At 46.6% G+C, this 288,358-nt stretch overlaps 7 protein-coding genes across 8 annotated transcripts; 4 read left to right on the top strand and 3 right to left on the bottom strand.

Moving 5' to 3' along the window:
- Window positions 1-3,218: 3,218 nt before the first annotated feature.
- MIGA2 (mitoguardin 2) lies at window positions 3,219-35,415 on the top strand. The gene is made up of 16 exons (XM_083158752.1): window positions 3,219-3,465; window positions 4,964-5,191; window positions 6,530-6,740; window positions 10,820-10,941; window positions 12,427-12,544; window positions 14,621-14,751; window positions 14,945-15,056; window positions 19,651-19,751; window positions 20,679-20,794; window positions 23,953-24,025; window positions 24,316-24,402; window positions 24,484-24,582; window positions 25,770-25,904; window positions 27,466-27,519; window positions 30,013-30,129; window positions 31,151-35,415. Exons 2-16 carry the CDS (start codon window positions 5,096-5,098, stop codon window positions 31,349-31,351), a joined length of 1,773 nt encoding a protein of 590 aa, XP_083014878.1. The 5' UTR covers window positions 3,219-3,465; window positions 4,964-5,095; the 3' UTR covers window positions 31,352-35,415.
- An 877-nt stretch (window positions 35,416-36,292) lies between these two features.
- PIGY (phosphatidylinositol glycan anchor biosynthesis class Y) lies at window positions 36,293-64,460 on the bottom strand. 2 transcript variants are annotated; one of them, XM_083158755.1, is made up of 2 exons: window positions 64,440-64,460; window positions 36,293-38,424 (listed from the first exon to the last, which is right to left on the bottom strand). In XM_083158755.1, the coding sequence occupies exon 2, from the start codon at window positions 38,242-38,244 to the stop codon at window positions 38,029-38,031; it is 216 nt and encodes a 71-aa protein (XP_083014881.1). In that variant the 5' UTR covers window positions 38,245-38,424; window positions 64,440-64,460; the 3' UTR covers window positions 36,293-38,028. The 2 variants fall into 2 exon arrangements, with proteins under 2 accessions (XP_083014881.1, XP_083014880.1); XM_083158754.1 differs by lacking the exon at window positions 64,440-64,460 and adding an exon at window positions 64,015-64,083.
- LOC146036833 (cyclin-dependent kinase 5 activator 1-like) lies at window positions 45,153-45,977 on the top strand. The gene has a single exon (XM_083160701.1). It carries the CDS (start codon window positions 45,153-45,155, stop codon window positions 45,975-45,977), a length of 825 nt encoding a protein of 274 aa, XP_083016827.1.
- Window positions 64,303-77,591, top strand: DOLPP1 (dolichyldiphosphatase 1). Its single transcript, XM_083158753.1, has 8 exons — window positions 64,303-64,455; window positions 69,001-69,101; window positions 69,188-69,272; window positions 69,397-69,496; window positions 71,067-71,165; window positions 71,251-71,379; window positions 73,081-73,170; window positions 75,325-77,591. The coding sequence occupies exons 1-8, from the start codon at window positions 64,380-64,382 to the stop codon at window positions 75,359-75,361; spliced, it is 717 nt and encodes a 238-aa protein (XP_083014879.1). The 5' UTR covers window positions 64,303-64,379; the 3' UTR covers window positions 75,362-77,591.
- An 8,052-nt stretch (window positions 77,592-85,643) lies between these two features.
- Window positions 85,644-134,184, bottom strand: CRAT (carnitine O-acetyltransferase). The gene is made up of 14 exons (XM_083158756.1): window positions 133,885-134,184; window positions 110,288-110,548; window positions 105,947-106,065; window positions 103,604-103,657; window positions 103,354-103,519; window positions 100,955-101,129; window positions 98,599-98,777; window positions 98,419-98,519; window positions 97,540-97,659; window positions 96,397-96,519; window positions 89,307-89,442; window positions 89,126-89,188; window positions 87,436-87,573; window positions 85,644-87,345 (listed from the first exon to the last, which is right to left on the bottom strand). The coding sequence occupies exons 1-14, from the start codon at window positions 133,909-133,911 to the stop codon at window positions 87,130-87,132; spliced, it is 1,878 nt and encodes a 625-aa protein (XP_083014882.1). The 5' UTR covers window positions 133,912-134,184; the 3' UTR covers window positions 85,644-87,129.
- A 320-nt stretch (window positions 134,185-134,504) lies between these two features.
- Window positions 134,505-201,072, top strand: PTPA (protein phosphatase 2 phosphatase activator). The gene is made up of 10 exons (XM_083158757.1): window positions 134,505-134,729; window positions 137,126-137,235; window positions 146,235-146,321; window positions 160,526-160,651; window positions 163,616-163,733; window positions 166,603-166,702; window positions 168,309-168,433; window positions 168,650-168,750; window positions 178,493-178,600; window positions 200,414-201,072. The coding sequence occupies exons 1-10, from the start codon at window positions 134,705-134,707 to the stop codon at window positions 200,486-200,488; spliced, it is 975 nt and encodes a 324-aa protein (XP_083014883.1). The 5' UTR covers window positions 134,505-134,704; the 3' UTR covers window positions 200,489-201,072.
- Window positions 201,073-247,693: 46,621 nt separating this feature from the next.
- Window positions 247,694-250,075, bottom strand: IER5L (immediate early response 5 like). The gene has a single exon (XM_083158758.1). It carries the CDS (start codon window positions 249,908-249,910, stop codon window positions 249,017-249,019), a length of 894 nt encoding a protein of 297 aa, XP_083014884.1. The 5' UTR covers window positions 249,911-250,075; the 3' UTR covers window positions 247,694-249,016.
- Between the last annotated feature and the right edge of the window lie 38,283 nt (window positions 250,076-288,358).

The raw sequence follows: 288,358 nt of genomic DNA on the forward strand, positions 1-288,358 counted from the left end.
CTGCCTGTCGACCAATAGTAATTGTCTTATTGGCTGTACTCCTAACGATCCATACCCATTGTAATGATCAACTGCACACTGAGGAGGGTATTCAATGTGTGGGATATTTCCGCCAGGTGGTAATACCGACACACACTTATTCAATCTCGTCCGTTTTCGTACGTCTTCCCTCCCCATGCAGATTGAATAATAAAAAAAAACCAATGTGTAATGTCGAAAATAGCCACTAGAGTGTAAAATCTGCACCGATTGTTGGCAGAATACACATGGATCGGTGAGTTTTTGATGATCTACGTGTGTTTTCTGTTCACCGTCATGTTTCCAAAAGTCGGAGATTGAATAGCTTTGCTCAAATTGGCAGGGAAAAAGAGATTGAATTCCTCCCTATGGTAGAAATGTACTAAAGCTTGTAAACATGAGAAGAGGTGATGTTGCCTATGGCAACCAATCAGATTCAATCATTTTCTAAGTTGCAATAGAGAAATAAAAGACAGAATCTGGATGGTTGCTATTGGCAACATCATCACGTTTCGGTACTTGTTTCCTAGCACGGCACCTACGATATTCAGTCGTATGGCATCGTATACATTGTATAGCATCGCATGCCATATGCCCGCATGCCATGCATGCGATGCGATTTTAAAATTGTATAAGCACCCTAATGGTTTTTTTCAATGTTAAATGGTCCCCCTATACGATTTTTAATTGTATAAGCACCCTAATAGGTGCTTACAATGTTAAATGACCCCCCACGCCACCACCACTATCAACGCCAACCCGAAGCGTGGCGAGCGCAGCGAGCCCGCGAGGGGCAGTGGTACGCGTCCTCCGACCTTTTCATACCTCCACTATCCACGTCGGCGTCGGGTTGATCTTATATAGTGTGGCGAGCGCAGCAAGCCACCGAGCCCGAAGCGTGGCGATCGCAGCGAGCCCCGCGAGGGGATGCGTATTACTTTACATGTATTCCGCGGCCCCGCGCGGGGCTCGCTGCACTCACCACTCTATTTAATATCAACTCCACACCAATGTGGATGGTGGGGGTATGAAAAGGTCGGAGGACACGTACCACCGCCCCTCACGGGCTCGTTGCGCTCGCCATGCTTCGGGTTGGCGTTGATAGTGGGGGTGCTTTTAACATTGTAAGCCCCCATTACGGTGCTTATACAAAATAATAATCTTATGGGGGGGTGGGGGGGCATTTCACATTGAAAGCACCCATTAGGGTGCTTATACAATTTAAAATCGTATACCATCGCATTGTATGGCATTGTATGCCATATACAATGGTATACGATTTTAAAATTGGATAACATCAGGTGCCATCGCGACGCATCGCATACCATTGTAAGGCTTATGGTATACGATGCGATGGGCGCCGTGCTAGGAAACAAGTACCCACGTTTCATTGTTAGAAGCTTAAAGGTGTGTACACACGGCAGATCCTGCCATGAGATGCGAGTCCTGATGCGCTCACACGGCAGCGCATCGTGTTCGACAGCCCTAAAAAAGCATGTGATTTGCATGCGATATGGTTTCTGATGTTCACTATATCGGCAACATCGGAAGCCATATCTTACCGTCTGTACACACTATTAGTATATATCACTCAGCGTATGTGCGCTGGGGGATTGATGGTGCGGCTCTGCGCATGCGTATGGGTGATGATATGCTAGTGCAGGGCCTCTGTGTGAATGCCTTTGCCAACTATCACATTTGCCAAGGCGTTTGCACAGGGGGGCAGGCAGTGTGTGTGTGTGTGTGTGTGGGGGGGGGGGGGGTGGCGAATGGGGTCTCCCAGCATTTCTTATGCGTGCCCAGAAAAATGCTGGTTGTCCCAATGAGAACGCAGGCTTGTAAAAGCCTGCACAGTGCGAACATCTCCATGTCAAGAAACACCTCCATTCGCATGCAAATGTGGCCATTCGGGCAGTGGGGCGGGCGTTTGAACACTGACGAACGGCATTTAACCAATCAATAAGCAGTGAATTTACACTGCTTACTGAGCCACGCTGAATCCACCTGTGTGTCTGGGGCACTAGTTATGTGGATGGTAGTACCATCTGATTTTCTTTGTGTAATCAATATGCTAACTTCTAAGAAGAAAAAGAAAGAAGTCTGGACAGGACACCAGAAAAGATATAATACAAGTTTGGTACTTGTGTATTATCACGGCGCCCACGATTTCCATCGCAGGGCATTGTATGAGGAAAAATCGCGTCGCAATATGATCGCATGCGATGCGTTTCAATTGGACCCGATTTTTAATTGTACAGACACCCAGATGCCTGATTCCCATGTTAAATGCCCCCCCCAGACCCGATTTTTAATTGTATACCCACCCTGATGGGTCATGAGTATGTTAAATGCCCCCCCATTGTTAAGGCCACCCCATTATCAACGCCAACCCGAAGCATCCTCCGACCTTTTTCATACCCCCACTATCCAAGTCGGCGTGGAGTTGATTTTATAAAGTGTGGCGAGCGCAGCAAGCCACCGAGCCCGAAGCGTGGCGAGTGCAGCGAGCCCCGCGAGAGGACGCGGATTACTTCACATGTATTCAGGCTGCGCTCGCCACTCTTTATAATATCAACTCCACGCCAACGTAGAAAGTGGGGGTATGAAAAGGTCGGAGGACGCGTACCGCCGCCCCTCGCGGGCTGGCTGAGCTCGCCACGCTTCGGGTTGGCGTTCATAGTGTGGGGGCGTTAACAATGGGGGCATTTCACATACTCATGACCCATCAGGGTGGGTATACAATTAAAAATCGGGTCTGTGGGGGCATTTAACATAGGAATCAATGGGAAATCGGGTTGCATTGCATCGCATGCCATTATAATGGCATGCGATGCAACGCAATATTAAAATTGCATACTCAGTCGGGGAAAAGGCTGAAATCAGGTCCATCGCATGGCATCGCATACCTTAATTAGTGGTATGCGATGCAATGCGATGGGCGCCGTGATAATACACAAGTACCACAAGTTTTATTAAAATTAAACTTATTATAAAGGGGTCAATATTTATTGGTCTTAAAATAAATCATTTCCCTGTGCAACCTTTATTGCACCACTAAGCCCCCAGAGTAGACCTCATAGTTCTTAAGCTTCTGTCCCTTTAAATGCAGACACGCCCCTTTATGTGACATCGGCCTAACAATGAGGAAGGGCAGCCACCAGGAACTGAAGCATCTTCTGACAGTCCAGCGCAACCACCCATGTGTGTGGGACGCTGCGGTTTCGTTGAGCGGATTGGCTGTCGCTGGGACCGGGGCGGGTTACACTGCATAGGATTGGTTGTGCTAAATGTCACCGTGACTGTAGTGTTCGGCTGCGCTGTATTGGAGGAGACGCTGCCCTTCTGGGGCCAGGAAGCGCCGAGTGAGGGGAGTAAGCTGCTGTTCTGCTTATAACCAGGTTCCCTGCTGCTCCCATCCAATTTACAATGCTGAGCTTCATATAAGAGGTGTATATTACATGTATTATTGTAGTTCCCGTGTTATCCCCTCTCCCCCCCTATATGTATCATGCTGCTGTAACTTATGATAACATTAATACTAATAACTTCTTTTAGCTTTATTTTTTGTGTGTGCTGTTATTGCTTGTGATCTAGCTGTTACACGTTGTTTATATGTATTGCTTCATGGCTTGCAGGCTGTCTGAAGACACATGGTCCATACTGTGTATCATCAGTCCACAGAGTGATTGCCAGCTCCTGGCTGGTGTATCCCGCATTCCCTACTTTGTAAGCTCCCGAATGCTACAGATGTGATCAGACTGTATCAGTAAAGTGTACAGCATTTTTTTAAGTGTTTCCACATATTATCGGTACCCATCTACTACGATATCTAATCACGCATGCGCAGACCCCCAGCACCCAGCAAAGCAGAGTGCAGGAGGGTGGATGAGTCAAAAGCTACAATGGGCTACTACTACCCCAGAATGGCAGTAGCTCAGGGACCCACTGTGATGTTGCCTGATGTTGGTACATTGAGCAGCATCACATAGATGGCCGATGCTGCGGGGCAGGAGGGATCGCAGCAGGTATCGGATGTTCTTGCTACAGTCCCTCCTGGTACATATGGGGGGTTCTTTATATTTGTGGCTAACCCCCGAAAATGTGTGTTTTTGTGGAATGAGTCGCAAATATTAAGTGATAAATGGGCCCCTGTGTCCGATTTGTTCTATGGCCAAATACATTACAGAGGAGGTAGACTGTGCAGGCAAGGCAATTTTGACTATTTTGAAGGCTGATAGTGAAGCTGCGCATCGCTATTGGATATCGCATATACACGGATATCGCATAAATGCTGTGATTATGGCTAACTAGTTAGTCAATTTTGACTATATAGTCAAAACTATATGCTAATTCACACCATGTGTACACAGTGTTTTCCCAACAATCAGCAGGTAGCTTTTTTTTTTTTTTTTAGAAAGTTAGTCAATAAAAGCTAATAACTGTCTGTTAGTGCAGATAACAATGCAATGAATAAGAAACCCTTAATCTGAGTGCAGGTATCCTATAGCGATGTCATTAATACCCCTTTCAGACAGAAAAAGTCTGAAAATCCTGGCAAATACACAGCATTTAAAATGCCGGGTAATTTTGCAGAGAGCAGCCTGACCCCTCTTCTCACAGAAGAAAAAATTACTGTGTTGAAAAGTTCTACCCGGTAATTTGCTGAATAACACGGGTATTTATTCTGTGTGAAAGCGTCAACACAGGTCATAAATCCCGTGTCCTTGACCCTGGTCAATTCCAGGGTTGGAGACACAGGATTTACGACACGGTCGTGCCCTTTCACGCAGAAAAAGGACCCGTGTTATTCATAAAATTACCGGGTAGAACTGATTCACCCGGTAATTTCGTTTTCTGTCTGAAAGGGGTATTAGTAAATTAATGAATTATCTGTGGGGATTTTTTGGGAGTTGAAGTAGTTCTGAATGCATTTCCTCCTTTTCAGGAGCTGTTTGGAAAATGGGACCCCTGGATCCATCTCTAATGTCCCATGTGTCTGATCCAGAACCTAGAGGTGTGATGTCTGCTCTGCAATAGATTATTATCCCTGTGTCTGCGCCTTGCCTATCTGATCAGTATGGCATTCCAGAGAGCGGAGGGCATGTCCATTATCCAGGCTTTGGCTATGACCGTGGCAGAAATACCAGTGTTCTTGTACACAACCTTTGGACAGGTAAACACGACCTGTTATCACGGACGGATCTGTTATTGGAACTTGCTGCAGTCATTCACTTTTATGTCAGTCTTATTAGAGAAGATGATAAACCTGTTTATCTCAACAAATTCCTTATCAAAGAGTATCTTCCTCTGTGGAAATTGGTAACAGGACTGGTAAATATATTAGGACAATACATAGAACTTAGCGGGTGACAGGAATACTGTCAGTTATAGTAGATGGATTGGAATGAGACCTGGAGTAAAATCTCCATACACTGGAATAATGTGTAAGGATGCACGTTCCTGGAGGATAGAGCCGGGGTGATGGCTACATTCTGCAGCATTGTTGGTGGATGTAATTAGTTAAGTGTTTTCCGAATGTTATTGTTTTTGGGGGAGGTGCGAAACAAAAGGACTTGATAAGAATTGTGGGAGACTAGAGCTGGCTACACAGTAGAGCGACGTTGGAGTACCCAGATGGATAACAGACAGCATCTAGGCTGACACCGACAAAATGTTGACATCCATTTTTTTTTTCATGGTTTACCATCCAAGTTGACTCTGGAAGCAGTGCGCAGCAGAGGGCACCTGGTCCGAGGCGCTGTACTAATTGGGATCCACATGCCCAGTCTCAACATTTTCAAGTCCATACGCAGTGCCGCTTGCGTTCGCACGGGGCTGATGTTTTCTCAATACGCTTACGCATTTCTGCGCAATGTGCATGAACTAAGTGCGTGTGGCCGGTGGGCAGGAGGGGCGTGGGTTGGCGGGCAGGAGTACATGCCCATGGGAACACCCAGCATTTCATGTGCGTTCCCATGAAAACACTGGGCTTTCACATGGTAGTCGGCCGGTGACGTGGGTGCCAGGGGCGAGTAGCTGACATCACCAGATATCAGCTGCCCACCCACTTCCTTCAGAATGTGCACGCACATCTAAGGTTGCTGCCATCCCAAAACGCTTGCAATCAGGTGGCAGCTAACTGCACCGACCTCATCTCCAAGCGTTGGTGAGCCGGCTCTCCATAGAGTTTGAACTGGGAACAGCTGGATTGCTGTGGTGCTTCTAGCACAGTGTGGTCTGCATTTCATCATGGAAATGCAGACCAGACCTGTGCTAAAAGCCAAGCAAACACTGATTAATTTCGACAGAAGCCAAGCACGCTGCCAGTGTGTATTTGTAGTATGGGTGGATACCAGAGTTCCTGACAAGGCCTATATTAATACATGGAGTACAGAGATAGTGCTGTGGTCAGAGTAACCTCATCATTTACAATGATTACTGTTACTTTCATCTTCTTATGGTTCTATTGAAATGTGGCCTGATTTCTGTGTGGAACTTCCTATCTCTGCAGACTACCTTCTCGCAGCTCAGATTGTCACCGGGGCTCCGGAAGGTTTTGTTTGCCACCACTCTGGGGACAGTGGCCCTGGCCCTCGCCGCTCACCAGCTAAAAAGAAGAAAGCATAAGAAAAAGCAGATAACAGCAGATAGTGGGGGCCTGAAGCCAGGCGGGGGCCCTGCAGCGACCTTACCTGTCAGACCCACCTCCTCTGTAAAGAAAGGTAAGTCGCGCTACTGCTGGGAGATCTGCTGTGTGACAATGGTCCACTTGCAGGGCCACGTTCGTTCGCACAGGGCCGATGTTTGTTGCTTGCACGTGCACTGGGTGCGTGCGGCCATGGTGCTCAGACTGTTCGCACGCACCCATCCTTGCAGGGTGGAGGGGGGCCATTAGCATATGGGAATAGCCAGCGTTTCTTGGGCGTTCCCATGAGAACGCTTGGCGTTCTCATGCTAATGGTCAGATGATATCACCGGATGCGGGGGAGGGGCAGATGATACAGGGTAAATACTGGCTGCTTTATTTTTACACCGCAATATAGATCTCACTTTGAAGTAAAACCCCACCCAAATCTAATTCTCTCTGCACAAGTTACATCTGCCCCACTGCAGTGCACATGGTTTTGTCCATCTAAGAAGGATTTTGTCAGAAAGAGTGAACTAGAATAAGGCCCTTTATCCTGCTGGCTGGATGGGCCTGGTGCTGGTTCTTTAAATACGGGGGACCCCTATTAGTTTTGTCCCCCATATTTTAGGGAGGGAACTGTGAAGACAGATTGGAGGTAGGAGCAGATAGGGACTGGAAGTGGGGAGTTTGTGGGCTAAAAACGGTCACAGCTCAAAGTAAAAGTAAATTGCAGAAGCTGTCATTTTGACAGGTCTTAAGCTGTGTACACACGGGGGCGATAGGGGCTGAAATCGTTGGAAATATGGTCGCTGGCGACCATATTGCCAGTGATGGGAGTGTGCGCTCCCGTTTTCAGCCCCTTTCTAATAGCTGGTCGCAGGAGCTTGCTCCTGCGACCAGCTGATTACCTCTGCGGCACCACCGGCAGAGGTTCATCTCTGGTCACTGATGAAAAGGAGACACTGGGCAATATATTGCTGAGCAATATATCTCCCCCGTGGATATTCTGGCAAAACAAGGGACATCTTCTTAATAATTAACCCTTAATACAGTTTTCTCTTTGGCAATCTTGTTACGATACACTGCTAAAGGTATCCAATTCAGCCACTGAGCAATGCAATGAGGCGTTTGTACTTGTTTTAAGAAATTTATGTATTAAGAATCCACATTTGTGACCTTTAATTCCTTCTCGTATCAGTATGAGATGTTACCCATAGCAACCAGTCTGATTTTATCGATGATCTTCTAGAAGGTTCTAAATAAATAAGTAGAGTCTGGTTGCTATGGCAACATTCCATCTTCAATAGAACTCCCATCATAGTAATTTTTCCGCCATGCAATCAAATAATTCTGCCGTTTAACTTGTCTTTAATGCAATGCTAAAATACTATGTAGTGCATGTGTTCATATGTAAAATATATACAGTATATCGCATACACACAGCTAGCCGCCTGTTTGCAGTACCATTGTCAGTGCATGCTTGCATTAGGTTGTGTAATTACGCAAAGGTTACGCATCACTGTGATTTGTAAGCCTTTTTCTTCCTTCAATTTGAGCCTTCCAGGCTTCTGTAGGAAAGAGTCTTCCAGACGTACAATAAACAATTGCATTACCTAAACCTTTGGCAGAGACTGTAGTAAGCACGAGGTTCCCACGGGTTGTTATTATACTAAATCATCAAGGTGCAGGCTAATCTAAGCGATGTTTACAGGACCATAATATCAGGAAAGGCTCCTACGGGATCTCGCTCATTATAGAATCTACCTGTGTAATGGCGCAGATACAGGATTTTGGATCAGATGTATTAAGACTTAACAAGAAATAAATGCAAGGTTGCTAAAGAGAGATAAACGTCCAGCCAATCGGCTCCTTACTGACTTTTTTCAAACCCAGCCTGTAACATGGCAGTTAGCAGGTGATTGGCTGGACGTTTATCTCTCCTTATCACCATTGCATCTATCTCTTGTTAAGGCTTAATACATCTGCCCCAGAATCTGAGGATCTTTATATCTCTGCAAGATTGACAGTTGAGTTCTGGCAAAAGGTAATGGAAGAGAAGACAAACAATGGCAACTATGCCTACTTGCTATGATGCCGTGCTAGTAAACCTACATGCAGACTTCACCATTCAGTCCAGTAAGAACACTTTTATATTTAAAGCATTGGTTCTCAAACATTGGCCCTAAAGACACCCCAAGAATCCAGGTTTTAAGGATATCCCTGTTTACGCATAGGTGACTTAGGCCTTGATTCAATATAACTCGGAATGGGGCGAATTTGTTCCAGTTCCGATGTTTTGGGGTCTGCACATGCACAAGTGCATATTTGCGCATGTGCAGACCTTGGCGACAAATGGCTTCAGGGAAGAGGGGATGCCGCTGGACCATGGGAACGGTGATCCGCCCACCCCACCAGTGAACTGGCTGTCTCATGGGTACAAGAATTCTCTAGGAAAAGGCGACATTTCTGTATATCGTCTTCTGTACAAAGACACCAAAGCTTAGAATCTGTTGGGTTCTGGAGTAAAGAGAATCGATTTCCCATGGACTTTCCCGGCTGGCTGTCTCCTGTGAGCCCGGGTTACATTTCCTTAAGGGGTTTGATGTTCTGAACTTGTGTTTGGTCCAAGTTAGAATGAGCACTTCAGTGAGCTGGGGCCTTGGCTGGAACCCCAAACCAAGACTGCGGTTCTTGTGCACAAATTGGCAGCATTAATGAGCCTTCTCTGTGATCTATGCTAGAATCATTTGAAGCGACTAATTCCGGATGGATCACTTATTAAAGAATTTGAAAATCTTACCGCATGGGAAATTAGCGACTGAAAATGCGTATTGATAGTAAATGCAATGGAGTCCCAGTTTGACCGACAGGAAGTTGGTGTTTAGGAGGAGTTGTTGAAAAAGCACAGGCGTGACCAGACATTTTTGAGGAGGGTCTGTGACGTCTCAGTCGCAGATAAATTGCAGCCTCAGACCTACTCACAGAGGGTGTGGATCATTAGGTCTACAGCATGTTGGTCGACAATCATTAGGCCGACATGGGACAAGGTCAACACAAGCATTAGGTGGACATGGGTGGACAGTCAAAATGTCAACATAGGTTTTTTTTTAATGTCGACACGGATACTGAAACGTAGCACAGCGCTCGCCATGCTCCGGGCACGGTGCCTCGCTACGCTCGGCGCACTATTTTATTCTCCCGCCACGCCCTAGTGGATGGTAGGGCATGAAATACTGCCTGTCGGCACGTCAGCTCAGTGAAAATCCCCATGTCGACATTTTGACTCGACCTAATGACATGTCGACCTTTCAGAGTGTCCACCTAATGACTGTCGACCAAAATGCAGTTGACTAATCGACTGTATCCCCTCACAATTGCACAGCTCAGAAACCTTGTTCGGCCAGAAGTTACCACAGAGTTTGGTGAAAGGATTGTGACTTGTGTTCAACTTGCAGATTGAATCCTAGACCAGACCGGGCCAACCTGCTGCTCACCAGATGTTGTGGAACTACAAGTCCCTGCATGCCTTGCCATAGTTTCAACATTCTCTTGTATAAAAAAAATGTGGCAGGGCATCTTGGGACTTGTAGTCCCACAAAAGTACAAGAGCCACAGGCTGGCTTGGCCTGTTCCTGATCCTACCGCCTGTCTCTGGTCCTATCCTTTCTACAAACAGATCTGGATTTAGGACTCTACAGTTGGCTCCTTTTGAGCCATTGGACACTGCGAGCCCTGTGGCAGCCAGTTTGGGAGACCAATACAGCTGGTGCTGGTGTGTACGGCTGTGCACCAATCTGACAATCGCTCTGACGGGATGAAGCGGTTTACCTGCTTGGCGCACTATGGGACACAGTCAATTAGCAGGGGTTATTGACCACACTGGGACAAGGGTGGTAGTCTCTGGCTTGTATGCCTGAGCCCTCTCAGTCACAGCCTCTTTCCCTCTGGTATATAACAGTTATTAGCTCCTAGACTCCGGGATAAATCGCTAGAGCTATGGGATGACCGGTCGCATGACCCACAATCGGGACAAGTAACGCGGATTCCTGCTTCTTGCTGGGATATCATAGAACAGCTTTGTCAGAACTATATATTATTAACCATGACTAATTGTATATAAATGTAACGCCGCAGAGATCTCATCACTTGTTCTGGTTTTGTCTCTCTCTGAAGGATACACTCGTAGGGTGCAGAGTCCGGGCTGTAAGAGCAATGACACACTCAGCGGCATTTCATCTATTGAGCCAAGCAAGCATTCAAGCAAGCACTCGAGCTCCACTCATAGCCTGGCTTCAGTAAGTTATGCTCTCATAGGAGATATGGGTTTGAATGATTGAGGGCTGTAATTGTATTGGAGGTGCATAGTGGTTGTCTAGTGCCCAACCATGCTTCGCCCTTCCACAGCCTAACCCTGACCTCATCTCCCGCATCCTAATTCTAACGCACCCCTATTGCCTAACCCTGACCTGTGACCTACCGCATCCTAATTCCCAACCCTGACACCCCCCCCCCCCCATGCAATTCTAACTCTCTCCCTAGTGCCTAACCCTGACCTCCCCCTCCTAATTGTAACCTTCTTCCTAGGGCCTAACATTAACCTCCCATTGTGCAGCCTATCCCTCCCCCTAGTACTTAGCCCCACGCAGCCTAACCTTCCCCCTACTGCCTAACTTTTTTCCACATCCGCAGTCTAATCCTGACATTCCCCCCCTAGTGCCTAACCCTGATCTCCCCTCCCGCATCCTAATCCTCACCCCCTTCCTAGGGCCTATTCCTGACCTCCTCTCCCTCATCCTAATTGTAACCCTCTTCCTAGGGCCTAACATTAACCTCCCATCGTGCATCCTATCCCTCCCCCAGTGCTTAGCCCTGACGTACCCTCCCCCACGCAGCCTTACCTTCCCCCTACTGCCTAACCCTAACTTCCATGCAGCCTAATCCTGGCATTCCCCCCCCTAGTGCCTAACCCTGATCTCCCCTTATGCAGGCTAACCAGTCACTGCCCCAGCCTACCCCTAAACTTTTGGTTCAAGCAGAATGTCGACATTCTGCAGAAGCCGTCATATTCACTGTTAATATTTCAACAATGTCGACATCATTACTGCTTGCCCTACAGCTATTCAGCAATGGTGCAGTATCAAGCAAAACTTTTGTACACCGCTGTCTGTAGTCTACCAGACCCTTTATTGCTTAATCTGCACAGATCAGTCTGCATTAAATATCCAATCCTGGAACCCCACGCGACGTCCATAGGCTTCGGCAACATGCTGCACCCAGTCTTGCTGATCAGTGCCAATGATTCTGTATCAGTCTCCAGAAAGTAGGATTATGGTGTAGAAATGTGACCTATATTGGGAAAGGTATTTCCAGCCTTGTGACTGGGTTTGCCACTGCACTCACTGAATTGCTGGATGATGCAGTTCTAGGAGTATAGGATTGTCCGCTCCATCGGTACAGGGTGTGATCCGCCTCATACAATACTCTCATTGAGAGCGTTGTGCACCATGTGGGTGATTAATAAATAAAGGTTAACAATAATAAATCTGTAAATCTAGGGATTGGAAACCTTTGGCCCTCCAGCTGTTGTTGAACTACACATCCCAGCATGCCCTGCAACAGTTTTAGCATGGCCAAATAGTAAAACTGTAGCAGGGCATGCTGGAATGTGTAGTTCAACAACAGCTGGAGGGCCAAAGGTTCCCCATGCCTGCTGTAATCTGTCCAAGTGTCACCTCTGCTCTGCTGCACATGTTAGCTCTCTGTCGTCCCCTGGTGGTCAGGTGGTTGCGGTGAACTCCTCCAGTCTGAATGCTACATCCTTGGGGCCGTGGGAGTCTGAAGAGCTGGATGAACAGTTAGGGGAAGATGACTCCAATGCAGAAAACCTTTACATACAAGGTATGATTTACAGTGCTGACAGAGAACGAGTGTAGGAGATGCCCATAGCAACAATCTATTTATATAGATTATCAATCTAGATTAACAATCTATTATATATATTATATATAATCTACAATATAGATTGTAGATATCGATTTTATTGTGCATTCTATAACCTGATGCCTAGAAGCGGATTGGTTGGCTTAGGCAACTCCCATTGTCAGGTGTAATCTATCTCCCACCATGTCTCATGTTGCATGGGGAGTAATGAGGGATGGAGGGCCGATTGCCATTGGCACCTGTGTTATCATTATATTTACTAAGATGGGAGTACTATTGACAATGGGATGTTGCTATGGCCAACCAATCAGATTCTATCAATTATCTTCTAGATGGTGCTAAATAAATAAGTTAGATTCTGATTGGTGGCTATGGCCAACATCCCATCTTAATTAGAACTCCCATCTTAGTAAATAAACCCCTTAGACCAGGGGTGGGCAATAAGCGGCCCTCCAGCTGTTGATGAACTACGTATCCCAGCATGCCTTGCCTTAGTTTTGCTATTTGGCCCTGCTGAAACTGATGCAAGACATGCTGGGATGCATAGTTCATCAACAGCTGGAGGGCCGCTTATCGCCCACCCTTGCCTTAGACTGAACACCAGTGCATAGTAAATATCTTGTTGCCGTCAGGCTACAGCAATATCTTCTTTTGTTTCTCTAACCGTCTACAAAGTGAAAGCAATTATCTGTTGGAGATGTCAATATTTATGATGCCCATAAACCATGATCTAGCTGTTAGTGATTAGAATGTATGGTGTGCTGATGTGCTGCTCTGCCCCTCCTCTCCATAAAATAAGTATTATTGACTGGTGGGTTTGTTCATATAGAGAGGGATAAGGCAACAGGCAGTGCACCAATTATGCATCTTCAGGCTTCCATTCAGCAGAGAATACGATTGACCATGAACAGTTGGATACCATGTCTATGACCTTTACTCTACATTGCACAGCAACACCTAAACGGAGGAGGGAGGAGCACAGTGTGTACTACACAATGTGCTTTCCCTCCTTCCTCTGTAGGCTGCAGATATGTGGTTAGGTCTTAATAGAAAATGGGAGAGGTGATTAGGTCTGAGGAGAAGGTGGGAGATGGGTGGAGGTCTGAGGTGAAGGTGGGAGCTGGGTGGAGGTCTGAGGAGAAGTTGGGAGCTGGGTGGAGGTCTGAGGAGAAGTTGGGAGCTGGGTGGAGGTCTGAGGAGAAGTTGGGAGCTGGGTGGAGGTCTGGGGAGAAGGTGGGAGCTGGGTGGAGGTCTGGGGAGAAGGTGGGAGCTGGGTGGAGGTCTGAGGAGAAGGTGGGAGCTGGGTGGAGGTCTGAGGAGAAGGTGGGAGCTGGGTGGAGGTCTGAGGAGAAGTTGGGAGCTGGGTGGAGGTCTGAGAAGAAGGTGGGAGCTGGGTGGAGGTCTTAGGAGAAGGTGGGAGCTGGGTGGAGGTCTGAGGAGAAGATGGGAGCTGGGTGGAGGTCTCAGGAGAAGGTGGGAGCTGTGTGGAGGTCTGAGGAGAAGGTGGGAGGTAGGTGTGTGGAGGTCTGAGGAGAGGGTGGGAGCTGCGTGGAGGTCTGAGGAGAAGGTGGGAGCTGCATGAAGGTCTGAGGAGAAGGTGGGAGCTGCGTGGAGGTCTCAGCAGAATGTTTTACTATCTACTACATTTTACGGTGCCTGAGTAGAATGATTTGAGGAGGTCCATCATAGAATGGTGGATACATTTTTTTTTGGGGGGGGGGGGGGGTGGAGGGTTGGGGCAGATATGTGGGTATTGAAGACTTGTTTTAACATTTTAGAACAGGTGGGGGTCAGAGTGTATGCAGAAGGGCCATTTTGTGTCTACTGGTGGTCTGAGGGTCTATTATGTAGCAAGTATGTTGCCTTGATGGCATGTGATGTCATTTGGTAACATTTCTGAAAAGAACAGTGATGTGCAGCCCTTCTGAAGGTAGGGTGGCCATGCTTACGGTATTTGTATATCACATTGCCATCACTACCATAGACAAACACTTGTAATCACCATGAAATGACTGCTATTTTTTTGGTGCTTAGGAATTGAGCTGTTTGAAGAAGCTCTGCACAAATGGGAGCAGGCTCTGAACATTGGACAACGCTGCAGCTCAAATACCCCAACAGCTCAGAGCAATGAGCTCAATGATCGTCTCTCCGAGGGCCTACCTGAGGTGAGTACCCAGTAAGTAATAGAAAGATTGCCCCCTTGTGGACACAATACACCCATCACCTTTGCACCTTCAGGTGGACAGTGTGAGCCATGAATGGCAGCAGGTATATAGGTGAAGACTCATTTTTATAAATAGAAATATTTGCTATGGAAATGGAGCAGCAGAGAACGTGTTGCTCTTCTTGTTCTCACAGGGCTCCCAAAATAAGGATTTTTCTGGTAAACTAGAGGCCTTGCTGAATCGGGCCTACAACTTGCAGGAAGAATTTGGTGGCGTTCCCCCGGATAACATGCTGCTGGATCTGGGTGAGTCATTCGCATTGTGCAACCTGCTGGGTTCTAGTGCACAGGCTGTGCCTGATCTGTTAGGGACATGCGTCCCTTGTGATTGACAGGGCTAGACTATGGATCACTCCTTGCTGTATGTTCTGTGCAATAGAATGGGGCTGGGCAAAGCAAAGCTGTAACATTTTGCACTGCAGGGGGTACAGATACAGTTATACTTTTTTTGCATGCATGGTAATTATAGGCTGCTTTTACATGCAGCCTACAGATACTGATTTATTTTATACTGCAAGTTAGATTTGAGTTTGGACACGCTGCTCTCACGATCAGCTTGTGATTCTGAATGTGTCACCATTTTCCCTGAACTCCGCGGCAGTCCTGGACTAACGATTTGGGGCATTTTTTATACCCGATGTGCCAACGATGCATCATACGATCCATCTGCCGCATACGATCAATCGATCGATGCAATATCCTTCTAGTACAGATGGCGCTAGCCTCCCTCTTGCTGGCGAATCGCCAGATTGTCTCCGCTGGCGATCCGCTCCATCTGAAAATCTGACTGAGACGCGCGTGCGTCTCACACGCAGGCGCGTCTCAGTTTCCGGGCGGCGGGGCGACGGGAACCCTGTCCGTCTCCGCTTAAGGGAGACGGACAGGGTTAGGTAGGACAGCGGGGAGGCGGTGGGGACCCGGGGTGACCGCGAACAAGCCGGCGGGGACCCGGGGGAAGCGCCATCGGAAGGGGATGCGCGTGCATCTCGTGCGTGCGCGTCCCCTTTCACAGAACAGATGGCGGCGCTGGCGGGAGATGGCGGCTGGTGATTCTTCCGCCATCCCCTGCAAGGCTGAGCCCTGCTCCATCTGTATATGCCCAGCTTTAACGTGTATATACACCATCCTTACAGCCTTATTCCAAAATGGATTACATTAATTTTTCCCCTCAAAATTCTACACCCAGTACCCCATGATGACAAAGTGAAAAAAAAAAAGAAAAAAAATTGGGAGATTTTTGAAAATGTATTACAAATAAAAACTAAGAGCGCTCATGACGTCAGACTGGGGAGATGGGCCATCTTTCAGCAAGACAACGACCAAATGCACACAGCCGAGATATCAAAGGAGTGGCTTCAGGACAACTCTGTGAATGTCATTGAGTGGCCCAGACTGGAATCTGACTAAACATCTCTGGAGAGATCTGAAAATGGCTGTGCACAGACCCTTCTCATCCAACCTGATGGGGCTTGAGAGGTGCTGCAAAGAACAATGGGCGATACTGCCCATAGCTGGGTGTTAAACTTGTGGTATCATATTCAACGAGACTTGAGGCTGTAATTTCTGACAAAGGTGCATTAACAAAGTATTGAGCTGCGACTACTTTATATACATGTGATTACATACAAGCTGCGAACGCAGCGTGCGTTCCGATGCGATGGGATGTGCACTCCCGCGGGCATCCCATCGCACACTACAAACAGTATGTGATTCACATACTTCTTGTACTGCTTTCGGATCGCATAGCACGCTCTTTGCATGTGAAACGCAAGCCATGCGATGCAATCTAGCCCATAACGCATGCGATTCTCGCAATGTGTATGGGTACCTTTTAGTTTTTCACTAAACCTTTTTTTTTCACTTTGTCATTATGGGGTATCGGGGGTAGAATTTTGAGGGAAAAAATTAATTTACTCCATTCTGGAATAAGGCTGTAACATAACAAAATGTGGAAAAAGTAATACTGCGAATACTTTCCGGATGCAATGTACATACATTTACATCAGACTGCCAGCACTATATACCACAGGTTGTTATGCGGCACATGGCAATGCGGCTAGCGCTATATTTCTATACATTTATATCAGGTCTAACCGCGCCAACACTAATTGCCATTCTTCCCCACGCCGCTAACACTATATACTGCCGTTTGTTTTGCAGCACATCGCAATGCGGCTATCGCTATATTGATATACATGTTTATGCCAAGTCAGACATGTTAATGGCCTGTCTTGGCAAAGATCTACCGGATACCCAATGGACATGACATGTATAGGCCTTATTCAGTATACTCTATGTACATTGTATTTCCTCAGCGTTCGGTAGCTCTCTGGGTTTGTTTTGTGAATCACTTTGTGGCAGTAGTTCTTTTTCTATTTCCCTTGAGCCCAGAACTAGCAAAATTGAGCATATACACAATGCAGTCACCTTGCTAAGACTGGACATTATCCTGCATGTTATCATCGCGTGTGATTTATCGTTTCTCCTGTACACACACTACTAGAACAACCTTAATGCCAGTCCGTTCTAAAGGTGCCCACACACTAGAAAGATCTGCGATCTTAAGATGTGCGCATAAATTAGCCTTCAAATCTTTTGTCCAATCTGGACAAAAGATTTCAGGCAAGCGCACATCTTTACCAAAGATTTTTCTTAAGATCCCGTGTGCGTTCCTATGGATCTTTTGTTAAATCTTCTGATCTTTTGTGCAGCATGTAAGATCAGAAGATTTAGCAAAAGATCCACGGGAGCGAGCATCGGCCGATTTTCCACCGATTTTTGACCGATTATCGGTAAATATCGTACGATATATCGGCCGATTTATCGAAAATCGGCCAATCGGCCCAAAAATCGTTCTAGTGTGTGGGCACCTTAAGGATGTCCTTGTCAACTGATAAAACAGTATCCAGCTCCAGTGGCACATTCTGATAAGTGTCACCCCATTCAGGGCAAACACATTGAATGTCATTAAATAGGCTCTGGTACGGGGCAGGAATTGGCTCTTTCAAAGCTTTGCTGTAGGACACCGGTTATATAGATCGTTGAAGCACTTATGTGATGACTGGGGATGAAGCCTTTCCAGTTTACGCTTTTCCAATTAATTGAAGAAAAGAAGGGGTGGTATCGCACATTAACGTTTACCCCGAGACGTAGGGTCTCGTCTTTGACACAGGAGTTTAGATAAAATGTCCTTTGTTACAGGATCGGTACTAAATATTCTTTAGGACCCTGTTGTATTCCTTCCAGGGAAAGGGTCGTACCGTACAGTGAGGAAATAGTCTACACCTGCACCGTATGGCTGGCGTGTTAACATTTCTGGAGCCATGTAGCCAGGTGTCCCAAGATGTACTGTGGCATTGATATTTCCAGATGCATTCAATTGGGCCAGACCCAAGTCTGTGATCTTTACATGGCCATCTGTGGTCAGCAGAACGTTCTCCAGTATTAGGTCTGTGTATATTATTCCTATTGCAGGAACTGCAAAGCACAGACCAGTTCTGCCGCAATAAATGTTGCGGTTGGGTTCAGCGATGAGATCATCCAGGTTCTCTCCGCCAGCCAGTTCCATTACATAGTATAGATAGTGTTTTGTGTGGAATGCTGCATATCCACGGGTCAGAAAAGGGCTCTCGTGTGCCAACTGTAGTACCATACTTCCCATCTAAGTGGGCATAGGTTTGGATTATAATACGGCCCGAAGCATGACAAGCGCAGTTACAATTTGACTTTGTCCATATCGACCTAGACATCAAAAAATGCAAAAAAAATTCATGTCGACATTTTGACCACATCAACCTTTTTGACCACGTCGACGTAATGCATGTCTGCCTTTTCCATGCGTCATCCTTTAGATTTTCGACGTAATGACCCATACCCGCTGGATTTGAGCATCTTGTATACTAAATTTATAGTTCAAAAATAGGCGCTTGCTAAGTTATTTTTTTTTTATTACAATTTTCTTTGAGAATGAACAAGGCCGACCTCCATAATATGAATAAACGCTTGTTATCCCCAGGGTAGATCGCATGACTCGGAATAACTTACAATTACTTGAGAATAGACCTCAGCTTCCATATCAGAGGTTCCACAAACATGGGAAAAACTCGTGCAGATAATGCACTAGCCCTGATTCTGGTGCTGTGTGTCAGCAATGCTAACCACTGTGCCACCTCACAGAGGAAGCCTATCGTGCAATTACTAGCAGCTGCAGCCATCCAATCAGAAACCTTGTTCAGGATTGTATTCCTACCGGGATCCCCACCTAACTGCTACACACGTGTCACCCAGTGGCTAAGTGTGTGTAACGTATCTGCTGAGTTTTTTTTTTTTTAATAGTACGCTCTGAAAATAGTCTATTATTATTATTATTATTATTATTACCAGATATATATATATATATATATATATATATATATATATATATATATATATATATATATATATATATATATATATATATATATATATATATATATATATATAGCGCTCACACATTCCGCAGCACTTTACAGAGAATATTTGAACCTTCACATCAGTCCCTGCCCCAGTGGAGCTTACAATCTATGTTCCCTACCACATATACACACAGACATTCTAGGGTTAATTAGTTGGGAGCCAATTAGCCTACCAGTATATTTTTGGATTGTGGGAGGAAACCCATGCAAGTACGGGGAGAATATACAAACTCCGCACAGTTAGAGCCATGGTAACTCCATAGTAATCCTGGGTATGCTTGTGTGGTTGATTTGGAGGTTAGTCTGGAAATAGTTGCAAGTTTAGCGCTTAGTTACACCAGCCAATCACATGGTGTCTCTCTGATTCTCATCTCTCCCCTCACCAGAAGGAGCGCTGCAGTTCCCACTGGGTGATGGCAGAGGGAGGCTGCGCATGGATGACGACCTCAGTACAATATCCGAGGACTCCTTTTTCTCTGCAGTGGAGGTAATATATATTTGGATATATCGTAGCGGAGGGAGGTTTGCACTTGCAGAAACTGTTACCTTTCTTTGGAGGTCAAAACGCCTCAGGATTTTTCTTTTGCATATTGCCATATTTCTGGAAAGGTCCATCCCACATCCTTAGTCACTGGCCAAGATCAGCACGAAGCTCCGCTGTTATAACCTCATTTTGCATGGTCATGTCTCCTGCTTTGAAAGCAAGGACTGTCACAGAAAAAAAAAAAATCCCCTGCAGCTAGTGCCTTCGGCAAAAATGTTATTCACCATGGCGTTCACTGCCTGAGTGACAGGTATTCTGGGGTGGGCACCTGGCATTTTGTGGGAGTGCACACGCGCAGACGTGCCCCTGCTTGCTCAGGGCGGGTGGATGATGTCACATGACGTCAGCGCCCGCCCCCAATTCCCAGAAGACCGTTCATCGGGGGCAGCGGACCAGGCTGCGTGCATTCAGCAACTCGGTGGGTTGTGTAGTTCCACAGCAGCTGGAGTGCTGCAGATTCCTGGTATACATGGCATTGTTCTGGGCATTCTCTGCAAAATCATCATGGCCGCTTCCATCAGCAAAGCAAGTAATGAAATGGAGAGTATTTCTCCTGCAGCTATACCATAGACCAGGCATGGCCAAACTATGACCTTGCAGCTGTTGTGAAACTACAAGTCCCATCATGCCTTGATCCTGTTTTGCTATTAGGTAATGCATAAACTATGGCAAGGCATGCTGGGATGTGTAGTTTCACAACAGCTGGAGCGCCACAGTTTAACCATGCCTGCCATAGACCCAACAGATGAGGAGGCCCAATAAATCAGTTTCTGCCATTAAATTCTATGTTGGCATGACCGGTGTTTTGGTTCGGCAGACCAGGGATTGGTTCATCTACTTCTACTACAACCATATGTTTTAATGTTTCAGCTGTTTGATGCTTTATCGGTGAACGAGAGCTCGTTTGTTCCCCCCAAGCCGGCAGCGGCGTATGAAGAGGCAATGAGGCTGGTGCAGGGAGGAGAAGTGTCGTGCCGTACAGTGAGGTACGTATTCAGCCAATGCTGCCTGTATTACTGCAGTCAACTTCCGTTACTGTGGCGCTGCAGGTCCCAGCGTGCCTACCAGAGTAAAGGGCCCCATACACTACAACAACATGTCTGACCCTGAAGTCAGATAGAATTTCCCTTGAACTCCCCATGGACCTTCCCGGGTGTGATTCCATCAGATTTGTTTACTTTGGTGTCATTTTTGCATATGATATATATAATCTCTTGCGATTGATTAAGCCAAGATAAATCGCATGTCATATAGCTTAAGGTGCCCATACACTGAGACGATTTTGCCCGATTCCGATGAATCTGGCCATCAAATAGGCCCAAATCGGGTCATTTTGATGTCCCCTTAGGTCCAATGCGCATCGGACCTGACTCGGTGGTCTGACCTGCAGGACGTCCGACCATCTGATGGGCTGGCTTAGGGGGCCAGAGGGATGATATATCGCATACGCAAAACAGTACTCCTTTTTCTATCATAAATCACTGGTGCAGTATGACCGATGTAGGGGCTCCTATCCGAAACTCACAGGACCACGCATCGGATGGAAAATACATACAATGGCCCTTATTCTAGTTGAATCGGACAGGATCCGAGTGTTCTTAGCCCCGCCTTCCGGAAGGATCGCTCAGTAAGACGCCGACCGAATAGATCGCGAGTGGATTTTTCATGTGAACACCTCCCCATCTGTGGGAAACTCCCCCATTCTCCGATGGTCGCCGACCATCGAATGATGGACCGAGTGGTCAGGCAGCACCGAGTGCTCCAAACCACTCTGGCATTTCTCCGTGCAAAAGCAGGGATCTGGGCGGGCAGCTGGCATCCGGCGATGTCATATGTCCGCCCCTTACACGTGCGTCACGGCCACATTACCATACGTAGCCCAGCGTTTTCATGGGAACGCCCATGAAACGCTGGGTGTACGCATACGGCAATTATCAAAATCAGCCCTTCACGCCCCTCTCCACCCCCTGCTCGGATGGTTCCGTACGGTCATTTTCTGCACGGATGTCACGCCGTGTTCAGACATGTGAGGCGTTCACAGATATGCCTCTGCACATGCTCAAACACCAACCATTGGCCGGCCGTCCGAATTCAGAGTCATCCGACTCAATCAGAATAAGGGCTGATGTGTCATTTTTCAACCCTTTGGGTCGATATATTGTCTGTAATCAGATGAAATTGTGCAAAATTGTTCAAGTGTATGGGGGCCCTTTAGTTGTTACAAGGCATGCTGGGACTTGTAGTCCAGCAGCTGCTGCATGGTCACAGATCGCATATATGATCGCAGAATATGATCTGAAATGCAGATTATTTTTATATGAACAAGCTAACTGTAGTACTCTCATTTATGTGCGTGCAAATGTGTAAGGGTATCAGTGATAATGCCCGTGTGTGTGTGTGTGTGTGTGTGTGTGTGTTTGTGTGTGTGCGTGTCTAATTTATTGTACTTTATGTTCATGTCTGCAGATGAACTGCAGGGGGCAATGGACGTTTGCAAAGAACTTAAATAGCAATTCAAAGTGCATTGCATTCAATTATAACGTCATTTAATTTAAACTGTTCTATGTCACCAAGCCCGTAATAAACACAGGAATTAATTCAGGTATATTGTATTTACACCTCATCAGGCTTGCCTACCCTCCTGGAATGGGCGGGAGGCTCTCGAAAATCGGGTCCGCCTCCCGGCCCCCTGGGAAGGTGGGCAAGTCTCCCGCCAGAGCCTCCGCACCCCCCCATCCCCACTGGTTCAATTACTGTAAATTGCGGGTCTACGGAGAGGGTGCGGGGCTCAAATGATTTTATGGCATGGGAGCGGGGCCAAGTGATGTCTGCTTTGTACCGCCCCCCTGACGTTTTGCCTCACCAGGCTTCTTCCAGAGAGGTGAAAATCGAAGTAGGCAAGTATGCACCTCATTAAGGGGCTGATTCAGACAATGCTTCATTGAACTGAACAATTCTAGTCAGACTGCACAGGAATAATAAGAATGACTGCTTAAAGCAATATAGTAACCACTTGGGGGCGCTAATATGGCGTTGGCAGGAAGTGGGTTTAAAAACATAGACCTGTCCTTGCCACTTTCAGGGTGTGTATTTGACATCAGCTACGAGTCCTAGTGTACAAAAACATGGCGTCTGCATTACTACTGCTGCAGCCAGCCTGCGTGGCCATAGATCTACTTGAGAAATTTGTTTTCTTATCATGGGCTGTGAATGGGTTGTGGTTGTTCTGGTGGGCGGCAGCTTAATTTGCTTCTATCCGCAGTATCTAGGCTGCAGAGAACACTGATCTTGCAGCTACATTAGCGTCCATCTGTGAAGATTTCTACGTTCCTCTGCAGCCGAACCGGTCTATCTGAAACCATGGGAACACACCGATCCAAAATGGATTGTGTTCCCCTTGGCTCAGTGTGAAAGACTATTGGATATGCTCAACAATTGGATTTCCTTTCATTAATAAACCCAGACAGTCTTGACAATGGGCCCGATTCAGACCCATTAAGCTAATAACGAATGACCGTGCATACGCACAATCCACAGTGCACATGCGTGGGATCCCCTTAGGAATAAAGCCAGCGATGGCCGTTCGCAAGTTGATTGATAGGCGCCAAGCGTTTTGGGGTGGAATGCCAGCATTTTCTGGGAATGCCCCTGAAAATGCCATCGGGAGGGAGGACCGCTGACGTCCGCAGCGGCCTCCTCCCCACAAGATTGCAGCACCGAGTATGTCTAGACTTACTCGGCGGTTTGCAAACGGGTAAATCCATTCGAAGGTGATTGTGTGCACGGCTGCGAACGTATTCACAGCCGCGCACTGGAAAACTCTGGCGGGGCAGCGTTTATCTGATCTCTAGGCTCCGAGCAATCGTGGCCCAGCGATCCTGATCTGATCAGGCCCAATGTCTGCTTAACTGACTGAAATTTCAGCTTTTTGACCTGTGTCCTTTTGTAACTCTCGATTGTAACACTATCACGTTGATGTTTTAACAGAGCTGCCATGGATTTTTAAGGTAACCCTGGGTAATATGTTTTGCCCGTTGTGCTTCATATCCTGACATATTTTATGTTTAGTGTTAGGTGGCCCCTTTTTTAAATGAGGAACGCTGCTACGTGATAATACATGGCACAATTTGCATTTTACTTTCAGAACGACGTTGCTGGGATGTTACAATGATCAGGACTTTCTCGCCAAGCTGCACTGCGTCCGTCAGGCCTTCCAGGTAATAGAGCTGTGGCGCTTATTTACCAACGGTATCCTGTTCTAAGGGGGTTAAATCCGGGATTCTGCCTGCCAGAACGTCCCGTGTCGGAAAAATCTGTGGCGTGGCCAAAAACAGCCGTGAATTTGACAATCCGCGTCCGTTTCCCGACAATGCCGATCGACTTAAAGAAAAAAAATGTTGGATCCGATGGCCTTCAATGCTGTCGTTATCGGCATTGGATATGCGAGTGAATACCCCCCTAATGGTGGAAGGAAAAGAAAATCAATTTCTATTGTTTGCCATTTCAGCTCTTGCTCCAGGATGAAGGGAACCGGCTGTTCTTTGGTGAAGTGGGCAAGCAGATGGTGACGGGGCTAATGGTGAAAGCTGAGAAGGTATTGGATGGGTTTGGATATGGATAATGACGTAAGGCCTTGTTTATTGGCTGCGTTCTAATGTGTATGTTGTGTTCTCAGAACCCTAAGGGCTTCATTGAGAATTATGAAGAGTTGGTGCGTTATGCCATAAAGGAAGAGACGTGGTCAACCACACAGAGAGAGCTTGAAGGACGCGGGGTAAGGGAAAGTCGCTTCCTACAGTCTAAACGACCTTTTGGCATTGGCTGGCAAGGGTTAATGTGGCAAATTAGGGAACGCCCAGCGTTTTATGGGCATCCCTATGAAAACACCCGCACCGCTTTCAGCGATCAGCGGCGGTAATAAATGTCAGCTTAGATTGATTTTTTTTTTATTGCTCTCCCCTTCGGTCGCACGCGAGGTGATGTGTTCTCGTACACCTCCCCTTGCATGCTAGCGGGGGGGTGGGGGGCGATGACCTGTTCCCTATGCTGCCAGTATACGCTGCCTAGCAAACAGTTCTGAATCCGGCCCTAGATGTGTTCGATTGTCAATCTACACCTGGTTGATCCACTGTACCAGATCCCGTTTGCATTGCTCGCTTCGATCTTCATGTTTCAGGCCACACTTTACCCTTCCCAGTCGGAATCCATGTGCATGGGGGTGTGGATCATTAGGTCACCACAATGTTGGTCAACAATCATTAGGTCGACACCATTAAGTCGACATGAGTCTAGATTGACAGTGTCATTAGGTCGACATGGGTTTGGTCGACAGTCAAAAGGTCGACATGGGTTTTTTTCAATATTTTTTTTGTCCCGAATGTGGACACAGTTGACATGGACTCTGAAACATAGCACTGAGTCCCCTCACATGGCTCGCTGCGCTCGGCACACTATTTATTCTCCCACCACACCCTAGTGGATGGTAGGGCATCAAATATCGCCTGTCGGCACATGTCGGCTCAAAAAAAAAAAAATGAAAAAAAAAAAATCCCATGTTGACCATTTGACCTAACCCATGTCGACCTAGACTCGTGTCGACCTTCCTGCATGTCGACCAAGACTCATGTCAACCTAATGGTGTCAACCTAATGACTCTCGACTATCGTGCTGGTGACCGTATCCCATGCATGGTGATGTATGAAAGTTTAAAAAACAAATGTTGACCTTTTGGTTTTGACCTTGACCCAGATACCACTTTTAATTGTGCAGTTGTCATTTTGTGAATGTTCTCAGTAGAGATCCAGGTAAGGCCTCCCCGGAGGAACATTCACATGGAGTAATGAGTTTTGCTGTGTTGTATTAGATACTGAGGGCAGTCCTGGCAGGAGGATCAGTGCTGGGAGGATTATTGTCCCAGTATCCTGGTACTAAGTCAATCCTGTCCTGTCCTGCTCTGCGCAGGTGGTCTGCATGAACTTCTTTGACATCGCACTGGATTTTATCCTAATGGACGCCTTCGAGGACCTAGAAAACCCACCCATGTCCGTGATTGCTGTACTGCGTAATCGCTGGCTGTCCGACAGCTTCAAGGAAACGGTAAGCGATGTGCAATAAATGAGATGAGCGTTGGGAAGACCGGGGCATTGGTTGTACAGTAAAGTTTTGTAGCCCATAGCAACCGTTTCTGCTGTGTCTCTATACTAGGACAGTGTAAGACCTTGAGAGGCAACATGGGACCTCAGGGCCAGCTCCTAACTGCCTCCTGCTGAAATGTCATTGCAGATAGTCTAATCCCAGGATTTGGGATTGATGCTTAATCCCGGGATTGAGTTGATAGCCAGTGAGCACCCATAGAGCATGTAATACTATAGCAAATATTAATGCTTGCAGGGTACACTTATGTTCCTGAGATCCACAAGTTGATAGATGCTGGCAGGGACCTGGTGGGGGGATCGTACAGACTGTGGTCACTCACAGGCAGCATCTCCGTTGGTATGGGACAGGCTTGTCTGCTGGGTCTCTGTACTGTGGCATACCCTCCAACATGACCCATCCCATTAGGTACAAAATGCTCTGTTCCTGGACTTCCCTGCCAGTGACAGTTACAGATGTGAGCCTACAGCACAGTCCAATATTCAAAGAGGGGGGGTCACCTAAACTCTCAGTGATGTTTGGGATGGCAGCTGGTGTGGCTCCCCTTTTTGAATATTGGACTGTGCTGCAGGCTCACATCTGTAACTGCCACTGGCAGGGAAGTCCAGGAACAGAGCATTTTGTACCTAATGGAATGGGTCATGTTGGAGGGTATGCTGTGGTCTCTGTCACTCTCTTCATGTAGCAGGATTTAAGTCCAATCCCTTCTTCCTCCTCCCCATTCTCATTCCAGTCCCGAGACCCAACTCCTGTTGCAGCAACTAGCGACTGGGCGACCAGAGTGCTGGGCAGCGTCTGTCGAGCACGAAGACCATTTGCGCCACATAATCCCAAAATTGGATCCGCCAATCCTGGGAATGGGATTCAGATCCCACTAATTTGGGCTTCAAATCCTAGGATCACGCTGATCCGGGATTGGCCAGCTAAGTTTGAGCGCATAATTTTCCCTTTTGAAGATTAGAGGCTGCTCTTGCGGCCACTGCGGTGTACGAGATTGCCTATCGTAGGTTTAGAAACGTGGTTCCTTTTGTACAGTAGTTTTTTAGTTGTGTATGTGCTGTTTTTAGTCCAAAACCTAGTGATTTATTTGAAGCTAGTTAAATCCCATCAAAATGACGGCTTCTGCAATGTAGTTTCACTTTGAGCTGTGACTGTTTTTACTTTCACTTTGAGCTGTGGCAGTTTTTAGCCCAAAACTCTCCACCCCACCCCCAGTCCCTATCTGCTCCTACCTCCAATCTCTGTCTTTACAGCTCCCTCTCTCTATATCCAGCAAGTTTAAAACAGATCAGTGTCCCTGCAAAATAGCTTTCACTTTCTGTTAAGGAGTAATTTGATCTGTCAAGTGGCCTCTAGTGGGCAGTATGGTCTTCACCTCGTAGAATGTGTGTGTGTGTGTGTGTGTGTGTGTGTGTGTGTGTGTGTCCATGTTCTATTTCTTATCCTGCCTAGTTCTTACATGACTTTTTTTCCCCCCTAACATTTATCATTTTATATGTTGTAGGCATTAGCAACGGCTTGCTGGTCTGTTCTTAAAGCAAAACGGAGACTTCTTATGGTAAATAATGTTCTACGCTATTGGAAATGAAATTATTAAAAAAAGTATTCTTTTTAATACTACGACTACTTAAGGAGTGTGCTGAGCCACTTGTGTATTTATGTAGGTGTGGATAAGGCCACATGTGACACAGATGTTTTCTTGATGTGGCAACAGTGGCGGATTCAGGGGGGGGGGGCACCCGGGCACGTGCCCCCCTGTCATTACATTTTTTAGCTGAGAACCAGGGCTTTCCAACGAGCCCAGCCCCATGTCTCTAGCCTCCCGGGAACCAGAGATATCGCCTGGCAAAGCTGTAACGTTTTTTCCTCATAGGATAATATGGGACCCGTCAATTCCGACCCCCACCCGGTTTCGACAGCTGCCAGTTCCCCCTCTGGCATCGCAGAAGCTTGGGGTTGATCTCATTCAATTCCAAATCGCTGGGCCTTCAATATGATACTAGGCTGATCCATATCGGTCAATCGGTTCCAGAGATATTGCATGTAAACCGATTTTTTTTTTTTTTTTTTTTTTTTTTTAAATGTAATTTCATGGCTGTTCATGTTCTTTGAGGGCAGATTACTCTGGAACTAAACGTTCCAGTTTCACTGGACCAAAATCATTCAAAGCCCACGCAAAAGTTCTTCAATATGATACTTGTCTCATGTAAATGGGTCAGTTGGTACCGAAGATATAGCCAGTTAAATGATATAACTGGTTAAAGGGGGGAGGGGTGGTTTTCTCTCCCCCTCACACCAGAAAATGCAGGGACTAGGCTGGTGTAAAAGGGGCCAACCTGGGAATGCATTTTCTGGTGTGAAAGGGGTATTATTTCAAATAACCGGGACCTGCAGTGCTCTGAATGCAGCCAGGCTCTGCCACTGTCAGTGGCTATCACTTCTGCCTGGCGGCGGCTGTCCCCCATTTACCGTGAGCATGTAATCCCACATGGCAACGAGCATGGAACCTCTAGCAATGAGCATGGAACCCTTGGCAATGAGCATGTAGATAAGCAGCACTTATGTAGCATAATTTTTAATAGGCATTATGGTGTTTGGCATAATACATAATGGACATAATGGCATGTAACTTAACGTGTAATGGACATTATGGTGTAAATGTGTAATGCGCGCCTTTGGTGGACAATATCCCTGTTTATGAAGCGTATTGTGAATTTTGGCTCAATCCATGTGGCATTATGTGAATTTTGGCTAAATCCGTGTGGCATTATGTAAATTTTGGCTCAATCCGTGTGGCATTATGTGAATTTTGGCTCAATCCATGTGGCATTATGTGAATTTTGGCTCAATCTGTGTGGCATTATGTGAATTTTGACACAATCCATGTGGCATTATGTGAATTTTGGCTCAATCCATTTGGCATTATGTGAATTTTGGCTCAATCTGTGTGTTATGTAAATTTTGGCTCCATCCATGTGGCATTATGTGAATTTTGGCTCAATCCGTGTGGCATTATGCGAATTTCGATACAATCCATGTGGCATTATTTGAATTTTGGCTCAATCCATTTGGCTTCATGTGTAAGGGGCAAGTATAATGGGGTCTAGTATTTTGTTTCATAATGTGTAGAAGTTGTATATGGTGTTGTACACTACACTCAAGGACACGCCCCCTTTTGAGTGGCCACACCCCCTTTTCCGGAGCGGGCCTTTGGCGCGCGCACAACTACATCCTTCACTTTTGTCACCATGGTGGGCCTGCGTACTTTAAATGCCAGGGCCTATTTTTAATTCCATTCCCACCCTCTCTCTGCCGCTCTCTTATCATGTACACTGGCACCACTAACGCTGCCCCTCCCCCCACCTAAACCATCTTTTATCATGGTGCCCCCCCTGTCATTTTATCCTGCATCCGCCCCTGTGTGGCAAGCAAGTAGCCACAGACTAAGGGGCATATTAATAAAAGTGGGACTTACATAAGTGCATATGTTGGCCGTAGCAACCAATCCGATTATGGGCCAGATGCATTAAGCTTCAAAAATGATAAAATGGAGAGTGATAAACAGCCAGCCAATCAGCTTCTACCTGCCATGTCACAGATGGTGTTTGAAAAATGTCAGGCAGGAGCTGATTGGTTGGTTGTTTATCACTCTCTGTGTTATCACTTTTGAAGCATCTGGCCCTATGGCTCTTATCTTCTAGAACAGTGGTGGGGAACCTCCAGGCCACCCACCCACCCGCCCGGCGGCTTGGCCAGGAGTCTAGTAAAGGGGAAATCTCGTGAGAGGGCGGTAGTTCTCGCGAGATGCAGTAGCAGCTGGAGACTGGGAGTCCTGATCAGCGGCAGCCGCCGGAGAGTGGGATGGCTTCTGCAGTGAAATTTGTAAGTGGCATTTTAATATATGGCCCTTGAAGGATTTCTCTCCATTACAAATGGCCATTGCCACAAAAAAGGTTCCCTACACCTGTTCTAGAAGGTGCTAGATAAATACTACAAGGGCCTACTTAAAGGGAGATATCGCTCATGGTTATAAATACATCCTGTCTTACAGGTTCCAGATGGCTTTATATCACATTTCTACTCCGTATCGGAGCATGTCAGCCCAATATTAGCATATGGATTTCTCGGTCCGAAAGAGAATTTAACAGAAATCTGTAATTTTTTTAAGGTAAGTTATTTCATTCCTATTTTTATCCTTGAAAACCTCTGGGCACGCCTGCATTTTCCCTGACACTCCCACAAACGCAGGTTTCCTGTCCGTCTCCTTGCGAACGGCCAGCGATCAGAAAAGCCGCTGGAATTTTCCCCCCGCTGGCATTGCGCTTGCGCATTGCTGCCCATATGCATGTGGTCATTCTATAAACGCCCGTCTCACGCAATCGCAGGGCTGCGATCAGGTCTGATAACCCCCATAGCCAAGTATTTGGCAGGCTTAGTAGCTTCATTGAAGTGTATTGGTCAGTATTAGGAATGCTAATCCCAGAGCATTTTTTTCAATCCCGGGATCCAGGATTGACATCCCTAAAAAACAAAACAAAAAAAACCACTCCCCATCCCCCCACACCGGCCTCCCCGCCCATTTACTTACATGGCCAGGCAGCTGGGAGTGGGACAGACAGCAGCGGTATGTCCAGGAGCGAGCAGGTAGTGTGACCGGGACTCAAAATTGCAGTCTGGGGAGGAAATGCGGCTGGCCGTCACCCTGAGCGGGTGCACAGACGCTGCCGGCCTTAGAATGTGCATGTACTCCCGGGATTGGATACTCCCAATACTGGGACTGAAATCCCTGCAATTTTATGGCCAATTCCTGGGATCCCACCGATCCTGGGATTGGCCACCCTAGTCAGTGTCTTTCTGCCTTTCAGTTACTGCTGGCCATATGTCCTGAGTATACCAAGTCACTTAGCAGATCCTAGTACCCAAAATTGCGACGTAACCTGCACACCTCCTAATGCAGGCATGTCCAAACTATGGCCCTCCAGCTGTTGTTAAACTACACACCCCAGCATGCCTTGCCATAGTTTTAGCATTCCCTAATAGCAAAACTGTGGCAAGGCATGATGGGACTTGTAGTTTCACAACAACTGGAGGGCCATAGTTTGGACATGACTGTCGTAATGCATTTGTATAGAGAGAAGTCAATTGTTGTGCTAATGTCGTATATTGTATCTTGTATCGTGTATTTCCAGTATCAGATAGTGCAGTATTTAAAGGACATGTTTGACCTGGATAAGGTGCGGTACACCACCGTCCAGTCCCTGGCAGAAGATATCCAGCATCTTTCACGCAGACGCAGCGACATCCTCCTGGGGTACCTTGGTGTGGATACACTGCGTGAGATCAATGGAGATGTCCCTGCTGGTCACAGAACACAGGAACTCGACCTCTAATTGCAGCGTCGGAAGCGACTAAATGGATTGTAGAGGCACCAAACGTTCAAGGGCCCTTTTAAATACTTGTACAGCTTGGGGCCCCCTTCAGCGATGCTGAAGGAATTGAGGCTGCACTGATGTACAGATAAGAGGAATCGTGGCTAGTGGGAGGAGACTACAACAACCCCCTTCTGCCGGTTTTATTATTTTAATTTAAATTATTACTTGCACAATTTTTACGTCTGTTCTGAACCGTCGCCGGGAGCTAATGGAGATCACGGATTTTAATCAGGATTTGTTTTATAAAAACTATGAAGGTAAAAGACAATTGGTTGTAATAGGATTTCATTTTTAATTGGTGTTTGTTTATGAATGTTGTTTAGTCCATAGTAGATTTTTTTTTTTTTTTTTGCAGTTACTTTACCCAAAATGTGAAGAGACTGCAACAAATAGGACATTGTGCGGTTATGAAATGATCACAAACCTGTATTGCATCATGAACTGACGCGTGATCTGTGGTTGCTGGGTATCATTGTATGATATATGTTCTTGTACTAAGTTATAAATCAAAGCCTATTCTATTCTACTGGTGTAATGGTGGAACCCAAGTGCAGTATTATCCCTTCTTTCTTACCTGATTACATACTGGTCGATATATCATCAACGATATGGACAATATCGCATATATAGCATCCAGTGTGTACAGGAAATATCGTGAACTATGCGCGCAGACTTACAGATTTGTCTGTACATGCAGCTTAATCTGACTATCTCCAGCGACCGAATGTACGGAGCGTGAGGTGAGTGACGTCACTGACCAATATCGTGAACGATATTGGTCAGTGTGGATGCACTTTATCGTTCTCACCGCCGATCTAAATAATTATCAGTGGGTGTGGCAATTTCTTTAGGGTGTACCCGGCATTGGACCTATGCTAGAATCTATTTAGGGGTCTAGGTTTTAAGCCTTGGAAAGAGGTAAAGTACAGCGAGACACAGTTTCAGATAATAGTGCCTAACTGTCATTTTTCAAACACAGCCTGTAACCTGGTATCTAGGAGCTGATTGGCCGATACTTTAACTGCACCAAATTTATCTCTCTCCAAGGCTTTCTAAATAGACCACTGAGGGGTGATCAGACCGACTCGTTGCGGGCCGATGTTTGGGATGTGCACACCTCCGGTGCGAACACCATCGGGGAGTTTCATTTGCTCAATAGTGGGTGGACGCAAGGGAATGCCCAGTATTTTATGGGTGCGTCCATAGAAACAATAGGCGTACCTCTGCAAACTCGGGCGTGTCAATCCCTGCTTGTGGTGCGGGGCTTTTGTCACATGATGTCAGCGCCCGCCCCCTATTCGCCAGATAGCGAGTATCTGAATAGTTAGTATGGACTTACTTTTCAGAGAGAAGGCTGGAGAAATCATTTGATGGTGAGTGACCATCGATTGTTTTCTCCGGCCGCATGCCAGCGGATGTGTATGTGAACGCATCCACGCGCATGCTAGTGCAGGGATCCGCTTGGCGTGCATCCGTCAGGGTGGAGTTTTCTGGCTCACTAGGCAGGGTATATACGCAGCCCAGCGAGCAGGTCTGAACTCCGGTGCAGAGCATTTGGCAATCTTAGGGACACAATGCCTATGAGAGTCAACCCCTATATAATACATGTATTGTTAGGAGGTTTTTGGATGTTTATTGTTCTAAGTCAAGTGCAAATGTATCAAGCCTTGGAACTGGGTTATGCTAAAGGGAAAAAGCCCAAATCCCGTTCTTAGGCTCTGGCTACATTTTTCACATGTCCCTGATGCCGCAGGGCGTTGGTGCGGTGTGTAACGCCAGCCTAAGGGATTCTTTCTGCATCTGTGCTGTTGAGGGATCTGATCTGTGCAGAGGGACTCCCTGGCCTGAAGCGTGGAAGATCCGCCATTGCACACGGCAGCCCTTATTGGGAGAGATGTCCTTGGCGATACTAATCTCATATGTTAGTGCATATGTAACAAGTATCAATTTGGTATGTGGCGGGTTATGTACCGCAAAGGCTTGGCTCATCCCGCCCCTTACGAGATAATGTTGTTCAAAACAACCAATCAGCTTCTGCTATTTATCTATGGCAGTTTGAAGCTGATTGGCTGCTTTGGCCAAGTTATTGGGGTAGATTTACTAACACCTCTAAAACACACAACTAGGGACGTTGCTCATGGCAACCTGTGAGAATTTTTCCGTCACTTTCTAGGCTGCAATGGAGAAATATATATAAAATCTGGTTGCTATTGGCAACACCACCACTATCCTTTTTAGACGTATTAGTAAATCTATACGAAAGGTTTGATACATCTCTCCTCCAGTCTGAAAAGGAATTCTGCATGTAGAATGATGATGATCACTGAAGCAAGTAGTTGTGATGGACTTGGGCCTCTGGGAGGTGAGCGAGAGGGTCCTGAAGGAAGTGGACTGATTGTGATTTGTAATTGGATGTTCTGCAACGCTCGCCACAGGTTTATATCCAACTCCATGCCCACTTGGATAGTAGGGGTATGAAAAGGACCCCTTTTTCCCATTGAATTCCATGTTAAAATGGACTCAGTCCATTTTAACATTGATTCCTATGGAAAAATCGGGGCATCGCATCCGATGGTCGCATTCGATGCGATATCGCATCGCATCTGATTGTATGCCTTAACTTAAGGCATACAATCAAAAAATCGGACGCCCAGATACTACATAAGTACCGATATATTTGATCTTTGTATTATATCTACTGGCTCAAAAGGATGGAGATGACTTACTATAATCATAGTCTAGCCATAAGAAAACCTCTTAATGCGTGTATGGCCTGGCAGTAAGGGGTGTGGCCTTGTCACTACTGAGTCCTGGTCCAGCCCCTCTATGTCACTGATAGGGGCAGCCTGGCAGAGAGGGGCGTGGCCTTGTTACTATTTGATTCCTGGTCCGGCCCCTCTATGTCATTGATGGGGGCGTGTCCAGTTCCTATGGTGGAGCTGGACTTCCCCCAAGCTCAAACTTTTAATGTGAAGCGATGCGGTGAGCATGTGCATCTAGTCATGCAGCGCAGGCTAGGCTGTTATAGCAGGGTAACTACACTACTGGTCCTTCTGACGTTGACCCTTAGACGATTATATTATGGCAGAGCAACTAGGATCATTCAGCACTTTAGGGCTCATTGCTAAATGCTGCAGTGTAACCCATCACAACAAATCAAGTCTCCTTTTGCTTTCTGACCTGTGCTAGAATGTGTTTGTCATAGATTATAGGAACTTTGGGTTCTTAGCACCATAGTGTTTCATCTACCATCTTGGATGTGAATGGTTTTACATAGTTGTGAGTTTTATACAATCCGATTCATATCTTATCTCATACATGTGCGCACAGGAGGGTCTATGTACCAAGGCTCGGAGAGAGATAAACTACCAACTGCCATATTACTGGCTTTGTTTTATAAAATGAATACATATCCTGAAATAAGAGATCGCATAGACAAACATATAACAAGTTCTCCAATAGGAGGTCCGACCGTTAACGTGGCATATTAACAAATCCTAAACGAGGACAGTCCCATTCCAGAAAAAGACAGGTTCGGATTGGCTATTACTTTATCTCTCTCCAGTGGACAAATGTCATAGCCTCAGAGTTTGGCGGCTGTGCGGCCACCGAACACGGAGGCTATTTTATTTGGCCATAAGGCTTAGTGCAGGCATGGCCAAACTGTGGCCCTCCAGCTGTTGTGAAACTACACAACCCAGCATGCCTTGCAATCGTTTTAGCATACCCTAACAGCAAATCTGTGGCAAGGCATGATGGGACTTGTAGTTTTACAACATCTGGAGAGCCATAGTTTGGACATACCTGGCTTAGTACATCTGCCCTGGAAACGGACATCAGACCGCAGGGCGATAGGACAGCATTCATGTCTACTGTAATGTACCTTTTTCGGGGTAACCGGTTCTTTATGGATTCTTGACGTTTCGCCTTCTTGAATTGCCCTAATCTGCAGAATTCACTTTTGTTTTGTCTTTTTTATAATGAGCACTAAATGTTCAAATAAAAGTTGATTCCAAAAGAAATTGGACGATTGTCATTCACGTTGTCCCTTTAACCCGAAATGAATATAAAATATATTCTGTGTTTAAAAACATAATTAATCTTTGCCTACTTATAGCCAGAATGTCAATGAGGGGTCCGTGTACTACACCTTGGAGTAAGAGAAAAGTGCGTGGCGATAAAGTAGCAGCCAATGCGCTCATTTGTTTTCAAACACAGCCTGTAACATGGCAGATAATAGCTGATTGGCTGGTACTTTAGTGCTGTAAAGTGGGAAAACAGAGTGCATCTGGACAGACCAGTGAGACAGAGGGTCCTTCTGAAGGATAGCTTTCAAAAAAATTGCACAATTACAGGAGGTTATATTCACTGCTTGGATTATGGTGCCGGATCACAGGAAGGGCTTATGTTTTTTTTTTGGGATCGCTCTATGCCACTAAAACGGCCCTGACTATGGTGACTGAAGCTAATTCTGGCACGTGGTTTTCAAGACCCTCCATTTTGGCTACCCACAAAAGAGTACAAGTAGGTGGGTCCAATGACGGGATCTGTGATGAATTGTGTAATTGTAGCCCTGCCCACCACTATGCAGTGCCAGGTTTTTGGCACTGTATACCAGGGGGTGGAGTCACACTCCCTGCCAGCCCACTTTCCTGTGTGGATACGCCCCCTATCTGCCTGGAGGAGGGGCAATTAACTAGGTAAGTATGCATTAAATCAGTCTAACTTGATTTAATAATTGACCTCCTTTCTGCAATTAGTATTGATATAACTATCAACTACACATTACATTATTCCCACTATAGATCCTTAATAGCCCTCACCCCTTCACAGTAGTAACACTTATACTCATAATGTGTGTGTGGTATTCATGTATTAAGAATAACAGTACATAAGCAGTATAATTCAGACCCCACAAAATACATTTTATTTAAAACACCCATTCCAGACACACATTATATTAATGCCTTTAGAATGTAAAACTGATCATATATTAATGTGGAATTTTCCAAGGGAAGAAGTTGCAGCCGTCCCCCTTGAACCGCTCAACCGCTTCTCGGGCGGCAGGATTGCATGCGATATAATGCAGGTGGTCCTATGCATGCCATATATCGCATGCGATCCAAGCAAGTGCTATATAGGGGCTTCATTATGATGCGCAAGGGACCAGGCATCGGATTGGATCTAAAACCCCTGCGCTTTGCCACTTTTCACCCCATTTCCACCTACATGATCCCTGCTGCGCTGTTACCCAATTCTGGAATTTTGTTAGCATGCCCGATTATGTTCTTCCATGGCCTTTAAATCTGTATTCTTTGTTAAAGCTCCCCCTACTACTACGCACAGTATCTAACCTCACAACTCCAACATCTACTATGAGACACAATCCTTTAACTGGGCTAAAAAAATTGGTCCTGGAGATCTACGAACAGTTTATATTTTCCAGTATGGATTTGTAGAATGGGCCAGGCTAGCTAGTTGTTAGCAAGGCAGCACTGACAATATCCGACTCCATATCCGATCCAATGGGCACAGGACCACGCATCGTATCGGAATTGTAAGTAAATGACATATATATACGATTTGACACTTTTCACACAATTTATCAGCTTGATGTCAGAATCGTGTAGAAATGGGTCATATCGCACTAGTGTATGGCCACTTTAAAGTCTATTTACTGTTGATGGTCATCCATCACATAGTTTATTACTATTGATGGCTGGTTGCAGTATTGCCATCCCTCCCTATGTAGGGGTTTATTTAGGAAGATGGGATTTCTATTGAAGATGGGATGTTCCTAGGGGCAACCAATCATTCTATTGATCTTCTACAAGGTTCTAACGAAGTCAATTCCAGTTGGTTGCCGATAGCAACATCCTATCTTCAATAGAACTCCCATCTTCCTAAACCCATACATGGGATGGCCATTGGCACAGTCGCCAAACTATGTGATGGATGATCATCAATAGTTTTACCCATGGGTCTTCAAACTGTGGCCCTCCAGATGTTGTGAAACTACAAATCCCAGCATGCCTTGCCACAGTTTTAACACTCCCTTATAGCAAAACTGTGGCAAGGTATGCTGGGATTTGTAGTTTCCCAACATCTGGAGGGCCACAGTTTGAAGACCCATCGTTTTACCTATCGATGGTTAACCATTTTCGTTGACTGACTGACCCATGGGCCAATCAGAATGTGGGGGACGGGGCTATGCTCCATGTCCCAGCACATGGATAAAAACCAAAAGCAAAATATTGGTTTTGCTGTGCCATCGATGGAGGGGAACCTGCTGGTTCTCCCCCATCTATGCCAAAAGTATCCGACATCAGCCATAACCCATCAATGGTCAATGGCCATCCCTACCCCTATGTCTATAGGGACTCTCGCTGCAGCCCACAACATGCAGATTTATACATTTGACCCATTGTTGTGCTAAACACATGAAAGAGCCATACATCTGCCATTGCAAACAATCGCTGACTACTCCAATGTTGCACCAGAATGCTACAAATAACAATATCTTATATTTAAGCAGGAATCTTTATTACAACCAGGATCTAGACTACATTGCTTTAGATCAGGCCTATTGTAATAAACTGGACTGTGCCTTCAAGAAACCAACACCACAACATTAATCAATTGTGTCTGAAAAGCTTGAGTCCCATCCATGTCCACAGATGAAAGAACACATAGACCGGCAATGTGATAGGGAGCAGCAGGCTGTAGAAGCACACGCTGGCTGTACTGGTGCATCCCTGAGGAAAGTCACTGTCCACCGATGCAGAATAGAAGATGCCAGTCAGGGACAAGAGAGGGACTAGCACAGTCAGTGTGGGGAGGGACAGGAACATGGCTTCTGGGTGGGGGACCGTCACGCAACCAGCTACTCGGATGGATTGTCAGCTTCCTTGGGCTTCTGGTCTTTGTGGATCATTCTTGCTTCCTGAGGAATCATGTTAGGAATACCATCAACTACTGGATAAGCAATGCCCAGCTCGTCATTAATTAGCTCGTTAGTAGACTCGTCATATCTGCAAAAAGGGAAAATAAAATAGATAAGTTCAGTGGCGTAACTACAATTTGTGCGCCCTGTCCCTCACTGCTAACAGGACTGCTGACATTGCCATGTCTGTTGCTGCTCCATTGCCTGCCAGCTCTAGATCTACCCGTCTGCAATCCAAGCACTCCTCCTGATACAATTAAAAAAATGTCCCTTGCAAAATGGCCACTGCCTCACAGCAGACCGTTGTTAAGGATGCAAAAGGGAAGCTTCCGCTTCTTCTACCATCCTCAATAATTATCTGTGGTGAGGGAGCTGCATTTATAATGGAAACAGCAGGAGCATCGGGACTGCGGACAGGAAGATCTGCTGGTCTGGCAGCAAAGCAGTAACAGACCCAGTGGTGGTCCCATTAGCGGAGCAGCAATAGCCCCCAAACTTACCAAGCGCCTCCAAGCCACTGAGGGGTCTGCAGAGCTATTATTATGCCACTGAGGTTATATAGTCTGGTACCAAAGAAAGAGATTTGATTGCGATAAATACATTTCTCTCAGATAGATAGCTGCCACCCAGAAAAACAATGTAAATCATACTTGCCGACTTTTCAAATTGCCTCTCCGGGAGAAGACCGGAGAGGACAGCCGGATCTCCAGGTCGCGGACGGGGCTGATGACTGAAAGCCCCGCCCCAATCCAGGCAAACGCCGTGATTTGCGGGTGCGCAAGTAGGGGGTGGGGATAAAATGACGCGATGTGTGTAATTTTAGTCCCTCCCCTTGCAAAAACCCGGTAATTAGTGAGGCACGGAAGGGGGGTGTGGGAGCTGCATGACAATTGCGGGAGGGTAGGCAAGCCTGGTGTAAATTAGCAAGTGAATTGCTAACCGACAATGACTCACAAATTCATATCGGAATACGTTTTTGCAGTCTGTGCAAATGTGAATAACTCCGACCCTTTCTCTAATATGTGACTGAAACCGATCAAGGCTGAGATTGACATCACAGACTCATCCCTTAAAATGTTTAGGCATGCCAGTGTTTTTTCTGACACTACCAGAAAACAGACAGTTACCAACCACAAACGCCAGCTTCTTGTCAATCAAGCTCCAGCCGCTTTGCGCTTACGAGCCATATGCATTTTCATTCCCTAATCAGGCTCCTGTACCGTATACATGCACATTCATTCGATAATCTCTCGATTCGCGAATTTGCCGATTCATGATCCAAGCTGAATTAGGCCCATGGACTCCTGAAGCGCATCTGTGATCATTCAGACTGGTCGCAGGAACAGAAAAGCAGGCGCTAAGACTGCCAGCATACATGATCGCAGCTCAAGTCACCATACACACCCTGAAAACAGGGCCCTGTGACACGCTGCTGCCACGCCTGGTTACCTCCCCAAAATGTTCCTTCATGTCAATCTCTCTGCACCTAAATTCTCACTGCGAGCGGCATTGCAATGGTGCAATCGCAGCACATGCACAGTTTGAAGATCATCACCCAGTGGCGTAAGCATCAGTGCGTACAAACATGAATAAGGCCGTGTGCATCCACTTTTTTGCACATGAATGCCATGCGATATAACAAACACATATAGGTTAATCTACTATTATATACACTGTGGAAATATTAAGGGAATATTGTATTACCTTAGTGATCTCCTGGAGAGAGGGCAGACCAGGAAGTGCAGCACTGCAGGGTTAAAGTCACTGCTGCCCCTGGTCTCCTGCCCTGCAGATCTAGCAGCTGTGTGTATGCCCTGGTTGCAGGATGCAAGAGAGCATGGGCGCAGGGCTGTGTATAATCCTCTCCACACACTCATAACCAACATGACCCAGCAGCAGCTACAAGGACAGAATTCTGCCCATCAATTCTTGAGCTTCACCACTTCCTGTGCACATTAAAATCACTTCCCTGCAACAGCAGACCGTCACATTGGTTCCTAGTAACTTTGTTCTGCATTTTCTTGCACACACTACTGCTATGCAAAGTTCATAGGACACTTATTCTGGTCCGCTCACATGGCAGTTCGCGCTCGCACTGGACAGATATTTCCGCTTTGTGCATTTCTGCGCATGTGCATGCACTGGGTGCGTGCGTCCACAATAAACAAACTTGCACACACCCATCTTTGCGAACGGAGGGTGTGTGTCCCCCCCCCCACACCAATACCCACCAATAGTCCAATACCATATGGAAACGCCCAGCTTTTTATGGGGGTTCCCATGGTAATGGGCCGATGACATCACCAGATGTCAGCTCCCTGCCCACTTGCCTCTGAATGCGCATGCAGATCTATGGTTGCTCTGAGCACGTTCCACATCATTCCACGTGTTACCCCGCGGGCTGCGAATGGATGTTTATGTAAAACATCCATTCACAACCAGTGCGAATGTACGCGCATTGCAAATGGTGGGTCGGCGTACCACCATTCGCAAGGCGGGATCTGGTTCACTTGCAAGGGTGCGAATTTGCATCCGAGCGAATGAACCAGAATAAGGTTGATGAAGTAATCTGCACTAGGCTGCACCAAAATTTCTGTAGCGGATTATGGAAGAAAAAACCCATAGGGGGAAATTTACTAAGATTATTAAATTTTGTATTCGTATTCTTAATACGAATGAGTATGACTGCATACGGCTGTTTCAGCCGTATGCAAAGTCATGTTCCGGAGGGGAATTTACAATGCAGTCAAATACGACTGCTTGGTAACCCTCCGATGGCATAACCCTTCGTATTAGCGGCCGTATATAAGGCCGCTAATACGAATTCGTATAGCCAGTCTGCACGGATCAGTCAGACCCCTGCAGGCTGTAGTGTGTAGAAAAATAAATATAGAAAAATAAATATATAAATTTAAAAAATGGCGTGGGCCCCCCCCCCCCCCCCCACGGCTGTAACCAGCACCAGGCTGAAAGAGCCGGGGCTGGTTATAAAAAAAAAATCAGGAAACCTAGCAAATAGGGGTTCCCCGAAATTTTAAAACCAGCCCCAGGACCGGTTACCAAAATACGGGGGACAAAATGAGGAGGGGTCCACCGTATTTTAAGAACCAGCCCCAGGCGAAACCAGCCAGCAGGGTAATGTCACAGCTGGGGGACACTTATTATATAAGGTCCCGCGGCCAAAACATCACCCTACTGACCAGTCAAAAAACCAACAATTAGCCCAAGGGCTAAAATAGAAGCGCTGGTGATATGTATCTAAGATCCCTTGTTGCTATACACCTTTGCAGCCCCTTGTTAGAGGATGTGTATCTCAAGCAGAACAAGGAAAGGTAAAGCTCATATAGTTTGCACTAACAAGAGCTTCCAAGGGGTGCAGTTGTGTTAGCACAATAATGAACCAATAATTCCAATAAAAATTATTTTTTATTTTAAAAAGAAATAACAGTATCCAAAAGTGAAGTGCACTTCATTGATAAAACAAGACAATACAAGACATACAACATATAGACAAACAGAGGCTAATTTATTAGCTAAATTTATCCGGCATGAGGCTTAAACTAATCAGGCATCCATTAATAAACAGGCATCTGCAGCATATATATAGTTACCAGTCCCGTATATGTATTCAATATAGCTGCTGTTTGGGAACTCTGGGCTCCTTTGATGGACAGTCCAACCTCTAATTCAATGTAGGTGCTCCCCTGATGTATAAGGGGAGGGAGACGGTTCCTCAGATTTTAGCAATAGCCGTTTTTTTCTGCTGGGTAGCTTTTCCGGCAATCTCTACAGCAGTCTCTGGGTACAGGTATTATGCAGGTGCAAGTATTCTGGCACAGCAACAAAACGCGTTTCTCTGCCTAGATCAACATCAGCGGCTTCCTCAGTTGTCCTGTTTTATTCTCTCTGTGCACGCCTGTCCGACCTTCAAGACAAGTTACAAAATATGCAGTTTAATCAAATATGTTTAGAACCGATACTTTGTACTAAGCCTTAAAAAGTGATAAAACGGAGAGTGATAAACCACCAACAGCTTCTATCTGTGTACAGTTTATCACTCTCCATTTTATCACTTTTCAAGCTTAGTACATCTCTCCCCACTCATCTCTATTTGTATATGTGTCTGTTCTAACTATATTTGATTAAACCACATATTCGGTAACTTGTCTTGAACGTCAGACACAGAGCTTACTGTAATGGTGCCCATACACTTGTGTGATCGGATGCGGTGGGAATCCGCATTGCAAGTGCTTTTTTTCCAGCACCCGATGTCGCATGCCATCAGATGCTGGGGAAGGGCTGGCGGGCATCGGAGTAAGCAAAAGGGCTGGCGTGCGGTGGTAGTGAGCAGCGGGCGGCAGAATAAAAAAAATAAAAAATAAAAACATTTCAAGACACTGGGCGGCCCTCTGATTGGCTGGGAAAGCTCTCAGATGCCTCACATTCCGGCGGCCGCTACTTGAGAGACTTGACCACACACCCCTCAACACACTTCTTTACCTCACATAACTTATTGGACCCACCTCAGTCAGGCTTTCACTTCCAACACAGCACTGACTAAAGTAATGAATGATCTGGTCACTGCTAAGTCCAAAGGTCATTACTCACTTTTCATTCAATATAAATTACTTTGGTACTTGTGTAATATCTGGGCGCCCAATTTTTTCATTGCATCGCATGCAATGCGATTTTTCATTGTAAAGACCCAATTTTTTATTGTATAGTCACCCATGGGTGATTTCATACCCCCACTATCCAATTACGCATGGAATGATTTTATATAGTGTGGCGAGCGCAGCGTGCCCCGCGAGGGGACGCAGAATACATGTAAAGTAATCCTCGTCCCCTCACCGCGCTTCGGGCTTGGTGGCTCGCTGCGCTCGTCACACTATATAAACTCAACTCCATGCGTAGTTGGATAGTGGGGGTATGAAATCACCCATGGTTGACTATACAATTAAAAATCGGGTCTTTACAATGAAAAATCGCATTGCATTGCATGCCTTAAGTAGTGGCATGCAATGAAAAAATCGGGAGCCCAGATAATACACAAGTACCAATACTTTTATTCACACACAGGGCCTTATTCTAGTTCACTCTTTCTGACAAAATCCTTCTTAGATGGACAAAACCATGTGCACTGCAGGTGGGGCAGATGTAACTTGTGCAGAGAGAATTAGATTTGGGTGGGGTTTTACTACAAAGTGAGATCTATATTACAGTGTAAAAATAAAGCAGCCAGTATTATTTCCACCTTACTTCCAGCCTGTGCGTACCAGCACTTCCCGCTAGTGCTGCAACCCTACTCGGTGTCGGGAACAGGTAAGACAAGCTGTACAGGGGGAGCCTGGAACCTGTGATGTCCTGTGATTATACAGGCAGAGCAGCCTGTGGGGTCCCGTTAATTAAACAGGGGGAGCAGCCTGTGGGGTCCTGTTATACAGGGGGAGCTGCCTGTGCGGTCCTGTTATACAGGGGGAGCAGCCTGAGGGGTCCAGTTATTATAATACAGGAGGAGCAGCCTGTTGTGTCCTGTTATTATACAGGGGGAGCTACGCCTCCTTTCCATGAGACCATGCTCCCTTTTCGCCGTGAAAGGGTCCCACCTACTGCAGGTGGGCCTGTGTGCTCAAAATGCAAGGGGTGATTTCTGGTCCCAGTCCCGGCCCTGAACTTACCCCTGTTGGATTAATCTGTGTCTATCTACTTAGCAGCTGCCATGAGTCTGCATATTTCTGAATGATCAGAAAACTAAGGGCAGGATGTTCAAACATCCGCAGCCCAGCTCCGCCCCCCTTCGCTGCTCATCGCAGACATCATTATCGCATATGCTGTAACATATGCGATAATTATGGCAAACACTGTGCGACCCTGTGGACCATTTCAAAGAAATTTAAAAGAGTGTCTGCTGGTACATGAGCTCTGATTGTCTCACTAGACGGTGCTGCATTTTAAATGGCTACCAGCATCCAGAGGTGAAGGAGAAGCCTGCGCTTTAGAAGTGCTCTGGGATGTGCCCACAGTACCCCCTTGATGGCAGCCCTGCAACTGGGCATGCATTTACATTCGCCCGTCTATAAGAGTTATCAGTCACTGCAGGTCCCAGACGTCCATACACACAGCCAGCTGCGTTGTTATATCTGTAGCATCCATTTGCTGTGCTGCAGGGCTGATGCGATATACCGATAAATTACATAATTCCCAGACATATCGGTGGCACACACTCGCTAATGGGTTTGTGATATATCGGCAGTTTGATATTTCGCTCAGTGTGTACACAGCTTTTCCTCCATCAGTAGAGACTTTTATGTCACAAAGTGACCCTGTTCAGCAAAGCACCAGAATGTATTTAACATCTTTAAATTATTAAAATTTGTCCAACCGAACATTTTAAAAATACAATTTTAAAACCTATTTTGACAAATTCACTTGGCACTCAAAAGGGTTAAAAATAAAAGATTACATTTTTAGGGTCCACTGCCGAAGGAAAAAAATATATAATTATTATTTCCAACTAATTATCTTTCAAATTATTCAACATATCTCGTCTTCTTTTCGATCAGTTGTTTTAAAACACATTTCCTCCCTTATAGAGGTTTAAATAATAAATTCTTTATTTCACCACGGTTTGAAATGCCTAGATGTTGTCAGCAGCTCATTAGCATAAATAAAGCATCACAGTCAGCATGTGATGTCACAATCCTCAGTGTAAGCAGAGAAAACTCTACATTCTACTGGACTCATTTGCTGACTAGGACTGACCCAAGAAGCATCTTTCATAACGTGCTGGAAACAGACTGTTATTATTGGATAAGAATGTGGAATTGCTTGACTTTCCCGTGCTGCCGCAAGGCAAACCGTCCAGATGAAGAAACATCAAGTGGTACCCAGTGCCCGGCTATACAGGACAACAAGACTGGAAGGTCTGCCGAGAGCCATTCACTCATCTGGCGCTTAAGAAGATTTATGACCACAAGAAGACAGCGCAAAAATGGCCGGGTCAATGTTACCCACCTCGTCAGTGAGAGCCTGAAGGATTCCATCTCATGTGCTGACTTAACAACTCACACACAGGTCTCACAAGATACCTATGCCAATAAGCCTGTCTATGAGCCTGCTGAAGAAAAGCAAGACATCTCGCCACCAAAACCCACCAAGATGGTGCAGACATCCACCAGTGAGCTGCTGGACTGCCTTGCAGAGTTCCTCTGTCGCAGGTGTAAGGAGCCGGTATTACCAGTACATTATACTAACTGGCTGACCATTATAGACAATTCCCTCACTGGAGTCTGCCAGCACGACGGCTTCCTCAATCCGGCCAATGTCATTTTTCTCTACATGCTTTGCCGTGAAGTGATGTCATCTGAGCTAGACACTGCGCAGGAACAAATAGTATGGCTGTCATCATGTCTGTACATAGCCTATTCATACATGGGCAATGAGCTTGCTTACCCAATGAGATACTTCCTAGTCTGCAGCTCGAGTCAAGCCTTTTGGAGCCGTTGCCTGTCCATTACCATGCTAATGAGTGCAAAGATGCTCCGCTTCATTACTGATCCTGAATACTTCATCCAGCTCTTTGAGGATCTCTTAGCTGAAGATGGACAGCAGGATCAAATCATTTCTGTTGCCATGAATTAAAGCAACAGCTCTGGCTTGGGAACCAAAAAGAGACCCACATACAGGCTTGGGAACCTTAGACAAAGAGACCCACATACAGGCTTGGGAACCTGAGACAAAGAGACCCACATACAGGCTTGGGAACCTGAGACAAAGAGACCCACATACAGGCTTGGGAACCTTAGACAAAGAGACCCACATACAGGCTTGGGAACCTGAGACGAAGAGACCCACATACAGGCTTGGGAACCTGAGACAAAGAGACCCACATACAGGCTTGGGAACCTTAGACAAAGAGACCCACATACAGGCTTGGGAACCTGAGACAAAGAGACCCACATACAGGCTTGGGAACCTGAGACAAAGAGACCCATCCCATCCCACTCCTCCCCTCCCCTCCCCCCCCCCACCCGTGGCTGTTATTGCATGGCTATCGGGCGTGGCCCCTTGGCGATGGGGTTACCGGTTCTTTAAGAATTGGTAGTGGCACAGCCACCATGGACCAACGCAATATTCAATTTGTTATTTTTAAGTTAGTGTAAATGTGCTGTCAGACTAGCTGTGAGACTGTACTGACAATTTTCAGCTTCATTTGCAAAACATCTACCCCAGGTCCGCCGCCCATCGCTTACATAATTATTGCATATGCTCTAACATATGCGATAATTATGGCTCTTGCGGGGGCTGGCTCTCCTCCTCCTCCCTGCACCCGGAAGAGGATCACAGTGCAGGGAGGAGGAGCTCACAGGTTCGGGCAGCACAGCTCTGTGCTGCCCGGACACAGGTGAGGGGGGAGTTGGTGCGGGGCGTCGGTGGGTGGTGGTGGGTCGCTGGCGATGCCCCCCAGCGGAGGATGTTTAGAGCATTCCAAAATGCGGTAAAAACCCTGATAACAGGGTTTTTACTGCATTTTTAGTTTAGAGAATCTCCCCCCTAGTATGTTATATATAAAAGTGAAAGTTTGTCCTTCCTTCTGTCTTTCTATACAAATCCACAGTTTAAAAGGAAATATTGTGAAATTTTACATACGAGCGTATTACAACACGGCCGAGGCAACTGAACCAAAAAGCAAATCAAAATTATTGTTACATTTTTCTGAATTAAAAAAAAATCACAATGTATGTTCCAGCATAACTCCAGAATGGCTGCAGCAATTTACATCAAACTTAGTACACTGTTACCCTGTAAAGAAAGAAAATAACTCACCCAAATCTAATTCTCTCTGCACATTTTACATCTGCCCCCCTGCAGTGCACATGGTTTTGTCCATCTACAGTAAGAAGGATTTTGTCAGAAAGAGTGAAGTAGAAGGCCCACAAGTCCACAAATCAAACTACAGTACACCAACGTACATCTCTTCTCTTATATCTCTTCCCTAGGCCACATAGATCAGGTGCCCTGCAAACTGCTGCTGCCCACTATCAAGCTGAGCCATCCCTAGGCTTGGAAGGCATAACCCCTAGGCATTTGCCTATGTCTAAGGCCAGCTCTGCCCAAAGGGGAGATGTATCGAACCTTCTAGAGAGAACACGAGCAGAGTATGCCCATAGAAACCAATCAGTCCTGCAGCATGTGCTGTGTTTGGCAGAGTATCCAGTGCCCGGCGACCAGCTGGGTACTCTCCTAAACACAATCCAGTCAGTGTTAATGAAATGCTATATACAGGTGGCCGTAGGTTTTAGTTTACCGTGCGCAAGAGAATTTGAAGATGTTGACGAGCAGTCAGCTCAGAGCGCAGTCACCATGTCCACATGGTGACAATAATAATGTTAAAAACACAATGTCTACAGGTATGAAATCGACATTGCAGAATGTCACCAGGTGAAAGGTCTACATCACGCAATGAGTGGAAGGTTAGGACTAGGCACTAGGGTGAGGTTTGGCTACCTGAGGGGAGGGTTAGGATGAGGTTATGAGAGGGAAGGGTTGGGAAATATATTTAGGGTTAGGCTATGGGGGTGGGTGTGGGGGGGGGGGGGAGGTATGGTGGTGGTGGTGTAGGGCTATGATTAGGCACTGGGAGGGAGACAGAGGCAAATGTTCCACAAGTCAACCTAGGCATCTAGGATGTAGCAGGTCTCAAGGGGCCCCATAAAGATACCCTGGCAGTCCAAAACATTCCTAGAGGAACATTAAGGCCCCCATTTATCATTGACCGCATTTACAATGCGATCTGGGTGGAATATTACCACCCAGGATCGCATTGTAAAATGCGATCATTTCGGCCGAATGTATTACCTGCTGTGCGCAGGGACAGGGCTCCAAAAGGAGCCTGTCCCTGCGATGCCTGTAGCCGGGGGGTCTGCGCATGCGCGGTTATGCGCTGACCCCCCCGCGACCCAGCTGACCGCACTGTCGCTCGGGCAGTGCGATATGTAGCCACAGGCTACAATGGGCTATCGTCATATCAGAATGGCGATAGCCCAGGGGTGCGATGCCGGGCTGCCCGATGTTGATACATCGGGCAGCTTCGCATCCCCCATAGAAACCTATGGGAGATGCGGCCGGCGGCGCTGCAGGGGGGGATAGCAACAGGGATCGGATATTCCTGCTGCGGTCCCCCTTAATACATCTCAGTGCTACTTAATATTTGCGGTTAAATCCCCGAAAACAGATTTAACCGCAAATATTACTTGATAAATGGGCCCCTTAATGACTACTGTATGTGGGCAGTCAGGTTACTTTCTCTTTCGTCTAGTCCGGTGACACAGCTAACCTTGGGATGTAGGAGGGACCGCAGGAGCCAAGGCACCTATAGCTGAAGCTTTTCCTCTGGCTGCAGGCTCCTCCCCTTCTGCATCCCCAGCATGCTCCAGTTCATTTTAGGTGCCCACAGGAGTGCGAGCTTGGCTGATGGGCTGCTACTGCAGCCGGCTTTTATATTGTTTTTTTTTTACACAAGTTAATTAGGATTTTATTAACTATAGTGTAGTGCAGGTGTTTTTACCAGTGTGTTGCTTCTATTAGAAGCAAAGCACACTGAGAGCGCAGCAGAGGCTGACAGAAGTGCGTCCTGTCAGCGCTCGGTGTGCAGGGGTGTCTGTCTGTCAGCGTTGCTGGGGTTTGCCTGGGCGCGCTCCGGATCCGGCTCCTCGCAGAAGGGGATCGTGGAGGAAGGACCTCCCGCGATGGCTGCCGCCATCTTGGATGGGCTTACAGCCTGAAATCCCTCCAGGGAAGTGAAGGCTGTCACAGGTGTCCGGCGGTGCCGGACGACTCCAAGTGATCCCAGCAGAGGGGAGGCACTAGGAGGTGAGGAGACTCGATTGGGGGATCGGCTTAAGGGGGTTTGGGCACCAATTCAGGCTTCCCACCCCGCTGAAGCAGGGACTTCCCACTTTTGTGTGGGCGCCATTTTCTCTTTCCGCAGTGTGAGTTGAAGCTGGCTTATCCTTTGCTGCGCACAGGGTTGGAGTCTCCTGGAAGCGCTACCCCCCGCTGAGCGCTGAAGAATCGCTGACAGCACAGACAGCTAAGTACAACAGCATACACTGTTCTGTACATTGCCTGACATTTTGCACCGTGGGTTCAGCATGAATGACACGGGTGATGAGGCTGTTGCTGTAGGGGGGGGGGGGGACATGGTTTTTAACTGCAGATTTTGCGGGGTAGAAATTGCATGTGAACAGATGGACCAAGGGGTACCTTGCCCTGCTTGTAAGTCTGTGCCGGGCACCTCACAGGCCCAGGGGGCTGAGCAAGAACCAGCGTAGGCTGCAGCCTTGGGGAGGTCTATGAATGCCCTGGTTGAGGCACTTACTAGACAGAGGGACAGTCTAATCAGGTCTCCTGGCCCCAGTTTTTCCTCTCAAGGGTCCTTTGGTCCTGCGTAAGGGGACCCCATGTTGTTGCAGGTCATGCAGGACACTGGTGCTTAAAATTAATGCGTTCATGGAAAAATTTGCTAAAGCCCCTGATAGTCCAAAATCCTCTAGACAGCCTTCAGTTACACCGCCTGTACCATTGGTCGATTCTGATGATGATGGTGTGTGTGCAGACGATTTGTCTGGTAACCTTAGGGAAGAGGCTGAGGCTTCTGTCCCAGGTATTGAGGATCTTATCCTTGCTGTTAGACAGGCTTTGGATTTGTCAGAGGAAGACAAAATTCAGACTCAGTGCATTTTTAAAAGAATGCGCAAAGAAGCCGTTACCTTCCCTTCAGACCCTGGTATGGTCTCATTGTTAGGGGAGGCTTGAAAAGTCCATGACAAGAAAGTTTCCATGTCCAAGAGGTATGCGAATATGTATCCCATGCCCAAGGAACATTTTAAATTGTGGGAAAAAGTCCCGTTGGTGGATGCGCCGGTTGCTAGACTGTCCAAGGCCACAGCATTACCAGTCCAAGGTGGTGCAGCCTTTAAGGATCCGGTGAATAAGAAAGTGGAAGGATGGCTGAAAGCTGTTTTTGAGGGAGTGGGATTTACACTCCGCCCTATTATTGCCTCAGCTTGGGTAGCGAAGGCTATGATTAAATGGGCCGAGACTTTGGCTGATCAGCTGCGGCCTGATTCGGAGGCATATCTCCTGACAGAAAAACTCAGGTGTGCTGCAGAGTACATCACTGAGGCTGGGGAGGAAGGTGCCAAGATGGCATCTAAGGTTTCCACTACTTCTGTGTCAGCTAGGTGAGCCCTGTGGCTGAAGGCCTGGAATGCTGACAGTGAATCTAAGAAACCCTGGAAACTTGGAATTGGAAGCCATTATTAAACAGGCCACGGGGGGTAAAAGTACCTTCTTGCCTACCACTACTAAGGCCTCAGGTTCTAAGTTTGGAGCATTTAAACCTACTTTTCGTTCTTCCTTTTGTGGTGGAGCTTCCAGTAGAGGACAGGCGGGAAGAGGTAGGTTCCCAGCAGGTAGAGGTAAGGCTCCAAAATCCAGGTTTGGGGCCTTCAGTAAGAAGCAAGTGTCAAAAGGAGAGGATAAGTCCTCCGCATGACGAGGTACAGGCTTCCACGTTCTGGGATCAGAGTGGGGGGTCATCTCCTGCAGTATATTTTGTTGGTACTTTATGATGTGCATAAGAGAGGCTGGCCTGCGTCTAAGCAGACCATTGCCAGGTGGCTTAGGTCAATGATTGCCTTTGCTTATACCAAGATGGGTAGACCTGTTCCTTCTCGGATTAATGCACATACCACCAGGTCAGTATCTTCCTCTTGGGCTGTGCGTCATCGGGCTACAGAGGAGCAGTTGTGCAGGGCTGCCACTTGGTCCTCTGTTCACACCTTTACCAAATTGTACAGGTTCCATGAGTTTGCGTCGGAGGACGCTTCATTCAGTGATGAGAACTGGCAGTCTGAGCATACCCTCCCATAGTAACGGCTCGTGAACGTCCCAAGGTGGAGCTGTGTCACCGGACTGGACGAAAGAGAAAAGGGGATTTTTGTAAGAACTTACCGTTCAGGCGTGACCACGGCGGTGAAGGAGTGAGGAGTGAGTGAGGGCTCTCCGGCTAAACATCCGAATTAAGTTTGCCAGCGGCAGCTGAAAGATTACTGACCCAGGAATTGCGTACTCCTTCCGGGAGCAGGCGCGACGTGTGTCCGGTTCAGGGGTGTGCTGGCGCTGAGCCAGAAGCCGTAGCGCTGTGTCCGTGCGACCCGGAGCCGCAGCGGTATTGAGGCGGCAGACAGGACGGGCCGCGTCAGGAAGCGTCCTAGAAGCAGCGGCGCTACCTCCGTGACCCGGGAGCCGCAACACCTCTTGCTGCGGCAACTGCCCGGGAAGCAATCCAGCAGTAGCTGGAGATACACAGCGGGCGGCCGGGGAGCGTCCTCCATAATCGGCAACAGCCAAAGCAGCCAGCGGCCAAAGCAATATCCCCGGCCTGCAAACCCAGAGATGCAAGCGGAGCGTGGAACAGCCAGCCGGTGATCCCAAAGCAGCCCCATCTCCGTTAGCCCTGAGCAAACTGCAGTGGCGGGGAACTGACGGCTCCAGTGGCAAGTAACATTACAAGCTCGGGAGCACAGACAGCCGGTGAGCAGGGTGAGTGGCACATATGGCATCCTGAAAGTAGGTGAGAACTCTTTTGAATATATTGGACAGAAAGAAGAAAGGCATGGTAAATGATTTGCTCTGAGGACATTTTCCGAGGACATTGGTAAATTCCATTTTTCTTTTTTTTCTGCTGTGTGTGTTTTTTTTTTTTTTTTTTTTTTTTCTTGTGTTCAACCTTTACTGCCTTAAAGTAATAATACAGCTACTATTGACCACATAGGAGCATTGCTTCGGTGTAAGGAAAGCATTATATAATAACTGGTTGCCATTGGATCCAAACAGCTGAAACATCCTCTGGCCCAGGCTGAGGCTGAAAACATAGAGGAGTGTTGGTGCATGTGTACGGGATTCATCTCACAATTAATTAGCTATCTCTAGAGGCTGCCGGTGAGACAATGGGTAAAACAACTAATGCCGCAGCAGCTGCTAAACTGGAGCGATTTGCCCGAACACAGGCTAATCTTCCGCAGACTCCAAGCACGACGCCACATACCACACCATCGAAAGTTGTCAGCTCCCAAGTTGCCACGGAAATAACACTGCAACAAGTCCTTGAGGCTATAACCAGTAGCGAACAGCGCCTTACTGATAAAATTGATGGAGTACAAATCCAAATAACGTCAATACAAACAGATCTTAAACATACGAATGAGAGAATCCAAGAGACAGAAAATCGTATCTCACTGTTGGAGGACGCAAATATTAATTGTTCCACCAAAATTAACAAACTCTCCCAACAGGTCTCGGATATGAGGGCTAAAATGATTGATGTCGAAGGAAGGCTACGCAGAAATAATTTGCGATTTATTGGCCTACCCGAACGCGAGGAGGGGGCAGAAGCAACTAAATTTGTGGAAAAATGGTTGAAAGATGTCCTAGGTGAGACATCCTTTACATCACAATTTGCCGTGGAGAGGGCGCACCGTATTCCCTTTAGACCACTACCACCTGGTGCCCCCCTCCGTACTCTCATAGCTAAATTCCTGAATTTCCAAGACAGAGACTCAATACTCAGACTAACGCGAATAAAAGGTCATCTGGAAATGAATGGTCATAAAATCTCAGTATTTCCAGATCTAGCCCTTGAGGTACAACGTGACCGAGCAAAATTCACAGACGTAAAAAGAAGATTGCGGGACTGTAGTATGAAATACTCAATGATTTTTCCATCAAAACTCAGAGTTGTCGACAATGGAGAGACTCACTTTTTTGCTACACCGGAGGATGCAGCAAAATGGCTGGATAAACTTAACCCTGGCCATCAACAGCTGGCCTCTAGTTAAAAATATATTACTGTAACCGGAGAGCTCCCCCACACAATGGTGGTCAAGGGTTCTTTTTTTTATAGCCCTGAGGAGACGGAGTTCCTTTTTTCTCTCTTTTTTTTTTTTTTTTTTTTTTTTCTTCTCTGGGGGTTGGAGATAACCTTAAGTATGCCTATATTTAGATGGTATACAGGGAGGTGGGAGGGATGGGTATATGTGGGTATTGTGTCTTTTGTATTTTTGGATTTATGTATTGTATGTATGGTCAGTCAAGTGCAGGTACAGGCAAAGTGGCAAGTTCTAGTGATGGGTAGAGGGTATATTGATGCATGGTATATACAGACGCATCCATGAATAAATGGTGAAAATTATAACATGGAACGTCCGTGGCATAAACAACAAAATCAAACGTTCCTTAGTTATGGATCAATTGAGGAAATCTAAAGCCGATATTATGTGTATGCTTGAAACACACTTGATAGGTGGGAAATTGTTAGCACTAAAGAAACCATGGATTGCGAAAACATACCATGCACCATTTACCTCGTCCTCTCGGGGAATTTCAGTTCTAATTAGGAAATCTGTGCTATTTGTTTGCAATAGGGCATATGTGGATCCTGGTGGGCGCTATATTTTTCTTGATTGTACGATAAACAACAGTCATATGCTTTTGATGTTTTTCTATATCCCCCCTCCCTTTAGTTTTGAAATCTTGGTAAAAGCGGCTGAACTGGTATCGACCCACCCACATGTCCCCATAATCTGTATGGGTGATTTTAATAATATAATTGATCCACAACTGGACAGATGGAGATCTACACCGCTAGATAAAAAAAAGGGCAATAGTAGCTTCCCCGACTTTATAACAGATATGGGATGGGTCGATATTTGGAGAGAGCGTAATCCAACCAACTGCCAATATTCCTGTTACTCGCCTAGCCATCAGGTTTTTTCCAGAATTGATTTAACATTTATATCTAGTGATATGGTCCCCCAGGTAAAAACTATTGAATACAAACCAAGGGGAATATCTGATCACTCGCCCATGGAATTGGAATTAACAGAAACAAGAGATAGGGGCCATGGGTTCTGGAAATTCAATACTAGCTGGTTACATTCACTGGGACAGGAGGAGAAGATCTCTTCTCAGTGGGAGGAATTTTGGAGTATAAATAGGGGCTCAACATCCTCGGCAAATACGTGGGATGCATTTAAGTCATTTGTTAGGGGAACTTTAAAAAAGCGTACCGAAGAAATAAAAAAGGAAAATAGGAAAGTTATACAGGAGTTGGAAAAGGAAAGTACTTTGCAGGAGATAAAATATTTAACAGATGGTAGTGAACCCTCTAGGCTTAAATGGCTTGAGGCCCAGGGGGAATGGTTGGAGGCATTACGGCTGCAGAATATAAAAGCAATGTCCTTCAATACACAAAAGAATTATCAATTTTCTGACAGATCAGGCAAATATCTTGCATATCTTGCCCATGTCGAATCCTCTTCTGGCAACATAAAGAGTATTGAAAGAGAGGATGGAACATGGTTATATGAGACGTCAGAGATAGGGCAAGAATTTGCACTCAATTTTGCTTCCCTGTATACTTCTAGACTAAATATGACCCCTACCGATATAAGGGAATATATTTCCAAAATTACAATCCCTGCCCTTAATAATCAAGATGCACAAGATCTGGAAGTTCCACTGAGTCTAGAGGAGGTAAGGAGGGCAATCACGGACTTGCCAAGCGGAAAAACCTCTGGGCTTGATGGAATTCCAGTTGAAATCTATAAAAAGTATATTGATCTTTTTGCCCCACTACTGGTAGAGACTTTCCACTCCTGCTTCGATGAGAACAAACTCCCTCCATCTATGGTGGAGGCAAGAATAAGTCTCATCCTGAAGCAAGATAAGGAAGATAGCAAAGTCGATTCATATAGGCCCATATCTGTGATAAACGTTGAGGCTAAGATATTGGCGAAAATTCTTGCAACACGTTTAAACAAACATATATTAAAAATCGTCCATCCGGATCAGAGTGGGTTCATGCCAGGTAAAACCACTTCATTAAATCTGCGTAAACTACAAAGCCACCTGCAGACCCCTAAAGATTCCAAAACTAGATCAGCTGTAGCCTCGTTAGACGCAACAAAAGCTTTCGACGTAGTCGAATGGCCATATTTATGGATAGTTCTTGAGACAATGGGCTTTGGCCCAAAATACATCAAGTGGATACAATTATTGTACACTGAACCAATCGCCCGGGTCTCGGTCAATGGATGGATATCCCCTCCCGTCTCCCTGAATAGGGGAACGAGGCAGGGGTGTCCATTATCTCCTGCATTATTTGCTCTGGCAATAGAGCCATTGGCCTGTCTGTTAAGGCAACAATTAAACACCCTGGGGTTTAAAGTAGGAGCAGACACAGATGTAATCTCCCTTTATGCAGACGATCTCCTTATATATCTGTCTGACTACCAGCTTGGTTTGCCAAGGGCATTAGAGCTGATAGATCAATTTGGTGATATTTCCGGTGTGAAGATAAACTGGAAAAAATCGCATATCCTCTCGGTAAACCAAGCTGGTACCCCTCCTCTTCCTAATCCCATGTTCTTAGAATGGGTCCCGAAATTCAAGTACCTGGGCATTTGGATTTCTAATGATCCTAAAGAATTTATATCCCTAAATATACAACCTTTAATTAAATATTTAGAGAAAAAATGTAAGACATGGAGCAAACTCCCCCTGACAACGATGGGTCGGGTCAATCTCCTAAAAATGATCGTACTTCCAAAAATACTATACGTAATACAACAATCCCCAATATACCTCCCGCGCTCTCTGTTTAGAAAGATAAACAGTATCATAACATCATTTATCTGGAATAATTCCAGATCTAAGATACGCCTCAACGTACTTGTGAAAGATAGAGATCAGGGAGGGATGGGACTACCGGAATTTAGAACTTACTACTTGGCGGCCCAACTTTCCCAAATGAGAGAGTCGGTGGAAGACGACCAAGGAAGTAAAATGGTAAAAGAGTTAGTAAATATATCTACTCCTGGGGTTAGCCCAATTAGTAGGATACTGCAGGGTCATACAGTTCGGAAAGATCCTCCTTTGGTAATCCAGGCAATTAAGGTATGGAACGAAGCGAATAAAGCAATTGGCCATAAAAAGATAGATCCACAACACCCCATAGAGGATAATTGGATGCTAGGAGATCTAAAAGAGCTACAAATTAGCGAGACATGGGGTTCATTTCAGGTTAATTACATCAGTCAGTTGTATCTAGATGCCCAGTTTAAATCATTTCTACAATTGCAGACTGAATTTGGCCTCCCAAAGACCCACTTCTTTCGGTATTTGCAATTAAGGACTGTTTACAACCACCGTTTTGTCACCCCATCCCTAAATTTTGAAGAATCCCCGATTAAGAAAATAATCAAATCAGGAAATAGGAAAAAAGTATCTAGGATCTATAAAACAATAATAAGAGAGACCCCATGCGATTATCTTGAGGAACTGAGGGTTAAGTGGGAGGATAACGTGGGGCTACTAACAGAGGAGGATTGGCAATCTGCTATAACAACGGTCACTAAAGCTACAAACGCACTGAGAGTGCAACAAATTCAACTATTTATATTGCATAGAGCTTATATGTCCCCCTCGAGAATGATCAAGTATGGGGCAGTGTCCTCTATAAATTGTAGGAGGTGTAAGGAATTCCCAGGAACATTTTTCCATTTGTTATGGGAATGTAAACCTGTGTCTGAATTCTGGGACAAAGTGATTTGCATAATGGTAAATACTGGGGTAAAGAGAGAATTATTGTCACGGAATTGTTGTTTATTGAATATTTTTGACACAAGTGAAATTGACTGGGGTTTAAAAATGTATGTAATATGTCTATGTTCACTAGCCAAGGTGATTATTTCAAGATACTGGATGGCGAAAACCGGCCCAGTGATCGAGGAATGGATAGCGTTGACTAACTATACAGCTGAGCAAGAGAAGTACTTATCTGTTGGTAGAAACACACTTAGTAAACACGACACCATATGGAATAGATGGAAAGTTTCACTTTATTGGCACACTAGGAACACGTAAACAAATGACATTTAAGGGAAAAACATTATTAATTAATAATTACACAAAGTAACACTCTATAATAATGCTGACTTAATGATTAACAAGTACCTTTTCCCTTTTTTTTCTTTTTTTTCTCTCTCCTTTTTTCACTTTCCTATTTAAGCATTTAATCACTGCTTTTCTTCCTATTCACATAACAGAATGGTATTTGTACTACTCTTTATAATAACCACACATTACTTTGATATACACTATATGAGTAAGAGAAATAGTCTACATACACACACAATATATACTCAACTAGATAGGTAATTACTCGCAAGGTACAAAGTGACAGTATGCCTGTGATGTTATAATCCCATACCATGTCAGGCCATTTAGGCCTGATATGGTAGTTCATTATAAATATCCATAATAAATGCATCAATCCTACCACACTATAAACTTAACATTATACAGGGAACTTGACCACGTCCTAATTTATAACAACTTTGCCTGACCTGACCACTTGTATTGTCTAATCAACAACGTAGGATGATAATAATGCAATGTATTGGCAGTACATACTCGATGCTGTTGTATGTCTTTTTGTTGTTCCTTTTCTTTTTCATCTTGCTTTGTTATAAGCAAAATTTTAAAAATTCAATAAAAAGAGGATGTAAAAAAAAAAAAAAAAAGAACTTACCGTTCAAACCCCTTTCTCTGAGTCCAGTCCGGTGACACAGCGATCCCTCCCCTACGCTCAGTAAGTCATGCCGTGCATGTGTGTCATGTTATGGTTATATGATTGTGCGTATAAGATGTCGGGCATTGTACTGAGTTGTGTATCCTAGTGTGCTTTTTAAGATTGAACTGGAGCATGCTGGGGATGCAGAAGGGGAGGAGCCTGCAGCCAGAGGAAAAGCTTCAGCTATAGGTGCCTTGGCTCCTGCGGACCCTCCTACATCCCAAGGTTAGCTGTGTCACCGGACTGGACTCAGAGAAAGGGGTTCGAACGGTAAGTTCTTACAAAAATCCCCTTTTAAATGTGACACAGGTAGTAAGCCTTCTTCTAAAAGACCTAGAGCCTGATTCAGGTTTGTACGCAATGCCTATGTGCACACAGCTGAGCATTTAATGGTAGACTGTGCACATGCTAATCTATTGATGATGTCTGCAATCAGTAGCAATAAAATGGTATTATGGATTGTTTAAACAAGGTGGGCCCCAAACTGGTATCTTGCCTAGGGACTCATGGGGTCTAGATCTGCCTCTGGATGGGAGGTTAGGTTTAGGCACTGAAGGGAGGGTCAGAGTTAGACTGCGGGAGGGTAAGGCTATGATTACTATCCCAACTTCGGGATACCGACTGCCGGTGCTCACATGGGCTATTCTCCCTTGTGGGGGTCTCCAAGACCCCCATAGAGGGAGAATAGAACCTGTGGTGAGCATAGCGAGTCGTGGGCCCGCAAGGGGCTTCCTTGCGCTCGCCGCCCTGTCGGAGCACCGGCAGTTGGAGCCCCATATCACACCCATGGGAGAGGAGGCCAGGCACTACGGTTAGGCTGCAGGAGGGTAGGGCTATAATTGGGCACTAGGGGGGGGGGGGTGTCAGGCTATGGGAGAGGTCGGGCACTTGGGGGAAGGTTAGGGTCAGGCTGCGTTAGTTGAGGGCTATGGCTAGGCAGCTTCCCGGGTGAAGTTCCATACAATTTCGCACTTTATGTGCCATTTTTACATACACTCTCTCAGCGCTCGCCCGTTAATTTGAAGAGTAGTTTTGAAATCTCCTGCCCGCCGCTACCGCAGCCTGTTCCGCGCTGTCCCCTCTCTCTTCGGCTGCCAGAGGATGGAGTGGGGGGTCTCGGGATTGGAGATTCCTGCTGCGGTCCCCCTTTAATACATTTCAGTGATACATAATATTTGCGGTTAACACGTTTTCGGGGATTTAGCCGCAAATATTGCTTGATAAATGGTCCCCTAAGACCTTTTATGTGCTGCACGTAAGATCTCTGGATCTGATCACATGTGCACTGGACCGCGCATCGGATTAGATGTTAAAAGCAGTTTTCATCTGCTATATCAGGCCGATCCGTCGAAATCGGATAAAAAATGGCCAAACTCAGTCCAGTGTATGGGCACCTATAGATTTGGGTGGGGTGTGTTCAAACTGAAATCTAAATTGCAGTGTAAGAATAGAGCAGTCACTATTTACTCTGTTCAGAAACAAAATAGCTCACCCAAATGTAAGTCTCTCTGCACATTACACCTGCCCCACCTGCGGTGTAGCATGGTTTTGTCCCTTAAAGAAGGAGTATGCTTTTGCAAACCAACCAGAAATACCCCCGTTATGTAGCCCATGCAGTAGGGCGATATTGCATCTAATCCTTTGTTTCAAAGCCTTCGATTTCGACTGCATCTGTGCTATAAATCGAAGGATTATATGCATGAATAATGGGTCCCCAGACAATGCGCAGGCCCGCCAGTCACATGGAAAAAAAATGTGGTGCACATAATATTTATCGAATTGCATGAGCGATCGTATGTGGTTTTTAACCACATGTGATCGCTCAAATGCAATCGGGAGTGGGTTCGGGCTGTAGGGGCCAGAGCCTGGGTGGAGCAGGGACCGGAGTGCTGGCGGCAGTGAAGCGGATTGCTGTGAATGAACGCTGGCAGCGGTGGGGCTCAGCAGCGGCAGATTTTGAAAAAAATGATTTAAAACACCAGGTGGCCCTCTGATTGAGCTCTCTCAGCCAATCAGCAGCCGCCTGAATGTAAGGCTGCTGAATGTAAGAAGCTCAGAGGGCTGCCCAGTGTTTAAATAGTTTTCTCACATTCTGCCGGCACTGCTGAGCCCTGCCACCAGCGCTCCTTCACATCACTCGGCTCCACCACTATAAGCGCTCCGGTCCCCACTCCACCGCTACCAGCACCTGATGTGGCATCGCAGATGGCATGTGACATTGGGTGCTGCAAAAAAACAACAACACAGTGGGCACCACAAGAATGCGATGGGACATCACATTGCGATGTTGCATCGTATCCAATCGCATAAGTGTAAGGGCACCATTACATCTGACTCACCTGCAGTGTAACATTGTTTTGTCCATTTGCAAACAAAATGTGCCCTGTAATCAGGTTTAAATTAGGCTCATAGCCATAAGCTGAGGGATTTAAAAGTAAAGCTGGTTACTCACTAGCAGATATATCTGCTACATGCATCAATATATCTGTAAACAGCGTCGATATTCATAGATATATCGACATTCTGTGTGCAAGGGCGATCTGCCCATACAACCGCTTCCGAATCCATCAGGACAAACATCACACCTGGACGGACACATTTGCATGCATGCGCCCATTGAACTCGCAATCACTGGCGGGTCCTGTAGCGGGTGGATCACATGTGGACACAGAACGATGCGTCGATATATGTGAATATTGACTCTGTTCACAGGTAAATCGATAGTACACACTGGCCGATGGTCCATCTGTATATCGGATGTTCAATGGAATGGCCGAAATATAGGCCAGTGTGTACGTACTTTTAGGATGAGGGCGGGGAGAGATTTTAGGTTGCGGGAGGATTAGATAGGCTGTGGGACATGAGAGTTAAGGCTCCCATACACCTGAAAGATATTGCACCCAATCATACAATCTCAATGGATTGTAACATGGATTGTATGCAGATTGTGTGCACACAATCATGCAATGCCGGCCCTGGGGGATTGGAGGATTGGTCCTATGATCTGACGTGCTGCACGTCAGATCAGTTGGGATTGGGAGCAGATTGCATGTGCTTTTAAGCACATGCAATTTGTCTTTAGATGGCTCATACAACCAGAGTCATGTGACACTCCCTCCCTGACTAGCAGATAACAGAGGTGCAGCTTCCGGGTGGCCTGTGGCAGTGAAGATGCTGGGAGCCACAGAAGTTTCCAAGCAGCAGACCGGCGGGCGGCTGAAGAGAACGGTGGACGTCCTTTTGTACAATTCTGTTAGTACTCTGAAAACAGTTTGCAAAGGATTGCTGCATTAAGGCTATTTAATAATGGAGTAGCGCAGCAGACGTGAGCAGATTGGTAGTTGCTGGCAACCTGTAAATTAAAAAATAAATTTAAAAACAAGATTTTTGGTACTCCTATCCTTTTGATCCTAGTAGGCCAGCCCCCTATTGAAATGAAGCTTCAATCATACAATCATGCAGTAGATGGATTGTATGACGGATTGCATGACAGATTGTGAGTACATTGTGTGTCGAAAAACAACCAAGGACTGTGGGCGAGTTGAAGGGAAATTGGACACAATCATGACCGGTCTTTCTGATGTATGGCCACCTTTAGGAATAGGACACTGGACCCAAAAGTGGATCTGGTTGCTAGACCTGCAGTATCTCGATAGTCTTCGGGCCTGGTGCCTGGCTCAGCTTGGTGTACTTTACTGGTCCCAATTATAGTCCATGTGGATGTAAAGCAGGGTTGCCTACCCTCTAGGAATGGCCTGGAGGCTCCTGAAAATCGTGTCCCCTCCCAGCCCCCCAGAAAGATGGGCAACCCTCCTGGATACTGCCGGACACCCCCCATCTCCCTGGTAGGGATGGCCATTGACCATTGATGATTTGAAATCATTGGTGGTTTATGGCCGATGATGAATACTTTTGCCATTGATGGGGGAGCACCAGATGGTTTCTCTCCATCACTTTCCAAAGTGACGTGACATGGAGCATAGCTCTGCCCCCTGGCACACGCAAAGCTCCTCCCCTGTGTTTTAATTGGCCCACAGGCCAATCAGTCAACCAAAATGGATAACCATTGATAGCAAAAAAAAAAAAAAATTGATTGTCATCCATTGCATATTTTAACACCATTGATATCCAGTTGCACTATTGCCATCGATGGCAAACATCAATGACATTGATGATTGGCAAGGTTGGCCGTCCCTACTCCCTGGCCACAGCATTAAATGACCATGATTCACTGCCTTTTTGGGGGAGGGGCTAAATAGGCAAATATCATGATTTAAGCCCCGCCCATCGAAGACCCGTGAATTGCGAGATTTGCATTAATAGCATACCCTCCAACATTTGAAGGGCAGAAATCGGTACACATTCGGGAAGGGGGTGTGGCCATATGTGAAGTAGGCGTGTCCGCCATTAAAGTGGGCGTGGCCACACCCCCTTTCCGAATTTATACTGTGCAATGTGTACTGTGCATTTTTTTACTTTTAAAGAGGACTCCCACCACTAGAAAGTGGAGTCATACACCCCACACATGCTTAGCTACTGCTGCCTACCTTCCCCAGCAGTTCAGCTCTGCATCAGTAACCGGCCCTCTGGCTATGTGCCGCTGCGGTAGCTAGTAGCGGGAAGGCTTGCATTCCCTAATCAGGCGGCGTCTGTCATAATTCCCAACACAACCCAGGGTAAAGTCTCCCTGCCCCCCTGTAGCCTGCCCTATCTACCTCTGGTCAGTGTGATGTCCCCGGCTGCCAGCAAGTTCCGCAGGTCGGAGGCAGAGATCCTAACATAACATGCTCCAGCGTCTCAGCCATCTTCCCAGTGACCGCCAGCAGGAATCAAAAAAACAAGATGTGTACACTGATCGCGAGCGTGCTCGGCCAAACCACCAGCTTCAAGCTGAAGTTGCCGCAGCACCAGTGAGCCGTACAGTCTGTGTACGGAATGTATCTGCTATAGACAGCCAAGCTCAGCTAGCAAGCAAGGTGCTTCCATGATGCTATACGGAAAGTAGGAAAAGTCGCCCTGCATCTCCGGCGTGTATACCATGTGACCAACATAACCCAGGGTTAAGTCTCCCGGCGGGTCCGCTGCATCCCCCTGCAGGGCACCTTGGGAAATGAAGTCTTCTTGGCCAGCCACTCCCCCTCTCAGCAAACGCTGCCGGAAGAGCAGCCAACAGTACAGAACTGAAATAGAAAACTACAACTCCCAGAGTCGGAGGAGCTGGCTACAGAAAAATCGGTACATTCGGTACAGTAAGTGCCCATACACTAGTAAGATTTATCTTCAGATCTGGCTGTTTGGAACAAAAACATGGTTATGGATGAGTGACAGTTTGTCAGTTTTCCAGCATTTCCAAGCAAATGGTCAACTGTCATTTGCTCTCATCCATAACCATGTTTTTGTTCCAACCAGACAGATCTGCAGATAAATCTGCGTGTGTATGGCCACCTGCCGGTACTGTACCGGCTAAATCGGTACAGTTGGAGGGTATGTAATAGGGGTGGAACGACGTTTACATCAGGGCCCCATCCCCATAAGTGCTGCTGACAGTCTCTAAAACTTTAAAAGTAGGCAAGTATGTGGTAAAGTATGAAAAAAGTCCCAAAAAATTATGAAAAACTCATGTTTTTTTTTTTACAACCTATTTGCTTGTGTCGACCCTTGGACCATGTTGACCTATTTAATGCATACTTGCCTACCTGACCCTCTCCATGCGGGAGAAAATCCAGGGAAGTCCAGGAACAGAGCATTTTCTCCCGCATGGAGAGGGTCTGGTAGGCAAGTATGATTTAATGTCAACCTTTCGTCTGTGTCATCATATTGAGTGGCTAAACATCGCAAATCTATCAACCAGAACCAAATTCATGAATGGTTTAAGAGTTTCATTCATAAGACTTAATAATTAAATAAGGACAGTGCTAAATGTGGGAATATGATAGTAATGTATCATGGGTATTATTAGACAATTCCTTCTCTCCCTACCCTGTCAGCGAAGAAAGTGAAACAGGCACGCAATTGCCGCCATACTAACACCAGTGCAGTGATTGGACAACGCAGTTAATATACCCATTGGTGTATGTACCCTAAGCCTTAAAAATTGCACTTCGTGTTCCCATTGGCTACTGCGTCTGAAGTCCCTTCCTCTGATTGGCTGCGTCACACACACGTCTGCGTGCTTCCGTCACTTGTTTCCCCACCTCTGCAGTTATTGGGTCTCATCCCGTAGCTGTTCCGGTTTCCTATTGGCTCCCTCTGACGTGAACGCCAACATTTCCCTCCCATTGGTTAGCGCCTCCTCCTATCTGCCTCTCAATTGGCTGTTTCCAAACGCCCGGTATCCGGGTAAGATGGCGGCTGTGGAACAGTGCTCGCTGTCAGCTCAATGGCGCCCAGTTTCGCTTACTCACGTTGAATTTGCAGCAGGTAAACAACGTCCTTCCTGTTTTTTTGCGTCGTGGCTAACCGCTGGCTGAGCGAGAATCGCTGGGGGAAGATGTAATGGCCGGATTGTGATCTCTTCACGGGACCGTCTGGGTTCTGCGCATGCGCACTGGTGGCGGCATAAGCTGCCAGGCGGTGGGACGGCGTTGTACGCATGCGTGGAGTGTCTGTCTGCATTACAGTGTCTGGGTACCTGGGGATTAGAGACCAACGATGTACATGGCATTCAGTCACCATGACATGGTAGCTGCATGTCTGGCAATTACTGTTCTGTGCTGAGTATGTGTCAGACCTGCAGCCTGTCCTCATGGTACCTTAATGGGGTCTTGTAGTCCTGTCTGAGACCCTTGTGTCCCCAGCCAGGGCTATGGCATGCACCTGATTCATAGCAATTCGGTCAGAACTCTGCTTGCATCTATTACACAGAGAGTGACATGTAACTTACCACTCAGCCTAGTGCAGTATTTTATGTTTTATGTGTGTAGTTTAATGCTTAATAACCATGTGTACAGCTATGACCATGCATCAGATTTGGCAGTAGGCCGGGTACGCTCCGTTAACTATATCGTTCAGTGTCACCTGGCTCCCAGGCTAAATCTGACTGGTCAGACGACAGGGGAGGTGGTGGGAGGGGCGTTAACGACTTGTAGGTGTGCACAATGATGCGTACCCACATATCATTTAAAGCCCCATACACGTTGATGGTATCGTCAATGATTTTCCTTGAACTCCCGGGTGACCAAAAATACTGCATACACACTGAGCGATATAATTCAGGGATGTCATTGGGTCCCCACTCCATACACCTTGTCCTCGATGATCTAGTCAAAATTAAGCTGCGTGTGCCGAGGATAGCCTTAACGACCTGCATCATTAATATAGAGAGCGTGCACACTGGACTATATTACAAACGATGATAAAGTGAGCGATATCCTTTGCATTATCGCGTCTCCTCTCCGCTCTGTAGGGTTTTTAAATACACAAATACTAAGGAAGCATCCTGCATGCCTGTAGTTACAATGAATTGCCTTATGTGCTTAATCTACACTATATGTTGAATGTGTATACAATGGGTTTAATTTGTAAGATCTGACTGTGGCCTTACTAGTAGCCATGATAGTTCTGGGACCCCTGTGTCTCCTGTCCGCCTTTTCAGAGCACACCAGTCTCTCTACAGTTGTGGTTTTATTGGCTGTTAGAATTCTGGCATGTACAGTCTAATGCGCTGATCAGTAATGGTGCACCTTGGATGTTTGGCCGAAACTGATGCATGTAACACCTGACTATGGGGTGATTCAGACCTATTTGCTAGGCTGCGTGTATTCACATGCCATGTTGACCTAAGCCTGGACCTTATGCATGTCAACCTAATGACCATATCCCGATACAGTGAGATGGTAGATTTTGCACCTAGTGATTCAATAAAAAAATTAGTCTATCAAATATATGTTCTCCAAATACTTTGGGGCTGATCCTTTTAGGTGCGGATGATTGTCACTCGCGAATCATCACGGCATTGGGTGCACTTTACGGCGGACTGAAGTAGCTTAAAAGTGCTCACACCTCCATAGGGCTGCAAGCAATTTTAAGCGAATTAGGCCCAGCAAGGGTGCGATATCGACTTAATTCGGGTGCCTTTTTCTTTTTAACATTTGAGCTGCACCTCGCACCCTTCGGCGCTAATAGGATTGACCCCTTTGACTGTGTACGAAAAGTATCTTAGCTTGTTTTCTATAGATCAATCATCATGCGCTTCTGAAGGTCCCTCCCTTTGGTGTAGGATATCTTAGCAGGAAAGTGACAGTTATAACTGAGAACCAGCTTATCAGCTGCTGAGCCGCTCTCCCCTTTGTAACGTCTCCTTACACTTTTATCAGAGGAAAGAGACTTTTCTGCACTGAAAATAGCAATTCGAGCCGGACGATGATATCAGTTTGTGTGTTATGTCCTCTCCACCATTCTATTGCTGCAGGTATCGTGTTATGGAGGGTGGTGCGTCACTAGAGGGGTCCATACACTAATACGATTTGTCCCTTTTCTGCACTATTTCCACTGAAGGTTGAAACATGAAATAGGTTGAAAGGGTTGGACGGTCAACACAAGCATTAGGTCTACAATGGCAAGGTCGACGTGAGTTTTTCACGCAAGTGTACCGCCTCTCCTCGTATATCATCTGTCTGCTCGTCGGTCTGAATCAGGCCTTATTGTGTCCTATATGTTAAATGTGACTATAGTAATTATGAATGTGGTCAGGCACAGTCTTATGTATATGACATCTCCTTAAAGCATTACATTGGATACTGTAACTTTTTATTGATGAGCCAGATCTCCTGGTGTAGACCAGATGTATATGCTTCTACGATTCATTCTAGCACCCTGCAACTTTCAAAAGCTGTGCAGTTCCTCTTTCCCCTCTTGGGGTTATCTCTCTGCTGTGGTGCATCTAGCACAGGTCTGGCCTGCATATCAGTGTTGAAATACAGACCCCCCCCCGAGTAGGCGTTTTGGAAGAAGCAGGGTTCTAGAACGAACACTGCACTTCATTTCTTTTTTTTTTTTTTTCTCCTGTGGCAGATCTGGGTGCACAACTTCACATAATATTTTCCACATCTGACCCTAAACTTGCTGACTGTTTTGGGGAAGCTATACATTGGTGGATCACTACACAGGAAGGGGTTTTGTGGTGTCAGTATACCTGCCGTCACTATGTCTGCAGCTAAAGGTTAGCAGTGATGGTGACATCATTAATGTCAACACTGTATTGATGTTGACATTCTATGAGGCCCATTGCTAGCTGGGGCTTGCTGTTAGTGTTAGAGAAGGAATGACTACATAAACGGTGTTACCATGACACCAGTGTCAAATGTCAACCTGTTGGATAGGAAACCTGCATACAGAGACTCTCCCCTTACTACACTGCCTCTGAAATCACCCGGTCCAGGTGTAGCTATTTGGGAGGAGCCTCAGCTGCCTCTGACACCTGGGTGTACAATACACTGTACATTTCAGCAGAGCTGCAGCAGACAGTCCGGGCATATAATGCATATCACCATCCTGCCTTGCCCCAGTCTATTATATGTTGGGGGTTATAGCTGCATACTCGAGCTGTTTGTTATATCTTATCCATATGATTCTGTATGTATTATGGGTTGTTATTCCATTGCTAATTTGTTTGCCCAGAGCTCTGTCTCATCTTCTGTACACGCTGTCTGGCTGCAGCTTTCATCTAGATTTCTTTGCTCTGTGGTTTCCTTGAATATTTTATGATAATTGCTCAGCAAAAACCAGTGACTTAATTATTCATAAGGCTCTTCCCACTATGCTACAAAAACAATAGTCCCTTTTAACAATTAGTATCATTTTAACCATGTTGTACTGTCCCGGTCACTGCTGTGGGACTAAAAGATGCAGGATGAAGGGTTGTTAGGTCTAAAGGTGCCCATACACGTTACAATTATTGTATACAATATCGCATCTCATCGCATCTCAGTTTTGCGATGAGATCAGATGAGATGAGATCTAGTACAAAAAGTATCTGCAGCACATACTTTTTGTACTAGATCTCATCGCAAAACCGAGATCGGATAAGATGCGATATTGTATACAATAATTGTAACAAGTATGGGCACCTTAACTAGGTCAACAAGCATTGTGTTGACATGGGTCTAGGTCGACACAAGCATTAGGTCGACATGGGTATTTTTCACCGTTTTTTACCCAAATGTTGACACAGTCTGAAGTGCACCGCATCCCCTTGCTTAGCTCGCAATGCTACGCTCGGCACACTATTTTATTCTCCCACAACGCCCTAGTGCAGGGGTTCCCAAACTTTTTTGAATCACGGCACCCTAGAGCATCAAAATATTTTCAAGGCACCCCTAGGCCAAATGCTTCATATCGAGAAATTCAGGAAAAAAAAATAATTAAATTAAGTGCATTGTGTTTTTATGTCACAGTTATCTGGTGAGGGTCAGGATTTGCTTCTGTTTGTCCACATATATTATGATTGGCAGCCACAAGCACTGGTTTTGCCTGGTACATTGACCATAAATAATATGAATTGATCTTGGTCCACCAACCCAAGGCACCCCTGCAAGTGTCCTGAGGCACCCCAGGGTGCCTAGGCACACAGTTTGGGAACCTATGCCCTAGTGGATGGTAGGGCATGAAATACCGCCTGTCGGCACATGTCTGCTCAAGAAACCGTGAAAAACCCCATGTCGACCTAGTCGGTGTAGACCTAATGACCGTATCCCGGATGAAGAAGTTTGGCCGAGCTAAAAAAAATACGGCACTGCGTCATTCCATGTGGCTTTGTTCTGCAGGGATATTATACTACTTACTAATGGCCATGACAAGTCTGATGATAGGAGGAAAAGCTCCTATAAAAGTTGTCCTATTGGGCTTTTCGTTCCATCTGGTGCACAAGCGACGCACCAGACGGGCTTTGTCCTTTTATCTTCACGCAGAGAAATGATATGAAGGAGCTTCTTCTGGTTGTCTGATTGTGTGCCGTTCTTGTTTCAGGGGACGTTTACGGGCAGCTCTTGGCCTACCTCAGCCTTGGACCAATCTTCATTCTCATCAGTTTTGTGACATTAATTATATTCAAGAGAGAACTTCACACGGTTCGGCTCTTTTTATTTAAAAAAAAAAAAAAAGTAAGATCTTTTCCTTTCAGATCATTTCCCTCACTGTTCTTTCTCCATTTCAGATCTCCTTCCTGGGAGGTTTGGTAATAAATGAAGGAGTAAACTGGTTAATAAAGAATATAGTGAGGGAGCCTCGGCCTTGTGAAGGTAAGCGAGGGACAGTCGTATGCACGATTGTCAGCTGCTCTCCCCCAGGTTGCCTGTACCCAGCGTCTCGTTAAGTTCTAAGACTGATTCATGTTTTGCTTTTATGTTCTTCTCTTTTTAACAGGTACGCACACAACCGTCACCACAGAATATGGGTTACCTTCCAGCCATTCACAGTTTATGTGGTTCTTCTCCGTGTATTCATTCCTGTTCCTATACTTCAGGTGAGCTGCATGAGTAGTATAATGGTTGTTGTGAGGACATTGCTAACGTGTGGACATGTGCTCCCTGTTCTTGCAGCTTGGCAGTCATTAATGGTCTCCTTCCAATACCAAATACTATTAGGGGGAAATTTACTAAATTGGGAGTTCGATTCGAAGTTTAAATGTTGCCCGTAGCAACCAATCAGATTCTACTTATTCATTTAAGCACCTACTAGAGGAAAATAGGTAGATTCTGATTGGTTTCTGTGGGAAAGAAACATATTTATGATGGTTTCTACCTTGATTTGACTGTGTGTTTTTTATTTATTTTACACCCCCCATAAGTCACCTTTCTTGTGCCGTGTTTAGCAGAGATTTAGGGTCTTATTCTAATCTGATCACTCCCCCGTGCGTTCACACAGAGGAGCAATGTCTTGCTAATGCGCATTTCTGAGCATGTGTTCCCATGAAAACGCTAAGGAAAACGTTCCTATGGAAATTAGACAGTGACGTGACACCGGATGTCAACTGCCTGCCCTGTTCCCATACAGGGATTGACGATGACATCAAATGATTTGGCCCCCGCACGCAAGGCTGCAAAATGATATTTATGCAAAACATCCATTCGCAGCCATGTGGGGAACTGGGCAGGAGGCTTATCATCCACACGCTGCAAAATTAGCAGCGTTGCGTGTGGACCAGAAAAAGGCCCTTAGTGATCAAAGTCCAATACACAAAAGCAATATTTGAAACCGTATCACTCATTTTTCCACTTCTGAGTATTCTCCTTTTAAATCTTTCCTAGTGTGTATGCAGAATAACTGCAAGCACACATGCTCTCGCAGGTGGTTACGAATGCCCTCCGTCACCCTGAATGTACAGACCAGGGAGCACATAGTTATTGAGGACAGCATGGCCCCAGCTCCACCCTCCGACATCGGCTAGTGTGAAAGCACTGCGCCAGGCTCCCACGCCACTTATTTTGCTGGGTGCACACATCCTGTAGTCTGTACCCAGTTTAAGGATCCGCTTCTGCAATCCTGTGAGTGTCCTCTGCAGATACCTTTGTGATCCCCGTGTCTTTTTTTTTTCTTTCCGTAAATTATTTTTAGGAATAGATTACTGTGACTTGCTTTGGCACCACCCTGAGGACTTATTAAGCAACTGTAAGCTTTACAATTAGTTTAATTAGTCATTAACTACTCCCTTTCCGAAGCAGTGTCTTCATCAAGTGGTGGAATCCGGATTCCGGAAGCAGCGGTCCTCAAGGCACCCAAATGGTCCCATATTTATAGGATAATCAAGATTGGTCACAGGTGGATTGTGGTTAATTTATTAAGCCTTGGACAGATACATCTGATTGGCTGGTACTTAAGCTCTGCCCAAGGCTTGGTAAATAGACCCCTTTAATTAGTACCCCGCTGAATTTCATCAGTCAACGATATTCTTAAATCCTGGACCGTTGGTGCTCCTTGAGGTCCATGTTTGGTACACGTATATTTTTTTTATTCTTTCAGTGTATATGGACTTTGTACCTTGGTTTTATAGACTTGTACTTGAAGCCATGACCTGACTTCCGTTTCTCTTTCAGGATGCACCAGACAAACAATGCTCGCTTCTTGGACTTGCTGTGGCGACACGTCCTGTCTCTGTGTCTCCTGACAGCAGCTTGTCTAGTCTCTTATAGTCGGTATGCACAAAGCTGGCCTTCTCTTCCATTTACTGTTGGCTGCTGGATGTTACCCATTGTCTAATGCCCCCTGCTTCTTCTGCAGAGTGTATCTAATGTACCACAGTTGGAGCCAGGTTACGTATGGAGCCGTGGCTGGAAGCCTCTTAGCTGTAGCCTGGTTTGCTGTCACGCAGGAGATCCTTACACCACTGTTCCCTAGAATCGCAGCTTGGTAAGTCATACAAAGCCCTATATGGTTCATCATTGCTTAACAAAACTCAAGCAATTCTAGAATTCTTCCTCTTTATGTGCGTATGGCTGGTACACATGTGTCCTCATTCATGTAGCTTCAATGCACCATGAACAAGACCTAGGTGCCTGGAGTGAACCGCCTTTGTAAATACCCCTTCCCCTCCCTGTTCAGGTTTCAGCTCTTTCTGTCCTGGTTACTGTTAGTCCAGACACTTCTGCAGGATATATACTTCTGCATGCCGAGATCCTTGTGTTCATTCTATGGCTCTGAAGGTCTGGGGTATCTTACGTCTTAGTCCAGGTTACCTCAATAGTCCCTAACACTACTCTGAGACAGGTCCAGGGCACGGGACCTGCCAGGCCAGCCCAGCAGAACCACCAGAAATGCATGGGGTGGTACTGCTGGGCTGCCCTGTGGACAAACCCATAATAATGGCCATCATTATGCTAAGAACCTCAGAAATGCAATATAGCAATGATATTAAAAGGTCTAGCATTTATATTTAGCGTGCACCTGCAAACTCCTCCTCCTGCTTGCTGCACTACAGGTCTCAGCAGGTAGCACCTCATATGTCCAGGGTGTGCAGTTTAGGGCCCCTCCCCCTATATCTTACCTATTTCATTATGTAGGGGAATTAGCGAGCTGTTGTGCTCTGTCTTGGATTGAAAAAACGGGTTTTGACATGAATGCTTTTATATCTCTGGCATAAGATTGCAGTTGCTAATATTTCTTTAGTAAATAACAGCCCTGGGGCCTTGTTCTGGTTACATCGTATTCGCACAGCGGAGTGATGTTTTGCGTCTGGGCATTTATGCTCCTACGCAGAGGCTGGGTGCCTAGCAGTACGGGAGTGGGGCGGCAGTGATGGGCTGCGCCCATGGGAATGCCAGCGTTTCATGGGTGTTCCTGTAAAAACCCTGGCTGTGCCCATGGAAGTTAGACAGTGACGCGGGTGCCTTACAGGGCATACAAAGCTAAGACGCCAGAGCATGTCCCTCAACCATCGAATGATTTGTCGTCGTCCCCCCCCCCCCCGCACCCAAGGCTGCGACTGGATGTTTATTCAAAACATTAATTTCAGCCGTGCAAGGAAATCAGCGAGCGGGAGGGGGTGGGAACTGAGCAAGTGCCGGGCAAATTTGCAGCATTGCGTGTGGACCAGAAGAAGGTCCTTAATACGCAAGTTGTAGCCCATGATAGTCAGTGGTTAGTAATATAGGAAGGCTTAGCCTACAAATAAGGCTGCATGCAGCGAATTAATAGTCTAAGGCCCTGTATACACGGGGCGACGGGTGCCCCGTGCTGAGCTAGGTGGCTAATCACAAATCTCTTACCCTCTCGGCTCCCCCACACAGCACTGGCCACACCTCCTTTGCTAACCATAGACAGTGGTTAATTTTCAACTTTATGCCCATGTGGCTTTGAATTCAGCCCAGGCCTGGTTACCTACAGCTGTATATCCTGGGTGAGGAAAGATTCCCTTTACATGGAGAAGGTGCCAGTGTGCGTCAGTTACTTGCTTTCATGTGCACCTTTAACATTGTAACTTCAATATAAAATTATTATTCGGTTTTCAATCTGCTAATATTATTGCAGGAAGGATTGTCTGTCTTCTCTTCCGCATACTTTGGGCATTTGTTTCCAGCCACTGTTACACCACACTCCTGTCTCTTGTTACAGGCCCATCTCAGAATTTTTCCTCATTCGTGACACCAGTCTAATTCCCAACATCTTGTGGTTTGAATACACAGTAACCAGATCAGAAGCCAGGTAAGTGTGGAGGGCACTTGTATAAAAGGAGGGGGGGGGGGGGGGGAGATGCGAGGGCCAGGGGATTCCCACTCTCCTAGGGGTGTGTGTGTGTGTGTGTGTGTGTGTATGTATATATGTTTGTTTAGACCGGCACTCTCCCCAAATATTCCAGTTTACGTGGGTGCCTCCTGGTGCAATAAATATAGTCCAGTGGGGATTAGACAGCAGCACACCACAAATTTATGTGTGCAATCAATTTATTAACCAACGTTTCGGGGTATAAGAACCCCTTTTTCAGGGTGAATAGTATATCAAAAGTGACATTTATATAACCAAATACAAAGTGAATACTCACAGCGTCCCTGCGTGGAGCGGCTGCCCGGCATGCGCCCGAACTTCCGGTTTGTCCGGACGCTTCTGGGCGGATGTGAGTGGCTGTGTGCTGCCGTCCCCAGGTAACCAGGACGGCAGCACACAGCCGCTCACATCCCCTTGCCCTGAACCGTGGCAAGCAGCGGCGGAACGCGTCCTCCGACCTTTTCATACCCCCACTATCCACTTCGGCGTGGAGTTGATTTTATATAGTGTGGCGAGCGCAGCGAGACACCGAGCCCGAAGCGTGGCGAGCGGATACAGATTACTATACATGTATTCCGTGGGGCTCGCCACACTATAAAATCAAAAGGTCGGAGGACGCATTCCGCCGCCCCTCGCGGGGCTCACTGCGCTCCATCACGCTTCGGGGTGGTGTTGATATTGGGGTTGACGCTAAACCATGACATAGGTGCTTACATCACATCTCATTGTAAGCACCCGTCACATCTCGTGGCATGGGTGCTTGTACAATGAAATATCGCATTTGGTGCACTCGATCGCATTCGATATTTCATTGTGTAAGCACTCCTGTGCACTTTATATGGACATCGCATCACATGCTACTATAACGCGGCATGCGATGTGATTTCACTACGGTGAATAGCCCAGTACGCTAAATGCGTACTGGGCGCCCTGCTAGGAAACAAGTACCGCTTATTAAGCGGTACTTGCACATACATAAATCTAAATCTCACGTGGGGGTACCCCAGGATCCTTCAAATAGCACTACAAGGACAAGCATGCCCTCCAAATGCTGGTCCCAAGCGTGCATCTAATGGTGACATGGATGGCTGCGGCCTTTCGCAGAAATGCGCATGTGCAAACCCCGACCATCGGGGCAGGTGCCGAATCGCTCCCCTTAGTTCAGACTTGATCGCAAAATGGACAAAATATTGCTGCACTGCAGGTGGGGCAGATCTAATGTGCAGAGAGAGTGTCAGATTTTGGTGAGTTACTTTGTTTCTGTTCAGGGTAAATACTTGCTGCAATTTAGATTTCAGTTTGAACACCCGGCACCCACATCTATAGGTGCATACACACTGTACAATTTTTTTTGACCAATTTGGTTGAGAGACATTTCCCTTGAACCCAGTGTCCTGGACGAAAGATGTTGACGGAAGATCTAGCTACAGTTTTTATAGGCTCTTTTTGAAAGATATCCAAATTGAGCTGCATGCACAGTTGCCGAACAACCTTGATAAACAACTGGCGGGTATGTGCATCATCATTGATCACAAACGCCCTGAAAGATCTTTTGAATAATTTCGTTCAGAATGGCTGAAATGAACAAAATTGGTCAAAAAAGTTGGTCAATAAAATTGTACAGTGTGTATGCACCTTAATTCGCTACAGTATGCTCATGTTAGATCTGCCTCACAGTACTGAGGTCATGGGTTCGATTTCCACAATGGCCCGAACTGTGCGGAGTTGGTAAATTCTCCCTGTGTTTGCGTGGGTTTGCTCCGGTTTCCTCCCACATTTCAAAAACTATTCCGGTAGGGTAATTGGTTCCCCCCCCCCCCCCCTGGGGCAGGGACTGATGTGAATGTTCAAATATTCTCTGTAAAGCGCTGCGGAATATGTGTGCGCTATATAAGAAACGGCTAATAAATAAATTACCCCTCTTTGTCTATTGAGTAAAATTTAAGTGACTGACCTATGGCTTGTCCTGATCTATTTAATAAATCTGTCTCTTGTCAATCTGCTTAGACACCCCATGTAACAGGTCACAGCATAGATCTATATTAATTCTAAATTATTATTATTTTTTTTCCTCTGTCCATTGAAACTCTCCAGGAGCAGACAACGTAAACTCGGCACAAAGCTTCAGTGAGTCCGCGAGCAGCAAACTGACAGTGAGGTATGACGGTAAGCTACGTAATGTTATGGACAGGAACTGAAGCCAGTACAGACTTATGGCGCACTGAAGAACATTTAAACTGACGGACCAAAAGAGAGAGCGTGGCCTTCACTTGGTTTACAATGCCTGTCTTGCCATCGGCCCTTCTCTGCATGTCAGGACTGAGGCCAACCATCGCTCTCAAATGCACGCTACCCAATGATCCGTCTCTGATCGCTCTATTGACAGAAGATGGGTTGTTTGGAAATAAAGAGCTGATTTTTTTTTTTTTTTTTCTGGTCCCCCTAATCTCCCAGCCCCACCCCCTTTTTTCCTTTTTAAGGAGATGATCAAATTAAATCTAAATTCAAGCGGGGGAACGATCCAACAGACCCTTTTTTTAATGGCATGAGTACCCACCTTTTTATTTATTTATATATTTTAAAGATAAATTTCAGCTAATCGTTACGGAATGGAAAATGCAGCGTATGGCGGCTTCTTTCAGACATTATTTTTTTTTCTTCTCTTACAAATGCCCGACGCAGACAGCGAAGCCCTAACGACCCTGCTCATCAACAAGATTTGTGTGGCCGGTCTAATGCGCTTGGCTGATTGGTAATATTGCCCCTTGGGCTTCCGCTGTGCTGCCCACGGTGCCTATGGACTAAAGATGGCTGGAGGGCTTAAAGCAATTCCTGTTGCACTTTGAACAAGATTTCAATTAAGGATTACAAACAACCCTTTTAACACTAGTGATTCTTTTTTTTTTTTACATATTGTGTGGGTGGAAAGTGGGACTATTTTCTTCCTGATTTTGTTGCTGGTTAGGCTCCATGGAAAGGATAATTGCTGCATATCAAGGGATCGGATCAAGCTCTGTAGTTGCTCACCTTTGACCTTGCCTTGCCTAGCACGGGTTAAGCCGACGTTTCCATTGATTTTTGTACTATAGGGGAGAGTTATGCTTAGTCTTCATAACATTTAACATTGAATAACAGCCTGCAGTTGTCAGAAATAAAACTCCTATTATCTCAGCCATGATGGCAGAAATGTAAGTGAATGAGTTGCTACTGTCTTTCGATGGGAGTGGGTGCATTAGACCAGCGGTGTACCACTTTGTCCCTTTAATAAAGTTGCACTGAAACTCTGCCGGGTGATACTGGAATTTAGAATACCGCAGTGTTCCTGGTTTGTACTCTCCACTTGCCAAAGTATTTTTTGGCTACACGTTGCCAGTCATGCAGATGAAAAACTAGTCATGGGTACATTAAAATAGTGTTTTCCCGGAGAACAGCATGATAATATGAACCACGCAAGAAAGTGAGCGAAGATACGATTTACGTGGCAGCTCTTTAACCCAATGCCCTGGCCTCTGGGCAGCGTAATCCGTATGCAGAGAACTAGAGATGACTGGACTAAAACGATTAAAGGGCACAAGGGAGGTACTTAGCTTGGGGCCGGTATTCATATAAACCGCTTCTAATAAGGAGTATGAAGGCAAAATAGACTTCTGGGTAATTTAGTGACCGGTTTTTGGAGTGGTTTATTGAAGACATTCAGTACTAGTGGGACCGGTCCGCGTGGCTGGCTTTACCTCGGCATCATAGGCAGTGTAAACCCAGCTGTATTACCACTGTGAATGCATGCGTATGACACAATGCATCCTAACTGTTCTGTGTAACCCCAACCAAGTGACATCACTTCCAGCCATAGTTTAAATGTAAGCTGTCACATGTTTGTTTTTAAGGCGGAAGTGATGTCTCCTAAGCACAGCGTCCGATCTATCTGTGTTAGGAAATATTCTGTTCTTTTGATTAACGTGGAAAGGGCTTAAGGCGGGCAGATTTTAATATCTGCTTTTTATATTGTCGCATTGCAAACGCTTGTCTCTAAATGATACGTTTAGATAAATAGTTTTTTTTTTCTTTCTGACCTTTACTGTGGACTGCATGGGAGACTCCCAACATTCACCCCCACAATGCGCAAATAGGGGGCAATTCGGGTAATTAAGACGCAGTTGGGGCACCCGTCTTCTTTCAGCTGCATAGTATGGCCCTTTATCAATACTGCAGGGGGCTGTATGGTACCCTAACTATACATTGATATACCATTGGCTCTTTGCTATGAATCGTCACTCTTGTTTTGTTTTTGTTACAGTGTGAGTGTAATGGATTAAAACATGAGTTATTTTTATTTTAAAATAAAACTGATACAAAATATTGAATTATTGACCCTTTTTTCTTTTTTTCACCCCCCAAGATTTATTGGTTATGGTATAAAACCTCTACAGTCAAAAGGTCGACATGTTTTTAATATTTTGAGTGTGTCTAAGTGTACCGCATGGCCAGCTGCGCTCGCCATGCTTTGGGCTCGGTGTCTCGCTTGGCACACTATTTTATTCCCCCTCCACACCTTAGTGGATGGTAGGGCATGAAATACCGCCTGTCGGCTGAAAATTTAGTTACAAAAAATGCATGTCGACCTTTACACCCTGTCAATGTTTTGACTGTCGACTATTAGTGGTCGACCATAGGACTGTCTATCTTGAGTCATTCTATGATCAGTTTGGATACCGATTTATTATGGTGAAATGTTATTTCCTCTACCTCCCCATGGCAGCCGAACACATGGGTTTCCTCCCTTATAGGTAGACATCTGGAAAGGAAAGAAAAGACACTGCCCCTATATAAGGTCCGCCCCCCTGAGGCTCTGTGTCTTTTTTTTTCCTTTCCAGGTGGACAGGAGGCTTACCCTGTGAAACGGCTGCTGGTCTCCCCCACTGCCTAGTGCAGCAGGGGTTTAGACCCACGGTGAGATAGAGGTGTCCCGCTACCTAGTGTAGTAGGGAGCCTGTCTGCTGGGCGCCCCGCTGCCTAGCGCAGTTAGGGGCGCCTTGTCTGTAAATATATGTGGGGTACCTGGCGGGGTGTTGGTTACCGGGCGTCCGGTATAACACTGAGTATGCTGGCTGCGTGATGCGCTCTGGTGTCCCCCTCCGGCGGCTGGATGCTGCTGCTGCCGCGTGTGAACTGGCGTCCGGGGCGCGCGCGAACGGCGCGAGCTAATGACGCGGGCGGGCGCCTTCGGCGTCTGTCGTCAGCGGGGGGCGGGACGCCAGGGGGGGGCTGGCTGCGCGATGACGCGGGCGGGCGTCTGGCGTCATAAGAAGGCGCCAGGCGACCTGTGCCTGCGTTCCTTGTGGCGCTGTGTGGAGTTGAATACTACAAGCGCTTACCGCTGGCTGTACCTGGCTGTACCTGGCTGTACCTGGCTGTACCTGGCTGTACCTGGCTGTACCTGGCTGTGTGCCACTACACTGCACTACAGAAATAGACTACTCAGCAGACTGGTAAGGTCCCTGTGCAGCAGCGCTGCAGGGACTGCTTCTCTTCTGTATACTGTATTGATTGTGGTTATCTCTTAAACAGTATTATAGCATGGAGGAGGAGAGAAGGCAGCCATCTAAGTCAGGGTAAGCCTGGACTGGATGTTTTTCTTTTTTGCTAGTTTATTCTTTTATTCTTTTATTTTTTTAGTGTTTGCAGTTGATACTTATGGTACTTTATTGTTGGCTAGGTCTGAGACTGGCAAGGAGAAGGCTGAGGCCAAGGCGAGGCACAAGAAGCGACCTGCCAAATGTGTCCTTTGTGATAAAGACCTGTCAGATAAATGTACAGGCTTGGTGTGTGATAAATGCAAAAAGCCGCCTATGCTGGGGCCAGACCAAATGAAGGACCTAGTGTCCATGTTAAGGACCTCTCTGGCGGATACCTTCGTCACAAAGGACGACCTAGCCAAAATGTCCCTTAAAAGGCCTAGGGAAGTGTTGTCGGAAGACTCTGAGGGATCAGAGGGCCCGGCAGTAGAACATGAGGAGGATGTGGAGGAAGGAGAAGTTGTACAGGAGAAACCGGATCTAGGATTTAATCCTGACCTCCTGGAAAACTTGCTGGTCCTAATTAATAAGTCCCTAAAGATAGAAGACCCTCCAGAGGAAGGCAAGTTGCAGGACTTGTTATTTAAAGACAAAAAGAAAAGGGTTAAAGCCTTTCCTTTGTCGGAGGCATTAAAAGAGGTAGTTGAAGAGGAATGGGCCAACCCTGACAAAAAGGTGGCAGCCCCGGTCAGGGTGGCAAAGATGTACCCATTTGAGGATAAACTCGCTAAGCATTGGGAAGTTGCGCCTAAAGTGGACGCTGCAATTGCGAGAATATCTCGGAAAACTACCCTTCCTTTAGAGGACGCAAATATCTTTAAAGATAGTATGGAGAGAAAATTGGAGATTACCCTGAGGAAACAACACGTAACATCAGGGGCGGCAATTAAGGCCTCTTCGGCAATTGCGGTAACTTCAAGGGTCCTGAGGTCCTGGTGTCAGGACCTTGAGTCTGATTTACTAGATGGCATCAAAAGGACTGAACTGCTTAAAGTAGTGCAGAATATGCAAGTTGCCATTGAATTTGTCTGCGACGCATCGTTAGATGCAGTAAGGTTATCAGCAAGGGCTAACGCTAGTACTGCTGTGGCAAGGAGGGCCCTATGGCTGAAGCCATGGGCGGCGGATGCTCAATCCAAGAATAAATTGGTCTCTTTGCCGTTTCACGGCGAGTATCTCTTTGGCTCCAAATTGGATGATATTATTTCTAAACTCTCGGGCGGGAAGTCAGTGTGGCTTCCGCAGGACAAGGCAGCAAAAAAGCCCTTTAATAGGTTTCAGCGCTTTCAAAACCCGGACCTTAAAGAGGCCAGAACATATAGGCCGGGTAGAGGATATAGAAGACCTTGGTTCGGGAATAGAGGTTCCTTTCGGGGTCAGCGAAGCAAAGAGGGCAGATTTGGATTTCGTAACCTGTCCCAATGACGCCAGGAGCAGGGTCGGAGGCAGGCTATTAAAATTCCAGCAGGCCTGGCTCCAATCCACGCAGGACAAGTGGGTACAGGAGATAGTTTCCAGCGGGTACCGGATAGAATTTGTCAAACCGCCGGGAAATTGGCAAGAGGTGTCTCCCATGCCCAAATGCCCGCAGGAAAGAAAGGCATTGTTAGACAGCCTAAAGACAATGATGGCGCAAGGAGTAGTGGTGAGAGTCCCGGAGGACCAAGAAGGCCGGGGGTGGCAGTCTCGGTTCTTCGTAGTGAAGAAAGCCTCGGGGGGTTTCAGGACCATCCTGGACCTGAGGAGGTTAAATTCATTTGTACACGCAAAGAGGTTCAAGATGGAATCTATCCGGTCCATCTTACCAGACATAAGACAGGGTTCCTTCCTCACCACCATAGACCTAAAGGACGCTTATCTTCATGTACCCATATATGCAGATCACCAAAAGTTTCTAAGGTTTTGCCTAGGAGGAAGCACCTATCAGTTCACGTCGCTTCCATTCGGACTCTCCACGTCCCCAAGAACTTTCACGAAGGTTCTGATAGTGCTCGTTGCCAATCTCAGGCAAGAGGGGATAGCAATTTGGGCGTATCTAGACGACCTCCTGATAATGGCCACCACGAGGGAGATGGCCATCAGGCATACACAGAGAGTGATCCAATACTTAGAAAAACACGGCTGGATCATAAACGTGGAGAAAAGTCAACTGACACCATCAAGATTGGTAAAGTATCTAGGGGTCATAATAGACACCGGCCAGATGAGAATTACCTTGACAGAAGACAGGATAGAGAAAGTAAGAAAGGAGATAAAAGGTCTCCTGGCAAAACAAACAGTCAGATCAGCAGACTGCATGAAAATCCTGGGCCTAATGGCGGCAGCTCAGGACACAATCAACTGGTCAAGATTTCATACGAGGTCCCTGCAAAACTGCTTCCTGTCCCAATGGGACGGGGACGGAAAGAACTTGAACCAAAAGATTACCCTGTCAAGGGGCGCGTTGGCAGACCTCAGATGGTGGTCAGACACGGGCAGGTTCCGTCAGGGCAAGTCCTTCCTAGAGGAGAGTCAGGTGGTTCTCACAACCGATGCCAGCAGTACAGGCTGGGGGGCGGTCTATGCAGGGGAAGCCGCTCAAGGAGTTTGGATGGGTGCAGCCAAAAAGCTTCACTCCAACTTGAAGGAAATGAGGGCAGTCACCTTGGCCTGCGTGCATTTCCAGCATCAGCTACACCAAAAAAATCTACTAATCAGGTCAGACAACCAAGTCGTTGTGGCCTATATAAACAAACAAGGAGGCACAAGGAGCAGGAGTCTCATGAGAGAAGTGACAGGTCTACTGCAATGGGCCGAGAGTTGGACGAAGAGCCTGAAGGCAGTATTTATTGCAGGAGAGAGGAATCAACAAGCAGACTCACTGAGCAGGGTGATGCTGAGGCCAGGGGAATGGGAACTGTGTCAGGAGGTCTTCGACAGGATAGTTTGCAGGTGGGGTCTACCTTCAGTGGATCTGATGGCTACCAGCAAGAATGCGAAGGTGCCGAAATTCATCTCAAGACACTGGGAGCCTCGAGCATGGCAAACAGACGCTCTGTCAGCAAACTGGGGGAGAGGTCTACTGTACGCCTTCCCACCGTTCCCCGTGATTCCTCGGATCCTCAGCAAGTTACAAAGGGAGCAGGCCACTGTAATTCTGATTCTGCCGTTCTGGCCGAGGAGATCCTGGTTTCCCAGGGTTACAAGGATGGCGGTCGAAGCTCCATGGTTTTTGCCTCAGAAGCAAGATCTACTGAGACAAGGGAAGTTCGTGCAACCACAGCCAGAGCACTGGAGATTAGCGGCGTGGTTACTGAAACCAGAACCTTAAGGGGTGAAGGGTTCTCAGTAAGAGTGGTGAACACCCTATTAAAGGCTAGAAAGAACTCAACATCAAAGACCTATTACAGGATCTGGGAGGCATATGTGCGATTCTGTAGAGGTAAGAATAGAAACCACAGGGACATCGCTACGGTCCTGGAGTTCCTTCAAAAGGGATTAGATAAGGGATTATCGGTAAGCTCTCTAAAGGTGCAGATCTCAGCGATTAGTGCCATGTTGGATTCCAGGATAGCGGAAAATCGCTACGTGCAGAGGTTTGTGCAGGCCATTAAAAAAATCAGGCCGGTCTTTCACAACCCTATGGCGCCTTGGGATCTCAATATGGTGCTGAATGCTCTGATCGAAGAACCATTCGAACCCCTTGACAAGGTGCCGATAAAATTCTTGACGGCGAAGGTGGCCTTCCTGGTGGCCATCACATCGGCCAGGAGGGTATCAGAGCTTCAGGCACTATGGGCTGAGGAGCCATTCCTGAATTTCTTCGAGGAGAAGGTGGTGCTGAGGACAAATCCTCATTTCCTCCCTAAAGTGGTATCCCAATTCCACATAAATCAAGAGATCGTTTTACCCTCTTTTTGCAGCAAACCAACTAACGCCAAAGAAGCTAAACTTCATAAACTAGACGTTAGCAGGGCCTTGAAGATTTACCTTCAGAGGGTGGAATCGGTGAGGAAAACCAAAAGACTGTTTATAATATCAGAGGGTAGGAATAAAGGACTGGGAGCCTCAAAAGCCACCATTGCAAGGTGGATTAAAAACTGCATCATTGAGGCTTATAAAGTAAAGGGAGTGGATCTTCCTAAAGGCCTGAAAGCCCATTCCACCAGGGCTGTCGCCTCATCATGGGCCGAGAAAGAAGCGGTCTCACTGGATGAATTATGTAAGACAGCTTGTTGGGCATCTGCTCACACATTTACCAGACATTACAGGGTAGATGTGGGATCTTCAAGTGATGCTAAGGTGGGCAGAAGGATCCTTAGCGCAGTTATTTAAAAAAAAAAAAAAAGAGAAAGAAGGCTGAAGCTCGGCAAAACAACTGAGTGGAAAGCACAAGTAAGGAGTGAAGCTAACTCCGCAGAGTATCCTTTTGTATGGTTTTGCTCTTTTTCTTTTATTTATCTTTGCTCTATTTATTATCATGTCACTGCTTATAATGTGTTCTAACGTAACTTAATATTTTGTTGCCCGCCCAGTGATTGAAACTGCTAGGGTATTACCCATGTGTTCGGCTGCCATGGGGAGGTAGAGGAAAGTACGGATTCTTACCGGTTAATACGCTTTCCTCTACTCCTCCATGGCAGCATATTTCCCGCCTCTTGTGGGACAGTATATGTTACATTTAAGTACTGTATTATGATTTATAGTTATTATGCTATGAGGTAATAGTGTATAAGCTTGATAATTGAAAGACACAGAGCCTCAGGGGGGCGGACCTTATATAGGGGCAGTGTCTTTTCTTTCCTTTCCAGATGTCTACCTATAAGGGAGGAAACCCATGTGTTCGGCTGCCATGGAGGAGTAGAGGAAAGCGTATTAACCGGTAAGAATCCGTACTTTCTTTAGCTGCCTTGAACATCAAAGTGTGACCTCTTATATACTTAAAGGATGAATGGGAGGTCTAGTTAAGTGGCTTCTTCTCAGCGTGTTTAAGCCTGAAATGTAAAAGGGCCACCTCTTCTCTGGGAATGAGCGGCTTTCAAATGCTACCTGTTTGGAAGTCAACTTCAGGGATGTTAACACATCCTCCTTTCCCATTGAGGAATCGCTGTTTTCAGGGGATTTTTTTTTTTTCCAGTGAGGAATTGCTGCTTTGAGGGGACTCTTGTGCTATTAAAACAATAGATTAGGATTATTTACCAATCTAGCTAGTTTAAGTTCAGCGCTTTTTATAAGCACCCCTTTTTTACTGCATGAGAGCACACAAATAAAGTTTGCAAAGGATCTCCAGAGGTTCTCAAAACTGTGACAAAACATTGGGTAATTATCTTAAAACCGGCTACTTAAACGAGGGACCGGGCTGCACCATCCAGGCATGGGCTAAGCTGGTCCCTAGACTGTGAATGTGCACAAGGCAGATGACCAGAAAGGACATTGGTGTGGTTAGGAGGGCCATGTCTGGCTCCAGGACCACTTGTTGACTACACCTCCACAATTGCTTACTCAGACTGGGTGCTCATGTTTGTGTGCAAGCGAAGAATGTAACAGTCTTCAATGGTGTGTAGGTAATGTAGAGCTTTACTTACGCTTAGGAGGAGCTTATAGCCGACAAGTTTCTATTAGACTTTGGAATAAGACAGACCTACAGGAAGGAAGGACCTGCTGGCAAGCTTAAGGTCCCCCATACACTAGTGTGACTTATTGGAGCCTTAAAATCACATGCAGTTTCCTTTTAATCTCCTGGCAGCAGGATTGAATACAATATAAGTTATGCAGTGCTTTTGCATATGATGTATCGTATGTCATGGCTTCGGGAACAGATTTGTGGCAGCCATAGATCAGAGGTGAAACACATAAGATTTAACACTTCTCATGTGATTTTAGTCTGATTGATTGCAATTGGGTAAAAAGGGCCTAAATCGCACTAGTATGTGGCTATCTTTACAAGCTATAGACTAAAATATCGGTGTCTGTCATTTCATGAAATGGGGCCAATGTATAAAGCCTGGTGCAGTGATAAGTGATAATGCATCAGCCAATCCGCTCCTGTCTTCCTTTTTAAACCTAGCCTGTAACTTGACAGTTAACAGCTGATTGATTGCTGCATTATTACCGACCACTTGACCAGGCTTTATACATCTGCCCCATTGTACTATATAAGTGATAGCGGTTGCTCCATTGTATCTCTGGAATCTGTGGTACATCTCGACTTGATTGAAAAAAAAAAACAGTACTTGTGTATTATCACAGTGCCCGCAAAATCGGCTGCAAATTACATGCAAAAATCGGATGCGATTTTAGCGCCCGATTTGCATGCTATTCCATCCTTGCACACCCCCAGTTTTACGCGGGGCTTGCCACGCTTCGGGATAGTTTTCCGCGGGGTTCACCACGCTTTGTAAAATCAACTCCACGCCAAAGTGGATAGTGGGGGTATGAACAGGTCAGGCCACGCTTCGGGCTGACTTGGATAGTGGGGGTGTGCAAGGATGGAATAGCATGCAAATCGGCCACTAAATCGTATACGATATCCTATGCGATTTAGATGAAATCAAGCGCTGTGATAATACACAAGTACCTAGAAAACACCAACCACTTCTCAATTTTGATAAATTTCCCCTTTAGTGTGGGGACAGTTGATATTTAGTTTAACCCTGTATTCGGGAACAAGTGGTACTCATGTTGCTATGGAATTACGTATCTATGCAAGGATAGGTAGTGCCATGGTTTAACCTGCAGCATGAAAATTTTAGGCTTATTGCAATTAGTGGTGAGGGGTCAACTGTAAGTGTTGGAAGTTAATTTATTAAAGCCCTCTGTGTGATGTTTCCCTTTCCCTGGCACATAAAAATGTTCCATCCAGACTTTCATTAAAGTTTATTAGAAATGTCTTCAACAAATACAGGACAAGCTCAACGATTGGTTGAACGCACAGATGATCATTGAAACGGCAACACGCTAAAAGTCCACAATGAAGACCGTAAGATTGCGTATGCAGCGTACATTTAGAACATACTTGTTCAATGCAGAATACATTCAAGGCATCCGATTTAGGCTGTATTAGGTGTATACTCATTACTAGATTGGTTTTGGCATGAGAATAATGTGCTACCTTCATATAAACAGTGCATTTCATGGCACATCTAAAGAAAAGAAAGGCAAACTTGGGCATTATCTGCTATGAACATACGCGATCATCGTTCCTATCACGGCTTACAGGAAGCAGCTGCAGATAACGGATTAGTCTGCGCATGATGCTGGTGCAGAGACAGCTGACGTACAAATCTCTACAGGGGCTTCTGCTACAGTCGATCAGGAACACTACATATGCATTAATGTAAAACAACAAAATCTAACCAGTGTTTACATTAACCTCCAAAATCAAAGCAGGTTTAGACCCAAATGTCCTGTGTTACCATAACATACCTTTATAAATTCACCTAGTGGCTAAAGGGCAAAGTGTGAAATGCATGGACACAAAAATATAAGACCCAAGCACTATAATATTGAACGTTTCCACTGAACTTGCTAGAAATGTGAACTATACTCTATATGTTCTATACAGTGCTGCTGAGCCGGTATTCTGCCTCTTTGGGGTGTGTGGTTAATTAGTAGTTGTGGTATTATGGGAGTTATTCTGGTTCACTCTCAGAGGCAAATTCCTTCTCAAATGGACAAAACCATGTGCGCTGCAGGTGGGGGCAGATGTAACTTGTGCAGAGAGAATTAGCTTTTGGTTTAGTTTTTACTTCAAAGTAAGATCTATATTGCAGTGTAAAAATAAAGCAGCCAGTACTTTCCCTGCACAGAAACAAAATATTTCACCCAACTCTAATTCTCTCTGCACATTTTGCATCTGCCCCCCTGCAGTGCACATGGTTTTGTCCATTGGAGAAGGAATTTGCCTTTGTGAGTGAACCAGAATAAGGGCCTATGTGTAGAAGAAGTTCACAATGAGCATTACCATCTGTAAACACTCTATATATACATTATGGAGTAAACAAAGGTTTTGCTTCAGATAGTCCCTGTAAAATTGCGTTTGTTCATAACATAAAGTAGCAAAGTTAATAGAGAACGGAACAATAAAATAATCACCGAACATTACAGATTAGTGTATTTTGTGCTGGTTCTTCTTTCTCAAAGTAGTGAATCTTGATTGGATCAATCCAGTTCTGATTATGCTGGCACTCCAGGGAGGAGAGGTTAAGTGTCATATCATGGCTGAATAGAGCCCATCTGTATTAGTCCCCTCAGTGGTCACTGGCTAAGCCAGCACGTGTCTACTTAATGCAGCACAATGTCCAACACAAAACCAGCCAGGGGGGGGGTTAAGGTCCATTCTGCTAAACTAGAGCTTAGATTTTGGTGTGCTCTGGATGAGTTTCTGAATATCGCACAGAGCTTTTTCCAAATAATGCGCCATTCTTGCAGCATTCGTTTCCGCGCAGCTGTTGAATGCAGACACCGAGAAGTTGATGTGTTCCTCCATAGGGTTATAACAAACACCATATCCGTCAGGCACCACTGGACCGAAGCACATGACGCAGTCTGTTTTAGCCGGCACCTACAAACAACACACACACAGTCAGTCTTGCAACGTGTCAGGCTACATCACGTTTATAGGTAGGGAGAGAACACACAGCTGTGGTTGTACCTGGCTGGTGGAGAGGTTAAAGTGCATGGCAATAGCATAGGACGTGTCCATGAAGATTTCGGGAATGCTGACCAAATCTTCAATGGCTTGTAGCTTCAATCCCAACAGATGGCGGTCTATGGCATTACCGTTTATAGCCTGTAGCAGCCAAAGGGGGGAGACGATTAAACAACAGGTGTTTATAATTCTGTTCAGCAGAAACATATCAAGTATATAGCATGTTACCTGTTTTACCCTTGAGTGCCAACATTGCTGTGAGGGATCCTTAAAATATCTGCAAAAAATGCTGGCGTCGTTCACAGCGACTGTTCTTTTTTTATTTTTGGGTGCAATATTTAACAAAACGTCAATTAATTGACTTGGCTGTATTTGTAGTTATTTATACAAAAAGAACAGTCGCTGTGAGCGGCGCTGGCATTTTTAGTGGATCATTTTTGAGGAGCTCTCACAGCAACATTGGCACTCAAAGGGTTACGTAAATATCTCTCTAACTAAAGGCCCCTGTACACATTGGGCGACTTTGAGCTGAAAGCAGCTCAATTTTGACGTCTAAGGTCCACACATACTGGGCGAATTTGCCCAGTGTGTATGGACAGCGTTGATCGCTATCATCGTATTCAAAAAGATTTGCAAGTTATTGTTATTTCCCCTACACAATATACGATATGTTCCACAGCCATACACACTGAACGGCTTTCCCCCTGCCTGGTGTGGGGGGCAGATGGCTTTTTATAGCACAGAGCTATGCAAAGCCGTTCATATGCTGGTAATACCAGCGGATGAGCGGTTTTCCCATCAATGATGCGGGAGCACACAGCAACACTCACCGCTCCTCACCGGGCGGCTTTGAGCTGAAAGCCGCTCAAACTTGCTGTTTTTGCTCAAAATCGCCCAGTGTGTACAGGGCAGCGATGAGCGGTGATATGTGCTCCCGCATCACTGCCGGCCGTTGCCACTCATCTGGTATTACCAGCAGATAAGAGACGGATGGTGGATGGCTTTCCATGGGGTCCTGCTATGGAAAGTCGTCCACCCCTTGGAAAATAGCCCAGTGTGTATGGACTTTTAATGAAATATCCACCTAAGAAGTACACTACCACCTATAAGCACAAGGTGGCAGAACATCAGCTTCCACTATATACTGTAAGTAATGCTATGCCTAGGAGCTCTCACAGAAGTGACTTTAGTCAGCAACATATGCTGGGGGGTGTCACAATCAGTCGCTAATGTGCCAATCAGCTGGGGAGGTATGTGAATAATGGTCCCATTCTGACACCATTACGGAAACACGTCTGAGCTAGGTATTGTAAAGCTGTATGTTCATTAGCAATATCATTATGCATATTGTTCAGTGTGTACTCAGATGCATGCTCCACCGGATAGTTAACAATAACCCCTATTGTCTGAAAATGCAGTCAAATCTGAAGATGTTGTCTGTGACTGCAAGTTCAGCAGGGGTCCCAGAGACATCACTGAAGGACATAGTTAACAATATCCTTGTGTTTTACCTGCTGATCGTTTGTTTTGCTGCACTGCAGATATCGTTAACAATATCGGCTGTGGAACATATCGTATATTGTGTAGGGGGAATAACAATAACTTGCAAATCTTTTGGAACAAGACCCCAACTACATATCTAAGTCTGTTTGTATCCAAAAATCCTAGCGGCCATGTGATTAAAGACACTTACCATGTCTGTGTATGTGCGATGAGCTTGAACCGCTTTGCGGAGCAGATCTACTTTCTCCTGATTCTAAGGTTGGGGAAAAAGAAACAAACCCCCCATATTTATAAACTCAACTAATTGCAGGCTTGTAGAACAACGTATAAAGTAATAGTTTGACGTTCCAACACAAAATAATTTTTTTTACCGATTTCCCAGAATCCTCCATTCCTTGCGCAAACTCCAGAGACTGTACAGAGGTGGAACGGATGGTGTCCGTCCTCCCTAGGTGGAACATTCGCAGAGATGCACTCTCGTAAGTGGCACAGGCACAGCCGTACATCCTAAATGGTGCAAAGCAGATCATGTATTGTTTATCTAGCATTTCCACTCTTGGAAATGGAAGGGACACATACACTGATGTACAAGGGGGAAGGGTGTGGGGGGGTGGTGTCATAGCATATAAGTATCTGCATTTCTTTGGCCCCACGCTACTGTGTCGGAGACAGGATTTCAAAGAGGGAGTCTTCAAATCCATCTTTGAAGTATCTTCTCTGATAATTTCTGCTCTATTCAAAGCAACGAAACTCAGGCGGAGGGCCAAGACAATAGAATGGCCATCAGTATGTCCTCTATCGATGGTGAAAACCGAAGGCATCATTTATGGTATTAAACAATGCGACAACATACCATTGATGAGTTTGGGCATGCACAGAAAAGGCTTGATCTAGGCACTCGCATAAAGGGATTTTTGTAAGAACTTACCGTTCGAATCCCTTTCTCTGATATGGTCCTGGTGACACAGCTCAACACTGGGATGTAGGAGGGTCCGAAGGAGCCAGGCACCTATCCTAAAGTTTTAGAGGGTAGGCTCCTCCCCTACTGCATCCCTGGACTCTTCAGTTCAATCTTTCAAAGCCACTGGAATACATTAACTCAGTACAAACGCCTGCACATATTATATGCACATTTTATAACAGAAACTGTTAACTTTTAACCATTTTAACATGAACATCATGAAACTTCTGGCATACTTACTGAGCGTAAGGGAGGGATCGCTGTGTCACCAGGACCATATCAGAGAAAGGGATTCGAACGGTAAGTTCTTACAAAAATCCCTTTTTCTCTTTCAATGGTCCTGGTGACACAGCTCAACACTGGGACGTTCCAGAGCCGGTCCTTTGGGAGGGTACGCTCAGGTCTGCAGCTCTCAGCACTGCTCGCCCGAATGATGCGTCCTCCGACGCGAACTCATGGAATCTATAGAATTTGGCAAATGTGTGAACAGATGACCAAGTGGCAGCCCTGCAAACCTGCTCAGCTGTGGCCCCATGTCGAACCGCCCAAGAGGTGGCAACTGACCTGGTGGTATGCGCATTTATTTTGGCCGGTACTGGTCTACCCACTTTGGTGTATGCAAAGGCTATCACAGACCGCAACCACCTAGCAATAGTCTGCTTAGATGCAGGCCAACCAATTTTGTGTACGTCATACAATACCAACAATGTGTCAGTCTTCCTGACACTCTTCACTCTGTCCACATATATGCGTAAGGCACGCACAACATCCAAAGTTCTCAACTTGTCCCTTTTCTTAGAACCCTCTGGGGGTTGAAACACAGGTAGAACTATCTCCTGATTTAAATGGAAGGTAGATACCACCTTCGGTAAAAACTGAGGCACTGTTCTTAAAACAGCCCTGTCATCATGAAAAATTAAGAAGGGAGATTTACATGACAAAGCTCCCAATTCTGAAACTCTTTTAGCAGATGCTACTGCTAACAAAAACACTAGCTTTCACGTGAGAAACTTAAAGTCAGCCGACCTTAAAGGTTCAAATGGTGCCTTTTGAAGGCATTCCAAAACCAGTGATAGATCCCAAGGTGCTACTGGTTGCTTGTATGGAGGTTTCAACCTGGATACTCCTTGTAAAAAGGTTTGAATTTCCGGCAAAATGGCTATCTTTTTCTGGAAATAGATGGACAAAGCCGAAATCTGCACCTTCAGTGACTGAAGGCTTAGACCCGATGAAAAACCATCTTGTAAGAATTCCATCATTCTTGATAGCTTAAAATGAGATGTATGAGCCTTTCTTCTCTCACACCATCGAATGTAAGTCTTCCAGACTCTATAATAATTTGCCGAAGATACAGCTTTTCTGGCTTTTATCATCGTCTGTACTACTGCCTCAGAAAACCCTTTTCTTTTCAAAATGGTGGTTTCAATAGCCAGGCCGTCAAAATCAATCGATCTGAATCCAGGTGATTGAATGGGCCTTGTCTTAGAAGGTCTGGTCTCAGAGGTAGACGCCATGAGTCCACAGACAACCTCTGAAGCCTCGAGTACCAGGACCTCCTTGGCCAATCTGGGGCCACTAAGATCACTGGAACCTTCTGCCCCTGTATTTTCTTCAGAAGTCTCGGTAACATTGGTACTGGTGGGAATGCATAAAGGAGATCTCCCTGCCAGTGAATAGTCATGGCATCCACTGCCTCCGCTAGTGGATCCCTTGTTCTGGCATAGAACCTGGGCACTTGACGGTTGACCCTGGATGCCATCAGGTCCACATCCGGAGTTCCCCACATCGAAGTGATTTGGTGAAACACCTGAGGGTGTAAGCTCCATTCCCCTTCCTTGAGCTCCTCCCTGCTCAGGAAGTCGGCTTCTATATTCTCTATTCCTGGAATGAATATAGCCGATACAGCTGGAACATTCTGTTCCGCCCATAGGAAGATTCTGGACACCTCCCACATGGCCAATTTGCTGCGTGTACCTCCCTGGTGATTCAGATACGCCACAGCTGTGGCATTGTCGGTCTGAATCCTCAAAGGGAGGTTCTGTAACCTGTCTCCCGCCAAGGAAATCACTTTCCAGACAGCTCTCAGCTCCAAGATGTTGATTGGTAACGCTGCTTCCTCTGCTGTCCACAGACCCTGAAGCCTGAGATCCAGGACTATTGCCCCCCAGCCCCTGAGACTGGCGTCGGTAGTTACTATCAACCAGTCCCAGGTCTGTAATGACCGACCCCACTGAAGGGAATCTACTTCTGTCCACCATTTCAAGGATTCTCGAGTGTCCGAAGACAGCACTATCATCTCGGATTTCATGGTCAAAGTGTTTCCTGACCAGGCTGACAAAATGTTCCATTGGAACCTCCGAGAGTGGAACCTGGCAAATTGAAGCGTCTCGAATGACGCCACCATCTTCCCCAGGAGCTTGAGGCACCTCCATACTGAAATGCTCTGAGCCCTGAGAATCTCCTGGACTAGGGTGACCAGATCCCTGGCCTTTACCTCCGGGAGGAATACCCGATGAAGATGGGTGTCCAATATGACTCCCAAGAATTGGAGCCTTTGTGACGGTACCAACTGAGATTTTTGCAAATTTAAAATCCAGCCGTGAGCCTGCAAAAAACTGATGGCCTCTGCCAATTGACTCTGCAGCATGGCTGCTGACTCTGCTTTGAACAGGAGATCGTCCAAATAGGGTATTACTGTGATTCCCCTGAGCCTCAGCACCGCCGCCATCACTGACATTATCTTTGTGAATACCCTTGGCGCGGTTGCTAGCCCAAAGGGTAACGCCCGGAATTGTAAATGCAGGTCTCCTATGGCAAACCTCAACAAGGTCTGATGCTCCGGGTGTATAGGGACGTGCAAATATGCGTCCTGGACATCCATGGACGCCAAAAATTCTCCCTGGTCCAGACTCAGGAGTACTGACCGTAGGGACTCCATTTTGAAATGGTCTACCCATAAATGAACATTTAGGGACTTCAAATTTAGTATTGGTCTGAAAGACCCGTCTGGTTTGGGCACCAGGAACAGCGTGGAGTAAAAGCCTTTCTTCCACTCTGCCCTGGGGACTGGTGTAACCACCCCTTTTTCCAAAAGGGAGTGAGCTGCTCTCACAAGAGCTGTACGAAGCTGTGCCTCCTTTGGTAAGGATGTGGGGATGAACCTCTTCGGAGGCGGCCCTCTGCAAGGGATTTTGTAACCCTGTGTTATAATATCTAACACCCAGGCATCCTGGCCTAGAGAAGCCCAAGCGTCCCTGAAGAGTGTGAGACGCCCCCCCACTTTTGTCACTGTCGGGCGAAGCCCCTGACAGTCATGCAGAGGGTTTATCCTCTCCTTTTGTGGCAGGCTTCTTGTGAAAAGAGCCAAATTTTGACTTTTGTGTCTTGCCTCTAGAGGACTGAAACCTTCCCCTGAAAGACTGTCCTCGAAAGGACGCACCACCTCTAGGGGAGGGCCGAAAGGACGGCTTAAAAGCAGAAAATCTGGACGTCTGCTTTGCTGAGGAGGCCGGCAGGAATGTACTTTTGCCGCCCGTGGCCTTCTTTATAATCTCCTCTAATTCGGTACCAAAAAGTACCTTTCCTTTGAAGGCTAATGTTTCCAGAGCCTTCTTGGACTCATTGTCTGCTTCCCAGGCTTTAAGCCAAAGCACTCTCCTGGCATTAATGGAGACTGTGGACACTCTGGTTGCCATTTTAATAGCTTCCTCCTCTGCTTCCACTGCATATTCTGCAGCTGCCTTAATCTTTTCTGCAAGCAGTAACGCACCAGGGTCAGCCTGCAGCATGGTGCATAATTCACCAGCCCACTCTATCATGGCCTTAGAGACCCAGGCTGAAGCAATAAGGGGCCGTAAGGTAAACCCCACCCCTTCAAAGATAGCCTTGAGGTTACCCTCCAGCTTTTTATCCACAGAATCTTTGAAAGCTGCACCGCCCTGTACTGGTAATACAGTAGCCTTGGACAAACGTGCCACTGAAGCGTCCACAACTGGGACCTTTTCCCAGAGCTCCGCATGAGACTCTGGCATGGGGTACAGACTAAGGAATCGCTTAGGCATCTGTAGCCTCTTATCAGGAGTTTTCCAAGCCCCTTCTAACAATTCCTGTAACCCCTCATCTGAAGGAAAAGTAACAGCCTCCTTCCGCTGTCGCTTAAAAACACCTTTAACAGGAGTCTTATCCTCCACAGACAGCTTTAAAGCCTGCTTCACAGCTACAATGAGATCCTCTATACCAGCAGCAGAGTTCTCTTCCACATCATCACCCTGATCCCAGGGGATGTCAGTATACTCTCCTTCCTCCTCATCTACCACAGTAGTCAAAGCATAAGACCTTCTAGGGGTCCCTGCCACATCATCCATTTTGTCCAGCATTTCACTGAACCTGTTGATCCCTTTAGCAGTATCCTGCATCACCTGAATCAGCGCAGGATCTGCCTGGGTAAGAGGCAAGGAGCCAGACGACTGCTGAGATGATGGCATAGGTCTCTGTGATTCTACCAGCCCATCACTCTGCCTGTCCAAAAGCTGCACCAAAGCATTAACTGACCTGCCTAGGGCCCTGGCCCACGCAGGTTCCATCTGCTCTGCCCTATGGGGTTCACTGCCCATGGGTCTCACATCAGCGCAAGTAATACATAAGCCCCCCTTGGCCATCTGCTCAGGGACAAACTTTTGTGTGCAACCATTGCACGCGCTCAGTGCACTAAGGGCTCCCTCCCCCAAAACCACAGCCTGATGCTCAGACATGATGCAAGTGATAAATGTATATCTATCAGTATACACAGTGCAAACAATGTACAAACGTTTATACAGAGGCAATGCACCCAATCACTTATCTGTCTGTTGGTTTCAACTGCGGGGAAGCGATGCCCAGGAAATCCAAGTCACTCTGCCAGGATCAGTAAGCCAGCTCAGCTCCGCTGCAAGCGTTCTGAAAGGCGCCAAAGTCAGAGTGAAGGAAGAGACCACAGGTCCCTGCTGCTGCGGGGTCCGTGACCTTTTGGCGCCAACCACCCCCAGCCAGCCGCTCCTCAGGTAGGATTTCCTAGTTCCAGTGTCTCCCCCTCAACTGGGGATCACTTGGAACATGCCTGTCACAACGCTGCTGTCCTCTCATCTAGGAGCTCAGCGTGTAAGCTCCGCATAAAATGGCCGCCGCCATCACGGAGCGCCTGTCCCCCATGATCCCCACCTAAATGTGGAGCCGGTTTCAGGGTACTCCGGAGCCCAGGCAGCCTTTTGGAAAAGGCTATAAGCGCTGCACAGGGAGACCAGACAGTGTCTCCCCTGTGCACAGTGAGCTGACAGGACGCGCTTCTGTCAGCTCCTGCTGCGCTAGCAGTGTGAGGATTCACTATGAGAATCCTCACACTGTGCCTACCTAGCTAGGGTAAAAGTTAATAAAACAATAAAAATCCCCTAACTACTCTAATTCTTCGGCTGCTCCTGCAGCCCTTTAGAATAGCACCCACTCCAGTGGGCACCTAACACGAACTGAAGAGTCCAGGGATGCAGTAGGGGAGGAGCCTACCCTCTAAAACTTTAGGATAGGTGCCTGGCTCCTTCGGACCCTCCTACATCCCAGTGTTGAGCTGTGTCACCAGGACCATTGAAAGAGAAAAAAGGTTTATCTGTCCAATCAATCTGCTGGGAACCAAGATCTGGTAATGCATGGGAGCAAATGACAAATCAACAATTTGGTAGAAGACACTGTAAAAGACACCATGGCCGTTACAGACAAATTGGTTACATTCGTTTGATATAATAAATTTATCCGAACATTTGTCTTTGACCAATCATTAATGTTTGGGAGCAAATGGTTTACAGTCTGGTGGCAAGAAAAATCTGGTAATGTATGGGAGAGATTGGACAGATAAAATCTGTAGGTGTGTACCCAGAATTATCCAACACAAACAGTGAGCTGTGTAAGTTTCCTCTATGCATGTGCGTCACAGCGTAGATGTCAGTCAGGAGTCTGTGAGTGACCCAGGGGCGTGGCTGGACTGCTGATTGATGCCAGGGCTCAGCCAGTGAGGCGGAACAGCCAGACTGGAGACAGTGGCAATGCTGCAGAGCAGGGTTACTGGCTGACAATCTAGTAGCCAGTAACCAACGATTGCTGGAAACTATCAACCTCTATGATAAAACTAATCTGCCATTGATCATCGATCGTTGAGCGCCTTCAACACCGTTGAGAGCATACCATCCCTAGTTATAAAAGTACATTTAAAGCATAGCTAAATACAATTAATTTTGAGAGCATTTACAAGTCATTATTATTATTTGGGGCAGATTAGTTGGAAGTTCGGGTTGTGCATTAATCTGCCAGTTAGTATAGGCCTTCATGTAGGTTGGCAGGAGCACTTACAGTGACTACCACATTTAATTGGCTCTACCATGTGGTCGAACAGATTGAACCCCTTTCTGATGGACAGGCAAGGATTGTTATTTCACTGTACCTTGGTAGTCCCGGCACCATAACTTCCCTGTTCTTACCGGTAATATGCCAGCTGGAGTGCCACTTGGATAAAGGCATCTGGGCTCAACTTTTCTGCCTTCGGAAAGTTCTTCCCAAACGCGTGGAAAACAAAGACTTTAATATCCAGATCATGTATCATTCTTTAAAAAAAACATAAAAACCAAAAGATGGCTAAATATACAGTAAATTAAAACAAAAAAAGTACATACTTGCAGAATTCTTTATTGTGACTAGCACTGGCTCTAGTGATATTACAGCGCAGTGCCCAAGGACTGTGGTAATGAAATGCAAAGAATGGCTCATGGGAGATGTATTTATCTGATAAGAACACTAGGCACGTTTCACCCTGGGACATCACCAAGGTGTCTATCAGCAAGGGTATACAACCTTCACAGAGAGAAAAGCCACAAAGAAGGCAATACAAATGCTACTCTGTGGGCATCGTAGTGTATCTAGGTATCGCCAGTGTATGGAGGTTATTCTGGTTGACTTGCAAGGCTGCGTATTTCGCACCCTTGTGAGTCCACCAGAAGCTGCTAGCCCCTCGTACACCGCGATTACCATAAACATCCATTCTCAGCCTTGGGTGCAGGGGAGAAATCATTCGATCGTCAGCGACCCTCAAATAATTTTTCCAGCTCTCCTAGATCTGAGACACCTCTGTGGAGTCTCAGATCTGTGGGCGCCCTGTGCGGGCAGCTGATGTCAGCTGCCCGCCCCCGCACCATCAGAGAATTACCATGAGAACACCCAGCCTTTTAATGGGAACGCCCATAAAGCACTGGGCGTTCACATGGCCGAATCCCTTGGCCTGCCGCCCCACACCGGCAATGTTGTATGCTAGCGCTCGGCGAATACATGTGCAGGAAAGCGTGTCAATCAGAATAGGGGCCTATGTCTTGGCCAATGTGCATAATTGCTTCTCCATGCTAGTATTGTGCAAACTCGCTGTAGAGAAGGCTTAGGCGAAACTTTCGTCTGCACAGCTTCAAGTGCACCCGGTCAGTCATTGCCTGGCCAGGTCTACTGGGATATTTTGTTTCACAGGTTGCCCTCCACGGCTATAAATCATTGTTTCTAGTATCGAAGTATCTAAATAAGATGAATTCTAAAATGTACGGTCACATAGTGATTATGGCACAAAGGTTCTGTGCACTTACATGTTCAGATTCTGTTTGGCTTTTTCAATGTCAGTCTTGATTTCTGGAGTGATATTGAACCGCAGCTTTTTGGGCATTGGCAGAGGTATCATTGGGGACCGCACGTAGTCTGGCTTCTTCCTGCAAGAAGACAATGAGGTTAGAGCCTCCTTTATTAAATGCAGAACAATAAACTACCATGCATGGCATTTACTCCTTATGAAAAGGACACTAAAGTCTGGAAAAGAAAAGAAATATACACATAGCAGTAATCACAGACAAATAGGATGCCCCAACTCAATTAGAGTTTTATTGTACATAAATGCGCACAAGGAGGTGTACCATTTACTCTGCAATCTGACCACTTTGTAGAATGGTTGGAGGTGCCTACATGGAGGTAGCAGCAATGCATTTATATGGAAATGCAGCAAGTGGTATCACATCTCCTGCATGCGTTACTCATCCAAGTTGTGTGTAACACGATTGACCAGCTGTAAGACACATGGAGTTGCGCCTGCCGGCTGTTGCTGAACCAACAAACAGGCCAGGAAATCTCCATCTTCCGACTAAGATCCTGGCCTCGTCACTCCCTCAAAATGGAAGTCATCGCAGTCCCTACCAAACCCAGATGGCAGCAGACGGTCTTTCTGGTGCCAATTTGTATCTAACATTGCAGAACCATACTGAGCCAGCATGAAGTACCGAACATCCGCACTTGGTACAAATTCAGCTAGTTATATCTGAATCCGATAGACCATCAGTCCTCAGTGGTCACGAGCAGCCCAGACTGAAGGACTATCCCTGCATTGGTCACATTGGAAGAACTCGAAGGACACAATTAAGCCACACTAGTAACTGCATTGGGATTTAGGTTATTAGATTTCAGTACGGAATTCTTACGTGTATTCAACAACGTGGTCCAGCAATGCCACAATGGGCGGCCCTTCCGCAGGTGCGTGTTCATACACCAGTCCGCATGACCCATCCTCTGCCACTATAAACTAAGAAAAAAATGCTTATGAAGCACCCCGTAAAGCTAGTACCGAACATAAATCTTTCCCAGAGACCACAAGGTTGTACCTGAAGAGTTTTATCAAACCACCTATTCCCAGTATTCAAGCGGCTCCCTCCACCATGTAACATCTGCGCCGCCACGCGGCTCATGTACAGCTCGTCTGAGACTCTGGGCATTGGGGCGTCCAGACACACCGTGAAGATGCTCTTCTCAATTGTTCTCACTGACTCCTTGTTGGTTTTATCTGGACAGAGAAAGAAAGAAACCAGTATAGTTTATGGTGGTTATGGAATGTTTCAATTAGCTGCCCACGGCCATCAGAACCACCCTGGCTACTACAACCTGGGTTATGTGGGCAGGATAACCTCACTTAAAGGTCTCCTTCCCGAGAGAATAATAAAAAAAAAATATATATATATATATATATATATATATATATATATATATATATATATATATATATATATATATATATAAAAAAAAATTTAGAAATATATATAATGAAAAAAAAAAGCCTCATCGGCAAGGCTTCAATAGCAATTTGGTTTAATCAAATTCTTAATTAATCCAAGCAAATACCACTGAGCAGGATCAGTTACAGGCTGGACTTCATGGAAGAGGTTTGGTAAGGTGATATACATAGGACTCAGATGCTGGGACATACAAAGTGCAGGTAAGTAATAGAGAACCATCTGAGTGGAGTCTTGCTTACACTGGTGAAACGAACGTGCGGTTATGTCACAATCATTTTATTGCATTCTGTTCATAAACCAGTTCCAGCCATCATCAGAATGTTTTATTTTTTTAGGCGCTCTGCAGTGGTGACACTTGTGAGTGGTTGGCACAGTTATAAAGCTGGTGCAAAGTGCAGGCTGGGTTTGTCTATGACAACTCGCCAACACATGTACTGTATATGGGCACATTCACCCAACTCCAAACACAGACAGATCTGCTTTATAAATACATTTTAAGAGGGCCAAACAAATTCATAGCCTAAAAAAGGATACAGGGTTACACCCCTCAGGGTAATGTACATTAGGGGACCAGTCAGTAATATTTTGCCCACTAACCACAGGGATGTCTAGCTTAAAATGAATTAAGTAAGATTTAGGGTTACCTTGGCTAGACCTAACCAGGCGAAATTCCAAACATAGATTTAATATAGGTTGAACTCGATGGATAAACATCTTTTTTCAATCTCACTATGGGACTGTTTCAGACCTGTTTGCTAGGCTGCATATGGCTAGCAAACAGGTAAACGCCCCCCCCCCCCCCCCCCCTCCGGCCAATCGAATCCCGCCACTAACATGCAAGGGGATGTGTACGCTAACGCATGCCTGTGCATGTGGTCGCAAGGAAGAGAAATCATTCGATGGTCACTCGCCATCGAGCAATGTCTCCTGTCTTTGCTGAGAAAAGTCAGCCTGGACTGACTTCTTTGTGCCTGCTGTCCGCCAAATTCGGGGCAGGCACTGGTGTCAGCCGCCTGCCCCGAGAATGCGACGCCACGCCTGCTTACGCCCCTTTCCCGCCCCTCCTGGAGTGAATGGCCCGGCGAGTGTCAAATCTCGCCGGAGCCGTCCGCTCCCGGGATTTGCACCTGCGCATGTGCAATCACCGATCGGGTACGTAGACGACATTGGCACACTACGAGCGGGTCGGAATCGGTCCCTATGTACGTATGGATCCCTTATTCCTCTACTGCACCTCCAGCAATTTGCCGATGATCCTGGGTATATAGTCAGGAAAGGACCTTATAATGGATTACTATGACTGACATGCTGGGCTTGAGTTGCCCGCTCACTACACGCAATAGAGATAGTTGGCCGATGTTGGAAATACTGTGCATGCATCGAGTTGCAGAGCACATACATCCTGATAGGCACTGCACAGAGACGCAGTACGAATATAGACGTAGGAGCTTCAGATTTTAGTTGGCACTGCTGGGAGGTTACGGGGCAGCTAATTAGACTCAGACATGTTGCAACCAGCGACTGCGTCTAATGATGATTTTGCATGGACACAGACAGCCATGTTCAGACGGGCTATTGCAATATTTGATGATGCGTACAGTGCGTATGTTTGATATGTACAGTGTACGGACTCAGTAGCGGCTGCAACTCAAGGCACTTCTGATTCAGGCACCGTAATGGAACTGTTTTGACTCCATTTCCTATCTTAGGTAAACTTTGGCAGAGTTGAGAAAGTTGGACAAATGTCATCTTGCATGAAGGCCCCAAATGCAAGGACACCCTTAGGACCCACCAGTCTTCCATAATGCAAGACACCCCTCTTCTAAACATTGAGTAGGAATACCATAACCCTAACCTCCCACATTATAAAGTGATCACACATCAGAGGAACCGGTCATGTGTGGGGTAGAATAGATAGTATAGTCCTAGCACAATCTCCTCAGCTCACCTTTGATAAGATTGTTGTAGGCCTTGGCCCAACTGTTCCTGTGGTTAGTAGTCAAGATGCCGATGGGCTCCTTGTTGGTCTGCAGAGACGTTCCCCAGATCTTCTCCAGCTGACTAAAAATCTGATCCTCAGTGAGGGGCGTCCGGTCGCTGTTATACACATCCATCTCAAAAAACTGAGACAAAAAATGACAGAACCATGAAGTGAATCAGGAATGGTCACAGCAGCTCTGAATCTTTTAAGGTGGACCTGATGCCTACAGGAAGTACAGGTAGACATTTTGTGGGATGAACCAACAGTTACTCTATTAAAAAGGACATTGATTATGAATAATGGTTCAGCCTCAAAATGGCTGCTCACATAGCACATTATGGTAGACGTTTAAAGTTTCAATGAAAGGGAACACTTTCCTTAATGAAAGCTTTTGCGTAAAAAAATTGAAGAAATTCAATAGTTTTTAGAAGCCTGACGGGAGCTATTCAATTGTTTTGTTGCTTCAGCGGGCAGTGAATATTTTGGCTCAGAATCAATGATAGTTGGGCTTTGAATGCCTATTACTTTACACGTCTAAACTGGATGCAATTGGGAGTGGTAAGAACAATAATATTGGATGCCAGCGGCGACTGCAGAACAGCGGAATATCACCGGCCGGGCACTAATTACTTAAGGTGCGTACACACGGGGGAGATATATTGCTAGCAATATATTGCTTGCAATATATTGCTGAGCAATATATTGCTCAGTGTCTCTTTTTCAACAAGCGACCAGAGATGGTCGCTGTTGAAAACGAACCTCTGCTGGGGGTGCCGCAGAGGTAATTAGCTGGTCGCAGGAGCAAGCTCCTGCGACCAGCGATTACAATGGGGCAGAAAACGGGAGCGCGCACCCAGAGATTTATCTCCGGGGCAAACTCCCAATCACTGGCAATATGGTCGCCTGCGACCATATTCCCAGCGATTTTAGCACCTATCTCCCCCGTGTGTACACAGCACTAGACACGTCCAAAAATATTAAGATTCCCCCAAAACACACATTTACATTTATACCATGCTCTGTCTGGATGGAATGGATATAGGTGCAAGGCATTTGGACTACTAAAATGCCAACCATGGCCTACCGATACGTAGAACAATAAAAAAAATGACATGTCCTAACAAGATGTCGAGGCCATGGTGTAATAGCATAACTGCCTCACAGCAATGAGGTCATGGGTTCGATTCCCACCATGACACTAACAGTGTGGAGTTTGCATATTCTCCCCTGCATGGGTGGGTTTCCTCCAGGTACTCCGGTTTCCTCATACAATCCAAAAATATACTGGTAGGTTAATTGGCTCCCAACAAAATTAACCCTAGAATGTCTGTGTGCACATGTGGTAGGGAATATAGAGTGTAAGCTCCACTGGGCAGGGACTGATGTGACTGTTCAAAAACTCTCTGTAAAGCGCTGCGGAATATGGGAGTCATTCTGGTTGACTTTCAAAGCTGCGAATTTCGCAGCTCTGCTAACCAACTAAACGCTGCCCACCGCAACATCCGCCCCCCCCACGCATGGCGAATGTCTCTGCACGCATGCAAATGGAAGTTTTGCATAAACATTCATTCGCTGTCTTGCGTACAGGGCTGAAGTCATTGGATGGTCGCCGACCATCCAATGATTTCTCAAGCGTTCGCAAATCTATGGTGATTCAGATTTGCGTCACCCTGCTACGTGAACAGAGCGGGCAGCTGACTATTATAGGCAGGGGACTATTACTAGCTATGCCTTACATTATTGTACTATTACAAAGAGAGGCCCGCTTTCAGGAGACACTACTGCACAATGCCTTAAAGGGGAGTATTCAATTCTCGGTTCCGACAGTCTTTTAAAAAAAGTCAGATCGGACGGCCTTCAATGATTTCGGTAATGGCAGCATTGAACAGGCGTGTGCCGCTATTTCTGCCGGCGGAAATAGCGGAACAGATTAAAAACCCCTCTAAGACTCTTCCTAAATATATCGGATGTACCTGTATGCGATTACTTCCTGTGCTTTTCAATCTTGTATGTACAGCATCAGGCAGAGTTGTTTATTTAACCCTCAATTTGTACGACCTAGCTCTGTTGTGGGATATAAAGGGGTAGTAGACAAGTTTAGTGTGAAGATGCGCCTGCTTCTAATATAGCACCCTCTACACCTCAAAGGTATAGCAGTGTCCCCCAGACAGGATGCTAGGGAAATATCTGTATCTAGATAGATTATATAGCAATTACAGGAAGACACAAGTCAATGACGAGCCTTCTGCAGGTGGAAGCACCTGTAAGTAGGCCTTGTGTGTTCCTTATTACTGTGAGGCCTTTTGATGATGCTTTCTTAATCATCACTATTCATCTTATCATCCATGAGACAGTGTGGTCCTCACCTGGAAGTTATGAACCACAGTAATGTGAGTAGGGGGCTTCTTCACTTGACTATAGTTGACGACAGAGTCTCGCTTCGGGCCTGGTATCCGACAGGACGATAAGATCTGGTAGTACTGATTCATACACAGTTGTTTACCACCCAGATACTCTACAGGAAGGGTCTCACTATACACAATGGGAAGATGAACAGAATTCAGGCAGTTGGACACTCGGTCAGGAGAGTATCCGTAGCTTTAAGAGATTACTTACTTGTCAATCATGGCCTTAAAGTCCAGAACACCTTCAATCAGCTTAGCAGCAAATCTAAGAGACGAGAGTATTCAACTTGGGGTCAAAACCAGCAGCGACAAAAGCTTATAGGAAGTTACCCCAATCGTGTGTGCATGGACCTCCTAATGCCGGGCTATTTACACCCATTCCCTCCGTATGCCTTCAGATGTTTTATAAAGGTCACTTCTGACGTGCTGCCACGTGCGATGGAACAATGCGATGTTGGATGTGCTGCCACGTGCGATGGAACAATGCGATGTTGGATGTGCTGCCACGTCCGATGGAACAATGTGATGTTGGATGTGGTGCCACGTCCGATGGAACAATGCGATGTTGGATGTGCGGCCACGTCCGATGGAACAATGCGATGTTGGATGTGGTGCACATCACGTATTGTGTGACTGCACAGTGCGGACAGGAGAAACAACTAACTGAATACAATGGACCCTGATTCAGACCCTGTTAACAAGGCTGACCTTTTTGCAGATGGACAAAACCATGCTGCACTGCAGGTGGGGCAGATGTAACATGTGCAGAGAGTTAGATTTGGGTGGGGTGTGTTGAAACTGAAACCTAAAATTGCAGTGTAAAAATAAATCAGCCAGTATTTACCCTGCACAGAAACAATATAACCCACCCAAATCTAACTCTCTGCACATGTTACATCTGCCCCACCTGCAACGCAGCATGGGTTTTTACCATGTGAAAAAAAATGCAGACTTGCTAACCGGTCTGAATCCGACCCAATGTTCTGACAAAATGTATCCTGACGCCATTCAGATGATTACATAGTGCCTACACGCTGGGCTGTTCTAGCTGTGTGCCGTTCCCTGCCTGGTTTGTAAAGGGCAAATGCTCCCTGGTGTCCTGCTAGAAACAGCCTGCCGTTGTGTGACTAGATGGCATGTGCATGGGATCTATTCACATCAAGAGGATTGTTAGGGGAAGGAAAGCCCCTCAGTAGGTGCCGGGCAAGCCCCCCCCAGGGCCGAATCCCCTCCCCGGCCTTCCAGTCCCCCTTTTTGAGCATGCATGGCACACTACCCCCGTATCCTACATACCATGCATGGACCGATTTAGGCAGTACGGACGGTGTAATGGTTAGCATTACTGCCTCACAGCACTGAGGTCATGGGTTCAATACCCACCATGGCCCTAACTGTGCGGAGTTTGTATATTCTCCCCGTGCTTGCGTGGGTTTCCTCCGGGTACTCCGGTTTCCTCCCACAATCCAAAAATATACTGGTAGGTCAATTGGCTTCCAACAAAAATGAACCCTAGAATGAACGTGTGTGCATGTGGTAGGGAATTATAGATTTTAGCATCCACTGGGGCAGGGACTGATGTGAGTGTTCAATCATTCTCTCTGTAAAGTGCTGCGGAATATGTGTGCGCTATATAAAAAAACTTAATAAATATATATTTTTTAAAGAATTCCACAATGTCAATATTTACAAAGTTGAGCATTTACTGTCAGGGAATGTTTTTTTTTTTTTTTTTTTTTTTTTTTTTTTTATGCCAGCGAATCAGTTCCTACGGCCACAGGATTACTTGGACGTGTGCTTATTGAAAGATCTTCAAACTATGGCCCTCCAGCTGTTGTGAAACTACAAGTCCCATCATGCCTTGCCACAGTTTTGCTATTAGGGAATGCTATGACTCTGGCAAGGCATGCTGGGATGTGTAGTTTCACAACAGCTGGAGGCCCACAGTTTGGACATGCCCGCTTTATAGCAATCTTGCGATTTTTAGCATATATTTCGGAGTCTAGTATATTCAGAGTTCAATTGTAATTCAGTTGCAGTGCGGCTGGATGAACACAACTGCGTGCAGGCGAAGATTAACCATGGCGTGTAGATGGAATTGTGTAGGCGCAGATATCAGTCTTATGTCATACGCATCTTTTCCACCTGACAGAGTGATGTATGCATCTACACACTGCAAGGCCTCACTGAAATAGCCAGCAGGGTTTATATGTATTCCAGGGGAAGCACTTGACATTGCGCAGATAGGAAGTAGTCTGTTTTAGTGATCAATAAGCAGAAGCCTATTTGACAGTCTGCACCATGGAGCTCAGAGTAACAATGCCAGCAGTTGTAACTGGGCTGTGCAAGTGGGAGTAGCTGGGACTCTGGACTTGGTGCATGGTATTGGACTGTATTTTGAGCTCAGCCAGAGCATGGCGCTCAGTGAAAATAGTTATTCAGTAAGTGTGGGAAAGGTCACCATGAACAAAGGTCAACCTGTCCGCCTTTCAGAAGTCATCTCCCCCCCACGCCATAGCCTAAAGGGAAAGGTCACCTCAGAACAAACGCTGGTTACCTGAGCTGCCCTTGTCTGTCTGCAAAGTCTTGCTTTGGTAAAACCACTCCGGGGCTCGAGTGAACCACGACCGGCAGCCGGTATTCCAGATACGCCGTCTGCAGCCACCAATCAGAGAGCTGAGAACAAGCACAAACAGACCAATCAGATTTCTTTCCATATCATTTGTGGCCTATACAGTTCTCTCTGTACTTTGCATCGAAAATGAGTTACTGGTGCGGCAACGTTATCTGTGCCCGGTATCTGTATCTCCTCATATATTTATTGATGCTTGGCGGTTGTTCTTTATTAGGTCCATTTGTATTGGCAACACCCAATATACACAAATACCATGCTGCTGCTGTGGAACTACACAGCACAGAATGCCCTGCCACAATTTTGTTACTAGGGCATGATAAAAAATGTGGCAGGGCATGCTGGGAGATGCAGTTCCACAGCAGCGGGAGGGCAGCATGTTGAATACCCCTGGTGCACAGTCATCTTTCAGGTCAGACTGTCTATGCATTCTGTGGCTCTCTAGTTTACAAGTCCCAGCATGCTCTGCACCTAACAGGAGTTAGACATCTGGCAAAGCATGATGGGGCAATTGGAGAGCAATTGATCGGGTCTGGTCCATGCCATATTTAGGGATTTAACAGTGGTAAAGGATTCTGTGTTCCAACCACAGCTGGGCATGGGTCATTGGGTCGACACATATTAGGATGACATGCATTGGGTCGACCACTGAAGGTCTACATGGCTTAGGTTGACACATGAAATAGGTCAACATGGCTGAGGTCGACAGGGTTGGAATGTCGACACAAGCATTAGGTAGACATGGGCAAGCTCGAAAGTCAAAAGGTCTACATGAGCTTTTCATGTTTTTTATCCCTAATGTCGACATAGTGACTGTATCCCCCACAGCTTTATATGGTTCCAGGTCCTGTTATGTTCTAACACATGGGGTAAAACTGGATACAACTATTAAAAATATGTTATTAGTGGTGGAATGCAGTCATGTCGTCAATAATAATATTGAGTTATGTCGGCAGGTTGAGAATATTAAAACCTACAACATTGACATCCTCCGAAAGCAGATAGTTAGGATTGGGCTGCCGGCGGGAGGGTCAGAGTGGGGCTGCCGACGGGAGGGTCAGAGTGGGGCTGCCCGACGGGAGGGTCAGAGTGGGGCTGCCCGACGGGAGGGTCAGAGTGGGGCTGCCCGACGGGAGGGTCAGAGTGGGGCTGCCCGACGGGAGGGTCAGAGTGGGGCTGCCCGACGGGAGGTTAAGTTTAGCTTTAAACACTGTCAGAACTGTCGCGGAGCCAGCCAATAAATGTTCATGTCAACATTACTACAAAGTCGGCATTAATAATGTCGACAAAATATACCCAACCCAAAGAGATTATATATGAACTATATTTTAATTTTAGTTATCACAAATTCATACTCAACTAAAGGGCATGAATAATGACGCCGGAACTCTTAATACTGTTCGTAATGCCTGTGCTGAAATCTGGACTGTTGGCATCTGGAACTTACATATACCTGGGGTAGTTAGGGTTAGGCCATGAGGAGGGAGGGTATAGGGGAGGTTCGATGTTAGGCTGCGGGGGAGGGTTAGGATTAGGCTGCCGCTGTCATTTTTCTGACCGCCAACATTCCAAAACATTGCCATATATTTATTAATGGCTATCGAGTGTTGAAGCGCCTGGTTTTTCCTTTATCGCTCCTCTCCCTGATGTCACAGAGAGATCATACACACCTTAGTGTCTTTGTAGGTCACTGAGCTATAGAGGTTGGGTATCCCTTATCCGGGTTACATCCCTTATAAAGTTTTCAGAATATTTTTTTTCTTCCCCCACGCCTCTTTTTTATACTTACCTCGTTCTCCCATGGCGGCCATCGGAATCCTCTTCAGCGACATCCCCGGTCCCAAGGATGCATTGTGCGGGCACACCGGTGATGTATTGTGGGGTTACATCCTTGGGACTGGGGATGCCAATGAAGAGGATTCTGATGGCTGCCGTGGATGCCAGGGAGCACCACGGACATCAAGGGATCACCGGGTCGCCGCTGTGGGACCAGGTAATTCTGAAACTTTTTTTTTTTTTCAAAATCCGCAAAAACCCCTTATCCATGCTCGTGGTCCCGAGCATTTCGGATAAGGCATACATAACCTGTACAACAGTGAAAATACCAACCAAATGCATCCAGTAGTTTGTGTGATGCCGGAACAGACAAAAATTCCCCCCCAATTGTTTTCATCTCCACAGTTCCTAGACCAGGCATTCCCAACCACGGTTCTCAAGGCACACCAACAGTGCAGGTTTTAGAGATATCCAGGCTTCAGCACAGATGGTTTCATCAGAATCACTCAGGTACTAATTAAGTCACCTGTGCTCAAGCCTGGATATCTACAAAACCTGCACTGTTGGTGTGCCTTGAGGACCGTGGTTGGGAATGCCTGCCCTAGACGTATGCTGCAAGTCTCAAAACAAAGGTCTGTGTAGAGACACAACGCTGTTTCTATTATCCATCTCATTAAGGGGCCCATTTATCAAACTATATTTGCGGCTAAATCCCCGAAAACGCACGTTTTCGGGTTTAGCCGCAAATATTAAGTATCTCCTAAATGTATCAAAGGGGGACCGCTGAGATCCTCCCTGCAGCGCCGCCGGCCGCATCCCCCATAGGTTTCTATGGGGGATGCGAAGCTGCCCGATGTGTTAACATCGGGCAGCCCGGCATCGCACCCCTGGATTATCGCCCTTCTGATATGGCGATAGCCCATTGTAGCCTATGGTGCTCGGGCAGTGCGGTAAGAGGGGTCGGCGGGGGTCAGCGCATAACCGAGCATGCGCTGACCTCCCGGCTTCCGGGTTAGGGCTTCGCAGGGACGGGCTCCTATCGGAGCCCTGTCCCTGTGCCCTTAAAAATTATACATTGCCCCGATATGATCGCATTTTACAATGCGATCCTGGGCGGTAATATTCCGCCCAGATCGCATTGTAAAATGCGATCTTGATAAATGCGCCCCTAAGCAAGGTGAGTGACTGCATTGGTTACTTCTTATTGCTGCTTATGAGACTGTTCACCACTCTCTTCTCTTATGATCAGTGAAAGCCCCTTCTTGGTACTCATCCTACCTATCTAACCGCTCTTTCAGTGTCCACCGCCTTGTTGCTACCTCTATCAGTTGGAGACCTCAGGGCTCAGTCTAATACTACCCATACACTTATGCGAACGGATTTGATGCGACATTGAAGTGCGATGTCCATCAAATCCGATCACATGTTATGGTGCAAAACGTGCCACCTTTCAGCACCCGATGTTGCATGCTTGCAATGCATGCAATTCTTGGGAGGGCGGCAGAATTTGAAAATTATTTTTTTTTAAACACTGGGCAGCCCTCTGATTGGTTGAGAGAGCTCAGCCTCCCAAGCACAATAAGACTCTACTCTCGTCTTCAAACATTTCCTGAAAACTCCCCTCTTCTGGCATCCTATCATATTTAGTGATTCCTCCAGGACCACAGGGCGCCGGAGGAAAGGGGGCACTTTGAATGCGGCGGACCGGGTCCGCCAACGCCACTAATGTTGGCGGTCTGCCCACTGATGTCACTAATGTGGGCGTCCCATCCACCAATGTGTCTGTTGGGAGCACGTCCGGCACCTACGTAGGAGCTGGGCTTCCCCCATGCGCTCCGAAAGCTGTTGGCAGGGACAGACGGGCCCAGTTGTTTTAATAGGGCACCAAAAAACGGGCGGGGCACGTTTTGGCCTTTAAAAATAGGGCAGGGAGTGGCCTAGAGCGAACACTTATATTCCAGAACCACCCACATAACCTCCATACACCTTTCCTATCCAATTAAACCCCCACTGTACAGACCACATATATCCTAACTTTTGTACTCTTTCGCATTTCCATCCTCTTGGCCAACATTGGTCCCATGGTCACCGTATCATACAGCCTACCAAGAACCTCTGCAATCGAGTGAACCTTTATGCAATAGATAACACCTATCCTTATGTATAAATGCCTATTTCCCTATAGATTGTAAGCTTGCGAGCAGGGTCCTTCTACCTTTGTGACCGTCTGTAACTACCCAGTTTGTTTTTATCTCCTTATTTCCACTTATAAAGCGCAACAGGATTTGCTGCGCTATACAAGAAATGGTTAATAAATAAATATGGTATTAGCATTCAGTGTGCCCTGTGCAATAGACTAATCAGCAGCCCATATAATATAAGCGAACAATCTGCTTTCTGAAGGTATAGTAAATGAAAATCCTACGCAAATATAAAATGGAATTACTTAATAAATAAAATAACTGTAGCAAAAAGATAACTACACATTACCCAATTGTCAGATTTCTTCGCTCTCCTCTCCAGGCCCTTCTGTAACCGACTGCCGACTCCAGATGTCTGGAATTCATCTAGTAACTGGTTGGTGTGGTCCCATTCCTCTGCGCTGACCAGGGGCTTTAAGGCCAGTAGGTATTTGTCCAGTGTCTGCTGCAGAGGTGGTACAGGAAGGCGAGGCAGACCCTCCTGGTGAGCCAGGTACCTCCCTGGCAGCTTCACCAATGACACAGGTTTCACCAAGCGAGCCGGCTTGGCCTGTAAAAGTAGAAAGACTTTATGTATGGGATGGTGCAGTACAGTCTAGTACAGTAAATTACCAGGATATTTCCCTATTCAAAATTTAAAAAAAAGTCCAGCCCCTGAACTGGACAGGCCACGCCCCATGTCACAGAAAGAAACCATTGGTTAATCTGCCTAACCAGACACACCCACTAACTTCTTAGCCCCGCCCCTCTTGGAGTTCGCAATTCGCCGATGCTCAGGACGGTTGGTCAATGCGAAAACACAAAGCTTTATAATATACAAGTTTTTCTAGTTCATACTTGCACCTTATATAAAGTGGACCTTGGTCTTGTGAGTGCTGATGACCAAGTTTTTTAGAGATGCGGTCACTTGGTCTACAGCATGATGGTCGACAGTCATTAGTTCGACATGAGAAAAGGTCGACAGGTCATTCGTTCGACAGTGTCTAGGTCGACATGGGGTTTTTCACTGTTTTTTGAGCCGACCGGTGGTATTTCATGCCCTACCATCCACTATGGCGTGGTGGGGGAACATAATAGTGTGCCGAGCATAGTGAGGTACCGTGCCCGACGCATTGCGAGCGGATGCAGTGCACTTTAAACTGTGTCCATGTCGACTGTGTTGACATTCAGGTAAAAAAAAACAGTGAAAATCCCCATGTCGACCTTTTGACTGTCGACCTAGACATTGTCGAACTAACAACCTGTTGAACTAATGACCTTTCGACCTATAACCATGTCGACCTTTCCCCATGTCGACCTAATGGTGCCGACCATCATGCTGTAGACCAAATGATCCCAACCCCATTTTCTACATTAAAGGAGGGCACCAGAGCAAGTTATCCCTGCAGGGTTATATATAAGATGAGACAAGCATGTAAAAAGGATCATTATAAAGGAAACGACAGCTGCTGAGTTTATCCTGCTACTTTTTCATGCTGGCGCTATAGAAATAAATGGTAACAAATACACATTAAATATATATTTAGGCTGTGTCACCTGTACCTATTTAGTCACAAGAGACAAATGTGCGCACAGTTTCTCAGGTAAACTGCATATCAGGGATGGGGAACCCTTGGCCATCCAGCTGTTGTTGAACTACGCATCCCAGCATGCCGTGGAACAGTTTTAGCATGGCCAAATAGCAAAACTGTAGTAGGGCATGCTGGGATGTGTAGTTCAAGAACAGGTACTTGTGTATTATAACGGCGCCCGATTTAATCCAAATCGCATCTGATATCACATCCGATTTATCGGCCGATTTCCTGCCGATTTTTTTGCCGATTTGATCTGCGATGCGATTTTGCGTCCGATTTTCGGACGATTTTTTGCCGATTTTCGGCCATTTCCTGATGATTTGCATGTTATTCCATCCTTGCACACCCCCAGGTACTATGCGATGGTATGCGATGTGATTTTCGGGAAAATGCCCCTGATTGTACAATTAAATATCGCATAGCAACGCATGCCAGCAAGTGGCATGCGATGCGATGTGATTTGCAATGTTAAATGCACCCCCATTGTTAACGCCATCCCCACTATCAACGCCAACCCGAAGCGTGGCGAGCGCAGCGAGCCCGCCAGGGGCGGCGGTACGCGTCCTCCGTCCTTTTCATACCCCCACTATCCACGTCGGCGTGGAGTTGATTTTAGATAGTGTGGCGAGCGCAGCGAGGGGACGCGGATTACTTTACCGCCACGCTTCGGGCTCGGTGGCTCGCTGCGTTTGCCACACTATCTAAAATCAACTCCACGCCGACGTGGATAGTGGGGGTATGAAAAGGTCGGAGGACGTGTACCGCCGCCGCTCGCCACGCTTCGGGTTGGCGTTGATAGTGGGGGTGGCGTTAACAATGGCGGTGCATTTAACATTGTAAGCACCCATCAGGGTGAGTGTACAATTACAAATCGAATCGCTTCACATGCATCGCATGGCATGCATCACATGCCACTATATTGCATGCGATGCACTACGATGGAAATCGGGGGTGTGCAATAATCGAACAGCATGCAAATTGGCCGGAAAAAGTGAAAAATCGGTCGAAAATCGGTCGCAAAATCGCATCCGATTTTTCCATGCGATTTGCGGCCGATTTTGTGGGCGCCGTCATAATACACAAGTACCCAAGAACAGCTGGAGACCCAAAAGTTCCAACATCCCTGCTCTATACCATCAAAATACCCAATGTCTTGTGTATAACATTTTGTGATTGATCTTCGGTCTTGCCCATGTGTAGTAAACTACGCAAGGCAGCAGTGGCGTAACAAAGTCATGGCAGGGGGATCCAACACCAAAGATTCAATGCGGACAGCCCTCCAAACATGGCTGCCACCTTGGAGGGGACACATGCTGGAGATGGTACTGGACCTCTTGCGTCTGTCAGGGGAGAGCAGCGCACACAGAACTACCTGAAAGGGCCAGAATCCAAGGTGGAGCAAGACTTCTAGTTGCACCACCGCAAGGTGGAGAGGCAATTTGAAAAACTAATGGAGAAACACAGGGCGGCTATACGGGTGGTTATTGGCACAGGGTCCAGTGAACTAGCAGCGGAAGAACCTGTGTGTGGTCTCTATTCTTTCAAGAAGCCACCTGTGTGCCGGATAGATAGATAGACATATACACACACATCCATCCATAGGGAACAGCACGCCAGAAGTAAATGGCTGGTGCCTTCCGTAAAAGATCCCAGAACGGGAGCTTCACACAACAACTCGTAGCGGCGGCACTCAGAAATAATCAACAGGAGAAGCAGATACTGCAGTATCTGCTTCTCCTGTTGATTATCTCTGAGTGCTGCCGCTACGAGTTGTTTATATTATATATATATATATATAAAAAAAACAGTCTTGTTGTTTTGTTGGCTTGATAAAGGGGCGCAGCCCCGAAACGTTGCCTGATGACACATTAAACCTTTTTTGGTTTCACCTTCAATTCATCTCTGAGTGCCGCCTTTTCTGTTTCTTTGAATACATGCAACCTTGCATTTGGGAAGGCACTAATATATATATATTTTTTTTTATATGGCAGAAGCAGCAGTACCAATAAAATGTTAATCACACATGTCAGTACATATATACTTTGTTGTACAGACACAGATGTTTTGGATTCTAGGTATCATCACATATCGAGTACATTCCAGAAAGTGAGGTTTTATATACAGTAACATTGGCGCCAAACAGCATTGCCAGCCGCCTGTGGGCTGTCAGCGTTGCTAAAGCAACACAAAATCATTTTATGAACCTTGGTTACCATGGCATCATGAACAGGAAGCATGGGAGAAGTACAAAGTGTATACAAACTGGGAGATTAAGCTGTTGTAAAACATGTCATCAACTTCATGTTTAATGGTGCATACTGCAGATATCCATAGCAATCAGGACACAGGCCCTGATATACCCCTGGAGCAGTGGTGTCAAACTCATGGCCCTCCAGCTGTTCTGGAACTACACATCCCAGCATGCCCTGAGACAGATTTTATATAATGGATTGCTAAAACTGTGGCAGGGCATGCTGGGATGTGTAGTTCCACAACAGCTGGAGGGCCATGAGTTTGAGACCACTGCCCTGGAGCAAGCAGCCAAATATTCCGCACCCTTGTGCTAGATCAGGTCATAAACTTTATACACATGAATTTTGGGGAATATAGTGGTGCAAAGGTTAGCGTGCTGACTCATAGCACTGAGGTCTTGGGTTGGAGACCCACTAAGGTCTTATCTATGTGGAGTTTGTATGTTCTCCTCAACACGGGCTTCCTCAAACAAAACCCTCCCCTCAAAAAAATGGTAAATAGGACGTAAGAGTATCAGCAAATGATTTGTAACAAAGACTACAAAAAAAAAAAAAAATAGAGAATAGTGATATTGTAGCCATTTTACAAAATATCCTTATACTACCGCCAACTACAGAAATACACACAAAACCCAATTTTATCAAACACACAGTGGAGGCGGCCATTTTGTGGGCTAAACAAATATTCACGATACCAAAGCCCATGTAATCAAGCATATCTGACAAAGGTGCAATTTGTGGCTTTTGGATGCGGTACTTGTGTAGTTTCACGGCGCCCGATATATCGGATGCGATATCGGCTGATATATCGATGCGATCCGATTGGATTTTTTACCTGTTCATAACCCCACTATCCACTACGCATGGAGCGGATTTTATATAGTGTGGCGAGCGCAGTAATCCGCGTCCGCTCGCCACGCTCGCCACACTATATAAAGTCAACTCCATGCGTAGTGGATAGTGGGGTTATGAACAGGTAAAAAAAAAAAAAAATTGCATCCGATATATCGGCCGATATCGCATCCAATATATTGGCCGATATCGTATCCGATATATATCGGGCGCCGTGAAACTACACAAGTACCGGTGCTATTCACCACTACACAGAGAATGATTGCTCATATATTGCTTACAAATGTCTGTTCAATATACACCTGTATACCTTCCGGTTCACAGTTACAGATTCTTATTCCATTAAAATATAATATATGTCATGATCGGCTGTTCCTGCGACCAGCAGCGAGTCAGACTGCAGGGGCATGCGTGCATTTCCCTGTGATGGAGTGATGAATCGCATGCGAACCCGTTTCCCACCACCACTAGGTGTGCCGAGTCATAGGTCAGGCGGGCAGCAGGCCCGCACTTCGGATGTCATACACATGCGATTTTACCAGATTTCTCACCTCGATCTGTCGGAATTGGGTGAAATCAGGCCAAAATCGTATAGGACCTTAATACATACACACACGCTACGGTACGTGTGTGTAAGCCCAAATAGAAGGGGGATTGACATGAATGACAACCATATCCCTCCCTGAATGGCCGGTGCCCCCCCCCCCCCAGTTAATTCAAGGGGAAGGTCGGTGCTAAAGATGCAAATCGTACCTACAGCAGGTGCGCCCCCCCCTCCCCCCCAAGTGCTGCTGACAGTCTCCTCTCCGGGCTGCTTAAAAAAGTAGGCAACCCTGCTATAATGCTGTGTAATTAGTGGTGCTCTATAAATAAACCAGAATAACAAAAGTTAAAGTATAATATTATGACAACAAACAATAGTAACAGGATGTGATGGCCACAGGGCATGCTGGGATATATCTGAACGGAACAGCACGTGTTCTCTGCAAATGTTGGTGGAATTAGCGCATCGCGTTTATTTTCTAGATTCCATGTGATCATTTTTTTCTGCTCCCTTCTCAGTGTTGAGAACCGGTGCGGAGGGAAGTTTGTGAGGGTGTGGTATAGTAGCCCGACAGTCGGGATTCCGACAGTCATTAGTCGGACGTCGGAATCCCGACTGCACAGTGTGGGGAGCGCAATGAAGCCCCTTGCGGGCTCGCTGCGCTCGCCACGCTGCGCTCGCCACGCTGCGGGCGCGGTGGCGAGCGCAGCTCGCCACCTATTTTATTCTCCCTCTACGGGGGTCGTGGACCCCCACGAGGGAGCAGTCGGGATTCCGACGTCGGAGGAATGAATGTCGGAATCCCGACTGTCGGGGAGCCATCCGGCACCCGTTTGTGACTGGTTCTCACGCTCATGCAAGGCTCCAGTCTGGAGGAGGGGCACCCTTTGGAAGTCATTTACCTAGGTAGTAATGCAACAATAAGATTTAGAAGCAAATCACCAGTTCTGGTTGATAGATCCACTGGGGGAAATTTACTAAAGGAAATTTGTAAAAAATAGGTGTATTTGTATCCAGAAATACACTTATTTTTGACATTTACTATCTCGAAAATACGGCAATTCGTATTGGTATTGATAGCACATGATAGCAGTAAATGTCAAAAATAATACTGCTTTCACATTGCAGAAATGGGTAATGACACGGTATTCTTAAATGGGACTTTAAAATGGGTCTGAGCCTTGAGACCTTTCACATTGCAGGTGAAAACCATTTTAAAAATCATTTAATACCATTCAAACATTCAACCCGTTTAACCCCCAAGGGACACGTTTCAAGCCATTGAAATAGAGCTGTTCAAACTGCCAAAAAAACGGCTTTAAAACGTGTAGGACTCTGCTTTTTAACCGTGTTGAAATACCGGTTAACTTTAACCGGTAAATCAACTCTGGCACTTTCACATTGCAGCCTTAAACGTTTTAAAATGGGAAAAAAACGGCAATATACTGTTTTAAAAGTGCGATGTGAAAGGGGTATTAGTGTATTTCTGGATACAAATACACCTATTTTTTTACAAATTTCCTTTAGTAAATTTCCCCCAAAGTGTCTAGATAGACAGTCAATAGGTCTACCTCAAAAGGCCGATATTAAAATGTTGACAGGGTCAAAATTTCGACATGAAGAAGGTAGACATGACAAGGTCGACATGAGTTTTTCATGATTATTATATATCTTTAAAAACTGGCTTGTTCTTACTTCACCATCCACCTGTGTCTACCTTTTGACCCCGTCGACCGATTCAGTGTCTATGTACACATTGTCTATGGAATAATCCACATTCCAAATCAGATAATGAAGGCAATAAGCAGGAATGAGACAGGAATGTTATCAGTGAGAGTTGCACTTTACCTTATCTGACTGGTGCCTCTTATCCATCCTTGTACCTGTGTGTTTAGTTTAACCTGTGTACTCCAAAACAGCCTAATTAACATGCAGGCTCAAAATGCTTAGCGTTAGACAAAACACTGTCAAGGAAACAAAACAGCAGCCATTAAAACGTAACAATCGATAATTTTGGAAACAAAGTTATATTCATATGTTGTATCAGTCTACGTACAAAACTCTGAACCTATGTTCAGAAAAAATATTTTTTTTGGTACTGGTTTACTAGCACGGCGCCCACGATTTTAATCTTGTTACATAGTTTTGATCGCATCACATGCGACCAGATCGCATGCGATGCGATCAAAACGATGATTTCATTGTACAATCACCCTGATGGGTGATTAGTATGTTATATGCACCCCCACTGTTAATGCCACCACCACTATTAACGCCAACCCGAAGCGTGGCGAGCGCAGCGTGACCGCGAGGGGCGGCGGTACGCGTCCTCCGACCTTTTCATACCCCCACTATCCACGTCGGCGTGGAGTCGATTTTATATAGTGTGGCGAGCGCAGCGAGCCACTGAGCCCAAAGCGTGGCAAGGGGACGTGGATAACTTCACTTCACATGTATTATGCCACACTATATAACAGAAAAAAAAAGCCGCTCAGTGCGTACACAATGAGCAATTTTGCGCCATCTTTTTTCCCGGGGTGGATGGCTTTCCATAGCAGGATGCTATAGAAAGCCGCCCACTCCACCTCTCACCTGCTGTTAATACCAGCAGATGAGCAGCTGGGCCAGCGCTGATGCGGGAGGGCACATCAGCGCTCACCGCTGGCTCGTACACCCTCGGGCGGCTTTTGAGCTGAAAGCAGCTAAAATGGTTGGAATGAGCGGCTTTCAGCTCAAAATCACCCCATGTCTGGGCCTTAAGCGATGTTTTGAACATTATTGCTCATTTTGCCCCTTCTGAGCGATATGGTTTATAATATTGCTTATTGTGTATGCTCAGTATTGTCAAAGATGTGCGCTCCCGCGGGTTGTTAATGTCCTCCACATCCTGCATGTACAGACGACGGAGCTCATCGCTAGCGAGGGACTTTGCCGCAGAACGCAGCAAGGGCCCCGCTGCCCATAGGCATCTATACGGTAATGCCATCTAAAGATGGCATTATCTACTGCATCCAAGCTCTGGAAGGAACTCCAGGCGACTATACGTCATGGACTTTTATTACATATGTGGTGTTTATAATTAGAAAGCTGCCTTACCACCTAAAGTAGGAAACAGACCTGCAAAATATGGGTGCAAGTGGCTGTGATTGTAGCCCCTCATTGGTGCTCCTGCTCATGCCCCTTCCCCTCCAAGTGTCCCAGTGCTTCTGATCTCAGCCTTCGGAGACAGACTACAGAGCTCAGGGAAAGGCAGCATAGAGCGGCCCCAGGGAGAGTGAGGAGGTGCTATACTGCTGCAGGTGGTAGAACAGCTTTAATATGGAGAACATGTCTCTCAGTAGCCAGTACAGGTCTTCCCGTTGTAGATATGGAGTACACTTTGCTCTAGTTCTCTGGGCTTGCTTCCCCTTTCCTAGACACTCCCTAAGCAGTTATCTATCCACCAATGGTATCTGATTAGCGTCCTACAAGTCCAGGCCGGCTACATGGCTGCAGAACCATAATCAATCAAAAAGACAAATTAATGTTCGTGCATATGCACTATGGCCAAATCAATAAAGTTTTCTAGGCTGCACTTTATGTGACAATGTAAGCCAACATCTGATTGGCTGTCAAAGGCTTACAGCATATACATGTGCAGATAGTACCATGTGCTGAAATAAATGCATTATGATAATAACTAGTTTCTGAGATGTCATTTCACTTTGAGCTGTGACAGTTTTTAGCCCACAAACTCTCCACCCCCAGTCCCTGTCTGCTCCTACCTTCAATCTCGTCTGCACAGCTCCCTCTCTCCATATCTAGCAAGTTTGAAACAGAACAGTGCCCCTGCAAAAATTGCTTTCACTCGAGTAATTGGATCCGTTGAGAGGCCTCTAGTGGTCACTGGCAGTACTTCACCTCTTAAGGGGTGTACACATGGTGCAATTTGGTTGCTGAGCAATTTTGGCTTAATATGTCTCAGCAATATATTGCCATACCTCCCAACTGTCCCGCTTATCGCGGGAATGTCCCTTTTTTGGGTCATTCTGGCGTCCCTCCCGTGGTCGACAGTGTCCCCCGGTGGGGGGGAGGGGGGAATGGAGGGGCAGTTGAGAGTCCCTGTCCCCCTCTCACCCTGCAGCCGGAGGGGCATAGCCAGCTGGGCATGCCCCCACAGTGGCGAAAACAGGGCGTGGCCTCGCGGGGAGAGCCACAAGTATAAGCCACGCCCCCAGAAATTTCAACACGCCTCAGGCGCGCATATGGATGTCCTTACTCTGGAGGCTAGAAAGTTGGGAGGTATTGCTCAGTGTACTATTTTCATCAGCAATCCGTGATTTTGGCTGAAAATTGCAGACAATTCTCTCTTATTCTGTCTCTACCTCATTTTGGCTAGAAATCGCTGGTGCGCAGTGCATTGTGCACCAGCAACTAGTAATTTCAGCCATAATTGCAGAAGCATGCTCCTGCGACCAGCAACCATTAAGGGCTGACTGTGGGAGTGCGATCCTAGCGATTTATCACCCACAACACAAAAAAACACTGGCAATATGGTCGCTCAGCGAACATTTAGCCGGAGATACTGGCTTAAATCTCCCCATGTGTACAGGGCTATAGAGGTAAGGAGTAGTTAGCCTTTTATACATACAGATGGCTCATATAGCTAGAAAGCAGGGGTACTTCATGTCTAGGAGAATCATTGAGTCTGCCCTGCTGTAAACATCACCCTTTTATAATTAGCCTGCTCCTGTCCTCTGGTACAGCTGCACGGTTCTATTGCCAAGAGCCCCACGGATCAGGAAAGGACCTCCTAAGGCCCACTGCTACCAATGGAGTGCCAGGAGTGGGATCTGGGTGATAGTGATTAGGTCTACAATCAACAGGTCGATACACACAGATGGTCAACATAAATATGGATGACACATTAATAAGGTCGACTTTTTCATACTTTATCATCCATCTTTAAATCCATACTTTATCATCCACTTGGACCACGACTAGGAACGGTAAAGTACTGTTTATTCTAGCCCCCTGCAACTTTCAAAACCTCTGCAGTTCTCCTTTCCTGCCTGGGGTGTCGCTGCCTGCTGTGTTGCTTCTAGCATGGTGTGGTCTGTACTTCAGCAGTCATATGCAGACCAGCCAAACAGACCTGTGCTAGAAGCACCACAGCAGAGAGCAACACCCCAGGCAGGAAAGGGGAACTGCACGAGTTTTGAAAGATGCAGGGTGCTATAATGAACACTAGATGAAGTGAGCAGTGGTAGTGAAGCAAAGCACCTGGCCTGAACCATGGAAAGCAAAGAGTTATGCGAGGGGTCTTGGAACACTGATTGGGGGTCCATGTGCTCAGGTACGGACACACATTAAAAACCCCCAAAACTCTGGTCGACCTTTTCATTTGTCAAGCCCATGATCCACACCTGCCAGGACTGTTAAGGCCCCCCATATATTAGGCCGACTTGTCCTTAGGACAAGTCGGACCCAATTCTCCTGTGAGCTGCCTGGCAGCTACCCGGGAGGCTCACATACAATTTAGCACTTGATGAGCCAGTTTTTACATGTCGCTTGCGATTTATCACATGTAAAACAAATGGGGAGCTGCAGGAAGGTGAGGAGCAGTGGGGCGGGCAGCGGCGATGCCAACGAGGAGCAAGGCAGCGGCAGTAGTGGGGGTGAGCGGCGGCTCTCAAATGAGTTCCTGGCGGCTGCCGGGTGCGGCGAGTGATGCTGACCTGGCCCGGCATGTTGTGATCACAAATAGCAGTGCTGTGGGACGGGCAGTGCAGTGGCGGCTATTACATTTTCAAAATACCTGTCAAATGACCGGCTGTTCTCTAATTGGCTGAGAGAGCTCTCAGCCAAATCAGAGAACGGCCTGTCATTTGACAGGTATTATAAAAATCTAATAGCCGCCACTGCACTGCCCGTCCCACAGCACTGCTATTTGTGATCACATGCCCGGCAAGGTCAGGGTGTGCTGGTGCTCAGGGACCCGCTGCCCGCCGTGCTGCTCCCAGTCAGTCTGCATGCATATGCCTGTCAGGTGGGCAGGCATATGCATAGCATACAGGGAGGTCGGACGTGATCTTATGTGCTGACCGTCCGACCTCCCTGATCCGGTCTGATGCGCACGGATCAGTTGTCACACAACTGCGATTTTGGGCCGATTTCACCCGGTTATCAGCCCAAAGTGCCAAAATCGGATGAAATTGTCCCAAAATCGTATAGTGTATGGGGGCCTTTAGCCGTGAGATAACTGGATATAAAGGTGCCCATACACGTTACAATTATTGTATACAACATCGCATCTCATCGCATCTCGGTTTTACGATGAGATGAGATCTAGTACAAAAAGTATGTGCTGCAGATACTTTTTGTACTAGATCTCATCTCATCTGATCTCATCGCAAAACCGAGATCGGATGAGATGCGATATTGTATACAATAATTGTAACGTGTATGGGCACCAACAAGTGTAAAGCAGCCCATACACGCTGCAATGTGAGCTGTCCCGATGTGTGCTTTGAGGTGCGCGCTTCCGCGGCACCTCATCGCACAGTACAAAAAGTATGTGCTTCCACATAGTTTTCATCACATTGCATGCACAACGTGTGCACAGGCAATGCAATGCGATGTGATCCGTGCTAATTAAGCACGGAAAGCATGCCCGTATCGGGGTGTGTATGGGCAGCATAAGGCCGCTGGATGGCTGGCTGCCGCTACTCGACCAATCACTATAGACCACAGGAAAAAGTTCAGGTGCAAAAAGCAGTCATTAGGTCGACAGAGTCTAAGGGGGGTATTCAATGTCAGGGGCACGGCTGTCGAGCTAGCGCGACAGCCGTGCCCCTGTCCCGTTCTCGGTGAGCTCTCCTGGAGCTCGGCAGTCGGGATTCAATGTCCCGGCCGCCGAGCGGCGAGAAGGGGGCGTGGCCGCGAGTTGCGGCCGGGAAGTGACGAGCTGCAGCCGGCAGCTCGTCACTTCCCGGCAGAACGAGCCCGACAGCTAGAGATGTCGGGCTCGTTCTGACAGGAAACCCTGTTCAATGCTGTCGGGGAAGACAACATTGAATAGGGCCCGTCGAGCATCTCCCCCACGGGAGATGCTCGACGGCGATTGAATCTCCCCCTAAATTGACAGTCTATAGGTTGACAGGCAATAAAGCGACACAAAAAAGAAATATGACATGCATTAGGTTGACATGATGAAAAGCCAGGCATGGAAAAAGTTTGACACGAGTTTTTCATGTTTTTTTTTTTTTTTTCAAACTGACTTGTCCAAACTTTACCATCCGATTGGGCATAGCAGGAGAACAGAACAGTGTGCTGAGCGCAGTGAGGCACCGTGCCAAAGCATGGCGAGCGCAGTGGTACAATAATACAGTTCATATATCGACAGACACACACAAATAAGAAAGAATTGCAAAAATATTATAAAGTCAATATTTTGCTTGTGTCAACCTTTTGACCATGTCAACTTAGCTAGCCACTAGCCACCTAACGATCCACACACAGAAGTGATGCAGAAAAGCAATGTTATAGTGTGTACACACGGTACAATATGCCTCCCAGTTGTCGTTATAGTCAACATCGTGTCGGCATCGCATGCAGATCGCAAGGGTTTTAACCCTTGCGATCCTGATGTGCGTTCACGTATCGCAAGGCAGATAGTCTTGGCTGCCATGACTATATAGTCAACATTTTGCCATTACATGCATGCCATGCTATGCGAGTCCCGACATCGGGATTCGTATAGCACGGCATATCCTACCGTGTGTACACACCATTAACCCGGTGTAAAGACAAAGGAGATTTTGGTGAACATTTATAAAATAAATAAATAAGCCCAGTGTATTTAAGGAGTTCACTTTCTTTTCGAACCTTTGGTTCTTGCAGATCAAGCGCTACATTTCCCGGCCTATAATCTAGAACAGGCGAGCAGCTGATCTCGTGAACAGATCTAGTGTCATCACAAATACTAAAAAGGGAACAGCACAGCGCTAAAAATAAAAGAAGCACAATCGTACCCCTCCTCACCCTGATGTTGGCTGCACCTATAGATGGACAGGTGGAAGGTATGCACTATTGCATGGTCATTAAATCCAAGTGTGACCTCGAATGAAGCACAACAAAACGGAAACATACTAATTTGGGAAGACGAAAACGGATTTTTATTTACAACAGACACGTCCCATATATGGGGGTTATTCTGATTTCATCGCTCCCATGCGCGTTCGCACGTGTCTGCACAATGCGCCCGTGATGCAGACAGAGGTGTCTTGGGTCTGGGAGCGCCTGCAAAATCATTCGATAATCAGCGATGTGATTGTATATATGCGAAACACCCATTCGCATGTGCGAGGGGATATTTGTCATGCTAAGGGGGGCAGCTGGTAGTGCGGCCGGCATTTAATCCACACGCAAAACTGCGAAATTAACAGCTTTGTGTGTGGACCAGAATAAGGATAGATAGATATATATATATATATATATATATATATATATATATATATATATATATATATATATATATATATATATATATATATATATATATATATATATATATATATAGTCAATAAGCCGGAACGACAATGACGCTTCTGGTAACGGCACCGTAAATCACCCCATAAATCTCTCATTTTAGTTTGCAGTGGGGGGAGGCAAGTATTAAAACACACAAGTTGTGACTAACTTATGTACAGATTTTGCGCGCACTGCACAACGCCACGTTATGAATTTTGCCTCGCTCCCATTGACCCCTTGGTTGACTTCTTTCTGGACATTTGAATATGCCATAATTATTGATTTTCTGGAATGAGTAGATTGAGGAGATTGTGACGTGTGAGGTTCATGCACCGGGTCAGTCGGCTCCCGGTAACCCTGCATCTGGCACAGATCACAGCCAGCTTCCACCTGACTAGCTGCCAGGTCAGAGTCCTCCTGTTCTCGGTTCAGGAATTTCCCCAGACTCTGCAGAACTATCCTCAGGTCATCCTGTAGGCGCTACAGATATGGGATTTTCATTAACATTCAAGAATGGAGATTGCAGCACCTTGTCCAAAACAGGATACGGCCGCTAGGTCAACAATATGAAGGTCATTAGGTCAACGTGAGTTTTTCACATTTTTTGGAGCCTACTTGTACCGACAGGCGGTATTTCATACCCTACCACCCTCTAGGGCAGGGCTGGGCAACACCGGCCCTCCAGATGTTGATGAACTACACATCCCAGCATGCCTTGCATTAGTTTCAGCATGGCCACATAGCAGAACTAATGCAAAGCATCCTGGGATGTGTAGTTCATTAACATCTGGAGGGCCGGTGTTGCCCAGCCCTGCACTAGGGTGTGGAGGGAGAATATAATAGTGTGCCGAGGGCAGCGACCATGCGAGGGGACGCGGTACACTATAACCGGTGTCAATGTCATCAAAACTTGGGACAAATATTTACCGAACGCGTATATGTCCGAATTAATCTAACCTAATGTTTACCAAACTTGGGTAACGAAATTTCGCAATCCGCAATACTGTTGCGCATTCATACACAACTCACTATCGAATGATCCCCCTCCCCCCTCTGACATCCTGTCCGTCAAATTGCGAGGGGATTGCAATGAGGTATTTTCGCTATGACTGTCGCTATTGTGGCTCACGCATGCGCGCTACAATCTGTACACATGCAAAGTCCTTCGATAATCGAACGGATTGGGAAATTGCACAATAGCGATCACGTCTGAATAGCCCCCTTGGTTCTCAAGGCACCCCAACAGTCCATGCTTTAAGGATATCCATGCTTAAGCACAGGTGACTTAATTAGTCCCTTAGTCATGGATTGCCTTAAAATCTGGACAGTTAGGGCGGCCTAAGGACCGAGATCACAGGAACTAATGCTCTAACCCAGGGGTGGGCCATATGCGGCCCGTTAACAGCTGACTGGCCTGCCGCTCAGCGCTGCTGTATGTGTGTCCAATGGTGGCTGTGTGTGTGTGCGCGCGCAGCGTAGTCCGGTGTAGCCGATGTTCAGCCTGTGCGTAGCAAGTGTAAGGCGTGGCCTGGCGCATGTGCGATAGGCCGCAGGACTACGCCGCGCACACACACGGCCGCCATCAGACACACATACAGCAGTGCCGAGCCACCCTGCTGGAAGTATTAAGTGGCCCCCCAGCTGAAATATTTGCCCACCCCTGTTCTAACCCAGGTTAAAACTTTGGGGTGTGGATTGAAAGGTTTACAGTGTCTAGGTAGACAGTCAGTAGGTCAACATGGAAAAAGCCAACAGTAAGAAAGTTGACATAGACTAGGTTGACTCAATCAAAAAGGTCGACAGGCTCAAACGGTTGACACTAGCTAAACGACATGGAAAAGGTAAACATGAGTTCTTCAAATTTTTGTTTAAACGTTTTTATTGATTTTCCATAGTAAAATACAATATACTTTCCATTCACTTTGTCAAGATTTTACATCACATGTTTGAACAAATAAACTGTGTTATAATTAATAAAACACCATTATATAATCAATCTCGGTTTGTGTGTCATTTTACTCTATATAGTATTTACCAGCTAATTCTTTTCCAAAAATTCTCTGTCGTAATGTTCTATGAATACTGTTTAGAATAACCGTGGTATATTATTATGTCTTCAATTACAACATTATATCTTAACATAAAATTAACATATGCTAAACTTCCCTTTAGCCCTCCCCCCCCCCTCCCTTTAAGCTAAAACTGAATGAATCCCCCCTCCTCCCTCCTTCCCCCCCCCTCCCCCCTCCCTTTTAGAGACTCGGTGCATCTTGATTAATAGATAATGATTTAAGCAGGTACCAGGATGTGCCCTCAAATAGTTTCATAACTGTTTTCTGCGCCTCCACCTCTAGTGAATTAATATACGTTCCCCATTTAGCATAAAATTTTTTGACCCCTTCCTCCACCATTGGGAGAGTGGCTCTCCTATCAAAGTAAAGCATTTGTAACAGGGCTATTTTAACGTCTTGTAAAAAGGGAGGCGTGGCTACAGTCCAATTCCTCAAAATAACTTTTTTTGCCACTGTCACTGTTACAGTTAGGAATGGGATCAGTTCTTTCTTTCGACCACATAAATCCCAGTTGGAGAAGTTCGCACAAAGCATTGCTAGTGGGTCTTTTGTAAGCTTTAAACCACATATTGTATTTATATAAGCCGTAACTTTGTCCCAGAATTTTCTAATTTTTCCACACTCCCACACATGGTGGAAGAATGTGGCGTTGGACCCCTTACATTTGAGACAGCTTCCCACCTCTCCAGGGACAAAGTGTTTTCTCTGGGCTTGGGAGATGTATGCCCTATGTATAGTTTTTATGTGAACCTCTTGCAGCATGGCCGAATGTAATGCCTTTAATGTTTTTTCCATGTGTTTACATAATATATCTGTCGAGGTTATCCCCGGGATGTCGGCCTGCCACTTGGGTACCATAGCCTTCCAAACCACCTCTGGAGTGGCTGGAAGTAAATCTCCATAGATGTATCTAATTCTAAAAGGACCAGTGGCACTCAACACAAAAACCTGTTTCATCACATCTTGTTGTTCCACATTCCACATAGGTCCTCCCTTTGCCTGAATAAAATGTCTGACCTGCAGGAACATAAAGAAGTCCCTGCTGGGCAGCGAGTATTTAGTCGACAGCTCACTGAATGAGAGAAGGTGTCCCCCGGGGTCGAATACATCCTTGATTGCCATTATTCCATTTTTCCGCCACCTATCATAGCCTATTTCTGTCAAGCCCGGTGTGAAGCCTGGGTTTCCCCAGAGTGTGTCATATTTAGTATTCTGGTGGTTTCGGCCTAGTTGTTTGTTAATGTATAACCATGCGGAGTATGTGTCTTTGAATAATATGTTATTTCGGGCCATTTGGGGTATTTTGGCCCGTGGGACATGTAGTAGTCCTGCCAGGGAGAACGGCGCTACCATATTTTCTTCCAACCCTTTGTGGGTATATGAATTTGTCCCCATCATCCAGTCTAAAATATACCTCATAAATATCGCTTGATTAAAGGCTAAGACATTTGGGATCCCCAATCCTCCATCTGTTTTTTTAAGATAAACTTTGTGCCTGGCAATCCTCGCCTTTTTACCTTGCCATAAGAATTCAAAAAAAGCCTTATTTATTTTTTTTATACTATTTCTAGATAATTTTAGTGGCAGCATCTGCATACAGTAAGATAGCTTTGGGAATGCTATTGCCTGTAATACTGTTGCCCTTCCTAGTAACGAAAGTGGTAAAGGTTTCCATATTTTCAGTAGCCTCTCTATTTCTGCAATAATGGGGGGATAATTTACGTGATATAGATCGCTTGTCTTACCTGGGACGTTGATGCCTAGGTATTTGATGGCTTTAGTGTTCAACTTGAATGGGGATATAGTGTGAGCAGGGGCCTCAGCAACCCGGGGTCCTAGTACTTGTAGGATTTCTGATTTGTGGAAATTAATTCTATATCCCGCAAATGACCCAAATTTAGTAATAATCTCTCTAATAGTTGGCAAAGACTCAGTTAGATTTGTCACAAATAATAACATGTCGTCTGCAAAGAGACTGACCTTTAATTCCACTGATCCCACTCTGATACCCGTATATTTCTGACTTGTTCTCAATGCTACCGCCAGTGGCTCTAAAGCCAGTGCGAACAGCAATGGGGACAGCGGGCACCCCTGCCTTGTCCCCTTTTGAATAAGGAAGGGTGAAGATATGTAACCGTTGCACGCCACTTGAGTGTAGGGCAGAGTATAAAGGGACTTTATGATGTTAACAAAGGCCAGCGGGAACCCAAATCTCCCCAATGTTTCATAAAGATGATCCCAGGTGACCAGGTCAAACGCCTTTTCAGCGTCCATAGAAATTATGACCTGATCACCTGAGCCGCCTGCCTCTTCTAATTTCTGCACCACCGCCAACAGTTTGCGTACATTCACTACCGAATGTCGGCCATGTATAAAACCGGTCTGGTCCTCAGAGATGACTGTAGGCAAAATATGTTTAATTCTTTCTGATATTATTTTAGTTAACAGCTTATAGTCTGTGTTGAGGAGCGAGATTGGTCTGTAGGAGCCGGGGTCTTCCAGATCTCTTCCCGGTTTCGGGAGAACCTTAACCACCGCAGAATTAAAATATAGTGGTAATTGTTGCCCCTTGAGTATCATGTTAAAGACTGTGACTAGTGTTTCGCTCAGTTTGGGTTTTAGGATTTTATAAAATTCTCCTGAATAGCCATCTGGTCCTGGAGCTTTGAGGGGTTTTAGCTTGGCTATGGCCTGCTCCACCTCTTCCTTTGAAATAGGAGCCAGAATGCGATCGGCTGCCTCGCTGGATATTTGAGGCAGCTCTATATCCCTCCAGAATTTTTCCTTTTCCTCTTGCTTAATCTCTCCCTGTGAGTACAATTTAGAATAAAACTTTCTCAATGTCTCTAGGATGTCTGTCCCCTTATGTATCCTGTCCCCGTCCATCGTTTTTAGGGATTTTATAAGTGTTGGGGGTCTAGCTCCTCTCATTAAGTTAGATAGCAAACGCCCATTTTTATTCCCATGTCTATAGAACTGAAAATTAGTGTTGTTCACCTGTTTTAGCGTTTGAGCTTCTAGTAATGCATCGAACTGAGTCTTCGCCTGAGAATATTCCTTTTTGTGTTCCAAAGTTGGGGAAGAGCTATATGTAGCATATGTATTCGTTAAATGTTCCTGGGCCTTGACTATATCCGCCGATCTCTCTTTGCGGTGTTTATTTACAAAGGATATGATCTCTCCCCTCAACACCGCTTTGGCTGCCTGCCACTTAAGTAATGGGTCAGAATCATGTTCCTCATTATTAAATTGATACTCCATCCACTTGGCCTCCAGGGCATCTCTAAATGTTTTTGAGGACGCCAGGTATGAGGGGAACCTCCATTGGCGATGACTCCCAACATCTAAGGCCGTCTCCATAATTATCCATATCATGGAGTGATCTGAAACGCATATCGGCTCCATTCCTGCCTCAAGCAGTCTGCCACAAAGGCCAGTGGACAGGAGTATATAGTCGATACGAGACAGAGTCCCATGTGCCGCCGAGAGACATGAATATTCCCTATCTGTGGGGTGTAGCAGTCTCCAGCTGTCTACCAACTGGAGCTGTGCTGAAAGTTCTCCTATACCCAGTGGTGGCTTTGCTGGCTTGCTTTTGGGCTGGGAGGATTTATCTAGTGTCGGTTGGGCCACCATGTTGAAGTCTCCCCCTAGTATTAACCTTGAGTCAGCATAGGGATACAATTTTGAAAGTAAACTGGTAAAAAATTTCCTAGAGTAAGTATTGGGCGCGTAAATATTGCATATGATATATTGTTCTCCCTGTATCAGCATTTCTGTTATTACAAAACGTCCCTCTGGATCTTTAACTATTTTAGAGACTATCGCTCCCAATGTTCTCCTTGATAATATGGCCACCCCCCTAGCTTTTGAATTGTATGAGGCATATGCCTCTACCTTAAAACCCATGGTCCCTAGTTTATCGTGTTCACTATCTGTAAGATGGGTCTCCTGAAGTAGTATTATATCTGCCTTCTGCTTTCTGAGATATAACAGGAGTTTTTTCCGCTTTATCGGGGAGTTTATGCCCCCCACATTCCACGAGCACAGCTTAATATTGGACATTTAACATTACTAGTAAGATAATATCAAACCTTAGGTGCATCAAGTCTCGAGTCCCTCCCTTCCCCTTCCCCGCCCCGTTTCCCCCCCTTCCCAACAATGATGTGCGATGCATTCCCTCCCCCTTCCCCCCCCCCTTTACCAGGAAGAATTCCCTCCAGAGTGCATTCACTCCCATATCACGTAATATATAAAATGCAACTTCTAGCAGCGAAGGATCAGGCCCCAAACAACTAGCCCTCTCCCTGCTAACACAATTCTATTGGCAGTCTGCCAAACTTCCGTCTACCTCTACGCACCTGGTTTGGCGAGATCCAATCGATCTCCCAGACTGCGTAGTTGGGTCGGCACCCCTAATAGTAACAATTAACTTATAACAATTTGAACCACGTTCCCTTTATCCTTCCATGGGTATCTTTTTAGGATATACAAAGCATAACTAGTCATACACAAACGTGTGCATGAGAGGCTAAGTTATATGGATATTCAATTGCGTTAATCATTTTCGTGTATATTCTCCATCATAAGTATACTTATCAATCATTCTGCATAACGTCCATGAGGCAATAATCAGTCGCCTCCCAACGGGCCTGGGGGGCCACGTGTCGGAGCTGTATCTGTGTTTTCCATTCTAAGGTATGCTCTTGCATCTGCCGCTGTGGAAAAGTCTCTAAATGAGTCTCCTTCAAACACCCTAAGGCGGGCAGGGTAGAGCAGAGCAAACTTCCTCTTGTCTGAAATCAATCTGGAACAAATACTAGTGAATTCCTTACGCGCTCTGGTAACTTCAGCTGAATAGTCTTGGAAGAGGTGCAGTTTATGGCCCTCCCACTGTAATGATTTCTGCTTGCGCGACGCTGTCCACATAGTCTCCTTGTGCAAATAATTCAAACATTTGAATATGGTTACTCTTGGTCTGACATTCACCCCTTCTTTTTCTGGTCCCAGTCTGTGGGCTCTCTCAATTACCATATCTGTGCAATCCTGCTCCACCCCTAGTAAGGCCGGTAAGGTATTGCGGATAAAGTGATGTAGTGCTGGTCCCCTGACCGTCTCTGGGAGACCCACCAATCTCAGATTTGATCTCCTTGACCTGTTTTCAAGGTCATCGACCTTATTGGTTAGTGTGTACACAGACTTCTGTAAAGCATTATTATGAGCTTTCAGCTCCTGGACATCATGGAACGTTGCTCCTATCTGTGCTTCGTTATGTGAGACTCTCTGTGTGAGCTGCGACATGTGTCCCTTTAAGTCAGCAAAACTTTGGTTAAATGCCTCTGCCTGTTCCCTGAACATAGGGGTAATGGTGGCTTTGATTGCCCGCACCATGCTTTGGTATGCCTCATTCCCTGTGTCCTCCTCATCCCCTCTGCTGATGTCTCTTATAAAGCATTCTGGGGTGCCTTTGAGGGATGCTGTGGGGGAATTTGGGGATCCCCTTGTTACCTGCTGCTGCTGGCTGGGCTGAGGCTGTACCTGCTGCGGTGAGGAGCGTCTTGGCTGGTTTTGCGGTGGCTCTGTGTCAGCGTGTGCTGGGGCGGTCGCCATCTTGGGCTGCTGCGGCGTCTGTGCTGACACTGTGGCTCGGCGGCTCTGGCGCTTCGGCATGGGAGAGAGACCCCTCTTTCTGCACCGCGCCTGCCGCTCTGTTATGTCCTCCACTCGGCTGAGCTGCTGGGGACCGTGGTCCGGCAAGTTAGGGGTGCCGCCCGCCTCGCCGTCCACGGAGCTCCTTCTCACGCGGCCGTCTTGCTCGGGGCCGGAAGCGGAAGTCGAGTTCTTCAAATTTTTAAGCCGATGTCGACACCTGTCAACGTGATAGATCTCTTTGCTCTCCATACTTCAGGCCTGGTTTACTGTTCCCAATTCTAGTCCACGTGGATGGTAAAAAATAAAATAAAAAAAGTGTCGACATTTTGTCAATGTTGACCTTTTGACTGTGTCAACCTTAACCTTAAGAACTTAAGAATAGAACTCAGATATACAAAAGCGCTGTATACAACGCAGCCCCTGTAGAGTATGGTGTATGAGCAATTGGTCTGAGTTCTACAGATATTGCCTCTCTTTAACGAGTCCCCTAAACTTACATCATGATGGTGGAAATTCCAAGCTGGAAGCATTAAGAAATCTTTTTATAGCCTGTCCTGGCTTTGTATCAATCAGGCAGTTGTCTTTATATGAAGTCAGCTGCTAGGAGAAGCTCTGGGAAGGGGTCCTGAGAGGTTATAGGGGGTAAGTATGCCAAAATGGTCTTTACCTTGTTTAAATTCAAGGACTACAAAAGTCAATAAAGTTTTGAAGACAATACAAATTGTAGGCAATGAATCGGCTGGAAGGGTGCTCCAAGTGTTTCACTAACCGCATTATTTTCCCTAATCAGCTACATTCAGCAAATAATATAAATAGATAATTGTGCTTTACAAGGTATTTTCACTCAAACATCCAAGGTAATAAATAATAAAATAAACTCTTTATGCTGAAAATAAATGGGCGCATAATAATTCACTTGCATTTTTGGTTATTTGGTATTTTTGGATAAATAAACTCCACAGACGTACACTGGGTGCACATTACCTCCGCAATCAAACAAGTTACAGTCAAAGAATACACCCCAAGGTACAGAACAGACTGCAAACAATTAGAAGGCACAGCAGTGACATACTGTAACACGTGTCCCATCCTGGGTTTAATTCAATGTCACTCTGTTTACCAAAGTAAAATTAGCCATTCAATCACTGCAGGGGGAACAAACCCTTAAAAGTATCCACACACATGGCGCTAGAGCTGTATTAGTACATAGAGCGCGTTTAATCTGCCCTGTCTGATTTAGGGCATAGAGGGCAGATGTATTAACCCTGGAGAAGAGATAAACTGGAGATAAAGTGAAAGGAGATAAAGCAACAGCCAATCAACTCCCAACTGTCATATTCAAACACAGTTCATTGGCTGGTGCTTTGGGCCAGATGTATCAAACTTCAAAAAGTGATAAAGCGGAGAGTGATAAAACAACCAGCCAATCAACTCATATCTGTCATTTTTCAATCCCAGCCTGTAACATGGTAGTTAGGAGCTGATTGGCTGGCTATCACTCTCCATTTTATCACTTTTTGAAGCTTGATACATCTGTCCCTTTATCTCCTTTCACTTTATCTCTTCTCCAGGTTTAATACATCTTCCCCAGTATGCCAATACTAGCGCACCACCCATACATACTACAGCCAGGACTTTAATACAGCTTAGCTGGGCCGCACCTGGTATTTTTGTACCCTGCTTGCGACCCTTTCACATTGCCGTTCCTACACAACTTTATGCCGGGTGAGTGACATCAGCGGAGGCAGGTCCTGAGGCTACGCTGGGAGACGAATTAATCTCCCAACACCGGCTATTTCATTGCATTGAATGGGATGTGAATCGGGTTACCCATTTACACTGCACCATGAGCCGGATTTCACCTGGGAGATTTTCTACTGCAAAATATCCAGGATGGCTGAGCGCTCATGTGTAATAACCCGGGATATTTAGGGCGGTGTAAAAGCAGTAGTAGTCAGGGACTAGACAGTATAGCCATAACTTAGAAAGTTTCAACAAATAAACAGGCGCTGTGGAACCCTTGTGGCACCATATAAATATACAATAATAACAACAACAACAAGACTAACAAGCCAATATAAATATTTAAGTAGTGACTGCTGCTTGCAAATCCAGTTTAGGCATTATGTATCAACAAGTAAAAGCAAAAGTTTCTGTGTTTCTATATACAAGACAAAGGAATGTCACAGTGATTTGGGATCAGTTATGCAACTTCACACTTCACAACTGTTTATTTGCAAAACTAAAACCCGAGTTGCAGAGTCAATGAGTGGAAACCGAGTGCACTTGCTGTGACAGACAGACCCACAGCAGTGCCTTTACTACACAGACTGCAAATATGCCTATATGCATTACACCAGATTAATTATTTTGCATTGGCAAAGCCCAATTAGTAAACCACCCCCAGATCTGCAACTTGCAGCACTTACCATGGCTTTAGCTACGAAAGACAACATGTCTCCTGCAGGGAAATGCTACTCACAGCCCCAGTGCAAAGTCCCTGTGTGATTAGGAGCTGTCACTGGTGTCTTTCACAATCTGTCCCTCACAAGGACAGCGTTACAAGGGTGCAAGGTAACTTCATAGCTGCTGATCTGTCAACAAAACTATGCGTTACACCGGGGTGGGGCACAGCGGCCATTTTTAAGAAGGGCATCTCCTCACGCCGTGGATGCCCGTACGTATCATAACGTAACCGCATGCACTCTTTACCAGACGTTGGCATTCTGATTACAATTGGGCATAAATGTTCGGAAGATGAGATCTACGGGATTGCCAGGAACAAACATGACGGCGCTGTACTGCGCCGCCATCTTGGTCGTGGGCAAAAGCGTAGTGCTTACTGCTTCGATTGTTTTTACAGCGATTTCAACACACGATTGCCAAGTTATCGCCATTTAGCGGTGATTTGCCTGATTTGCTTGTTTTCCCCCCCGCACACGTGGCCGTGTGAGCGGAATTCAGCATCGTAGCCCTTTTTAAAGATGACGTACAGGGTATATTCCGCGGCCATTTTGACTATGGGCAGATGCCACTAACTCCCACCTAGCGCGCTTATATGTTGTGAATTTAAGATGTGAAACAGCATGGGCGTGTTTATGTTATTTTAGCCATCTAGAAGAACGAGGACCAGGGTTCAGGGTGCCTGGGGACGGAGCGGGTGAGCAGAAGAGGGCGTGTCATTCGGAGGGAAGGAGGTGAAAGGTGAAAAGTAAAAGGTGAAGAGGCATAGAACCCGGCTGCAGGAAGATGGCTGAGAGAGAACAGCAGACAGGTCTGTCACCGGGGAGCAAGTCACCCCCGATTAATAACGCACCGAGTCAGAGAGAGGCTGGGGGGCCGGAAGTGCTCGGCAGTCACATGGCGCTAGGCCGCTGCAGTGCTCCCTCATTATTACCATGGTAACCATGTGAATACGCAGCGCTCGTCTCAGGCAGCATGCACCAGTGCTTGTGGAACTACAAGTGTCAACATACCTGCCCACTGTCTGCTCTACTGTTAGGGCATGCTGGTACTTGCAGTTCCTGGACTATCAAACAGCATGCACTAGGGCCTTGATGACTAACCTTAACACTCCAGCTGTTGTTGAACTACACATTCCAGCATGCTCTGCATCAGATTTAGCGTGGCCAAATAGAAAAAACTGAAGCAGAGCATGCTGGTATGTGTAGTTCAACAACATCTGTAGTGTCAAAGTTAGCCAACGTGCCCGGCCAATGTCTGCTCTACTGTTAGGGCATGCTGGTACTTGCAGTTAACAGTATGCACCAGGGCTTGCGGAACAACAAGTGTCAACATACCTGCCCACGTTTTGTTCTACTGCTAGGGCATGCTGATACTTGCAGTTCCACTACAGCTGGACAGTACAGTTTGCCTGTACACATCCTGGAAGGACTTGCGGCTCCCCGAGAGCAGCCATAGGTTACCTAGTGCAGGGGTAGATGGTTGGGCGCATCTCTGTTGACAGTGCCATGCTGCGGAATGCTGTAGCTGGAGATGTCCTCCGTCCTGCATGCAGGGCCAATGGTGTTCGTGCTGACAGCGTGCGTGAATGCATGTCTTCGGAACCACACTAGACGGTATCCTGATTTTGTCGTTCCGGTCGTAATCTACATAATTGTTATGAATATCGTTGGTAAAGAATATAGGGCATACACACTGAACGTTACCGCTAACATCGTTAAGTGACATCACCCGGTCCTTGCTCAGAACATGCAGTCATTGACCGTATGCTCATTCTAGCAGCCTGCATCTTCCAAAACCCATGCAGTTCCTCTTCCCTGCCTGGGGTGTCTCACTGCAGCAAACTCTGTAATTCTGGAGCTTATAGTTCTAGTCACCATCTGCCCCATCTAGGGGGTGCCTGTGACACCTACCCCTGGGGAGGAAGATATTACAGGGGTATGGATCATTCCAGTTTTTACTGAATCCTCATTATTTTGCATGCAGGCTAAATACTGGCTACGTGTGTCTGTAGTCCACAAATGCCCAGAGAGCCCCCCCCCCCTCCTTCCCCCCATGCTGTACTCCAATCTCAGAATCAGGCCCAATATGTGCATCTCAGGAGTCTGCAAACAGACATGTTGAGGTTGGGGGTGATCGCACCTGGGTGGCAGAATAATTGAAAAGTTGCTTGTGGGCGCCACCTAGTGAACAGCGCCTGAGAAACAACTGAATCACCTCCATAGTGTCGTTAGAACCACAAAAACGGTGGGTGCGCCTATAGAAATGCTGAGCAGGCCCTAGGGAACGCAGGTATTTTCCTGCCTGTTCAGGGGGGGTGGCCCACTTACCGAAACAGTAAGTCCTGGCTACCTTTCGGCTGCGAGCAGTGGAAAAGTCATTGGATGGTGAGTAACCATGGGATGATTTTTCCTCTGTCCAGAGGCATGTGAACAGATATGTAAGCATACACATCCGCTTGCAGCGTAGCAATTTGGATATACGCAGCCTTGCGAGCGGGTCTGAATTACCCCAATTGCACCTTATGTTTGTATTCTTTAAAATGTTTCGCTTATATTTTTTCTTATACTTAATTTCAGTACTCTAACTCTGATTTACTGTGGGGTACTGTAATGGGGGGCATTTAGCCAGGTTAGATTAGGGGTGATGGCCAACGTTCCTGCATTAGAGCATAAGTATATGTCAGATCCACAGATGCAGTGATAGTAAGGTCATTTCTGCACCATAGAAGCAGAATCCTGCCGCACCAATGCTCCTCTGTGGCAGCCAACGCTGTGACCAAGGATAGGGTTACTTCGGTCGGATAGAGGAAAAAATATTTCTTGAAGATATCGCTACAAACAATTAAAATTCTTCATCATTAGACCCTTGTGCATCAACACACTTCTGCCGACGAGTTGTCCATGCTTGGAAGGTGCCCTGGAAGTCCTTTTTTCGGACGTCCTTTAAACAGCACGTCAAAGCCGTTTTGACCTCTGCTACCCATGGCTGTCTACACTCGGGGGAACAGGAAAAAACAGGAGCATGCGCGTGATTAGGCCATTCCCCCCCAAAAGTACCTGGGCCCATCCAGACTCTCTAATGCCCTGCGAACACCTCTTCGTAAAACCACCCCCAGAACTGAGGTTTTTTGTGTGTTTATTTTCTCTTCAAAGAGGTTCTGGATTTTGCAGTAACCATTATCTCCATTCCTCTCATCTGCATCAGGCTCCCATCGTGGGTATGAGGTTCACCCATCTCTCGTCGGACATACCTTCATCGTCCCAAAGAAGGAGATTATCACTGTCCCTGACATGGCCAAGTGGAAGTATTCTCAGGTACAGAACATTTATCCATCTCACCCATTGAATGCTTTATTAACCCATTATTATTGGTTTGTTAGAACAACCCTTTGTATTTTTACCCTGGGTATTACCTGGATAAAGCCTGCAGGTGGCGCAATTGATATTGCAGTCCCTAGTGCTATTTATGGTGGTTTGAGTCAGGCGCTGGCATTCACAACAGCTGTGTGACTGCAGCCTTAGGGGGTGATGTATTAAGCGGTTCCTTTTCTCAGAGAGGCAATGTATGAGGATCGTCGGGGAGGTGGTATGATAACGCACCCCTCTGGTGATCTCTGTACGGCATCTGCCAATTGGCGAAGTGAGTTAGGAAGAATTGCTATTCTGAGAGTAAAGTGAATGGGCAAACGCGTTGGGTATGTAAGTAGTGCTAATGCCATCCTCAGATGACAATACTTGACATGTGACAAAAAGCTCAGATTAGTAGACTCGGTTAGGTACCAGAACACTTGCTGCTGTAGATGGATATTTTGCAGCCAATGAAACCTTTTCGTGTCCGAAAAATGCTTCCCCCCCAAAAAAAATACATTTACTTCTTAGTCACCAACCAAAAATGCATTATGTTAATGATGCATCTTATTCTGGAAATTGGGTTACCTGTGTTGTTATAGGCAGGGAATGGGATCATTCGTCAGACTGCATTTAGGTCTACAGTCATTAGGTTGACCCCACTAGGTCGACTGGCAGGAAGGTCGACCTGACTTAAGGTCGACATGGGCCAAGGTCAACATGACATAAGGTCGAATTTGCATAAAGGTCGACATGAGGAAGGTCGACTGGTCATAAGGTCGACATGGGTTTTTCACTGTTTTTTTATCCGAATGTCGACACAGTCGACATGGACACAGTTGGCAATGCGAATCGGACCCTCGCATCGCTCGCTTCGATCGCGATGCTTCGGGCACGGTGCCTCGCTGCGCTCGGCACACTATTTTATTCTCCCACCACGCCCTAGTGGATGGTAGGGCATGAAATACCGCCTGTCGGCACATGTCGGCTCAAAAAACAGTGAAAAACCCATGTCGACCTTATGACCAGTCGACCTTCTTCATGTCGACCTTTATGCAAATTCGACCTTAAGTCATGTCGACCTTGGCCCATGTCGACCTTAAGTCAGGTCGACCTTCCTGCCAGTCGACCTAATGGGGTCGACCTAATGACTGTAGACCTAAGTTCATTCTAATAGATGACCGCATCCCATAGGCAGAGATAGTACATTGGGTACTGTACTGTAGTATGGTTCTCAGTTGTAAGCAGGTGATCAGCACCCTAAGGAATAAATCTACTAAAGCTTCTTAAAATAAAAGGTGACGTTGCCCATAGCAACCAATCAGATTCTGTCTATTGTTACTCTGATTTTATCCTAAAAAATGGTAGACAAATCTGATCAGTTGTTATGGGCAACTTCACCTTTTATAATTCTTGCTCTTTTCATTGGTGTCTGTTATTGAACTACTGTACAATACATAAGACTCATAGAGCCACTAGGGAGGGTCTTCTGCCTATATGCCTGTCCTTGTGTTTCCCTCCTATATCCCTTTAGATTGTAAGCTTGCAGCAGGGCTCTCCTACCTCCATGTCTGTCTGTTGTTACCCAGTTTGTTTTATCACTGTCTACTATTGTAAAGCGCAACGGAATCTGCTGCGATATATAAGAAACTGTAAATAAATAACAACTTTCCATTGTTCTCTTCCTGTTTTATACACACAACTATACTTAGGATGCCGCCAGGTCTTAAACCTCCAGGCAGTAGAGCAGGGGTGTCAAACTCAAATTCATCGGGGGCCGCATCAGCAGTTTGTCACCCTCAAAGGGCCGGTTGTATCTGTAGGTCCCCCTGTATAATTATAATGCCATGACACCACAGGCTGCTCCCCTGTATAATATAAAATGAATGCCATGACACCACAGGCTGCTCCCCCTGTATAATAATAATGCCATGACACCACAGACTGCTCCCCCTGTATAATATAATAAAAGTAATGCCATGACACATAAATGATTATACAGGAGGAGCAGCCTGTGGTGTCTTGGCATTATTATTATTATACACGGGGACACCTCAGGAAACAGCAGATATATATATATTTTTTTTATTGTGAGTGTGATCCTCATCCTCACTTACTGTTTCTCCGTCTGTCCTGCAGCTGCTGTGGCTTCCAGCTTTTCTTCACTGCTTGCTGCGGCCACACTGTCCCCCACTCCCGGTCCAGCTTCCCTGCCTGCTCCTACTTCTCTACAGACGCATGGGCGGGCCTGCGTCATCGTCATGACGTCCCCACCTAGTGTCTGTCACTGCCGGGCATCAGAGGGAACAGGCGGCCGGGCCCTCCTCCACGTAGCCGTGGAGGCCGGCGGCCATGTTTTATGTAGCCGCATACATATGTGCCTACAGGAACATGGCCGCCGACAGTGGAGGAACAGGTAAGGCGAGAGGAGGTGGCCTAGGCAGGAGTTGGGACACACTGCCCTGCGTGCTATCTCCTCGCGCGGGCCACATGACGAGGTCTGGCGGGACGGATTTGGCCCGCGGGCCTTGTGTTTGACACCGTGCAGTAGAGGCTTATATAATTGGTAGGTGTTTGCAGGATATCACTGGAGAAGTAATGCAGGATTATTTCAATATGTGGATAAGCCACAAGTAGTTTTAAGTCATGGATAATATATACAGATATGCCGGCACTTAGCTGAGAAGACTGAAGGCCCCCATACACTAGGGTGAGGCATCGCATACATTACCACTTGAAATGACCCAGTAGCTAGATCACTTGACATACATCGTATGTGGTCATTGGGGGTTATTCTGGTTGATTCGCAAGGCTGCGAATTCGCAGCATTGCAAATCCACCAAACCCCACCCTGCGAATGTCAGCCCCCGTCGCAGTTGCCTGCCCCCCGCACCCGCGTCATGGCCTCATTACCATGAGAACACCCAGTGTTCTCATGGTAACGACCCTGTAACGCTGGGCGTTCCCATATGGTAGTGGGGCTCCCCCCCCCCCCCCCCCCGCACGCCGTGTAGGGTGCGTGCACCCAGCAAACCGAAAATTTGCCCTATGTCTGCATATGCGCAGAAACGCACCTGGTCATGCGCAGACGCACAACATCGGTCCTCCGTGCGAATGCACCGAGGACCGAATGAACTTGAATAACCCCCATTTTGCATGTGATGTATTCCATGTGATCTCGTTCACCGGTCTGGGAACAATACATCCTTGCTGCTGCAGTGCATTTGGATCACACGGGACCGCACATCGGATCAGAATTGTAAATAACATACGATTGTACACTATTTTTACAAGGTTTCTAGTCCCGATGTGTACAAAATGGCCAAATCGTACTAGGTAAAGATGAAACATTGTAGTGTTCATTCTAGCAACCTGCATCTTTCAAAACCTTTGCAGTTCCTCTTCCCTGCCTGGAGTGTCGCTTTCTTCCATGGTGGTTCAAGCACAGTATGGGCTGTATGTCAGCACTGATATGCAGACCAGTGCTAGAAGAAAAGATGCCCCAAAAAAATTGACCTTGCATCACAGTGTGAGGACACATCTCTATAGGAATATTGTTTTCCTTTATATTCAAAGAATCTCTATCTCTAAAAATTTTGAATTAAAATATCGGTACTCTTTACCTAGAACGGCGCCCATCGCGGTGATCGCGACATCGCGGGCAGCACATAAACGGCCGCGACGCGATGCCCGCGATCACCGCGATTTTCCCATAGGGAACAATGTTAAAAAGTCAGATTGATCGCGATTTTGCATTCAATGCCTCAATGCCCGCGATTTTACCATAGGAATCAATGTTAAATGGGCTACAGAGCCCAAATAGGCTCAATTAACCCTTAAATGTCACCCCAATTTTTTTACGCCACCCCACGATCCACGCCAACCCGAAGCGTGGCGAGCGCAGCGAGCCCGCGAGGGGCGGCGGTACGCGTCCTACGACCTTTTCATGCCCTACTATCCACGTCGGCGTGGAGTTGAGAATAGAATAGTGTGGCGAGCGCAGCGAGCCACCGAGCCCGAAGCGTGGCGAGCGGACGCGGATACCTTCACAGTTATACGCGTCCCCTCGCGGACTTCACAGGTGTCCGTGGCGACGCGGACACCTGTGAAGCCCGCGAAGGGACGCGTTTACCTGTGAAGGTATCCGCGTCCCCTCGCGGGGCTCGCTGCGCTCGCCACGCTTCGGGCTCGGTGGCTCGCTGCGCTCGCCACACTATTCTATTCTCAACTCCACGCCGACGTGGATAGTAGGGCATGAAAAGGTCGGAGGACGCGTACCGCCGCCCCTCGCGGGCTCGCTGCGCTCGCCACGCTTCGGGTTGGCGTGGATCGTGGGGTGGCGTACAAAAATTGGGGGGACATTTAAGGGTTAATTGGGGCTATTTGGGCTCTGTAGCCCATTTAACATTGTTCCCTATGGGAAAATCGCGGTAATCGCGGGTACCCGATTTTGATGTACCCGCGATTTACCCGCGATGCCCGCGATTACCGCGATTTTTTACCCCCGACGCCCGCGATTCTGATCGCGGGCGCCGTTCTAGGTAAAGAGTACCAAAATATCTATTAACTGTGAACATTTCTGCATATTATTTGCATATTATTTGAACATTAACACTAACATGGGGATATATTGGACTTCAATTAATTTTTGCAGAGAAGAAATAGGAAATTCTTGGTTCTGTACTGCCACCTTATGGTTACATGAGGTGCTACAGCAAAAACAAATATGATTCATTTGCTTTTCCCTAATTCACCAACTTTTTGGTCGATCCCTAATTTAATAAAGTTTTTAAGTGTGTTTGTGTTAGCGGGGAGCCAGGGGCATGCAGCTGCATGTGACTTCCGCAGATCGTAGGTAGTGCATTGACATGCTGCTGGTGCAGTGGTGAGAGTCAGCGGGTTGTGCAGGATTGCCTCATGGGCAGTTTTCTGGCCACCCCTACTGTGGGCGAAAAAAACACAGTGTTCATTAGAGATCAGAGATGAAAGCTTACAGGAAGAAGATGTACTGTACATGTTGTAACAGATAAGGTCTCATATATCTGCACTGTGATGATGGTTTATCTGTTCCTGGGGCAGGTGTGTAGAGTTGACAACTCGACAATCTACCCTACCCCACAAGCTCGTTGCTTAGGGGTCATCCTCAACTCTGAACTATCCTTTGTTCCTCACATTCAATCAGTCTCCAAATCATGTTAAATGCATCTAAAAAACATATCCAAAATACGACCCTATCTCACACACGACACTACTAAATCTCTTATCCATGCACTCATTATATCCCGCATTGATTTTTGCAATGGTCTCCTAACTCTCACAACTGCAATCCGTTTTAAATGCTGCTGCTAGGCTGATCTTCCTTGCAAGATGCTCATCGTCTGCTGATCCACTCTGCCAGTCCCTCCATTGGTTGCCTGTATTTTACCGTATTCAATATAAAATACTTCTACTCGCATATAAAGCTATTAACCATACTGCACCAGCGTATATCCCTTTACTTATCACAAAATATCTCCCATCTCAACCACTCTGCTCTGCACAGGATCTGCATCTCTCTTCTGCAGGGATCACTAGCTCCCACTCACTATTACAGGACTTTCATCTGGCTGCTCCCATCCTATGGAATGCCCTTCCACCCACAATAAGTCTCTCCACTAGCCTCCAAACTTTCAAGCGTTCCCTGAAAACTCACCTCTTCAGGCAAGCCTATCATATTTATGTACCACACGCATAACCCTCTGAGGCACTTATGTATTATATAGCTTCCCTTCTGGACTTGTAACTTGGTGGGACTGCTATGCTATTACTGGTGCCTGTCCTTGTGTTCCCCTCCTATGTCCCTATAGATTGTAAGCTTGCAGCAGGGCCCTCCTACCTCCAAGTTTGTCTGTTGTTACCCAGTTTTGTTTTATCACTGTCTACAATTGTAAAGCGCAACAGAATCTGCTGCGCTATATAAGAAACTGTAAATAAATAGAGTGCAGAGACTCCCGAGTGTGGCAGATAGGTCCGCAGTGGGCATTATGAGGGGCAAAAGGAGATGTGTGATAGGTTGTATAGAATTAATCTGTTTAATGAGACACTTACTGAAATTATGTGGATGTTGGAGCTTGTTGTGTATAAGGTACAGTCTGGAGCCAATCTTGGTGCTTGGTAACGTACTAGAGCTGAAACAGATGTGCAGGTGCACTGCTAGGAAAAGGACATGGTGAGGTTAGGATGCTGGAGTGGAATGTTAGGATTATGCTGCGGGAGGGTTATATTAGGAATGGCCTACTAAAGGGGTGGGTTAGGGTTAGGCTGCTGGTAGGGAAGTTAAGGTTTGGCTGTGGGAGAGGGGTGGGTTAGGGTTAGTCTGTGGGAGAGGGGTGGGTTAGGGTTAGGCTGTGGGAGAGGGGTGGGTTAGGCTGTGGGAGAGGGGTGGTTTAGGGTTAGTCTGTGGGAGAGGGGTGGGTTAGGGTTAGGCTGTGGGAGAGGGGTGGGTTAGGGTTAGGCTGTGGGAGAGGGGTGGGTTAGGGTTAGGCTGCAGGAGCGGTGGGTTAGGCTGCTGGAGTGGTGGGTTAGGGTTAGTCTGTGGGAGAGGGGTGGCTTAGGCTGTGGGAGAAGGGTGAGTTCATTTGTGGGAGAGGGGTGGCTTAGGCTGTGGGAGAGGGGTGGCTTAGGCTGTGGAAGGGGTGGGTTAGGGTTAGACTGCGGGAGGGGTGGTTTATGGTTAGGCTGTGGGAGAGGGGAGGGTTAGAGTTAGGCTGGCAGTGGGGGTGGATTAGGGTTTGGCTATGGAATGGGTGGGTTAGGTTGCCGGGGGGGGGGTGTTAGGGTTAGGCTGAGGGAGGGGTATATTAGGATTAGGCTGCTGGAGGGAGGGGAGGTTAGTGTTGGGCTTCGGGAAGAGTGGTTTAAGGTTAGGCTGTGGGAAGGGTGGGTTAGGCTGTGGGAGGAGAAAGTTAGGGTTATGCTGTGGGAGGGGTGGATTAGGGTTAGGCTGCATGAGGGGGAGGTTAGGCTGTGGGAGGGGTGAGTTAGGGTGAGGCTGTGGGAGTGGTGGGTTAGGATTAGGCTGCATGTGGGTAGGTTAGGGTAAGGCTGTGGGAGGGGTGGTTTAGGCTGTGGGAGGGGTGCATTAGGGTTATGCTGTGGGAGGGGTGAGTTAGGGTTATGGTGTGGGACGGGTGGTTTAGGCTGCATGAGGGGAAGATTGGGGTAAGGCTGTGGGAGGGGTGGGTTAGGCTGCATGAATGGGAGGTTAGGGTAATGCTGTGGGTTAGGGTTAGGCTGCATGAGGGGGAGGTTAGGGTAAGGCTGTGGGAGGTTTTGACTGCGGGAGGGGTTGGTTAAGATTAGAGTTAAAATACTTTTAAAGTCGGGTTGCAACTGTAAACATTCTGACCGTCGGGATTTCAGCCACCACGATATTGTTACCATCCATGTATCAAGCCCAATGTTTGCAATCATGTGTCTTCAATGTTTTTCTTTTTTAATGTATGTATTTAATTACGTTACTAGCACATCTGGCGCTGTAGCTGCCAGATATAAGTAGTTCTTAAACCTATTTATTTATTCATTTGTTTTATGCATATGGGAGCTGGCTTAGAATGACATATGTGGGGATCCCTCGGTGTAGGAGATTGCTGTGAGCGACACAAGCAGACAGAACAGCACTTGAATGAAGTCACTGCTGCTAAGTTCCTTGAGATACACTTAGTGCTTTTATTGCAGTGTGTGATACATTCTTAAAGGACTGCATAAGGGTTCTCTGAATGTAAAATGCGCGGTTTATACAGCTTTGTAATGCTTAGAGTTACATTAGTGAAGTGGCTCGTTGTGCATAGAGTAAATGTAATATATTCTGGGATGCTCGATGCTTGTGGTCTTATAACTGCTGTCACAAAGTACTTTGGTTTTTTTCCTGCAGAAATATTTACAGCATTATCTTTCCCCCGTATGGTGTGTTCTGTAAGCACAGACGATACTGAGTGCATGCACTTATGTCCGAGCAGCCAGGGATCTGCTTCCTGGTATATAAGGACCCATATAGACCTAATGCTATTGACTGTTATATGATGTTAACTGATATTGTCACATTGCAGGGTACTGATTTGTACCAGGGTTCAATTTTATAGTGTTCATTGTAGTTCCTGCATCTTCCCAAACCCATGCAGTTCCTCCTCGCTGTCTGGGGTGTCACTCTCTGCTTTGGTGCATCTAGCACAGTGTGGTCTGTATTTCAGATATGCAGACCAGACCTGTTCTGGGGCAGCAAACCTTTTGAAGGGACGCAGTCCGCTGATTTGGGGTCCACGCTCTCTCATCGGCACTCTCAAAAAGCTGAAAACTCATGTAGACACAACTCCCCTCCCCCCCCCCCCCCCCCCCCACACACACACACACACACACTCCCAGCAGCTCAGTCAACTCCCCCACCCCCCCCCCCACACACACACTCCCAGCAGCTCAGTCATTTTGCCGACGAGCTGCTGACTAGTAAAAATATAACTATTACACAATGATGGAAGTATTGTGTTTTCTGATCAGATTATTGAGATTACTTATTCATATTGATGAACTGCAAAATGACCGTCTCGGTGACATCACTGGTTCCTAGTACACTGATTGGCTGCACACTCAAAAATATTGGTTCAGTCCACAAACTGGCTGCTTCTTCCTGTGTGTAGGCACAGAAGTCCCAGGCAGAGCGATTATTAGTAGTGGATTATTCCCCAATACCAGGGACGGTGAACCTTTGGCTCCCAGCTGTCGTTGAACTACACATCCCAGCATGCCCTGCAACAGTTTTGATATTTGGCTATGTTAAAACGGTTGCAGCGCATGCTGGGATGTTTAGTTCAACAACAGCTGAGGGCCAAATGTTCCCCATCCCTGCCCTATAGCATTTAGCATATCTTCCTTTGGAGGATCAATAATGTGTCTCTCAAGTAACCCACAGTTTCTTCTTCTCCTTCCCACAGGCATACGCTGATTACATGAGCTTCGTCCTTACCTTAAATGAGGGCGTGAAAGGAAAGAAGCTGACTTGTGAATATCGGATCTCAGAGGTAGGTGAATTAATGCACTCGGAACAGAAATCCACAAGACAGGGCCACGAGTGGGCACCTTTGGCGACATTTCCACGTTTTTACAACAGCAACTCACCCTGAATTGTACTGAATAAAGAATAATTTCACCTAAAATAATTTCACCTATATATAAAATGCTAACCTTTCCTCGCCTCTATGAGGTGAAGTACTGACACTGACCAATAGAGGCCACTTGACAGAGACTAAATGGGTGTGGTATAGGATACCAACAGTCGGGATCCCGACAGTCATTAGCCCGACGACAGGATCCTGACTGGCCGGACTCTGACAGCATGGTGAGCACAACAAAGCCCCTTGCGGGCTTGCTACGATCGCCACCTATTCTATTCTCCCTCTATGGGGGTCGTGGACCCCTACGAGGGAGAATAGCGGGTGGCCGTCGGGCACCCGTCTGTCTGAGTTTTGACAGTCGGGATCCGACGTCGGGTAAATGACTGTTGGGATCCCGACTGTCAGGACCGCGTCCGGCACCCGACTAAATTACTCCTTTTGAGTGCAAATAAAAGTCATAACAGAAAGTGAAAGCATTTTTTGCATGGACAGTGATCTGTTTCAAACTTGCTAAATCTGGAGAGTGGGAGCTGTGAAGACAAAGACTGGAGGTAGGAGCATATAGGGACTGGGGGTGGGGTGGAGAAAACAGTCACGGGCAAGGTGAAAGTACGTCGCAGAAGCCGTCATTTTGTTGTGCTGTTAACTATTACTGAATATTTGTTTGTGTGTTGTATTCAGTAAATGATAGAATGTAATCAGAAAATCCAGTAACATGAGATCCAGCAGGTTCCACCGGAGGTCACTTTCTCCTAATGCCAGCATTACGTAGATTCCTGTAGCACAGCTAATTGGATGCTACTGATCACCAGAGGATGGGAAGTCATACAGGGGTAGATTTATTAAGCTCGGTGAAGTGATAAAGTGTCTGGTTTTTATCACCGGCCAATCAGCTCCTACCGGTCATTTTTCAAATCAAGCCTGTAACTTCACAGTTAAGGCCCCCATACACTCTGCGATTTTGGTCCGATTTCATCCGATTTCGGCACTCTGTGCCGATAATCGGATGAAATCGGCCCAAAATCGTATGCGTGTGATATCTGATCCGATGCGCGGTCCCGTGCGCATCGGACCGGATCAGGGAGGTCGGACGGTCTGTACATACGATCACGTCCGACCTCCCTGTATGCATATGCCTGCCACCTGACAGGCATATGCATGCAGACACCGGGCGGGCAGCGGCGGCGGCCAGCGGTGGTGGGGGCGGGCGGCGGGTGCGGTGAGCGCTGCTGACCTGGCCGGGCAGTGTACTTACTTACACATAGCAGCAGCGGGGACGGGCAGCGCAGTGGCGGCTATTATATTTTTAAAATACTTGTCAAATGACCGGCCAATCAGAGAGCGGCCGGTCATTTGACAAGTATTTTAAAAATCTAATAGCCGCCACTGCGCAGCCCGTCCCCGCTGCTGCTATGTGTAAGTAAGTACACTGCCCGGCCAGGTCAGCAGCGCTCACCGCACCCGCCGCCCGCCCCCACCACCGCTGGCCGCCCGCCCCCACCACCGCTGCCCACCGCCGCTGCCCGCCCCCACTACTGCCGCTGCCCGCCCCCACTACTCCTCACCGCCCTGCAGCTCCCCGGGTTTTTTTTAACATGGGATAAATCGCATGCGATTTATCCCATGTAAAAAATGGCACATCAAGTGCCAAATTGTATGTGAGCCTCCCGGGGAGCTGCCGGGCGGCTCGCAGGTAAATTGGGTCCGACTTGTCCCTAGGACAAGTCGGCCTAATGTATGGGGGCCTTTAGAGTTTCTGGTTTAATCACCGGCCAATCAGCTCCTATCACTTCACTGAGCTTAATAAATCTGCCCCTGAGTTACCCTTTATTTATGTAAAGAAGCTAGGAGGGCATACATAAGGTATCCTGGCAGTGGGTATGTCCGCCGTCAAAACACAGACTCGGGCGTTGTGATACGGAGAATCGCGATAGGGGTCCTGTGAGTAAGCTAACCCACCCCCCTTATCCTAACGGGATACGATCGACCCTATAAAGGTCGACATGCATTAGATCGATCACTAAAGGTCGACACCTGAAATAGGTCAACATGGATAATGTCGACAGGATCAAAAGGTCGACGTGAGATTTTCTTTCTTTCATTGAGCCGACATTTCATACCTTACCATCCACTATGGCGTGATGGAGAATTAAATAGTGCGCCGAGCGCAGCGACGGGAATGCGGTACACTTAGACAGTGTCTATGTCGACATTCAGGAAATAAACCTTTTGACTTTCAGGTTGACACATGAAAAAGTTTGACATGCATTAGGTTGACATGTTCAAAAGGCCGACATATTCAAAAGGTCGACATAGACACAGAGACCTTTTCCATGTCAACCTTGGGATTTCAGCACCATCATCCTGATTTATTCTGGCAGCAAGCATTCTGTAACACCCAGGCCACAAGAGGGCGCTATTCCACTGGAGTCTATGGAAGATATTTCCTGTAGAATACGGTCACTAGGTCAACCCTATTTAGGTCGACATGGCTAAGGTTTGGATTGGAAGGTCGACTCAAGCATTATGAAGACAATGGAAAGGTCGACATATAAAAGGTCAACATGAGTTTTCACATTTCTTTTGAGCCATCATATGCCGGCAGGCATTATTTCATGCCCTACCATCCACTATGGCATGGCGGCAGAAAAATATTGTGTGCCAAGCACAGCAAGGCACCGCACCCGCAGCATGGCAAGCGCAGTCTGCCATGGGAAGGGGCGTGGTACACTGTGACGGTGTCCATGTCAAGTATGTGATGACAAAAACGTGAAAAACTCATGTCGACCTTCCCATTGTCAACCTAATGCTTATGTTGACCTTCTGACCCTGTTGATCTTAACCATGTCGACCTATTTCAGATCTCGACCTAAGGCCCATCGACCTTCAGTGGTCAACCCAATGCATGTTGACCTAAATAGGTTTGATTCAATGGCCCATACCCTCCTGTAGCTCCTGTAATAAATGCAGGAGGAATATGGTTCCCTGCATGGGGTGTCTGGCTTATACAGGAGGAATATGGTTCCCTGCATGGAGTGTCTGGCTTATACAGGAGGAATATGGTTCCCTGCATGGGGTGTCTGGCTTATACAGGAGGAATATGGTTCCCTGCATGGGGTGTCTGGCTTATACAGGAGGAATATGGTTCCCTGCATGGAGTGTCTGGCTTATACAGGAGGAATATGGTTCCCTGCATGGGGTGTCTGGCTTATACAGGAGGAATATGGTTCCCTGCATGGGGTGTCTGGCTTATACAGGAGGAATATGGTTCCCTGCATGGAGTGTCTGGCTTATACAGGAGGAATATGGTTCCCTGCATGGGGTGTCTGGCTTATACAGCAGGAATATGGTTCCCAGCATGGAGTGTCTGGCTTATACAGGAGGAATATGGTTCCCTGCATGGGGTGTCTGGCTTATACAGGAGGAATATGGTTCCCTGCATGGGGTGTCTGGCTTATACAGGAGGAATATGGTTCCCTGCATGGGGTGTCTGGCTTATACAGGAGGAATATGGTTCCCTGCATGGGGTGTCTGGCTTATACAGGAGGAATATGGTTCCCTGCATGGGGTGTCTGGCTTATACAGGAGGAATATGGTTCCCTGCATGGAGTGTCTGGCTTATACAGGAGGAATATGGTTCCCTGCATGGAGTGTCTGGCTTATACAGGAGGAATATGGTTCCCTGCATGGGGTGTCTGGCTTATACAGGAGGAATATGGTTCCCTGCATGGAGTGTCTGGCTTATACAGGAGGAATATGGTTCCCTGCATGGAGTGTCTGGCTTATACAGGAGGAATATGGTTCCCTGCATGGGGTGTCTGGCTTATACAGGAGGAATATGGTTCCCTGCATGGGGTGTCTGGCTTATACAGGAGGAATATGGTTCCCTGCATGGGGTGTCTGGCTTATACAGGAGGAATATGGTTCCCTGCATAGGGTGTCTGGCTTACACAGGAGGAATATGGTTCCCTGCATGGGGTGTCTGGCTTATACAGGAGGAATATGGTTCCCTGCATGGGGTGTCTGGCTTATACAGGAGGAATATGGTTCCCTGCATGGAGTGTCTGGCTTATACAGGAGGAATATGGTTCCCTGCATGGAGTGTCTGGTTTATACAGGAGGAATATGGTTCCCTGCATGGAGTGTCTGGCTTATACAGGAGGAATATGGTTCCCTGCATGGAGTGTCTGGTTTATACAGGAGGAATATGGTTCCCTGCATGGGGTGTCTGGCTTATACAGGAGGAATATGGTTCCCTGCATGGGGTGTCTGGCTTATACAGGAGGAATATGGTTCCCTGCATGGGGTGTCTGGCTTACACAGGAGGAATATGGTTCCCTGCATGGGGTGTCTGGCTTATACAGCAGGAATATGGTTCCCTGCATGGGGTGTCTGGCTTATACAGCAGGAATATGGTTCCCAGCATGGAGTGTCTGGCTTATACAGGAGGAATATGGTTCCCTGCATGGGGTGTCTGGCTTATACAGGAGGAATATGGTTCCCTGCATGGGGTGTCTGGTTTATACAGGAGGAATATGGTTCCCTGCATGGGGTGTCTGGCTTATACAGGAGGAATATGGTTCCCTGCATGGGGTGTCTGGCTTATACAGGAGGAATATGGTTCCCTGCATGGGGTGTCTGGCTTATACAGGAGGAATATGGTTCCCTGCATGGGGTGTCTGGCTTATACAGGAGGAATATGGTTCCCTGCATGGGGTGTCTGGCTTATACAGGAGGAATATGGTTCCCTGCATGGGGTGTCTAGCTTATACAGCAGGAATATGGTTCCCAGCATGGAGTGTCTGGCTTATACAGGAGGAATATGGTTCCCTGCATGGAGTGTCTGGCTTATACAGGAGGAATATGGTTCCCTGCATGGGGTGTCTGGCTTATACAGGAGGAATATGGTTCCCTGCATGGGGTGTCTTGCTTACACAGGAGGAATATGGTTCCCTGCATGGGGTGTCTGGCTTATACAGGAGGAATATGGTTCCCTGCATGGGGTGTCTGGCTTATACAGGAGGAATATGGTTCCCTGCATGGGGTGTCTGGCTTATACAGGAGGAATATGGTTCCCTGCATGGGGTGTCTGGCTTATACAGGAGGAATATGGTTCCCTGCATGGGGTGTCTGGCTTATACAGGAGGAATATGGTTCCCTGCATGGGGTGTCTGGCTTATACAGGAGGAATATGGTTCCCTGCATGGGGTGTCTTGCTTACACAGGAGGAATATGGTTCCCTGCATGGGGTGTCTGGCTTATACAGGAGGAATATGGTTCCCTGCATGGGGTGTCTGGCTTATACAGGAGGAATATGGTTCCCTGCATGGGGTGTCTGGCTTATACAGGAGGAATATGGTTCCCTGCATGGGGTGTCTGGCTTATACAGGAGGAATATGGTTCCCTGCATGGGGTGTCTGGCTTATACAGGAGGAATATGGTTCCCTGCATGGAGTGTCTGGCTTATACAGGATTACATGGAACCATTTCTATAAATATATTTATGATTTTATATTTTTTATATTTAGACAATATATGGCACAAAATCTGCATCGGTTACTTTTTTTTTAATGTTTTTTTTGGGACTTTCTCAGCTGAAACCTCTGTAAAGATGACACACTGACCCAAATGTAATAGGGTGCCAGAATCCTAAATTGAGTGTTACCTTTTTTCTTTTTAAAGCGGCAATCATTTACACGGCAAAGTCAACTTAATAATGGATTGCTGCTTAAAAAAAACAAAAAAACTATTACATTATTATTTATTTATTATCAGTTTCTTATATAGGGCACACATATGCCGCAGCGCTTTACAGAGTATATTTTTTAACATTCACATCAGTCCCTGCCCCAGCGGAGTTTACCATCTATATTCCCTAGCACATGTACACACACACAGACATTCTAGGGTTAATTTTGTTGGAAGCCAATTAACCTATGTGTATATTTTTGGATCGTGGGAGGAAACCGGAGTACCCGGAGGAAACCCACGCAAGCGCGGGGAGAATATACAAACTCCGCACAGTTAGAGCCGTGGTGGGGATCGAACCCATGACCTCAGCGCTGTGAGGCAGTAATGCTAACCATTGGGCCAGTGTGAATTCTATTCATTGTAAGAATTCAGGAGGTGTTCTGATGTTAATGTGCATATTCAGCTGCTATCTAAAGCCCCATACATACTACACGACACTGTCCAGAGCCGATATAGTTAACAATATCCCGATATTGAGTATACACATAGAACGATATCGGTAAATGATATCCTTCAGTGACATCAGGGGGACCTGCTGAATATGCAGATGGTTGGCTATATTGCCAAATTGACCAGCATGTGCAGCAGACATCGATACCGCTCATCGCTAATGATTTTGAGCGTACACACTAAACAATATTGTGAAATATATCGTTCAGAAGCCCCTTTCTGTTGGATATCTTTCACAGTATCCTATAGTGTGTATGGGGCATAAGATCTGACATCTGCAGTAAAGCTGTGTACACCCATATACAATCGTCTTGCAGATTGTATCATTCACAACATCTTGATGAGGTATGCGGTTAATTGTAATAGGGTCCAAAAACAGTATGCGGTGGCCCAGGATTTCTCCCGAGATTGCCTGTATTTTGAAAGTGGCAATCATTTACAAGGTAAAACCAGGACGTTGCCGCTGTAATCAATGGTAAATTCATGGACCTCCGCAAACTCGGACCCTATGCCGATTGTAATATATAGTTACCAGGCCGATTTCCCAATCCCATAGAAGCCCATTGTCCTAATGTATATGTTTGTCAAATCCTTAAACTTTGAGCTGATGGTGGTTTTTTTACTCTGGTAACTATACTGCCACCTAGTGGATTTTAGAAGGATCTAAATTCAATTTTTTTTACAGTTTTAAGGACAATACTCATAACTCCCTTCATATGGAATTGTGTTTAATACCTGTACCTGTTTCCTATGTATAACGTACCAGATTTTTATTCCATCCAAGCAACTAGTTGGATGGTTGGAGGAGAGTTGGTCTAATGTGTGGCCAGCAGGGCCCTCCAAAATATGACTTAGGGGGGTAGTCAGTGACCCTGTCCCGTTCTGGGTCAGCTCGACCGAGAACACGCAGACGGAATTCAACGAACCGCCTGCAGTGGGATGAGAAGAGGGCGTGGCTGCGAGATGTGGCTGGGAAGAGGCGAGCTGCAGCCAGCAGCTCGTCACTTCCCGGCCGTTCTCGGCAGAACGAGCCCGACAGCTTGTGAAGTCGGGCTCGTTCTGCCGAGATACCCTGCTCAATGCTGTCTTCCCTGATAGGGCCCGGTGGCCATCTCACCCATGGGGAGATGGTCGCCAGTGATTGAATACCCCCATTAATTAGTACCTCAGTTATTTTGATTTACTGTCTGTGCTCAAGCATGGCTATCCTTAAGACCTGGACTGTGAGTGTGCCTTGATAATCTATGTTGGGAACCCCTGGGTGCATTTTCACACCTAGGGAAGATTCAATTGTTCATCAGTGGCCACATCTCCTTTCTACACTGGCGGGAGCCAATCAGCTTTTTGTGCCAATGTACCTGCTTGTGGTGGCTAAAAGATATCTGGGCTTTTCAGCACCCACCTGGCATTTTCCTTGCCGTGCCCAGTACTTTAGTCGAGTTTAAACACTTTGTGAGAAGTAATGGGCGCTAGTGGCAAACAATTGAGGGCAGCAACTTGGGTGCCCCGAAACAATTGAATCCCCCCCCCCCCCCTAATGACCAATGGTTCTCGGTGACCAAAACAACTAGTGTTTTTGCTAGATGTCACTAAATTCTTTATCGTGTTGTCTCCCTGCAGTGCGGCACACACGCCCTGCTGTGTGGCACACACGCCCTGCAGTGCGGCACACACGCAGTGTGGCACACACGCCCTGCAGTGCGGCACGCCCCCCTGCTGTGCGGCACACACGCCCTGCTGTGCGGCACACCCCCCTGCAGTGCGGCACACAGTTGCCCCCCCCCCCCCGTATCCAGGCTTGCACTACACAAATGATTAACTTCTTGTTCATAGGCCTGTCTGATGGCCACAGCATGAGGATGAGGAGGCTTCTAGCCACAGTAGCAGGAGGACAAAACCGTATCTAGGGCGGAAACCTTTGGGTATGGGTCATAGGGTCAACACTATAAAAGTCGACCACTAAAGGTTGACAGGGTTTAGGTTGACACATGAAATAGGTCGACATGACTAAGGATGGAATTTCGACACAAACAATATGTCGACAGTAGGAAGGTTGACAGTCAAAAGTTGGACATGAGTTTGTCCCGATTTTCGATGGAAGTCGACATGGACACCATATCAGTGTACCGCGTCCTCGCTCGTGGCTCGCTGCTATCAGCACACTATTATATTCTCCCGCCGCGCCGTAGTGGATGGTAGGGCATGAAGCACCGCCTGACGGCTCAAAACAAAGTGAAAAACTCATGTCGACCTTTTGACTGTCGACCTAATGCTTGTGTCGACCTTCTGACCATAGCCCATGTCAAATAATTTCATGTGTCAATCTTAGCCCTGTCTACCTTTAGTGGTCAACCTAATGTATGTCACAGGCCATAGTGTCAACCTAGCTACCGGATCCCGAAACCTGCTAAAACGAATACATATATACTAGGTGATTCATCGCGCCCTACGGGCGCTCTTCACACCGTCGTAAGGGGCTGCGCCCCCTTAATTTGTGAACGTTTGTATATGAGAAATATGGTTAGAATTGTATGTAAGATGCCTGTATTGCAACTTGAGTTATAGGTGAAATGTGTTAAATAGAGAGCATATGATGTGGAAGGGGGTGTGTATTGTTTTGTTTAATTAAAAAGCGGTTACAGAGTAAGATGTACATTGATAGTGTGGATGGTACAGTGACATTTGTGGGTGTGGGGGGGGGGGCTGTGTGTGCATGTTGTTTAGGTGTGTGTGTGCAATAGTATAGTAGGGTGTTTCTGAGTCAGCGGCTCCCCACTGGCGGAAGTCACGACACAGGAAAACAGGAGGCTGGGTAGTGATAGGGGTGTGTGGGCATAAGGGGGACTAAAGAGGAGGGTGGGAGATACTGTGCAGCTTCTGCCAGTGGGTGAGGGTCCAGCGTGGCAGCACAGGAGTACAGGATGGTGGCCCTGAGTCAGTGTCTCCTCCTACTGGGTGGGAGTTAGGGTGCATGAGAGCAGGAGGCTGGGCTATGAGGCATGATAGGGGCATGTGGGCAAAACAGCGTCAGCGACTCCCCAGTGGTGGAAGTTACGGTTCAGGAGAGCAGGAAGCTGGGTAGTGATAGGGGTGTGTGAGTATACGGGGGACTAAAGAGGGGCTTAGGGGTGCCGTGAATCAAGGGAGGGAGGGGGCGCAGGTGTCGTTGAATCGTGGGAGAGGGCAGGGGTCCGCAAAGCGTGGGAGGGGGCGTGAATCGCGGGAGGGGGGGTTGCGAATCGCAGGAGGGGGGTGCGCGGGGGGTCGTGAATTGCGGGAGGGGGGGTGCGCGGGGGGTCCGTGAATTGCGGGAGGGGGGGGGGGCACGGGGCGCGATGAATCACCTAGTTGGTTATATATTCTTGTAGAAGGATGGTAGGATGTTGCTGTCATTCAGAATGCATTTACATAAACAGTAATAGTAGCAGTAAAAGGTCTGACTTAAAACACCTACAGTAAAACAGAACAGGTGTTATATATTATACAAAGAATTGGTTGATGATGTGTAGGTTGACGTGCACATAGTTCATAGTTGTCACTGGAAAAAAATTGCTACAAGAAAAATCAACACAGAAAGTTCAACACATGTAAATGTTGACATAAATGTGGCACTTCATCGGTGTCCATGTCGACACATGAGAATGAATATGAAAACATTGAAAAAGTGAAAAATAAATCTTGTCAACCTTTTTCATTGTCGACCATAGCCATGTCAGTGTTGTGCCATTTAATCGTGGGGATGCCGTGAATGGGGGGGGGGGGAGGGAGGTGCATACCCAACATGACCCTCTCCAGGAGGGACACATTGCTCTGTTTCTGGACTTTCTTCTTAATTTATGGATTACCATCACCTGTGCTTAAACACCTTTCTTATCAATTACCCTGTTTAAAATGACAGGTGATGACAATCATAAATTAAGATGGAAGTCCACAAAAAGAGCATTCTGTCCCTCCTGGAGAGGGTCATGTTGGGAGGTATGGAGGTGTGGGGCGCTCACCTGGTGTGTCTGGTGAATAGCTTTGTCTTTGCTGTGTAACATGGAGAGGCAGAGGGTGTCTGGCACTGTCTGTGGCTCCACTGGGCTGGTTCTCTGTCATGTGAGTCAGTCATGTGAGTCAGAGGCTCCACCCAGCGTTATAGCTCCAGACACACTTTGAGTGACAGATGTAGCCAAATATATAAGAGATAGTACAAATCCCAGGAATGGCTGTGTACTTGTTAGTGGTCATACCGCCCCCCTACAGGTAGGCGTGATACTTCTGGCCGTTACACTGCAAATGCAAAGCCACAGTTCCCTGTTCCCATTTATCTCCCATAAAAATGCTTGGCGTTCCCTTGCACACGCAGGTGTGTCGATGCGCGCGTGGTGCCCTGAATTCGGACATTTCCGTCAAAAATAGAAAAAAAAAGTCGAGTCTGACTTATTTTCGAACGGTAAAAATTATTATTTGGTCATTGAATGATTTTTCACCGGTGTGATAGGGTACCCATGCATCATTTGTACAGAGACCTATGGGTCTGTAAAGAGGTCCAGCTGGTGCTACTCTGCCTCTCTCCTGAGGTGCTGCGCGGATCGGAGCGTAGAACAGGAACATGCGGCAATCTTAGTAACTGTTTAGTGTGTGATTAGATTGTGGTGGCTCCCAGCATTGTCCGGTACGGCGCACAGAATAGGTTTTGTCCATGGGGTTCTCCGGCTATCACGCTGCTAGTGACCTCTGCTACATGGGACACACTACCTAATGCTTCCATTGCAATATTCATTTAGCCGGACAATGGGATGCCGCCTGCGCTTCCACACATTGCCTTTCAAAGAGACCCAGACACCAACAAACCCTTGTGTCTATTTAATTATGTATTAGGCTGCCTAGGCTGGCAGCTGGGGCCTGCTCGCTGCATACGGCTCGGCTGGTTTTTAATCCCTTTAAAAAGCAGTAGAAAGCAATGGATGCGTGACTGTCATTCCCCCTCCCCCTCCCTCCGCCTCCTCTCCAGCTCCTAAGCCTGGATGTGCAGCCGTCCCCTGCCAGCCATTACTCAGCCAGTCTCTGCTCTGAGAGAGGCATGGAAAAAGCTGAATTGCCCGTAATGAGCTGCCTATGGCTGGGAGGCTGGTGGCCATGTAAATCATCAGCACTGTCTAACAAAAGCAGCTCTCGCCGTGATTCTTAATTACAGGGTGAATCTGCGGCACCCACAGCTGGATCTCCCGGGCCTTACGGTGCAACACCGCGGCGCTGGACGTATTGACCTGCATTGTTAACCAAGTGGGCACTGGGGGTTGTGGTTGCTCTGACAGCTGCCGGTTTAAACGGCCACAGAGCCTCAATTCTAAGTGGCTTTATGTATGAAAGAGCTGCTGACGATGGCCCTAATTCAGGTTAGCTCGCTTACCATGCGAGGGGATGTGTACGAGAACACGTCTCAACTGACTATTATTTACGAGTGCTAGGCCGAAGACGGGACAGGCGGCTGACGTCAGCCGCCTGCCACCACCCACATACCCACGGGAACGCCCATAAAACGCTGGGCGTGTCCATTTCGCATGTGTTTGACATTGGGTCCGTTGCGATGTGCGGTCCCGTGAGCTTTGCATTGGAGCCTAAACATCGCACAGTCTGCACTATATATTTATCGTATCACCAAGCCTCCCGGCAGGCTAGGATCGCATACGATCCGTTGTGTGCAAAAGGACTGCATATGGGGGGTGGATCATATTTTATCTTACGGGTATGAATTTGGCCCCGTTCCAATGGTTGGGTCTGCGCATATTTGCACATGTGCAGACCCCAGGAGCGGGCGGCTTTGGGGAGTTTCACACTCGCCGAGCCATTTGCTCCAGAGGGGGCAGGCGGGGGAACAATAATGGAAAGCATAGGGCTCGCGTGCGCTACAGGAATCGCCAGATAGGTTATATTTCCTCCAGGTAAGTTTTCACCCTCACATAAATTCCAAGATTCGTCATATACGGAACAGGGGAACGCCCAGCGTTTTACAAGTGCCCCCATGAAAACGCTAGGCGTCCCCTGGAATCGCGGGCGTGCCGAGGCCTTCTCTGGGCAGGCGACTGATGTCACATGATATTAGCGCCCGCCCCCTTTTCACCAATCTCCGGCTGAGATAAAAGTCTGTTTTCACTGACTCTTATTTCTGAAAGGTAGAGAAATCTTTTGTTGGTCGGCGACCATTCAATGATTTCTCTTCCCTTTGGATGCCTGAGAGGGGATGTCTTCCTTGCATGTTACCGATGGGATGACGAACGTTCGGTGCGGTGGTGGGCGGCGCTGACCTGCCCGCAGCCTATCAAACAGGTCTGAATTAAGAACATGGTGTATTGTATGCAGTCCTGCCACCTGGTTCCACAGGGGATTGTGGGTGACTTCTCTACTGAGGGAAGTCGCCCGAGTGTATGACCACATCAAAAACGAGCTTCTGATTTCTATCCCAGCACTAACAGGGAAATGACCTACTTCACACCATCCAGTTGTATCTGTTTTGTGTGTATCTAAATATATAATACAGGGTTAGCAGGAAAAAAAATACGTTACCCACTTCAGAGGGCTATGAATGCGCTAGTCCAGTGGTTCCCAAAATTGTTGGAATCCGGCGCCCTAGAGTATCAGAATTGTTTTTGCGGCACCCATAGGCCAAAAAGGGTTTTTTTTATTGAAAAACTTGAATTTAAATGAAAAAAGTAATTTGTGTCTGTGTGTTATCCTTGGGGTTGAGGATCTGAAGCTACAAACACTACTTTTGCTTATTATACTTACCAATTTAAATTTGAAATACTTCTGGACCACCAACCCGAGGCACCCCTGCAAGCGTCCCAAGGCGCTACGGCACACAGTTTGGGAACCACCGCGCGAGTCATTTGTTAAATAAAAATGGTAGTTTCATAAACTCGCTGAAAGGTGGCGCTATAAATGTTCAGTATGCTTATACATTGTCGTGTCCAATACTCTGCACATAAATGGTTACTATGCTTGCTCAATATTTATTTATATTTAACAAATAATTAGCACATCATCTGAATTATCTGTAGGTTCAATTTTGGCTCATTCGGAGCAGTAGAACGCACTTCAGAGCCCTCTGAGAGCAATACTTTCAGTAGTACTGCTATATATGCCACTTTGTACCTTGCTAAAAAGCAGTGGCAAACGCAGGATTGGAGTACGTACAGGAGTCTGGGGGAGTGGTAACAGCTATGAAATTAATATTTAACAGTACAGATGGTCTATATAGTATAGGCTGTTTCAAACATTTAAATAAGAGAAGTGGTCAGAAAAAGGTTAAACATGTCATAATAAATAAATACACAAACATAATAGAAACAGTACTGCACTTTCTAAACTCACAATCTCCCACTTCATGGTAAGGCTCCTGTCTCTTCTTCCTGGTAGCTGCTCTCTGGTCCAGTGCGATGTTTGAGGGCTTAGATCCACACATACAGTAAATGTGGTAGAAAAAGCTGGTACACTGGGCATATGCAGCAGCCCTGCTGTGTCCCTCACACTGCATGATGTGGTGGCAGATCTATTGATTATATGCGATACCAGTGCTATTGTTGTTATAATTTAAGGTACTTGCCAAGATGAGGGGGGTTTCCGGGCAACCAGAAACCCACCCTGCCTTTGCCTATGATAAGGGAGTCTTCCAGTGGAATTATGCAGACATAGGTAAGCTGGCGTACCGTAGCTACCGACGACGTCTTTCTAGCAGTCTTATAAGAAGAACTAGTAATACTGTATTTAGCAGTGGGCGTGCGTGGCACCGGGCCCTGTGCATGGCTCCATGTAACTGCACGCTGGCATTGTGAGAAGTGGTCGATACAGGTTGGCGTAGTGGTGTAGTGCTACAATAGACCCGCAAAGCAGAGTACTGATTGTATGTGTGTTTGATGCCCTGACAGACAATCGAGAAGCTGATGGCCCTGCTGGATACCTTGGATCACTGGATTGATGAGACGCCCCCTGTGGATCAGCCGTCCCGCTTCGGCAACAAGGCGTTCCGCACCTGGTACTCCAAGCTGGATCAGGTGGGAGCCGCAGGAGATCAGACGCAGACACTTATTATGTGATCTGTCGCTACAGTGCTGAAGGGAGACAGGTTCTGCACGCTCCAGACCCCGGGTCCGTGGCTGCTCGATGAGAGTAATAAGAAATTTGTTTTAGTTTTAACACAGACCTTCATATCTAGAGAGCATTTTGGGAGGGGGGGAACTTTTACTATACGGATCCCCTCTTTAAGATTGATTTAGTGCATCATTGAGAATCCCCCCCCCCCCCCTGCATCATTGAGAATCCCCCCCCCCCCCCCCCCAAAAAAAAAATAAATAAATCACTCTTTCAAACTCTTGAGATGAGTAACACGAGCGAGGTGCACCTAAACAGCTTTCCCATTCACTTCAGTGGGGCTTCCCGGGTGCTTCTCTGAAGTGCGGAATCGCTGTATGCCAACTTCTGCCTTTCTGCACATACGTGCGCCATGAAACTGAGATCACAAGCAATCGCAGTTTCATGGCTGGCAGGGGTGGTAACGGGCCGTTGTGGGGATGTCGTGTCTGCGTTTTGTAGGAGCGGTGCAGTAAACACAGGCATCACACTCAGCTGCTGCTACCCAAAACATGGCTCACCTGCGCCTGGCTACGCAGTTAGTCTGTGCAGTCAGTGCAGCCGGTAATGTGCAAGCGCTTTGCTGTGTAGCCAAGCTATCGCACTTTAGCAATGTTGTGAGCACATCGCGGGGAGGGTCCCGGCGATCAGTGTCAGTTTTGTGAGTCTGAATTAGGCCCAAATATTGATCTTTTTTTAGATCCCCCACTCACATCTGTTTTTAAGCATTGATGATAAAACATGCCTGCAGGCTCAGCAGGACAGTAAAGGGACTTAATATATGTCTAATAATAGTATTAAGGATTGATTGTATAAAAATGATTGTTGTAGAACTCACTTTCCCTGATGTTCCGCAAGTAGAGTTACCTGTTCGTACAGTTCCATTATTTGCTTTTGCGTTCCAGATAATCCCATTATCTCTTCCCAGAGCTCTCCTAGCAGTGTATGTAATTGAGGTGTAATAATCCTCTAACACTGCACCACCTTGGGGGCACGGCCTAATGCTCTGAGCTATGTGTGACATGATTGGTTGGTAGGATCACATTGTGGGCGTGGCCGGGTCTGGAGATGTCAGAAAATATAGCAGCAATCATAGAGCACCGCTCCCTAATTCTATTAATATATTTCCCGCTGCTTATCACAATTGGGCACGGAAATTCTTTAGTACAAGGACCACCTGTGTGCACCTACCTTGAATCAGTTACCCAGCCATGAAATGTCTTCAAAAACCAGGATATTATGGAAGCAGCTAGGAGAGCGAAGGTTTGCTGTGCGGTTTTCTATTTTTAAATGCAATAGGCATGAGCTATGGCGACAGCTCGCGCTCCAGCTGTTACGGTATGCACAGTGCTCATTGATTGGTCACCATCCCCACCAGTTCACATACATGCAGGACTTGCTTGGTTTCCATCTCACCAAGTATGTATTGATTGGTATGTTCATGTACACACCTTTAGGAGCCCGTACACATGTACTTTATTGTAGCAATTCTCCATTATACCGATGCCTGAGTTGGGGAATTGGGAAAATTCAACATATTGAAAATACGGCATTCTGTGAATCAGAGAATTGCAGGATATCTATCTATCTATCTATCTATCTATCTATCTATCTATCTATCTATCTATCTATCTAAAGTTAGCACTCTTTAAGATTATCTGTCCAATCTGTCTGGTTGGAACAAAATTCTGGTAATGTATGCAAAGGACAATTCATCATTTGTTCCCAAATACGGGAAAATGGACAGAACTGGTCATTCAAATTGTTTAAATCAGTTTGCTCTAACCAAACATCTGTCATTGTCTGTTATCCATTGGTTGGGAGAATAGTTGATTGTGATTGTGTATCCAGTTTAGGGGTGCAGTCAATCTGGGATTCCAACTGTCAGAACGCCCCAACAGTTGGAATCCCGGCTATTTTCCCCGGCTCCGACACTTAACTCAGCAGTCGGAATTCATTGTTCTGATTGTTGGAAAGACCGTAAATTTATGTAAAGGCCCATACACACTGGGCGACTTTGAGCTGAAAGTCGCTCAAAACAGCAGGTTTCAGTGGCTTTCATCTCAAAGCCGCCCAGTGTGTATGGCCCGGCGGTGAGCGGTGAGCGCTGCTGCGTGCTCCCGCAACATCGCCGGGACAGCCGCTCATCTGCTGGTTATACCAGCAGATGAGCTGCTTTCAGGGACGGCTTTGCATAGCTCTCTGCTATGCAACGCCGTCCCCCCCCCCCCCCTCCGTTGGCGCCGGGCAGGGGGAAAGCCGCTCAGTGTGTATGCACTGAGCAGCTTTCCCCGCAGCGATGATCGTTATTATCGCTGTCCATACACGCTGAGCATAGTCGCCCAGTGTGGATGGACCTTAAACATTCGCGGATTGTTGAAAAACAGCCGTGAATTCGACAAAACAGATCCGACTTTAAAAAATAGTCGGATCTGACAGCCTTCAATGCTGTCGTTAATGGCAGCATTGAGTAGGTAAGTGATGATAGAAAAGTAAACTACAATCTGTGGTTGCAGGCTACAGGGCCTCCAGCACAACGCAAGGCCATCCTGCATGCCAAGTCCTGTCCTGCGATATGCCTGAAAAATTTTGCCCAGGTGCAGGCCAGCCATGTTTCGAGTACCAGCTGGTGCGTTTGACATCATGCAGTCACTGGAGGCTCTCCACCCTGATCGCTCCAAATGCTCCCACATTGGGCTTCCACTATCAAGTTCTACAACCCAGCGCACCCATGTGACCTGTCATTGAGAACCTGTCTTTCTGCTCAGAATGTGCTGACCCGCTGTGCTGTGTTTCCAATATACCCCTAAAGCCCTGCTCCCCATCTGTAATGAACTGACCGCACACACTGCAGCGGGTGAAGCCTAATGCTCCAGTCTCCTCTTTAGGAAGCCGAGAATCTCCTTTCCACAGTTATCCCTCTGGAGATGAGTGCCGCCATTCCCGAGGTTGCCGTGTATCTGAAGGAATCTGTAGGAAACTCAACCCGCATTGATTTCGGAACAGGTAACTGACATTAAAGGGGGGGGGGGGGACGACAACGTCACAATATACCCCCATAAAACATAATTCTCTCCATTTTGGTATTTTACTGTTTGCTTAACTATTTAATTTTTTACGCTACAAAGACTAGTAATTCCTTTGTGTAGATCGGGTCCTGTTGCCTTGGTGCATTTTACATCGATGTTGGCTTTAGTTTAGCAACAAACGATTCTCCTATCACAATGGTAAATGTGCAATTAGAACTTGCATGCTATTCTGCCTTCCACCACTAGGGGGCCCTGTTGCTGCAGCAGTGACTTGCTTCCCTCATGCCTGCAGTGGTTGCTCAGTCCTCTAGCCCACTTCTTCCTGTGCTGTCATTTTCTCCCTCTCCTTTACATCATTTCTTGTTCCCTGTTAGTCACTCTAAAACGGTTTGTATCTTGTAACTCCATGGGGTGACAGCATCAGTCGCACGTGTTCCAGGGGCCGCGGGTAGACATGCGAGATGTGCTAGCAGCATGGAGCATATCTGCCGTACACTAATACCTGCAGCAGCAGGCATACATTTCTCCGCTGTAGCAAATCTCAAGTTCAGAAGCTTAGGTCACCCCGTAATGATTTGTAAATTCCTTGTGCTGGCACAAGGTCCCGACTGACAGACATCGCTGCCTTTGCTAAACCCCTGTTACATTTGCAACCTGCGTTTCTCTAGCCTGTCTATAACCGTGTTCCAGCATTATACCTGCTGGTACTTCTAGTTCCACAACAGATGGAGATCCTATGCCTAGATTGATACGTATTGGTATATTGACTGAGGTGCAGGTTTTAGGAGTGGAGATATTGCTGCCCATAATAACCCATCAGATTCTAGCTTTTGCCTTCTAGGAGCAGCTAGATCAATGTTATCTAGAATATGATCCAGACTTCAGTAAATATACCCCTTAATCATCATGGGAATATGGCGGCCCGATTCAGACCTGTTCGCATAGGTCCAAATTAGGCCCCTTCCCCCATGGTGTGCGCATGCCCATAGTTGCTAATGCGCATGTGCAGACCCCCTCAGCGAGCATCTCTTCCGCAAAATTTTCATTCGCTGGGGTTCTTGCTGCCTGGTTGACAGGCAGGGGGGCGTTCCTGGGTGGACATCTGGCATTCCATGGGCGTGGCCACAAAAACGGTGGGCATGCCCATAGAAATGCTGAATGGGTCCCTGTAAATGCAGGCATTTCCCTGGCTGCTGGGGGCAGGCGGATGGTGTTACATGACCTCAGCGCCCGCCCCAATTCACAGACGAATGTTCAGCAAAGTAAGCCCTGGCTTCTGCTGCAAACAGAAGAAAAGTAATTCGATGGTGAGCAACCATCAAATGAGTTTTCATGTGAGCGGATGTATAAGCCCACACGTCTGCTCGCTCCATAGGGAGGGGATTTGGGAGGAAATGGACGGGCAGCTGACATCCGATTATGTCAGCTGACCGCCGCCCCCCCCCCCCCCACCCCCCCGCATGTGCGTCACGGACACATTAGCATAGGAACCCCCAGCGTTTTTATGGTAACATTCATGAACCTCTGGGCGTTCCCACAGGCGAGTACCCCGGCCCGCCGACCCACGCTCCCCCCCTGTCCACCACCTGTAATGTTGGGTGCATGCACCCGGCGAACAGTCGTATGCACAGAAATTACCCTGCACATAGGCCAAACGTCGGTCCCCGTGCAAACAAACGGCTGCTGTGTATGGACCAGCATAAGGTCCTATCTTCAAATAATAATACACATGATAATAGCCAATAGATTTACTCTTAATTAATCCTGTGTAGCAGGACAGGATGCTGTAATATTGTGTAAGAGATGGGTCGTTTTATCCAACCGCAAGCTCTTCGAGGGTTAAAAGCCATTCAAAATCCTATTTAAAGGCACAGGAATGGGAAGCCTGGGGAAGTGGCAGAGATGGAAGGAAGTTGGGGATGCAGGAAAGGTGGCAGCTGAGAGAGATGGGCTAAGAGCAATGCATGGTCAGAGACCTAATATCCCCATATACATCGTGGCACCTACCGATGACCGGGAGCTGCCATGTGTACAACCGGGCCCTGGCTAGGCTGCTTGGCGCAGGAACAACGTGTATATACTGTATAAGAAAAATATTTCTAAATTCTTTCTTTAAAATCACAGCAGCCTGGTACTGCATTATGAAATACACTAATCCATTCCGGTAATAGGGTATTGCCTGATGCAAGTAATTCTTCCTGCTGCCTTTGTTTCTGCTGCCTCCTATTGGTTACACTCTCCATGCTCGCTTTGTAGAACTTCTCTCCGTTTGCTTTATAGTTGCAATCAATTACTGATCAAAGCTTTTAACTTGGTGGCATTCTACTGATTCCTATGAAACATTGGGGTAGTAGCTGCAGTTCTGTATCTTCTCTGCTGGAAACTAGCTTGTAATCACTCGATACTGGGGACTCTGTTAGTGATGTGTTGGAATGCTCACATACAGACGTATTCACATACATCTATTCCTCCATGCGATACAAGTCATGTTATACGTAATGCGTGAGCTTCGTTAAATAGTGTTTTATTTGCAAAATGGAACGACTATGACACATAAGTAAGCAGTGAAATGATATGCAGCATGCCTACATTCCGTGTGTGACTGCTGCTGTATCTGCTTAAAAAATGGAACGCTACATTGTTTTCCTGGAACTAGGATGTTACATTGTTTCCTGGAAAACACTGTAACGTTATGTAGCATTTCGTATGCAGCGAGAGCTGCAGTCACCCACTGAATTATAGGCATGCTGCATATCATTTTAATCAGCAGGAGCTGCTTGTGCGACTAAAAAGGCGGGAAAGGAGGCTAGATGTACGTGGACAAATCACATTGCTTTTCTCTTAAGGCCATGAAGCTGCATTTGCTGCCTTCCTGTGCTGCCTGTGCAAGATCGGCGTTCTCCAATTGGATGATCAACTCGCCATTGTCTTCAAGGTGTTTAATCGGTAAGAAATAGGTATTGAGAATATGTTGGAACCGTACCTTGTGTTGTTGCGGTCAGCCACGGAAGCCTCATTCATTACCATCTGCTACAGAGAGATGCTATAGAGCTAATGCGCTATGCTCGGTGTAAGAGATCTGAGAGAGAATTCCCTGCCCCGTATGCACAACTCCGAATCCGATGGAGTCTCTATACACCCCTAGGATACTCCGGTTCATGGTTCCGTGCCCACACATTGGTGCCACTCCGAAATGCCCAATTTCACAGGGGTATAGGTCGTGGGGTCGACATACATTAGGGCTTGGGTCGACGCGTGAAATAAGTTGACATGGCTACGGTCAACAGGGTCGGAAGGTCGACACAAGCATTAGGATGACAATGGGAAGGTCGTCATGAGTTTCACGTTTTTTTTGCGTGATGCTTATGGTACATTCGCAGTCGTTTGATAATCGCTTGATGTGCGAATTCCCTGATTAGCGATCAAGTCTGAATCAGGCCCTAAGAACGGAACACACTTGTTAACTTGCTGTATGCAAATAAAATCAATGAATCACGACTAGAAAATGACCAATCACGAAGAAGAGATGACAGATAGGGGTAAATTTACTAAAATGGGAGTTCTATTGAAGATGGGATGTTGCCAATAGCAACCAATCAGATTCTATCTATTATCTTATAGAAGGTGCTAAGTAAATAATAAGTAGATTCTGATTGGTTGCCCATAGCAACATCCCATGTGAAGTAGAATTCCCATCTTAGTAAGTTTCCCTCATAGTGTCTGGGTCGTCACAGCTTAGAATCCACAAGAGCTGTTGCTCACCTAGATGACATGGGGAAGCTATTCAGTGGGACACGTAGCGGAAGACAGATGTATACACAGAGCTGGTCTGATTACTATGAGGTCAATTTACTTAAGCTTCTAACACTGAAAAGAGGTGATTTTATCCATAGCAACCAATCAGGTTCTGTCTATCATTTCTCTGTTGCAACGTCACCTCTTTTGATTTTTGGAAGCTATAGTAAATTTACCGGTACTTGTTTCCTAGCACAGCGCCCATCGCATCGTATACCATTACACTAAATAAGGTATACGATGTTATGCGATGCGACACGATATTGTACAATAAAATATTGCATGCATCGTATGCGGATATATGGCATGCGATGCGGTCAGATGCCCTACAATGGACATCGGGGGCGCCGTGCTAGGAAACAAGTACCAATTTACCCCTAGTAATCAGACCAGTTTATGACACGAAGGTGGCGATTCAGACCCGATGGTTGCAGGCTGAATTTGCTTCCCTGTCCGATGTTCGGGGTTTGTGCATGCGCAAATATGCGCAGGTGCAAAACCCCCCCTCCCCCCAGAGCGAACTCGTTTCACACTTGTGGGGGCGTTCCCTCAATAGTGGACGGGAAGGAGGCGGGAGGGGGGGGGGGGAGTAGGGGAACGCCCATCTAAGTGTACCTCTGCGAATGCATGCCTGTTTAGGGCAGGAGGCTGACATCACATGACATCAGCGCTAGGCACCGGATATACACTGGTGTGAATCAGGCCCTATGACCATGATATCGCATCTTTTTCATGCATTTGTTCCTTATCCCGATAGTTACCTGGAGGTCATGCGGAAGCTGCAGAAGACCTACAGGATGGAACCAGCCGGCAGCCAAGGAGTCTGGGGCCTGGACGACTTCCAGTTTCTTCCCTTTATCTGGGGCAGCGCTCAGCTTGTAGGTAAAAGGATAATCATTTGTACGTGACTTCTAAGCTGTCACCAGTCGGACCACAGGACGTAACAGAACATAGGCTTGTAGATTCACACCAACTATGTTTCTGGAGCCATGATTTCTGCGGTTACATGCGTGTTATCTGTTTACTACATGTAAGAAACATACAGGTACAGCTACTTGTTCTGGAACCTGTAGATGACGTGTAGTGATTGTTTTACAGACCACGCCACACTGGAGCCCAGACACTTTGTGGACGAGAAGGTGGTGAATGAAAATCACAAAGACTATATGTTTCTGGAGTGTATCATGTTCATAACGCAGGTGAGGCCCATTATCACTGCAACATTCTGTCTGTTACTATGTTATATGTATATTGTACGCACTATAATAACTAGGCTTCTCCTGCCCTGGGATCTCCATCAGATGCGTGATACGTTTTAGCCGAGGCGCTTCAGAAATGGTCAGGAACCTGCGGATGACACATTGTGGTTCATTTATCAGCTAGATAGCATTGCCTGGCCAGTAGCTGAGCCCTGTGTAATGTCGCCCATCCAATCGCACTCTTTCCATCTGAGAGATAGTCACATGGGTTACATGCGGATGACTAGCGGACAGGATGCCAGCGGTCAGAATACCGACACTGGCATCCCAATGCAGGGAATCCCAACAGGAATCCGGAAAGTATACTTTCCTTCCTCCTGCTACCCCCAAACCCTCCCTCCCGACAGCCTAACCCTCCCTGCTAGTGCTTATCCCTAACACTCATACAACACCACATAAACCTGACCCTCCTGCCTCACTGCCTAACCCCCCCCCCCGCTGCCTAACCCTCCCTGCTAGTGCTTATCCCTAACACTCATACTACACCACATAAACCTGACCCTCCTGCCTCACTGCCTAACCCCCCCCCTGCTGCCTAACCCTCCCTGCTAGTGCTTATCCCTAACACTCATACTACACCACGTAAACCTGACCCTCCTGCCTCACTGCCTAACCCCCCCCCCCCTGCTGCCTAACCCTCCCTGCTAGCGCTTATCCCTAACACTCATACTACACCACATAAACCTGACCCTCCTGCCTCACCCCCCCCCCTGCTGCCTAACCCTCCCTGCTAGTGCTTATCCCTAACACTCATACTACACCACATAAACCTGACCCTCCTGCCTCACTGCCTAACCCCCCCCCCGCTGCCTAACCCTCCCTGCTAGTGCTTATCCCTAACACTCATACTACACCACATAAACCTGACCCTCCTGCCTCACTGCCTAACTCCCCCCCCTGCTGCCTAACCCTCCCTGCTAGCGCTTATCCCTAACACTCATACTACACCACATAAACCTGACCCTCCTGCCTCACTGCCTAACCCCCCCCCCCGCTGCCTAACCCTCCCTGCTAGTGCTTATCCCTAACACTCATACCACACCACCTAAACCTGACCCTCCTGCCTCACTGCCTAACCCCCCCCCCGCTGCCTAACCCTCCCTGCTAGTGCTTATCCCTAACACTCATACCACACCACCTAAACCTGACCCTCCTGCCTCACTGCCTAACCCCCCCCCCGCTGCCTAACCCTCCCTGCTAGTGCTTATCCCTAACACTCATACCACACCACCTAAACCTGACCCTCCTGCCTCACTGCCTAACCCCCCCCCCCCCCCGCTGCCTAACCCTCCCTGCTATTGCTTATCCCTAACACTCATACTACACCACATAAACCTGACCCTCCTGCCTCACTGCCTAACCCCCCCCCCCCCCCCCTGCTGCCTAACCCTCCCTGCTAGTGCTTATCCCTAACACTCATACTACACCACCTAAACCTGACCCTCCTGCCTCACTGCCTAACCCCCCCCCCCCCGCTGCCTAACCCTCCCTGCTAGTGCTTATCCCTAACACTCATACTACACCACCTAAACCTGACCCTCCTGCCTCACTGCCTAACCCCCCCCCCCCCTGCTGCCTAACCCTCACTGCTAGTGCTTATCCCTAACACATACCACGCCACCTAAACCTGACCCTCCTGCCTCACCCCTCCTCCCCCGGCTGGCTAACCCTTCCCCCCTTCCCTGCTGGTGCTTATCCCTAACACATACCACGCCACCTAAACCTGACCCTCCTGCCCCACAGCTAATTCCCCAACCCTGGCATCGGGGGGGATGCCAAATTGGCCCGATACCTGTCTGATGTATGAGACCCTGAAGACAGAACACCAGGTGTTTGTTACTATGATTGATTACGGTTTTATTAATAAGGAGCCCCCCAAAAAAGACCAATGTCGACTTTCCACGCGTCGACTATTCCCATGTCGTTCTTTTGCTTGTGTCCACCTTTTGTCATGACTGATGACTTGGTCTCCGGGTGCCGCATTGTACAAGCGTTTGATGGGTAACATGGGTGTGCAGGACAATAAAATGACATGCATGACAATGAGGCAGAATTCAGATTTAAGGGGGTATTCGATATGGGATTCCGACTGTCGGATTCCCGAGCCGTTTTTGTCTGATCTGACAGTAACTCTACAGTCGGAATTCAATGTTCTGGCTGTTGAGTGTCGAAAGGTTCCTTGATCGGCAAAAACGGCCATGAATTCGTCAAACCGCAGCCGTTTCCACAAAAGCAATCCGACTTTAAAAAAAAGTCGGCTCGGACACCCTTCATTGCTGTCATTAACAGCAGTATTGAATAAGTGAGTGCCAATATTTCCCCTGTCTTATAGATAAGTTAGTGCAGAGTTTATTAGGGGGATATCCAAGTGCAGGAATAAGCATGTAATAATGTGATAGAGTGACATCACTACACGGAATGTGACATGTCATGAGACTGTAGGGAACTCCAAGTGCTGGTTCCCTTACAATGGAGGACTGACCAGGTATGTTGGGACTTACAGCTCAGCAACAGCTTGAATCTATGCTAGCTGGGTTATCAGTGGGCTGTTACTGTTAGTCACCGACCACTTCCATGCAGTGACGGTAATGGGCTGATCACTTCCAAATACTCTTGATCCCTGATTCTGTCTGTGGGAGCACCAAATGCCTGCAGATCAGAGGATGGTCTAGCCTTATCCAGAATGTGAATTGTGTGTACCCCCCAGAGGTGGGGGTAGGGGGCAGATGTGACTGATCCCTACTCGGCAGAGATCCTTACTGCACATATTGTTTACACATCGTTCACAAATCCTCCCAATGACGAGTTCGGCTGCAGGCATGGGCAATCAGCGATGTGCTTACGCTGTGGAACTACACATTCCAGCATGCCCTGCCATAGTTTTGCTACCAGGGCATGCTGAAATGGTGACTGGGATTGCTGGAATGTGTAGTTTATCAGCAGTTGGAGGGCCACCATAATACACTTGGCGTTCCGCTGCTTCTGCCCCTTCCCACCCACTATTGAGCGAACTCCATGGCGAGGGTGAAACTCACTGAAACCTTTCGCTCCGGGGGTTTACACATACGCCAACCCTAAACATTGGCCAGGGTATCGCTCCCTTTGTTAGCAAAGCAAAAAAGCAAGCAGCTGGGGAAAACCATGCTGCACTGCAGGTGGCGCAGTTGTAACGTGCAGAGAGTTAGATTTGGGTGGGGCGTGTTGAAACTGAAATCTAAATGGCAGGGTAAGAATAAAGTAGCCAGTATTTACCCTGCACAGAAACAACATAACACACCCACATTTAACTCTCTCTGCACATGTTACATCAGCCCCACCTGCAGTGCATATGGTTTTGCCCAGTTGTGTGCCTTTTTGCTTTGCTCAATCATTTCTATAACCAGCAAACTGGTGCATTGTGCAACGATGATATAGTCAAGTGACCATTAACGTTAATGGGAAACGCTGTTCCCATCACACCATTGCGAATCCACTGAAATGGATTGGCATTTTTCCGATGCGGCGCGGAAACGACGTTCCCCATCCATGTCAACGCCCCAGACGTGGCCTATCGTCACGTTACAGCGCATCGCCTTCCCATAAAGCCCTTTGAAATGTGCCCTAAAAAGTGCTATAACGACCAGGACCTACCCCTTTAACATGAATCGCCCCGGATCAGTACGGCCGGCTTCCTGTGAGATGCACATACTGTTCAGCGCCCTGTGTGTATTATATGTGCCACCTATTCAAAGGTCTAACAGCAGATGTAAGTACGAGGTATAGTGACATGTCTCGCTTTCTGCTCCGGTCGCCCAGGGGTTAATAAATGCGCAGCGCCACCACAAAAGATGAGATCAGGGAAGTTTCGAATGAGTGATGCTGACTTAACGAGGGAAGGAGAGGAGCAGTAATTGAAAGGCACAGAGCTTTGTGCAGCGCTTGCTTCTGCCTGCGCAGCCCTCGCTTCAGTCTGCCCTTCTAAATTTGGAGGAGATTTTTTATTTTTTTTTCCTAGAGAAGGGAGGGTTCAGATTTCTGCTGGAAGGGAAGGAACTGACAGGAAGGGGCTGCTCTCATTTATCCCTCTCTCTCCCCCCTCCAAATCCCCCCACCCCCCCTTCCCTCCCTCCCTCCTCTTACTGACTGAGGAACCATTTACAAAAGGCTCATTCTCTGGGGAGAGTAGAGTCAGGAACGCAGAGCCTGTGAGTAATTTCCTGCTCAATATGGCTTCTCTGACTCATACAATCCCCCTGAGGTTACTGCAGGATTGGCTCTCTCCCTCTCTCTCTCCATCATGTGATGTCTCATGCTCCCTCTGCTCTGCTGTCTTGCTCTCTCTTTCCCATGATCTCTCGCTGCTGCCTGTGTCTCCTCGGCAATTCTTTCACTTTTCTTTTCTTTTTTTTTACCATGCTCTATATTCCGTCTTTGCTGGCCTTTGAAGTGGAATCATCTCGGTTTTGCAGGCTTGTGCAACTTCATTGGGACGGGGTAGTTTGTCCGCACTTACTCTGGAAACCTCAATCCTTCTGCTCAAAGACAGGAGGGAGAATAATACCCTAAAAACAGGGTCTTGACTGCACTACACACAAAACAGAAACTGCAGATGGGAGTCAAATGAAATCACAAGTGCCCCAGATCTGGCCATTAGGTTTATGCAACTGCAGTCTGAGTCTGACAGCATAAAGCGGGGAGCATTGGGAGGCGATTAGGACAAATTTGGTGTAACCCATAGCAACCAAGCAAACATTCGCTTTCATAGTTGAAGTTAAAAGGAAAATAAAAAGTCTCCGTTTGTATGAATTATTTGGGAAGCTGGCTGGGAATAGCTCGAAAGCTGGATGCACACGCTGAGAACCGTCCGGCCTGACTGACAGATCGCTGGATCTGGATTCCATTTTGGCTGCCAACATTGCCACATGTTTGGACAGTTCCTTTGTTCTAGACCAAATTGTCAGATCATTGCACAATGTGTGGCTCCACTCTGACAGATCTAATTGCATGGTATTTAAATTGTCAGGATTAGAGGCCAGGTTGGTGTAAATCTCCCTGCGGAGAGGTTCTCTGGTTGACCCTTATAGCAGGGATGGGGGAACCTTCGGCCCTCCAGCTGTTGTTGAACTACATATCCCAGCATGCCCTGCAACAGTTTTAGCATGAACAAATAGCAAAACTGTAGCAGGGCGTCCTGGGATGTGTAGTTCAACAACAGCTGGAGGGCTGAAGGTTCCCCATCCCTGCCTTATAGGATAGGGCTTCTTTCACACAAGAGGCTGCCATTATTGTTATCATTGTTTATACGGCGCCACTTATTTACACCATAGGGGGGTATCCGATGTTGGATGACATTTCCAACAATGCAGATTCGACTTTGTTTAAAGTCAAATCTGGATTATCGAATCCGCTGCTGTTTTCGACGATCATCGGGCGTTTTCGCCCATCCACTGAGTTTACGACTGTCGGAATCTATTCCAGCAGTTGAAGAAATGGACCTGAAATTAAATAGGTCAAGTGTCAATTCGACCTAATCTTGTCAAAAACGGACGATATTTCTGCCTGGCGGAAATATAGTCCAAGATTGAATCCCCCCCATAGAGAGAATATTACACTCTAAGGGCCTGATTCAGGTTGGCTCTCTAGACAGTGTATATTTGCTGTGTAGTGAGCACCTTAACGCAGCCCCGGCGAATGGCCACCCCCCCCCCGCCTGAATCCCTTCGCTAGCATGCGAGGCGACATGTTCGCTAACACATCCCCCCCGTATGCGGCCGCTAGCTGACATCTAATGATTTCTCCTACCTTCGGTTTTAAAAGTTAGTATGAACGGACTTTTATTACAGTTGCTATTCGCCGAAACCGGGGCGGGCACTGAAGTCATGTGATTGCATCGGGCCGCCTGCACCATCAGGGGGAACACCCATCATTTTCATGGTGATGCCCAAAAAAACGCTGGTTGTTCCCCTGCTCGGGCCTACTCTCTGCCTCCTGCCCCCCTGGAGCGAAGGCTCAGCGAGTGTGAAACTCACCGAAGCCATTCGCTCCCAGGATCTGCACATGCCCAAGCATAGACAGGGACGAATTCAGCCCTGTCCGATCAAAGCTGAATCACCCCTTAAATTCCTTAACATTAAAATTAGTTTTGACAGAATTCAATTAACCTACTGGGAGAGGGCAATGAGGGTGGGAGGGATCACAAGCAGCTTTGGCTGATCAAAATGATATGCGCATGCCTATATTCTGTGTGTGACTGCAGACGTATGCATATGGAATGCTATGTCACAGTGTCCTCCAGATGCAAAAGCTGCTTGTGCTTTCTATTTGCATAGTGATGCGACTGAGACGCATTTTGGGCAAAAAAGATGCCCGATGTTAGCAGAGATGTCTGCTCGCTCCTGACAAGTATGTCCTGATGCGCGGTGTATTGGAGCTAGATGTAGGAAGACTGTCCAGTTCTAGTACCGGAAGCCTCCTATCTCATTTATACCTAAAAGACTCACGGATGATGTAGTGGTTAGCATTACTGCCTCACAGCACTGAGGTCATGGGTTCCATTCCCATTACCATGGCCCTAACTGTGTGGAGTTTGTATATTCTCCCCGTGCTTGCTTTGGTTTCCTCCGGGTACTCCGGTTTCCCCTACAATCCCAAAATATACTGGTAGGTTAATTGGCTGCTAACAAAATGAACCCTAGAACGAATGTATGTGCATGTACATGTGGTAGGGAATATATATTGTAAGCTCCACTGGGGCAGGGACTGATGTGACTGACCAAATATTCTCTGTACAGCGCTGCGGAATATGTATGTGCTATATAAATAACTGGTAATAATAATACTAATGCTAGCAAGACTCTGCTAGCGAAAGCATTGCCATTGGCACCACCACGATCAGAAGTGGCAGGTTTTATCTTGGTAAATAAACCCCTTGATTGGATAGTACCATTTGTGGGTAGTGTGACAGCACTGTAGAGCACAGACCTGGATTTCCTTACGTCCAGTACCGCCTTATGCTGGCCACAGATGTTAACACTTGGTAATTTGGTCTGGAAGCTGACTAGCCGGGGCTCTGCACCTTCGCCACACACGATGCACATTAGTGTTGGCAGCACACATAAACCAGTAGTGGCCAGTTGCATTTCCAGCTGGGAGTGATTATAATTTGATGGTAAATGGAGTCCCTCACATGTGCTACTGCTTTAGGGCCCATTTCCCAAGTATCTTGGGTAGCTTGGATTTACCAAGTATGTTATACAAAAACCTATGTAGAAGCTGATTGGTTGCTATGGGAAACATCACTGGCCAGCTTCTCCATTCTTTTCTCTGTTTCATACACCTACTGCCATAGAAGGGGTGGTCTCCAGACCGACAATAATGGCGGTTAAGCCGTCTGTCGGCTCATTTTTAAACCCATTATATTGAGTTTATTAAAATGATGACGGAATTATGCAGTATATTCCTCCAGCCACTTCAGATGTGGTTGGAGGTAGGGTGGTAGATCACCTTATTGAAAAATAAGGTCTCATTATTTGGCATGTTGGATGAGGGCCGTAGCCTGGATGCGGGTACTGTCATCTTCCAAACAGCCCCCGGTGTAAGCCAGAAACTTTAAGGCGGCAGCCCAGGAGCCCAAACGGGTGCCGGACAGGTTCCCGACAGTCGGGATCCCGTCAGTCAAAACCCAGACACTCGGCGTCCCGACGGCCACCGGTTATTCTCCCTCGTGGGGGTCCATGACCCCATAGAGGGAGAATAGAATAGGTAGCGAACCACCGTGCCCGCAGCGTGGCTAGCGCAGCGAGTCCCCAAGGGGCTTTGTTGCACTCGCCCCACTGTCTGAGTCCGGCCAGTCGGGCTAATGACTGTCGGGATCCCGACTGTCGGGACCATATAACACACCAGCCCAAACAACCAGATCTTAACCAGATATGTGAGGCCCATCTTTTGGAGCAGTTGGGTGGCCAGTGCGTTTCACAAGTGATCTCTTGTGAGTGTTTGAAGCTCACTGAGTGCTTTACGTGCGGGAAACCCAAACAAAATGCTCTGCCTCTGTGTAGGGTGACCTAGAAACCATAGTTTCTGCCTTTGGACACAATCAGAACAATTGCAATACTCAAGTTGAAAACCGCTAGAGTATACAAGCTTATAGGGTCTTCGTTCTCCGCAGATGACGATATAAGAAGAGGAGGAATCGCATTTTAAAGAGAATTAAAAACTATTTCAATGCAACTAATTTTTGCATATTATGTAACAGTAAAGTAAAAAAACCAACCCTTTTTACCCAAAATCTAGATTCCTGCTGAATATAAACTGGTGCAGTCCGACAATGCATTTGTAATGCATGAATAATTACTGATGGGAGAACAAGTCCCTGAGATCTGTTCTGGCCACCGCTGATCCACGACTTGGTGACCCAATGCTTTGTGACATTTAATCCAATTCCGTTGCTTGTTACTTCGACCCAGGTAATTAAAGATCCTCCCAGGTTCAGCCGCCAGTGAGCTGTCTGTGGAAGAGTTCGGGTCAGGGGACGGCTGATACTGCTGTGTACTGCAGAATTGTCTGCGTCGCATTAGGACACTCAGGAAGGAAACTGGCTGCTATACCAGGAAGCATCATGGGAAACCTGGAACTTTGTAACGCTGGATAGATCATGACTTAACTTCTGTTGCATCTTATTTGGGTTATTATTAATCAGGCATCAGTAAGTATTGTACAACTGCAGAGACCCATGCTTTGCCAGGCTCACATTAGAGGACACCTATAGTGCCTGATTCAGGTTAATTCCCTAAGCAGCTGCTAAGCAAGCGGGCTAAATTGTCCGAATGCCTGCATTTGCATGGGAACACCCGGGAAACGCTGGGGGGCCTCCCTATGCACCAGCTCCCTCTCCACCCACTGCGTGCTCCCCGTCCGCGCGAACGCTTTGGCAACTGTTATAATCACCGAAGACATTCGCACAGCGGTCCTGCACATGCGCATAATTGCCCATGCGAAGAGCCACGCCATTGGTCCAAGGAACGAATTTGCATTTGGCCGAGCAAACGTGAATCACCACCATAGTTGCTGAAACCTGATGGTTTTCCTGCTACTGTAGAAGACTTTTCCATAGTTCAAAGTGTGTCCCCAAGCAGCCAATCCGATGTTGGCGTTTATCTTCTAAACTGGGGTTAAAGTGAGGGGGAACAAGGTGGAACTGAGTTCCACCACCTCTAATGGTAGGGGGAACTGAGTTCCACCTCTACAACAGTCCTGAAAAGTAATTCCAACAGAAAAGCCTGTCCCAGCGGCTTCTTCTTCCAGTACAGCGTATGTAATATAAAGTTAAGATGAACAACTGTGGACATTATGTGTATAAGGGGCATTACTGTGTGGTTTAATATGAATCAAGGGCACTACATGCGGTGTAATGTTTATACGATTGTGCCACCATGTGTTGTGGGACCATTATCCCTTTATGGGTGGTAAGGCATAAATTCCCTGGCACTGGTCTAGGCTCTGCCTAACATGTCTGATGTTGAATACTTTTGCCATCGATGGGGGAGAACCAGATGGTTTCCCTCCATCGTTGGCACAGTGTATCCGATGTTTTAATTTTTTTTCCCTAAGGTGCCAGGACATTGAGCATAGATCCGCCCCGACAACCCTGAAATCCCTTATGTGATTTGTATTGTCTCATAACCATTCTTCTTTCTGTTTCCAGATGAAGACCGGCCCCTTCGCTGAACACTCCAATCAGCTGTGGAATATCAGCGCTGTCCCTTCCTGGGCTAAAGTCAATCAAGGCCTCATCCGCATGTACAAGGCAGAGGTGAGGGCACTAGGGACAGACCTACCCTTTCTCCAACAGATATACTCATGTAGCCTGACTTCTGCTTGGCGGTTGGTGCAACGAATGACGTACTGTATTTACATCATCATTCACTAGTCTGGGGAAAAAAAGCGTTTCACGGAGATTGTGAATGTAGCGCACATCACACGCAGACAGTAATATCAATGCAAACCTGTAGGCACTAATGGTAAATGTTCTAACTCATTGTTCATTATTGGTCTGCATAATTAGTGTCATTATTATTATTATTATTAATAAAACTAAGACCTGATGCTGCGTTAGTTGTCACCATGCTGTGGAAGCGCCAAGTGTACACAAATAAAAGGAATGGGCACTGACAACAGCGTGCGGCCCTGCCAGAGACTTGCCCCAAAAGACCTAAGGCCCCCCACAGGTAGGGTCATAGGGTCGACCTCTAAAGGTCAATAGGGCTTAGGTCGACACATGAAATATGTCGACATGGCTACGGTCGACAGGGTCGGAAGGTCGACACAAGCATAAGGTCGACTGTCAAAAGGTCAACATAACTTATTTTTAAAAAAATGTCCGGAATTTCGCCGTAAGACGACATGGACACTATGTTAGTGTACCGCGTCCCCTCGCTATTATATTCTCCCTCCACGCCGTTGGGGACGGTAGGGTGTGACATACCGCCTGTCGGTGAAAAAATCCATGAAAAACTCATGTCTTGTGACTGTAGAACTTCCCATTGTCGACCTAATGCTTGTGTTAACCTTTCAACCCTGTCAACGTTAGCCATGTCGACACATTAGGTCGACCACTAAAGGTCGACACATGATATATATGTCGACCTTCATAGAGTTGACCTAGCGAAAGTATCCCGAGGCCATTTCTCCCTTCAAAAGAGTTGCACTTAGTGCTCCCTTGAGCCACCTGGAACCTTCCCAGTCGGCCAGATTGCATGCGATATATCGCCCGGGACGGTCCCAGGCGGCTAAGAAACAATCCAAGACATTGCTTCTGCAGCAGGGGCGACTTGTTGCGTCCGGCGTAAGGGGGCCTTAGTGTAATCGTCCAGCGTAATTGCTGTAATCGCCCAGCGCATGGGGGCCTTAGTGTAACCGCCCAGCACATGGGGCATACTTGCCTACTTTTAAAAACTAGTTTCAGGGAGATTATATTTGGTAGTAGAATTTTGCAAAGCGCCCCATTGAGGAGGGGTGTAATGCTCCTCCCACAGGGCGTGTCTAGTTCCATATATGGAAAGATTGTGAAAAGAGATTGTGAACGTGGCACCTAGAAGCTTGGGTGTGTACGGAGAGGAATCTTTTGAAATTATTTATATCCAAATATAAATGAGCCCCGAAGCAGTTAGTAGGAGATACTATACTTGGTAAAGTGCTGGGAAATGGTGCTGATGATTCAATGTAAATGTATCTGTCTCTCATTCTTTTTTTTTTCTTAAAAAATGTAACAGTGTAATGTGGGCTAGGTGACATGAGGGAGATTGCTAGACTAATGAGGGAGATAGGGAGATTGCTGCTATTTCAGGGAGTCTCCTGCAGAATGCAGGAGGGTAGGCAGCTATGACATGGGGGCCTTAGTGTAATCGCCCAGTGTATGGGGGTCTTAGTGTAATTGCCCAGCGCATGGGGGCCTTAGTGTAATTGCCCAGCGCATGGGGGCCTTAGTGTAATCGCCCAGCACATGGGGGCCTTAGTGTAATCGCCCAGCGTATGGGGGGCCTTAGTGTAATCGCCCAGCATATGGGGGCCTTAGTGTAATCGCCCAGTGCATGGGGGCCTTAGTGTAATCGCTCAGCATATGGGGGCCTTAGTGTAATTGCCCAGCGTATGGGGGTCTTAGTGTAATCGCTCAGCGTATGGGGGCCTTGGTGTAATCGTCCAGCATATGGGGGCCTTAGTGTAATCACCCAGTGTACGGGGGCCTTAGTGTAATCACCCAGTGTACGGGGACCTTAGTGTAATCACCCAGTGTACGGGGACCTTAGTGTAATCACCCAGTGTACGGGGACCTTAGTGTAATCACCCAGTGTACGGGGACCTTAGTGTAATCACCCAGTGTACGGGGGCCTTAGTGTAATCACCCAGTGTACGGGGACCTTAGTGTAATCACCCAGTGTACGGGGGCCTTAGTGTAATCCTCCAATGTATGGGGGCCTTAGTGTAATCCTCCAATGTATGGGGGCCTTAGTGTAATCGCCCAGTGTACGGGGGCATTAGTGTAATCACCCAGTGTATGGGGGTCTTAGTGTAATCGCCCAGTGTACGGGGGCCTTAGTGTAATCACCCAGTGTACGGGGGCCTTGGTGTAATCGTCCAGCATATGGGGGCCTTAGTGTAATCACCCAGTGTACGGGGACCTTAGTGTAATCACCCAGTGTACGGGGGCCTTAGTGTAATCCTCCAATGTATGGGGGCCTTAGTGTAATCGCCCAGTGTACGGGGCATTAGTGTAATCACCCAGTGTATGGGGGCATTAGTGTAATCACCCAGTGTATGAGGGCCTTTAAAGCTGTTTCTGCCAAATGCTATGCAGGGATGTAAGTTTACGATTTATCAAAATAAAAATCTGCAGACAAATAGTGAATTATGAGCTTGGAAATATAAAAAAAGTCTATGTAAAGCTCCATACACACTTGACGATATATCATTAACAATATCTTTATATATTGTTGATATCATCTAATCTAATGTGTATGCTCAATATCGTCGTCTGTACATTCAGCTCAATCTCGATTTATATCGAACATACACACTGAGCACTATCGTTAACGATATCGTTCAGTGTGTATGTGCTATATTGTTGGTTCGGGGATCGACGGGAATCATTGACGACATCGCTCACAATGTCATTACTTGCCCACTGGGCTTCAGTCAGAAGCCACATGAACAATGTCGATGTGCAATGGGTGGATCATTGACATAAGGTTGACACAATCAAAAGGTTGACATGATAATGGTCGCCACATGGAAAGGTTGACACACAAGTTTTTCATGATTTAAAAAAAAAATAATAATAAAATAAAAACAACAACTTTTTCTTACTTCTCCATCCATGTCAGCATAGCGGGAGTCCGAACACATAGGTCACCATAGACACATAAAAACAATGAAACAAATGTCAACCTTTTCCTGCATTGACCATTTTTTTATGTTGACAGTTTCCATGTGTCCACATTTTATCCATGTCGACCTATTGCAAGTGGACCTTTTACATGTGTCGGCCTTTTGCCTGTTTACCAATAGTGGTCGACCTAGACACTGTTGACTTAATGATTCACTCCCTCCCTAGTCCTCTAACCCTGCAGGGCAGACTGCATGGGCCATTTGGTTCTCATCTGCTGTCACATTCTATGTTCCTGTGAGGGGTGTAGCATGACGCTCCGTCAGTCGGGATTCCGACGGTCAGTATAACGACACCAGAATCTCGACCTCCGGTACTCCGTCAATGGACGAACGCTAAGATTCCCCTTGCGGACTCTTCAAGCTCGCCACTGGTTCTATTCTGAATCTATCAGGGTCCACAAGGGAGAATAGCCCCTGTCAGTCGGGATCCAGATTTTCTGGCATTTAACAGTGGTGATTCCGATGTCGGTCTACCGACCCGAAGAATCCCGACTGTCGGCACCCCTCGATGAGATGTGACCGCAACACGATGGGTGAAGGAGGAGAGCAGAGACTCTGTTTGATAATAGAATGGTCAGGTCTGTAATAGGGTCCTGTCTAGCCCACCTAGGGATGGTGTGGTGTCCAGATAATCACTTATGCTGCTTTCACATTGCCTAAACATTTAAGACCCGGTATTTCGTCATGGTATTTAAAACAGGTCTGCGCCACTAAACCCCTTTCACATTGCAGGGGAAAACCGGTATATTACCGTTTTAAATAGCGTTGAAGTACCATTCACATTCAGCCTGTTTAACCCCCAAAGAACACGTTTCAAACCATAGAAAACCGAGCCATTCACACTGCATAAAAACCGGCTCTGAATCGTGTAGGACTCTGCTTTTTTGCCATTTAGAAATACCGGTTATCTGTAACCGGTAAATAGAGACTGGCGCTTTCACACTGCAGCTCTCACCGTTTTAAAAGGCTACAAAATCGGCAATATACCGTTTTAGAGCTGCAGTGTGATAGGGGTATATATGATACGAAGTTGACCCTAATTTGACCCGGGAGTTTCATTCAGCCCTTTTGTAATAAAGCAGCTGATAATCGGAATCACCGATATCACTGACCCGCTAGCTTAGAGAATCGCCCGGCGCGCAATGTAAGCCACAGAGAATGAAGATGTGGTTTTTAGGAGTATGGATCATTGGATACTCTGCGCACATACTGCTAATGCTGCGATGTCCACGTGTGCAATAAACCACAAAACCCACTCCCACGTCCTCTGTGGTAACTGTTTCCTTTGCAATAAATGTTGATATGATTTCAAAAGGTGTTTCAGCCTAGTGCTGACATGCCGACACAGTGTTCTGTGTGGCCTGTGATCAGCTCTGTGATTATAGTGTCCTCACTGCTCCCGAGATCTAGACACATTTAGAACTTTATTAGACGGAACTCTAATGAGCTGCACAGGCACAGCTGCCACCCTGGGGAAGGGTCAGCAATTGGGGCCCCCGGGGGCTTTAAGTGTGGCTGGAAGGTGACAGCATGCAGAGACCTCTAGCACTCATAGTGTGACCACATTTACCATCCTGCCTGCTGGTCATTATATAGATGTAGCGGGATCCTTATCAGACTCGCACTGGTTTTACGCCTAAACACATTTCCCGGGTCCTTGTCAAAGTTTTGTGGGCATTTTATTCATTGGGTTCATCAATCTCTAATTACTTGAATTGGCATAATATCTCCCTTATTTATATATTTATTAGCGGTTTCTTCTATAGCGCACACATATTCCGCAGCGCTTTACAGAGGATATTTAAACATTCACATCAGTCCCTGCCCCATTGGAGCTTACACTCTATATTCCCTACCACATGTACACGCACACACATTCATTCTAGGGTTAATTTTTTGGGAGACAATTAACCTACCAGTATATTTTTGGATTGTGGGAGGAAACCGGAGTACCCGGAGGAAACCCACGCAAGTACGGGAGAATATACAAACTCCGCACAGTTAGGGCCATGGTGGGTATTGAACCCATAACCTCAGTGCTGTGAGGCAGTAATGCTAACCATTACACCATCCGTACTGCCCTATGATCTTCCACTTTTCATTGTTAAACAATTGGGACTGCATCAGCTGCAGTCCCTAGAAGCAGCTTAGAACAGCTGTAACAGCAGAGGTGTGGCTTCCCATTGGAAGTACTCTCCGCTCATTGGTCACGGTGGTATAGCCACACCTCTTCTTGTTATGTCCAGGGGGCCAGGGCTTACTTTGGGGTCGATTTCAATTCAACACAAGTTGAATAGCTCTGGGAAGCAGCTCCCGACCTATTCAGTTATGGCCGACAGAGGGATTTCTGTTTGCAGCCCTTCTGGGGTGTGAGCAGAAATCTGACAAAACTAGGACCGGTCCGTGATGCTGTTTTGTGCCCTTGCAGGTGGCGGACAGCATAGTGGCCAGGCACTTAAGCTTGAGAATGCCGGTTCTCGTGATTAAACACCCCGTTTAAGGGCCTTATTTTGGTTCATTCTTTCTGACAAAATCCTTCTTAGATGGACAAAACCATGTGCACTGCAGGGGGACAGATGTTACTTGTGCAGAGAGAATTAGATTTGGGTGAGTAATTTTGTTTCTGTGCAGGGAAAATACTGACTGCTTTATTTTTACACTGCAATATAGATCTCACTTTGAAGTAAAACCCCACCCAAATCTAATTCTCTCTGCACATGTTACATCTGCCCCACCTGCAGTGCACATGGTTTTGCCCATCTAAGAAGGATTTTGTCAGAAAGAATGAACCAAAATAAGGCCCTAAGTCGTGAGTCTTCTCTGACATAGTAGCCACTGTATTAAGTAGGTCCTGGAGCTGTTTCCCAGCGTTATTAAACTCCTGTTGAATTAAATCGACCCCTTTGGTAAATGTTACTGGAGGGGGGGCCTGTAGGTTTGGCATTTCATGTGGTACTGGTTGTTCGGTCGACCGCTATTGGTTGACGGCCAAAAGGTTGACATGATCAAAAGGTCGACATGGCAATGGTTTAACACAAATATGTCGACATGCTATTTTTTTTGTTTCATCGAACTTTTCCGATCCACACGGACTACAATTGAGTATGAATGGTAAAGTGCTCTGAGCGAAGCATTACACTAACTGGTGGTCCATGTTGACAGGTGTCGACATACACACACCTACAAAAAACGTGAAAAACTCATGTGTACAGTTTCCTGTGCCCACCATATCCATGTGGAGCTATTGATTATATCTGCCTAGTGCATGTTGACCCTTTTTTTTCATGCGTCGGCCTTTTCAATGTCGACCAATCATGGTCGACCTTATATCTAGTAACCCACACCCGCATCATGTGGCCCAAAAACTTTGTCACTGAAATAAGGCGGGATGATTGTTGACCAGGTTAGTAAAGATAGCTCCTATCTTCTACTGTCCTCTTCACAGCGCAATAAGCGGGGTGAGAAGGAGAACGCCATGTTTGGTCGGAATTAAGGGTACATTTGATGTAGTGCTGGCCAGAGTCTGAGGGGGCCAGAGTTTGAGGGGGTGAGGTGGTGGATATCATGTAGGGAGGCTAGAGGTGCAGAGGAAGGGTTAATGTATCTGAGATCTGTTACCACAGCAGTAATACACAGTTGTATTTAACCCCTGCAAGAGGTGAGCACATGTACTGAATAGAATTACTGAGGTGAAAAGTTCCTGGAGCACTGAATCAGACCTTCCTCCTTCTCCTCTCCCCCCCCCTGCCGGCTTCACATCCTGTGTAAGGTTCCACCCACATACCTCTGTAATCTGGGAGCCAGTCTCTTGGAAGTCTGTGCTGTCTCCTTCCTGCTAACCATGTTCTGTCCCTGTCTGTAACCTCCATGTGTACAGATGGCAGCTGCTGCTGACGGTGCCTACCTGACCACCGCGGCTCCACGCTGGGGAGACTGGCGAGGGGAACACGTATCGTACTTTCATACGGATCAGCTAAAAGGAAAACGGCAACTTTTCTCATAGCTTGAAATTATAGTAACTCTCTCTCACAAAATATATATATATATATATATATATATATATATATATATATATATATATATATATATATATATATATACATACATACATATGCCCCTATATTCCCTACTACATATACACATACATATACACACTAGTATGTTTTTGGAGTGTTGGAGGGTGGGTGCTGGATGACGCTCCGTCAGTATCCCGACATCTGGATCCCGACTGCCAGTGCTCCAACAGGGGTAATCCCGACTCACAGGGGCTATTCTCCCTTGTGGGGGTCCAGCGAGCCCACAAGGGGCTTCTTTGCGCTCGCCCCCCTGTCGGAGCACTGGCAGTCGGGATCCCCACTATAAACATGGGGAGAACATACAAACACCACACATATATTAATTATTATTTACCAGATAGTAGCACCTTAGTGGTCTATTTACTAAGCCTTGGGGAGCTATAAACTACCAACCTGTCACCTCCTAACTGTTATTTTTCAAACACAGCCTTTAACATGGCATTTAGGAGCTGAATATTTGTTACTTTATCTCTGTCCACTTTGTCTCTCTCCAATTATTAGTACATACTTATACCACTTTCCCCCCTTTTCCACTGCCTTGAAAAACACAGGTTTATTCAACATGAACGCACATCAACCCTGGTTTTTGCTCAATGGCGAAGGGCCCAAAAAAAACCAAAGGTCCAATCCTGGTTGCTAACTGGATTGGATTGCCAGGGACACGGCACATGCCGTTGGGGGACACGGCACAGGCCCTCAGCGCCACTGTCGGCCCTTCCATGCAGACAGCAGAGCTGGCCAGGTAAAAGTGTGTCCTGGAACCTGGGGAGAGTTTTGCCTCCAGCGTGTCATGGACAACTTCCTTTAGGGGGAAGTGTCCTTGTAGGAGCAAGGCCATGCCCCAGTGGCCCCAATTCCTGGTGCTCGGGGGGTGACATTACCTCCAAATGCCAGCCAAAACACACTTCAGTCAAAAAGGGGTAAAGTCTCAGGTCGGAACTGGCTTGGAAACATGGGACTGATTCAGCTTGGATTGCTGAAGTGCAGAAATTGCTAACCAGAGTTCTCCTCACTTATGCGCATAGGCACACGCATCAGTGCACATGTGAGACCCCTTAAACTGCGGTCCCATTCAGGAAAATGCGACCACAGTCTAAGTACCGGTGGGGCCATGACGTGGCGTTGGGCGGGCGCGGTCTGGACAACAGGGGAATGTCCGGACCATTTGTGGGGGGATTGTGTCGGCTGCGTGATGTCACACGCAACCAATGCAACTGAAAACATGGCGGCCTGGTGCCTGCCTTCGCACAGCGCAATATGTATATATTGTGTGTGTGTGTGTGTGTGCGCGTGTGTGTGTGTGACACCAAATAAGCTTCTATGCAAATGATTAGCTTGGTAAGGCAAGTAGTAGCCTCCGGAGTTTGTGGAACTACAAGTCCAAGCATGCAGTACCTGGATATCCACAGCAGATGCCCTTGTGAGCACCTAGGTCAGGCATGTCCAAACTATGGCCCTCCAGCTGTTGTGAAACTACAAGTCCCATCATGCCTTGCCACAGTTTGGCTATTAGGGAATACTTAAAATATGGCAAAGCATGCTGGGATGTGTAGTTTCACAACAGCTGGAGAGCCACAGTTTGGACATGCCTGACCTAGCTCTTGTGGAACTACAGGTGCCAGCCTTCTCTGCCAGTCCAAAGCCATAATAGCAAGTTTGGTATCTGCTGTTTCCCCATTGGCTGCCCAAGTTTGCCTCTGTTGTCAGCACACTATAAATTGTTGTGCCGCACACAGATCACAATAAGCGGGACATAGGACGATTGTGTACAGCCACAATAATGGAGTTTCTCCCAGGAATACATGACACATTGTGCGATCACACACAGCGTCTGCAGCGTTCCTCGCCCAGTGGTGCAGGGCACGCTGGTATGAATGCTCAGGCTGTTCGCCGTTCCCTGGCACTACAAGGATCTGTGGTATTGATTTGCAAGCGAGAGCTGCTTCACATTAAGGAGCGCAGAGCTAGCATACTGTGCCCATGTGTGTGTCAGCTTGTGACTAACCAAGTACTAACTGATAGGCCTCTTCCTTTCATCCCTTGATGTGTGTTCCCCTCACACCAGCACCACAGAAACCCTGCGCCTGCAGCAGGAGAACAGCACAGCTCTTTAGGACTAGAAATTGTGCTGCTGTTTGCTCAGCCTTCTCCAGGCCCCTGCGTCTCTGGGAAGCGGAGTGAACTCTCACCCTGGCTGGAATTCCATGCGGCCAGATCTCCAGGCTCCCCCCAGCCTGCCTCATGACATCAGCGGCTGCCACTAACAGTCTGGGCTAGGGGCAGGGTAGCGGGGCTTTTACAACCCACAAGCAAGTCTCCTCTGTTCTGTCTCTAGCAGGAGGCTACACATAGATGGCAGATGAGACCGGCGCGGTTAAATAGTAGAGGTTTCCAAACTCCATATTGGAATTGGAAGCCAGACTAGTTACGCAGAGAGAGAATAAATCTGCAGCACCAAGAACATTACTGTTATCTCTATAGCGCGTATAGGCCTGATTCGGCATGAGTTGTAGTTTTGTGAGGATTTGCAAAACTACATCCCGTGGCGGCAGGATATCGGGGGCAGCCCAGCACAGGACAAGGCTGGCCGGCACACCGGGTCCCATCTGGGGTTGTGGCGGCAAAATTTTGTAGGCGCGGCGCTAAAATGCGAGTGCTTCACTGTGTACAGACCAGCCATGTTTCGAGTCCCAGCGGCCCTCCCCCCAAGTGTTGTCCGGACAACTACCACAGAATGCAGCGTCGCCGCCCACCCAATGGCTGGTCGCCACCCTCCACTGCGTTGACACCCCCCCCCCCCCCCCCGTCACTACTTAGACTGCGGTTGCGACAGCAATTTAAGTGTTCGCACACACGCAGATCTCCGTAAATTGACAAATTTGGGGCAGTACGGACGGTGTAATGGTTAGCATTACCGTCTCACAGCACTGAGGTCATGGGTTTGATTCCCACCATGGCACTGTCTTTGCATAGTTTGTATATCCTCCCTGTGATTGCGTGGGTTTCCTCCGGGTACTCCAGATTCCTCCCACAAACCAAAAATATACCGGAAGGTTAATTGGCTCCCAACAAAATTAACCCTAGAATGTCTGTGTGCGTGTACATGTGGTAGGGAATATAGATTGCAAGCTCCACTGGGGCAGGAAAAGAAAAACATAAAACGCGCTGGAAACAATATATAAAACAGAATATTCATTACATTAAAACATACTGGCCAGTACGTATAGACAACAAAAAAAGAATTATATGTATAGGTGTTTTTCCCAATACCTGCCGTGTTGTTGTCCACCCCGATTGGATAGATTTTATTGTCCTTATTGATGACACAGTCTCTGGAACTCAGGGCTTCTTTGTGTAGCTATATTGATAGCACCCCGGATCAGCCAATCTCTGGGGGGTGGGTGGTGGTGTCAGCAGTTAAGCAGGGGGGATCCCTTATGATCACCACAAAGATGAATGCTCAAAAGAGAAAAAAAAAAAAATTTTGTATTTTTTTGTAATATGACGCGTTTCTCCGCCTCCCTAGGGTCTCAGCGGCTTTTTCAGATCGTGAGCCATTGGGGCAGGGACTGATGTTAGAATTCAAATATTCTCTGTAAAGCGCTGCAGAATATGTGTACGCTATATAAGAAACTTAAATAATAATAATAGATATCGATTTTCGGAGATCTGTGGGTCTAATTGATGGAGCCCCACCTTACAGTCTATCTTGGTAAAAAGCCAATAACCCCAGCAATATGATTTCTGGGTGTAGGATGAAACACATGGAGAACATCCAAACCCCTAGGAAGGAATTTAAAATGGTTCCAAACTGCGTTCCGGATCACAATTCCACAACTTAGTGGATTTTCCTTTGCTCCCATAGGGGTTCGCACAAAAACCTGGCTGGTGTACTATATATATGCCAGATAAACACTCCCCCCTGATGAGCACCTTGCAGTTGCATCTACCTCCTAATATCCCAATGAACCATACCCCCAGATTTGCCAAATATAAAATGGGGAAAGATCGGACTTTTTGTAGCTTAGAACTCTGGAATTGATTTTATAGCCGCAATATAGATTGGACCAGTATTTGCATGTTGTATCCTTTAAAACCTGGAATGCAGTGGTGGATTTTGGAAAAATGTTTTAACCCCTTTCACATAGCTGCTTCAACCAAGGTTATTGCCAAGTTTAATCCCTATCATGGCTCAGTGTGAAAGGGTTCCCAAGTATCAGACCCTGGTGGCGACCTGGGTTTGACACTGGAAAACCCGGGTTATGGTGCAGTGACAACATGTAAGCTGGGTCATCCGATCGGAGTCCTGTTAACACTGTATTGAGAGCCGGCACTTGGAGATGATGTCATCAGCAAGTGCCAGCAGAGGAGAAGCCCCGCCCATAACACTGGACTGTGTGTCTGATTCTGTCAGATTCTGAATTGTCAGCATCTCAGCTGCATCTAAATGGGCGCAACATAATGGTAAATGGGATTTCGTGCGTAGTACAAATTTAGTAAGGCCATGGTGGGGCAACCGTGGGACCTGGGCTATCTAGAATTGGACTCAGAGATCCGTAATTGTAATCATTGGCCGGCAGATATACCCTGTTCATAAGCAAGGGCTATTCTCACTTTATAGGTGAGAATATGTGAGCACATGTTATTCTGCATAGGTAAATCTGGGTACACACTATACAATTACCTGGCAGATCACTGGAGAAATTTCTGTTTGGCCAGAGAATTGTATAATGTGTAATTGGTCTCAATCTTTAGGACAGATAAATTGTATAATGTGTCCGCACGATATCGGAAATACCACGAATGAACAGCTCGTCTTAAGTGAGCCTTGTATGGTGATCACCCAGATTTACTTTGTTTCTGCTTCTTTCCATTAACATTTACTTACATAGCGCCAGCATATTCTGTTGCACTGTACAATTGGGAGCAAAAACGTAAAGGAGGAGTAATAAAATAAGACAGGGTAACAGACAAAGGGGCATATTCAATCTCCCGCCGCTATTCCCGATGGGGGAAATAGCTTTGGGGCCCTATTCAATGCTGTCTTCCCCATCGGCATTGAACAGGGATCTCGGCAGAACGTGCCCGACTTTTCAAGCAATTGGGCACGTTCTGCCGAGAGCGGCCAGAATTGTCGAGCTCCCGGCCGCAGCTCAGCGATTTCCGTCCACTTCTTGCGGCCACACCCCCTTCTCTGCACTCGGCAGGCAGGACATTGAATCCCGCATGCCAAATCAGTGTCGAGCCGGCCAAGAACGGGACAGCCCGACAGTCATGACCCTGCAATGAATATCCGCCAAAGAGGACCCTGCTCAGTGGCTTACAGCCTATAGACATTTGTACCAAAAAGGAAATATCATTTATAGCAGTGGTTCCCAAACCTCAAGCACCTAAACCATGGGTCCTCAAACTGCGGCCCTCCAGATGTTGTGAAACTACAATTCCCAGCATGCCTTGCCACAGTTTTAACAGTCCCTTATAGGAAAACTGTGGCAAGGCATGCTGGGATTTGTAGTTTCACCACATCTGGAGGGCCGCAGTTTGAGGACCCATGACCTAAACAGTCCAGGTTTTTAGGATATCCATGGCTGAGCACAGATGGTTAAATCAAATGAACTGATATCTTAATTAAGGGCCTAATTCGGACGTCTGCAAATTAGCAGGTTGGCCGGTCATCGATATATTGCATGCGCAAGGCCGTCCTATGATAAAATCCTGCTACAATTTTGATTGCTGGCCGTTTGCAAGTTGATTGACAGGAAGCAGGTGTTGGGGGTGGTAATCAGCCATTTTTCTGGGAGTGTCAGGAGAAATGCAGGCATGTCCAAGAGTTTTAGGGGAAGTCCCAGCTCCGATCAGCCTGTTCCTATTGCTGCTGCCGGGCTTGCGTATGAATTTGCAGCTATTCACAGGCCTGCAATATAGTTTTGGAAGCCAGCTACGCATTTCGCAGGCTTGCACAGGGCGGGATTTCACTATGGTGGGATGGTGTATAATTGGTCGCAGGGGTCCGAAAAATTACCAGCTGTACGATCAGGCCTTAAATGACCTTTCCTCAAACATGGTTATCCTTAAAACCTTGGCTGCTGGGGTGCATTGAGGACTGAGTTTGGGAATCTCTGATGTATAGACACCAGTGGATGTCACCATATTATGGGGAACACCAGGGTAATGTTTATTACACTAGCACCCTTGTACAAAGCTGCGAAACACTTGTGGCACCTTATAAATGAAATATAATAATAATAGTTTTCCCATTAGCAAAATTAGGAGTAATTCTGTTTTAGGGGGGTATTCAATGTGAGGGTCACAGCAGTCCCGTTCTCGGTCAGCTCGACGAGAACTTGCAGGCGGGATTCAATGTCCCGCCTGCATTGGGATGAGAAGGGGTGTGGCCGCGAGTTGCGGCCGGGAAGAGGCGAGCTGGAGCCGGCAGCTCGTCACTTCCCGGCCGTTCTCGGCAGACTGAGCCCGACCACTTGTGATGTCGGGCTCGTTCTGCCGAGATACTCTGCTCAATGCTGTCGGGGAAGACAGCATTGAATAGGGCCCGGCGGGCATCTCCCCCCTAAGTCTGTAAAGAGAACATTGAGAAGTGAGGTAGTGCGTCCAGGCTTGGTCAATCTGTAGTGCTCTAGCATCCGTGGAAAGAACAGTCCTAGTTTGCCCTCCCAGTTTCAGTTTGGGACTTGTAAAACACAGGAAGTCACAGATTGCTGTTTGTGTGCTAATAGACGCAACTCCCAACCGTCACGATTTCGGTGGGGCAGTCTAAACTGACTTTTATTACTGTCTGAGTCCGCCGAACAGTGGGTGGGCACTGACGTTATGTGACATCAGACGCCCACTCCCCAGCAGGCATCGGCCCGCCCGCGTTTCCGGGGGAACGCCCAGCTTTTTCATGGGGATGCCTAGAAATGTTGGCCATTCCCCTAATGCCGCCCCTTGCACACCTCCACCTACCCATGCGAACACCTGGGCAAGTGAGATGCTCGCCGAAGGCTGTCGCACAGGTGGGGTGCACAAGCACATAATCGCACACGCGCATTCCCCTAAACATCAGAACGGGGCCAAATTCGGCCTTTTCCGATCCATATAGAGTCACCCCCCCCCCCATGGAATGGATTCAGGCTATTGATTGGCTGGGAGCTACGTCGTAGGAATTAAAAAAAAATAACATCATCATTAGTGTTTTTGTTTTTAATGATCGGAAGTATTTTAAAGGTCTGGATAACGTCAACATTACCCAAGTCATCGCTACCCATGGTCCAGCCTTGGTGTTTTGCATGCAGTGCGTACTAGGATCTGCGCAGCAATGTGGAGCGCAGGGGAAGTAACTCACATTATTATTGCCGCTTATGTGTAAAGTTTTGCTGAGCCGAACGGCAGGGAAAACGGATGACACATAACTGAGGTGAATTCAGGGGAGACTAAATAAATGCAGAAACAAATTCTTTAGTTGGGTTTTATGCATTTAATACAACCAAAGATTACAATGAAGCCAATTCCTATATAAGTGGGGTCAGGGTGAGCAGTATTTCCCAGCAGCTACAGCGCGGGAGCCCACCCACTACACATTGGCAGATGAAGGGTTAATAGCCTTTATTGCCCTGTTTGTTAGAGAGCGCAGCTGCCTCTTCCCACACACACACATGTGGAACTTCCTTAGTGGTAAACTCCCTACAAAGGCCCGAGAGCCCACTCTTCCGGCCTCATCCTGCACAAGGCCGTGAGCAAATGGAAAGGAATACATTGCGGTACTCGGATGCAGAAGCAAAGCCAGATCTGCTGCAACATCCAGTGGTATTAATAAACAAGGTATATGGTGGAAGAAGCAGGGTCCCCAAACAGCACAGGGCAGCACAGTGGGGTACGGGCTGCTAGGTCAACAGTCAAAGAGTCAACCGCTATGAAGAGGTGGACATGGTGAAAAGGTCAGCATAAAAAATGTCGGCATAAGGTTTTCAGTTTTTTGTGACTATTTTGACATGGACACCATATGTGCACCGCATCCCCTTGAATGACACCATGCGCTTGCCTATGCTTCAGACACACTAATATTCTCCCTCTATGCCCACTGGGATAGTAAAATATGAACAAGTCGGTATTTTTTTTTTTTTTTTAAATCATGAAAAACTCATGTCAACCTTTTTTGGCAACCTTTTGCTTGTGTCGGCATTTTGACCATGTCGACTTAATGCATGTTTAGATGTCTTAGATGTTAGATGTTTAGGTGTCTAGATAGACCGTCAGTAGTTCGGCAACATATGATCAACAGGTGCAAAAGATCGATAGATGAAAGGTGCACAATTTTTATTCCATGTTCTGTGACCTCCATCAGTGCAGACATGTTTGCTTGCCGCGTAGCCCGGCATAGTCCGCTTACGCTGGTGGCTCAACAGTTGGATATTCTTGCCTGAAGAGATGAATGTTCGGGGAACGCTTGAAGGTTTGGAGTCAAGAGTAAATTCTTGATATGTGACCAAATGGACATATGTGACATATTAATGAGTGGGGGTGAGAGGCGTGGAGTGGAGAGGTCCAGTTGGGAGATATTTCGAGACAAGTCAGGAGATGTATGTTGGGGCAGTCATGGTGGTGATGATGTGAACATAAATATTTTAGGTTCCATTTGGTTAATTGTAGAGACGGTGATATGAAGACTGACACAGAGGAGCAGCAGCAGCACTGATGCAATCCAAAATCTATTGCAGGGGTGAAAGTCTTTTTAGGGGAAGAACAGCATGGAAAGTATTGCTGTAGTCAATGTGGAATACAATGAGTGCATGGGCGGTATTCCATCCCAGCCACTATAGAAATAGAGGCCGTCGCCTATTCAATGCTGCTGGGTCCGACCGCATCGAAGGCAGATTTTGACAAAAAAGTTTCGACCTTAAAACAAGTCGGATCTGTTTTGACGGAAACGCCCGTGGATGAAAGAATTCACAGCCGCTTTTTTCGAAATCTTCGGCCGTTTTTGCCAATTTGCAGATTTTCCAACCCTCAACAGTCTGTGCAATAAATACCGACTGTCGGATTCTTGTCGGAAGGAACGAAAAATGGCCCGGATTCTGACTGTCGGGGCGTCCCGAGAGTCGGAATCCGGGAATGAATACCCCCCATGAGTTTTGCAGTATGTAAGAGGATAGGGTACAGTTTTATAGGTACAAGCACAATAAAGCCAATGCTTCAAGTATGTCGGGCAACAATCTATAGTACTCAACACTGCTCATAATAATAATAATTGTAATAGACTCTGCAGTCTAGCATAAAGCAAGAGTGAGGTGCTTAGGTTAGGTTGTAGCTAGAAATATGGGCCCACCAACTGCAATCAGGTGTCCTCACCCGACGGGTACCTAGAACTTTGGTTCACATCCAGGGGCCAGAACAAGCCAACTGCCCCAAGGTATCACACTCTTCAGAGGTTTAAAGTAAGAAACAGCAGCCTGTGGGGGTATTCAATCCCTGACGCTATTTCCGATGGGGGAAATAGCAGCGGGTGCCTATTAAATGTTGTCGCTTCCGACAACATTGAAGAGGCTTGTCCATAACGGCTGTGAATTGTCACAATCACAGCGGAATCTCGACAATCCACGGCCGCTGAAGTGGACACGTTCCCTTTTCTCACCTGGCGATATGCTGTCAAGCTAAATGAAAACAGGCCAGGGTCACGGCTGTCAGGACAGATTGACAGTCAGGACCCGGGATTGAATACCCACAATGTGTTACTTGGGCTGGAATAAGTCTTACAATACGATCCCCCAGATAAGTCAGGCCACGCTTATGCTGGCCATACATTACAAGAACCAGCATTCGTTCAGAGTCGTTTCATGAGTTCCCCGGCATCTTCGTGACCGTCCCGGACTCATGATTTGGTTCATTTTGACACACATGGCCTTATTCTAGTTCACTCTTAGAGGCTAATTCCTTCTTAGTTGGTGGGTTCAATACCCACCATGGCCCTAACTGTGCGGAGTTTGTATATTCTCCCCGTACTTGCGTGGGTTTCCTCCGGGTACTCCGGTTTCCTCCCACAATCCAAAAATATACTGCTAGGCTAATTTGGCTCCCAACAAAAATTAACCCTAGAATGTCTGTGTGTGCATGTACATGTGGTAGGGAATATAGATTGTAAGCTCCACTGGGGCAGGGACTGATGTGAATGGTCAAAATATTCTCTGTAAAGCGCTGCGGAATCTGTGTGCGCTATATAAGAAACTGCTAATAAATAAATAATAAATGTGCACTGCAAGGGGCAGATGTAACAGGTGCAGATATAATTTGGGTGAGTTATTTTGTTTCTGTGCAGGGAAAATACAGACTGCTTTATTTTAACACTGCAATATAGAGCTCACTTTGAAGAAAACCCCACCCAAATCTAACTCTCTCTGTAAATGTTATATCTGCCCCACCTGCAGTGCTCATGGTTTTGTTAATTTGAGAAGGAATTTGCCTCTAAGAGTGAACTAGAATAAGGCCCACAATGTGCTAACGGTGTACTTACCATGTAACAGGACTCGACAGATCATATGTGCAGCACGTAAGATCATATGATCCCTCTCCCGAGCCGCGGGACCACAAATCGTAATCGTACCAGAACATCTCACGATGTGCACAAAAATCATGCAATTCATCGTAAGAGCCATCGAAGTTGTGCATTCATACCTCAAAGCTTTCTAATGTATGGCCAGCTTAACTCAGGGGGCCCTGCACCCCAAACTGATGAATGGTATTCATGTATTTAGGACTTACCAATCAAAGGGCCTTATTCAAACACTGCAGGTGGGGCAGATGTAACATGTGCAGAGAGAGTTAGATTTGTTACTGTGCAGGGTAAATATTGGCTGCTGTATTCTTACACTGCAATTTAGGTTTCAGTTTGAACACACCCCACCCAAATCTAACTCTCTCTGCACATGTTACATCTGCAGTGCAGGATGGTTTTAGCCTTGCTAAAATGTCTGAATCCAGTCCAAATGCCTTTCCCAATATATTACTTCTTACCTTCATAACATGTAAACCTCTCACTAGTGTGATGCCTTCGGCAATTGGCTGCTTCTGACCAAGGGGTCCGGTTCCTTGGACTTGAACCTTGGTGTTAGGTACCAACCAGATGAGGACACTGGGTTGCGGTTGGTGGTCCCATGTTTTTGGCCAGAACTTATGCTAAGCACCTCCGTTTTGCTGTAAGTTAGATTTATTTATTTACAGTTTCTTATATAGCGCAGCAGATTCCGTTGCGCTTTACAATAGTAAACCGTGATAAAACAAACTGGGTAACAACAGACAGACTTGAAGGTAAGAGGGCCCTGCTGCAAGCTTAAGGCCCCCACACACTAGGGTGACTTGTCCTAAGGACAAGTCAGCCCCGATTTCCCCTGAGCTTCCCGGGCAGCTCTATTTGATTTGATTAGATTTGGCACTTGATGTGCCATTTTTTACATGTGATAAATCAGATGCGATTTATCACATGTAAAAATCTGGGGGGGGGAGGAGGCAGGCTGGTAGTGAGGACCTGTCCGGGGAGCGGCAGGAGGCAGGCTGGTAGTGGGGGCCTGTCCGGGGAGCGGCAGGAGGCAGGCTGGTAGTGGGGACCTGTCCGGGGAGCGGCAGGAGGCAGGCTGGGAGTGGGGACCTGTCCGGGGAGCGGCAGGAGCAGGGACTGGTCCGGGGAGTGGCACAAGATGTAGCGGCAGGCAGGGAGCGGGGACCGCGGCGCAGATGCTGAGCAGAGACCGGGGCGCGGCAGGAGAATAGAAAGAAATCCTGGTAACTCAGCCAATCAGCGGCCGCCCAGTCTTTTGAATAGGATGGTTTATATTCTCCCGCTCGCCGTGGGGACCGCAGAGCAGCAGGAGAATAGAAACCATCCTATTGAAAAGACTGGGCGGCCGCTGATTGGCTGAGTTCCCAGCCAATCAGCGGCCGCCCAGTCTTTTGAATAGGATTTCTTTCTATTCTCCCGCCGCGCCCCGGTCTCTGCTCCGCATCTGCGCCGCGGTCCCCGCTCCCTGCCTGCCGCTACATCTTGTGCCGCTCCCCGGACCAGTCCCTGCTCCTGCTGCTCCCCGGACAGGTCCCCACTGCCAGCCTGCTCCTGATGCTCCCCCAGACGGCTGCACATGATTAATCTTATGTGCAGACCGTCCGACATCTGGATCTGATCCGATGCGCACGGGACCGCGCATCGGATCAGATAAGATGTCATACCCTACGCAATTTGGCCAATTTCACCTGATTTCTCGGCCCAATCCTCCAGAATCGGGTGAAATCGGGGCCAAATCGCGTAGGGCCTTTACAATGTTAGATTGCAGAGTGTATTCCATGCTTAGTCCTATAGCATTTTATTATTTTTTTAATGTGTAAAACTAAAAAAGTCTCACTATGGTAGCACATCTCATTATATGTAGAATTAGGGTGTGCAGTCCAAAGTCCCCCCCTAAACAATCCTAACTACTATGCCACCCTCATCAAAATTCCAAGGCACAGATTTACTAAGGCTTGTCAATGCCGCTAATCATCCTGGCTCTGACTGATGGGTTTAAAACGGCAATAGAAACGAATGCTACAACAGTCTTGTTTAGCTAGTATTGCTGTTACTGTTTTAAAGCGATCAGTCAGAGCCACCGATCATATGCATCCTTAACTAACCACGCCTTAGTACATATACCCCCAAATGTGCAAATAATTGTTATAGATCACATATTATGTGTAGCAATCTATTTCACACTACAGTGATACCAACGGAACCTAAACTGAACCTTTCACTCATACTCTTTTCCACCGACCTAAAAACCCCAGGTTTTTGCACATGAACGTGCATCAACCTGGGATTTTAGTCAGTGGGAATGGTGAGGAGGTAAAAATCCCGGGTCACCCGAGAGCCCGGCAGGGTTTTTTAGAGGGTAAAACCTGCTTGCTGCCCGTCTGCCATCCCTTCCCACGCCAGTGCCTGCATGCTGCTTACCTCCCCCCGCCGGTGCCAGCCCGCCGCAGACCACCCGCTGCTGATCCCCATCACTGACCTCCTGCCGCTGGGTGCCGGACGGGGTCCTGACAGTGAAGATCCCAACATGCATTCACCCGATGTCGGGATCCTGACTGTCAAAACACAGACAGCCGTGTTCCCGACGGCCACCCGCTATTTTCCCTCGTGGGGGTCCACAACCCCCATAGAGGGAGAATAGAATAGGTGGCTCGCCTAGCGAGCCACTGTGCCCGCAGTGTGGGGAGCCCGCAAGGGGCTTAGTTGCGCTCACCATGCTATCTGGGTCTCGCCAGTTGTAGGGATAATGACTGTTGGGATCCCGACTGTCGGACCCCTATAGCACACCCCTGCCGCTAATGGGGTTTATTTACTAAGATGGGAGTTCTATTAAAAGATGGCTTGTTGCTATGGGCAATCGGAATCGACTTATTTATTTACACTCTTCTAGAAGATAATACAATCTGATTGGTTACCCATAGCAACATGCCATTGTCAATAGAATGCCCATCTTAATGAAAAATCCTTTTGAGTCTGGAACAAACCATGTTGCCAAACAAGGAAAGCAAATACATTTTCAGGGTAAATACTGACTACTTTTGCATTTAGCCCACAAATGTTACCTTTATTTTAGCTTTAGATCTAGGTTTTTTATCCCCCACCCAAATCTGACTCTCCCTGCACACATTACATCTGCCCCCCCTGCAGCACAGCATGGTTTTGCCCAGTTGCTTGCTTCTGTGCTTTACTTACAAACATGAATCAGGCCCATCTTACATTTGGTAGGGTCACATGATAAAGGAGAGAGCGGTGATAGGATATATAAAGTGTATGTAACTGTGAGAACAGCACTGATTGGCTGAGACTTTACACCAGGAAAACCTTATAATATCTTTTAGGCATTTTTCAAATCATTGGAACTGTGAGAACGAACTACACCATACATTGCGGCAGATGTATTAAGCCTTAACAAGAGATACATGCAAGGGTGATAAGGAGAGATAAACGTCCAACCAATCACCTCCTAACTGCCATGTTACAGGTTGTGTTTGAATAAAGTCAGTAAGGAGCTGATTGGCTGCACGGTTACCTCTCCTTATCACACTTGAATTTATCTCTTGTTAAAGGATTAATACATCTGCCCCAATGGGTCTGCCATTTATTTTCATCTAAATAAGGGGGCAATTCAGACCTGCTCACTCATCCCACCCCCCACGGTGGGGGATTTGCATTTCACACTCACAGGGGCATTCCTTCCCTTCAACGGGGCGGCATTTACCTACTCGCTAGGCAGCGAAGATACGCAGCCTGCCTAGTGAGCAGGTCTGAATTAGGCCCTTAGTTCTGTCCTTTAAAGTGGTCTTTAAAGTGGAAATAGCAGTAAGACCATCCTGGATAATGTCAGGATGCAGGTTGACCCTTGTAAGGTGTTGATGATGTTCCATATGCTTACGTGACTAGAAGTAATTCTCAGTGGGATAGAGAAAGTGCTTCTTAATCTACCAGGTGTCTGGATGTCCCTTCATGACTACTCGTTGATGTGACACTGGCTGTGTGTCTCCATTTACTGCCGTTGTCCTCACTGCCTGCCGCTAATTAGTTTTGTGTCTTTCTCTCGCAGTGTCTGGAGAAGTTTCCTGTGATTCAGCACTTTAAATTTGGCAGCCTGCTCCCCATTCAGCCTGTCAAGTCCTAAGGATCCAGGAGAAGCAAAGGAGATCCCTCTGCCTCTAGAACCAAGCTCTCCCCATCTGTTCTCTCCTTCCCAGCTGTGAGGCCGCACATCCTGTCAAGGTTCTCATATCTGCCGTGGATAAAGGGTTTCTCCAAAGGGCCCTGTCACGTTTTAGGAGGAGAAAGGGTGGGAGACCAAGGTACATTTTTTTGGTATTAGACACAGCGCCTGGTGCCACTCTGGCATAGGGGAACTCCCAGGTGTCTTTGTGTTTAGCAGGACTGGTTACCTCGTATGTTTCACCTTTGGGCCAAGATAGGCCTTGAAGTCCCCTCTGACAGAAGATCAAACCAAAATGACCCATTTGGAGGTTGTTAGTTATAGGATGTTCTCCACCTGGTAAGTTGAAGCTCTGCACAATGTAACAATAGTTTTTCTTGATCTCTTCTGCCTGTGGTGATGACCTAAACTAGACCTTCTGGTGGAGTCATGATGGTTTGCTTGGTGTCCATGTTCTTTTGAAGGTTCTTTGGGCTATGGCTCAATGACCCTGTCTCCCTGTGCAGCTTATTGGGTGTCAACCAATAAAATATCTCAAGACCCTGGTCATGTGAGTTCATATGTTTATGTTCCATGCGTGGATGTGTGATTCTCGTATCTCACGATGGGCAAAGCTTCATCTAGCAACTGGAGATGGGGAGTTCCTAGAGAACAGGCACAGAAGTCATGGTGGTGCTGAGTTCTCTGCTATTGGTACATAATTGTTGCAGTCTCTCTAAAATTAGTAAGAAATAAATGAAGGCCCAATTTTTGTCCAATACGTGCCGGTGGTGGGCTATCTGCTGGGGATTCCAAACCCACAGGACGTCACAATAGAGTGTAAGCAATGAAACTCTGTGTAGAATTCCTGCATTCCTACCAACAAACAGTTGACCATCCGTATGTTGACTGTGAAAGACAATAATGCATTATTTCCGGGTGCTACCAGTTCTAGAACACTGAACCTCTGCTGTGTTTAGACCTCTCATGTCCAATATGAGGACAGAACCGTTTGATGGGAGTATTGCACCTGCATGGGATTTGCAGAACCAGTGCTGTATATAAATGGGGTCACATTTGTAGCTTCTATCAGTGCTCAGGCAAACATTTAAATTCAGTGGCCAACATAAAGGGATCCAGTGCTTTGGTGGAGTGGTCATCTTGCCTCTGGACCGCAATTGTTTATTACCAGTTATTTATATAGCGCACACAGATTCTGCAGCGCTGTACAGAGAATATTTGAACATTCACATCAGTCCCTGAACCAGTGGAGGTTACAATCTATATTCCCTACCACATGTACACGCGCACACACACAGACATTCTAGGGTTAATTTTGTTGGGAGCCAATTAACCTACCAGCATATTTTTGGATTGTGGGAGGAAACCGGAGTACCCGGAGGAAACCCACACAAGTACAGGGAGAATATACAAACTCCACACAGCCAGGGCCATGGTGATGGGAATCGAACCCATGATTTCAGTGCTGTGAGGCAGTAATGCTAACCATTACACTGGCCAAACTGCCCGGGCCTGTTGGAGAGATCAGAAAGGAGACAGCATGCACAGACTGATACTTTTCAGAGTGCGTTTTATCGGTTGAATTTGAAATCGGAATGGCCATATCGAACTTGGCAATTCTGATCAGATTGCTAATGGACGTTGTACAACTGTTGATGCCAGCCCTATGGATGCTGCAGAGTTTGGTGCCAGCTTAGGAATGTGGTACTCAGATGTAATTCTCACAGTGCAATTCTTGCCCATTTTGGTGTCGCTTTACGGTGTGGGCAAAAGAGATCTAGGAAAGGTCCTGGCTGTATCAGCTAAGGAAACTCAAATATATACTGTGTGTGTTCTCCATTACAGGTGAATTAAAATGTAGTATTGAGTAAGACGAAAGGGACAGGGGTGATGATAGAAATCTTCAAATATATTAAGGGTTTTAACATCGTACATGAGGGAAATTTTCTTCAAAGGAAAAGAAGTAATAGAACACGAGGACATGCACTGAAACTGGAGGGAGGTAGGTTCAGGGGAAATGTTAAAAAAACTACTTCACAGAAAGGGTAGTGGATAAGTGGAATAGCCTCCCAACAGAGGTGGTAATAAGGATCAAAACGGGTTGAGATTATCTGAAGGATAAAAAAGGGGCAGACTGGTTCTTATCTGCCGTCAAATTCTATGTTTCTATGACGTACCATTCTATCAGGAGCAGCCACTGGGTACACCTGCCCCTTCCAACCTCTCGGAATCCTACCATTAGCTTAAACAAATAAAAAGCTAGACGAGAAGTAACAACGTGGAACAATCGTGAAATATAATATGGACACCTAATGTGTCGAAGAGCAAAGTCCATATTTGCGTATACTGTGATGTCACTTACAAGGCCTGGGAATAATAAGCAATGACCGGGCTCCTTGTAATACTGAGCCTTCATGATTTTTTACCTTAAAAAAATGTCCTCAAAAAACACATTAAAACAGCAATATATTGAGCATCTTAAAGGCCGCTATACACTTCTGGGAGGTATCGCCTGTGATACCCCGCTAACTACCCACCAAGGATGCCATTGACTGCCACAGGATCCGACAAATACTTGTGGCAACCATGGCCATCTCCAGATACGATCCGATGTGCGCAGTACCGCGCATCGGATTGGATCCTGAGGTAAAACACATACGATAGGGCACATTCACATGATTTATCGGCCCTGTGGGTCCAAATCATATAAGTGTACAGGTGAGAATCAGTCTAGTGCCCATACACGTTACAATTATTGTATACAATATCGCATCTCAGTTTTGCGATGAGATGAGATCTAGTACAAAAAGTGTGTGCTGCTCATACTTTTTGTACTAGATCTCATCGCAAAACCAAGATGCGATGAGATGCGATATTGTATACAATAATTGTAACGTGTATGGGGACCTTTAGGCTCAGCCATACAATCTTATGGTTTTGTTTAGCTGCTACTTCTCCCTACAGTGGGAAACCTCAGATGTGAGGCTTATTTATCTTCTATTTCATACAGCGATGTTTTCCCTCTCTTTCACATTCATTACTGGAACTGTACCCGTATTGCTTATTAACTGTGCTGTTATTAGCAATATATATAAAGGGATAGGGGAAAATAAATCTGGGCAAATGAAGTGTGCCAAGCATATTGAAAGCCAGAGTTGGATTTAGGCCTCATGGGGCCCTAGGCATGATACCGGTTTGTGGCCCTCCTCCCTTAATCCATAGCACTATATTTGCTAGAGTAACTTGGCGCATGCACAGTCTACCGATAAATGCTCCGCTACGTGACCATCGGTACCCCGTACAAATCTGACTCAGGCTCTGGGTCTTTTGGAAGTATGTCTAATACTTGTGTCACATGTAAAGTAACCTGACTGCCCACATACAGTGCATGAGACCAGTGTGAGTGTCCAAATAGTTTTTATCCTATCAAAGAACATCAAAGGGACTTTGGGAATGTGGGCAGGTCCATGTGATGTCATAATGTCAGGTGGTAGTCACGCAATGCTCCTCTCCTCAATGTTTTGGATGTCCAGGGTATCTTTACGGGGCCCCTTGGGACCTGCTTGGTCCTAGGCGAGCACATAGGTTGCCTTGTGTAAAATCCACCTGTGTTGAAGGCAAGGGGTTCCACTCCGATTTCAGAAGCCGGGGTGTCTCCGATGATGTCTGCATGTCATATCCGTTCATCAACTCAAAGTGCAAGGCAACAGAGGTGGGTAACTACGGCCTGCAAGCTTCCAGCTGTGGTGCGAGGAGCCGGCTAAATCTAAGGCGAACCATTGGCAACTCCATACCATGTCCAGGACATCGGTCAGACGTCAGCGCACCTCCCATACTTGGCAATGCAAGAGCACAGGCAAAGTCATACAGAGCAGAGAGGGGAGGTGATACATGCCACAGCCAGGACTGCTTATTTCCAGCAGTAAACAGTTCCTTAGTGTTGCACAGGCACACACTCCCTTATTCAGATCTGATCGCAGTACAAGTTTGTTCTCAAAATGGACAAAACCATGTGGACTGCAGAAGGGGCAGATGTAACATGAGCAGAGCGATAGATTTGTGTGAGTTATTTTATTTCTGTGCAGGGTAAATACTGGTTGCATTATTGTTACACTGCAATTTAGATTTCAGTTTCAACACACCTCACACAAATCTAACTCTCTCTGCTCATGTTACATCTGCCCCACCTGCAGTGCACATGGTTTTGCCCATTCTAAGAACAAATTTGTCCTGCGATCAGATCTGAATAAGGGCCATTTTCCGGGCAGTGGTGGAACTAGAAATTTTGCACCCCCCTGCTCAGAGCATGTAACCCAGGGCTGGGCAACACCGGCCCTCCAGATGTTAATGAACTACACATCCCAGGATGCTTTGCATTAGTTTCAGCATGGCCACATAGCAAAACTAACGCAAAGCATCCTGGGATGTGTAGTTCACTAACATCTGGAGGGCCGGTGTTGCCCAGCCCTGACGTAACACATTGCTAGGGGGTTACATGCTCACTGCCAGGGTTTTCATGCTCATTGCCAGCAGCAATGTATTCCAGGGGCAATATATATATATATATATATATATATATATATATATATATATATATATATACATATCTATCTCTACCCAGAATATGGGCAATATTAATATATATACACACTACCCAGTAGGACCTCTAGCATCTGTCTCCTCCAGTGCTATCCCTGTGTAATTCTCAGTCACCATATCTGAATGTTGCTGAGCAGTATGGGATATTACTGTTTAATTCTAGTGGTACTGCGTCGGTACTGTTGCTGTGATAACGGCTAATTCCCGGTCACATGCATGTAGTGGCAGCACTGGGAATTTGGAGGGCTAACATCTAAAACCTCAAGATAGAGAATTTCTGTTTATCTACCAACGCGGTGCCCGATCTCTCACCTCCGTGATTTGCATAAAGTGCTTCTGGCACATTACATGGAGGAACGCTATACTCATTATGAATAAATGAAGTGATTTGGCTTAATATAGTTAATTTGTGATGAATTATTACACAAAACCATATTTTTTTTATTTCTTATAAGCGTTCTTACCTCCTGAATAACAGTTTACTTTCTGTCTGTCTGTATTTATTAAACCTCAGTTTGAAGGGATTAAGCTTTTGTGAAACTTCCATGTCTCCACTGTTCCAAGTCGGGGTAGAATTGCCTGCATATTTATTATACTGTGTAAAGTCACTCCTCCGATAACTGATTTACTATCCAAGTAGACTAACGATTGGGAATGGTACCCGGATTGGAGTGTGTCGCTGTGTTCAACTCGCGGAAGGTGCAGCCAGCCCGCCAGGGTGCATGTTTCTGCCGATGGTGGTCTCAGATGATGAAACGTCCAAAAGGGCATAAAAAGAAAAACTTGCCGTCTGTGTGTGTGGACCATTTTTATGTTGCCATTTTGTCCCTGTTGACTTTAACCACTGTCAACCTTGCACACACAGGCATTCTAGGGTTAATTTTGTTTGGAGCCAATTAGCCTACCAGTATAGTTTTGGATTGTGGGAGGAAACCGGAGTACTCGGAGGAAACCCACACAAGCACCGGGAGAACATACAAACTCTGCAGAGACAGGGCCATGGGAATTTATTTATTAACAGGTTCTTATGCAGTGCAGCAAATTCCGTTGCGCTTTACCATTAGAAACAGTGATGCAACAAACTGAGTGGTTACAGACAGTCATAGAGGTAGGAGGGCCCTGCTCGCCCAAAACTATGGGGCCGATTCTGGATCACATGCAGTGATTGAAATTCGGGCCATGCCACGATGGTCGGGGTTTGTGCATTTCTGCAAACCCTGACTGTGAACGGCCACGACAGGTTACTCACTCGCCGGGCCGTTCGCAGCGGGGAGGGGGTGGGTGGTGGCGGCACTGAGCCATGAGAATGCCCAGGGTATTATTATTAGGTGGCTGACTTCACAGGACATCGGCCGTCTTCCCTGTCTTCGTCCCGGCGCCCACAAATAAGAGTCAGTTGAGACTGACTTTTATTTGCAAAGGCAGGAAATATCATCCGATGGTCAACAATCATCAAATGATTTCTCCTGCAGTGGAGGCATTTGAGGTCTTTATTCTATTCCACAAAAGAGAATTGTGGTAAGTACTATGCAGTGTAAATGAGCCGATGGCATTGTACATTGGTGGCACTACTTATTGGCCCATTGTACAAGTCGCCCACAGACTTGTCCCTTTACTATGTGGTACTTGCCCCTGGAAAGGGATGCAGACAGTCTCAGTAAGGTGCACAGACTCCCTGCCACAGCCTTGTGTATGGGAAAGCATCTCCCCCCCCCCCCCCCCCCCCCCCGCAGCACAGACGTTGGCAGCCCCTCCTCGCCAGCCACCCTCTAACTGTCACTTCCTGAGCTGTGCAGCTGTATTGCAGGATTGTGAGCCAAGCAGTGCCTGGGGCTTCATAGCATTCTCCTGCAGCAGAGGTGTCCTAGGCTCCGCACTAAGAAATGAGTGGCATGGGCACTGTGTATCTGTAAGCTAATAGGAAATGTATGTTACCCTGTTCAGTTTCCATTTCCATGTTAGAGCAGATTGCTGCTGTGCTGTAATCATCCAATCAAGGTGCCGTTCTCACATTGCCTCTGTGCTGCAGAAGCCTTTCTAGTGGCAGTCTGTTGCGTGCGAAACCAGCCTTTGAATTATGATTGGACTGTAATGTGTGTGGCCTGGCGTACACTAATGTACAGGTCACACACAGGACCGGCAGAGAGAGCAGCTTGCAATCTCTAAGACCATTTGACCATCCACCAGGTGGTGTCGGTTGATAAATCTACACGGTCTAGAGATAGACCATCAATTGGTCTACCCCAAAATGTCGACATGGTCAAAAGGTCGAAATGAAAAATGTAGACACATGACAAAGTCGACAGGAGTTTTTCATAATTCCTTTTTTTAAACCGGCTTGTTCTTCCTTCACCGTGTCAGCATAGAGGGAGCATAGCCTGCAGCAAAGTGGGTCATGCAAGGGTACAGGTTGCACTAATTGGCGGTCCATGTCGACAGTTGTTGACGTGGATATATTTTTGTATGAACAAACTCATGTCAACCTTTTCATGTGGCAAGCCTACCATTTCCCCGGACACTCCCATTGGTTTCCTAGACACGCCTGCGTTGTCTCAGCACTCCCACTATACGTCCGGTTACCACCCCCAGACGCCTACTTCCTGTAAATCACGCTGTGAACGGCGTGCAAATAGAAAAACTACCAGGATTTCATTACTGGATGGCCTCACACATGCGTATTACTAGTTACTGAAGGAAAATGGGGAAGTGAGGACCAATCTCCTTTAAGTCAACAACTGTTGACATAGCATCCTATGTCTGGTCAATCACTGCCTACTTTTTGCTAGAAGACAGGAGGGATCTTGAGTAAATGTGACATTATCTTAAGAGCCTGCCTATAACGCAAGAGTTCTGTCAAGAGATAGTCGGAACATAAATGTCAACACTTTAAACAGATTTATCACACATTCAGTGTTTCCCCGATAATAAGACCTACCCCGAAAATAAGCCCTACCCTTGATTTTGGACACTGGTCCTAAATAAGCCCTACCCCGAAAATAAGCCCTAGTAAAATTTCATTATCTGGCGTTCAGACAATAGATTCTACACCTGCTAAACCCCCCTGATCCCCCACTCACCACCCCTAACCCCCCTCACCTCCGTTGTGTAGGTAAAAGCACAGGCTTCTTCTGAAGCTGCTTCTATTCCCATGGATGCATTGCGGTGCGGTACGTCACCACGCACATAACGCGGCTGCAGAACGGAGCTGTGTCACAGCAAAGCAGAGCTCGACATTATTGAGACTTAAAGGAGTAATGGGGTATGTTAACCTTTATCACGGAGGACTGGGGACATGTTTATTACTGTAAGGAGGACTGGGGGCATGTTTACCGGTATAATGGAGGACTGGGGGCATGTTTGCCGACATAATGGAGGACTGGGGGCATGTTTATTAAGGAGTACTGGGGTATGTTTACCTGTGTCAAGAAGGACTGGGGGCATGTTTCTTGACATTTGCTGTCAATGTTCATTAAAATAAGCCCTACCCCTAAAATAAGCCCTATGGTGTTTTTTGTTCAAGAAAAAAAAATAAGACAGTGTCTTATTTTCGGGGAAACACGGTAGCATCCAGCATGATGGAAGAAATCTGCTTTAAATTGCAGTAACACGAGACCTGCATCGGTGGCTGGATGATTTAGGCCAGCGGGTTACCAGTGAGCCTGTTCACGTGACCTCATTTGAAAACTTCACATCTACACTAACCTGGAATATAGGGTAATATAAACCTGGATCACTAGAAGATATTGACTTCAAAGGACATTGAGGTTGAATCAGCTTGTTAGCAAAGCTGAAAAGCACAAAAATGGTCAAACCATCCTGCAGGTGGGACAGATGTAACACATGCAGGGAGAGTGAGTTAGATTTAGGTGTAGGGTGTGTTCAAACAGATCTAAATTGCAATGTCAAAGGTGTGAGTTTTTCACGTTCTTTTTTTGTACTAGAAAGGGGTCATGGCTGAGTGCACAGGGCTTAGATTGCAGGCCACAGTGGCTCTTTGGCAGGAAGAAATAATTTGGTCTTTTTTTGGGGGGGGGGGGAGTGTTTCCTGGGCACTCAGAAACCCCCGAGTCCACGGGTATGGCGAAGTATCAAAAATCCCAAAAATTGATATATAACAATTATCAGTGTGAAAATAATCTGTGTGAATATCAGTGTAAAATAGTCTGTTCTGCTGCTAACATTCTAAAGCTCCAATTGGCTACAAGAAGTGTAAGAAGTGAGCTAGCCAATTGTACCTGTCCTGGTGTTTTCACACTCATCAGACCTGATTAATCAATCAGACTAGTGCTCACTTCAGCCCCACACATGCAGCAATGTGGCCAGTGGTAAGCTAGGGTGTGTTATATGGATGTCAGTTACAATGGGCCTCCTCTAACACAATAGCTAGTCACTATGCTTATGTACCCTTCTGCCACCCCATCTGCTATCCCCTAACTCATCTGCCTTTGCAGCTCTATACAGCTCCAGCAGCTCTCTCTGCCCTCATGTCCTGCTCCCTGACTATAGTAGCCTGTACTTGCTAGTGATTTGTCCAAAGACAAAGCACAGGACAGTGTACACAGCTGACAAAGTGTCATTAGTCCCATTCCCTAAATATTTTATAGGACTCACATGAAGACCTGTAAAACATTGAACTACATGTGAATTGGTGTATGTGTATACTGTATCTGTATGAGTACATTTGTATTGTATTTGAATGTGTATATGTACAGTACATGTGTACTGGTGTATATGTATTTGTACATGTGTATCGTATGTGTATATGCACATGTGTATTGGTCATAGTTGCCTACCCTCCTGCATCCTGCAGGAATCTCCTGTTTCAGTCAAAAATCTCCTGCTTCCCTGCATTGTACTTCTAATCTCCCGGATTCCTCAGTTCTGTCGGGGTTGCCACTAAGGAGTTTATTTGCAAGGACAGTGATTTGCTGTAATCACTATGATTTGCTTTATGGATTCCCTGCTGATGACTCTCATTATCCCTCCTTGTGGGAACCCATGATACGAAAGAGAGACAGAAGCACATGATCACACAGGGTCTTCTTATCTGTGGTGGTGTGCATTGACCCATAAGGTGCGAACACACGGGGTGATATATCGCTCGGCGATATATCAGCGAGCGATATATCGCTCAATGCCCCCTTTTCATCGGCGACCAGAGGTGGTCGCTGATGAAAAGAAACCTCTGCCGCAGAGGTAATCAGCTGGTCGCAGGAGCAAGCTCCTGCGACCAGCGATTAGACCGGGGCTGAAAACGGGAGCGCGCACCCGGTGATTTATCGCCGGGGCACACTCCCATCACTGGCAATATGGTCACAGCATCAACGTCATCAAAGAACCGCTCCAACGCGTTTCGTCATTGACGAAGTCATCCAATGACGAAACGTGTTGGGGTCCTTTGATGACGTTGATGCTGTGACGCTGTGATTGTCTCTTGGTCTGTCTGGTCCCGGCCGCGAGTCTCAGCCGCCGACTTGGAGTTTGCACATAAGTGCGGACGTCTGATGATCTCTCTCCGGGTTAATATTCCTTTGCATAACGGCTATCTCAAAACTACATGTATGTGACCTTATTACATTAGTAAAGTGTTGTTTACTTTTATACTCACATCGTGCGCTTTCTGTTTTTTTCATATATATATATATATATATATATATATATATATATATATATATATGGGTGCGCTACAGTTTTATCACCAATGCCCACTTATCAGGTGGCAAGTAAAACAAAAAGAATATCAAATAGATAAAACAAATAACATTTATTCAGTAGTACAGCATGTAGTTTATCTTCAGTTATGCATTTCCATTTTTCACGGTGTGCCACATACAGAAATACTTCGCATCCCTACGCGTTTCGTCCTACAGGACTTCATCAGGGGAAATGAATGTATCTAGTTCAGAAGAAGTCTAGTTTCCCAAAAAATATATTCACTAATAAGCAGATGTCACTCCACAAACATAGAAATGCAGATTTTTCTGAAGCTGTTGCAGAAATGTATATATGAGACCTCAGAGAGAAGTGTGCTGTGTATCACAGGTTCACAAAGCCGGCTGTGTGTTGTGTACGTTTACATGTACATGTTTATTGGTGTATGTGCATATGTACATGCGTATTGGTGTAGCTGTATGTATATATCTGTACATGTGTGTTGGCGTATCTATATGTGTAGGCTTACATGTGTGTTAATGTATGTGTACATGTACATGTGTGTTGGCGTATCTATATGTGTAGGCTAACATGTGTGTTTGTGTATGCTGGCAGTATACTCCTGCATGCTGTGTACTAGACCTGGAGCCCTGCAGTGTTCTCAGTAATACATTAATATGCGCGTCGGACGCTACGCGCTCCCTTGTCAGTCTCTTACGCTTTGTGGCACAACATGATAAAACTGAGCCGTGCTGCATCCACAAAAGCAGGGAAGCAATGTTTATTTCCACCAGTACCCTGCTTATGCACGCTGCTTCGGTGCCACACACGCCTGCAGGATTAACTATGGGGGGTACAATGATTTTAATAACTTTCCTAAGATTACAGGCTCCCCTGGTGTCCTGAGTCCAGCCAGCAATCCAGCTTGCAGAGCGAGACTCCCCCTGGAAGCCCTGTGTAAGGTACACACAGAGCAGGACAGGACACACAGTACACAAGACGGATGGGAACAGACTGTCATGGAACGCCTAGCATACCTCCCTAGTGATGGGATCTGCTCATACTGGCCTGTGATACATTGCCCGTAATATTCCCTGTGACTCTCACACGGCTATATAACTTCTCTCTCTGTTATGGGGGGAATGTACAGCAATGAGAAGGAATTAGGGCCCATTTACCATGGAGAGATAAACATCCGCTGGATAAAGGAAAATTGCACTGAAAATACAGGCTGCGTTCAGTGACAATGCAAATAGTAAAGGTAACAGAAATATGTGTAGTACAGGTTCGGGCCGAGGTCCAACGCTACTGTTGGTGCACAGCTGGGTCTGGTACTATTATGAATCCTAACCCCCCCCACTGCCAGTGCCGAACCGTATCCTCCCCTGCGGTAGCCTTACACTTACACCCCCATATACTATGCGACTTCTCTGAGGGCATTTTGCTAGCATAAACTCCGCTCCAACTACCCTGCCCCAAGCATCTAACCCTCACTCTCCCCTCATGCCTAACCCTACCTCTCTTCAAACTGCCCATCCCCCCCCCCCCAAATATCATACCCTAACCTCCCCTCCTGCAGCCTAAACCTCAGCCTTTCCATAGTGGCCATCCTTACCCTCCCACACCCAATGTCCAACCCGAACCTTCCCTCCCGCAGCCTAACCCTTCCATACCGGTTCATGCCAGGCTTTCCTGACTTGTGACGAATGCACCAGTGGGAAGCTTGGGATGGGGCACCTCCCTCTACGGCAAACACGGTCCTCAGGGCATCACAACGGTCCAGGTTTTAAATATATCCTCCCAACTTTGAGGTATCCGGAGGTGGGACGGTCACACATTGGGGGCGTGGCCTATTTAAAGGGGCGTGGTCTACGCACACAGCTATCCCGCGAGGTCACCCCCCCCCCCCCCCTGTTTTCGCTGCTGTGGGGCAGGAATAGACACTGTGTACATGAGCACAGTGTCTATTCACAGGTGATAGTGGGACTGCCAACTGCCCCCCCTCCCTGCCATGGGACACTGCCGGCCCCGGGCGGGATGCAGGAACGTCCCCCAAAAATGGGACGCTCCCATGGTAAGCCGGACAGTTGGGAGGTATGGTATATCCATGGCTCAGCACAGATGGTTGAATCAAACTGACTGTAGTACTGATTAAACCACCTGTGGCCAAGCATGACTATACTGGACGGTTGGGGTGCCTTGAGAACCACGTATGGGAACCTCTGCTCTATGGTACTGCAGTCAGGGCAGGAGATAGAGAGCTCTCAGCGGCATTAATGTCACATTCCTGTTGTAGATGTTCCAGGAACTGGCCGTAACCAAAGATATCTGTGTGCCTCAGGTCTGTATACTACAGCAGGAGTCTGCATACGAGCACTACGAGAAGTCGGAGAGAGATATGCATGGAATTCAACAGACGACACTGTTCATCTGGAGGACAGGAATTCACACAATCCCAGTTATTCAGGACTAGATTCTGTCATGTTATGGGACCTTTAAATAGATTTTTCTGAATGAACTGTGACTGGTTCCTATTGGATATCAGATTTAATGGTTTTGGAACCATTGCTGGCAGAAGTATCCATTACAATGTATACAAAACCTTTGGCCCAAGCATGCAGACATAGCTGGAAATGAATGGGCCCCATAATAACATTTTGAATGTGTTCAACGTCCCAGGTCTGCTCACCTCCACGCCCATACATATTCCATATATTGCAGCCCTCTACTGACCACTCACCCAGTGTTACACATTTGCCTGCTGTATACATTCCATTAGCCTCCGCTACATTGGACTGCAGACATGTAGCCAAATTTAGAGCAGGTTCCGCTGGGCCCTGTACTCTTATACTGTTCCGCTCATAGCTGTAGTGCAGAGTACGGTCACACACTCAGCTGGGAGTGAATGCACCATACACTGGATCCTATTTACTGAGCACCAAGGTCTCACACCGCACACTTCCACTTATGAAAGTGAAGGTTGGGCTTAGTTACTAGTGTCCGTTCAATGGTTTTATACCATTCAACAGGGACTGAAATACACTTTTATACACATGTGCAAAAAAAAAGGAGAGCAGATGTGCCCCACCCCTGGATTGTGCTGTAGAAATGGCTGCACTCCCTTCTACACACCAAGTTATAGCTCATGATTGCACTACTCTAGTTGTTATATCTGGTGGCTGGCTTACAGGGGGTTGGAGTACCTGGGTCACTCTATAGGGCATAGGAGTGCAAGGAGGTGTAGATACCCCCCTGCTCCCCGTCAGCGCTGCATATAGGGCATCAGGCAGTACATAAGCACTAATAATCTTCTGGATGTAATCCCATAGGCAGGAATCACGGTGGCCCTGGTTATATCAGTACGGCTTTGCCATAGGATGTTCTTAGCCACTGCATGACAGTGTGATGTAAGAAGGTGGGGTATAAACAGGCGATTTTACATTGGTGCCCAGTGGAACTCATGCCCAGGACTCAGTGGGAAGAAGGGGCCTCATACCAGAGTATGGCTTTTATGGTCTTAGGGCCTTAATCAGACCTGATTGCCTGGCTATGAATTTGCAATGCAGGCGTTCATCAAATGACTGTGCCTGCTTACGAATGATAGTACGCATGCCTAATTCTATCTTGTCATAAAATCCTGCTCATTTTTTGTTCACTGGCCGTATGCAAGTTGATTGACAGGAAGCCGGCATTTGGGGGTGGTAACCGGCCATTTTCTGGGAGTGTCAGGGAAAACAAGCGTTTGAGGGGAAGTCATGTGACGTCAGCTCCGCCCCCGATCAGCCTGATTCTATCGCAGCCGCAGAGTAAGTCCTGGGCTGCTCACAGACCGCACACACTGGGGAATCATTCGATGGTGAGCGGCTTGCGAATGGATTTGCAGCAAATACCGATCCAGCTAATTTTTACAGGCCGTGCTAAGCAATTCGCAGACTTGCACGGGGCTGGATTTCACTGTGGCAGGGCGGAGTATACATGATCGATGGGCTCAGAAAATGAGCAGCCCAGCAATTAGGTCTAAATCAGGGCTTTAATCAAGATACCGAGAGCGGCCACAGGCCAGACTACTGAGGGGGGAGTGGCCAAATCTGGGAAGGTGTGGCCACAATAAGATGGAAAATGTCCCCCATAGCAACAGACCCGAGTCCGGGCCCCTTCAACAATCCTGGCCCTGAAAAATTAGGAGCATACTGACAACGCCATCTAGACTCTCCAGAAAACGTCTGCTACAGCTGGCGAGAGCGCGGCAACCAGCCTGTATCAGTTTTGGCTTAACCGAATAAATAAAGCCAAGGCAGAAGACTCAAGGACAGCGCGGTTTCAGCATAAACACGTGAGGGGGTAATTTCCTGCTACCGAGAGGTTAAACACCGTGACCTCTCACAAGGACAACCCAAGGGCCCAGCTCCTGAGATGCTGACAGACAAAGCCGCGCCGGGGAGTATGGCCAATGGATGTGTCCGGAGACAGCTATTTGTGTCTGTCAGGATTATCTGTATGGCTGTGTCAGTCTGCAGCCTCTGCTTTGTGCAGCTGGAGATTGGATGCAAACAGGACACAATAAGGGTATCATGTGCAAAGCCGGACTAAGGAGACGTCGTCTGTGCAGGGCATTGTGTGCGTTACACACACATCAGGCCTCGCTTATTCTGCCCGCTGCCTCAATATATAATCTGGTCTGTAAGGGTTAGGCGCGTAATTCCCTCAGCACAAGCCTCCTGCATGACAGGACATTGCACACTCAGTCCTTCTGAATGGCACTTACTGAATGGCCGGGCTTGTTACCTAGAAAAGGCTGTCTCTGTTCGTCCGCTGGCCCTGTAGCCGGAGGCTGTTGCCCTCTCTGAATGGGTCACTAGTAAGTTCTGCCTGTAGGACTAACACATGGGACAGAGGGGCTAGTGTGGCATAAGACAAGTCTGGTTCTTGTCTGACCATCCCCGGTCTCTCAGGCTTCAGACACTGAAATCTTCCCACACAAGACGATGGTGCCTGACTTTTGGGAGCATGCTGGTTGTTGTAGTGCAATAACTGCAGCCATAGCTATATGGTGTACAAGTATTACTCTATAGGAGCCAGATTCGGGTCCTGTTGCTGTGAGGTCAGAATCATAGTGTAGCGATGTTCAATACACTGCGCGGGATGCAGTCAAAATCCCGACAGGGTCAAAATCCCGAATGGTTCATAATACCAACAAGGACAAAATCCCAACAAGGACCAAATCCCTACATTTCAAATACGGACAAGGACAAAATCCCGACATTTAAAATCCCGGGTGTTTTTACCCGACATGTGCCGACAGGCGGTATTTCATGCCCTACCATCCACTAGGGCGTGGTGGGTAAATAAAATAGTGTGCCGAGCGGTTCACCTCCAACTGTGTCCATGTCGACTGTGTCGACATTCGGGTAAAAAAACGGTGAAAAAACCCATGTCGACCCCGCGACCTGTCGACCCAAAGTCATGTTGACAGTTTCACCTGCACATTTATATATGTCGGTATTTTGACCATGTCGGGATTTTGTCCTTGTCGGTATTTTAAATGTCGGTATTTTGTCCTTGTCGGTATTATGACCCATTCGGGATTTTGACCCTGTTGGGATTTTGATTATTGGGATTTCATACCGAATCCCACTGCGCAGGCTCAGGACCCGTGCATGTACATTTGGGTACAATGAAGTGCGCTGTCCTTGGCCTAATCTGGATCTGATAGCAAAGCTGCTTTTTTTTAGAAAATGGGCAAAACCATGCTGCACTGCAGGTGGAGCAGATGTAACCTGTGCAGAGAGAGTTAGATTTGAGTGGGGTGTGTTCAAACTAAAATCTAAACTGCAGTGTTAAAATAAAGCAGCTGGTATTTACCTTGCACAGAAAAAAAAAATAACTCACCCAAATCTAACTCTGCACATATTACATCTGCCCCACCTGCAGTGCAGAAAAGTTTTGTCCATTTGCATAAAAAAAAAAGCAGCTTTGTAAAGGTCTAAATTAAACCCCTTGGACGCAGCACTGGGCCAGATGTATGCACACTGCTTATACCAGATGCCTCCTTTTGTATTACCATATCTGAGCATCACTGCAGCTACGCTATGCATACTGTAACCACGCCGGAGTTAGGCGCCAAGTGTGATGTGTGGAACCAAAACACACATAAATACCAATTGCCATCAATCTGGCTTCTTGGTCTGAGCCCTGGATCCATCCTCTTTGGTTACTATTGTGTGTTCTGTAATGGGTGGTGTTAAAAACTTTCTATAACCTGTCCGAAGTGATATCGCTCCTCAGATCGATGATGGTACCTCCTGTGTTGGAAGACACTTAGAGGCCCATTTACCAACATTATTTTTTACTAAGATAATGTGAAAAGGGGTGTTTTCACACCCATATTGCATTATTTTGGTTTCACCTGAATTCTGTGAAAAACTGGTCCAAACCCTTTAGTTTACATTTTTATTTTTGTTATCAGATCACATTTCCCATACTTAATATATTATTCCATATATAATGGGAAATGTGATCTGTCTAAATTTAGTGTGTGTGTGTGTGTGTGTGTGTGTGCTAGTGCGGGGATTCGCTCGGCAGGGGGTGGGCATGCGTTCGGCGTTTACCTGTTTGCTTGGCAGCGAATATAAAGTCAGGTCCATAAATATTGGGACATGGTCACAATTCTCCTATTTTGGGCTCTATTCTCCACCACAATGGATTTTTAAATAAACCAAACTGCAGACTTTCAGCTTTAAATTCATTGTATTTCCATCCAAATCAGGTGAGCGGTGTAGGAATTACAATGGATTCTATATGTGCCTCTCACTTTTTAAGGGACAAAAAGTAATGGGACAATCGACTCAAAAGCTATTTCATGGACAGGCGTGGGCTATTCCCTCGCTATTTCATCATCAATTAAGCAGGTAAAAGGTCTGGAGTTGATTCCAGGTATGACATTTGCATTTGGAATCTGTTGCTGTTGACTCTAAATATGAGATCCAAAGAGTTGTCACCATCAGTGAAGCCAGCCATACTGTATTTAGGCTGAAAAATCAAAATAAACCCATCAGAGGGAAAGCAAAAACATTAGGTGTGGCCAAATCAACTGTTTGGAACATTCTGAAAAAGAAAGAACGCACCAGAGAGCTCAGCAACACCAAAAGACCCAGGAGACCACGGAAAACACCTGTGGTGGATGACAGAAGAATTACTTCTCTGATGAAGAAAAACCCTTCATAACAGTTGGTCAGATCAAGAACACTCTTCAGGAGGTAGGTGTATATGTGACAAAGTCAACAATCAAGAGAAGACTACATAACGGTGAATATAGAGGGTTCTCCACAAAATGTAAACTATTGGTGAGCCTCAAAAACAGGAAGACCAGGTTAGAGTTTGCCAAACAACATCTAAGAAAGCCTTTACAGTTCTGGAACAACATCCTATGAACAGATGAGACAAAGATCAACTTGTTCCAGAGTGATGGGAAGAGAAATAGCAAAAGAGAGCAAGTTTGAGGTGACTATGCGCTAAAATCGGCTGCCTTGTGGGGTGGCAGTGATGGAGTGGTAACCCTAGAAACCACAGAAAAACATGTGCAGGAAGGAAGATTATCAAAGACTCCTCCACTGGCGCCGAAAGATACGTCCCTATAGATAAAGGGGCGGTCCTCTTCTCCGAAAAGATGGGGAAAGCTGATTAGGGAAAATACCGTACGCCCCTCTTGGGGTGAAAGGGTTCCTCTTCTCCGGGTCTAGAAAGCTCAAAACACAGGTTCCAAAAGTGGATGTCACACTGGTAATGAGTTGGGAATGCTTGCGTCACTTTAGGGTCTCAGCAGTTTAGTCGTGGTAACCCAAAATGAAAAATGATGGGGGGTATATAGTGTAAAACCTTTTATTGAACACACAAATACATACAGATAAAAAGGAAATTGGAGCCACTTGGCATAATACCGTTTGTGGTGGAGAACTGAGATGGTGTCAAAGTTCTCTAAAAAGGCTTGAAACGGAGCGGGATCAATCCCGGGATGACAAAAAGTCCACGCTCGGTCCAGGTGCCGATCTGCAGTGCCAAAGAGGGTCCACAGTCCTTGTAAGGAAGGTCCAAACTCCAAACGCGTTTTCGATTGCTGCCTGCAATCTTTATCAAGGAGATAGTGTGTGGACCAAACACTACACCCTAAATACCCCTCCCATCCAATGAAAAGTAGAGAGAAACCATGACAACATATTGTTGTCCAATCACTGTCTGGTGCCGGACTTCCGGTTTACTCAGACGGTGACTTCCGCATCTGTGGAGCGCAATAGTGCGTTCCACCAAGCTATACACTTATTGGCCAGATATGACGTCCCCTTGGCCGAAAACGTACATACTCAAATCCCTGTTGAAATAGTCCTTAGTATTGTGGAGCGCAGCGTGCGTTCCACACGCTGTGAAGATCCTGGCCGGATGTGACGTCGCGCTTGCGAGTCCTGTGGCCGGATATGATAGTTTCTGGAAGATGGTGGAGCGCAACGTGCGTTCCACCTATCGGATATGACGTCGCGCTTGCAGATCCTTTAGCCGGATAAGGTGGTTTCCGGGGAAATGGAGCGCAAATGATGTTTAATTGCGTTCCAGGGATCCTCTGGTCTTTCTTGCGCGATGTCATCTGTCCCATATATTTTAGGTGGAGCATTCCGCCATATTAACTGCCTGATGTTCCAGGAATATATAGAGAAGAAATCCATTGACTAGGATCAGATAAACGGGACAAAATTAGTAACCATTTATATTACATGGATAAGTTTGTAAAAAATACCAATAAATAAGTAATAAAAACAATGTGATAAAAAGAGTATAAAATTATTTAAAATGACATATGAGAAGCAACTATTGTACGAACAAAGCTTTTTTCCTATTAAGGGCTAAAGTGATTGGGTGCAGAATAAAGTGACAGTGCAGAAAGTGACAGTGCAGGAATTTCATAGGAACCATTTGACCTCGAAATCGAGGTTCAGCCCCCCTGGTTTAAGGGTGTTGAAATTGTAAATGCACTTCATTTCTTCCTGTGCCAAACGAGTAGCCAAATTCTTTGTTCTAATGTTGCTAAACATTTGTTTGAAGCCCATAAATTTGATGATATGTCTAGTGGATGAATCATGCTTCAATTTAAAATGGTGAGACAAAGAGTGGGATTCCAGCCCCTTGCTGATATTGTTGAGATGTTCAGCTAGTCTCACTTTGAAAGGCCTGGAAGTTCGACCGATATAAAATAAGTGGCAAGAACATTCAATGGCATAAATGATATTCTTGCTACTGCATGTTATGAACTCTCCGATTGTAAGTTGGGTGCCGTTTATAGTTAGGTCGTTATATTTGGTGATGCCTTTATAGTCGACTGTTCTGCATCCCTTACAATTACCACACCTATGGAAGCCCTTACTGGCAATCATGCCTTGAGGTTTCGAAGTGATAAGTGCACTCCGAACCAATTTATTGCTAATGTTGGGGGCCTTCCTATAAATGAATCTAGGGTATGTTGGGAGGTGGGGACCGAGTATAGGGTCTTTTTGGAGGATATTCCAATGTTTCCTAAAAGAACGTTCCACTAATTTATGTTGGGCATTGAAATTCGTGATAAAAGCCCATTTATAGTCATCATTTTGTCGTGGCGGTGCAATCCTATCAGTTAGGAGGTCAGCTCTATCCAGATGGTCAATTGCGGTGAGTTTGTTGGTAATGGTATTAGTATCATAACCACTCCGGATAAATTTTTTTGACATAGTAGTCACTTGTTCCTTGTATACGGTATCATCACTGCAATTTCTTCTGACTCTCTTGAACTGGCCCCCCGGTATAGCGTCCAACCACTGGGTGTGGTGGCAGCTATCTTTCTGTATGTAGGCTTGACAGTCCGTGGGTTTGGTAAAAGTCTTGGTTTTAAAAATAGAGTTCTCAATATAAATAGTCACATCTAAAAAGTCAATGGAGGTATCGCTAATGTTAAAAGTTAATTCTATATTCCTATTATTGGTGTTTAAAAAAAGGCAGAATTTATCCAAATCGGACCTCTCTCCCCTCCATAAAAACACAATGTCATCGATATATCTTTTCCAGGACACCAGATTCGCCTCAAAGGGATTATTGGTCCAAACATTCTCCTGTTCCCAAAATCCCATAAAAATATTGGCATAACTTGGGGCGAATCTGGTGCCCATGCCAGTACCCGTCTTTTGAAGATAAAAACATTCCTCAAATAAAAAATAGTTATTGTTGAGGATAAAATCGACCCCTTCAATTAAAAAATCCTGTAAATTATTGTCCATATTGCTCCTTTGAAGGTAGTCTTTAACTGCCAAAGAACCATCCTGATGTCTAATGATGGTATATAAAGATTTGACGTCTGCAGTTACTAAAAACAGGTTATCTTCAAATTGGATAGTGGAGAGCACATTTAAAAGGTCCTTGGTGTCTTTAAGGTGGGACCGATTGGTCAGGACAAGAGGCTGCAGATGGAAATCAATGTATTCAGAAAGATTGGCCGTTATCGAGTTGGTCCCTGACACAATCGGTCTACCTGGTGGGTGGGTGGTGCTTTTGTGGACCTTAGGGAGTAGATAAATTACCGGGATGGAAGGTTCCTGGTTGAGAAGGAATTTATACGTGTTCTCATCCAAAACACCTCTTGATCTGTATTTATTCAGTAATACAATCAATTTACTGGCAATGTTTTCCGTAGGGTCTACTCTTAATTTTTGGTAGGTGGTCCTGTCATCTATTTGCGACAACACTTCCTTAATATACCAGGTTTTATCCATGAGCACAATACCCCCGCCTTTATCGGCGGGTTTAATAATGATTTCTCGATTGTCTTTCAATAATTTAAGGGCATCTCTTTCTTTTCTTGTAAGATTGTATTTGATGCCAGTGTATTGAATACTCCTGACGTCTGCCTGTATAAAAGTGCTGAAAGTGTCAAGGAAATTCCCTTTGACATGTGCGGGGTAAAATACCGATTTGGGTCTGAATTTGTTGACTATCTCCTCCTGCGGGGCTATAGGTGTAGAGTCTGTAGATTCCATATCTTTCTGGAGAAAGAATTTTTTTAAACATAGTTTTCTGACATACTTGTGAATGTCGACAAAAGTCTGAAACCGATTAATGTTATTGGTAGGGGCATATTTAAGCCCTTTCTCCAATACTTTAATTTCTACGGGACTCAACGCATGGGAACTAATGTTGAATATTTTAACTGTGGATATTTCATCCACAGTAGTGGGGGATGATGGTGTGGTATGGTTGATATTTTTTCTGGCCCTTTTTCTAATTCTTTTGGGTTTTTTTGATTTTTTTAAACCTGCACGTTTCCCCCTCCTAGTTTTTGTGGGTATTAGCGTCTCCACAGGGGTTCTCGGTTTCCTTCCCCTAAAAAACGAACCCGGTTTGATTCTCTTTGAAGTGGTTCGAATCTATTTCTAAAGTGCAAAGGTGAATCCCTTTCTTCCGATCTATCCCTTCTCACAGGGTTGTGAGTATGATTGATGGGTTCATCATGATAATTACCTGATCTATGGGGTTTGCGATGAGGTGATTGGTACCTATTTACATGGTTGGTCACCGTGCGCCAATTGTTATTTCTATTATCATGATTATTTCTAAATCTTTTGTTCACTCGATATGGGGAGCGTGATTGATGGAAATGATCACGTTCTTCATATGTATCCTCTCTCTGTCTATGATCAGGGGATCTTTTCCTATTCCATTGTTTTTTAGAGTTGGGTATCCTTTGTCCCTTTTTTGATGGTAAGGAACGTTGTATGATTTTTTGGGTGGATTTAGGGGGATTTAACGTTTCCTCCTCTAACTCATCCTGTTCCTCCGAGTCCGCTTCTCTTTTGTCTCTCAAAAATTTGCGTACTTTTCTATCAACTAGTGTACGTTCTGATTTTTTTATGTTATAGCTGATTTGCTTTTCATGTTCTAAATATTCGGGCAAAGTGGAGAGGGGTTTAAGAAGATCTTTATATTTGTTAATTTCCTCATCCAAATCTTTTAGATCCCTTTTTCTTTCGGTAATGATAAGTTCCATTAACCTAAAAGAACAGCTATCTATTATTTTCTCCCATTCATCACTAAAGGCCTCACTGGCATTGGTGAAAGAGGCTTGTTTGGTGATTTTTAGCCCCCTAGGTATGAGGTGATGGGTTAAATATTTTTCAAGGGTTATTATTTCCCACCATACCCTATTTTCTTTGAGCATGGTGGTCTCTAGTTTCCTCATGATGGTGTCTAGATCCTCATCTACTAATTCTATTTGTTCGTCATCTTTTTTAAAAACATTTTCGAACAGAGATAGACGGTGTTCTTTGTAATTAAACATGACAGCAGCACAGATATACCAATCAAAACTTATAGGGTAAACAACAGATATAGCAAAAGAGAGCAAGTTTGAGGTGACTATGCGCTAAAATCGGCTGCCTTGTGGGGTGGCAGTGATGGAGTGGTAACCCTAGAAACCACAGAAAAACATGTGCAGGAAGGAAGATTATCAAAGACTCCTCCACTGGCGCCGAAAGATACGTCCCTATAGATAAAGGGGCGGTCCTCTTCTCCGAAAAGATGGGGAAAGCTGATTAGGGAAAATACCGTACGCCCCTCTTGGGGTGAAAGGGTTCCTCTTCTCCGGGTCTAGAAAGCTCAAAACACAGGTTCCAAAAGTGGATGTCACACTGGTAATGAGTTGGGAATGCTTGCGTCACTTTAGGGTCTCAGCAGTTTAGTCGTGGTAACCCAAAATGAAAAATGATGGGGGGTATATAGTGTAAAACCTTTTATTGAACACACAAATACATACAGATAAAAAGGAAATTGGAGCCACTTGGCATAATACCGTTTGTGGTGGAGAACTGAGATGGTGTCAAAGTTCTCTAAAAAGGCTTGAAACGGAGCGGGATCAATCCCGGGATGACAAAAAGTCCACGCTCGGTCCAGGTGCCGATCTGCAGTGCCAAAGAGGGTCCACAGTCCTTGTAAGGAAGGTCCAAACTCCAAACGCGTTTTCGATTGCTGCCTGCAATCTTTATCAAGGAGATAGTGTGTGGACCAAACACTACACCCTAAATACCCCTCCCATCCAATGAAAAGTAGAGAGAAACCATGACAACATATTGTTGTCCAATCACTGTCTGGTGCCGGACTTCCGGTTTACTCAGACGGTGACTTCCGCATCTGTGGAGCGCAATAGTGCGTTCCACCAAGCTATACACTTATTGGCCAGATATGACGTCCCCTTGGCCGAAAACGTACATACTCAAATCCCTGTTGAAATAGTCCTTAGTATTGTGGAGCGCAGCGTGCGTTCCACACTCTGTGAAGATCCTGGCCGGATGTGACGTCGCGCTTGCGAGTCCTGTGGCCGGATATGATAGTTTCTGGAAGATGGTGGAGCGCAACGTGCGTTCCACCTATCGGATATGACGTCGCGCTTGCAGATCCTTTAGCCGGATAAGGTGGTTTCCGGGGAAATGGAGCGCAAATGATGTTTAATTGCGTTCCAGGGATCCTCTGGTCTTTCTTGCGCGATGTCATCTGTCCCATATATTTTAGGTGGAGCATTCCGCCATATTAACTGCCTGATGTTCCAGGAATATATAGAGAAGAAATCCATTGACTAGGATCAGATAAACGGGACAAAATTAGTAACCATTTATATTACATGGATAAGTTTGTAAAAAATACCAATAAATAAGTAATAAAAACAATGTGATAAAAAGAGTATAAAATTATTTAAAATGACATATGAGAAGCAACTATTGTACGAACAAAGCTTTTTTCCTATTAAGGGCTAAAGTGATTGGGTGCAGAATAAAGTGACAGTGCAGAAAGTGACAGTGCAGGAATTTCATAGGAACCATTTGACCTCGAAATCGAGGTTCAGCCCCCCTGGTTTAAGGGTGTTGAAATTGTAAATGCACTTCATTTCTTCCTGTGCCAAACGAGTAGCCAAATTCTTTGTTCTAATGTTGCTAAACATTTGTTTGAAGCCCATAAATTTGATGATATGTCTAGTGGATGAATCATGCTTCAATTTAAAATGGTGAGACAAAGAGTGGGATTCCAGCCCCTTGCTGATATTGTTGAGATGTTCAGCTAGTCTCACTTTGAAAGGCCTGGAAGTTCGACCGATATAAAATAAGTGGCAAGAACATTCAATGGCATAAATGATATTCTTGCTACTGCATGTTATGAACTCTCCGATTGTAAGTTGGGTGCCGTTTATAGTTAGGTCGTTATATTTGGTGATGCCTTTATAGTCGACTGTTCTGCATCCCTTACAATTACCACACCTATGGAAGCCCTTACTGGCAATCATGCCTTGAGGTTTCGAAGTGATAAGTGCACTCCGAACCAATTTATTGCTAATGTTGGGGGCCTTCCTATAAATGAATCTAGGGTATGTTGGGAGGTGGGGACCGAGTATAGGGTCTTTTTGGAGGATATTCCAATGTTTCCTAAAAGAACGTTCCACTAATTTATGTTGGGCATTGAAATTCGTGATAAAAGCCCATTTATAGTCATCATTTTGTCGTGGCGGTGCAATCCTATCAGTTAGGAGGTCAGCTCTATCCAGATGGTCAATTGCGGTGAGTTTGTTGGTAATGGTATTAGTATCATAACCACTCCGGATAAATTTTTTTGACATAGTAGTCACTTGTTCCTTGTATACGGTATCATCACTGCAATTTCTTCTGACTCTCTTGAACTGGCCCCCCGGTATAGCGTCCAACCACTGGGTGTGGTGGCAGCTATCTTTCTGTATGTAGGCTTGACAGTCCGTGGGTTTGGTAAAAGTCTTGGTTTTAAAAATAGAGTTCTCAATATAAATAGTCACATCTAAAAAGTCAATGGAGGTATCGCTAATGTTAAAAGTTAATTCTATATTCCTATTATTGGTGTTTAAAAAAAGGCAGAATTTATCCAAATCGGACCTCTCTCCCCTCCATAAAAACACAATGTCATCGATATATCTATTCCAGGACACCAGATTCGCCTCAAAGGGATTATTGGTCCAAACATTCTCCTGTTCCCAAAATCCCATAAAAATATTGGCATAACTTGGGGCGAATCTGGTGCCCATGGCAGTACCCGTCTTTTGAAGATAAAAACATTCCTCAAATAAAAAATAGTTATTGTTGAGGATAAAATCGACCCCTTCAATTAAAAAATCCTGTAAATTATTGTCCATATTGCTCCTTTGAAGGTAGTCTTTAACTGCCAAAGAACCATCCTGATGTCTAATGATGGTATATAAAGATTTGACGTCTGCAGTTACTAAAAACAGGTTATCTTCAAATTGGCAAGAATATCATTTATGCCATTGAATGTTCTTGCCACTTATTTTATATCGGTCGAACTTCCAGGCCTTTCAAAGTGAGACTAGCTGAACATCTCAACAATATCAGCAAGGGGCTGGAATCCCACTCTTTGTCTCACCATTTTAAATTGAAGCATGATTCATCCACTAGACATATCATCAAATTTATGGGCTTCAAACAAATGTTTAGCAACATTAGAACAAAGAATTTGGCTACTCGTTTGGCACAGGAAGAAATGAAGTGCATTTACAATTTCAACACCCTTAAACCAGGGGGGCTGAACCTCGATTTCGAGGTCAAATGGTTCCTATGAAATTCCTGCACTGTCACTTTCTGCACTGTCACTTTATTCTGCACCCAATCACTTTAGCCCTTAATAGGAAAAAAGCTTTGTTCGTACAATAGTTGCTTCTCATATGTCATTTTAAATAATTTTATACTCTTTTTATCACATTGTTTTTATTACTTATTTATTGGTATTTTTTACAAACTTATCCATGTAATATAAATGGTTACTAATTTTGTCCCGTTTATCTGATCCTAGTCAATGGATTTCTTCTCTATATATTCCTGGAACATCAGGCAGTTAATATGGCGGAATGCTCCACCTAAAATATATGGGACAGATGACATCGCGCAAGAAAGACCAGAGGATCCCTGGAACGCAATTAAACATCATTTGCGCTCCATTTCCCCGGAAACCACCTTATCCGGCTAAAGGATCTGCAAGCGCGACGTCATATCCGATAGGTGGAACGCACGTTGCGCTCCACCATCTTCCAGAAACTATCATATCCGGCCACAGGACTCGCAAGCGCGACGTCACATCCGGCCAGGATCTTCACAGCGTGTGGAACGCACGCTGCGCTCCACAATACTAAGGACTATTTCAACAGGGATTTGAGTATGTACGTTTTCGGCCAAGGGGACGTCATATCTGGCCAATAAGTGTATAGCTTGGTGGAACGCACTATTGCGCTCCACAGATGCGGAAGTCACCGTCTGAGTAAACCGGAAGTCCGGCACCAGACAGTGATTGGACAACAATATGTTGTCATGGTTTCTCTCTACTTTTCATTGGATGGGAGGGGTATTTAGGGTGTAGTGTTTGGTCCACACACTATCTCCTTGATAAAGATTGCAGGCAGCAATCGAAAACGCGTTTGGAGTTTGGACCTTCCTTACAAGGACTGTGGACCCTCTTTGGCACTGCAGATCGGCACCTGGACCGAGCGTGGACTTTTTGTCATCCCGGGATTGATCCCGCTCCGTTTCAAGCCTTTTTAGAGAACTTTGACACCATCTCAGTTCTCCACCACAAACGGTATTATGCCAAGTGGCTCCAATTTCCTTTTTATCTGTATGTATTTGTGTGTTCAATAAAAGGTTTTACACTATATACCCCCCATCATTTTTCATTTTGGGTTACCACGACTAAACTGCTGAGACCCTAAAGTGACGCAAGCATTCCCAACTCATTACCAGTGTGACATCCACTTTTGGAACCTGTGTTTTGAGCTTTCTAGACCCGGAGAAGAGGAACCCTTTCACCCCAAGAGGGGCGTACGGTATTTTCCCTAATCAGCTTTCCCCATCTTTTCGGAGAAGAGGACCGCCCCTTTATCTATAGGGACGTATCTTTCGGCGCCAGTGGAGGAGTCTTTGATGATGGGAAGAGAAGACTATGGAGAAGGAAAGGAACTGCTCATGATCCAAAACATACCACCTCATCAGTGAAGCATGGTGGTGGTAGTGTCATGGTGTGGGCATGTATGGCTTCCAATGGAACTGGTTCCCTAGTATTTATTGATAATGTGACTGATGACAAAAGAAGCAGGATAATTTCTGAAGTGTTTCGGGCAATATTCTCATATTCAGTCAAATGCTTCAGAACTCATTGGATGGTGCTTCGCAGTGCAGATGGACAATGACCCGGAGCATACGGCAAAAGCACCCAAAGAGTTTTTTTTAAGGCAAATAAATGGAATGTTATACAATGGCCAAGTCAATCACCTGACCGGAGTCCGTTTCACTTGATGATGACAAAACTGAAGGGGAAATGCCCCAAGAACAAGCAGGAACTGAAGACATTTGCAGTAGAGGCCTGGCAGAGCTTCACCAGGGATGGAATCCAGCGTCTGGTGATGTCTATGCGTTCCAGCCTTCAGGCTGTGATTGACTGCAAAGGATTTGCAACAAAATATTAAAAAGTAAAAGTTTGATTTAGGATTGTTTAGTTTGTCCCATTACTTTTGCTCCTTTAAACAGTGGGAGGCACATATAGAAACCATTGTAATTCCTACATTGTTCACCTGATTTGGATGTTAATACCCTCAAATTAAAGCTGAAAGTCTGCAGTTAAAGCACATCTTGTTTGGTTCATTTCAATTCCATTGTGGTCAGAGTATAAAGCCCAAAATATGAGAATTGTGTCGATGTCCCAATATTAACATCTTATGTTTTTTTCCTTAGTTTTGTTCACTTTTTCTAGAACCTTTTATCGATACTCATCCCAAAACCTGGAATCTGCTGCAGAAATGACTGGTCGTTGAGATTTTTTTTTTGCTTTATTTGTCTATTTCTTATATTTTGAACATTAGAAGTAGATTTGCGTGTATTTCATCCAGCATATTTATTCAATAAATGAGCACATTTCTGGGATTACATGTATCAAAAATTTACCTCAGCATGTAACACTTCTCTTTTTGGTAGCATACATGATGAGAAGATGAATAAACAGAAGGATGCCCGGTGCCACGATGGCAGCTGCAGGCCGTGGTCTGGTCGGCAGCAGGTATGCAAGTGCACTCACTTCTCACCTTCCTTTGTCTTGTGCTCTCCAGCTGTCCCATCATTCTCTCGCTTACACCTTTAACCCTCTGGGCTCCACACTGTGCCCTGGACTTTTTCTTCCTCTCAGCCACTGTGTCAGGACGTGGCTGAGATGACATATCACCTCCTCAGTGAAATGGTGGCCACCACGTGATGGGTAAAATCTGTTATGTGTTAAATTGCTGCTTTTCTAAACCTCTAATTATTATAATGGTCTTGCTGTAGTAAAATCAGAGGGCTCCATATATTGAAATGATTCCGATTGCTAAGTTGACAGTGTCAGTTGACCGCTATTGGTCGATAAACAAAACGTCGACATAGTTGACATGCACCAGGACGACGTTGACCAGAAGTCTACACAAGCAATAGATTGATGTGGCAATGGTCGACGCATGAAAATGTCAACATGGGGTTTCTCCTGTTCATACTTTATTATCCATGTGCACTACAATTGAGAACAGTAAAGTGTGAAATGAGGCACCAGGCCCGAACCTTGGTAGGGTACGCATTACACACATGTCGACAGCTTCCTGACAGCATGGCCAACAGCCATTGCATGCAGTATAAAGGGCGGAGCTTCTGCATATGGCCAATGGCAATAGATCTTCCTACCTAGTCTGCTGTGTGTGTCTGTGGATCTGAGTGCTCAATCACTGCACCAGAGAGGGAATCTGGTAGCGGCTTACCATAAACACTGGGTCTGCAAATGTGTATGACATACCTGCATTTGTAAGGGGCAGAGTATTGGGGTAATTCAGACCTGATCGCTGGGCTGCGTATATTCACTGCTTAGTGAGCAAGTCAACGCCGCCACGCCAAACGCACACCCACCCTGCTGCCCATGAAATGCTGGCCGTACCCCAGCGACCGATCCCTGCCTGTGAATCAGGCAGCAAACGCCATGGCAGGGGTTTGCACATGCGCATTACAGTTAGGGCTAGGCAGAGATCTTGGTTGCAGTAAATCTGCAGATGTAGGGCTAAACCCCCAGGCCGAACATCAACGCGTCTCTGTGTCACTGGAGGTCCCTAATACTAGGTAGGGCTAGGCTGCAGGAGAGGGCAATTAGGGTTAGGCTTTAGAAAGTTAGGGCTAGGCTGTGGGAGTGGCAGGCACAGTCTAGCCCTAACTATCTAAAGTGGGAAGTTAGGGTGGGAGTGGCAGGCAGTTAGGGTTTGGCTGTGGGAGGGGGCAGTTAGGGTTAGGCTGTGGGAGGGGGCAGTTAGGGTTAGGCTGTGGGAGGGGGCAGTTAGGGCTAGGCTGCGGGAGGGGGCATTTATGGTTAGGCTGCGGGAGGGGGCATTTATGGTTAGGTTGCGGTAGGGGGTAGGTTAGGTTTAGGCTGCGTGAGGGGTAGGTTAGGGTTAGGCTGTAAGAGGAGGCAGTTTGGGCTAAGCTGTGGGGGCAGTTAGGGTTAGGCTGCAGTAAAGGCCATTTAGGGTTAGGCTGTGGGAGGGGGTAGTTAGGGCTTGGCTGCAGGAGGAATAGTTAGATCTAGGCTGTGGAATAGGGCAGTTAGGGTTTGGCTGTGGGAGGGGGCAGCTATGGTTAGGCTGTGGGAGGGAGCAGCTATGGTTAGGCTGTGGGAGGGAGCAGTTAGGGCTAGATTGTGAGAGGGAGCAGTTAGGGCTAGATTGTGAGAGGGGGCAGTTAGGGTTAGGCTGCAGGAGGAATAGTTAGATCTAGGCTGTGGAATAGGGCAGTTAGGGCTAGGCTGTGGAATAGGGCAGTTAGGGTTTGGCTGTGGGAGGGGGCAGTTAGGGCTAGATTGTGAGAGGGGGCAGTTAGGGCTAGGCTGCGGGAGGGGGCATTTATGGTTAGGCTGCGGTAGGGAGTAGGTTAGGTTTAGGCTGTGGGAGGGGTAGGTTAGGGCTAGGCTGCAGTAGTGGCCAGTTAGGGTTAGCCTGCGGGAGGGGGCAGTTAGGATTAGGCTGCAGGAAGGGGCGGTTAGTGTTTGGCTGTGGGAAGGGGCAATTTGAGCTAGGCTGCAGTAGTAGTAGGGTTAGCCTGCGGGAGAGGGCAGTTGGAGTTAGGCAGTGGGAGGGGGCAGTTAGGGCTAGGCTGTGGTAGGGGTAGGTTAGGGTTATTCTGTGAGAGGCGGTATTTAGGGCTAGGCTGCGGGAGGAGACATTTATGGTAAGGCTGCAGGAGGGGAGGGTTAGGGTTAGTCTGCGGTAGGGGGCAGATAGGGCTAGGCTGTGGGGAGGGCGTTAAGGGTTTCCTCCATTTTTAAATTGGGCCATATAATCAGATTACTGTGTATGGAAAGTGCGCAGGTTACCATCTATCACATACAGATAGATGGTAACCTGTAACCTTGTGTCTTGCGCACACAATGGGATATGAATGGCCTGTTCTTATCCTGGCTGTATTGGGCTTTGGGCAAAACCCATTTCTGTGGATTTATTTATCTGGTACATTGTAGGTGGGAAATAGCGACCTGGTACACCTTAGGCGAGCCAAGGCAACCAACACGGCTCTTGTTACTGACCCCATACAGAATGCCTCCATCAGATGCAGCTTTTGAGCACTGGCTGGAACTGCTATGTAGTTACACTAGAATAATGATGAAATAAGAGTCATGTGGAGAGGACGGCCTGTAATACGTGATGGTTAGGAGGATATTGCTGTGCTGACTTGCTGAAAGACTCTCTTGTCTCCTCTCTGCCAGAGGCTGTCTGTAGTAGCGCTGATTACCGGGAGCAGCCTGAGCTTGTGTGCAGAGACTCTGCAAGGACACAGTGACGCGGGGAAACTTGGGCTGGCACACAACAGAACCTGTCTGTCTGTAGCACCGGGCCGTGGTCCCACTTACTCCGGTCACAACTTGCATGCTGTCTGCTAGTTTATGGTTTCATGTCCTGGTATAATGGACACATCTCACCTTTGTTACCAAGGACAGGCTTGTGTATCTAGCGCCTTACTTTATACTTTAGGTATGACCCTGCAGCGATAATACATTTTGGGAAGTTTTGCAAGTATTGATACATGATAAATGTAATGCCTATGCAATAAATTCCAAATGCAATTTGACCTTGTGTGAATTCATCCCTAAGCATATAATTATGTTTTTCGCTGTATTAAATGTTATTTTGTTGTAAATATTGACTTGTACTCTTCTGCATGTAGAGACAACACATGGGATCAATTAAGACCTGTGGGAGTATGCATCACAGTGCATACACTCTAGCACAGTGGTGTCAAACGCATGGCCCTCCAGCTGTTGTGGAACTACATGTACCAGCATGCCCTGCCACAGATTTTATATAATGGATGGCTGAAACTGTGGCAGGGCATGCTGGGATGTGTAGTTCCACAACAGTTGGATGGCCATGAGTTTGACACCACTGCTCTAGCAGATATGCACAAATATATCATCAATGACGTTATTGTGCATTTCGTTAACCATGATCAGTTGATGTGTACACACCTTAAGTCACAGATCACTAAAACAGCAGCAGCATGCTATGGATGAGTGCACACCAGCACCCTGCATGTGATCATGTGCTGTCTTTTCTCCTGTCAGGAGTTTCCACAAGGGGAATAAAGAGAGTTGCTCGCATAAACTCCTGATCAGTTACAGCAAATTGCAGTGATTACAGCAAATCCCTCTCCTTGCAAATAAACACCTTATCGGCACCCCTGGCAAAGTCTAAAAGATTTGGGAGATAAGAATTACAGTGCAGGGCAGTAGATTTATGACTGAAATGGGAGCCTCCTGCAAGATGCATTCCCTTCAACTGCGTCTGCCTCTCAATCAGGCAGAAGCAGAAGGGGGACTGTGTTTGCAAAAGCAAACCATCTATAAATAAATGTGTGGAGTTTATATGTTCTCTCCATCTGACTGTGTTTTCAATCAGCTCCTGTCATGTTACAGGCAGAGTCTGAATAATGTTTATCTCTCACTATGCCTTAGTAAATCTACACCTAGGTAGTGCGAAAAGGGGGATTTTTGTGCTTCATTGCTTGATTTGTGGCCAATTCTACATGACCCCCACTCTCTCCTTGGACAATGTATTCAGAAGCCAATAAAGTAAACAGTGTGTGTGTGTGTGTGTGTGTGTGGGGGGGGGGGGGGGTGGGGGGGGGGGTTACTAACACTTCTAAAACAGATGAATGGAGGTGTTACCCATTCAACCAATCACATTGGGGTAAATGTACTAAGATGGGAGTTCATCATGTGAATGTTTAGTACTTCAGTGTGAAATTTCACTCATTCTGTGTGGCATAATGTGACTTTTGGCTCAATCTGTGCGGCATAATATGTAAGGGGCAAGTATGACGGGCCTACTATTGTGTTGCATGATGTGTAAAAGGGGTATATGGGGTGTACACACACCCTTTTGAGTGACCACACCCTATTTCTGGAGTGAGGCCCTCGAATATCTGCTGGAAGTATTAAGTGGTACCCCAGCTGAAATAATTGCCCACCCCTGTTCTAGACAGTGCTAAATAATTAAGAAGTAGATTCTGATTGGTTGCTATGGGCAACATCCCATCTTCAATAGAACTCCTGTCTTAGCCCCCATTGAGTCCAATGCAATAGAGAAATGACAGCTAGAATCTGACTTCTATGGGTGACATCACCACTTGTCTGCTTTGGAAGCTTTACTAAATCTACCCTATCGTATTTGAATCGCAAGGTGAAGCCAGTGAGAACATACAAACTCCACTTTCCCAAAGACTACTGTAAACCTTTGTGAAGCGGCAATGGTACCTCCCTCCTACTGTGGCACGCAGCAAGCCTGCTGAAAACATTCTCATGATACTTTGTTGCATATAGCAAGGTACATCCCAAAAAATGTGAAATCCTATTGAAAAGATGACTACAGAATAATAGATAATAATTTTATTTATATAGCGCTTAACAGATAGAATGAATGTAATACAGTATAGGAACAATGAAGTACAGAAAAGCTTTTCATAAACTATTCTTTAAAGGAATTACAAAAATGCTTGAGTGGGGGCATCTTGAACTGTGCGCGGAAGTGCGGTCCATAGAGTCAGAGCCGCATGACTAAAAGCTTGACCCCCAGATGAATTACGGTAGATCGTAGGTACTGCTAAAAGCCCTTCATCTACAGATCATGGCCCTTATTCGAGTTCACTCTTTCAGACAAAATCCTTCTTAGATGGACAAAACCATGTGCACTGCAGGGGGGCAGATGTAACTTGTGCAGATCTAATTAGATTTGGGTGGGGTTTTACTTCATAGTGAGATCTATATTGCAGTGTTAAAATAAAGCAGCCAGTATTTACCCTGCAAAGAATCACCAAAAAAATCACCAAATCTATTTCTATCTGCACATGTTACATCTGCCCCCCTGCAGCACACATGGTTTTGTCCATCTAAGAAGGATTTTGTCAGAAAGAGTGAACTCGAATAAGGCCCCATATATGCATATTCCATCAGGTTGGATTGGAAGGGGTAAGTTACTAACAAGGGAGTTCTCTTAAAGATGTGACGTTGCCCATAGCAACCAGATTTTACTTATTTATTCAGCACCATCTAGAAGGTAATAGATTGAATGTGGTTGGTTTCTATGGGCAACATCCCATCGTCAATAAACCTCCCAGCAATATTTAAATAATTTTACATAATTTTTTATAGCAGTGGGTCTCAAACTCAGTCCTGGTGGAACCCTAACAGTGCGTATTTTCAAGGTATCCTCAATAATAAATACTTCTACTTATGCGATTAACAACCTGGCCATTGAGATGCCAGCAGTCAGAATAATGATGCTGACATTTCGACTAGCAGCCATAAACCGGTGCTGGGATTCTGACAAAGATGGAGATGCCAACACTGGAATCCCAACTGCCAGCATCCCGATCGCAAGAATGGGGGACAGGATAGTATTAGGCTGAGGATTAGATTTAGGAACTAGTGGAGGACTTAGAGTTAGGCTATGAGGATGGGAGGGTTAGGGAACCGGGTACGAAGGTTAGGGTTAGGCTACAAGGGGGGTTAGACTGTGGGAAGGGAGGGTTATAGTTAAGGGGGGGCAGGGGGTAGGTAATTGTATTTATCGGACCCCTGTTTGGATGCCAATGGAAAACATGGATTGTTGGGCTTCCATGAGGACATGGTTTGAGAAACACCGCTCCGTAGGATTGATGTCAGAGTTAACTGGGTCAATCCATGACAGTCACCCCCTTGAGGGACTAACAAATGCTTATTTTTGGAAGATAGCCAGTTCTTGACAAATTCACCTTTTTGACCTATATCCCCATCTCCTTGTGATAGGTTTGACAGTGTTTATGGGGTATTAAAAATCTTTTATCAAAATTAAATATCTTTGCCCGGTTTGTAGCTTATTAACAACCTATTCTTTGTGTTTGAACTTAACGTTAAAGCTTTTGTTTGGAAACTATTGTTCTCCGACCATCGTTAGCTGCTTTTGACTTTGATCTCAGTTAGCGCCGGGTCTGGTGGTTTGTCCTACAACACAGTTTAGTCACAGTCTCCAAAAAAAAAAAAAAACCACAATTAAATGCACAGAGACAATGCAAATACACACTCAATAGGCGCAATCCATTCACACTGACACCACGCTGAAGTAATACACTGAACAAAAACAATACAACGACCCACCAAACACATACAATACACAGGAATCCCAAAAATGAACTAGGGAACCCTGACATGTCGCACACACCTCTCTCATACACACAGCTCGGTGAATCTGTGGCATCTCATTTATTTAATGTGGGGAGATGATGTTGAGGTGAGGGAAATTCGCTATTGGAAAGCTGCGGATTCAGCTGGCCCTTTAAAAAAAAAAAAAAAAACCTGAGGAAGCTAGATAGAAGCAACCTCATCTGCATATTCATAAGACCCTGATAAATTAATCATGATGCTAGTGGTGAGGCTGGAAGACAGGCAGTGCAGATCTATTGCGAAAAAGCGAGCTGTAGCGCGGTGTGCTGGTCTAGGATTGTTTTCTCATCACACTGTGACGTCTGAATATCTGGGTATTTCATGAAATGGGTTAGAATGAAATATTAGCTTATTTATTATTAAGTCATGTAAAATAAATAGACACCACTTACTCAAAGACAGAAACACCATTGTCGGAATAATTCAATTTATTCTCCACGGTGGCTGATCGGGGGGGGGGGTATACGGTCATTTGGTCTACAGGAAGTTGGTCGACAAGCATTGGGTTGACACCGTTAGGTCGACATGGGGATAGGTCGACATGGATATAGGTCGACATGGGTTTAGGTCGACGGGTCATTAGGTTGACACAAGCATTATGTCGACATGGGCTAGGTCGATAGTCAAAAGGTTGACATTGTTTTTTTCACTGTTTTTTTGAGCCGACAGGCAGTATTACATGCCCTACCATCCGCTAGGGCGTGGTGGGAGAATAAAAGAGTGTAGCGAGGCACCGTGCCCAAAGCATTGCGAGCGGCTGCGGTACACTTCAAACTGTGTGCATGTCGACTGTGTCGACATTCGGGTAAAAAAACAGTGAAAAACCCCATGACGATATTTTGACTGTCGACCTAGCCCATGTCAACCTAATGCTTGTGTCGACCCATTGACCTGTCGATCTAAACCCATGTCGACCTTGACCCATGTCGACCTATATCCATGTCGACCTTTCCCCATGTCGACCAACTTGCTGTAGACCAAACGATCCCAACCCAATCGGCAATGGAGCTACCGTCATTACAGGACCACGAAGGTGAAGGTGCCCTGGTTTGGCGATTCTGTGCATGTACATTACATGTGCTGGTCCCATCCTCATGCATGCATGCTGTGAGGTGAATCGGAATGTGCTGGACAAATCGGTGTCCCCAAAAGCGAGTGGGCCCCGTCTTCTTTGTTTTTACTAATGCAACAACATTTTAAAAAATTGTAATTTAAGAGGGCCACACGTGGACTGATATTGCTACATTAACCTGAATGCAGGTCCAAAGTAACATTGTCCACAACGGAGGAGAAACTGGGTAAGGCCTGACCTGGTGAGTGCTCAGGCCAAATAGTGGATCATATACGTGTAGAAACGTAGAATGTGACAGATAAAAACCACTTGGACCAGCTAGTCTGCCCCTCTTTTCCTTACCTTTAGGTACCTTAACCCTATTTGATCCTTAGTCTTTGTAAAAATATCCATATTCCTATCCCAAGCAGGTTTAAACTGCTCTACTGTCGACTTATCCTATACCACCTCTGATGATATTCCACCTATCCACTACCCTTTCTGTGAGGTAATTTCCCTTCAAGTTTCCCCTCAATATACCCCCCCCCCCCACCCCAACTGTACCTCTCTCCCAGTCTTCTTACTGCATGTCCTCATGTTCTTCTCTTCATTTAAAGAATGTTTCCCTCCTGAACCTTGGTAATACCCCTGATATATGTGATAGTCTCTATAATCTCCCCTCTTTCCCTTCTCTGCTACAAACTATACATGTTAAGATATTTCAGTCTTTGCGGGTAAGTTTTGTGATGTAGGTCATGAACCATTTTAGCTGCCCTTCTTTGTACCATCTCTAATGTATTTATATACCTCTGGAGCAGTGGCGTAACTATAGTCCCGCAGCCCCCGAGGTGGCAGGGAGGCGCTAGGCAGGTGTGGGCGCCTGGGGGGTCTGCGGGACTATAGTTACCACCTGGTCCCGGCTCCTGACTCCTGCCCTCCCCCTCCTTACCCCAATGCCGCCGGCGCCGCTGCCTCTAACCCGACACGCAGATCTGTCCCCGGCTCCGGCTGCAGTGCTAATATAATAAGAGACACTCGGAAAATGGCTGCCCCCATAATGCTGTATGGCGGCAGCCATTTTCCGAGTGTCTGTTAATATATTAGCACTGCAGCCGGAGCCGGGGACCGCCCGTCACCCGACACAGATCTGCGTGTCGGGTTAGAGGCAGAAGCGCTGGCGGCAATGGGGACGGGTAAGGAGGGGGTTAATATTTCGGGGGGGGGGGGGCGCCCGAAATGTCCGGCGGGGGGGCGCAAAAAAAGTAGTTACGTCTCTGCTCTGGAGATATGGGGCGGGATGTGCTAAACCAGAAATGCGGTAAAAACCCCGTTATTGGGGTTTTTACCGCATTTCTGTATTCTCTAACCCCCCTCCGCATTGTCAGCTCTGCGGAGGGAATCGCCAGCAAATGCTGGCGATTACCTACAGAAGCCTATGGGCTTCTTACCGCAGCGCTGTGTGAGGGATCCGTCACGGATCCCTCCCAGCATGCCCTGCGGCCGGCTCTGGCACTCTGCACATGCACAGATGGACTCCTGAGTCTCACACCCGAAAGTCCAGTGCCGACTCCGCAACGCAAGGGACAGCTTTTATCCCAGACAAATACAGAACTGGACACAGTACTCTAGATGAGGCCGTATCAATGACATATACAGAACTGGGCACAGTATATTAGATGAGGCCGTATCAATGACCTATACAGAACTGGGCACAGTATATTAGATGAGGCCGTACCAATGACATATACAGTGGCATTATTACTTCTTCTGCTCTGACTTGCCTTTCTCATTGCTTTGTTACATTGCTTCCCTGCCTTTAAGTCACCTGAGAAGGTGACTCCTAGATCCCTTTTTTCCTCTGTACTTTCCATGGTCACACTCAAGATGCTATATTTAGCTTTTGGGTAATGGAGACCCAGGTACATGATTTTGTATTGTTTAGCGTTAAACTGTAGTTGCCATGTTTTTGACTATTCCTCAGTTCTACCTAGATGGTGTGCTCTGCAGATTTCCCGCACACAATTGAATAGCGGACAGTTTGTGACTGACTGTATGGGAGTGCCCAATACAAATAAATGTGAAACATTACAATCAGATCAATATTTACACCACTGGGGCATGAGGTACAAATGGCATAGCAAATGGTGCCGTAGACCCAGCAGTGGCTTAGGAGAGCACGCCATTTCTGCGATATTCGTGGATATTTAGCATAGTGCCCGTCCCCTCATGGGGACAGATTCCTGTAATGGCTGAGGTAGTGCTTACCCCCCTCTGTCTCACCCCTTCACTCTGGCTTTCCCCTCTCTCTCTTTCTCTGACACCCCCCCCCCTCTCTCTCTCTCTCTCTCTCTCTCTCTTTCTCCCTCCGGCTTCACCACTCTCTCCATCTTCTCTTTCTCTTCCTCATTGTTGCGCCCAATCTTTCCCTCTCACCATTTCATTCCCTTTATCCCCCCCTCCTTCCCCTGGGTACTCTCTGTTGCTTCATACACTTTCTCTTTTCTTGACACTTTCTCATTCTTCCTAACACAGTCTCTTGTTCCCTGACACTTTCTCTCTCTTTCACTCTCGCTGACACTGTCTCTCTCCCTTATACTCTCTCTCCCTAAAGCTGTCTCTATACTGTATATCTCTATTTCTGACATGGTTTGTTTCTCTTCCTCTCGCTCTCTCCCTCCTTCTGGCACTGTCTCTCTTTGACAGTGTCTCCCCCACAATTCGCCTCCCTCTCTGATACTATCTTTGTATCTTTCCCTTCCTCTCTCTCCTCATCTCCCCCAACTCTCTCCCCCCCTCTTTCCCCTGCACACACTCTCTTGCTTTATTTTTTCTCTCTCCCTGACACAGTCTCTCTCTTGCCCTGATACCCCCCCCTCCCCAAACTCCCCATTTCACTCTCTCTCCTACACATTATCAGTCCCCCCTCTCTCTCTGTCTCCCCCTAACATCCTCTTTGTCTTTCAATTCCCTAACTCTTTCTCTCTTGCTGCCCTAAGGGGCATTGTAGTGACCATTGGAGGAGGGGTCTTTTCAAGATTTTGTTTTGGGGCCAATGAAGTTCTAGTCACACCTCTGGAAATGAACATGTAGCCCCTGGCAACAAGCATGTGACCCCTGGCAACGAGAAAGAAAGAAACCCCTGGCAAGGGGGGAAAACCTCTGTCATACCCAAATGATGTTGGGGGGGGAGAGACTTTTTGCGGCTGACTTCCAACTGTGTCCATGTCGACTGGGTCAACATTCGGGTAAAAAAAATTGACAATACGATCCACACCCCTCATCATTCCCTCATCATTCATCATCCTGGAAAGCATTATTATTTAATTTACAAACAATTTGGAGTCTGACATTTTACAGTGGGAAAGATTATTTAGAAATGGACATTACTTGCAGTTGTCAATCTTCCCAAAGATCACGAAAACGCAATGAACCCAAAAGCTATACCCAGAGACTTATGGTGCATACACATGGAAAGATTTAGCAAACGATCCAATCTCGTTAACGATTTTCTCAGAAATCCTGGACAAACAATTTGGTGTCAAATTCTGAACGATTGTACAAAAGCGATTTCATATGAAAGATTGAACTTAAATGATGGTGGAGGGGAGTGAGAGCCAGTCAATCAGCTTTACTAAATCGTTCATCGTGCATGCACATGAAACAATTTGACCACATTTCAAAAGATTGGTCTGTGATCTTTCTGCATGATAGGCCTCTCTTAACGATTGGTGGTTATGCGCATTGGCATCAATATCGTTCATAGACACGGAACGATTTGAGCAGTCGGAACACCCACATTGTTTGTCTACATGGTCAATTTTAGTTAATTACTCTACCTTTTAGAAAAAAAACAAAAACTGAATACTGCTTCCACAGAAGAATAGATTCTGTAAAAATAAATAAATATTGCCACACGGCTTTGATCTGTAAAGTTACACTCAAGCACAACACCAACTCTTGGTACAATGGGGCAGATGTATTAAGCTTGGTGAAGAGATAAACTGGAGATAAAGTGAAAGGAGATAAAGCACCAGCCAATCAGCTGTGTTTGAAATATGACAGTTGGGAGTTGATTGGCTGGTGCATTATCTCCAGTTTATCTCTTCACCAGGCTTAATACATCTGCCCCAATGTCCTCTCAGTAGATAACACCATTGTATGGTGGAACCTCACAACGTACATATCTACAGTGGTGGACGCACAGTGTCTTTTTTGACTCATCTCAAATGTTGCATCTTCTAAAACACCTAAGGAGTATTAAGGCCCCCATACACTAGGGTGACTTGTCCTTAGGACAAGTCGCCCCCGACTTCCCCCTGAGCTTCCCCGGCGGAGCTTGATTAGATTGGCACTTGATGTGTCATTTTTTACATGTGATAAATCGTCTCGATTTATCACATGTAAAAAACTCGGGGAGCAGGGGGGGGGGGCTACAGAGCAGGGCTGCTGGTGGGAGCAGGGGGGGCTGGGGACGTTGCGGGGGACACAGGCGGCATAGAGCCGGGCAGGGGGAGCCGGCGGGAGCTGTCAGTGCTAGAAAAAAAAAGCCTATACAATGAATGGGCAGCCTGTGATTGGCTGAGCGCTCTCTCAGCCAATTGCTGACTGGCTGAGAGAGCGCTCAGCCAATCACAGGCCGCCCATTCATTGTATGGGCTTTTTTTTTAATTCAGTACTGACAGCTCCCGGCTCCCCCTGCCCGGCTCTATGCCGCCTGTGTCCCCCACAGCGTCACCAGCCCCCCCTGCTCCCACCAGCAGCCCTGCTCTGTAGCCCCCCCCCCCTGCTCCCCGAGTTTTTTACATGTGATAAATCGAGACGACGCCGCCCCACTAGGTCCCAAGTCGGGTGGTCGGACGTGCAGCAGGTCCGACCACCCGACGCAGATCCGATGCGCACGGGACCGCGCATCGGATCTGAGGGGACATCAAAACTAGCCGATTTTGGTCCGATTTCGGCCAGATCCGACTGATCTGGCCGAAATCTGACCAAAATCGGCTAGTGTATGGGGGCCTTTAGAGAAAAAAACATGAGCCCATCAGTTTGGGGACCGAAGCTTGACCAAAAACCTAAAAAATGATTGGCTGAAATATACAAAAAAAAAAAGAAAATCAAAAAGTTTTGTAAGGGTAAAGTTGAAATTTACACCTTGGCCATGTTAAGAGATGAAATGCTTTAGCTAAATCTCAGGACATCTCTGGACACCCTGATGTGTTTTAAAATGTTAAGGCCTTATTAGTATTATGCTGGGTACACACCAGAATGATCATGATCGCCAGCAGATTGTGAGATGATGGTGGCACGATCTGCATCCGATCAGATGTCGATCTGTACCCAGTTGCATGGGTTGTTTTCGAAATCCTGAATACAGCAGGTAGGATGTGCAAAACGACCAAACGACCAAATGACCAGCAGGGACGCACATTGGATCGGAATTGGATCTAAATCATGCCAAAACATGCTCAATTTACATACAATCTGTCGAGACTGTATCTAAATTGGGGGAATTGAGGCCAAATCGTTCTGGTGTGTTCCCTACATTAGATAATTATAGGACATGGTCCAACTCTGTAGACAAAGAAGGAGAGGATAGGAGACACAAGGAATGTAGAGGGAATAATCTCAGGGTGGAGAGACCAAAGTGAAAAAGGTGGGTTTCCACGGACTGGGAGGAGTCAGGTAAGTTGAGGGAGGGAGATCCATAGGAGAGTACCTCCGTGGGAAAGGTCTTTGAGATGGGAATAAAAGGAGAGGTGAGGCAGTAAGATATCTTGTAATAGCAGAGATGTGTTTAGGTGTTAGCGAGAGTTTTGTAGTTGAGTATGAGCACCATGAATGATTTCAGAGGGAAATGGGAAGCAAGCGTAGAGCTTTGAGAAGTGGTCCAGTGGAATAAAGAGCGAGATGAGTCTTATTACAGCATTTAGGACAGATTGGGTGTGGTATAACACACCGACGGTTGGGATTCCGACAGCCATTGGCCCGACGTCAGAATCCCCCCTTGCGGGCTCGTTGCGATCCCCACCCATTCTATTCTTCCCTTGTGGGGGTCGTGGACCCCCACGAGAGAGAAAAGTCCCTGTGTCTAGATCCCACCTGTCAGGTTTTTAACAGTTGGGATTTCAATTGTCGGTCAGTCATTCGGCACATGACAGATTGGAGAGATGGAAAAAGGTGAGAGGACGGCTAGCAAACCAGAGATTGCAGTAGTCATCATGGGAAACGATGAGTAAATGAGAGTTTTGTGATGCCTCCAAACAGAAAGGGGCACATTTGTACAATAATGCAAAGGTGAAGGTAACAGGATCGCGTGAAGCACCGGATACGAAGAATGAAGCTGAGCACGGAGTCAAATATGACATCACGAGAGCATGATTTGGAACAGGAAAGATCGCAATGACCGATGGTAGCAGATGAGAAGATGCTATGAGAGGTGTAGATTAAGAGAGGTTTTGGACATGATGAGTTTGTGAGAATACTGGGACATTCAGGTGAAGGTGGCAAAAAAGCGATTTGCAACACTGGGGGGGACGGACGGCCAGGGAACAGTAAGTATAGGTGAGTGCTATAGTTGAAGAGGTGGTAGTCGCGGCCAAAAGAGTGCATCAATTCACAGAGAGCACAACAACTTAGGGGAGAACATTAGTGGAATCAGTGTCAGAGGTTGTGAAACTGAAGGAGTGACCACAAATGTAGGAAAGAACAATGCTACGAATTCATGGGAGTGAAGGGTGAAGAGAGTGTGAGCAGGAAGTGACCTTTCAATTGTTCCACAAATAAATATGGAGTCACTTTGGTGAGAGCAGTTTTGGTGGATAGTAAAGGGTGGAAATCTTTGGAGTACAGATAAGGTGGTTCTGGTCCTTCGAGAACCCTTGGAAGCAGAGGGTAGCAGTAATAGGATGGCAGCTGGGGAGAGAATACATTTTTATGTATGGGAGAAACGAGGGCATGCTTGAAGTTTGACGGGTATATCGGTGGACAGGGACAGGTTGCAGAGATGGCCTAGATGCTGGCAGGCACTGGGATAAAGGGAGTGGAGGTATGAGAAACAAGTGAGAGGACTGAGAGTGTGGTAACAGGAGGGAAGAAGCGGAGGACCGGAGGGTGAGACGCAAATCACAGGAATTTTCTGAAAGTAGATTTCTTGCTGAAAGAATGATCATTATTATGCAAAACACATTACTTATTAGCGGTGGTAGGAAATGCTGCATTCTGCAGGATATTTTGGATCTAATGTGATATTTTGCCTGGTGTGCCCGGTGATACACTCTCAGGGATTTTTCCTTTACATTCGGTGACAATGTTTTACAGTTTGTGTCCTTAACTACTCAGCTTATTTTCAGAAGTTACGTTATGATACATATACAGTATACAGACAGTGCAGCGATTCTAGGAAACAGGTGCGTACAGGGGACAAGTGTGAACAAAGAGAGCAGTCATTGCAGCATTCAGCAGGGATACATAACGCAACATACAGTTTTAAAGCCCTAAATGACCAAGGCCCACGGTACTTGAAGCATCTGCTGATCCAAGTGTCCCAACTGATTACTGCGATCTGTAGATGAAGGACTTTTAGCAGTACCTAGAATCTCCCATAATTCATCTGGGGGTCGAGCTTTTAGTCATGTTGCTCTGACTCTATGAAACTCACTTCCCCGCACAGTTTGAGAGACCCCACTCTAGAATCCTTCAAAAACAGACTCAAGACATTCCTATTTACTCAAGCCTTTCTGTAATTCCGTTAAGTATCGTTTATAATAGCCCCTCTTGCCTCACTGATATCATGAGCTCCTTTAGTAGAATTTGAATACTGTTGGAATGAGTTATAGATCATGCCTGTTCTAGATTCACCCACATGCTATGATCAACTACAAATGTCTGATGCTCTGATCAACTACAAATGTCTGCCAAAGATACCCGCAACACTTCCATGGCCACCCTAATACATGAATTAACTCCGTACGTTAACTAGGTCACTACCCACTCATCACCAGTATTGCCCATTTCACTCAAAGTGGGTTCCATTAAAGGACGGGCTATAGTGGTATTCCGACTGTCAGAATCCCAGGTCGTTTTCGCTCCGCTCGACAGGCGGAATTCAATGTTCTGCCTGTCGAATGTCAAAAAGTGCGCGTGTCGGCGAAAACGGCTGCGGGTGTCAAAAGCCAGCCGTGAATTCGACAATCCAATACCGTTTTCGACAAAACAGATCCCACTTGTATTAAAGTCGGATCTGTTTTGTCGGAATCTGCCTTCAAATCTTTCAAAAGCGGCCACTATTTCCCCTGTAGGAAATAGCAGCCAAGATTGAATACCGCCCTTAGGGCCATTGCGTGTGCAATGTAATATTCCACCCAGATCGTATTGTATATGCGATCCTTCTTAAATTGGCCCCCAAATCAGCTTTGCCACTTCGGGCAGAATGCAGCAAGCATTGCAAGAACTGTGCTTGAAGCCCATTGGCTTCTGTGGGCAACGCTGATTTTAAAGAATTGCATTGCCCACCACATCCAAGCCCTGGAATGTACCGTATTCCGGGCTTGGTGTATATGGGGGCTGTGGCCAAACCTTGGAAAATGGCATTTATGGAGGTTTGCCCAGAATTTTAACGTTCCTGCATCTCGCCGTTTGTGTCTGACTCAGATCCCTTTTGTGTTCCATGGGGGCGATTTACTTGTTTCTGCTGCCCGGTAACAGGGATTCAATTGTTGCTGCCAACGGGCGAGATATCACGGTATCTGCCTGCAGCCTTCAGATGTGGAAAGTACTGGACTTGGGCGCCCAATCTGCTGTTTGGGGATGCTAAGTGGGACTATAGACCGGTTGAGCTATGTTACAAGACTTTACACAGGGGATAAGTCACAAAGACAATTGAATCGCCTCCAATACATCGTTTCATTAGACCTTATGGCGTCAGGAGAAACCATACAAAGAATGTGGTTTGTGTGTCAGCGTGGGGCTGTGTGCTGCGTCTGCTGCTTGGTATGCACAGTACTTGTGTGCCTCTCACTGAGCACTGTACAGCCACTCCTTATTGTCAGGTATACAGAGCCACCCAGCTAGACTAACCAGTTTGAGGGAAAACATTTCCTTACCCAACTGTTCTCTCATTTCCCTGTCCCTCACAGGACTAGTTCTTTAGAAATGATTTTCTTGCTGCAACCCATTTACATTACAGCATTCTCTTCACTTCAGCTGCCTCTATCTTGTTTGCTAGCTTACAGCACCCCCCTCTCTGGCAGGCTTTGTACAGCTGTCTCCCTTTCCCTAGCTGTATCCACACTGTGTGCTGCTTATCTCTGCCTGTGCTCAGCCGCTTCCTCTTACAAATCATGTTGAGTGTTCCTGTGCATTTGCCCTGTGTGCTGTATATTTACCATTTCTCTCCTTTGTGCTCCCTGCTGTATTCTATGCCACAGGCAGCAGAGCAAGCTCCCATAGACTGCAGTGTTTCTGGTCAGGGAGGGGAGATGTTTTACAAAATAAAAAAAGTGTCATTGAAAACCCAAAAAAAAAAAAAAAAAACAGGAAATGAATAGGATAGAAATAATTAAAATATATCTTATATAATAATGCATGGCCCCCATGCTATAGGACTTAAAGGGAAAAAAATAAATATAAGAGCTGCAAATGCTAAACAGCATTTGCAATCCTTTGTCTTGTGCCTGGATGACCCAACGTTTCAACCAATGCTAAAGAACAAAAACATTTTGACCTTGTGCACGATTATCGTTGCTGATTTTAGAATCGCAATGAACAAGTGGGCTGCTACCTTTCACTGCTGTGCTTTACAATCCTAAACTATGTCTAGCTATAGAAGCTTTGAAGAAGTTTGAAAAATCATAGCAATCCCGCCACGGTGTGTCAGGGGACAAGAACTGCTAGCGATAAGCTCTTTCTGCAAAGATTTGGAAATATTGGTATCATCACACCTTCCAGGGCGCTCTAGCTGCAATTCCCCAGCAGCGCCACTAGGAGGAGCTCTGGCAACTGCTTACACGGACAGCAATGGGAGTAGATCGGTGCTATAAACATATCCTCGATTTTCTCGCACAGAAAACTAAATAAAAGAAGCGCTTCAATAAGCAACATGAGCTTTTTGTGCTACAATGTAGCCTGCGTTCTATATCTTTATTCCTAGCAGCGCATCTACACAACCAGACGTGTATTTTAATATCCCCTGGTTGGTGCCAACATCGCTATAAAATAAGACTGCAATGCACTGCACAAGATCGATTTAATCGACTAAGCTGTTCTGCAAAATCATAACTGACTGTTCTACGCTGCCCCAGGTTCCAGCAGTGTCTTGTCTGTATATAATGTACTTCTGCACGTCTTATGCCCTGTATAATGCAACTGCTAGGTGTATAGAGATTGATGTATATTGCAATTCCAGAGTCTCTTCTCCTTGACACAAGAGTGGAGATGTTGGGTGATCTGCAGAGTCTAGAAAGAAAGATGCAGAACTGGGTTTAAAAAGTTTCTCATTGAGAGGTTATCCTATAGGTGGTCAGAATCAGATAGGATCCTGCTACCTTGTATCATTTGGCTTTCAAAAGTGGGAAGGGGCATCACACCACCAAGTGGCACAGTGCGGTGATAACAAATGCTGGAGCTAAAACAGGAACTTGGAGCATCAGGGATGATGAGAAGGGGATAATGACACTCTCATCAGGACATTAAGTGCTGGACCAGAGCAGTGCAAGGAACAAGCCCCAGTCTAGGTAACCAACCTCTGGGTAGTAAAACACTCCTGCCAAATACACAAGAGGGGTATATGGCAAACTCTTGTGTTCAGATAGCCCAAACTAGGTATCAGTGGACACTTGGCTAGAAGCTTGAATTAAAGTCTAAAGTTGTTATATTGTGTTTATTTTGAGTTTTATGTCCATTGGGAGATAGCAGTGCCATGTATAGGTGGGAGACCTCTTTCTCAGTTTCACACAAGAGGGGTACAGCTGTATCACCCCCAAATTGATTAAAACCCCTATGTTGTTGCATGGAATGAGGAAGAGTCAGCGACCAACCAGATTGCATAAAGTTTGTTTTATTTATGATTATAAATTTAAACAAATAATTTGAACAGTTTACCCGGTGATATACAGTTCAATATACACAAAATACAGGAATTGTAACACAAAATAAAATGTTTGGCAAAATATTTAATACACATAGTGCTTGTAAGTGTTGGCAGGCTCATCCTAAACCACCTTTTTACAACAAAAGGATTAAATGCCAAAATTAAAAAGAATATATAGGATTTATATATTCTCTTAAAACATGGACAGATCACAAGACCAAACTACGCTGGTTTCATGAGAGTCAGTTGAAGGCTGGAATTAGAACAAGTGAACTTTTGGAGTAGAGGGGGCACACTGCTGTGTATGGGTTTAAGGATAGTGTTTTCACAAATCTGAGACACTTCAATAAAAAAAAAAAAAAAAGAAACCTATACAGGAGGTTATTTGGGTTTGAGGCTGAAGGTGATCTGTGGTTTGCAGGTCTCCATATACATTAAATCAGTGACACCACAGCCCCAAACCTAAAAACACCCCCCATCCCCATAATGCAGCTGCATTACTAGTAAAAAAAAAAAAATATATAATATATATATATATATATATATATATATATATATATATATATATATTTTTTTTTTTTAAAGTTAATTGTTATTATTTCTGCCTTCATCTTGTAAGTCACACAAAATGACAAGATCTTAAAATAAGCAGTTTATTGTTCCCCAAATCCTCCCCTCTGACTGGTCCCAGGCTGTGCCCAAGGCAGGGGACATCTGCATGAGTCAGTTTAAAGGGAAGGTTAAAGAGGAAGACTAAACTTTGGAGAGAGATTATTCACCCCATGGTGTTCGAAAGAGGTTAACACATAAGTGTTTCATATGTACCCCGCATTGTCAAAGTTGAACCCCTACAACACCAGGTACAGACCCCCCGCATCTATAACATTGTCCCCTCTATAAGGAATGGAAGCAGCCTTTAGTTTTGAATCCCCCCCAATACAGCCCACCCTGTAAGCTAGATGGGGATAGCAAACCCACCCAGGCTCATGTCCCCCCACTCCACAGCCTCCGTCTTTCGTGACCCTAAAATCTCACAAAGAAATGAAAGACATACAGATGCAATTAAATAGGTGCTTTTCTTTCTTTTGCAAAAATAAAGTCCAAGATTATTTATTTCCCCCCACTTGAGAGAGTCTGTACAGTTCTATAAAACATGGTTTTGATTATTTGCAAGTCCTGATGTCAGTGCCCCTCCAAGACACCCAACTAGACCACCCCCCAGCAGCGGGTCCTCCTGTCCCCCAGGCTCAGCACTCCTGAGTGGGGGACGCTAGAAAGCCACGATCGCTCTAGTCCATGCACCCAGGCTGGCCAGCGCCTGCTTCCCGCACAGGTGCCCGTTGAGAGTCTGCTCGGGCTCGGCTTGCCGGCTCATCAGCCCCGAGAAGCCGGAGCCGAAGATGGAGATCAGGTTGGAGATGTTGGAAGAGTCCGTGTGCTCGGGGGGCCCCATCTGCGGGCAATAGTCCTCGTACCTGCCCCGCTTACAGGGCACGAAGTGGGGCTCTAGCTCGTGGTCCTCCTGCCCCGTGTAGCTGTACCCCGCCGGGGGGTACTTGCGCTTGGGGGCCGCCGGCAGTGGAGCCGGAGCCGGCGGGAGCGCAGGGCACGGGCACTGCGAGGCGCAGCAGTCCTGGTGCAGGTAGCCGTTCTCCACCGTGGTCACGACGTGAGTGTCCAAGTCCAGCACGGTGGTCTGGCTGCAGTGGGGCACACCGGCCCCCGGCTCCTCCGAGCAGAAGCCCCGGGGATAGAAGCCGTCCTCCTTCCCCGGGTGCGGGGTGTGAGCGCACGGCGGCAGCTCCAGGGGCTCCTCCGGGCTCAGCGCCACCGATGGGGAGCAGCCGGGCTCCAGCAGCTCAGCGCCCGGGTGTATCCTGGGCAGCTGGTGCATCTGGTCTTCGCCTTCGTCGGGGATCTGCAGGGGGCTGAGCTCGGGGATCTCCTCCTCGGCAGCCGAGCCGCACTCCATGGCTTGCGGGAAGGGCTGGCGGCGGTACAGCTCGGCGTAGCGCTCGCTCAGGTAGAGCTGCCGGGCGTTGCGCAGCACGTAGGACACCAGCAGGTTCTTGTGCAGCTTGATGCCGCCGCGCTGGGTGCGGGAGCTGTGGATCTTCCGCAGGGACAGGCTAATAAGACTCTGTGCGTCAAGGGCGCATTCCATGCTGCACCGGGACTCCGGCAGCTTGGGCTCGGGAGGTGCGCACACACACACTAGCGGTGGGACTTCCCCTCCTCCAGCGGCTCAGCAGCAGAAGGGATCCGTCAGCCTCTCGGCCCCCTCCAGCCAGCGTGCCTCTGAATTGCTTGTGCCTGTTCTGTTCCTCTTCCCCAGCTTGGCTATTTATACCGCACACTCGACCGCGCCCCCCGCCCCCTCCGGCCAGTAGCCTGCGCGAATCAGCTTGAGTGACAGTGAACGTTCGCCCTGCCAAGGGGCCTCTCAGCCAATGAGAGCGAGGCGGGCGCTTTGTACTATTCAAATAATAAAGTTTGTGTCTTTTCTTCGCTGCCGGGGAATTAAAGAGAAGCGTGAGCCCGCCCGGCTCTTGTGCATCTGGCACGGGGGACAAACCAGGCAGCCTCGGTTACCTGTGCTGCAATAGGATTCTTGCGTGGGAGCACACGATGCGACGGAATCTAGATTCATTAATTGGATTGATTAGATTAATTAGATTGCAAGCTCTTTGGGTCAGAGTAGAGATTCTATACATATCTTAAATAAAGACATCCATCAAATATGGTAGAAGGTGTGCTAGCAGTGGCTTACCTGTAAACACATACAGAGCATTGGTAGTGCAGGAGGATAAGTTCATTGTATATATAAATAATAGAAGCTACTATTGTCAGACCCATCTCTTCCATGGGGAAAAGTGCTGATAATTAAAATTAACACCAAATAACATCAGGTTGTTTACTGAAAGCAATGTATCAATTATCAGACAATTCTAGATGTAATATAATTCTCATCTGTGACATTCCCAGATCTTCCTTGCTAGGCATTGCACACTGTATTACACCAAATATCTTCTCTTATTACATGTCATCCTCACATAACGTATGATGGACCACACGTGTGCCCTGTCCTGATAACACAGATAAGAGTGCGCCAGTGGTCATAGTATAATAGTGATGGACCGGCACAGCCCCAGTGACAATAGTATAATAGTGATAGACCGACACAGCCCCAGTGACAATAGTATAATAGTGATGGACCGGCACAGCCCCGGTGGTCATAGTAAAATAGTGATATACCGGCACAGCCCCAGTGGTCATAGTATAATAGTGATAGATCGGCACAGCCCCAGTGACAATAGTATAATAGTGATAGACCGACACAGCCCCAGTGACAATAGTATAATAGGGATGGACCGGCACAGCCCCAGTGGTCATAGTATAATAGTGATAGACCGGCACAGCCCCAGTGGTCATAGTATAATAGTGATAGACCAAACAGCCCCAGTGGTAATAGTATAATAGTGATAGACCGGCACAGCCCCAGTAGTCATAGTATAATAGTGATGGACCGGCACAGCCCCAGTGGTAATATTATAATAGTGATGGACCAGCACAGCCCCAGTGGTCATAGTATAATAGTGATAGATCAGCACAGCCCCAGTGGTAATATTTATTTATTTATTTATTAACAGTTTCTTATATAGCACACACATTTTCTGCAGCACTTTACAGAGAATATTTGAACACTCACATCAGTCCCTGCCCCAGTGGAGCTTACAATCTATATTCCCTACCACATGTACACGAGCACACACACAGACATTATAGGGTTCATTTTTGTTGGAAGCCAATTAACCTACTTGTATGTTTTTGGATTGTGGGAGGAAACTGGAGTACCCGGAGGAAACCCACGCAAGCACAAGGAGAATATAGAAACTCTGCACAGTTAGAGCCATGGTGGGGATTGAACCCATGACCTCAGCGCTTTGAGGCAGTAATGCTAACCATTACCATCCGTGCTGCTATTACATATATATTAGCCCCAGTGGTCATAGTATAATAGTGATAGACCAGCATAGCACCAGTGGTAATCGTGATAGACGTGCACTTCCCCAGTGGTAATAGTATAATAATGATAGACCGACACAGCCACAGTGGTAATAGTATAATAGTGATAGACCGGCACAGCCTCAGACAGTAGTAATAGTAGAATAGTGATAGATCAGCATAGCCCCAGTGGTAATAGTATAATAGTGATAGATCGGCACAGCCCCAGTGGTAATAGTATAATAGTGATAGATCGGCACAGCCCCGGTGGTCAGTGGCGGATTCAGGGGGGAAGGCACCCGGGCACGTGCCCCCCGTGTCTCTAGCCCCCTGGGAACCGGAGATATCGCCTGGCAAAGCTGTAACGTTTTTTCCCCATAGGATAATATGGGACCCGTCAATTCCGACCCCCACCCGATTCCGATGGCTGCCAGTTCCCGCCCTGGCATCACAGAAGCTTGTGGTTGATTTCATTCAATTCCAAATCGCTGGGCCTTCAATATGATATCAGGCTGGTCCAAATCGGTCAATCGGTTCCAGAGATATTGCGTGTAAACAGATTTTTTAATTTTTGAAATGTCATTTCATGCTGTTCATGTTCTTTGAGGGCAGATTACTCTGGAACCAAACGTTCCAGTTTCACTGGGCCAGAATCATTCAAAGCCCACTCAAAAGTTCTTCAATATAATACTTGTCTCATGTAAATGGGTCAGTTGGTTCCGAAGATATAGCCGGTTAAATGAGATAACTGGTTAAAGGAGGGAGGGGTGGTTTTCTCTCCCCCTCACACCAGAAAATGCAGGGACTAGGCTGGTGTAAAAGGGGCCAACCTGGGAATGCATTTTCTGGTGTGAAAGGGGTATTATTTCAAATAGCCGGGACCTGCAGTGCTCTGAATACAGCCAGGCTCTGCCACTGTCAGTGGCTATCACTTCTGCCTGGCGGCGGCCGTCCCCCATTTACCACGTGCATGTATTCCACCTTGGCAATGAGCATGTAATCCCACATGGCAATGAGCATGGAACCTCTTGCAATGAGCATGGAACCCTTGGCAATGAGCATGTAGAGAAGCAGCACTTATGTAGCATAATTTTTAATAGGCATTATGGTGTTTGGCATAACACATAATGGACATAATGGCTTGTAACTTAACGTGTAATGGATATTATGGTGTAAATGTTTTATGCAAGCCTTTGGTGGACAATGTCCCTGTTTATGAAGTGTATTGTGAATTTTGGCTTAATCTGTGTGGCATTATGTGAATTTTGTCTCAATCCATGTGGCATTATGGGAATTTTGGCTCAATCCGTGAAGCATTATGTGAATTTTTTCCCAATCCATGTGGCATTATGTGAATTTTGTCTCAATCCATGTGGCATTATGTGAATTTTGGCTCAATCCATGTGGCATTATGTGAATTTTGTCTCAATCCGTATGGCATTTTATGCATTTGGCTCAATCCGTGTGGCATTATGTGAATTTTGGCTTAATCCGTGTGTGTTATTATGTAAATTTTGGCTCAATCCATGTGGCATTATGTCAATTTTGGCTCATTCCATTTGGCATCATGTGTAAGGGGCAAGTATAATGGGGTCTAGTATTTTGTTGCATAATGTGTAGAAGTTGTATATGGTGTTGACACGCCCCCTGTTGAGTGGCCACACACCCTTTTCCGGAGCTCGCCTTTGGCGCGCGCACAACTACATCCTTACCTTTTGTCGCCATGGTGGGCCTGCGTACTTTAAATGCCAGGGCCTATTTTTAATTCCATTCCCACCCTCTCCTGCCGCTCTCTTAGCATGTACACTGGCACCACTAACACCGCCCTTCCCCCACCCAAACCCTTTTTTATCATGGTGCCCCCCCCCCCTGTCATTTTATCCTGGATCCGCCCCTGCCGGTGGTAATAGTATAATAGTGATAGATCGGCACAGCCCCGGTGGTAATAGTATAATAGTGATAGATCGGCACAGCCCCGGTGGTAATAGTATAATAGTGATAGATCGGCACAGCCTCAGACAGTAGTAATAGTATAATAATGATAGACCGGCACAGCCCCAGTGGTAATAGTATAATAGTGATAGATCGGCACAGCCCCAGTGGTAATAGTATAATAGTGATAGATCGACACAGCCCCGGTGGTAATAGTATAATAGTGATAGACCGACACAGCCCCAGTGGTAATAGTATAATAGTGATAGATCGGCACAGCCCCGGTGGTAATAGTATAATAGTGATAGACCGACACAGCCCCAGTGGTAATAGTATAATAGTGATAGATCGGCACAGCCCCGGTGGTAATAGTATAATAGTGATAGATCGGCATATGTCGGCATATGTTGGCTCAAAAAAAAAGTGAAAACCCATGTTGACTTTTTTGACTGTCGACCTAGCCATTGTCGACCTTCCATCCATGTCCACCTATTTCAGGTGTCGACCTAAGCCATGTTGACCTTCAGTGGTCGACCCAATGCATGTCGACCATATACCGGTGGACAGTATCACACATCCACAACACGCGTGTGGGAGACTGACACACTGTATGCTGGCGTACAGAAGAACCTTCACTTCCAGTCTGCACCAGACCACAAACATGCATGAATTGCTGGCTGCTAGTGGGTCCCATCAGTGAGTGACACTAGGGATCTCCAGGGTGTGACACAACGGGTTGCTGGAGGCACTGAGCAGTGATAAGATGTAAGTGCATGGATGACAAGGACAGGTAGTGTAAATCCCTGAAGGAAGTTAGGTTAAAGATACCTGTGTCAAACCTTCTAGAACAGACACTGTGAGGGTAAATTTACTAAGATGGGAATTCTATTGAAGATGGGATGTTGCCAATAGCAACCAATCATATTCTATCTATTATCTTCTAGAAGGTGCTAAATAAATAAGTAGAATCTGATTGGTTGCTATGGCCAACATCCCATCTTCACTAGATCTCCCATCTTAGTAAATTTACCCCAGTGTTATCAGAGTATAAGCAGCCATTTGTCCCTTTGCATGCAAGGTACAGATTGAGTCACAGTTGAGTCACAGTTTTTTGCTAAAAGTACTACTGGGGACAGGATATGGAACTGGCACTACTGGGGACATGATGTGGAACTGGCACTACTGGGGACATGAAAGGTAACTGGCACTACTGGGGACATGATATGGAACTGACACTACTGGGGACAGGATATGGAACTGGCACTACTGGGGACAGGATATGGAACTGGCACTACTGGGGACATGATAGGTAACTGGCCCTACTGGGGACATGATAGGTAACTGGCACTACCGGGGACAGGATATGGAACTGGCCCTACCGGGGACAGGATATGGAACTGGCCCTACCGGGGACAGAATATAGAACTGGCCCTACCGGGGACAGGATATGCAACTGGCCCTACCGGGGACAGGATATGGAATTGGCCCTACTGGGGACAGGATATGGAACTGGCACTACTCCTGGGGACAGGATATGGAACTGGCACTAAATATGTGCAAGGAAATGATTGCTTGCCATTCAATTTTAGTGACTGAGATAGAGCACAAACTTTCATGTTTCATGTTTTGAAACCTTATTTCATGCACGGGATACGGTCACCGAGCATTAGGACGACCACTGAAGGTCCACATACATGGACCTTCAGTCGACATGGGTTAGGTCAACAGGTCATTAGGTCAGCACAAGCATCAGTTTAACATAGGGAAGGTCGACAGTCAAAAGGATGACAGGGTTTTTCACTTTTGAGCCTACATTTGCCGACAGGTGGCATTTCATGCCCTACCATCCACTAGGGCGTTGTGGGAGAACAAAACAGTGTGTCGAGCGTAGCAAGACATGCAAGGGGACGCAGTGCACTTTTTTAGTGCACATGTCGACGATGTTGACATTCGGGACAAAAAAGAAAAAGATAACCCCAATGTTGACCTTTTGACTGTCGACTTTCCCCATGTCGACCCAGGGTTGCCGACTTTATAATTCTCCTCTCCGGGAGAAGCCCGGAGAGGAGAGTTCCAGCAGCCGCGCAGGGGGTGGGGCTTAAGTGTGACGTCACTAAGCCCCGTCCCCATGATGACAAACTGCCAAATTCACTGATCTCTGTGGAGGGGGCGGGGCTAAAATGCAGCGATTGTGTCATTTTAGCTCCGCCCCCTCCTCTGAGACCAGAGGATTGCGGCATTTTAATGCCGCAATCCGGGGCGCAGGGGGGGTCCCCCCTGAATCCAGGAGGGTTGCCCACCCTTCTGGGGGGCCGGGAGGGGGTCCCGATTTTCGGGAGACTCACGGCCATTCCGGGAGAGTCGGCAACCCTGTGTCAACCTAATGCTTGGAGACCTAATGTAGGTCTAGCCAATGATCCCATTCCTCCTGCACAAATAAAATATATTTTCTTCATGTGTTTAAACAACATAAATGCAAGATACCTCATTGAAATATAAAAATATTCTGAAATACGGAATAATCCGTTATCCAAAATGCTTCTGGTCCCGAGCATTTTGGATAAGGGATACTCAACCTGTAATACAGGATTGCACTGAGCAGCCATGTTTTCAGCTGCAGCAAGCACTGTGCCACAGACCTTCCTTATTCATTCTGATCATGGTTCCCAGTGATGGGCTCAAGGACTCCACCTTCCTAGTAGGAGAAGAACATGGATACAGCATGAGTGGAAGATGCACATGGATGTACAGTATTTAATGAATGACAGCATGTCCATGTCTGTGTTTGGTGGATACAAGTTATTACATAAAAACAAACCATAAAGCACATGTATATTCTACCGTATATATGTAAGCATGACACAATGAATTGGCATTCACAGTAGGACAGAGCCAGCTCAGCGCACTATACAGTCAGTGAAGGACTGTGCATGTTGCCATAGTAATTCCATAGGGCTTATTTAATAAAACACACCGAACAAGGGCTGTAGACAGCAACCAATGAGATATTAGTTTACATTTCTCTAACTACACTCTATCTACTGCTATAGGTAGATACATAATGGCATACTTGCCGACTTTGGCATACTCCTTTCCGGGAGAAGCCCGGAGAGGAGTGAAAGGGGGCAGGTAGAGGCTTCGTTTTGGGGGCGGGGCACGGGTGATGTCATCAAACCCCGCCCCCACGACGGGCTGAAGCCTCAATTTGCGGGTCCGTGGGTGGGTGGAGGGGCTAAAAATGACGCGAAATGCAGCGAATTGCGCCATTTAGCCCCGCCCCCTCCCCGCGGACCCACGAAAGTCATAGTTTTTAGACCGCGGGGAGAGGGGGAGCCGGGGCTGTAGGGAAATGCGGGAGACTTGCCCCCCTTCCCGGGGGACCGGGAGGGGGACCCGATTTTCGGGACCCTCCCGGCCATTCCGGGAGGGTAGGCAAGTATGCATAATGGGTTGCTATGGGTTACAGCACTCCCCATGTTTTAAAATAAGACATAGTAGACCTAATTCTGAGTCACGCATATCTGCATCTATGAGTGTCTCCAGTCTGTGACTTTATGCCAATAACCTACGAACTCCAAACTCTATGTACTAAGCCTTGGAGAGCAAGAGATAAAGTATCAGCCAATCAGCTCCTAACTGTCATGTTACAGGCTGTGTTTGAAACTTTATGTTGTGGCTGAAACTTTATGTCTTCCACTTTACCTCTCTCCAAGGCTTAGTACACAGAATCCTTCTTCCCTTGTTTACATCTGTGTGACCGCAGGGACTGAAACACCCGCTGTAATATCGATTGATGCAGCATTATATGCTAACATCGGTCGCACCATCAAAAACTGCGGCAGCCCTATGCAGCACATATATAAACATACTTGTTCTGATGCATGTTATATATGTGCTGGCTGGTTCCCTGGGGATCAGCAGTGCTGTGTGTATCAGGAACCATGTAGCACCTGGGACTCAGCATAAGGCATCACACACTCCTTGTAAACCCACCTCTAGACTCCCATTGGCTAGTTTAGTGGCTTAGCAGGAATGATTCTCCTGCTAGCCACGCCCCCATTTTCTGTCACTGTAGCATGACTAGCGCTCTGTGAGCTGCAGGCAGCATGCCCCCTGTCCATCTGCTTCCGTTAGTGGAGCAGTGAGTGACAGAAGATCTCACAAATGCCCCCCACCCCTACCGCAAGAGACTGCTGTCTACAGGGAGAAAGCGGGACACTCCTCCAAAACCTGGACTTTCCTGTGAAAATCAGGATAGTTGGGAGGTATGAGATATGGAATGCGGACCCACAGGATACACATTGCAGCTATACTCAATGGTATGTTACTTAGGGGTGGATGTATGAAGCAGTGATAACTTACCCTCCAACATGACCCATTCCATTAGGTACAAAGGGCGGGATGTATTAAAATACATCGCCGCCCTTCGCGCCCCCCCCCGCCGCGATGCCGCCGCATATGTACTAACATATGCAGCTGGCATCGCGATGCGGTGACGTAGGCCCCCCGCGATACCTGTACTGTGGTCTGCGGGGGGTCTCCGTCACCTCCCAGCCGGCTTCTGCAGCTTTCACGCCGGGGACAGCTAAGCAAGCTGTCCCCGGCGCTTCCTCCTCCCCCTGCAGCCGGAAGGACGTCCGGCTGCGTTGCTAGGGGGAGGAAGGGCTTACCTTCCGGGGTCCAGGAGGACCTGCAAGAAGGTAAGCCCAAGGGAGGGGGGAAAGGGGGGGTCGGCGAGGCGGCGGGGTTGCGGCGACGCGGCGGGCGGCGAAAAGAAGCCCATAGGCTTCTATAGGGTATCGCCACCCAAAGGTGGCGATACCCTGCCCTGCGAAACCGCTGCGAACGGGTTTTAGTACATAGGAAAATGCGGTAAAACGGGGGTTTTACCGCATTTTCCCTTTAGTACATCTCGCCCAAAATGCTCTGTTCCTGGACTTCCCTGCCAGTGGCAATTAAAGAGGTAGTACTCCAGCACAGTCCAAAATTCAAAGAGGGGGTTACAACTGCCAGTGAGTCCAGGACAGTGATGTTTGGGGTGGCAGTAGGTGTGGCTCTTCTTTTTGAATATTGGACAGTGGTGCAGTCCCACATCTGTAACTGTCACTGGCAGGGAAGTCCAGGAACAGAGCATTTTGTACCTAATGGAATGGGTCATGTTGGAGGGTATGTGATAAGGGAGGAGAAGTGAGCCAGAGGAGAAGTGCCCCATGGGAACCAGTCAGCACTGAAGTAACATCTGTAGTTTGCATAATATAAAATTATACAGAGCAGCTGATTGGTTGCCATGGGCCACTCCTCCTCTGGCTCACTTCTGCCTCCCTCATACACAGGGGCGGATCCAGGATAAAATAACAGGGGGGGGCACCATGATAAAAGAAGGTTTAGGTGGGGGAGGGGCGGTGTTAGTGGTGCCAGTGTACATGCTAAGAGAGCGGCAGAGAGAAAGTGGGAATGGGATTAAAAATAGGCCCTGGCATTTAAAGTACGCAGGCCCACCATGGTGACAAAAGTGAAGGATGTAGTTGTGCATGCGCCAAAGGCGTGCTCCGGAAAAGGGTGTGTGTCCTTGAGTGTAGTGTACAACACCATTTACAACTTCTACACATTATGCATCAAAATACTAGACTCCATTATACTTTTCCCTTACACATGATGCCAAATGGAATGAGCCAAAATTCACATAATGCCACATGGATTGAGCCAAAATCTAGATAATAACACACGGATTGAGCCAAAATTCACATAATGCCACACGGATTGAGCCAAAATTCACATAATGCCACACGGATTGAGCCAAAATTCACATAATGCCACACGGATTGAGCCAAAATTCACATAATGCCACACGGATTGAGCCAAAATTCACATAATGCCACACGGATTGTGTCAAAATTCACATAATGCCACACGGATTATGTCAAAATTCACATAATGCCACACGGATTGAGCCAAAGTTCACATAATGCCACACGGATTGAGCCAAAGTTCACATAATGCCACACGGATTGAGCCAAAATTCACATAATGCCACACGGATTGAGCCAAAATTCACATAATGCCACACAGATTAAGCCAAAATTCACAATACGCTTCATAAACAGGGACATTGTCCACCAAAGGCGCGCATTAAACATTTACACCATAATGTCCATTACACATTAAGTTACACGCCATTATGTCCATTAAGTATTATGCCAAACACCATAATGCCTATTAAAAATTATGCTACATAAGTGTTGCTTATCTACATGCTCATTGCCAAGGGTTCCATGCTCATTGCCAGAGGTTCCATGCTCGTTGCCATGTGGGATTTCATGCTCTTTGCCATGGGGGAATACATGCTCGGGGTAAATGGGGACAGCCGCAGCCGGGCAGAAGAGATAGCCACTGACAGTGGCAGAGCCTGGCTGTAGTCAGAGCACTGCAGGTCCAGGCTTTTTGAAAAAATATGTCTTTCACACCAGAAAATGCATTCCCAGGTTGGCCCCTTTTACACCAGCCTAGTCCCTGCATTTTCTGGTGTGAGGGGGAGAGAAAACCACCCCTCCCCCCCCCTTTAACCAGTTTTCTCATTTAACCGGCTATATCTTTGGAACCAACTGACCCATTTACATAACACAGGTATCATATTTGAAGAACTTTTGAGTGGGCTTAGAATGATTCTGGCCCAGTGAAACTGGAACATTTGGTTCCAGAGTAATCTGCCCTCAAAGAACATGAACAGCCATGAAATGACATTTCAAAAATAAAAAAATCGGTTTACACACAATATCTCTGGAAACGATTGACCGATATGGACCAGCCTGGTATTATTTTGAAGGCCCAGCGATTTGGAATTGAATGAGATCAACCATAAGCTTCTGTGATGCTAGGGTGGGAACTGGCAGCCGTCGAAACCAGGTGGGGGTCGGAATTGACGGGTCCCATATTATCCTATGGGGGAAAACGTTACAGCTTTGCCAGGCGATATCTCCGGTTCCCGGGGGGCTAGAGACATGGGGCTGGGCTCGTTGGAAAGCCCTGGTCCTCAGCTACTAAATGAAATGACATGGGGGGGCACGTGCCCAGGTGCACCCCCCCCTGAATCCGCCACTGCTCATACATCTGCCCCACAGTTACTAATGATCACAAATAGAGCAAGTATCTCTGAGCATGCCTCATGTGGTTCTTTCTCCTTCACAGAACACCTTCCACTTTATGGGGTATTTTTACTAAAGTTTAGACGTTGTCTCTAGTAACAACCAGATTCTACTTATTTATCTAGCATGTTCTATAAGACAATAGCTAGAACCTAAATAGTTGCTATGGGCAACATCACTTCTAATCTTGCACTTAAGTAAATAAACCCCAATGGGACTAAATGTCCTCACTCCTTTTAGTCATTACGGAAGACCCTATATATCTGTTTATTTAAACAAGGGCAGTGGCATAACAAAGAAAATAATACGCCCCTCGCCCCCTACTGCGAGTGGAAAAAGGTCCATAGGAGCAGAGTTAACGGAGGAGAGATTGATCTTCATTGTTCTCCTTTAGTTTCCCTCCTGTATATATCCACTGTCAATGTAAAAATTCGGTACTGCCTCATCTTTGCGGGCACTGTAACGCCATATTCACTATTGCCCCCCGCTACGTAAGGATTTTTGGTGAGGCAACTGTTACAAATCCTGTGTTCACACCACCATCTATTACCTTCAGTAAAGTTGTGGTGAGCGAAGCGCATCGAGCCGCCAAGCCCACGAGGGGATGATAATGCTACGTAAGCGGTGACGCAAAGATGCACTGAGCACCTCGAATCACAGCAGTCTTGGCTATGGTCGTCTAGCAGTAACTATAGGTAGGGCCGCAACCAGGTGCCCTCACTAAATCCCCCCCCCCCCCCCATAAAAAAATGCTTCATCCCACACAGTGCCGGATTTCCCAATAGGCACATGAGGCAGGTGCCTAGGGGCGGCAATTGCCGGGGGCAGCACACCAGGTTTTTTTTTTTATATATATTTCTGCAACTGATGGAGTGGAACAATGTACAGTAAATTGACGTCTGGGGGGTGGTCATAGGGTTAAGTTGAAGTTACTTTGGCTGTCTGCGGGGTAGTGACATGATTGGATTGGGCAATAACATTCACCAATTAAGTAAGCAAATGGTGAGAGGACAGTCCAACACAGATTTTAACGGGGATGCGATGCTGCCAGATTGACCAAGTTCCGAATGTGGAGCATGCCATAGAATGGCCACCACAGCTAACGCCATCTAAATCGATGTGCGGCACCTAGACAGCATTAGACTTCTATCTGCTAATTACACCCCCAGAATCCTGTGAAAATAGCCAATAGGAGTCTGGGGGCGGGCTTAGAAGTACAAGCAACTCCTTATGCTGAGTCTCTAACGCTGCAGGGTGGCTGACATACAGCGCTGCCGATCCACGAGATATACAGTCAGCACATATATTACGTACATCATATGTAATTGAACACAGGAGTGCCGGATCTCATCATCCTAGCCCCTCCCCCTGCTATACCATGCCTATTTTACAGAGCGATATAGCTGGATATGGAGGGAGGGAGCTCTGAAGACAGAGATTGGATTTAAGAGCAGAAAACTGTCACAGCTCAAAGTGAAAAGTAAAAACGGTTACAGCTCAACGTGAAAGTACAGTGCAGAACAGGTCACTTTGACTGGCTTTTAACTAGTTTGAAATAAAACATCCCAGTTTTTATCCTAAATTCCGGCTTTTATAAGCATTGTTTTTTATTGCATGTGACATTTTTGTGTTCTCTATGTTTTTTCCTACACTGGGCAAAGTGCATTTCCCTGCAGAAGTGTAAATGGACGGCATAAAACACATCACATAACAATTCTAACTAAATGGCACTTACATCTTATTATTTATTAACATCTCACATCTTGTCTAATGTTAAGACAGATGTGTCCACATCCAGCTTGCGTACCAATAAAGTTATATGTTGTTAGGCTACATCCAGGCAGCGGTGCAGAGGAGCCAGATTCAAATGTGGGCGGAGCTGCTTATATGGAAGCAGCAGCGATAGCACTAAAATGGTAACGCGGCAGCGGCGGCTGTTAAAGAAATGTATATAGTTTTTCTCACTAAGGGGGGATGGCCACGCTTTCCGCTGTTAGGTCACACCCCCATGATCGGGGCCCAGCAGACCTCTTGGCACGGTCCATGAGGTCCTATAAGCCATCTGCTGAAACTTCAACAAAAATGCCAGGAAGTCTCTGTCCTCTAAAGGAGAACATGGTCTCGTCCATAGTGGCGGTGACACGCCACTGTTTCCACAAATAAATAAGTGTCCACTGTGCATGCAACAAGAAACGGAGTAGATCCACTCAGCACCTTACATTGGGGGTTATTCAAACCTGATTACTGGACTCTAATTTGCATAGCCCTGCGATCAGGTGATCGCCACCCAGCCAGTGTGAAATCCCGCCCTGTGCAAACCTGCAAATTGCTGTGCATGGATGTGAAAAGCTTGGGAAGATATCACAGCCCCGCGACTAGCAGCAAATCCATACTGAAGCCGCTCACCATCAAATGTCACCACCCCCAAATGCCGGCTTTTTTGCAATCAACTTGCACACGGCCATCGATTTAAAAACTAGGATGATTTTATTGCAGGACGGCCTCCCACATGCGTACTGCAGGATGTACTCATGCGCAATCTATTGATTATCACCTGGCCTGCAAATTTGCAGCTGTGCGATCAAGTCTGAATAACCCCCTTTGTCCTTTGCACAGGCCGCACCTTCATGGTCTATCCCAGGCACTCTGGATGAAAATTAGGCATTTGAGGAATAGCAATTTTAGTTCATTTAATTTATGTACACCTTGTCAACACTGAGGGAAATATGGGTACGAATGTATATATTGTACCCATTCTATGGCAATGGAATTCATTTATTTTGTTGCGATTTTTCTTTTAACCCATGATTGCCTACAGGCAATTTTTTTTTTTTTTTTTTTTACACAATTAGGCCAGCATACACGGGAATGGCTCATAGCATTCAGTGGCGCCGGAACGGGGGGGGGGGCGAGGGGGCAGCTTGCTCCCCCCAAAATTACTGAGGCGCTAAACCAGCTGTGCGGGCGGGCGGCTGATTAATCTTGATCCAGCCCCCGCCCGTCCGCCTATGTAAGCCCCAGGAGAGAAGGGGTTAATGGCAGAGCGGGGACGGAGAGAGGGAGGCTGAGCGGCAGAGCGGGGACGTCAGCGTGACCCCCGCCGACCTCCAGCAGCGTGAGGAGACGCGGCGCCGGGGACTGCCGCAGCCAGGTGACAGAGGGAGCGCGGAGAGGTCTGTGACCCCCGCCGACCTCCAGCAGCGTGAGGAGACGCGGCGCCGGGGACTGCCGCAGCCAGGTGACAGAGGGAGCGCGGAGAGGTCTGTGACCCCCGCCGACCTCCAGCAGCGTGAGGAGACGCGGCGCCGGGGACTGCCGCAGCCAGGTGACAGAGGGAGCGCGGAGAGGTCTGTGACCCCCGCTGACCTCCCCGAGTATTAGCACCGCCGGCCACGCACTGAGAGGCGGCTAGGCTAGGCTGCCTTGTGTATAATGCCCACGCATATATGCCGCTGCCTTGTGTATAATGCCCACGTGTATATGCCGCTGCCCTGTGTATAATGCCCATGCGTAAATGCCGCTGCCCTGTGTATAATGCCCATGCGTAAATGCCGCTGCCTTGTGTATAATGCCCATGCGTAAATGCCGCTGCCTTGTGTATAATGCCCACGCATATATGCCGCTGCCTTGTGTATAATGCCCACGCATATATGCCGCTGCCCTGTGTATAATGCCCATGCGTAAATGCCGCTGCCTTGTGTATAATGCCCACGCATATATGCCGCTGCCCTGTGTATAATGCCCATGCATATATGCCGCTGCCTTGTGTATAATGCCCACGCATATATGCCGCTGCCCTGTGTATAATGCCCATGCATATATGCCGCTGCCTTGTGTATAATGCCCACGCATATATGCCGCTGCCTTGTGTATAATGCCCACGCATATATGCAGCTGCCTTGTGTATAATGCCCATGCATATATGCCGCTGCCCGGTGTATAATGCCCACGTGTATATGCCGCTGCCAGTGTGTATAGTGCCCGGGGGTAACATATAGCAATTTAGGGGGCGCCAAAATGAGATTATATCTTGCCCCCCCCAACCTAAAAACGTTCCAGCGCCCCTGATAGCATTGACAGACTGAAGGTCGATATGCATCATGGACACACCTCAAGGTCGACAGGTCCCTAGGTCGACACATACATTAGGTTGACAGTCAAAAGGTCGACATGAGGTTTTCACAGTTTTTTTTTATCCCAAATGCAGACAAACACAAAAAAAGTGCACTGCATCCCCTTGCATGGCTTGCTGCTTTAGCTATGCTTAGGGCACGGTGCCTCGCTATGCTCTCCACTATTCTATTCTCCCGCCACGCCCTAGTGGATGGTACATGTAGGCTACAAAAATGTGAAAAACCCCATGTTGACCTTTTGACTGTCGAACTAGTCCATGTCAACCTAATGCATGTGTCGACCTAAGCCCATGTCGAACTTTAGTGGTCGACCCAATGCATGTTGACTTTCCTCTTGATGAACTAGTGACCGTATACCGCTCCCACAACCCAGGGACAGCCCCGGGCTACAACCCTGGCCTGGGGTCCCCTGGATGGGGGAACCCCTTTATTGGAGGGGTCCCCACTCCCCCAGGGACCCGGCCCGGGCTGGCCAGCCACAGGAGTAATGCTTTGGCTGTGGGACCTTATATAATAAGTGTCCCCTGGCTGTGGCATTACCATGATGGATGTTTGAGCCTGGTGTTGGTTGCTAAAATACGGGGGAACCCTTCTCCTTTTGTCCCCTGTATTTTTTGTCCCCCCCCCCTGTATTTCTGCAACCAGGACCAGCTCAATGAGCCTGGAGTTGATATATATATATATCTTTTTACACTGAGAAGCATCGCACAAATCTAACTAATCCGTGTGGTGGACTTAAAAATTCCCAGTAGATTCACCAGAATGGATAAGTCTTCTGTGGATAGTATCTCAGTACTGGAGGGGCCGGTGTGTGTCCAACTCCTCTAGCAACCAGGGGACTGGCACATAGGGCTAAAAGGGGGACAAGGAATCTCAGACGCCAAAGCAGATTGTGGTGGTAGGGGATTCTATCATTCGAAAGATAGGGCAATCTGCTACCGGGACCGTGATCGCCTGTTTTCTTCTGGGTGCTTGAGAACGTCCTATCGTGGACCGGGTAGACAGGTTACTGGGTGGGCCTGGTGCATGTTGGCTCAAATGACCGAGTAAGAGGCCTCTTGGCAAGTGCTTTAAATATTATGACAATAATAGAACTGGTATATAATACGATTAATAGAGCTGCCACCACATCATGCAATTTAAGGGACAGAGCGGAGCTGCTGCACATGCCCAGTGTACCAGCTTCTTACAGCACATCTACTGTACGTGTGGATCTTAGCCCTCAAACATCGCAACAGACCAAAGAGTAGCTGCCAGGAGGAAGAGACAGGAGACTTACCATGAAGTGGGAGGTTGTAAGCTTAGGAAGTGCAGTACTGGTTCTATTATGTTTATGTATTTATTTATTATATGTTTAATCTTTTCCTGACCACTTTTCTTTTTTAAATGTTTGAAACAGCCTATACTATTTACCATCTGTACAGTTAAATATTGATACTGTGTCCAGTGTATAAAAAGAACAATTTCCTGGACTCCCGTACTTACTCCAATGTGCTGCAGAGTGGGAGGCTTTGGATTACATTTGGAAACCCCCCTCTAAAAATCCTGCGTTTGCCACTGAGTAGAAACACCCACTCGAGTCGTAATGGGGCAATATTGGACTTAGTACTAACAAATAATGTAGATTTAGGATCAAACATCAAAGTAATTTAACATCTGGGAAACAGTGACCACAACATGGTTTTACTGGAAATTAGCTTCTGTTAACAGCAATGCAAAGGGACCCATCTAAAATACTTAATTTTAGGAAAAAATTATTTGGAATGGTTGAGGGACTCTTAAAAAGAAATGAAGTGGGATGCTCTATCTAAGGGGAAAAACGCAAAGGTTGCTGGATACAGTAACAAAATAAATTTATCCCAAAGGAAAATAAGAGTAAAGGTTGAGTATCCGTTATCCAAAATGCTTGGGACCAGAAGAATTTTGGATAATGGATTATTCCGTATTTCAGAATATTTTTATATTTCAATGATGTATCTTGCGGCATCTTGCATTTATGTTGTACAAACACATCAAACACATGAAATACACACAAATATATTTTATTTGTGCATAAAACAAGGTTTCAAAATATGAAACAAAGAGTCAGATTTAATAGGATGAGAGATTCAGAAAGCAAGAGATTTGGTAAAGAAATGTACTTGTTTCCTAGCACGGCGCCCCCGATGCAGGGCCGTCTTTCCCATTGGGCTTAATGGGCAGTTGCCCAGGGGCCCAAGGATAGTAGGGGCCCACCACAATGGAGAAGATGGCACTGTCCTAGGGAAAGGCGGCAGGCGGTGTGTAGCGGGGATCCTGGCAGCGGCGGGTGGAGGGGACCCAGGCAGCGGGCAAAGTGTGCAGGGGATCTGGGCAGCGGGCGGCGTGTGCAGGGGACCCGGGCAGCGGGAGGCATGTGCAGGGGACCCAGGCAGCGGGCGGCGTGTGCAGGGGACCCGGGCAGCGGGAGGCATGTGCAGCCGGGGACCCAGGCAGCGGGCGGCGTGTGCAGGGGACCTGGGCAGCAGCGTGTGGCAGGGTCCGTCCAGGAAGCGGAGACCTTGATGTAGTGCTGTCTGCCGCCGGGCAGGAAGCGCTGCTGTGCTGATTTTGAAAAGACTGGCCATATGGTGATTGGCCGGACGCTCAGCCAATCAGCGCCCAGCCATTATTTCCAAAATCTGCAGCGCTTCCCGCACGGCGGCAAAAAGCACTACATCAAGGTCTGAGTTGCCGCTTCCTGGACGGACCTTTCCACCCACCGCTGCCCGGATCCCCACCACCCGCTGCTGCTGCACATAGGTGAGGGGAGGGGGTTTGTGAGGGGAGGGGGGTTATGAAAGGAGGGGGGTTATGAGGGGAGGGGGGCCCTCAAATTATTTTGCCCAGGGGCCCATTATATTCTTAAGACGGCCCTGCCCCGATGTCCATCGTAGGGCATCTGATCGCATCGCATGCCATATAGCCGCATATGATGCATGCGATGCGATGTGTTTTTTAATTGTACAAGCACCCTGATGGGTGCTTACAATGTTAAATGCACCCCCACGCCACCCCCACTATCAACGCAAATCCAAAGCGCGGCGAACGCAGCGAGCCCGCGAGGGGCGGCGGTACGCATCCTCCGACCTTTTCATACCCCCATTATGCACGTCGGCGTGGAGTTGATTTTAGATAGTGTGGCGAGTGCAGCAAGCCACCGAGCCCGAAGCGTGGCGAGCCCCGCGAGGGGATGCGTATTACTTTACATGTATTCCGCGTCCCCTCGCCACACTATCTAAGATCAACTCCACGCCTACGTGGATAGTGGGGGTATGAAAAGGTCGGAGGACGCGGGCTCGCTGCTCTCGCCACTCTTCGGGTTGGCGTTGATCCTGGGGGTGGTGTTAACAATGGGGGGCAATTTAACATTGTAAGGACACTGCTTGTACAATCAAAAATCGTATACCATCGCATCGTATGCCATTGTATGGCATGCGATGCAATATTTTATTGTACAATATCGCATCGCATCGCATACCATATTAAGTGTTATGGTATATGATGCGATGGGCGCCGTGCTAGGAAACAAGTACCGAAATCTCCAGTATTTTTAAAGCGGCAATCATTTACACTGCAAAACCAGTTTGATTTTGCAGTGTAAATGATTGCCGCTTAAAAAAACCTGGAGATTTCTTACCAAATCTCTCACTTTCTGAATCTTTCATCCTAATAAAACTCACCCAAAGTTTGTGAATTTAAAAGCCAAGCAATCATTTTCTTGCAAATATTTAGTGCCAGTTACATATCATGTCCTCAGTAGTGCTTTTAGCAAAAAAATAATAATAATAATAATAATAATAATAATAATAATAATAATAAATCACTTTCTGGAATGTATAGTTTTTGGTATAATTTGGATAACGGATAATCAACCTGTAATAGCAACAGAACAAACCCATTATGGTTAAACAAAAAAGTTAGGGAACCAATAAACAATAAGAGGAGGTGTTCCACAAGTACAAATAATTAAATAAAGTTTGAAATAGGGAAATTAAAAGGGAAAATTAAAATAGCCACTGAAAGCATAACAAATCCCAAAAAGTACAGGTTGAGTATCCCGTATCCAAAATGCTCGGGACTAGGAGAATTTTGGATAACGGATTATTCCGTATTTCGGAATATTTTAATATTTCAATTATGTATTTTGAAGTATCTTGCATGTATGCTGTATAAACACATAAAATACACACAAATATATTTTATTACCACATAAAATACACACAAATATATTTTATTTGTTCAAAAAACAAGGTTTCAAAACATGAAACAAAATGTGTGTACTATCTCAGATATTTAATTTGAATGCCAAGCAATCATTTTCTTGTACATATATAGTGCCAGTTACATATCATGTCACCAGTAGTGCTGTTACAAATGTCCCCAGTGAGTTTTTAGCAAAAAAAATATTTTTTTTTCACTTTCTGGAATGTATGGTTTTCGGAATAATTCGGATAACGGATACTCGGATACGGGATACTCAACCTGTATTTGAAATACTTAAATAGCAAAAGATTAAGAAAAGAGAACATAGGCCCCTTAACCAACATTAATGGAAATAAAATTATTGAGGATAAAGATAAAGCTGAACTGTTAGATCATTTTTTGCTAGGGAGGAGCAGTCAGTGGAATCTACAGGCACCACATATGGGAGGTGCTCACTAGAATTAAATAAATATTTCACTACAGAGGCGATCCACAAGAGGCTACGCGAAGTCAAAACAAATAAATTATCAAAACCAGGTGGGACCCAGGGTTCTAATGGAACTGAGGGAGGAGTTAGCAAATCCTCTGTATTATATTTTGAGAAATCATTTTCATCTGCCAAAGGACTTGAGAATAGCGGAAATAGTACCAATATTCAAAAAAGGAAAAAAGATGTCTCTGCAAATGTAAGACCTGTAGGTGTAACATCAGTTGTCGGGAAATTATTTGAGGGAATTTTAAGGGATGTACCCTGAATTATTTAGAGGGGCATTGTATAATCAGTAGAAACCATCATAAAAAATCTTTCTTGCCAAACTAACCTAATAGGTTTTTATGAGGAAGTCAGCAAGAACCTAGATATGGGCATGGTTTATTAAGCACTTGCAACTTTTATGGACCTAAATATGGGGTATGCCATAGACGTGATCTACTTGGACTTTGCAAAAGCCTTTGATACTGTGGGATCGTTCTAGGGCCGCTTCTATATAACATAGTCATTATTGATATAGAGGAGGGAATACTAAGCAAAGTGTCCATCTTTGCAGATGATATAAAACTGAGCAGGGTGATTAGAACAGACAAGGATGTCTCCACACTACAGAGGGATTTAAATAAACTAGATGAGGTTCAATGTTGCTAAATGTAAGGTTATGCATCTCGAGGACATAACCACTGAGCTACTTGCAATCTAAATGGAACAGAATTGGGTAAATCAGATTTGGAAAAGGACCTAGTAGTCCAAATTGACAACAAACTGGGGTGTAGTGCTCAGTGTCCTGTAGCAGCCAGTAAGGCCAACAAGACACTAGCCTGTATAAAGGGGCATGGAAGCTAGGGACACCAATGTAATGATGCCACTGTACAAGGCACTGGTTCAGGGCCGGTGCTAGGGTGTCCGGCTACTCCCTGCAAACTACAAATTTGTGCCCTGTCTCCATTATTCAATAAAGGGGCAGCGCACTCTGAAGGCATGTGCTGCAAAAAAAGGGTGCGTTATCATAAGGAAGGGGCACGGCCGGACAATAATACCACCAATTAAATTAAACCATATAGTAGCACAATCTTTTTCATATTACAACACACATAGTGACCCTGATTCACATTACACAAAATAGTAGTATCCCTTATTCACAAAGCCCAATGTAGTTCCCCTTATATACAAAGCCCACAGTAGTGCCTCGAATACACATAATGACCACAGACGTAGTGCCCCTTATACATAACAGCCACAGTGGTGCCACTTAAACACATAGAGCCTGCACTAGTATTGCAACTTATACACATAATGCCCACAATAGTAGTGACATAAGGTGTGTGTGTGTGTGTGTATGGTGTGAAGAGAGCAGAAGAGTAAGAAATGGAAGGTGGAGAAGGTGAAAGGTAAAATGCCTGGCATGGAGAAGGGGTGCAGATCCCGGGCAGGGAAAGGGAGGGCCAATGCTGGGCAGAGAGAGGAGGCGATGCTGGGCAGAGAGGGAGTGGCAGATGCGGTGCAGAGTAAGTGGGGACATATGTGGGGAGAGGGTGCAGATGCTGGGCAGAGAGAAGGGGGGTACATGCTGGGCAGGGAGACGGAGGACAGGTGCTGGGCAGAGAGAAGGGGCAGATACTGGGCAGTGAGGGGGGGACAGATGCTGGAAGAGATGCCAGCAGTCACAATACCAACACTGGCATTCCAGCTTGCCACAGAAGACTGTTGTCAGAATGCTGACACTAATGAAGATCCCTACTGTTTGCATCCTGACTGAAGTTTGTGGGGAGCATGTAAGTTAGGCTGGGGAAAGGGGGAATATTAGGTTTAGGCAGAATGTGTAGGTTTAGGGAGGATTAGGGTTGGGGGCAGGATAAAGGTAAGTATACTTACCGAACCCATCAGGATTCCCATGCCAGTATTCTGACCGCAAGCATCCCCACCATTGGTCATCTGTATGTAATCATCTCACATACAATTTAATTAACATCATATTAACCAATCATGACCTCCCTCACTAGAAACAAAAACATAAACTCCCATAAAAGCAATAAACTTTCCACCCCCATGATGACACCCCCCTCTATAACTTTCACCCCTTATATTAATTAACTGTACTCTAACCCTCCACTTCCAACTTTCCTGTTGCTGGGTCACAATTTGGCTGTATTCTGCACCCCAGATATACCCCTGCGTTGTGGACCCAGAGTTCTCAGGCAGGCTTGTGGGAGGCATCACTGAGGAGGAGGCAGCACCAGAGCAAGCAGGAGGAAGCAACATTGGAGGAGGAGGCCGGGAGTCCCAGGGACGGCCTTGATACGATGGTAGCAGGGGGAGCCTAGGATATCACAGCAGCATTGCAGCAAGTACCGCCAGGAGAACAGATGGGGATAAGGGGCTATACGGGCCTGCTCTGCATGAAGCGAAGGATGTGATGTGTGGTCTTTCACCTGACCGCACAACGCCCCTATGCTGCGGCGCTGCTGTTGTAACCCCTCTGCTGCCGGCGCTGCTGCCTATTATACACTGTGACAGGCGAAGCAGCAGCCGGCAGCACCACACATCACTGACAACATCAGCAGAGTCTGCAGAGTGGGGAGAGTGCCTATACAGCCCGGTGCCTCCCTGCTTTGCAGGCTCTTCTGGGCGAGGAACGCCGGCCATGCACTGTTTAAACCTCATCTAGAATGTTGAGTACTATTCTGGGCTCCTTAATACATAAAGGGACATTATAGTACTGGAAAAAGTCCAGAGAAGGGCAACCAAGCTAATAAAAGGGTTGGAGACATTAAGCTATGAGGACAGATTAGCAGAATTAGGAATGTATGCCATGGAAAAGAGACGTTTACTGGGAGACATGTGTAAATATATCAGGGGACAATATAACGAACTGTCAGACACCGTATTTACTGTGAGTTCGGAGACAAGGACAAGCGCACATGTGCTCAGACTGGAGGAGAGAGGATTTCATACCCTCCGAAAGGCTTATTTACGGTCAGGGCCCTAAAAGTATGGAACGCTCTTCCAGAAGAAGAGGTTGGACAAGCATTTATTGGATAAAAACATCCAGGGGTACAACCGATAAACATAATTTGGCCCAAATGTGGAATTGAAGTAAAAAAACTCAAAAAGGGGATTTAATATTTAGACAACACCCTCTAACAGGTCCTGTAAAAGGCTGAACTTGATCGACATAAGATAGTTTATGACTGTCGATGGCTGGTTGCAGAATCGCTATTGATGGCAACCATCGATGGCGACTGCACCGATGGTCATCCCTTCGCTGCAGCCCTTTCCCGATTCCTAAGCCAACAGTGGTGGAAGTTACACATTTATTTATGAAAACATTGTGTAAAGGTATTTTCAGTTTTCTGGAACTTATACACCCGTGTGGTATAGAACTTTAATAGACGAGAACGTTCTCCATGGCAGAATCACAACCAGACAACCAACTTATACTACAACACTCAGAGATCTTTATTTATTTATATTTATTGACTAAGATCAGTATACAAGCAGTGTGTTCTGTATTCCACAAAGGTGCTTATGCAGAGTTAAGACATAAACGCATTTTGCAACTTTATTTACATGCACAAATAGCTTTACTCATGCCTACTAAGCCCCCTTCAGCACTTATGGCTCCATACCAAGTAGGGATGGTCATTGACCATCGATGATTCATAATTATTGATGGTTTATGGTCAATGTGGAATACTTTTGCCATCGATGGGGATAACCAGATGGTTTCCTTACATCAACGACACAGCATAACCAAATCATTTTTTTGTTTAATTTTTCCCAGGTTGCTGGGACATGGAGCATAGCTCCACCCCTAACACCCGTGAAATCCTGCCCCCAGGTTCTGATTGGCCCATGGTCCAGTTAGTCAAAGGAAAGCGATGAACATTGATGGTCATCCATTTTATAGTGCTGCCAGCGATAGTCACTTACCCTATCGGCATCAATGTTAACCATTGATAGCAACCCACGCCGATGGTGGTCTGTTATGGGGCCAGGAGGGGAGGCGGTGAAAGTACGGTAAGGGCATACTGACCCACAATGCATCCATGTTGTTTACTCACGGTGCAAGTTACACACTGATGATGACGAAAGCTGGGGTGGCTGCATCCGATTGGCTTAATGCATCTTAATCCCTCCCTTTTATGCTAAAGTATCCTGTTTCGCGATCTGTTCACAGAAATATAGTGAAAAGTCTGAACAATTTGAAGTATTAACATGTAATTCCTAGTTTATAGAGGTGAAGATTGTGGATACATTTATATAGTATGGGGCAGCAGGGATGGTGTAATGGTTAGCTTTAATGCCTCACAGCGCTGAGGTCATGGGTTCGATCCCCACCATGACTTTAACTGTGCGGAGTTTGTATATTTTCCCCGTGCTTGCGTGGGTTTACTCCGGGTACTCAGGTTTCCTCCCACAATCCAAAAATATACAGATAGGTTAATTGGCTTCCAACAAAAATTAACCCTAGAATGTCTAGGGGTCTTGTTCCATTTACCTCTTACAGGCTCCCTGTGACTTTATTATCCATGATTGACACAGGTGGGTATGAAATTATGGCAGTCAGATCCTAAAAGTCATCAGAAGACGGACAGTGGAATTTCACTGGAATGCAGTATTTGCAGCATGCCCCTAGCACTAATCCTAGCCCCCTCCCTCCACCCAACAGCCTCACCTCACCTGTCCTGCTGCCTAACCCAACCTAACCTTCTCCCACAGCCTTAACCAAGCCTAACCCCATCCCCAGCCTTACTTCTGGGATCATGACTGCAACCAAAGACACTGCCTGGAGATTCATTTATATAGCGCACACATATTCTGCAGCGCTCTACAGAGAATAGTTGAACATTCACATCAATCCATGCCCCAGTGGGCTTACAATCTATATTCCCTACCACATGTACACGCACACACACAGACATTATAGGGCCAATTTGGTTGGGAGCCAATTAACCTACCAGTATATTTTTCAATTGTATAAGGAAACTGGAGCACCCTGAGGAAACCCATGCAAGTACGGGGAGAATACACAAACTCCTCACAATTAGGGCCATGGTGGGAATCGAACCCATGACTTCAGTCCCGTGAGTACTAGGGATGGTCAATGTTAGGTTCACAGTTCAAAGAGTAAGGTGTGCGATTGCAATATGGTCATGTTAAAATTGTGGGTATGACAGTATTAATGGTACCATCACTTCTGGGCCTTTTGGCTTAGACCAGGTGTAGATGCCTATGTACACTGTGGGGCTTAAAAGGTGCCCTCTAGTAACCTGGCTCTCTGGTCAAAAGATCAGAAGCCTGAGGTGTTATGATGCTACTAAGCCAGGGTGCCTGAAAATGCACTGGAGATGGAGCACACCTTCGCACTAGTTGGGCACTTTAGCACTTACGCACTTCTTTTCAGGATGCAACATTTTTCCATTGCCCTAGAAAGGAGAATGTTTAATTTCCCCGCCTGTAAGGCTGGGGCCCGTTTATTCATTGCACTTTTTACTTTGTCACATTTGTGGCGGGTTAAGGCGAGACCCTTATGAGCCACCCCCTCCACTAGTTTCCTGAGGCTCTCTTTTTTTATAGTGAAATTCCACTTTGCAAATGAATGTGCTCGCTGTGCAAATAGAAGTGTATGGCTAGAGATTTGCAGCCGAGCAAAAATGTCCAAAAACTTTCATTCGAAGGGTTTTTCCACTGGTCACCACTTATCGAAGACTCAGAGTAGCCAGGGACTTTCTCAGTGGCCGCAATCAAATCAGCTTGATCGGGGCTGGAGCTGATGCCACAAACCCACCCTAAAACGCTTGGGCATGGCTAGGGTATTTTCTGGCTCGCCTGCGGTTTTCTTGGCACTCCCCCTAAACGGCCGGTTGCCACTCCCAGACGCCGGCCTCCTGTAAATCCCCTGCAAACGGCTAGTGAAGGAAAAAAGTAGCAGGATTTCATCACTGCCCGTTGTCGCGCACGCGCATTGTGGCCTAGATGTATGCACAGTGTACAGATAATCGTCCGCTGTGCAAATTTGCAAACCAGCAATCAGGTCTGAATCGGGCCCATAATGCTTCCCAATGAGAGAACTGCAATTATATATATACTAGGTGATTCATCGCGCCCTACGGGTGCTCTTCACACCGTCGTAAGGGGCTGCGCCCCCTTCATTTGTGAACATTTGTATATGAAAAAATATGGTTAGAATTGTATGTAAGATGGCCTGTATTGCAACTTGAGTTATAGGTGAAATGTGTTAAATAGAGAGCATATGATTTGGAAGGGGGTGTGTATTGTTTTGTTTAATTAAAAAGCGGTTACAGAGTAAGATGTACATTGATAGTGTGGATGGTACAGTGACATTTGTGGGTGTGGGGGGGGGCTGTGTGTGCATGTTGTTTAGGTGTGTGTGTGTGCAATAGTATAGTAGGGTGTTTCTGAGTCAGCGGCTCCCCACTGGCGGAGGTCACGACACAGGAAAACAGGAGGCTGAGTAGTGATAGGGGTGTGTGGGCATAAGGGGGACTAAAGAGGAGGGTGGGAGATACTGTGCAGCTTCTGCCAGTGGGTGAGGGTCCAGCGTGGCAGTACAGGAGTACAGGATGGTGGCCCTCAGTCAGTGTCTCCTCCTACTGGGTGGGAGTTCGGGTGCATGAGAGCAGGAGGCTGGGCTATGAGGCATGATAGGGGCATGTGGGCAAAACAGCGTCAGCGACTCCCCAGTGGTGGAAGTTACGGTTCAGGAGAGCAGGAAGCTGGGTAGTGACAGGGGTGTGTGAGTATACCGGGGACTAAAGAGGGGCTTAGGGGTGCCGTGAATTGCGTGAGGGGCGCGGGGGGTGCCGTGAATCAAGGGAGGGAGGGGGCGCAGGTACCGGCGAATCGCGGGAGAGGGCGGGGGTCCGCAAAGCGTGGGAGGGGGCGTGAATTGCGCGAGGGGGGGTTGCGAATCGCGGGAGGGGGGGTGCGCGGGGGGTCCGTGAATTGCGGGAGGGGGGGGGGGGGCACGGGGCGCGATGAATCACCTAGTTGGTTATATATTCTTGTAGAAGGATGGTAGGATGTTGCTGTCATTCAGAATGCATTTACATAAACAGTAATAGTAGCAGTAAAAGGTCTGACTTAAAACACCTACAGTAAAACAGAACAGGTGTTATATATTATACAAAGAATTGGTTGATGATGTGTAGGTTGACGTGCACATAGTTCATAGTTGTCACTGGAAAAAAATTGCTACACGAAAAAATCAACACAGAAAGTTCAACACATGTAAATGTTGACATAAGTGTGGCACTTCATCGGTGTCCATGTCGACACATGAGAATGAATATGAAAACATTGAAAAAAAGAAAAATAAATCTTCAAAAACTCATGTCAACCTTTTTCATTGTCGACCATAGCCGTGCATGTGCCATTTAATCCTGAGGTTGCCGTGAATCGCGCGCGGGGGTGGGGGGGGGGAGGGAGGAGGTGAGGGGTGTCCGCGAATCACGGGAGGAGGGGTCGTGGGTGGATGCCGTGAATTGCGGGAGGGGGGGTCGCGGGGGGGGTGTGGGTACCTCGAATCGTGGGAGGGGGGGGGGTCGCGGGGGGTTGCAGTGAATCGCGGGAGGGTGGGTCGTGGGGGGGTCGGGTTGCCGCAATGACAGGAGGGGGGGTCAGGGGTGGGGAATCGCAGTTGGGGGGGTCGTGGGGGGCACAGTGAACCTCGCGAGGGGGGCCCAGGGGGTTGGCGTGAATTGCGGGATAGGGGGGGTCGCGGGGTGCCGCGAATCGCAGGAGGGGGGGTGTCACGGGGTGGGGCCGCGAATCGCGGGAGTCACCGGGGGTGCCGCAAATTGCGGGGGGTGTGCTGCAAATTGCGGGAGGGGGGTTGGCGCGAATCGCCACAAGAAAGGTCAACACATGTAATTGTTGACATAAGTGTGGCACTTCATTGGTGTCCATGTCGACACATGAGAATGAATATGAAAACATTGAAAAAGTGAAAAATAAATCTCGTCAACCTTTTTCATTGTCGACCATAGCCATGTCAGTGTTTTGCATGTGCCATTTAATCGTGGGGATGCCGTGAATGGGGGGGGGGGGAGGGAGGGAGGTGCATACCCAACATGACCCTCTCCAGGAGGGACACATTGCTCTGTTTCTGGACTTTCTTCTTCATTTATGGATTACCATCACCTGTGCTTAAACACCTTTCTTATCAATTACCCTGTTTAAAATGACAGGTGATGACAATCATAAATTAAGATGAAGTCCACAAACAGAGCATTCTGTCCCTCCTGGAGAGGGTCATGTTGGGAGGTATGTGGGGCGCTCACCTGGTGTGTCTGGTGAGTAGCTGTGTCTTTGCTGGGTAACATGGGGAGGCAGAGGGTGTCTGGCACTGTGCATACCTCCCAACATGACCTTTGCCAGGAGGGACACATTGCTCTGCCGTTGGACTTTCTTCCTAATGTATGATTACCTCCATCTGTGTTGAACAGGTTAATTGATAGGAAAGGTGCTTCAACACAGGTGATGGCAATCATACATTAAAAGGAAAGTGCAGGAGCAGAGCATTGTGTCCCTCCTATGACTGTGGGCTCACTGGGCTGGTTCTCTGTCATGTGAGTCAGAGGCTCCACCCAGCGTTACAGCTTCAGACACACTTTGAGTGACAGATGTAGCCAAATATATAAGAGATATGTTACAGAGTTGAGTATAATGGTGATACTCCTGTACCGGAGTACTGACATTTTCCAGCTTTCCTGCTGGCAAAGGTATAGCACCATGTAAAAATGTCATTTAGGCTAAACAATTGACTTTAAATCTTATGCTGCCCACACACGGTAAGATATTTTAATTAATATGACGTTTTCGACCAATTGGAACGACCAATCCTTTAAAGCTTTCCGTGTGTTGTCATGATAATGATTGAATGCACTACCTGTCGGTCGTTCACCTAGCTCGCTGATACCTTCAATATGTGGAAAGATGAACGACTTGTGCATGATTTGGATACATTGTTCCATGTGTAGTCATGACGGACAATCTGGGAGCGATCTGTATAGGATTTGTAGTTGTTAAACGACCCATCCAATCCTCTCATCAATTACTCACTTAGGGGGTTATTCTGATTTACTCGGAAAGGCACGATCACTCTCTAATGGACAAAACCATGTGCACTGCAGGTGGGGCAGATGTAACATGTGCAGAGAGAGAGTTAGATTTGGGTGGGGTTTTTACTTCAAACTGATATCTATATTGCAGTGTAAAAAATAAAGCAGTCAGTATTTACCCTGCACAGAAACAATAAAACACCCATATCTAACTCTCTTTGCACATGTTACATCAGCCCCACCAGCAGTGAACATGGTTTTGTCCATTAGAGAGTGATTGTGCCTTTCCGGGTGAATCAGAACAAACCCCTTAATCTGTGTGTGTGCGTGATATTGTTTGGCCGGGAGTGTTACGGATATTAAATAAATGAGAAGATTCTGATTGGTTGCCCATAGCAACATCCCATGTGAAATAGAACTCCCACAAATTTCCCCCTATAATATTATCTTCAAGAAGGTGCTAAATAAATAAGAATTGGTTGCTATGAGCAACATCCCATCTTCAATAGAACTTCCGGTACTTGTGTATTATCACGGCGCCCAAGTTTCTTATGTACTGCGCCGTAGGGAAATCGCATCGTCTGGGCCATTGTAACGGCCGTGCGCAGGGCCGGCGCCACCACTAGGCAAATCTAGGCATTTGCCTAGGGCGCATTTTGCCCCCCCCCCCGTGCCGCCCGGGTACCTGTCCTGCGGCGCTGTGTATTTAAAGCTGGCGGCGGAGGCAGCGGGGGTCCCTGCAGTCCATTAGAAATAACAAGCGCTATCCGCCGGGCTATGCGGAAGCGCTTCTGTTGTGAAAACACTGGCAGCACGGCGCACGCTGATCTCAGCCAATCAGCGTGCTGCCAGTGTTTTCACAACAGAAGCGCGTCCGCATAGCCCGGCGGATAGCGCTTGTTATTTCTAATGGACTGCAGGGACCCCCACTGCCTCTGCCGCCAGCTTTAAATACACAGCGCCGCAGGACAGGTACCCCCCTCCCCCGGCACCGGACAGCGCCGCAGGACAGGTACCCCCCCTCCCCCGGCACCGAGGCGCCCCCACCCCGACTCGCCTGGGGCGCTCCGGTGCCTTGCACCGGCCCTGGCCGTGCGATGTGATGCAATTTTCCTATGTAATTTATTCACTGCTCTCTTAGCCCCGGGGGATCGCATCGCATCACATCGCATTGCATCTCCCGCATATATAGGGTGTACGATGCCATTACATTAGCTATACAATTATATCATTGCATGACATACAATGAGGTTTTAGGCACCCCCCCCCCCCCACTATTCACACCACCCTGAAGTGTGGCGAGGGGCGGCGGTGCGCGTCCTTTGACCTTTTCATACCCCTACTATCCACGTCGGCATGGAGTTGATTTTATATAGTGTGGCGAGCGCAGCGAGCCCGAAGCGTGGCAAGCCCTGCGAGGGGATGCAGATTACTTAACATGTATTCCGCGTCCCCTCGCTGCGCTCGCCACACTATATATAATTAACTCCACGCTGACGTGGATAGTAGGGGAATGAAAAAGGTCGTAGGACGTGTTCCGCTGCGCTCGCCACGCTTCGGGGTGGCGTGGATAGTGGGGGGTGCCTAAAACCTCATTGTATGTAATTTTTGTATACCTAATGGCATTGTACACCCTATACAATATAAATAAAAGAGCACTGAATACATTACATAGGAAAATCGCATCACATCGCAGGGCACTTACAATGGCCCATGCGATTTCCCTACGCAGAATAGCCCACTAAGCAAATAGCTTAGTGGGCGCCGTGATAATACACAAGTACCGAACTTCCATCTTAATAAACATACAGTACCCCCTTACCACCAAAGATACATAGATAACTAAGGGGCATAGGCCCTTATTCTGGTTCACTCGCAAAGGCAAATTCCTTCACAAATGGACAAAACCATGTGCACTGCAGGTGGGGCAGACGTAACGTGCAGAGAAAATTAGATTTGGGTGGGTTTTTTGTTTCTGTGCACGGAAAATACTGCTTTATTTTTACACTGCAATATACATCTCACTTTGAAATAAAACCCCACCCAAATCTAATTCTCTCTGCAAAAGTTACATCTGCCCCCCCCCCCCCTGCAGTGCAGCATGGCCTTTGCGAGTGAACCAGAATAAGGGCCATACTGTATATATTATTATTTGCAGGCTGCTAATACCACTTTCACATCGCAGACCCGTTTTAAAAACCGGTATTTTAAACCGGTAATTAAAACGGGTCAGAGCCTTAATAGTGGCCACATTACCGTTTTAAATGCAGGTTTCAGTGTCATTCACATTGCAGTTGAAACGTTTCATTCTGAACACGTTTCAATGCAGAGTGTGACCATTGCCTGTCATTATGTGACCGGATACCTGTGCTGGGCAGGGCCGGTGCTAAGCACCGGAGCGCCCTAGGCGGGGGGGGGCTCCCCGGCGCTCACCTGCTCCATGGGCAGTATCTCCACGGGTGGCGGGGGGATGTGCGATGTGGCGGCGGCGGCAGCACGGGGGGGGAGGAGAGTGTACACTCACCTCCTTTTGCTGCCGGTGGCCGTGCTGCTGCTGCCGCTGAGTATCTTCACGGGGGGCGGGGGGATGTGCGATGTGGCGGCGGCGGCAGCACGGCGGGGGAGGAGAGTGTACACTCACCTCCTTTTGCTGCCGGTGGCCGTGCTGCTGCTGCCGCTGAGTATCTTCACGGGGGGCGGGGGGATGTGCGATGTGGCGGCGGCGGCAGCACGGGGGGGGAGGAGAGTGTGCGATCTGAGGAGATTGACGGTGGCAAGGATTCAATGATTTAAATCATATGAACAAACAGATCTCATGGGAGGTAGGAGGTGAAAGTGCTACGGTGATTTTAGATGGAGCGCTCCCACTTCAAAGGCAGCAAGGTGAAAACGCAGCTACTAGGGGGATGACAGAGGGAGCGGAGGCTGGCCGGGCACAGGCTGCGGTTGTCCCCTTGCTGCTGCTGGGAGGAGGAGTGTGTCCTCTCACCTCCGGCTGCTGTTGCTGCCAAGTCTCGACGGAGTAAAGCTGGAGAACTACTATGTGCAGCCGATCTGCTCCCCCTCCAGGAGTCAGTTCATCACTGGGAAGTAAGTGCCGAGTGAGTGGATATCAGTGCTTGTGCTTGTGTTGTTTGCCTGAAATACCGTTTCAGACAAACTGTACACATTCACATTGCACAAAAAACGGCAAGGAACCGTGTAGGACTCTGCTTTTTACACGGTTCGAAATGCCAGTTAATTTAAAACGGTAAATTGCCTGTGGTGCATTCACAGTGCACCCTTAAACGTTTTAAAAAGGGAAAAAAACGGCAATATACCGTTTTAAAAGTGCGATGTGAAAGGGGTATAATGCAGCTTTATTGCTGCAACAATAAATATTTGCCAGGATGTATCATTGAGTCAGAAGCCCATCCCAACGATCACTGGGAGTAATGTGATTGTGTTGCAATCCCATTACTTCCTGCTCTACTGCACAGGCAAACTGGAGTCATAGTGGGGAATCCTCCAAAAAAAGTGTGCAAAACTTTACCCATAGTGTTCGGTCTGGCACCCTGCATCTTTCAAAACCCGTGCAGTTCCTTTCCCCTGCCTGGGGTGATGCTCTCTGCTGTGGTGCTTCTAGCACAGGTCTGGTCTATATATCAGTGCTAGAATACAGACCACACTGTGCGAGAACCACCACAGCAGGGAGCGACACCTAAGGCAGGAAAGAAGAACTCTGAAAGAAAAATCAAGGGCCTGATTCCGACCTGCTCACTAAGCAGCGTATTTTCGATGCTTAGCAAGCAGGAAAAATCCGTCCCACTGAACGTCCGCTTGCCATGCCATGCCATAAATGACGATTCTGCATCCAGACATCGATAGTTAACTTAAAACTATGTGATGGACAACCATCGATAGTTTGAGCTATCCTACTCTTTGACTGACTGGCGCACAGGCCAATCAGAACGTTGGGGCAGGGCTTCCGGGTTGTCGGGAGCGGAGCTATGCTCCATGTCCCGGCACCTTGAAGAAAAAAAAACATCTTTCTACTATGCCATCGATGTAGGGGAACCATCTGGTTCTTCCCTGTCAATGGCAAAAGTATTCAACATCGGCCAAAAACAATCAATGATTTTGAAACATCGATGGTTGATGGCCATCCCTACTGTGTATCTTGCCTCCCTAGGAAGCAGGTAGGATGTGGGAGGAGCACCCACTCTACCGAGAGTAGGCAAGTTTCGGCTAATATAGGCTCTGCATTCCTGCGCTTGGAAAATCCGGCAGCACAACAGCCCCCCACAGAAACTGAAGTGGGCTGCTGTCGAAAATGGAAGGACTGGGACAGGTAGTAGAGACATCTCCTGCGGTCTTTCTTGGCGTTCCTTAATTTTGATGGTAACCACACCGTGGTGGGGAAATTTCACAAATGTAGTTGGTACTTGTGGAGTATCACGGCTCCCATCGTATGGCATCGTATGCCATAGGTAGTGGCATACGATGCGATACGATTTTTACCGATTTTTGAGCATTTTTGCTAAAAAAATCGTATGCGATCGCATCGGATGCCATACGATGGCATCCGATGCGATGGCACCCGATTAAGATTTTTACAGATTTTTGAGCATTTTTGCTCAAAAATCGTATGCGATCGCATCGGATGCCATACGATGGCATACGATGCGATGCGATGGCACCCGATTTTGCACTGAAATGCATCAAAATGCATTGAAATGTGTATTAAACTTGTGAAATGCCCCAAATGCCATTTTTCATAGTGCACCACCCCCACTATCAACGTCAACCCGAAGCGTGGCGAGCGGCGGCGGTACGCGTCCTATGACCTTTTCATACCCCCACTATCCACGTCGGCGTGGAGTTGAGAATAGAAAGTGTGGCGAGCGCAGCGAACCACCGAGCCCGAAGCGTGGCGAGCGCAGCGAGCCCCGCGTGGGGACGCGGATACCTGTGAAGCCCGCGAGGGGACGCGTATAGCTGTGAAGGTATCCGCGTCCGCTCGCCACGCTTCGGGCTCGCTGCGCTCGCCACATTTTCTATTCTCAACTCCACGCCGACGCCACGCTTCGGGTTGATGTTGATAGTGGGGGTGGTGCACTATGAAAAATGGCATTTGGGGGCATTTCACAAGTTTAATACACATTTCAATGCATTCTGATGCATTTCAGTGCAAAATCGGGTGCGATCGCATCGCATCACATAGCACGCGATTTTATCGTATGCGGTGCGATTTTTAGCATACAATCAGCATACGATGAAGGTCGTGGGAGCCGTGATACTCCACAAGTACCATATACTTTTATAAATAGAATATACATTTCTTTATCCCTATGCTATTTTTTATGTTTCTGTGTTTATAAGACTGTTATAAATGCAGTCTGATAATTCTATTCCACCCAAGCCCTTAACGCCAGTCAGAATACCCTCTCTGCCCTGTACCGTACAGAAGCGCTGTCTGACAATTCTCCCCGCTTCCTGGCACACAGCAGCCAGCCACACACTGCTCGCATCCTCTCATCTGCATATTCACGAAATCTCCCACTGGCTTCTTTCACAGAGAAACAAAGGTGAAGAAGACCACAAGGTGGAGTTGTTAATTCCCTAGCAATTACAGCTACAGATTGACATTGACCTTAGATGAAGCTAGAGCCTACCTGAACAGCTGAGTGCTGCAGAGTCTGTCCGCACAATGCACGTGGCTTGGTACAAAGTCAGGCTGTTCATAGATCCAATAATGTTATCCACAGCCAGCGATGCAATCCTGGGCTGTCCTATTTGTGGTACAGGGCAAGCGTCGGTCTGCCAGACACTGTACGGTATATGCAAAGCCTTAAGTGACAGGTTCTGAAATTCAATAATTCCTATGACAAAGTGTTTTCTAATAGTGATCTACTGCATGGAAGCACTTCAGCACTGGTGTATGCTGAATACATTGGGGGTTATTCAGACCTGATCCCACAGCTGCAAATTTGATGTTTGGGGGGTGGTAATCGGCTGTTTTCAGGGAGTGTCAGTGAAAACGCAGACGCGCCCAGGTGTTTGGGGTGGGGGGGGGTGGGGGGGAGTCATGTGATGTCAGCTCCGGCCTGATCAGCCTGTTTCTATCGCAGCTGCTGAGTAAGTCCTGGGCTACACACAGACTGCACATAGTGGGAAATAATTTTATGGTTTAGAGGCTTGCGAATGGATTTGCAGCGAATCACCGATCCAATTAATTTTTGCAAGCTGTGCTAAGCAATTTTCAGGTTTGTACGGGGCTGGATTTCACTGTGGCGGGTCAGGATACACCTGATCGCAGGGCTCTGAAACTTTTCCATTGTTACCAACTGTTTATTATGTTCATTTTCTGGAAAATGAGCCAATGAGAGGCCCGAATAATAGAGAGGTCTGAAGTGCAAACGCCCCTAGACAGAGGCGTGAGATGCGGAAACGCTTAACACACGTCCGCGACTACCTTAAATACTGGGCTTTTAAATGCTGCTTAGTGACGATTACTCTTTTCTTTGATGCTCTCTGAGGAAGCTGCTGATAGAGGCGGAGAAACGCGTAGGAGCTCTGGTACCATCCATGTCAATTACTTTAAGGACGGACTCTGGATCAGGCAGACTGGAGCTAAGCAGCCGGGAGCAGTCAGCATGAGAGCATTTATCCGGGTGGCCACCCCTTCTGCCTTATCCATCTGGCACCAGTCAGTAGCCACATTAGATGCTGACTGAGACAGGAGTGGTACTTATACCAATAGTAACTGCTTTCTTACATTTATTTGATACACTTCTCAAACTTCATCTGAACTTTTGCAAATTTTGTAACAATAATCATTGCCACACCTGCTTTACTAATGGAACTGTTTAACATCCATCGACTAACAACCTAATGTTTGTGTTTTATTGGAGACCTCTTCTTGATTACTATTCCACATCTGATTAATTGAGCGGCAAAATATATTCTATATACTTAAATATATTTTATTGCTTTTTGATCTACATTTATTTATTTGATTATTATTATTTTGTATTCTTTATTTTTGTTAGTTGTTTTAAAAAAACGTCCGGTACTAATTCATGCCCATTATTAATAACGCTTCCTCTTTGTTTGATTTATTGTATATTATTGTATATTATATCTAAATAAGAAATGGTGTTAAATTGTTTTATACTCTAGCGCCATCTCCCTCTTCCCTTCTTTTCTCCTTATTGAAAAATGTATGTGGTCTGAGTACCCACCTGTGCTCTCTATACCTTGAGAGCACAGTCCTCTTTTTTGTCTTCATTATATGAACAGTATGGTTTAACTTGAACTGGGGTATTGCATATTGTATACCAGCAGCCCTACAGTGTGACATAAATTAACTAGGGCACTACTATTGGGCTTAAAGATGTGATTCACAAAAAATTAGCCCCACCCCTTTCCAGTGGACCTGCAAATGCAATAAATTATTACTGCATCCTGCCCACCCACTATATAAAATCTTTGCTGAAGCAAATAAAGTAATACATAAATATGGTGCAATAAATAGCAGAGAATTGTCACGCTAAACATGGATTAGGATCCAACTCTTTTGGACTTGAAGTGGCGGTTTGGAAAGTTGCTGGCTGGATGAATTGTCTCTTCATGAACTGAACTAGAGTGAGTGGTTGATGATGATCTAATCCTGGGGTAGCCAACCCTAGTCCTCGAGAGCTACCAACAGTGCATGTTTTGCAGGTCTCCTCACAGAATCACAAGTGAGCTAATTAGCTCCATCTGTGTATCTTTTCAAATGTGTCAGTGATTAATGAGTGCAGCTGTGCAGCAGCTAGGTTGTCTGGAAAATGTGAACTGTTGGTAGCTCTCGAGGGCTAGGGTTGGCTACCACTGATCTAACCCGTCCAGTGGTCTTTCCCAGGGACCACAGCAAGAATGTTTTGATTTTGCTATGTCTGGTGAGCAGCTTGCGGCCCCTTGCCTGGGACACCCAATACTAACTCAGGTGCGGAACATGTGAGGTCAAAAAATGGCAATGAAAGTTGATTGAAGAAGTTGGCGATTGGAGGTAAATTAAAGGAGCCAAAGAAGTGGCAAACTCTGGAGTTCTCGTATAAGGAATTCTGGTGGACCACTAGTAGACTTGAACCAGGAATACTGGAGAATCATTGAGCAGACAATGATAACCTGGATACCAGGGAATAGTCTGCGGAGCATAGACAACTACACACAGGGCTGTGGAAGAAGTTGTTCTGGCGTGGAAGTGTTCCTGAAGTCCCCTTAAATAACTATGGGGACACATCCATTGGTTCCTTCAGTCAGCTGAGCTGAGAAGCCCCAAGATTGGCTGCAGAGCCGGTCAGGTAACCTGACCAACATGGTGGCACCCATCTCTGGGAGCCGACAGAGAGGACCCTACCAGGAGATGATCGCACACCTCCAAACCACACCGGACATGGCCATACAGGGGAACTGGCATGCCCAGAAGGTTGTGTAGACGCTTCTGCTGCACTCTCTGCACGCATGTGACAAGAATGTGGGAAAACTGTCCCATACAAAAGTAAAAGAAAATCTTACAATTGGAAACTACTGTACCCTAGGGTTGGCAATTGAGGGGGTTCACAGTGGATGATCTTCATTGATTGTGCCATCTACATTTTACAGCAATGGCAGAAAAACGATCAATGGACAAGTGACTGACGAGAGCCAGTCATTAAAGGAGGGCGGGGTTAAGTGCAATACCCTCTGCATCGCGAAAAAAAATAAAAACCTTTGTCATCAATGGCAGAGAAAAACTGGATCTCAATGAAGGATCGAAAAATCATCAACTAATGGTTGTATGCAATAGCTAGTGTTCATTCTAGCACCCTGCACCTTTTAAAACCTGTGCACCTCCTCTTTCCTGTCACTATCTGCTTTTGTGCTTCTAGCACAGTTTGGTTTGTATTTTTGTATTGTGATACAAACCAAACTGTGCTGTAAGAACCACAGCAGATAGCAAAACCCCAGATAGGAAAGCCATGTAGCTGAGGGTAGCCTTCCGCTTCATTATTACAGTCACAATAGTATCCTACAATATAGTGTGACAAGGAATCCTATACAATGGTTGAAATAAAGGCACTTATTCTGGTTGACTTGCAAGGCTGCAAATTTCACAAACTTGCTGGTGTGCTCGCTACCCCCGCCCCCCCCAAACCCCCGCAGGCACGCGAATGTGCGGAGGACCGACTGAAATCAGAATACCCCCAAAAGTCTGGTTCTTTTGTATTTATAGCAGGTAGACAGCATACCACGTTAACAGCTTGGCAAGTCTCAAATTACAGTATGGCAGGTTTTCCAGCAGGCGACATATAGGCTTCACAATGTGGGTACACTCCAGAGATCTCTAGCATATTCCTACAGCCTATTGCCTAGCCACTAAAAGGCATTAGGAACCCTGTCCCTCTGCTCTGGACAAACATATAACAGGAAATAGCAGGTGTTGTTAATTAGCAGACAGTGCTTCAAAACAGATCTTAGGAAAATGTGGACTGGATCTAATTAGTCCTGCTGCTGCTGCTCTATCCCCTCAACTGGATATTCCACATTCACTTCATGTAGAATTATGCTGTCCCTGCCAAAATATAGAGGAAGTGA

This window comes from Crinia signifera, chromosome 9, assembly GCF_055691185.1.
Source record: "Crinia signifera chromosome 9, ASM5569118v1, whole genome shotgun sequence".
NCBI lineage: Eukaryota > Metazoa > Chordata > Amphibia > Anura > Myobatrachidae > Crinia > Crinia signifera.

What these genes read in the sequence shown, in the direction of transcription:
- MIGA2 (XM_083158752.1), top strand. Translation starts at nt 5,096, where the DNA reads ATGGCATTCCAGAGAGCGGAGGGCATGTCCATTATCCAGGCTTTGGCT. An exon ending in CACCTCCTCTGTAAAGAAAG is followed by an intron (nt 6,741 to 10,819) that starts GTAAGTCGCGCT and finishes CTCTCTCTGAAG; the next exon opens with GATACACTCGTAGGGTGCAG. An exon ending in GAGAGCTTGAAGGACGCGGG is followed by an intron (nt 24,583 to 25,769) that starts GTAAGGGAAAGT and finishes TGCTCTGCGCAG; the next exon opens with GTGGTCTGCATGAACTTCTT.
- PIGY (XM_083158755.1), bottom strand. Translation starts at nt 38,244, where the DNA reads ATGTTCCTGTCCCTCCCCACACTGACTGTGCTAGTCCCTCTCTTGTCC.
- LOC146036833 (XM_083160701.1), top strand. Translation starts at nt 45,153, where the DNA reads ATGTGGAATTGCTTGACTTTCCCGTGCTGCCGCAAGGCAAACCGTCCA.
- DOLPP1 (XM_083158753.1), top strand. Translation starts at nt 64,380, where the DNA reads ATGGCGGCTGTGGAACAGTGCTCGCTGTCAGCTCAATGGCGCCCAGTT. An exon ending in TTCCTGTTCCTATACTTCAG is followed by an intron (nt 69,497 to 71,066) that starts GTGAGCTGCATG and finishes TTTCTCTTTCAG; the next exon opens with GATGCACCAGACAAACAATG. An exon ending in TTCCCTAGAATCGCAGCTTG is followed by an intron (nt 71,380 to 73,080) that starts GTAAGTCATACA and finishes CTCTTGTTACAG; the next exon opens with GCCCATCTCAGAATTTTTCC.
- CRAT (XM_083158756.1), bottom strand. Translation starts at nt 133,911, where the DNA reads ATGTTGTCTTTCGTAGCTAAAGCCATG. An exon ending in GGTTTGATAAAACTCTTCAG is followed by an intron (nt 98,520 to 98,598) that starts GTACAACCTTGT and finishes TTTTTTTCTTAG; the next exon opens with TTTATAGTGGCAGAGGATGG. An exon ending in CTCCAGCTGGCATATTACCG is followed by an intron (nt 89,443 to 96,396) that starts GTAAGAACAGGG and finishes TGCACCATTTAG; the next exon opens with GATGTACGGCTGTGCCTGTG.
- PTPA (XM_083158757.1), top strand. Translation starts at nt 134,705, where the DNA reads ATGGCTGAGAGAGAACAGCAGACAG. An exon ending in GGTACTCCAAGCTGGATCAG is followed by an intron (nt 160,652 to 163,615) that starts GTGGGAGCCGCA and finishes TCTCCTCTTTAG; the next exon opens with GAAGCCGAGAATCTCCTTTC. An exon ending in GTATCATGTTCATAACGCAG is followed by an intron (nt 168,751 to 178,492) that starts GTGAGGCCCATT and finishes TTCTGTTTCCAG; the next exon opens with ATGAAGACCGGCCCCTTCGC.
- IER5L (XM_083158758.1), bottom strand. Translation starts at nt 249,910, where the DNA reads ATGGAATGCGCCCTTGACGCACAGAGTCTTATTAGCCTGTCCCTGCGG.